The 253,718-nt window shown below is 44.1% G+C and overlaps 1 protein-coding gene and 1 long non-coding RNA gene across 3 annotated transcripts; one reads left to right on the top strand and one right to left on the bottom strand.

Moving 5' to 3' along the window:
* Positions 1-61,143: 61,143 nt before the first annotated feature.
* Stac (SH3 and cysteine rich domain) lies at positions 61,144-181,148 on the bottom strand. Of its 2 annotated transcripts, XM_048424052.3 has the most exons (11): positions 180,894-181,148; positions 130,102-130,393; positions 102,336-102,436; positions 100,804-100,885; positions 99,922-100,037; positions 98,302-98,380; positions 87,948-88,012; positions 83,879-83,967; positions 70,444-70,495; positions 70,207-70,344; positions 61,144-62,458 (listed from the first exon to the last, which is right to left on the bottom strand). In XM_048424052.3, exons 1-11 carry the CDS (start codon positions 180,996-180,998, stop codon positions 62,360-62,362), a joined length of 1,218 nt encoding a protein of 405 aa, XP_048280009.2. In that variant the 5' UTR covers positions 180,999-181,148; the 3' UTR covers positions 61,144-62,359. The 2 variants fall into 2 exon arrangements, with proteins under 2 accessions (XP_048280009.2, XP_048280010.2); XM_048424053.3 differs by lacking the exon at positions 130,102-130,393 and having other exon boundaries at positions 180,894-181,014.
* Positions 181,149-183,134: 1,986 nt separating this feature from the next.
* Positions 183,135-210,949, top strand: LOC146894513 (uncharacterized). The gene is made up of 3 exons (XR_015001672.2): positions 183,135-183,263; positions 193,968-194,097; positions 210,126-210,949. It is a non-coding gene; the product is annotated as an uncharacterized LOC146894513 (long non-coding RNA).
* The last annotated feature ends 42,769 nt before the right edge of the window (positions 210,950-253,718 follow it).

Raw genomic sequence — 253,718 nt, 5'->3', positions numbered from 1 at the left:
GGGGAGAAACCACTTCCTCTCCCTGGAGCCCAGAACTTGCAGCAGTCAGGGGTGCACAAGTAAGTCCTCAAGGTAAGTTTGGGGATCTGCGAAAAAAGCAGGAATAGTGACCGTGTCCAGAGTGGGATCAGTGATCACGTCCAGAGTGGGGCTAGAGTTTCGCGAGCTGTCAGACTGAAGCGGTTTCGCTAGCTGTCAGACGAATCGAAAACTGAGAGTAGCGAGTAAAAGAAGGGATTACTTCTTCGATTATGGGTGCTTATTCTTCACACCCAATTTTTCTGGCTCTTAATGAGCTACTTAGATCTAAGAATCTGAAAATAAGAAAAGGCACGTTGGACAGGTTTTTAAATGAATGCGATACAGTGGCTCCCTGGTTTGGAGTCTCAGGCAATCTTAGTGTAGCGTCTTGGGAAAAACTGGGATGTGATCTTGATTTTGCTGCAGAACAGGGTACACTAAAAAAGGGGGTTAGGCCAATTTGGAGAATAGTACGAGGGTGCCTGGAAGATCAAAGGTGTAGTAAAGCTATGGAGCACGGTCAGGCAGCTTTAAAAAAATTGCAGGAAGAGAGATCTGAACGAGCGGCATCAGAAAAAGCTAAGTCAGATACGGGGTCAGACAAGACGGAAATGGGAAAGGCACCCGAGAAAGGACAGGCAAGACTATACCCTAGTCTGTCAGAGTTAGAGGATTCAGATATCAACATCTCGATGGAGTCAGAGGAAGATGAGGAGGAAGAAGAAGAGGATATGACTCCCCTAAAATCTCTTCGACAGTCTATGTTTCAGATGAAGATCAGGAAAAAGGCCAGGGAGAAACAAAATTCAGGACAAAATAAGGAAGGAAGGCAAAGCTTAACCCCTTCGGCTCCACATCCGTATCCGGAAGTGGTTGGTGCTGAAGGAGGAATGACTTTCAACCCGGAAATGTGGAGGGAAGTAAGGACAGGGATGTTGACAGCTTTTCCAGTATTTCAAGACCAGCAAGGTAATAGATATCATGAGCCATTAGATTTCAAAACTGTTAAGGCCTTAGCAGAGTCCGTTCGGACTTACGGCATTTCCCCTGCCTTTACAGTGGCTCAAGTGTAAGCCTTACACAGATATGCGATGACTCCAGCAGATTGGACAAACCTTGCAAGGGCTTGTCTTCCCCCTGGTCAATATCTAGATTGGAAAGCATTTTTCATTGAATTTGCCAATGTTCAGGCAGCAAGGAATTTAGCTGCTGGGGATGCTCAAGCAACTTGGGATGCAGATATGCTATTGGGGCAGGGCAGATTTGCTGCTCAACAAAATGGATATCCCCCCAGGTGTATGATCAAATTAATGCTCTTGCCACTCACGCATGGAAATCTCTGCCCAATAAAGGGGAAATTATTGACAATTTAACTAAGATCACACAGGGACCCGTAGAGCCTTTCTCTGATTTTGTAGCCAGAATGATGGAGGCAGCAGGTAAAATATTTGGGGATCCTGATACTGCTATGCCCTTTGTTAAGCAATTAGTGTATGAGCAGTGCAATAAGGAATGTAGGGCTGCAATTAACCCACATAGGAACAGTGGGCTAGAGTATTGGATGAAAGCATGCAGAGAGGTTGGAGGTCCTTTGACGAATGCGGGCTTAGCAGCTGCTGTCTTGAGATTAGGAAAAGGCAGAGAGAATTCAGGAGCCTGCTTTGCTTGTGGCCAAACAGGCCATCTAAAGCGTAACTGCCCCCGAAGATCTAACCCTCGACAGGGCACCCAAGGGCCAGGAACAGGCCAGCAGCTACAACCAACAATATGTCCTCGATGTAAAAAGGGAAAACATTGGGTGAATGAATGTCGATCGGTGAAGGACATTAATGGACAGCCCCTCGGTCCCATGTCAAAAAATGGGCAATGGGGCCCCCACCTTCAGGGCCCATAAATATATGGGGCAATGGAGGAGCAGGAGCAGAAAGTGAGCCACGAGCAATGGCCAACACTCAGGCACCCCAAGAACCGAGGAGAGCCACTGCAGGTTCAGCAGGGTTGGACCTCCGTGCTACCACCAGACTCGTATTAACACCCCAAATGGGAGTCCAGGTAGTGGATTCTGATTTTGCAGGTCCTCTACAGCCAGGTACAGTAGGACTGTTAATTGGAAGATCATCCACAACTCTGAGAGGCCTAAGAGCTCATCCTGGCATAATTGACCCTGATTACACAGGCATTGTAAAGATCATGGTGGAATCGCCGAAAGGCATTACAACAATTTCCCCAGGTGATAGAATAGCTCAGCTAGTGATACTACCCAGTCTACATGAACAACATCCCGCTTAGAAGAAGGACAGAGGAGAAAAAGGATTTGGTTCTTCAGGAACTGACTTGACATTTCTATCCTTAGATTTGGACCAAAGACCTACCTTACAGTTGACAGTTAATGGCACAAAATTTACAGGCCTATTGGACACAGGAGCAGATAAGAGCATTAGAGCCAGCAAAGATTGGCCAAAAGGATGGCCTATTCAGAATTCGTCTCACACCTTGCAGGGATTAGGATATGCTAATGCCCCTAACATCAGTACTAACCTGTTAAACTGACAAGATTCGGAAGGGCATTCAGGAATCATCCAACCTTATGTTTTTGAGCTCCCTGTATCTCTATGGGGAAGGGACTTAATGAGGGAAATGGGCTATAAATTGAGCAATGAATATTCAGAGAAGGTGCACTCCTTTATGAAAGATATGGGATGCCATCCAAATTTTGGACTGGGGAAATTTCTACGAGGTCACAAGGATCCTATCACACCACAACCTAGAAAGTCCAGACAAGGGCTGGGTTTTTCCTAGGGGTCACTGAGGAAGGTATCCCCATTTCCTGGAAATCAGATGTGCCAGTATGGGTTCCTCAGTGGCCACTTTCTTCCGAAAAACTGCTTGCAGCCCATCAGTTAGTTCAAGAACAACTAGACAATGGACATATAATACCTTCCCTTTCCCCATGGAACACACCCATTTTTGTTATCAAGAAAAAATCTGGAAAATGGAGATTATTACATGATATCAGAGCCATTAATGAAAGGATAAATATGATGGGTCCAGTTCAACGTGGTCTCCCTTTATTATCCGCTCTTCCTACTAATTGACCAATAATTGTAGTGGATATTAAGGATTGCTTTTTCTCTATACCCTTATGTGGCAAAGACAGTGAACACTTTGCGTTTACTTTACCATCAGTGAACCATGAAGAGCCTGACAAAAGATATCAGAGGGTTGTCCTGCCTCAGGGAATGACCAATAGTCCCACAATGTGCCAGCTATTTGTAGCTGCTGCATTAAGACCCCTGAGGACTTGTTTCCCAAGTTTGAAATGCCTCCATTACATGGACAATATTCTTTTATGTGCCAAGGAAGAGTCCATGTTACAAGATGCCTACGGTGTCTTAGTAGACCTATTGCAGGCAAAAGGGCTACATATAGCCCCAGAAAAGGTACAACAAGATAAGATGATTAATTATTTGGGATCTAAAGTGACACATGATCAAATTGTTCCACAAAAGGTGGAAATTAGAAAGTACCATTTATGTACTTTAAATGATTTTCAAAAATTATTAGGAGATATAAACTGGATAAGAGGCAGCTTAGGTATGACTAATGATGAATTAAGACCTCTATATGAGATCCTGTCGGGGGAGGCAGCCCTGGACTCCCCCAGGTACTTGACTGATGAGGCCAGACAAGCACTTGCTTTGGTAGAAGAAAGACTATCCAAGGCATTCTTAAAAAGAGTAAAATCTGTGGAGAATATCGCACTGTGTATTCTACCTACAAATTTACAACCCAGAGGTATATTATGGCAAGAGGGACCACTGCTGTAGATCCATCCTAAAATTTCCCCTGTTAAAGCTATAGAACATTATCTCACTGCTATGGCTATACTTGCTCAGCAGGGTGTCCTAACCTGTTTACAACATTTTGGATGCCTGCCTAAGATGTTGCTAGTCCCATATGATAATGCTCAAATAAAAGTGTTATGTGCCACCATCGATGATTGGGCCATCTTACGTTGCTCTTATTCTGGATACATTGATTGTCATTTTCCTAAGCATCCTCTCCTGCCATTCTTTAAAGAACACCCTGTAATTTTCCCTAAAATAACTGCTTCGCAGTCTATACCAGAGGCCAGTGTTATATTTACAGATGGATCCAAAAAACAGTTGTGGAGTCTACATGGTAGATTCTGCAGAGCCTGCTACACACCAGTTTTCCCCAGGAACCCCCCAACATGTGGAATCAGCTATAGTAGTAGAAGTCTTTAAGGCCTGTTCTTTTGCATTTAATTTGATTTCTGATTCGGCTTATGTAGTTAATGCTTTAAAACATCTTGAATGTGCTGGACCTTTAAAAACATCAAGTTCAGTACATGCATTATTTGTCCAACTACAGTGCCTTTTATGGCAGAGAAAACATCCCTTTTTTGTGCAACATATTTGAGCACATACAGGTTTGCCAGGCCCTCTAGCTGCTGGCAATAACAAGGTTGATCAGTGTACCAGACAAGAATGGATGTTTCTTGCCTCTGCCCTGCAGAGGGCTCATGACTTTCATAAATAATTTCATGTTAACGCAAAGACCCTACAACAAAAATTTGCCATTTCCCATGCCGACGCACACAAGGTGGTTGTGGACTGTTCACAATGTGTCATACATCATCACCTTCAAACTTTGGGGGTCAACCCATGTGGATTGCTCCCTCTTAAACTGTGGCAAATGGATGTCACTCATATTTCAGAATTTGGCAAACTGAAGTTTGTTCATGTTTCTGTGGATTCTTACTCTGGTATCATGCATGCCACTCCCATGACAGGGGAAGAGGCAAACAATGTGATTGCCCACTTGGGCAGCATGGGACAAGCCCCAACAGTTAAAAACAGATAATGGCCCTGCCTATACTGGTAAACAGTTTACATCATTTTGCCAACATTTGGGTGTTCACCTTGTACATGGACTGCCTTATAATCCACAAGGCCAAGGCATTGCGGAGCATGCACATTGCTCCTTAAAAGAAATGCTTCAAAAACAAAAACGGGGAATAGGTCATCAACAGACCCCCAAGAATAGACTTTCTTTGGCCTTATTTACCTTGAATTTTTAAAATTAATTAATTAAATTAAATTAAATTAATTTAATTCCAACCAATCTTCAGCGGACAGACATGCTTGTCCAAATAGCCAACCTAAAGGTCTAGTGAAATGGAAAGACATTCTGACAGGGGTCTGGTATGGCCCTGATCCCATGCTGGCATGGGCACGAGGCTCTGTTTGTGTCTTTTCACAGGATCATTTGGACCCTATTTGGGTACCGAACGCTTGGTGAAAAAAGTACAGGTGCAGAGGAACGACAAGCAAGATGAAGCTTCAGACGGTGATCCTACTGATGGTGACGGTCCTGATGTCCCTGTTGCTGATCCAGGCCAATGAACAGATCTTGTGGGCCATAGCAAAAGCATGGCCAATTCCTATACCTGTTCATTCTACGTCAAAGGTTTTACCAGTCTTTTTTTTCACTAGTTGTGAATTAGGCTTACCCTGCATAAATTTAGACCCTAGCATGGCTATGTATAATGCAGCTGATGTTCCTCTTCAAGGAGCCTTATGTTTTTCTCTTGAAAATAACTCTAACTCATGTATATGGTTGAGAAATAGCTCGGTGGGTAATTGGCTTGACCCGTTGACTGATAATCATATTCCTCTAGCCATGCTCGCAGAAGCACTACAAACAATAAATACGGGTGCTTCCTCAGGCACGGGCAGCGGTAAAAACGGTGGTAATGCCACAAGTTTTACTACCTTATTAATGTTGATGGAAGGGCTTCGGCCTTCAAGTTCATGCTTAGGATTAGGGAATTCCACCGCTCGACAAGTATTAACTACCTTATTGTGCCCCTAATTTAGGGTACCCTCCTCATTGGACATCATGTCAAAGACCAGATCATAGGTCAACGCAGATTGTACCAGGTTTTGAATTTACCCCTCCTTTAGGAAGATATTCCTTTAATCTTGCTAATTGGACTAATCAGAAAACTAATAAGAAAAATACTTGGCCCTGGTTTCAATGGATTCTTTCTAATGAAAGAGGGGCATTCTCATCCCTAGAGCCTTTTGCTGCCCTTCGTAATTTGACTGTTCGGCTACTTAACATCTCTGCCAGCCTAGATATGAAGGGAGTTCTTTCAAATGTCACTATAAATAAAATGATGAACAATGTTACCGTTTCTGCCAGTCCAGTGTGCTTAAAGGCACCTTTCTTCTTTTTGCTGACTAATATTACCAATGCCACAGAGGATGTGATCTGTTGAAATTCCTCTAAGGCAACTTGCCTCGCAAGTCAGTGCTGGAATGGTACTTATAACACAGCTGTGGTGATGAGAGTTCCCACATATGTTCCCATCCCGGTCAGAGTTGATACCGGTACCTTCCCAATCGCTCATTTGCTCAGAACAAAATGAGACTTTGGGATAACAGCAGCCCTAGTCTCGCAATTGCTGTATCTGCTGCAGCTGTCACGACAGCTGCTGTTGCCATGACTGCAACAACTCAGATTGCAGAGACAGTTAATGAAATCGTGGCGAGAACAGCCTCCACAATGACCACTTTAAAATCCATTGATGGTCATTTAAAACCTGGCATTTTGACAGTAAACCAAAGAGTAAATCTCTTACAAGAACAGGTAGATGATTTAGTAACCTTAACCAGTGTAGGATGTATTCATTCCCTCTCCTCTTTATGCATCACTTCTAGATTGGCTGAGAATTTTACAAAGAACGGTAACCTGAGCCAGCAGCTGAGCGCACACCTCCAGGGAAAGTGGAGCAAGGAGTTCGAGAACCTGACGGACACCTTGACCAACCAGATCATTTCCCTGAATGCCACATGGCTGGAATTACCTACTGCTAATGCTTTTCTCAATATGCTGAAATGGACTTTTAGTTACTTTAAGGAGTGGGCGGGAATAGGAGCCCTGACAGGTCTAATGGTGCTTGCCTCCTTGGTGTGTCTATGGTACATATGTCGCATACAGACCTCACAGCGTTGCAACACAGCTATGATCATCCAGGCTTTTATGGTCATTGAAGGAGGACAGTCTCCCCAAATATGGCTAGCTACATTAAAAGATTGTTGACACAGGTTGCGAGGCTTGTGCACTGCACTTGAGAGCTTGTAATGTTGGTCTCAAGAAGAGCAAGTCTGATTGCATGTGGGTTGGTGCTTGATCTCCCACCTCTGCGCAAAAGGCACCGGGCAGATCTGACGTTTCTCTGGGTGGACAGCACCTGGCTAGACATCAGTATATTGCTCCAAATTTTTTGACAGAGATCAGACCTCTACTCTTAGCTGTTGCTTATGTGAAAACAAAAAAGGGGGAACTATAGAGAGCTGCGTGGAGCCGTGCCTTTAAGATGGCACCAGCTGCTGCCCTCCGCGAGCCTGAAAGCGAGCACTCTCTGTGATAAACAACTCCTTTTATGGTGATGGCCCGTGACCTGCTATGATTGTGTGTCGCTTGCGTATGCTTGAGCCTATGGGCGATGTCCACGTGGCACTCCAGGATAGGTGACCATAGTCTATATAAGGGCTGGGAGAGGTTTGCCCTGGGACAGACAGAAACGGGAGAGAAGCGAGAGAGAAGCAAAGGTCCTGAATAAACTGCGTGCAAGAAGAGCTCCGTGGTCGCGTCATCATTGCTGGTTTGAGGCGGTTCGCATCAAATCAAGATGTGAGAGTTAGCCAACAAGAGGCTAGAGCTAATGGGCTAGGCAGTGTTTAAATGAATACAGTTTCAGGAAGCAAACTAATTGCTATATATATATATATATATATATATATATATATATATATATATATATATATATATGGAAATGGCATGTGAACCTAATATTTTTAGGGTTGTACCTTGCCTTCCATCCCAAAGGAATAGGTATATATATATTATTCTATTCTATTCTATTCTATTCTCTTCTATTCTACTCTACTCTACTCTACTCTACTCTACTCTGTTCTGTTCTATTCTATTCTATTCTCTTCTCTTCTCTTCTATTCTACTCTACTCTACTCTACTCTACTCTACTCTGTTCTATTCTATTCTATTCTATTCTATTCTATTCTATTCTATTCTATATACACACACACACATACAGTTCTGGAATCTCATTGTTGTTTTAGCTTGTCCTTTCCCAATGACACGGAAGAGTCATTTTCTGGCCATGCAGCTTCTCTGAGACCCAGTCAACTCTTTGTCCTATTATAAAACAAGCTATTTGTATTCATGTTGATTTTCCTGCCTAAGCTCAGGAATAGTCCTTTATCAGATATGACTCTTGCAAATGTTTTCTCACAGTGGCTTGTTCTTCACTCTCTTGATGGTTTCTTTCACACAGGAAATCTGAACCTTAGCAAAGACCAGTATCAATTCTTTCTTTCATAGATTCTCTTTAGTATATCTAAAAAGTCATCTGCAAACCCAAGGGCATCTAGATTTATCTCCTAAGTTATGTTCTCAGAGATTTTTAATAAATTTTCTTTTGGGCCAGGCTCTTATAGATCCTAATCTAGCCTCAAATTTGTATGTAGCTAAGATGACCTTTACTGCCAGTTCTCCAGCCTCTACCTCCTGGGATTTCAGGCCTGTGGCACCGTGCTGGGTTTATGAGATGCAGGAGATAGTAGCCAGGGCTTCCTGCATAGGGGCATGCACTCTGCCGATGGAGTCACATTCTTAGCCTCCTTCTAGCATTCTGTAATTTTCATTTTACGTCAAAATATGCAATTAATTTTGACTTTTTTCCTATGAGGACTATAAGGTCTGTGTCTACAGTGTTTTTTATTGTTGCATATGAATATCCAGTGTGTTGTTTTTTGTCTAAGTTGTTCTATTTAAGTTCAAAAAAACTTGGGAGTTAGATGTTGGGGTGAAAATCTGCTGACTCAGAGAGAGGCTGAGAAGCAGCCAGTTGACCTTCCTTTTCAGCCAGAGACCCAGCAAGAGAGCATCTCTCCATGCCATGCCAAACCAAAAAGGGCCTTAAATCTCTAGTCTCTCCCTCCTCTTTCCTGTGTGTCTCTTGACCATCTTACCAGATTCTCTGTGCTCTCTCTGACTAATTCTTGTCAACTAGTCGCTGGCACTATCCCCTCATCCAAGATTAATTTTATTGACACAGTCTCAGAGTTTCACAGTACAATCAAATATTCCATAATACCTATGGTTCCAGTAAAATTTGTTAGGAGACTCCTGCATTACCTTTCCCCTTCCTCAAAGACTAGTTGACTAATGTCTGTTTCTAGGCTCTGCATTCTGTTCCATTGATCTGTTTGTTTCTCACCAATTGTTCACTGTCTTGATTCTCATGACCTTATAGAAAGTCTTGAATTTGGTTAATGTCAGCATTTCTTCAGTATTGTAGTTACCATTCTGAATTTTGACCTATGAGTATAAACTTTACAATAAATCCACCAACATTCACAAAAACTTTTGTTGGGATCAGTGTATCTATAGATTAAGTCAAGAACTGATGTATCAATAATATTGACTTTTCCTATTCATGAACATGCAATACTTCTCCATTTCTTTGATTTCTTTCATCAGAAGTTTGTAGTTTTTCTCATTTACCTTTTGGACATATTTTGTTAGATTTGTACCTATTTTTTCTGGTAATAGTATAAATGGTATTTGTTCTATAACAATTTCTTCTATTTACTATATGTATGCTCCAATCTTTATTATTCCTTTTTATCCCTTCTAACTCTGGGTTTAGCTCTTTTTCATCTTTTGGTTACATGAGTCATAAAGCTATTTTATTGACTTTATAAAATCCATTTTTGTGGAGGTGATTGGCATCGTGAACTTCCATCTCAGGACTGCTTTTGACACCGTCCACAGTTTGGCTTGCTGTGGTTTCACTTTTCATCCAGACATTTCCTCTTGTGATTCCTTTGGGCTCATGGGTTGCTCAAGAGTATTCTGTTTGGTTTCTGTCTATTCATAAATTTTCTGGCTTTCCTACAGCTTTGGTTTCCAGTGTCATATTTCACTTTTTTTTAAAGATTTATTGAAGAGTTATGTGTGTGTATGTGAACCTTTATGAGTGAATGTGTACCATATGTGTGCAGGAGTCCCTGGAGGCCAGAAGAGGGCATTAGATCACCTGGAACTGGAGTTTCAGGTGGTTGTGAGCCATCATGTGTGGGTGGTGGGAACTGAACCCAGGTCCTCCAGGAGAGCAATAGGTAAGTATGCTTAACCTGAGCCATAGCTAGCTCTTCATTCTAGCATGACTAATAAAAACCCAGAGACAAATATTGGGGTTCAACCTGAATGTCAGAAAAGTAAGACAGCCAGCTACTGGCTCTCACCTCTACCTCAGTCTGAAATGGCAATCCTGCATCCAGGAATCCTCAGAATGAGATTGAGCCTGAGAGCTGTCTCTTCCTGTCTTATATTCCTCTCCAGGACTGGGAATAAAGGCGTACACCACTGCCACCCAGTTTCTGTGGTAAACTATTGTGGCTACTGGGATTACAGGTGTGTGTCACCACTGCCTGGTCTGTAAGGCTGACCAGAGCAGCTGTTTTACTCTCAGATCTTTAGGCAAGCTTTGTTTATTAAAATACAAATAAAATATCACTACACTTTCCACCCTAATCTCACATTATCATGGACAGAAAAGATGGTTAAATCCGTTAAAGCATGCTTTGCAACCTAACGTGATCTGGAGAGAGTGCCTGCCGTGTGTACTGAGAGGAGGTGCTTTCTGCTGCTGTCAGAGGGAGCATTCTGTCTGCTAGCCTCATTTGGTCTGTAGTGGTGTTTCAATTTTCTGTTTTCTGGTTATCTCTTGTTTATTTTTTCTTCTCATTACTGAAAGTGTTGGGGTATTGAAATGTCCGATTGTGAAGGTGTTACTATCTCTGTCTTCAATTCCATCTTTTTTATGTATTTAGGTGCTGTGATGTTTGTTACATTTGCATTTATAATCATTGTATTTTTCTGTTGAAAGATTTTATATTGCTGTATTTTACCATCCTTACCTCTTGCTTTTAATGTAGCCTATTCTCTTTTTCCAATGTGACTGTGGACTGTGGTTGCCCTTGATCTCCTGTGGCTCCTACTGGGTGGAATGATTTTTTCCTAACATGACTGTGATCTCTCTTGATCTCCTGTGACTCCCATGGTGTAGAATAACTATTCCCCAACATGACTGTAAAATCTCTTGATCTCCTGTGGTTCCCATTGTGTGGAAAGACTTTAATTATTTTACTTTTCACCTATGTGTGTCTTCATATTCAGAGTGAGTCCTTCAAACTGTGAGTCACGACTCAGTGTGGGTGTGTAAAACTGAACGTGGAGGTTATGAGAAACTTGGCAACAGACAAAGGCTTATGAATGTTCAGTCACTAAAAATCACTTCAAATCAAAACAAACATATAATGAATCAGAGTTGTTTCCGGTAACTTGCCTGTGTGACATCACACAGCTTCTTGCAGCCTCGGTTCTGAACACTTTGCACTGTGTGTGCCCTCATACAACACACGCCTGAGTCTATGGTCTGAAACACTTTGGCTTAGAGACCACTATTTGTTATCAATTACTATGATTTTACTGTCTATACAAAGTTTTCTGCCTTTACAGAAACAATAGTTTATTTATGTAGAACATGAAGATTTTTTTTCCAGGTGTCACTTTGACTGACCAAGAAAATCTCATAATAATTTGTTTTAAACTATAAAAAACTTACTATAAACCAAGCGGTGGTGGTGCACACCTTTAATCCCTCCAGCACTTAAGAGGCAGAGGCAGGCGGATCTCTGTGAGTTTGAGGCCAGTGTTCCAGGACAGCCAGAGCTACTACACAGAGAAACCCTGCTTTCAAAGACAAACAAACAAAAAGCCCAACCCCCTCCCAAAACAATAACAACCCTGGAGTGGGACAATTGTCTATATTCCATCAATTATGTTTTAAATAAACACTGATTGGCCAGTAGCCAGGCAGGAAGTATAGGTGGGACAACCAGACAGGAAGTAGAGGTGGGGCAAGGAGAACAGGAGAATTCTGGGAAGGAGGAAGCTCATTCCTCCTAAGTCCTTTCCAGACACCGAAGAAGGAAGATGTGACCTTCTCCGCTGAAAAAGGTACCGAGCCATATGGCTAACATATACTAGAATAATGAGCTAATACAAATTATAAGAGTTAATAAGAGGCCTGTGCTAATGGGTCAATCAGTTTTATAACTTATATAGACCTCTGTGATTTTCTTTGGGGCTAACCGGCTGTGGAAACTGGGCAGGACAGAAATTCCAACAAGCAGGCCCTCATGTTACACAACCCCTCCAACCAACCAAACAGAAATCCAATAAAATAAAAAACAAACAAAAAAGGGAAAAAATCCAAAATAAACAGGTTTACTTCAATTCTATACACAACCTACTGTCTCCCATTTCTTCCTTTCTGTCCATGTTCCTGCTTCCTGAAACAACTTCTTTATATTTTGTGTGCTTGCTACATTAGCTTATTTTCCATTGGTGTAATTAAGTACCTGAGCCTGAACATTTGAAGAAAGAATACCTATTTATCTCAAATTCATGAATATTCAAGGAAGTGGGGGCCACTAGCTTGGCTCTGGTAGAGACTTTTTGTCAGATGCTGTCACATGGCAGGACCATGAACAAGAATGATTATAGATTTACAGGAAATTTAACAAAGCTGGTACAGAGACTCCTGTGTGTCCCACATTTAGTTTTCCACCATCACACACCAGCAGCGATGGGGTCAAAGCCTGAGCTCCGTGCATGTTCGGCAAGCAGGCGACCAAGTGGTCTAGCATCTATTGCAGCACTGGGTACTGAAAAGGAGAGCCACTGAAATTCAGAGGCTTTAGCTGAGTCCTGCCGGGAAACGAGCCTTTCACACTTGTCTAGGCACTAGGGGGCACTAGGAGTCAGTGTGCATACAGCAGAGTGCAGAAAGGGATGCCAGCCTGCAGAAAAGGCAAAAGACTGGTTTTTAAGGTCTCAGATCCCCAGAAGTTTCTGCCCTCTTCTCCAGTGGGTATTCCTGAGAATTATGATCTCCCGAATCTTCTAGGACAACTCCTTCCCAAGTTCTCCATCCCAATCTGGAGACAAAGCCTTATCTAACAAACGTTCTGGGTTTGAGATTATCCCCTTTTCTGTTGACCCCGGTCGAATAACAGACTGCTCGCAACTTTCCAACTCTCAGAGATTTGAGACAAGCGGGCACCAGCCACCAGGGAGGGGCTGAGGGGCTTTTCTGCTCACCTGTGATGCTTTGAGGGGTAAGTGCACAGCATACTGAAACAGACCATATGGATTACGTCTTAAAGTCCTTCTACATGGCCTTAGCATCTGCGTCACCCGTTCAGACAGGACACATTTCCCTGACAGTTATCATAAATTTCCCCAGTGTCATTGGTTATTTTCATATTGATTTTGTATGCTATGAATGGAGGCACATTATCGACCGGTTCTAGAAGCTGAAGTGTGACTGAGGGCAGTGGGCACGTGACTCGACTTTCATCTGGAGTGGAGGGAGAAGGTCGGTAGTATGATCTTCAAGATGGGTATCTCCACTTCCATCTGGGGTACAGGGAAGAGGGTGGTAGCGTGATCTTTGTGGCACCTGCACCACCTGGAACTGCTGTCGGGCAAGGGTCTGGGGAGTAAAGAACACACAGAGACGTGGGTCACTCTTGAGCAAGCATGCTGAATTTACTGTGTTCCAGGGCAGCTTATATAGGCTCTCCTTGACTAATGGCCACACCCTAGCTCTTGGGATTTTTCAGCTGCAAGCTCACCAGAAACCACTTCCTTGTTATCAGGAACTCATGAGGATCTTGTGCTCAGAGCAGCTGCAAGCATTGGAAAACGAGTTGTTCACTCCGGCAGGCAACGGGTCACAGAGAAAGTTCAGGGTCAGAGGGTCTGCAGCCCCTGACAATCTTCAAGTGTCTCTCTTTCTTCCCCTCTACCACTCTTTCTTGCCACCTCAGAGGAGGTGGTGGAGTTGGCCATCCATTACATTTCTGCTTATGCTGCCCAGCTAGCCTCTGCCTTTGTCACTTTGCTGCTCAGGGCGACCCCACTGTTAGGGATATTTCAGGTATTCTGTATAGCTAAAACCAACGGATGTCATGCTATCCCAGCCACTTATAGGGCAAAGAATGGCTACTCTTTTTAGCACTTTATCCAGGACATCATGGAGTACCTTAAGGCTTAAAGAACTCCGAGCTCTAACCCAGACTGTGCCAGTAAGCAATTCTCAAAAGACAGTTGATCCCTGTGCTCGCTGCTAACTATGACCCTCTGATGCTTCCTTCAGAGATGAGAGATGTCACATTGTCATAGTCTGTGTGGAATGGCACCCACTCCGATCAGGAGTCTTCCTTTTACATTTATGACTGTGCATATTTGTAATGAACGGTTGCAAGCTAGTTGTTTGCTTGTAGCCCTCAGAGCAACACAGTCACTGCCATCTTCATGGGCTCAGCTGTGTCTGTTTGCGAGTGGCCATCAGGAGCAGACAGTACCTGTGGAAATTCCCGTAGAGAGGGAACAGGTGGGAAGGGCCACTGTGTTGTCAGAAGCTGCTCATTTGTTCCAGGCCTCTCAGACTCCCGAAACAATCACACAGAAGTCTGTATTAATTGCAATACTATTTGGCCGATAGCTTAAGCGTAATTCTGGCTCTTATATCTTAAATTAACTCATTTCTATTCATCTGTGGCTGTGGCTTACTGGCAAGGTTCTGGTGTGTCTGTCTCCTGCAGGAGGCTATATGGCTTCTCCCTGACTCTGCCTATTCTGTCTCTACATCTGTGTTTGGATTTCCTGCCTGGCTTTACTCTGTTATGCCACTGGCTGAAAGCAGCTTTATTCATTAACCAATAAAAGCAACACGTACACAGTAGGACTTCCCATACTACCACTGGACTCCCATCTGAGATTCCAGTTGCTCTTTCAAGCCATTTGTATGCAGTTTTGCACTAATTACATGTGGTCTTGGGTGCATGTGTCTCAGGAGTTGCTAAAGTACAGAGGCGGAGGGAAGTTAGTTGAGGGGGGCTCCAGCTACAGTGGCTATGGAGAAGCCATCTTATAGATGGATGAAGATTTCTAAGTTCTTTGGGATCACTGACTCCTGCAAGTAACCCCTTATCTATACTCTTTAAGTAAGCCCAGTAAACTCATTTGTTCCCCAGGGTGAACTTTTGTTTGTTGCTGGGTCCTTATGGGGAAGTGTGGAGTGTGTTCAAATCTCCACAAAGAAGGAATTCTTCCAACACTGATGTGTACAGACTTGACTCGTGTAGGACAGAGGGACTTTTAGAAAATGGGACTTTCTGTGTCGAAACTAGAAAGTTCTCAGACAAGTCAGGAGAACGAGGGGGTGAGGCTGGGTCCCACTGCCCATTGTGTCAGAATGGCACTGACCCCGAAAGTGAGCTCATCCTCACTTCCCTTCTGTGGGTGGAGGAAAACTCAAATCTCATCCTGTTGCCATAACCAGACTCCTGGGAAGTGTGGTTATGCAAGGGTTTCAGAGTCACTTCCAACATGTGCAGACAGCGAAAGAGAACCAGCCTGGTATTTTCATTTTCTTCAGCCCCAACTCTTGTCACACGTTCATCTGTGCTGTGGGTGATGACGTGTGGCTCCTACAGGTTGGGCTTCCTGGCCTCACTTCTCGCTTGTTGGGTGGAAGGTTTCCTCCCTCATATCCTCCTCTGGGCTGGGAGGAGGATGTCCATTTGTCTGCTCAGGCCACTGCAGACCAATGTGCCTTAGGACACCGTGGTCCTCACATAAAGTTCACATATAATTATAACAATGTGGCGGTGATACGGATTTCTGCTAGTCTTCTGTGAGTGGGTAGATTTATTGAAGGAAATAAGATCAAGGGTCATTATTATTATTTATATAGGCCAGAGGTTCTCAACCTGTGGGTCATAACCCCTTTGCGGGGTAAACAACCCTTTCATAGAGGTCAAATATCAGATATCCTGCTGATCAGATATTTCCATTATGATTCACAACGGTAGCTCAATTGCAGTGGCGATGAAATAATTTCGCAGCTGGGGTCACCACAATCTGAGGAACTATATTAAAGGGTCACAGCATGAGGATCACTGGTCTAGGCTCATGTGTGCTGTACATGTGTGCATATATGTTCACGTGTGTGTGGGTGTGGCATATGTGTGTGTGTGTGTGTGTCTGTGCATACCTGTGGAGTTAGAGGTTTATGTCAGCAATTGCATTGCTCTCAACTTTTTTAAACTAAGGTTGAGTCTTTTGCTGAACCTGAGACACACAGAATCAGCTGATCTAGTTTTCCCCAGGGTGCTCTCTGGGGACCCCCTGTCTCCATCCCTGAACACAGAGGTTCCAGGTGGGCCACCATGCTTGCTTAGCCTTTATGCATGTGCTGGGTTCTAGGCTCCAGTCTTCATGTTCCTGTAGTAAGAACTTTACCCACTAAGTACCTACCCAGTCCCTTACAGGCTACTTGATAGGGTTTCTGGGAACCCAACTTGGCTCCTCTGGAAGACCACTCTACCCTCTCTCCCACTGAGCCATCTGTCCAGCCCCAGGAGCCTTCAGTCTGGCTGACAAATATCTTGGGAGACTAACCAGCTCAGTTGCCTTCGCTGTGAGCTAGCGACCTCCCTGTGGCCATGTGATGGAAGCTGGCGGGCACAGGCTCCTCCCTTGTGCTGTCATTATAAAGTGATGGACTCAGCGGCTGTAGCAGCTGCAGAGGGCTTGTCTCCCAGTGCCTGCTAGCTGGTAACACAAGTGGGTTTTAAATTCTCTGTGATAGAGGGAGGGCGTGACTCTGCATCCTTCCCAGGGAATAGCTTCACAGAGTCATTTCTTGCAGAAGAGTATTTTAATGGTTAGCTGAATTCATTACATCCCTGTGGAAACAGTTCAAGGTACTGTTTTCAAGATGTCCCTTGTCCCTGCCATTCACGGCCTAGCCTCCAAGGCAGGGGACTTATGTTTGGCGTTCTATTTTTTGGCTTGTACATATTTGACTTTCTCTTTTGGATGTAAACACATTGCTGAAGACATGGTGTATGGGTTCTGAGTGTCAGCTGACAGGATGTTAATGCCCTCTGCTTTCCAAAAGGAAATTTTATGCATAGAGAAAAAGCCTTTTTTATTTTCATTTATATATTTTTGGTCTTTCTGACTCCAGGAGTATTCCCTGTTCTTTTTTGAAGCTTTCGGTTTCTCTTTAAAAGTCGGTGTTTGTAACTCTGTGATCAGAGAGGGGTTGGTGACCACTGGGTATGAAGAGCTTGGTGAGCAAGCAAGAGGAGCCGAGTTCAGTTCAGTCCCCAGGACAAAAGCTAAGCATGGTGGTTTGCAATCCCCAGCACTGGGGAGGTAGATACAGGAGGACTCTTGGTGTTTGTTGGTTGGCCAGCCTGTCCAGTCAGCGAACCCGGGTCCTAGTGGGAGACCCGGTTTCAAAGTGTCGATAGCTCCTGGGGAATGGCACTGAGGTTGGCATCTAATCTCTGCTTACACCACACACACACTTGCATATACGTGGACACACACACACACACACACACATGCATACATGCACACCCCCCCCCAGTCATACGCCTTCATTAAATCAATCAGGACAGGTTCCAGGGGCAACAGCTCAGCATCCAGTCACTCTACCATGAGGAGATCTAAGTTTCTTAGGAGAATTTCCCTTTATTTTGTTTTCTTTGTGTGACTGTCCTCACCTGAAATCCAAGACAGGTGTATTAGTTTTCTACTGCTCCATAACAAGTTACCCCAAGCTTAGAAGTAAGTTAACATGAGTTACTAACTCACACTGCCCATGATCTCAAAGGGGAGTTCTTATCTGGGTGATTTCATGAGGAATCCATTTTCCAGCCACACAGCCTCCCAGACACCCAGCCACCCAGCCACACAACTACCCAGCCACCTAGTCACCCAGCCATACAACCACCCAGCTACCCAGCCACCCAGCCACCCAGCCACATAGCTACACAGCCTCACGGCCACCCGGCCACCTGGCCTCCTGGCCACACGGCCACCCAGCCACATGGCCTGGCCACACAGCCACACAGCCAGTCACAGAGTCAGAGTGAAAGTAAGATTTATTGAAGCAAAAGAAAGGTAAAAGCTCAGAGACAACACATAGATGGGATGATTTAAGAAAAACTGGCTAACAACAGCCAAGCTAAGGCCGGGTATTCATAAGAAAGAATAAGCCTCTGTGTGTGACTTATTTGGGAGCTGGGTGATGGGTCCCCAAAAGATCAAAGACCAAAGAGTCAAAAAAGTAGAATAACAACCAAGAATGCTCAGTGACTGATGTGATGTGAGGGTGGATTGACATTGCAGTAAGGTAATCGCCTACCTGCCAAGATTCTCTGATGTTCTGGTTTTGATAACGTAAACGTACTTTATATCCCAACATTTTTTACACAGATGGTGTGGGACAATTGTATTCTGTTAATTATATTTTAAATAAATGCTGATTGGTCAGTAGCAAGGCATGAAGTATAGGTGGGACAACCAGACAGGAAATAGAGGCGGGTCAATGAGAACAGGAGTATTCTGGGAAGAAGGAAGCTCTTTCTGCAGTTGTGAGCCTGCCACAGAAGAAGCAAGATGTGATTGCCTCACTGAAAAAAGATACCGAGCCATGTGGTCAGCATAGACAAGAATAATGGGCTAATATAAGTTATAAGAGTTAATAAGAAACCTGAGTTAATGGGCCAATCACTTTATAGTTAATGTAGACCTCTGTGTGATTTCTTTGGGACTTAATGATTATGGGAATCAGGTGGTACAGAAAACTCAGACAACACACAGATGTGTTAAAATCACATCTTCCCATTTCTTTCCTGAGTAAATTGTCTAAACAGTGTTCACAAACTGAGACTCTCAGGTGTAACTAGGTACAAGTGAGTCTCTCATGTGTACTTCTGAGAAAGCGGAAATGACGGTAGAGTACTTTAGCATCTCTAAAGCTTTACTTTAGACTTTAGCGGACTCTCTGGAAAAGTGTACAATTTCCTAGTCTTTCCTTCCAATGAAATTGAAAGAAGATGGAATTAAACTGTCATTTTCATTTGATCCCAAGTTTCTAAATTAATCCTAAGAGTACTGTAGAACAGATGCAAGATGTATAATACAGATTTGAAGTCACTTCATGTCTGGGCATGTGGCTCAGTTGGTAGAGGACTTTCCTGTAATGGATGAAGCCTTGATTCCATCCCTGCACTGCATAAGCTGGATGTGGTGGTGCATCTCTGTAAGTTCAAGACCAGCCAGGGCTACCTGAGATCTTATCTCAGGGAGAGAGGTGGAGGTCAGGGAGGGAGTCTCACACTGGGCTTCTAGGATACTGGCATTATGGTAGACCAGCAGCTATACCTATAGCCCCCTGAAGATATGAGCATTTACTATTTACTCCACAGGGGAAGGTCTCCAGATTCACCAGATGTGCCTGGCGACTTCATGAGGGAGGGCCCAGATGCCACTGGCATGCATGCTCATCCGACAGGTGTGTTCTTACTTAGTCAGCATTCCCTGAAGAGCTCGCAGAGAACATAGCTCTGGAGGAGGGCTTTCCTCCTGGCTGACATTCTAGCAGGACGTTTCTTCACTTGGCTACTAGGAGGTCTATATGTCATCAAGAGCAATGACAGACTGTGGGGGTTCAAATCCAGCCTCATGCCAAATGGGTAATACTCAGAATGTTTATGAAATTGACTTGTAATTACCGTGTCTAATGAAAGACAATGGTGTTCGGTCATTGGCATTCCCAAGGCGCTTACCATGATGTAATCCTGTGGATTACAGAGTCAACAAGTTTTAATTTAAAAGTAATGTGGGAAAAAAAAATCAAAGAAAATTCTTCTAGGGGGCAGTTCATGAAGCTTGTTGAGACAAGAGTGATGTCTTTAATCAACCCAAATATTCTTGCAAATTACAACATGTGTTACTCGGTCCCCTTCACAGTCAGTCCTGGTCCACATTCCTTGGGTTCTTAGCATTTTCTCAAGGATTTGGGAAGCAAATGCTATTTTCCTCGTGGTTGATTGCAAGCTTGTTATTTCAAAGAGTCAACAGATGTGGCATAATTATTATTTTTGTTGCAGTTTAGGGATGACAGAACTGTGACTTTGAATCCGCAGCTTGGACTGACCTTGGAAAGTTGCTACAGTTGCCTTTTATCAGATAAATGGCTGTATTGGCCATCCCAGACAGAGTATTTGTGAGTCCACCAGACAGGGCTTCCCTAGCAGTCTTCTCAGTAGAAAGACCCTCTCTGAACTCTGGTCACAGCCGCTCTGGGTGGCTTCCACCACACCCACTCTGCAAGGGGATTGCTAACTATTCACAACAGTGTTGCTATTCCTTTAGGACTGCCCAATAGAGCCCCTTTGTGTTAGCTTTTAAGACCACAAATCTGTTTTGTGGAGGTCTCCAGGTCAAATAAAGCCACACCAATCATGACTGTTCTGGTGACTTTTATGCCAACTTGACACAAATGAGAATCATTTTGGAAGGGGGAATCTCAACTGAGAAAATGCCTTCTGGTGCATTTTCCTGATTGGTGAGGGATGTGGGAAGGGCCAGCTCACTGGGGGGACCTAAGAAAGCAAGCTGACAAGCTGGGCGGAGCAGCCGGTAGGCAGCCCTCCTCCCTGGCTTCTGCTTAAGTTCCTGCTTCCAGGTTCCTGCCTGTCCCTGCCCTGTTTGAGCTTTTGCCTCGACTTTCCTGAGTGCTGGACGATGATGTGGAACTGTAAGCTTAAATAAACCCTTTCTCCCTGTTAAGTTGGGAGCGTAGCCCCCAGCCCCTCGCTTCAGTCTCAGCCTCCCTGACCTGGGAGTTGCTTTGTACTGGACTCCAAATCCCAGCATGCCAGGTCCTGACCCCTCTCTGGGTCATTTATTTAAGTGAGGTCCCAAAGGAGGAACACATGACGTGGGTCGTCACCCCCCCCCCCACCTCGTGTTCGAATTCGGAGGCCACCCGAGAGCGCAGGAATCGGAAAAATTCCTAACACTCTTCGAGTTGTTTCTGCTTATAGTGTTTTATCAGAGCAATAGAAATTCTGAGACAATGTCTATTTGGAAGGCAATGATAATTTATACTAATATTCTCATTCTCTCTCTCTCTCTCTCTCTCTCTCTCTCTCTCTCTCTCTCTCTCTGTATGTGTGTGTGCGCGCGCGCGTGCGCGCGCACGTGCATGCATGCCTATGGAGACCAGATGTTGACACTGGGTGTCTTCCTTTGTTACTTCTCCACCTTGAGATAGGGTCTCTCACTTAACCCAGAACTCACTGTCTGGCAAGCCTGGCTGGTGACTGGGCACCACGGATTCTCCTGGCTGCCTTTGCAGCATCGAGTTTCCTGGTGTGTGCTTCTGCACTCTGGTTTCTTTTACCTGGGTGTTTAGGGTCACGCTCAGGTTCCCCTGCTTGCTAGCTAAGCACATTAGGCCTCAGCCATCTCTCCTGCCCCGAGTGTATCAGTTCTTCCAGAGATTATGAGGATTAAAGGGTCAGCAAGGGTAAGGCAGAGGGAGGCATGGTGCTCAGGTGGTGACTACACACCCTCAGGTTCTCTCAGGTAGGAGATGGCACTGGGGTGAAGCTCTATGTTTTGCTCTATGCTCTCTAATTGCCCTGAGGGTGGGAGGGTGGAGCCTGAACCACAAATGAGCCAGACAAGTGTCAGCTGCTCCTTGTAGTTGCTTGGGTTACAAACTCTTTTTTTTTTTTTTTAAATCAGTGTCTTTGAGTTTTTAAGTCCCCAGTTTTCAGAAGGAAAGGCGCGATTTGTTCTGTGAAGTTTCAGTTACTCAAGGGCGCCGCTGTCTGCGGAACCGTTTTTAGCTCTATGATGTTGCTGGATTTTAGCAACACAGTTGTTACAGTTTGGATCCTAAGTATTCCCTTCAAAGCCCAGCTAATGGCTCTGGAGGGCATGCAAACATCAGAGACTGGGGCTTGGCTGGATGGCTGGAGGAGGGAGGACACTGGGAGCTTGCATTGAGGAGCGTATTTTTTGCCCATCCCCCATCTGTCTCCTGGCTTCTGTGAAGTGAGCAGCATTGCTCCTTCCACACCTGCTCTGCAGGTCTCTGAGCCTTAATCCAGATCTGCAGTGATGGGGCCAGTTGATCACTGAACGACTGGAAGTCCTGAGCCACACGAGTCTTTCCTACTTGGTGATGTTCACCTTAGGTTTTTCACCAGGAAACTTGGGTAACTTAAGCACAAGGTGAGTGTCTTAGAAATACTGTCTATGCATAGCAGTACTTCAGAGTGGGCTGGCCCTGCAATGCTGTTCTAAGGTCCGACTCTGCATTATTATCACGTAGCAGTATTTGGAATGTTTGAGTGGGTAGTTTTGGCCTGAGCCTAATGTTCAGGGACCTTCAGGTGTTCTGGATGTTCTCTTTTTTAGTACAAGTGGCTTGTCTAACTTCACTGATTGTCACAAGAATGGGGCGTTTGGGCACTTTATATCCTTGAGAACAGAACCGCTTCCCTGTTACCATCACAGAATTACTAATAAGGCAGATCTGGATACCATGATAAGAATGTTCATGGTAGCTCGGTTTATGACAATAACATAAATCTGTACTTTTGGATTAGAGATACGAATCTCTTGGTAGTTCATGCAACATCCCCCTTCCCCCCACTTTTCAATGTCAACCTTTGGAGCAACATCAGGCTTGCAAAAGTCTCTCAAGTGCATATTGAGTGCATCATTTTGAAAATGATGGTCAGGAGAAGATGGGACAGGGGTGCGGGAGAGCAAGAGGGGAAGAAGTGCATATTTGCGAAATGTAAAAGAAATTCCCACCACAACAGGAGCCACCTTGAACAATGGGATCAGCCACAATGGTGTGTGCTTCTTGAGCGTTCCCACTTACAGGACGAGAGTGAATGTGTGCCCCTAGGTAACAATGGGGTGGTCGGAGGAAGTGGTCTAGACTCACGCTAATAATTTTGGTCTGAATTAAAGCAAACCCTAGGGTTTTATATTTAAAATTTAATGTACATGATATAATGATCTCCCTAGTAATTTATCCTTTAGTTTAATATTTATGAAGTTCAAAGTTGTTACTGTTAAATAAAATTGATGGTTCATAAAACTTACTGTGCTAACCCTGGCTTTTGAGGAGCCCATGGGCTTCTGCCAGGGTACCAAGTACTCTAGTTTACAACTTAAACTTGAGCATAATTTCTCCTCTTTTGGACAGTCTTTGCATTCTGATAATCCCTGAGGAAGTGTTAGCCCCTCTGAGAAGCTGGGGTACTAGCTATGTAGCATGCTGAATGAGGAGAGGACGGTAGGCTTGCTCTCAAGAGCAGCACAGGAATGGCAGGGTGCACAGGCAGTAGCTGGGTCCTGGTGAGGGCAGATGTGGTAGTTTGAATGTCATTGGTCCCCACAAGTTCATAGGGAATGGCACCATTAGGAGGTGTGTATAGTGGCATTTCATTTGTATTTTAGTAAATAAAGCTTGCCTGAAGATCAGAGAATAAAACAGCCACACTGGTCAGGCTTACAGACCAGGCAGTGGTGACATACACCTTTAATTACAGGAGACAAATAGTTTGCTATAGAAACTGGGTGGTGCATGCCTTTAAACCCAGTGGTGCTATATAAACCTACAAACCCAGCCCTAGGGAAGATAATAAAACAGGAGAAGACAGCTCTCAGACACAGTCTCATTCTGAGATTCCTTGAGGCAGGATCACCATTTTTGGACTGAGGTCGAGGTAAGAGCCAGTGGCTGGCTGCTTTGCTTTTCTGACTTTCAGGTTGAACCCTAATTTCTTTCTCTGAGTTTTTATTAATCATGCTTCAGGCGTGGCTTTGTTAGAGTAGGCATGATCTTGTTGGAAGATTGTAACTGTGGAGGCAGGCTTTGAGGTCTCATATACGCTCAAGTCATGCCCAGCAGTTCAGTTCACTTCCTGTTGTTTGTTGATCAAGATGTAGGACTCTCGATTACATCTCCAGCACTGTGTCTCTCTGCACACTGCCTTGTGCCACAGTGATGATAATGGACTAAACTACTCTAAAAATATGAGCCACTCCAGTGAAATGTTTTCCTTTATGAGAGTTGCTCTTGTCACGGTGTCTCTTCATAGAGAAACTCTAAGACAAAGGACGTGCTCAACTCAGTCCCAGCAAGAGCCTGGCCCATCCCCCTATAATCAAGAATGGGTACAGAATGAAAGCCTGTTCTGGGAGATGAAGTTGTGTATCCCAGATAAAATGTGAGGGCCAACTGGCCATTCTGGTTATATCATAGAAAGACGGAGCAGAAGCAAGACCCAATCCAGCTACACAGGGCTGTTTTTAAGGAGGCAGGAAAGCAGAGCTCTCCCTATCATTTGGGTCCAGAGTGGAATTCATCTCTTGGTGCCAGTCACCACATGGGACACTTAGGAGACCTTGGCAGAGGAGACCAGGGGGCTATGCTGACATTTAGTGAAAGAGCAGAGTTCATCTATTGCTTGTTTGAAATTCAGAGGGGTCTATCTGTTTGGTTTGAAAGAAAATGACCCCCAAAGGGAGTGGCACTGTTAGGAGATGTGGCCTTGTTGGAGGAGGTGTGAACTTGTTGGATGAATATGTCATTGTGGAGGTGGACTTTGAGGTCTCATATGTGCTCAAGCCATGCCCAGAGAGTGAGATCACTTCCTGTTGCTTTTGCAAGATGTAGAACTCTCAGCTACCTCACCAGCTCCACGTCTGCCTGCATGCCACCATGTCCCACCATGGTGATAATGAACTGAACCTCTGAAACTCCAAGCCAGCCCCAATTCGATGTCTTCCCTTATAAGAGTTGCCATGGTCATGGTGTCTCTTCATATCAATAAAAACCCTAACCTAGACACTATGGTACCGTGAAGAGCTGGAGAAGACAGCCTCCCAACTTGATTGGCCCCAAAGCAATTAATTAACAATCTTTGGACTTCTCTAGTTTGAGGATGGTACTGGGACTGGGCCTGTGCTGAGTGCTGGAGCCATAGGGTCCTGAGGCCAACAGAAAGGAGAAGAGGAGGAAAGGAGAGAATACGAACGGAAAAAGACACAGCCAAAGACTGAGATGACCGAGGAAGACTCCAGAAAAGCAATAACAGAAAGAGTCACTCAGAAGTGTCTGTCTTTCAGGCAGGTGTGTGGCACAGCACAGTGAGAAGCTGGCCCAGCCTTCAGTGCTGTTTCAGAATGATGATACAAGACAAAATTGGTTAAGAATAAAATTGTTCTGGCAGAGATAAGAGCCATATGCTCATAGTCATCTTGAAGAGGCCAAGATGGATGTGTGGTTTCATAGAGTTTTGTTACTCATTACAGTAACTTGGTCTCCCAAGGCATGTGGGTGACTGCCACATGGCAAAACTCATGATGCAAACTATTATGTATGTTCTGGACTCTGCTTTGATTGTAATGTATTTATTTAAGTATTTAATGCAAATATCTAAACGCTGAATAAAAATATTGTATTCTGCCCCTAACTGTTCTTGAAAATTTCACTTAATTGAAAATAGGGGCTGGGATATCACTCAGTTGGTACATACTTGCCTACCATGCATGAATCCCTGGGTTTGATCCCCAATACCACATAAAACTGAAGGTAGTGGTTCACGCCTGTAATCCCATCATGGAGGAAGAGCTAGGAGGCTCAGAAGTTTGTCTATCAGGAAGTGTGACTTGTTGGAGTGGGTGAGGTATTGTTAGAGGAAGTGTGTCACTGTAGAGGCCAGTTTTGAAGTCTCACATATGCTCCAACCACACACAGTGTGGCAATCTCTCTTTCTGCTGCCTGTGGATCAAGATGTAGGATTCTCAGCTCCTTCTCCAACACCATGTCTCCCTGTACATGGCCATGTCCCGCCATGATGATGATGGACAGAACCTCTGAAACTATAAGCCAGCCCCAATTAAATGTTTATTAGAATTGCTGTGGTTGTGGTGTGTCTTCACAGAAATTGAACCCTCATTGAGGCAGCGGACCTTCTGGTGCCTCCGTGACTCCTCTTCCTAGTCCCAACTACATCGAGTCACTTCCTCTCCTAGCTGACAACATCCTCTGGTGGATCCTCCCACAGCACTGTGAACCTATGTTGGAGAGCACAATAGTTGGGAGCTTCCTGTTATGGCTCTCATCTCCTGAGTACAGAATTTGGGACCCACTGGGGGAGGGGACAGAGGGGACTTGAACTCCACAGAGAAAGATGAATATCATTGACTATTTAAGGAAAGAACAAGAATATTTTTATGACAATCTTCTTTTTTGTCTCCCCACCTCTTTTTTTTTTAAATACAAGTCAGTGATTGCAAACAATTCCTGGGCCAACAGAAGCCCCTGTTTCTTGGTTTTGCTGATGTCCTGTGTGGTAGAAGCACCGTGCACTGACTCCACACATTCATTTAGCAGCTTGGTTGTGCTGTCATGCAGTGCTGGGGTTTTCAGTGGGCTTGGCTTTAGCATTGAGTGTTAGGAGCTGCAGTGAGTCTTTAGGACTCACTTCTGTTTCTCCTGAAAGACCGGCGTTTATTCTGGTGGAGCCATCTTTTGTTTGCTGATGAAAGTACAATATGTTCGCGCTAATTGGATGTGTCTGTTTGGAAGAGTGTTCGGCTATCATAATGAATGCAAAAGCAACAATGATTATTTACAAGAACTTCAAGAAAAATATACTCCTCGTGAATGAATGTAAAGTTAATTTTGTTTGGAAACAGCAGAATTTTAAAAGGAAAGACACAAATGTCTGTCAGCTCTTTGCCATCTGCACAGTTTTCGAAGCATAAAGTACTCTAATGTGTTGCTCCGAGCATGGAGTTCTTATTAGGGTTTTGAGCGAGTCTCTGGATTTTAAAGGAGTCTGTTTACTTTGAGGTTTCTCAGAAACAAAGACCAATCAGGTGGTAGGCTGGCGCTGCTCCAGATGTGGTCTGAGGACTTCAGGCGGGCAGCTGTGTGACTCACCCTGGAGATAGAAGAATGCAGAAATAAACTGAGCACTGCAGAGTGACCCCTCAGCCACAGCCGAGACATGACCTGTGGTTTCTGTTCTGGAGGGGAGTCTAGATGGTTCTAGATGGTTCTGTAGCCAAGCCGCATGGTGAATCATGTATGACAAGGGATTCATGCCCACTAGGGACACACTGAAACTTTAAAGCAAATGTCTTGGGCTTCTCGTAAAGAAGCCTGTGTCTTCTAACTCTTCCAACACCTTCTCTGTAATTCAACCCAGGGCTCATTTAGATGTACACGATTCCCTGTGACCAGTGACAATCTAAATCAGGTTTCAGATGTGTTTAGTGCGTTGAAAACAATATATATATATATATATATATATATATATATATATATATATATATGTAAAATGAGGCTTTATAGATTGGGCTACACAAAACTGTCTGCAGATTTGTGTTAATTGTTCTGCATTTTTGTCTCTTTTTACCTGATAGAGGCTTACATAAAGACATATCCATACAACTCTGTAATGTACTTCAGCACGTTCCCCCAGAGCCGACTACCCTTCCTTTTCTCTTCCTCTTCCTGTTAAGTTAGTCCCCTCTGTCTCCGAGACACATCATCTGCTTCTGTTTTCATGTTATTTAATAAACATATGATTTTGTGCATCCATCTAAAACCTAGAAACCACAAAAGTGACAAATCATTTGGTATCTGTCTTTCTGGGGCAGATTTAATTCATTTTATATGATTGTGTCCATTTTCTTTCAATTGATACAACTTTGTTCTTCTGAATAGCTGAGGAATATCCACTGTGGAAAGGTGGTTTAGTAGCTGAGATTGTGAACTGCTCCCACAGAGCACCAGAGGTCGGTTCCCAGCAGCCATGTTCAGCAGCCCACAACCACTTATAGTTCCAGCTCCAGGGAATCCATAACCCTCTTTTGGTCTCTGCAGGTACTGCATTTATATGCACATACACATATGCACACATACACATGCGTAATAAGAAAATAAATCTTTAAAACCATTCATTTTTTTGAGTATGAATATGTATTATATAGTGTATTTTCTTTATCCCTTTCTGAATCAATAGGCACAGATTGGTTCTGTAAGTTAGTTTTTTTGTAAATAAAGCTGCTATAAACACTGATAGGAAAGTGTCTTTTTTCACACATTGAGCTGGCATCCTTTGGGTATGTATGACAGATCTCATCTTAGTTCTCAATACACACAAACTTATGGAGACAGAACAGCACACTGCTGAGTGACGAATGGATCATCAAGTTGATTAAAGTTCCTAACACTGAATGAAAATGAGAACACAGCGTAACCTTTGTGAGGGATGGGAGGGCATAAGATGTTGTCTGGAGTTCTCAGACTTGAGTCTGTGCCTCAGGATCTTCAGCTCCAAGGTCTTACTGATCAGTGCGTCTGATCTGTGGTTTTGGGGCTAACTGTTCCAGCAGCCCCAGGGGGCTGCCTTCATCCCCAGCTGCTTCACTCAGAGCCAACCACAGGGCCGTTTTCTAACTGAAGCTGGAACCAGGGTCTTTGAGAGGGACTAACAGTACATTGTCCCTGATTGTATGTGTAAAGTTTTATTTTCATGGGCAATGCCAGGTGTCCACCATGAGGCACTCTTAGCAATTTGATTTCCCAGTATGCACCTGGATAGAGAATTTCCTGGTATATTTAGCTCATTTGCTTTGACCATGTCAATGGCTGAATGGAATTAACATTGTATCTACCTGAGGCCGTTAGGGAAGTGGACTGGTGCAGAAGAAGAAAATGTCTCTGGGATGGAATTTGACACCTCCCCTTTAAACTGATTTTCTAGTAATTTCTCCCATTTTCCCCACATAAAACAATATAAAAAAATACCCAAACCAATGCAGGAGTCTCTGACTCAGTAGTTCTAGAGACTTTATTTGCTGTGGGACAATGGTCTTGTACCCTGTCACTTATATTGTTTTAATCAAATGCTGATTGGCCAGTGGGGCAACGAGAACAGGAGAATTCTGTGAAGAGGAAAGAGTCAGTCTGCAGTCATCACACAGACACAGAGGACACAAGATGAGAATGCTTCACTGATAAAAGGTACCAAGTCATGTGGCTAACACAGGCAAGAATTATGGGTTAATGTAGGATGTAAGAGTTAATAAGAAGCCTTAGCTAATAGGCCAACCAGTTTACAATTAATGTAAGCCTCTGTGTGTTTCTTTGGGACTGAACAGCTGCAGGACCAGACGGGATAGAAATCTCAGGCAACAAATGGTGCCAACATGGACAGCAACTTCCACATAAAACCTGAAAGAGCTTGGGAAGTAATTCTAGACACAAAAGAACAGAGTTGAGCACGACTTCTTGGTAGTAGCATTTTCTCAGGTGGGCTCTGTTTGCTAGAGGCAAGTGCATCTCATTAAAGAGAGCCTTTCTGACTCGGCTTTAGCTGCGAAACCTTTGTAGCCCTTTTAAGAGGTCGCACCACAAAACACTTAAATAGTGTTTATGAATAGCTGACAGCACACTATTCATATTTAATGGTGGCAGGGACCTTGAAACTCCATAGAGTTGTGGCAATAAACATAGCTCCAGCCAGTACCTCCGCCATGAGGTAGAAAACTAAAGAATGGGCTGAATCCAGCTGTCAAAGTCATGACTTTAAACCTAGCCATATAGCTTAGCAAATTAAAGACTCATGTGGTCAAAAAAAGAGACATATACAGTAGAGACAGATTCAGATGAAAAAACCTCTAAATGGTTTAGAGTATGTTAAAAAATATATGTAGGCTTGGGAGAGAAAAGAAAAAGAATAAAATCCTTAAAAAGAAAGAAAGAAAGAGAGTAGTTGGGTGTGGTGGCACACACCTTTAATCCCAGCACTTGGGAGGCAGAGACAGGAAGATCTCTTTGAGTTCAAAGACAACCTGGCCTATAGAGTGAGTTTTAGGACAGCCAAAGATACATAGAGAAAACCTGTCTCAAGAAACCAAAAAATAAAAAGAAAAGAAATAGAGTTTAAAATAAAGCCACGTGAAGATGGAAAACACACAGAGAATCTGGATACTATATGTTATTGTGTTGTCTTTGAATTGTTTTATGGCTGAGGAAGAAGCAACAACTGCCAAAAATATTTGACTATAAATACTGCTGGATCAATCCAACAAATATATTTTAAAAATGCCTTGACTTCAAAATTTAAGTCAAAAGATATGGTACTTTGGAGAAAAGGTTTTGCTTTTGTTTCCACAGGAAATGAGAGGCTGTGGATTCATTCTGGGTTAAGAAAAATAAGGTTTGATTGAGGAAGACTCCTTGAGAAATCTCTGATAGGAGTGGATGATCCAGATGATCCAACATTTCAGAGGACCTCTGTTGCTGTTTCCTCTGAGTTCTACATCCAGAACAGTTTCAAGACTGCTGGCTGAGGTGACCATGCCTCACACAATACTCTAGTCAGGACTTGATCATAATTCTAAACTTTCTTTAGGTCCCCACAAGATTGTCAGTTCCCCAGATCAGCAGAAAGTAGCCTGGAAAACTATACCCACATTCCCAAAAAATAGATTATGGATATTTATCTTTGTTTAGAGTGTTGGTGACAAGTTGTTATGGATAATGGTCTGGGAAAAAACTAAGCAAAGACGATTAGATTCAGAGTTGTTGTTTTGGGAACGAAAAGGGGGACGTGCTTGGGACAATAGTCTTGTACCCTGTCACTTATCTTGTTTTAATAAAATGCTGATTGGCTAGTAGCCAGGCAGGAAGTATAGGTGGGTTGACAAGAACAGGAATTCTGTGAAGAGGAATGAGTCAGTCTGCAGTCGTCACACAGACACAGAGGACACAAGATGAGAATGCCTCACTGATAAAAGTTACCAAGACATGTGGCTAACACAGGCAAGAATTATGGGTTAATGTAATGTTAATTATGGGAAAGAAATCTCTGTCAACATTTATTGTGGAATGTAATCTCATTTGGGCAACCTTAAATCTTACTTTTCCATCAGGAGGCAGTGTGGAGGCCATTGCATGCACCACCTTACATTCACCAAGGAGATCACATCTAGTTTTTATTTTAAGTTATTTATTCTTCCTATGGGACAGTCAGTCCTAAAAGGGACTTCTGTATCACACCCACTCCTCCCAAGACTCAGGAGTCACCATGGAAGAGTGGAGTGGGAAGATTGTGAGTGATACAGGTAGTGGTTGACTGTTCAAAGTAGATTTTTTTTTTTCAAAAATAGAAAGGCTGTTGCACCTGTGAACTCAGCACCTATGACCACATGTATAAGACCTGCAAAAGACAAAGCTGGCCCAAATCCCATCACTGATGGGGAAAGGGCTCATGAAGACCCACACCTAGCTGCCGAGGAGCTGTTGGCGACTGATGACTGCTGGGGGGGGGTTGTTTTCTTTGGATACAGCCCCCATAGACTGCCTGTAATCCAGCGGGTGGACCTGCACCCATGTGCATACTGCTGGCACTAAATGCGCTCGATTTCTTTTCAAAGAGCACTTGAAATTAGGAGGGAAAGGTGGTCATGGCAATATGAGAGGAGTTGGGAAAAAAGGTGTGGAGGGGTGAATTTGATAGAAACTCTTTGACAATTTTTTATATATGGGTATAATGTAGTTAGGTTTGAGCATTTATGCTCCCATTACCCTTTCATAACCTCCTGGTACCGAACCCGTTCTTCTATTGCTGTTAGATTCCCTTGGTGAAAGTCCCTCTCATCAGCGCTACTTATCAAAAATTTGTTCAAAAATCTCTCTTGTTCCCTAGACTAGAATCGTCTACAAAGAAGACAGCCACCCCTTGCATGGATACAACAGACCTAAAGGAGAAGGCTGTGGCTGTCATCCATGCCCAGTGTTCTCAGCAGCAGTGTGGAACTTGTGTGCTCCCAAGCTCCTCTGAACACAGGCATTGCTCAGGAACCACAGGTGGTGACAGGAAGGGTTATGGCTGGACAGAGAGGGGAATATAAGGTGAAAGGAGACAGGAGCAGTGCAGACTGAGGTTCGATGGAAACAGATGGAGTCTGGAGATGCAGTCTGAGGACAGGATCACCCCTTCAGTCTGAGCCTTGGTAGAGGTAAAAGAACTCTCCAGTGTGGTGTGGGACAATTCTGTATTCTGTCAATTATGTTTTAAATAAATGCTGATTGGCCAGTAGCCAGGCAGGAAGTAGAGGCAGGACAACCAGATAGGAAGTAGAGGCGGGGCAAGGAGAACAGGAGAATTCTGGGAAGGAGGAAGCCCATTCCTCCACAGTCCTGCCAGACACCGAAGAATCAGGATGTAACTTGCCCTGCTGAAAAAGGTACCGAGCCATGTGGCTAACATAGATAAGAATAATGGGTTAATATAAGTTATAAGAGTTAATAAGAAGCCTGAGCTAATGGGCCAATCAGTTTTATAACTTATGTAGACCTTCTGTGTAATTTTCTTTTGGATAAAATGGCTGTGGCACCTGGTTGGAGGACAGACACCCCAACATGCAGGCCTTCATGTTACACTAGTGTCTGGCTGTTCTGCTTCTCTGATCTTCAGCATTAACTCCTACATCTGACTCTGGGTTTTTATTATCAAGATCAACTAGAATCCATGCCATATTCCCTCAGTCTGTTAGGGTTTCCTTGCTTGGGTGTAAACATTCTGTTCTTTGATGGCTTCCTGTATCCCCTTCTCTTGTGATTTCTTGTTTCTCAAATGAGCAAGAAGAGAGGCCCTTGCTCACATTTAAAGATGGCTGAAAGGCCTGCCACACCCACAGACAGTTCAATTGTCCTTCTATATAGGTCAGAAGGACCACGTCACCTAGGCAGAGAGCAGCAAGGGTCCATAGAGGGTCGTATTTAAAACTGTTTGGAACTGCAGGGCAGAGACAAGTCTTTGTCCTACAAAGCACAATAGATTCCAAGGTGAGCACTAATCTGGTGATGAAAGCAGCAAGTCAGAAGCCAAGCCAGAGCAAGGGTGGATCTGCAGATGAAGACCAGAAGGTTCAGGCATTGGCAAAGCCGGGAAAGGAAGCAGAGGGAAAAGCCCAGGATATTGAAGTCTTCCGTGTTACAGTCCTGACAGTGGCCTTGGGAGGATGTTTGACCCCACTTCAGACTTTGAATGGATACAAACACGCACACTTGTGTCATAACACACTCAGTATTGCTGTCTTCTCTATGAAATTAGGTGAGGGTTTTCTGAGAGGGCGCTTATTCCAGCTACTACCCACTGCATGGTGAGAGCGTCCGATACCCCTGGAGTCAGGATAGGGAGCTGTGTTGAAATTTGTCTTTGCAATTGGTTAGGACCACCGTAAGACCCAGAACCCAGGGAGTTGTAAAAAAACATTTTAAAACAGTTTAGTTAGTGTGAAACTGTCAATTAAGTCAGCAAACAGCTTGTTCTCTTCCACGTTCAGTCCTACAGTTTCACAACCAGTTCCGGAAGATGAGCAGATCTGGCACACGCCTGTTTCATTTCTTTATCTAGAGATGGGTAGAAGGTTTTAAAGTTAACTTTACCTGCATCTACCTGCTCTTCCCTCCTGCACCATATGTTTGCCATTGTAATAGTCCGAGGCTGGTGGTCTGGTATGACTTTATCCCAGCTCTTCTGTTAGATATCTTCTCAGAGCCCACAGAAGCGGATCTGGTCTACCTTGACTAAAGGTCAGAGAGGTCAGGCCTATTTTTGTTCCTTCACGGTTATTGACAGGAGATTTGACTTAAGGTGTGGCTACTAACAGGACCTAGAGTGTGGTTACTTGGTGTTTTGGGTATTAAGATGGTAATTACTTTGTGGAGCCTACAGAAGTGGCTCTGGTTCACTGTGACTAAAGGTCACAGAGTTCAGGCCTAGTTTTGCTCCTTCATGGTTATTGATGGGAGGTGTGACTTAAGGTGTGGCTACTAACAGGATGTCTTGACTTACCTAGCGTGTGGCTATTTTGTGTTTTGAGTATTAAGATGGTAGTTACTTTGTTTGTTCCTTGTTTGTATCATGGTAAAGAAGTCTTGTCTTCTTTCCCCATTTTGTGTTTGGGCATTTAGAGATCATGGGTTGCCCTCCTGACTCTATTCTGTGTCTCTGTCCTTTTTTTTTTTTAAATCAGTATCTCTGCTTTTTTTATGCCTAACATTTATAATCCACACACCCCTACCCTGGAACATACAAACCCATGAAGTCTGGATCCCGGCAATACCTAACTGCTGGGTGATATATTTGCTAATGGTTTGTAAGTGAAGGAACCAGAAAACATATTTGCTGCCAAGCCTGTTTTCTGGACAGTTGGCATGGTCTTTACTCAGATAGATCTGTTTGTGCTGAATTTGCCAAGTTGCAGAAAATCATTTAGTAGTCACCAGGAAAGCCAGAGATGAACAGTACACACTTACAGAAGCAACTGTCTTATTTATTAGTGCCGAGACCTAATCGGGAGAGAGCAAGCAGCAACAGAAGCCTTTATCTCCAGCACAGGCAGAGCAGGGCAGGGCAGGGCAGTTCAACAAATTAGGAGAGAGCCAGGAACAACAAGGACCACCGACCTCATTGGGTACCCGTTTATTTATTCCTGACAAGGGTGATTTATGAAACCCATCTCCTTTGTCCTATTAGAGAATGGAGCTATCAGCTTCGTGTCCCGACACCATAATTTTGTTTTAAACCATTCTGTCGATCCGTATGCATTTCTTGGCCACAATTTGTGCACTTCTTTGTCAGTTCCATAAATCATTATAGATAAGCAAATCCCTCTTTTAACCTTCTTGGAAAGATAGCATGAACATATCCCTGTGAGGATTGCTGTAGGGAGATAAATCAGCCCGTCTTGATGGTGCTCTACCACACAAAGGTGTGATTTATGTAGGGAGTGAGGTTTGTTCATTGGGGTGCACCAAAGACTCTTCCAAAGTCTGTTTCTGTTTCTGTTTTCGTTTTGAAGACCCATGCTAAGTTGTAAGAAGGCATATCAAGGGTTTTAGACAAACACACTGTGGTGAGAATTTCTACAGTTGCTTCTGAGTATCTTAGCAGGGAAAATGTGGAAATTCTAGTCAATCTCTTGGATATAATGAGTTGTCCTTTGTGAGGGATGGAAACTATAGCTTTCAAACCATATGCATGTATATTTGTATGTGTATATTCACCTAAGATACTTATCTAGTGTGTGAATGTGTACACATGTGCGTGACTGTTCACAAGTGTATGAGTGCATGCGTGTGGGTGCACGTGGCGCTCCACCTTGGTGTTAATCCTCAGGATGCCATGTTTTAAGGTGGGTTCTAGGGCTTAAACTCAAGTTCTCATGCTTGAGCCCTTCTCCTTCTGAGCTATCCTCCAGCCCTCATTTGCTTGTTCGTTTTTCTGTGTGTTTTCATTGAGTCCATCAAACATCTCAGCTAAGAAGACTTTTTCCATCTCCCAAAGACAACATTTGGAGTCTACATTTAGAATAAAGTAAATTTGCTTGAGATACAGAAGAGAAATGTGTGTGTGTGACTCATGGGAAGAGCCTCTCCTACATCGTAACTATAATATTATAGACCAAATAAAAAGAGTTTTGCAGTTGATCGAGTGTCCCAGGTAGGCTTGAGTCAATGACTGAGAGCCAGGCTGTGGAGTCAGGCTTGGTTTTCAGGCTGGGGTGGTCTTCTCCTTCCTCAGTTTCAACACATGGCCGTCCCTGATCCTGTGGAGTCCCTTTCGTTACCTTGCTTTAGTAAATGTTCTGTCTCCTGTCTCCAGTCCTAGCCTCTTGCCAGTGGCACCTGCTCTATTAAGTCTTTCTATCAACCTAGTCAGAGCTCATGATCTTAAAGCCTTTAGCACAGGGACCATGGCTGTCTCTAAATCCTTTGACCTAGGCTGTGCTCATGAGCTGAGAGCTGAGTGAGGTTCTCAGTGCCATGTGAAAATTTCATTCAATCTGCAGGCTGTGCTCTCTGACCTACACAGGTGCACCAGAGCACACATGTGTCCAACCCTCCCCGCTAATAATGATGACAATGATGACGGCGATGATGATGATGATGATGATGATGATGATGATGATGATAAGAGCAACAGGATGCCAGGTAGAATAGCACACCTTGGTAATCCTAGCACTCCAGAGCCAGAGTTTCTGTGAGTACAGGCCCAGTCTAGGCTACGTAGTGAGGCTCTGCCTAGAAAGCAAACAAAACAATAAGCAAAAACAAAAATAAATTTACTTCACGTGAGCAGAATGAGGCTGGGACACTCATTTCACATCATCTCAAAACAAACTCACAAATTCTCTCCCTCTGAACACACACACACACACACACACACACACTCACACAAACACATGCATGCACTCACACACATTTTTTCTGTGTACATTAGAGTTTGAATTGGGCTCTGAGCTGGTGGTTGTTTTCAATGTAGGCTTTCTGGAAAATTTTTTTCTTTTTTAAAGCAATACCCATAAAGAAAGAATTAGCACTGTACAGACAGAAGAACACCAATCTTCTTTCTTTCTTTCTTTCTTTCTTTCTTTCTTTCTTTCTTTCTTTCTTTCTTTCTTCTTCTTCTTCTTCTCCTTCTCCTTCTTCTCCTCCTCCTCTTCCTTATTCCTCTTCCTCTTCCTCCTTCTCTTCCCCTCTTCCTCCTCTTCTTCTTCCTTCCTTCATCCTCCTTTTTTTTCCTTCTTTTACCTTCTTCCATCCTTCCTCCTCATTCGTCTTTTTTAGTTTTTCATGATAGTGTTTCTCTGTGCCCTGGCTGTTCTGAAACTCTCTATAGACCAGACTGACCTTGAATCCACAGAGATCCGCCTGCCTCTGCCTCCTGAATGCTGAAATAAAAGGCGTGCACCGCCACCACCACCTGGCCCTTTATTTTTTCTCAGTGTTCTGAATTCAGTAAGTGGTCCGTTAATGTCCCAGAATGACCACATATGGTCAGCACTAACTGGTTTAGTGAGAAATTAATAATAGTAAAAACTCCAAAGAACATCAAGTTAGAGGGAGATATGTTGGGGAGGCAGGATGGGAAGAGTTGAAGGGTGAAACTTGCCATGAATATGATCATATTTCATTGTGTACATGAGTGTAATTCTTAAGAATAGTGAAGAATTATAATAATAAAAATAAATTTTACAAAGAAGTAAACATTTAAAAAGATAAAAATGAGGCATGGCCTGGAAGATGGTGTAGTTGGTGAGGCGTTTTCCATGCAGGCACGAGGACCTGAGTTTGGGCCCCAGAACTCACAAAAACAAACCAGGTGGGGTGAGGCACATTTGCAGGGAGACAGAGAAAAGTGTATCTCTGGGGTCTGCTGGCCAGTCTTGATAGCCTAATCATTGAACTTCTGGCCAATAAAAGATCCTGTCTCAAAAACTGAGGTGGATAACTTCTGAGGAGGGACACTGAAGGTTGCTTTCTGGTTTCCACAGCACAAACACAACTCAGCCCCCCTGTATATAAGACAAATATAAACAAAACAAATGAAAAACAAATAAACAAAACAAAGTAAAAAAACAAAATAAGACAACAACAACAACAACCACAACAACAACAGCAAAACAGTTCTCCTTGCTTCTGTATACATAGAATTAAAAGACCTTGAAACTTGATCTTGATATCTTTGTAATCCTTTATTTTACTTTATAATTTCCAAAACTAACACAACTTTTCTATTTACGAAAAAATATTTTATTTATTTTGTTTGTTTTTTTCCATCTAAGTGCACCTTAGTAAACCAATGAGTTTATTGGGGTCATTTGCAGGAGTTGAGAAACTCAGACAAAAGAGGTTACATAACAAAGAGTCCAAACCATTGTCCAAATCATTGACAGCTATGGACAAAAATGAATATGGTCAATGGCTTAGCTCTAGATTACAAACTCAGAGATATGTGAGGATATTGTGACTGCCATGTGAGTCCCAGGAGTCCCATGAGACTCATGAACCATTGCGTCTCATGAGCATCTTTTGCTCTTCATGAGGAAATGATAATGGGTCCCATCTATTGAGAATCTCATGAGTGAGATCACAGCTTCTCCTATTCAGGACCACACAGGTCACTTCTAACCAGAAGGAAACAAAGCACAATCCAAGACTTGATCTAGTGTTCCCTTCTCTGTCTTCCACGCCATCCGATTCCCTCCACTATTCCATCAGTACCCTCAGCAAGCGCTGTGCCTGCTGCCCTACTGAAGCCTTCAGTAAAGTCCCTCTTCTGCTGGTCCCACTCATTCACTTTTTACTTGATGACTTTCTAAGTGAAAGTGTAGTTAGAACCACCCATGACCCTACATGTGTAGACTGCTAATAGCACTTAATAGCATGATTCATATGTTTCTGGAAACTTAAAAGCACATATGTGTTTATAATGATCAAAATATGCAGTTAAACTTTATTTTAGATTGATCCTGATCTTTCATGGAATAACAGAACATATTTTTCATTCCAAGTCTGTGGAATAATTCTTTATAAACTCTCAACAATATGTTTAAGATGAATTTTGGAGAATTCCTTTCACTCTCATTCTTCAGTTTTAGCCTCTGCAGAATGGGACTTTAGATGTTTTTTGAGTAGAGTACGTTCCACAGAGAAGTGGTACAGTCCTCATCAGACAAGCTCTGACCCATTGCCATAGGGAAATACTCTAGGCGGACAGGAAAATAGGGGTTAGGTATTGCTCAGTTTTATTGCAGGCCTTCCATGTATATTGGTCAGCCATGGCATATCAACTTGTAGTGATACTAGGCCCCTCCTCTCCTATTAAGGCTGGATGAGCCAATCCAGTAGGAAGAAAGGGTCCCACAAGCGGGTAACAGAGTAGAGGCAGCCCATGCTCCCACTGTTAGGAGTCCCACAAGAAGACCAAACTGCACAACTGCAACATATGGGCAGAGGACTAGGTCAGTGCCATGCAGGCCCCCTGGCTGTTGATTCAGTCTCTGTGAGCCCCCATGAGCCCAGATTAGTTGATTCTATGGGTTTTCTTGTGGTGTCCTTAACCTCTCTGGATCCCATAATCCTTCCTCCTCATCTTCCACAGGATTCCCCACGCACTGCCTAATGTTTGACTGTGGGTCTCTGCATCTGCTTCCATCAGTTGCTGAGTGAAGGCTCTCTGCTGACAACTGGGTTAGGCAACTATCTATGAGTGTAGCAGAGTATCATTAGGAACCATTTCTTTGACATTTTTTCCCCCCATTTTGCCAGTCATGCTTGGTTCTGTCCTGGGTCTCTGGGTCTCTGGGTCCTAGCCCTCTAGGCAGTGCTGGGGTGGGCTCTTTCTTGTGGTGTGGGTGTCAAACTGGACAACATTGGTTGGTCACTCCCATAATTTCACAGTACTCTCTCCTTTGATCTTCCCCCTTACCCGGTCCTTCATTTTCCCACGCCCACCAATCCCTCCCAGCCAGACCCCTCCCCCACCCACCACCAACATCATGAAATTTGCCAGGAAATGGATGGAACTGAAAAGATCATTCTGAGTGAGGTAACCCAGACCCAGAAAGACAAACATGGTACCAATTTCTGTTTTAGGATAATCCTTGCTGTCCAGGAATTGTTTCTTTCCACATATTGAAGGACTTTTCTGTCTACCTGGGGACTTGGCCTTAGGCTGTGGCTCCAGGGTTAGCTCTGCTTCACCCTGACTTTTGTCTGCAAGGCCTGAGATGGAAAAGGATGCTTCTCACGGGCAAATCAAAGCACCACAATGAGGGTAGCACCTACCCTGCTGGAAGAGTAGAAGGTCTAGCTGTCGAGTTCCTTCATGTGCAGGACCCTTTGAACAAATGATCTGGTTTGGTTCAGGTGTTCTGAGGTTTGCAGGTTTATGAGTCTTGCCTCTTGGTTCAGGTGTCGTGAGGTTTGCAGGTTTGTGGGAGTCTTGCCTCTGAGTTTTAAAGGGCAGTCATCCTTCTCTGTGTCTTCCCAGATGTATAAACTTTTCTTCTAAATTTCTGAGCTCTTGTCACCATCCTGAACCCACGGGGTCAGCTGCTACTGACAATATGTGCCTGCTCCTACCACCCTCTTGAATCTTTGCTCCCTCTCATTTCTGCCTCACGTCAGCATCCTTAAGAAGTCTCACTGTTCTGTTCTTAGATGAATTCACATTATTTTGAATTCCTATGGCATTAGCTTTACAACATAGGCAGATAGACAGCTTTACCTGTCTCTGTTCTGGTTGACCGATTCTGGATACTGCCTCTATTGTGCTGAGAAGATATTAAAAGGAGAATCAAAAAAAAAAAAAGATGCAAGAAATGACAGAAAGCAGCTGGTTGCCTGCACAGTCACCCAAGGTCTCTCTGCAACTTTGGGGCATCCAACTTTGGCTTATAACCCTAGAATATCTGACAGACCATTTTGGAAGTTGCTTGCTCACACTTCCTGCTTACTCAGGTAATATTATCTTCCTTCTCAGGTCTTTGATGAATTGAAGACTAGATAGTACAGCTACAATCCTCCCATAACCCATATCTTAGCTAAAGACATACCGGGCACAAGTCTAGATTCTTTGGGAAAGGGCAGCTATTGGGGTAATCTCTATAAAATTGCCCACTAACTATAGTTTGAACATCTAAGATGTATTTCTTACTTGATAATTGTTCCTATTGTATACAGTTTTGATTTTGTTAGGATTAGAACCTTCCTTAAAAGGAAGCTCTCCAGGTTCACTGGGCCAAGAAAGTGCTATGGACTGAATGTGTCTAGTTGCCCCCCACCCCTTTTATATGCTGAAACTTAATCCTCTTCAAGGTAGCACTTGGAGGTGGGACTCTGTGTTTACATCATTAGAGTGGAGCCCTTCTGATGAGATGAATGCTCAGGAAAGAGCTGGTGTCTCTGCGCCATGTGAAGATTCAGCAAAGAAATAGCTATGTACGAGGCAATAAATGGCCCTTACCAGACACCGACCTGCTGGTGCCTCAGCTTGGGTTCTGCAGACTCCAGAGCTGACCACTGAATGTGTACTATTTAGCTCACATCTAAGGCAATTTTATTACGGAGCCCAAGCTCATCCAAGAAGTAGAACCCATGCAGATCTGTGTCCAGAGCAGTAGGTGACTGATCATGGGGACAGGGAGAGGTTGAAGACATTTTTGGCTCCATCTACGGTCTAATGATGCTGACTGGAAGGGTTGCATGGGCTACATGAGTAGGAAGGTCTCCCATGAGTGTCAGTGGCGACAGCGGGCTCACGATTGGAAAAAGAGTTCTGCAACTAGGGACGGCAATCTCACAATTTCAATCTCTTGCCTTTCGTTTCGGTTGTTTCTGGAGGTACTGTTGAGCTCTCTGGACTGCATGCTCACTGAGCGAGCTGTGTCACGTGTCTAAGCCATAGAACTTTTTCTGCCACATAGAAAGCATTCATCATAATGAGCCATTAATGACTCACCTAGACAAATAAGACCTATTGGCTCTGAAGGCCACATTGCTCTGTGGGAGCTTTGCTGAAGCACTTAACCTCCAACCGGGCAGGAAGACATGATTAGAAGAATTGCAGGCTCAACTGTGACTTCACGGCTAGCGCGGGAGGAAGCAGGTGAAGCTTCAACTGACCCAGAAGTTGAAGGCAGATCCATTTGCCAGGGGGATTTGCGTTTCTTAAAATTTTCCATTACAAGCAGTGACTTGCAAGAGAAAACCACTAATTAGAGAGGACTTCAAGCTGCATCTGGATCTCTTCATGGAAAAACCAATTAAGACTTATGTTTTTATTAGATACATGCCTGCAAGCATGCAGCACTCACTGAGTTCAGAAACATTTTTTCCCCTCATTAAATGTAAATTATTTGGGAGTAAAGACCAAGAGACTATATTCTACACCTAAACTCATTAGGCATCTTTGGACAAGGGTCAACACATGAACACCCAAGTACAAATGGCTGACATTGGGGTGAGCGCGGAACAGCCCAGCCAGGACAGAAGAGAGGGGAGGTAATTTTTATTTTCTGCAGGATAATTCTTGAGAGAGTGCTCTCCCAGGGTGAAGAAAGGGTGTTAGTTTTATTCTGAAAGGCTATATGTAGTCATCAAAAGAGGCATGTGGATCAGGAAGGGGAGCATTGTGTTTTGAATAAGAACGACCCCCATAATCTCATATATTTAAATACTTAGCCATCAGTGAGTGGCACTATTTTAGACAGATTAGGAAATGTGGCTGTGTTGGTGGAAGTGCATCATTGGGGGTGGCCTTTGAGCCTTTCAAAGCCCAGCCTAGGCCCAGTGTCTCCCTTTCTGCTGCCCAGGGATCTGGATGTAGAACTCTCAGTAACTTCTCTAGCACCACGTCTGCCCACATCCCACCATGCTCCCCACCATGAGGACACTAGACTTAAAGCTCTGAAACTGTTAGCAGGCCCCAGTTTATAAAATAAAAATTGCTTTCTTTTATACGAGTTGCCTTGGCCATGGTGTCTCCTCACAGCAACGGAACACTCACTAAGAAAGGGAAGGTGCTATGGACAACTTAAATGTACACTACGAGGCACAGTTCTTGAATTATGGCTCAAGGAAAGACAGTACCTGCAAGTCCTCTGCATCCATAGACTGGGCCATCAGGACGAAGACAGGAAGACCCCAGTGTGAACTGTGCTGCATCATGCATGTGTTGATAGAAGATGCTGGGCATACTGCAGCTGTACTGTAGATAGTCTGCAGAAGATTCTTGGGTACCCTCAGACTTAGCCCAGGAAATGATCTCAGACACCTCATCTTCTACCAAGATTGCTTAGCTACAACCAAAGAAAAGGACAGATTGAAGGTGATTTAGTAGAGGAATCTGTCCCCTCCCCCAGGTTTCTCACCTCTCCTAACGGCTGTGTTACCGTCTAGGGGTCTTGATCAGGTTCATTTTCTCTGCCAGTTAAAGAGTTTAATGGCAGGGGAAGTCCCAGACGCAGTAGCAGTAGTTTGTAGAGTGCTTGTGTGGCTTTCACAGGATCTGTGTCTGATGCCAGGCCTCCCCCAGGTAAAACTTACACAAAAAGGCACTACAGTGCCACATATTATAGAAGGGTTAAGAATAGTTACTTTTAATCACAAAATTTCAAAACCCCCAGAAATATGGAAAAAAATGACAGAGACTATATGTAACACATTCCAGGGACTAGGGGTGACAAAAGCACACAGGCACCATGGTGGGGACATGTTCTGTGCCCTTGCCATCCAGCATCCAACACTCAGCCTCTTCCTCAGCTGGCACCTGGTATGGCCAGCACAGGGATCTACAGGGAAGCAGAGAACTAGGGCACGCTAGGCTCAGGTCGCTTGTTCGGCTTCCTCCTTCCTGTGGTCATTCTTTTTGTAAAAAAATATTTTATTTAAGAGAGAGAGAGAGAGAGAGAGAGAGAGAGAGAGAGAGAGAGAGAGAGGGAGAGAGGACAGAGACGACAGAGAGAGAGAAAGACAAACAGACAGACAGAGAGAAATTGTCTGTTTGTCTGTCTGCACGCATGTGAGGGCAGGTGCTCATGGAAGCCAGAAGAAGGTGTTTGATAGGAGCCTGTGCTGCCTGACGTTGGTGCTGGGAAGCAATCCTGAGTCTCCTGCTAGTGCCGTGTTTACTCTTAACCACTCCTCTCTGCGGCTCATCACTTTCCACCAAGGCTGGGGACCCGGATGTCATGCCACGAGTGGCAAGCTTGTTTTATTCTCCTATCATCTTCCATTTTGGAGTTTTCTTCAGACAGTTTTTGAATTGTTTCTTGAAGTCACTTTGGATTTCTCTTGTGGTCTTTTATGCCCCTTTTCTTCTAGCCTCCTTCATAGGGGAATCCTTGTATTGTTCTTAGCAAGAGTAGATGGGATGGTCGGTGGTGTGTGTGGGAGGTTGGCATGGGCACTGGGGTGATGAAGAATGACTGAGTGAGACAGGATGGAGGAGGGGTCACTGAAGGTACGTGAGCAATATGTAAACCAGACATTGACTAGGTTGTCCTTGTGGACATGGAAGTAGCAAGAATGATGGCAAGAACCGAGAGGAAGAGGAAGTTAGAGAAAGATGCCTGAGAACCCAGAAGCGCTGCAGGAAGCAGAGCAGGGGGTAGCAAGCTTTGCAGGAGCTTTTAAAATGAAGGAAGATAAGATATCCTTTGATAGCTGTCATGAGGATGGGGGATGGGAAGATACTTCCCACCTTACTCTCCTGTGTGGAGGAGCTGAGGTATGGGGGAACCTGTTAGTCCCTGAGAGGGACTTTTCTCTCCCCCTTTTTTGCCAGTCATGTTTGATTCCTTCTTAGGTCTCTGCTGTCCCTGCTTCTGGGTCCTGGCTCTCCCGGCAGTGACAGGGGGGCTCCCTCTTGTGGTGTTTGTGTCAAGCTGGACCAGTCATTGATTGGCCACTCCCATAATTTCTGTGCCCCATTTACCCCAGTACATCTTGGAGGCAGGACAAATTGTAGGTCAGAGGTTTGTGGCTGAGTCGGGGTTCTAAACCTAGCACTGGAAGTCTTGTCTGGCTACAGGAAATGGCTGGTTCAGGTTCTGTAGCCCCCATTGCTAGGAGTCTTAGCTAGGATCACCCCCATAGGTTCTAGGAAGTTTCCATTGCACTAGGTTTCCATCCTTTCCCAGAGATACCCTGATTCCAGTTGTCTCTCCCAGTATAAAGTTCCTATGACTTCTAAACTACATTCCTGCCTTGGTGGTTGACACAAAGGTTGAAGTGGGAGTTGAATGCAGTTTAATGTAAGCAGGTACAACCTCTAGCACCAGGAAGTGCTGGTGGAGACCTAAGGTCTGAGGTCCAGCCTCACTTGAACTTCCTATCCAGGGCAATAAGCCTAAATCGCAGGCGTTTGTTTTTTAGTGAATATTCCGAAAAGAATTGTTCCTTTATCCCATTGAATGTTCTTATTTATGTGCTGAGTGATTTAGAGATTTTACTTCTATAGGACTATAACTGGGGCTGGAGAGATGGCTCAGGGGTTAAGAGAACTTGCGGGTCTTTCGGAGGCCCTGAATTCAGTTCCCAGTGCCCATGTCTGTCTGTTTATGACTTTCTGAAGTTTATAATTACTTCCTGTATCTCCAGCTCAGGGGATTTCACAACCCCTTTCTGGCTCTGTCGTCACCCACATACACACATGTGTGTGTCCACGCACACTCACACATGTGCACACACACACGTGCACACACACAAAGACACACATACATTTTAAAAAGAGAGTGTAATTTCATATCAAAATTTTGATTTTATTTTCTGAAAAGAAATCAGAGGAATTTTTAACTTTGTTTTTTTTTGAGGATGGAAAATGATTTTTTTTAAGATTAAATTTGGGAGCTGAAGGTGGAGCTGAGCTGTGAAATATTTGTCTGACTTTGATTCTCATCACTGGGTAGGGGCAAATGCACAAATAAATAAATCTAAAAGGTAAGTTTTTTATGGTTTTCAAAAGTATTTACTTACCTACTTACTTATGAACATATTTATTTGCACGGTGCCTGTGTTGATAGTTTGAATTTTTTTTCCTAGACTTTTCCTGGGCATCCACACATGACATAGTAGGTGTAGAGCCCCACAGAGACTCACCAGTGAGCACATACATCATTAACTTTCCCTTTGCTTGCTAGAATTTCTTTCTACCATTCTGTCTCTTCTCTTTCTTTTGCTCAAAGCTTCATTTTCCTACTCTCTCTCAATCCACACAATACCATTGATTAGAAAAGAAAGGCCACCGTATTCTGTGGTGGAGATGGGCTGCAGCATCTGTATCTATCACTCCGGACTCACCCCCTGCCCCACATCTAGGCAGTTTCTAATTTTATGCCACTCAAAGCATCAATATTCCATTGCAAACAACATGGGGCAAAAGCTGTTTTCCACTTACGAGATTTAAAAATAGAGTTCTTGGATCCCCAAACCACTGAGTTTTAGAGAAGTGAGTTTATTTATTTATTTGCTCATTTTTCTCTTGCTTCTCCTTGTTGGACACTTTGGAAGTATTCATCAGAGACTCCCAAATCTGTTGAATTGAAATCTGTTTTTTTATTTCTGGGTCTGCTGCGAATGTTACTGTTTCAGAACACGTGCTTCTGTTCCTGGCAGTGAGTATGTAAGCAGGGTGCAGGACCCCGTCTTATTCTTGGAGCATTGCAGTCTCTCATTCCCCAGAGACCTAATCCAAGGCAGAGCCCTGGGTCAGTGCCATCAGCTTCTCAGCAAGTGAGTTCACCAGGCATTGGAAGGAAATCCATACAGACAGGGCATGCTGCTGTCTTTTCTTGTATCTAATTTTAAAAAATTTTAATGTGTGTGCTTTTATGTGTGTGTGTGCGCGCGCACGCATATGTGTGTGTTTCTTTTTATACTATGTGTGCTCTGGGAATTGGACTCAGGACTGCATGGTAAGCATCTTTACCCACCAAATCATCTCACTGGTCCATGTTTTTGTTTTTTGGAGAAAGGGTCTCCTGTAGTCCAATCTGACCTTGATCTCTCTGTTAGTAAAGGGTGACTTTGAATCTCATCCTCCTGCCTCCACTTCCTGAGTGCTGGGGTTACAGGTGTGGCCACCAACCTGGTTTTATACTGGGTTGGTTATTAAAGTCAGGGCTTTGTGCATGTTGAGCAAGCTCTCTAGCTTATGAGCCACAGCCTCAGCTCTCCTTTCCCTTTCTCCTTTCCTTTCCCTGGTTTTGGTTTTAGAGACAGCATCCTTAAACTTACCGTGTAGCCATGGTGACAAGGAAGCCCTGATCCTACTGCCTCTGCGCCCGTGAGTGCTGGGATGACAGGTGTTCATACCGTGCCTAGATAGCCATGCTCAGTGACGGCTGGCATTACAGGTGTGACCCACCATGCGGACGGTCCACGCTCTGCTCCTTAGAAAGTTACAACAATCTTGGCACTCCCTTCTAGGTTACCACTTCATTGGGTTTGTGGATACTGACAGTGGATTCACCATCCCCTGTGCTCTGATTCCCTGGCTCTGGGGTCCTGGTCAACTGCCTGTTAGCTCCACAATGGAGCCATTCTTTCTGACCAGCTGACTCCACCAGCAGTCCTGTTGTGGCCTTTGTGGTTTCTTCTCTCTAGGAAATCCACATTTTCTTTCTCCTTCAACTTTTCTGTTTATGACTTGGGCACTTTTCTTTTTTTAAAAGCTGTAAAATCACCCTGGTCATTGTTTTAGGGGAACTTTTTCCTCTCATAAAAAGATGTCACTTAGTCCTGGTTCCGCCTTGGTATTTTTTCCCCAGCTTTTTGCCCCCATACCTGCCCTGTCTCTGCTCTGTAGGCTTTTCATGATGACTTCTGGCAGCTGAGGCAGAGTTCTGGATCCTTCCAGTAGTAGGTGGCAGGGACAGCGGTCTGGGCTTGCAGAAGAAGCTGACAATGTGGTCTGAAGAGATGGGCTTGCCAGGCCGGGGAGCTGGCTCCACGGAGAAAGCAGTTGCTGTGCGAGTGTGAGGACCCGGATGAGATCCTCAGAATCCTCTGTAGCATGCAGCTGCCATCCTTGCACTCTAGAGAAGAGATGGGAGGCAGAGGCAGGAGAATCCATAGCAACTCTCAGGTCAGGGAGCTTAGCACAAACAGGGGTGAGCAACAACCCACACTGGCACCCGAGCTTGTCCTAAGGCTTCCACACGCATACCTTGACATACATATTCCCGTTTTTCTTCCCCTACTCTCTCTGCCACCTTACACACACACACACAGAGATAAATAGATGAAAATACAATAACTTTTCTTTTAAAAAACGTGATTACATACCACAATAATGGGGCAGGTCGGCTGAGTGGGGTGTGAGGACAATGGGCGTTCCTGAGGGTCAGTGGTGTCCTGTGTGTCCTACCTGCAAGCGCAGCTCAGGGGCTCCCATGCAGAACTGAGTGATCGCACGTGTGTGGGTGGAGGAGATGAGGCAGAGAACACCAGCAGGACCTGAGGGACTTGCAGTGACAGCTCCTCGGTGCCATGTACCTCCTGTCAGCCTTCAGAGCACAGAGAGAATGGCCGCCACCTCTTTTCTATATTTCAAGTCTCATGTGAGCTTTATCTATGGGCCAAGCAGACCCAGAGCCACCCAAGATAGAAAAGTCATTCCAGGTTTGGAGTGCTCTCGTGGGAGAGAGCTTACAAAGCCATAGCATGTTAGACACTGACTATCTAGTGACTGATACTGTCAATTGTAACATGAGGGCCTGCTTGTTGGGGTTTATGTCCTACCCAATTCCAACAGCTGGTAAGCCCCAAAGAAATCACACAGAGAGTCTATATTAATGATAAACTGATTGGCCCATTAGCTCAGGCTTCATATTAGCTCTTGTAATGTATATTAGCCCATTATTCTTATCTGTGTTAGCCACATGGCTCAGTACCTTTTTCAGCGGGGCAGGTCACATTCTGTTTCTTCAGTATCTGGACAAGACTGGGGAAAGAGCTTCCATCTTCCCAGAATACTTCTGTTCTCATTGTCCTGCCTCTACTTCCTGTCTTGTTGTCCCACCTATACTTGCTGCCTGGCTACTGGCCAATCAGCATTTATTTAAAACATAATTGACAGAATACAGAATTGTCCTGCACCAGTCAACTACTGATATTTTCAGATTAGGAGGAGAAAATAGTGGAAGATTTTCATCTGAGAAATCCAGCAACAGAAGGATGGCAGACCCCAGGATCCCTAGTGGTGGGTGTGACCTTGGGGTGGAGTGGGTTGTGGTGAATCAGCTCACCTAAAATATTTATTTTAGTTGTGTGTGTGTGTTTGTGTCTGTGTGTGTGTGTGTGTTTGTGTGTGTGTGTGTGTGTGTGTGTGTGTGTGTGATTATGTGTAGGTGCCTGAGGAGACCAGCAGGGGTCATCAGCTCCCAGGAGTCACAGGAGATTGTGAGGTTGTTATTCAGCTGGTGTGGGTGTTGGGAACTGCCTCTGGGAAGGCAGCTGAGTCTAGCCCTTGCACCTCTCCTCCCAGTCAGTCAGGCCATGCGAAGCTGGCAGGCTGGACGGGTTCTTCTTCAGATGATGGCAAATGTTCTCTGCCTTCTCCTAGGTACAGCACCATCTCTCAACCTCTCTTTGCCCCCAGATCCTCTTGCCTCTTAGACATGAATTTATTGTAGCCATGGGGAGTTGATCTCAGGTAAGAAGCTTATAGACTCATACTGGATGCCATATCGCACACCTTTGTGTGCTCTGGCTTATCTGCATGAACTGATCTCATCGACACAGATGTTTTATCCAATTAAGGCAATCCTTGCCCCAGGACCCTCCCTCTCACATCCATGCACGCTCAGGTTAGGTGAAAAACGGATCTAGTAGGTGCAGTCCCCAGGTAACCCAGCTGTGCCCCTGGGAATCCCTGCATGTACTACCCGTGTTTCTGTGAATCCCTGGTCTTCACAAGGAACTGTGCACATAAGGAGTGGAGCCTTGGTAGCAATCCTGATTTATCCCTCCATGCCTCAGTTTATTTGTGTGCAAGATAAGGCTGTCAGCCACCTTCCTCAAAAGGATATTCTGAGCGTCCACATAGAAGACTTGACATTTATTAACCAGGGTCATATGAAAGTTCCGATTTAATCTCTGGGAAAAAAATCCTTTGAGAGTTGCAGACATGGGGACCATATAAGCATGAAGAATTCTGCCCATAGCTCCGGAGGAAGGTGGCAGTCAGTCATAGGGGTGCAGGCTAAGTCTTGGTTCCTCTACTTTACCCTCAGGTTCCAGACAATTAAAGGAACACTGCTTGGTTTGTGAGACATTAACCTTTCACGTTCTAAATGACCAAAGCTATTCTGAGAGTGTTTACCACATGAGAAGGGAGAGGCCTCATGGTGTAAAGCTTATGGAGACAAGTAGCTTCCCAATAGGACAATAATATTCCTGGGAACAGTGGAAAAAACTCGAGAAGACTGGCACATGTTCATTGTTCTGAGTACCAAGTGTCAGAAAGACATTTTCATATGGGCATACGATGCACTCTGAACAGAGTGCCCCCCATGCCTCCCTAGCCTCCCCTTTTCTCTGTCTGTTAACCTACTTCACGTCATATGCCATGTGTACATGAATGAGTTCATAAATCTATACAGATCTATGATCCAAAAATGAGAAAAAATACACGGTTTGTCTTTCTAATTTAACCTGGCAAACTGCAGTTTCAGTTCTAGCCCCTGGAAGCAGAGCTGCGGAAAACACTGATGAGGGACGTTGGCGGAGTCCTCTGGGTGACACCCAGGCATAGCTCGGTCATATGGTAGGTCTATTTTTAGTTTCTTGAGTAATCTCCATGCTGTTTTATAAGCACACACCACTTGAGCCTTCTCCGAGGAAGTCACTCCCCTACACACTTTCATGTAAACACCTTCCTTAGTTTTCTCAACGGTCTTTCCAGGTAGGCATTATTTGCTCAGAGGCTCAGGAAAGTTAAGCAATTTAAGTCCACAGCTAAAAAGAAATAAAATGAGAAATTGAATTTATGTTGCCTGTATAACAATAACCATAACTGATTCCACACTATTCTCAGAGTATCATTAAATAAAACTTGTGTTTGGGTCAAAAGTTACAGTATTTAGCGTTTGCCACTTATGTTTATTTTTCTGACAATTTGGCAATATAACTCAAATGATAAACTAGGCATTTAAGGGCTGTATAACTTAGAGATGCTGTATTCCAGAGTCTATGTCTGTGTTCACAGTGAGTCTAGACTTACACATACTGTTGTCATGGCTCTTGCATTGGTCAAGCTGACTTGGCCCTTGGGAGAATGGACTAAAGGGAGCCAGCCAGAGCTGAATTCCTGTGAAGGGAAGAAGGCCATTTGCCTTCATGGGTGGGAGCTGCGAGGAGCTGAAGCCAAAGAATGTTGAAGAGAAATTGGAAGCATGGCCAGTCCCCCTCACCTGAGCAGCAAAACTAAGGCACCACACTATTCCACTCCACACTCACTGCTGGTCAGGACTATAATCTTCGTTTAAAAAGATTTACTTTATCTTGAATTATGTTTATGTGTGTGGGTATGTGCACATGAGGGCAGGTGCCTGTGGAGCCAGAGGCGATGGCTCGTTCTCGTCCCCATGTGGGTGCTGGGAATTGAACACAGGTCCCTGCAAGAGCTGTACCGTCTTGCTGAACCATCACAACAGGTCCCATTGCCCATATTCCAAAAGTAATCTATTTTCTATAGCTATCAGCTTTCAAATCAGACACCCAGATTTGGGTGTGTCCAAGCATTCATGTGTATATGTATGCACGTGAAAGCCAGAGAACAACCTAGAAGCAATTTTATGTCCTGCATGAAAGGAAGACTTTAGGAAATTAACGGATATGGCTTCACTCACAGCAACTGTTCACTGAGGAAGGAAAGTAGTGAGACTTTCAGGAGTGGACTTAGGGCTGACAAGATTTCACCACAGGGACATCCTGGCTGGCTTGCATGTGACACACACTGGGAGCATAGGGACCACGACACACTCCATGCAACAGACAGGAGTCTATTTGCTAGGGCAGCTAGCAGGACCAGGGTTCACAGGGACACACCCTTAGAGCCCCCGATGCCATTGTTGTGAGTAGAGGCTGGGTTGTAACTATGGATGGTATTTACATAATTTATAGTTTTAAAACCCATCGTCTGAGTTTTTTTCAGAGGGGAAGTCTTCTCACAAGGCCAGGCCAGACTCTGGGCTTATGGAGAGCTTTGATTTGTAGAGGTGCCAAAGGAGCAAGTTCCTGGAAGAAGGAGAGGGATTCAGAGCTAGTAGGGGCGGGGCTGGGGAGATTGGAGCTGAGCAGGTGAAGGGATTCAGCAGACCTGAGCATGGCAAACGCAGTGCCCACAGGTTTTGCCTTTTACCCTCTCCTCCTTGCTAAACCATAGATTACAGTCCACAAGCTAATCACCAAGGCCAACTCTCCCTTATTTGGCCACTCCACCCTCCTGAAACTGACCACCAAGGTCCAGATATCAAAGTATTGAAGCTCAACAAGCAAAAGCCCCTTGTGACTGCCCTAATTAACATACCCAGTCAAACAGGTTTTCCATTTTTCCTTTAGAAACTGCTCTTTGCCGGCAGACTCCGTCTATCTCCTTTGTCCTTCGGGGGCAAATAAATCTCCTTTGTGCTGAGAACTTGGTCTCGGGTGTCCTGTGCAGACCGGCCCTTTCAGAAGTGGCAGGGATATATATGGTAGAGAGCCGAGCTGGGATGTCTCCCTGGACTTCTTCGCTGACCTCAAAGGTCAGTTCTGCTGAGCTCAGCACCTGATTTATGAGCTGGATTTCTTGTAAACAATGGTGAGGTGACAGAGCTTTACCTCCAGCCGGAGCCAGAAAAGCTCAGAAAGAGCTTTCAAAGTCATAGACACAGGGAGGCAAAGGAGACGGCGATCTTTGGAACTTCCTAGAAATTGTGACAGAGGTTTTTACACTTGTGTAGGTGATGGGTTTGAAATCCCCAAATAACACTGTCTAGATTTTAAAAGGATGAAGAGACCCAATCTGGCTGACCCCTCTGCTTTGGATACATATTCAATTTAATGCAAAATGTCACTGTTTATTGAACACCTACTCTCTATAGAAAGAATTATGGATAGACACTCAACAATCTTCTGCACAAATGTGTATTTTTGAAATTATGACAAAGCTCAGATCTTTCTCTTATATTGTTCATAATCTAGTAACAGAGGAACTAGCAATGTCCAAGTTTACAAGGTAGGACACCCTGGCAGGGCAGAGAGAGTCAAGGACTAGTGATTCATCATGGGTAGAGGGGCACAGGAGGTTTCAATGCCATGCCTGGTGTATAACTGCAGCCCTCTTACACTGAGTAATTACTGCAAGCCGGGAGTCCGTACTGAGATCGCCATAGCTGATGCTTTGAACCATGACCCTAGGTTTGACACTGCTGCTTTATGGCTGAGGAAATGACCTGCAAATCCACACAGCTCTGAGTGCTGAGCACCACCTCACTGCCACCTAGAGCATCCGGGTGAAAAATGTGCTGTTTCTCTTGGGGTACCAGCCCGAGAAGTCTCATGGATAATCTCAGGCACAGACTTACTCCCCATATTTTACTTGAACGTCACTCACAACTTGAGATTTAAGGATTCTGACATGCAAACAATTTCTCTTTCTCCTGCTCCCCTTCAGACTCCATCTGTACCTGGAGGTGGTAGAGACTCGGGGGTGGGGTGGCAAAGGCACAAAAGGGTCTTGTGTGGTGGCCTGTGAATCGATGTTCTTAGGCCCTAACTCAGTGGATCGTTAGCATCTTCTGCTGACCTGTGGCTGACTGTCCAGGCTGCAGTCAAGGATAGGCACACTCACACTTCTGGTTAAGTTCTTGAACTTGATCTTTATTTCGAGGACTTTGCTGACTCTTTGAACCTGCTAGAGTTCACTGTCGCCTACTGTCACAGCCTGACTTATACTAAGAGTTGGGAGGTGGCTAGTGGCGGCAGTTGGGGTGTTTATGAGGATGTTAAAATGTTGCACTCTGAACCTATTCCTTCTCAGAGGCAATCAAGCCTTGCTGCTGCCCTCCAAGACCTACAAGGCTGTCCATGGAGTCAGTCAGGCAGGACTGACCGAGGGGTACTGAAGATCTTTCACCACCTGTAAAGTACAGACCTAAGAACACTGGCTGAGAGGCTGGTTCACAAGACTCTTGTGCATCTTCCCTTCCAGTCTCTACTATTTTCAGAGATGACTGGTGTGGGTAAGAGTTCAGGGGCAATCGTGTGAAAGTTAGCACCAATCAAGGGTGAGGCGGTAGATGCTTGCAGATTCACGCCGTCAGTCTCAGGGCTCGGACTTGGCCAGAGCCCCTAAAGAGCTCCCCAGTGCAGGAATAGGCTGTCTCCTACAGCCTGGGATGTCTCAGAGGGGTTTGAGGAGGCAACTGAGTTCCTCTTCCTATGATAAAGTACCAGACAGAAGTGGCTCGGGGGAGGAAGTATGATTTTGGTTTATAGTTCAGTGGCTACAGTCCATCACAGTGGGGCGTCCTAGCAGGAGCAGGAGGCAGCTGGTCACCCTGCACACACGGTGACAGAGCAGAGGGATGCTGCTGCTCAGCTTGTTTTCTCCATTTCTTTTCATCCCAGGACCCCAGCCCAGGGAACAGCGCCGCCCAGTTACAGTGGATCTTCAGACCTCAATTCGTCTCATTGCTTCTTTGATGACTTGAGAGCCTGTCAAACTGACAACTGCGATAAACATCACAGCAGGGGTGGGATCAAAATGGGATGATGGAAGCAGGACTCATGTCGTAGCCAAGGAGCAACCAGAACCCAAAAAGGCCTTGTCGTGGTGGGGTCCCTGTGAGCACATGGTGCCCACAGGCTCGGTCAAGCCGGCTGACCTTGATGCACCACCACAAGCCTCTTGCTGTTGCCCTACATGGCTATGCGACCCGTCACTCAGTCTCTGGCTCCCTGGCTTCCTGGCAGCATTTCCTCTTCTGCTTCAGCTGTCCTAATACCAACTTCATTTTCATCCCAATTCCAGTCAGAATCTGTATGGGATAACTGATTTCATTCGCATTTCATGATGAGCCATAAACCTTTTCCTACCTTAACCACTTCAGTCTCCTTATTTCCCACAGTCCTCTCTTGATGAGATACCCTTTTCCTCCTGCGCTATGTTGGTTGCTTGTTAGTGCATAATGATTGCTCTTTCTTGAGCTATAAATAAGAAACATATTTGAGAAAGATGGCAGCCCAGGGTCAGGATGCTCCTAAGCACATATCCTTCTTTAGGGAGTTCCAGAACTGATCCAGAACTCATCTTTGATGCCACCTTTACTATGCCTTGTCACAGAAAGCTCCACTCATCAAAGAGAGAGAGAGAGGGAGAGAGAGAGAGAGAGAGAGAGAGAGAGAGAGAGAGAGAGAGAGAGAGAGAGAAAGAGAGACTGGGCCATTTCTAAGGGGTGGTCTAACTCTTGGGGGATGGAGAAGGAAGACAGAGGGAGAGGAAAGGGTTAAAGAGAGATACAAGAAGATAGAGTGCAGGATATTTCCTAGAGACCAGGATGATGTTCCTACACTGCTTACCCATAACTGTCATGCCATTGGGCTTTTTCTGTTTTCTTCCAATGACCCCTTTAAGCCTTGGAAACCCTTCATCTATGCTGGATCTGATTTTGGGTTCGTATCTTCTTGTTCACAGTCAGGCACAACTGTGGCGTGTGTTTTCTCATTTGTCTCTCTACCTTCATAGTGAGATGCTGCGTGTGTCCTACTTATATTTTAACAATTGTGCACAAACTCAGTGATTTAAATGATAGACATTTGTTGTCTTATAGTCACAGACATCACAGATCCTCACTGGGTATCACCAGGACACAAGGGCACAGAGGGGCTTTCTCCAAGGACTCAAGCCCCACAGGAAGCAGGATTCATCTTTCAGGGTCAAGCTGTTGTTACTTCAGGTGGTCCCTTGAGAGTCTCACATCTCTGAGCTGAGGGCTCTACAATTGTTCTTTCTTTCAGCAGACATGGATCACTCTGAGAGTTCTGGGTGACACAGTTCATTCAGGCATGTTACATTAAAAGCAGTTGTTCTGGTATGTTTTATGTTCGTATGCTTGAGGGTGTCTGTATGTGTGTACATGTGTGTGGAGGACAGACAGCAATCTAGGGTGCACAGTGTCATTCTTCAGGGCATTTTTAGTTTTTGTCTAAGTTTTCTCACTGACCCAGAGCTCACTAAGTAGATTGGGTGGGTTATCTGTAATGTCACCATCTCCCCAGTGCTGGGCTTAGAAATGTGTGCTGTGGGACAATGGTCTGTACCCTGTCACTCATATTTTAAATAAATGCTGATTGACCAGTAGCCAGGCAGGAAGTATAGGCAGGACAACCAGGCAGGAAGTAGAGGCAGGGTGATGAGAACAGGAGAATTCTGGGAAGAGGAAAGCTCTTTTTGCAGTCATGACCCAGACACAGAGCAAGCAAGATGTGACTGCCCTGTTGAAAAAGGTACCAAGCCACGTGGCTAACATAGACAAGAATAATGGGCTAATATAAGTTATAAGAGTTAATAAGAAGCCTGAGCTAATGGGCCAATCAGTTTATAACTAATGTAGATCTCTATGATTCTTTGGGACTTAATGGCTGCAGGACTGAGTTGATGTAGGTGGGTCTTTTTTCTATGTGTTGCTTTCATTGGTTAATTAATAAAGAAACTGCTTGGTCTGATAGGTCAGAACATAGGTGGGTGGAGTAGATAGAACAGAATGCTGGGAAGAAGGCAATGAGGCAGACGCCATGATTCTCCAACCCCAGACAGATGTAGGTTAGGATCTTTCTCAGTAAGCCACCACCTCGTAGTGTTACACAGATTATTAGAAATGGGTTAATCAATATGTAAGAGTGTCTATCTATGTTCTGTCCTACCAAAGGGCCAAGGCAGTTTCTTTATTAACCAATGAAAGTAACAAAAATACAAAAGACCCACCTACATCATAAGAGTTAGCCATTAAGAGGCTACAGATAATGGGCCAGGCAGTGTTTAAATGAATACAATTTGTGTGTTGTTATTTCAAGAGAGAGAGAGAGAGAGAGAGAGAGAGAGAGAGAGAGAGAGAGAAACTTCTTGTATAGTCTGCTCCAGGAAGCTGAAAAGAACATTTGCTTAGGACATGGCCAAGCAAATGGGTTCTAAATGTGGAAGAGAGGTGGATGCCATTTCCTCCAGGCAGGCTGGACTGTGGTAGTGACTGGAGGTCCTTGTAGGAGTCTTCCATTAATGACCACTGTTGCTTATTCTTGGTTCTTTGACTGACATATAAGCAAAAAGAGTACAGACAATCTGAATTTCTTAAGGATTTATTTAATAGACATGTAGTGAAATCGACATATTGCAGACTAGACCCATCTTCCCAACATCCACTGGACATTTATATACACTGGTCAGGTATAAGAACACAAAAACAAAAATAATCAATAAAAGCAGAAGCCATCCAGAACCTGTTTCCCAGCAACTATATAAAATGGCTTATCTGTTCACAACACTTTATTTTTTTTTAAATCAGAGAAAAGTCAAAACTGCAATCATGGTGTTCAGAAATGAGAACAAATGGAGCAAGCGATTCAGCATGGTCGGAGCTGAAATCAGGAAATCATCGAGAATCTTAGAGGACACGTTTACTTGGATTAAAATAAGTGATTAAAACATGCTAATTTCCATAAATTAGCAGAAGATGAAGATGTGTTCATGAATTGAAAAAGATGAAACCAGGGGAGGTAACTCTAGAACTTGAGCCAGTGATGCCCACAGGAGAATTCTCCGTCCCTCCGTCCTTCCTTCCCTCCCTTCCTCCTTCCCTTCCTCCTTCCCTCTCTCTTTCTCCCTCTGCTCTCTCTAGTGTCTCACTGTAGTTCAGGCTGGCCTGGAACTTGCTGATGTAATCTAGGTTCATCATGGACTCTTGTGGATTCTTTCAAGCCTGCCACCCTCATTTGGGGATTGCAGGCTTGTGCCAACACGTCAGGGGGATTGCAGGCATGTGCCATCCTGTCAGGGGGATTACAGGCATGTGCTGTCCTGTCAGGGGGATTGCAGGCATGTGCAGTCCTGTCAGGGGGATTGCAGGCATGTGCCATCTTCTCAGGGGAATTACAGGCATGTGCCATCCTGTCAGAAGGATTGCAGGCATGTGCTGTCCTGTCAGGGGGATTACAGGCATGTGCTGTCCTGTCAGGGGGATTACAGGCATGTGCTGTCCTGTCAGGGGGATTACAGGCATGTGCCGTCCTGTCAGGGGGATTACAGGCATGCTGTCCTGTCAGGAGGATTGCAGGCATGTGCCAGCATGTCAGGGTGATTACAGGTATGTCCCAGCATGTCAGGGGGATTGTAGGCGTGTGCCATCATGTTAGGTGTCATGGGAGGAATTTGAAAGTTGGCTCACCCTTGTTCTTGAAGTAGCTCTTGTTACTTTTCCAGGGGGTATTTTCAAGATTCAGGGTGTCCTGACTTCCACAAAGACACAGGAGATACTCACTAGCTATTCAAATGTGATAATATTGTATTAAAAACTATGTGCCATTTCTTTATTTTAAAAATTAAAATAAATGGCTATGTTGTTACGGATATTTTAAGATACAGTTAAGTTTTCATTACCTACAGAAGACTAACGGCAATTTAAAACTTCTTGTTAGAAGCAAAGAGAAAACCAAAGTCTCAGGATCAAATCCACCGGGTGCACAAAACACACAACAGGATGGTGACTAAGAAAAGTCTCAGAGACAAGTATGGGATGTCATTTATTAGCTGGAATTTTCTGCCCAAGTTATTTTTAGGGGTTCTGTTTGTGGTGAATCTTGGAGTCCACCTGCTCACAGCTTCCTGGGGATTCCATTTTGAGCATGGCTGAATTTTCTCTTATGTTCTCACATTGGTGCCAACCTCCTCCTAGCTGTGTGCGTTCATTCACGCTATCAGAGCTTTTGACCCTGGAGTGCGCAGGTCTCCACGTCCTCCTGCCCCGCCCCTGCAGACTCAGCCCAGAGAAGGTAATCATCTGTTTTAGTTCATCCACACCTGCCTACCTCAGTGGCCTGCAGGAGGAGTCTGGTGTTAGAGACCTTGAGGTTGCAAGGTGATTCTGTATCATTTGAGGACTGTCATTGTCGAATTTCTCAAGTCATACTCTAGAGGAGGCTGACAGTATGCCCTAGTTCTAACCCTCCTTCTGGGTATCCACAAACAGATTAAAAGCCGGAAGTCCTGAGAGGGGCCGTGATATTAAGTGAGTGTGAGTGTGTACTAGAACACACAGCCAGGGCAGTTGCCTCTGCCTGCTGGGTCAGGCCCGAGTAGGTGCCGTGAGTCTATTTACTCTCTAGCTCTCTTCTTGGAGGAGCACATCATCCAAACTCAGAATTTTGCTTTTTGCTCTGTGTATGACTTTCCCATTGATTTTAAGTTTTCCCCCTCTCAACAGCAAAGATTAGTTCCATTAAGTTCCTACCATGTTTTACTCAACTGGTTGCTTTAAATATGCAGCCCAGATGTTGAATTCTTCTTCATTATCAGAGTAGGGGGGGTCCTCCATCCCCCTCATTGTCTATGTGTATATGTATGTCTGTATATTTGGTACATTAGCTGGAATGGAAAATGATATATGAACCAGCCCTGCCAGCCACCATGCAGACAAGACATCTATACCTGGTCTCTCTTTCCAGCCACCATGCAGATGAGACATCTATACCTGGTCTCTCTTTGCAGCTCCATTTTCTACATTAAAAGTGGAAGGAACAATTTCTGGTAGCAATGTTGGTGGGGAAAGAGAAATTCATTTCCCTGCTTTCCGGAGTCCTAAGGAGCGTCCAGTCGGTTCTTCCTCACACATTCGCCAATACAGAGCTGTGTTCCACAGTGAGGGGCAGGGCACAGCTGTCCTGGTGTTGAGGTGGCCCCGTGCCTCCCTCCGGTGGAGGCAGCATAGATGGTGAGGAGGCATACTGTACCCCCTGCCACTCAGAAGAGTTTCCCCCGGACTCATAGTGGCTCATCATATTGACACTTTCTTCTCATTTTCTGTCCCTGCCCCAGCAGTTGTCCCTGAAGGTCCTCACCTCACCTCCAGTTCAGCTACTTCTCACGTCTTGGAAACCATCGAGAATTTGGTAGGCCACCACTTTCCTTGTCCTTGTCATCCCTGCAGGCAAGCAGACGAGGACAGGAAAGGTCCTGGCTCCAACCCCTTCCCCTTTCTCTTACTCCTGGCTCCCCACCATGTATGTATGTGTGAGAGCCATCCACAGCGATCTGTGCAGAGCGTGTGGAGGACATCTCGCTTCTCCTCTTCTGTTTGGATGACTCTAGACCTTTGGAGAATGCTGCACATCTGGCATTGGAGGCTTAGCTGCCTGCCAATACCCAGCATCAGCACAGCTTTTGGGTTTCACTGTACAAAATGAATACGTGTCTTCTTGGGGTGCGATGGCAAAGCCTCCTGTCCCACTTACCTGTTTCTGAAGAGCAACTAAGTTTAAGACTTACACTTAAAAATACTTTATATGCTTAGATTGATCATATATTTGTGAGCCAATCAGTGGTCAACAGGGACAACTCCTCACTGCCCTGTCGTTGCCCCACCAATCACGGAGGTTGGGGGCCCCAGATGCTGAAGTGTATGGTCTTTGCATGGAGACCCCATATAGTGACCTCAGGTACATGTCCTCCTCATGTCGTGTCTCAAGATCTCAACAGCGCATCCTGATAGGTCAAGGCAAAAGCTGTGAATTTTGTGAGATAGCTCCATGTGTCAGCCACTGTCACTTCTGCTATTTTTCACTGGCTACTTAAGACTGACCCTGATTTGGTGTAGGGGGAGGCTACACAAAGACAAGAACACCAGGAGGCAAAGGCCACTAGGGAGATCACCTGGGAGGCTGGATGCCATGTCTTCTGTCTATTCAACTGGACAAACTTATGTTAAAACACAAATTTGGTACCCCTGTACCAGAAGCCTGTGGTGGACATGGATCCATGAGAAGAGGACAAGGGTTGTCTGGGTTAAATGGAGAATTGATTGGAGGCAGAAAATGTCTGTCCTGGGTGTTCAGAAGGCAGTCATGTGATCCACCTGCGCTCCCGAAGGTACTGAGCCTGTGAAGCTGCTTTTACCAGTGGTGTCGGATGCGGATGAAAATGGATGCTGGCTACAGAAGGGGAGTAAGGCTTCCAGGCTACTGTGAGACCAGCTCCAGCTGTAGCTCAGCTCCTGACTTCACTCTGAGCAGTAACAAAAACATTACAGACAAATGATTCTTTGGTCTAAGGAAAGAGGCTGACATGCCCTGGATATAGTCATCTAAGTCTTTAAAACAGAAAAAAGCAAAAGACCAAAGTAAAATATTAGCTTTTGGGGGTCTGGGATGTAGTTCAGTTGGCAGGTTGATTTCCTAGCACATAATGAAACCTTGTATTCAGTTCTCAGCACTGTATGCATGCGATGTGGTGGTGCATTCCTGTAATCCCAACACTAAGGAGGTGGGGGCAGAAGAACCAAAGTTCAAGGTCCATCCTCAGCTATGCAGTGAGTTTGAGCCAGCCTTGCCTAGAGAGCCTTTCTCAAATAAGCAAAACCAATCATGAAGCAAAACAAAGCAGAACCAAGCCTCAAACCCAATGGTTCTAATGATTTTATTGCTCAGTGGCAAAATAAATCGAAGCAACGTTAATTTCGAAGTCACTGTGAGTCACATTTAAACATGTCAGTGACTGCTAGGAAGCAGGTCTGAATGCTGGGACCGGGCTTGGGAGGAAGGCATCGCAGTGTGGTATGTTCTTGTAAACATCGGTACAGGTCGAGAGCAATTTCCCTAGGTGATGTGAGCTCAGCTCCAGCTCCCTCCATCCGCACAGACAAGCATCATAGGTTCATTTCTGCCTCACACCTGCCGGAGCTAAAAATGCTGCCCTAGAGAAGAATGGAGTCTAAATTGGCTACATTTATTCTAATATGTTTTTCTCAGAGGCGCTGCCCTGTCCCTGGTTCCTTGCATGGTGGACTCATCCTCCACAGTGGAGTCCTACCGGCCGCACAAGGGAAGAAATGGTGCTCCTGATACAGAGGGTATGAAATGAAAATAGAGACAGACACTCTGCTCCTTCCCATTCCCAGCCCCACCTGCTTTGGGAAAGGCGGCCCCGTCTGAAAGGGCTTCACAATCCCATCCACAAGGACTCTTTCCCTGCCCTCACTGCCACTTCTTGCTGCTGCTTGGTTCTGTGCCTCTGACTTTGCCCTGTCACCTGAGTGAGTCACTGAAGTAGCAAGGACTCCCTGGCAAGCACTCTGTAGTGCGTCAGATCTTTGCACTTGGTACCGTATCCATTCAGTCCTGCCTGGGATGTGCTCCAAGGACTGAAGGGAAAGAAAGAAGATTCCAGCCAGCAGATCCACAAACTGAGCTGGGGCTGGAGTGAGGCCTGGGGTGTTGGGAACTGGAAGGTTGGCCTTCTTGATTGTCTGCAGGAGCCGTGATGTTGATTGGCCAGCACTGGGGACAATAGTCTGGAACCAGAGTGACAGTTGGCTACTCAGATCCAAACTTGTCAGTAGGACCACACCATGACCCGGAGCATATTCCAGCCTTGCGCAGGTGGGTAGGGAGGGAGCTGAGTCCTGGGGCAGCCTTGGCTATGGTCCACCTACTGCCCCCAGCTGCCCTCAGCTCTGGGACGCTGCTCTCTGGCAGCCTGGATGTGCCGTGCAGTGGGTCTGTTTCCAGGCTGCTACCACAGTCTCAGGTCTTGAGTTCTCCCCATTTCCTGGGCACTCCCTGGGTGGACACAGTGACATCAGCAGAGCTGGCCTCCCGCACTTGGAGGGACTGCCACGGTCACACGTTTACCAGGACATCCAGTGGGACCAGGCCTCTCTTCTTCCCGCTGAGGACTCTGATGAAGCCGTCCTGTTCTTCCTCAGAAGTCACACAGATCTGGATGCCAGGGAGAGAGAGGAAAGGCTTCAGTTTAGTGAGAACAAGCGGGGACCTGCAGCAGAAGCTGCTGCTGACTGAGCCTACAGGAACACCTAGCTGGGAAAGGAGAGGTGGCTCGGTTGGCAGAGGGGAAGTCGGGGGTGGCAATGTAAGGAAATGCTCAACAAAACATTCCATGCAAGCCTGGGTTTGGAAACAGGCCCAGATGAAGAATATTTTCTGGGCTCCAGCTTTATAAGTAAGGAGTAACAAAACGGCATTAAATACGGTGACTCCCCGAAGACGCATCATAAGGAGATAATGACAAAAACGTATCACAGAACTGGCACAAGGATTGCAAGTTTTCAGTATATTATGCTGAAGACCCAAAGAAATAGCTGTCCCTCACTTGTTCCTGTCCAGTGCTCGGGATTTTACATGTGAACTGTGTAGCACCAGGAAGCCAAGACACAATTTCATTACCAGCTCTAGGCAAATAAACTTGAGCATCTCTCATAGCCAGAGCAGGCACCTCTGCGAGACTCCAAGGGAAGCAGTGGAAATCCATTAGGGTGTCCTTGCTATTCACTGTTCACAGGCCAGTGCAGGGCAAAGAAGGGGGAGGCAGCCAGATGTGCGAGGCGGCCCCTGGGGAGGGCAGACCCAAGAGCTCCGTGGAAAGGGACAGAGTTTGAAAGACGCTGCAGTGAGACGGGGAGGAAAGAGGCCAGGCAAGCGTGCGGTTCAGCTGGGGAGAAGTCACGGAGCTCTGCACGCCACGTGGACGGCTCCACTTTGAGATAAGGGGTCTACCCTGACCTGGGTCAAGATAAGCGCAGAAGTTCAGTTGAGGTAGCATTGCTTTTCCAAGGCAGCTCGCTGGGAAGGAGCTGGGTCGTGTTTACAACCCAGAGGTAGCAGCACCTACCGGTAAATGGAACCAGGATGAGGTTCCAGCAGAACCTAAAGCTGAATGTGTGACCTCTGGGGTCTGGAACATGCACGGGGCTGGTATGTGAGCTGTGTTTCAGAAACCTGACCGCAAAGAGGCTTAAATCACACCCTGGGAGGAGTTGATGTCAGAGAGTCGGGGATGTGCGAAGGGGGACACAAAGTCCAGATGTCTGTCATCTGTGAGACAGAAGTAGTTGGCGATTCTGTTGGATCTCGCTAGAGCCTAACATAGGTAAGCTGAGCCCCAACCCGGTTTTCAGAGGCTGAGGGTTGCTTTTGTCCGTCCCAGAAACAGTGGCACACATACACTTTATCACAGGACTTGGGAGTCAGGGGCAGAACAAGGAGTTTGAGGCAAGCCTTGGCTACATAGTAAGATAGAGACCAGCCTGGGCTACACAATACCTTGCTCACAAAACTACAAACCAAACCAAACACAAATAAAAAGGTACATAACGTTTAGTGTAAATGCTGGGGGCAGCCTGAGGACAGCTGTGCATCTGGGGAGCAGCTTTGAAGTCAGACGTTGAGTGAGCTGTTCTAAGCGGGATGAGCAGGAAGAAGGCAGCGACTACTGTCTGTCTTAGAGGCGGCACTGGCCAAGTGAAAACGGAAGATGCTAGTGAATTCGGGGCAATCGGTGAATTCAGAAAAGGATACTAGTGGGACACACACACACAGACAGACACACACAGAAAGATACACACACTGACACACAGACAGACACACACACACACACACACAAACAGACACACACACAGACACACACACACAAACAGACACACACAGAGATACAGACACACACACACATGCCGCACCCCTTGACCTAGCCTTTCAGGTGAGCAGGACCTTGAAAAAGACATTTAAGTAGAGAAGAATGAACATGAAATAAAAATGCACCTGACCAGGTGCAGGGCAAGGGGTCAGCTGTGGCAGCAGGTACCTGTAATTCTAGCAAAGGCAGGCAGATCTGTGAGTTCAAGGCCAGCCTGGTCTACAGAGTGAGTTTCAGGACAGCCAGGGCTCGACAGATGGACAGACAGATGAGTTCAGTGTGGTCTGGACAGAGGTGGGCGGGGGGAGAGTGGAAGGGAAGGTGGCGAGCATTGCCAAGGCCTGAGGCATACTGGAAATGTAGGCCATGCTACGGCCTGCTGGGCCCCTCCGCTCACTTTCTGACTTGTCTCAGTGGCCAGAACTGGGTCAGAGCCAACCACTAAAGAATCATTGACAGCAGAATGGGACCAATTTGGTCAACTTAGAATTGCCTGGGTCACACAGGATGTCGGTGGATCACAAGAGTTAGGCTTGACACTGCACTATGGCTAAAGGGCAAAGGTGACAGCTGGCAGAGGCTGGAGTTTTAAGATGACAACCGAAATGGTCAGATTTATTGAAAATGGTGTTTTCTCAATTCTCTTCTATCTCTTCTCACATCCATTTTCTTCCCTTACCTTCTGCTATCTCTACCCCTCCTTCTCTTTCTATCCATGTATATACATAATTAAACATAAAAGTAAAAACCTAAACCTTATCATATAATAAAAACCATAAGTTACTAGATTTGGCCAGTATTCCAAAGTTTGCCACTCTGATGTATGTACAGCTGTTATATTTTTATTTTTATAAAACTAAGTAGAATTAGACAGTCTAAATAAAATATATTAAACTATGCATTCCAATAAAAACTTGGCATGAAATACGTCAAAGATTTTAATGCTAATAACAACTTGATGGTTGAATTGTTGCAGTTGCTATGTTCTTCTCTCTTTAAAAATAATGTTTTCTAAATTTCCAAATAATTAATTTCAGTTTCAAAATCTAAAAATAATTTCTGGTTTAATATTTTTTGTCACAACATAAGGAATCTGTGAAAACATTTCTACATCTATGACAGACCCAAGGATGACATCATAAAAATGATTTAAAGGAATTTGAAATCATTTAAGTAGGACTCTTTTTAAGCTTAAAAAATGAAGAAAATCCATCCTGTCAAGGCAGGCTCCTACGTGTTCATAATGGATAACTTAATTCCATCTGGAAACAAGAGCTCTGTGGATAAACAATGTAATAATTATGAAAGATTAACCTCAGAAACAGAAATGTGATTTAATAAAAAAGCATTGCAGTTATTTTCAGAATCAATTTTCTCCCATTCCTCTGTTAATGGTTACTTGTCTCTTTATGTTTTTAGAGTTATAAATATCACACTGGCTACTTTCTGGGGCCCACGGGTGCCTTACACTGGTGTTTACCACCGCAGATGAAGTCCCCATTGAGACCTGCTCTGGGTTACAATGGTGGAATATGACTTTTGTTAAACACCCAGGGTGTCCAGGCACTGTGCTGTCTTTATACAGATGGGCACAGTGAACTCTCAGGTCTACATCAGGAAGATCTACTACACTGATTTTTTTTAGGTGGCATTTAGAGGTGACTATCAAATCCACACAGGCTACAGATCCAATTCTATATGACTTGGCATCAACGGCCTTCCTCCTATATCACATTTCTTTAAACATAAACTAATAATGTAAGAAGTTCAAGTGGATGTGAAGTTTGAATTATTTATTTATTATTGTTATTATAACATTGATTTTTGGAGTCAGGGTCTTACTATGTATGTAGCCTCAATTGGTCTCAGACTCATTATGTAGACCAGGCTGGTCTTGGACTCACAGAGATTAGCCTGCTTTTGCTTTCTGAATGCTGGGATTAAGGGTGTGCTTCACCATGCCCAGATCTAACAATAATATTCTTAAATTAAGGCTCTTGTTTGATCTCATGTAGCCCAGGCTGGCTTAGAACTCCTGATCCCCTGCCTTTACCTCCCAAGCCTGGAGATGGCAGAGCACCACCTCAGCTCAGCTTAGAGGCTTTCTTATACCTGCAAATAAAACCAACAATCAGCACTTCCACCTTTCCCTTATCCAAGTCCATGTCTTCAGTGAGCCAGGTCAAGGTGGGAGAAGTCTGTGTTTGTTGTGTGGGGTGTGCGTGGCATTAAGAGATGTGGCTACAGAATGGTGTGGGGTGTGCGTGGCATTTAGAGATGTGGCTACCTAATGGTGTGGGGTGTGCATGGCATTCAGAGATGTGGTTACAGCATGGTGATGGGTGTGCGTGGCATTCAGAGATGTGGCTACAGCATGGCAATGAAGCACCCAAAACCTGGAAGTGCTAACAGGGAGCCAGTTTATGTGAGTCAGGGTGGGGGGGGGGTGGACCTGCGAGGACTGGGAAGTGAGTGGGATCAGGGTGTAATAATAAAACATGCCTGGGGGTGGGAATGTGCTCAGTAAAGGTGCTAACATTGGCAAAGAGGCCCATGTTTGTGTTTGTATTCTTGCCTGGCACTCACATGTGCCCCTGAGTAAGGCACATAATCTCTGTTGGGATCTGCTCCTCTTTTTGTAAACTAGAAATCCTCCAAGGTTAATCCACACCATTCACAGGGTGTGTGAAAAGAAAACGTCATAAATATCTGAGGTTAAGCATCTTCCCTGCTTTATTCATGGAGGTGGGGTCTCTTTATGAACCTGCAACGTGGTGTGATTTGGCTAGTCTTGCAAGCTCCTTTTCCTTGGGGGTTCCTTCTTCACTTGGCCTCTGGGAGGACCTAAGAATTCGACCTCCTGCCCTCACACTTACACAGTAAGTTCTTTACCCTTGAGCAAGCCTCTTCCAGTTCTTTCTATTACATTTTATGCCCACTGAAAAAGACCCTGCCTGTCTTTCCTGGGTCACTCTGGCTTCCTCAAGCGTGGAAGCTTTGACACATCGGGTGATTCAGGGGCTCACCGCTGTCCAAGCTCCCTCCCATCCTCTTCCCTTGGTAGAAATGAGACTATCTTGTCTCCTAAGTCAGTTTTGCTGTATTTCTCCTTGGGCCTTTGTTTTGCCACAGGTCATCCAGTGCCACTATCCCCTGAACTTCAGGGTAGCCCCTTGTGGTGGGGGATGGTAGCAGTGGTGAGGGGAAGGTGAGGTGGGCTGGAAAATTTTGATCTTTTGGGTACTTTGGTCATACCTGATCTCCATCGCTGTGATCTTAAGGCTGAATATGGCCAAGGACGCCCTGCATCTGTATCTGTGCCCTTTCATCTTTCAGAGAATTTTCTTTGAGAACTATGCTCATCCGGGCACAGCAGCAAGTGGATTCTGGTTCTGATCTCTGTATTCTGCCTATAGCTTTATCCTCACACCCTCCAAACTCCTCCCCTAAGGGAAGCCTTATTGTTGACTACCCGCTGTCACCGAGTGATTGTCCCTAATTCTCACCATTATGAGATTACTTTGAAGTCTGTCATTCCTTGCCCAGCCCCCCCCACCCTCCCACCATGCATAGATTATTTTCAGGAGCTCATTGCAGAAAATGGAGTTATAGCATGCATAGGACTGACTAATTTTCATGGTTCTTAATACATGGTCTGAAGTAACTGTTCAAAATGAGCAGACTGACACACACTCGTATCTACAGAAAGTCAATTTCACAGACTCCATCTGCAACTGTTGTTAAGATCTATCGGAAAACAGTGATCTGATTTATTGGTATATTATTTTTTAATAATTTTTATTTCTTGACTTTAAAGGGAATAGACAATTTTTTCCAAAAGTTTTTTTTTCCATTGTAATTTTTTTTTTAGATTTTTTCTTTTAGGCATTCTATTGACTAGTCACAATGAAAGGTGAATCATTGTTTTTGTATGGGACTTCTTTTTTTTTTTAACATTAGAAAGCAAGCCCAGGGGCTTGTGTTCTATCACTGAGCTATATCCTAAGACTTTTTCTATTTTGAGACAGGTTCTTGGTTGCTGTGTAGTTCAGTCTGGCTTTGAACTCACTATTTATGCTGACCTTGAACTTGAGATATTCTTGTTTGTGTTTCCTGAATGCTGGAGCTGCTTGGTGTAAACTACATGTCCAGTATGGGGAAGCATTTGTCAATTTGATAATGCTATTTGGAGCCACATATGGAAAAGAAAATGGTTGATCAAACTGAATAAAACAGTATTTTAGAAAAATAAATCAGTTATAATTAAAAAGTAATGACAGATCGTGTGTGTGTGTGTGTGTGTGTGTGTGTGTGTGTGTGTGTGAGAGAGAGAGAGAGAGAGAGAGAGAGAGAGAGAGAGAGAGAAAGAGAGAGTTAGTAACTATTTTTTAAGGTAATTCCCCAAAACGGGTGAGGAAATGGCTCAGTGGTTAAGAGTACTGACTACTCTTCCAGAGGACTCAGGTTCGATCTCCAGCACCTCCATGTTGACACACGACTGTCTATAACTGCAGATCACAGGTGAGCCAATGCCTCATTTCACCCGACATTTGACAGCACCCAACATGCATATATTCATAGACATCTATGCAGGCGCAGTCTCCACATGCATGACATAGAGTAATAAAATTAAATAAATGACATCCAGCATATGTTTGGGACAGCTGTACTGAACAGACAAGTCTTAAATTATGAATGCATGTTTCATTCTTTAAATTCTTGTAGACTGAGCCTTGTAATTTCCACATTTTCAGGTAGAGACCCACTGCCTGGAGAATTGCTACAATCACTATACACCAAGAATGCAGAAAGAGGCGAATTTCTGACTCCCAAACTGAAAATTGCAATCAACTGTGAGGTTTCATTGAGAAGGACAGGAAGTTTCGAACTCTGGTTCCCCACCTCCTCCTCTGACTTATCCAGAACTGTCCTGGAGACTTGCACAGGTCATTTTTGTCTGCAGTGAAGATGAGGGATGTGAGGGAAAACATAAGCACGGCTGAAGGGAACACACGGAGGAACAGGACAGCGCTGCCCTGTGGCTGACCTGTTTGTTTCTATCTGTATTCCAGAGCTGAGATAAGGAACCCAGAAGGAAGTAGTTTCAGGACACTATAGATGTAGAGATCTCAGGCTAACTGACCACCCCACAGAGAACATGCCGGTCAACGTAGCACTGAGCAGAAAGGTACCAGGAACTTACGTAGATCTCTGTCCAAGGTGGTTTTCAGTTCACGTTTTGTCCCTATCTATTATGTGAAAGTGGATGGCCTTCAGGGGAAACATAGAGGCTGTCAATGATTAGGAGATCTGAGAGGGCTCTGTGTGATTGGAGCCAGCACACCAAGTCCTGTAGCTCAGCAGCACATGAGGACAAAGCTTTCCCATTAGGTGATAACACATAGGTGGGCACAAGCCCAGAGTGGAAACGGGAGTGGCTGCTAACATCAGTGACTTGTGGTCCTCAGACAGGAGCAGGGATGAGATACTCTCTTATGACAATCTGACATTACAGATGCTTCTTCTCTGACAGATACCACTAAGGCTCTGTGGTTTGAATGAGAAATGTCCCCTACAGGCTCCTGTATTTGAACACTTGGTCTCCAGTTCCTGGCGCTGTTTGGGGGAACTAATGGGACCTTTAGGAGGATGGAGGAAGTCTGTCACTAGGGGCAGGCTTTAGAGCTTTATTATTTATTCCCACTTCCTTTTCTCTCTGTCTCTCCTTCTCTCTCCTGTCCCCTCTGCTTCCTGGGTTTGAATGAAATGCGATCAGTCAGCTTCCTGGCCCTGTTGTGTGCTTTCATCTCCTTCCCAGTCATTATGGACTCCAACGTTCTGAAGATCCAAGCTAAAACAACTCCTCTTGTCCCTAATTACTTTTATGTATGGCATTCTATCACAACGATAAAAACTAATTAAGGGTCTTGTATGCTGGATTCTCGCTACCCCACACCATTGGCACAAGGTCATCTTTCCTCAAGTGGCACAGCACACTGGTCCCCGGCTTGTTCCAGCTTGTGTCTGCTTTGCTTACCTGGTTTTCTTTCAGTGTTATCTGCCCCTGGTCTTTGCAGCCAATGAAGGTTCTAACACACCTATAAATCTTCTCATGCTGTTCTACTCTCTGAACAAAGTTGGCCGGAAAGAAACCAACCCTGTCCCGAATTTTTCCCTGAAATGGAAGAGGAGGCATTCAGCGGCCAGCATAACATTTACAGTTACTGTCATCACCAAAGGATTCTTATTTCTTTTTAAAGCCCGAGATACCTACTTTCCACCAGTCTTCATTGGAGTCCTCTAGCAGAGTAATCATGTCTCCTGGCCTAAAAATGAAGAATGGATGAGTTGGGTGGGGAAGTGAAACAAGGAAGGGAAAATTGACTTTAATGTGAGACGGTTTTTCATCCACTCATGCTAAAATAAACAGAAATAAAACAAACACGATTTCACTGGCTCTTCCCTCTCAAGAAAATGGAAAGCACATATAATTTCTGTGCCTTATTTTTAAAAAATGGTGATTATCTTTACTTTTAGTACATGAAGATCATATTTACATTTCAAAAAGACCCGAATTCTCAGTGGCTAGGAACACTGGCTGCTCTTCTGGGTTCAATTCCCTGTACCCACATGGCAGCTCACAACTATCTATGACTTTAGGTCAGGGGATTTGACACCCTTGCAAAGACATATATGCAGGCAAAACACAACACACATGAAATAAAAATAAATATTTTCTAAAAAGAACACACAGGGGATCGGTGTGGCAAGGTGTCATGTATGTTGACCAACCTGGTCTCATATGTGATACACAGCTAAGGATGATGAAAGTCTACATTTTCATGTTTGCCTCTTTAGTAACAAAGTCCCTAAAGCCATTCCTGATTGCAAGAGATGGGAGAGTGGGCCCCACACCTGTGAGAGGTTCTGCACCATCTCAAGCTAAGGAGAGGAGGGGAGCTCTAAGTCTTCCCTGGGAAGGACTTAGAGCGGTCATTGCGACTGTACACTGCAGAGCCAGCATCAGCCAACATCACGGATTTTGCCCAATTCAAGACCTGATATTACATTGTTGCCCAGGCCGGCCTGGGATTTACTATGTAACCCAGGCTTGTCTTGAACTCCCTGCAGTCTCCTGGTTTTAGCCTCCTGATGCTGGGATGCTGAAGCTGTACCACAGTGGTCACCTTTTCACTCCGCCTGGGTTTGCTGCTCCCAGCCAGGAAGTTTTCAAGGCTCGTCCTCGTCCTCTCCTGGCAGTGTTTCTTCTTATTTGTATGGGACTGGAAGCACTCTAAGAAACTCATTGTTGACTTTCTTAGGTGCTGGGATAGAGCAGAGCAGATTTCTATGTCCGTTTTGCTATTCTGATTCAACCTTTTCTGCTGTCAGCGCCACATCTCAGTTACTATCTGTTTCAACCTGGGGTTCCCACAGAGACTTGCAGGGTTACTAATATCTAAGCGTCACTCCCTGCAGCTCCAGGATAAACTCTGGAGACAGAGATCAGGGAAGGTATCAGATTTAGTCAAGGGCAGCTCTGAGAAAAATGGAGAAGACGCCTGTCACGGATCTCCATCTTTGGAAGGTGCAGGCATGTGAAGGGTGTTTATGGAACTCCAAGGGGTCATAGTAAAACAATGGGTATCTTTTCTCCAGAGCTCTTCTTCCTTTCTCGGCTCCTCTTCCTCTTCCTCATCTTTCTCTTCCCCAGTCTCCCCTTCCTCCTATTCCTTATCCTCTTCCTCTTCTGTGTGTCCAATGTGGGCAAGTATGATGCATGTGGGCATGTGTGGGTGCCATGATGATTGCATAGGAATCAGAGGGCAGCCTTGGGTATCGGTCCCCGCCTTATTGAATCAGGATCTTTTGTTGTTCACGAATGCACTGCACATCCAAAGCTAGCTTCCTGCAGGAGCCCCCATGGATATTCTCCCATTTCCACCTCCCATCTTATCCTAGGAGTACTTGGGCTACAGACACACTCTACCATGCCTGAGTTTTACATGGATCCTAGGGGATTTGAACTCAGGGCCTTATTCTTCACCTTAGGTGACTTAGACACTGAACCATCTCCCCAGCCCCTTTCTTCTTCTGAAGCCCACTGACCTTTGACCTCTGCCTCTGTTGGAACAGCTTTGCTTTCTTTTACAGTCCCTGTGAGTGCTTCAGGATTTAGAATCTCCCACGAAGGGGATGGATTATTAAAAGATGAAGAACGCAGGCAGAGGTCACGGTTTCTGCCTGCTCTGTTACAGCAGCCCCGCAGCAGTAAACACAACCGACTTTCTGCCATTTCAACGGTCGCAGCTGCCTGCTGATGCCACCAGAGAGAGATGCTGAAGAAAATCGCTCTTTCCCAGGTGAGGGATTTAATTAAGTACCACGGATGAAAGTCATTGTAGCCAAATCTGCTAAGCTCCAGCAGATTTTACTTAACCCCGTAACCTAAGAAACGGCACATCGGTATCAAATGCAAAGGCTTTGCTGATGGCTTGATAGAGGCTGTAAGCGGGGATTGGAGCGGGAGACAAGAGAGGTGCCTTTCCTAAGGATAAAAGAGGAGGCTGCTTGCTTTAAATTTCGGTATCAGAGACCGGCTAGAGACCCACCCTTTAAAATGCTTTGAAGTGGACAGTCCCAGAGCATCTGTCCTGTGCTAATTAAACTACCCACTGAAGAAGGCACACAGCCGATATTATTTCATCCGAGATAACATGAATACCTCTGACAGTGTTGTTCCCAACAAAAGATCCTGACCAGGACCAAAAAGTGCTTGGGGAGTGAAGAGCGCTACATCGATCCATGCGTTCTGTGCTTTTTTAGAAAACTCACTTCCTCATTCAACAAATATCCACAGAAGGCTGGTTCTGAAAGAGCCATTTCACTATACTCGGTGCTCACTGCAGAACAAAACCCTTGGCCCAGACATACACCAACGGTTTGCTTGGTGTGAGTTAACCTTTAATCTAGATGCAATTTAAATGAGCGTTTGGAAGGAAGGGAGACCCAGCTGCCCCAGTGCATGCAGAAACTCCCACACTTGCAGAGAAGATGACAAGGAGAAAAACACCCACGTCACAGTCTCACAGACAAGGCTGCTGAGAACCTGGCTTGAAGGGCAAGACTGAACTCTGGGATGATGGCCTCTGTGTCCACTCCCTGGGTCTGATCCACTTTCTTTACAGGTTACCTGCTCTCTGGGTAAAGCATGATTTAAAGAACCTATCTTTGTCCCTGCTGATTGGATGATTCTCAGTGACAGGTGGTAGCCGCTGCCTTGGTACTATGAAATCGCTAATTCCATCGTAAGCCTGTCATTTTCCACTTAGAGTCAAGACGATATAGTGAGTGTGGCCTCTCTCTCTCTCTTGGCTTTGAACTGTGATCAATCTCTTGCCTTCGCCTCCAGCACAGCTGGGGTTGCAGAGGTACGACACCACATCCTGCTATACCCCCGTCATTAGTTTTGGTCAGGGACAATTGGTAATGAGATGTTTGCTTCCTTCAGTAGCTGCAGACCCTGATCTTTGGAATGATCCAGAACTTAGGAAGGTTTCTGCCTCTTTTCATGAAAACCCATTCTCCATGCCCCCCCCCATCCCTCCTGACCACAAAGTAATATTAAATCTGGGTTTAGTAATTGACTCTCTAGGTGCCTCATACAGTGGTATTTCTGTAGGGCTGATCTGGAGGGGGAACAATGCCCACTGCATGAAGTAGGCATGGCCTGGCACGTTTGTGCACAAATCAGCAGGGTCAGAGAGATTTGACTACTTACCTGAGGGTTTGGCTCCACGGCCAACTGCCGGATATCAAGCTGCCTCTGACACTACCCATGGCTTATCAAAACAATGCATAAGAGTTGCCCATGTCACCCTGCAGGCATTTTGGACAGTTTTAATATTCCATATCCTAGCCTGTTCATTAGAGAAAGTGAAGTCCACACTGAGTTTCCATCAGTACCACCACTCAACCAAAACAGATGTCCTCGAAAGACCCAGCCAACGGGCAAAGCATTGAAGTCAGCCAAATTACTCTGTTCATCTGAGATTTACTGATGAATTGTTTCACCAGGCTCATTTCTCAATCTTCATTAATCTGGTCCAGAATTGTTTCCAGTCTGGGCACATAAGCGTAACATCAGGAACTCCTGGACTCTGTAGCTTGATTTCTGTCTTAGACCTGAGCTCCTTAAGGCTGCTTGCATTTTCCCCCAAGTCCATATTCTGGCAAGAACATTCACCTAAAAAGCCATTTGGAAGATTTTGGGGAGCTGTTCCTGAACTGTTACAGATCACGCTCTCTAGAACCTAATTGGGAGAGGCGTTTGAGAGAGAGGGAGGCCGCTAAACACATTAGCGACATTTGGGAAGGTCTGGGTTTCTTGACATAGCACAGCCTCACAACATAATACGCATCGGAGACTTTCCTCAAATAGCCTTGATTGGATTTTGATGTCCTGGCGACTGTGAAGATTATTTTTAAATCAAATTGGTGCATTAGAATTACATTTAGTTTTAATTAAGTTGATGCATTTGCCAAGCAGTAATGTACTTAGAGAATGGAAATGAGACACCAGGGGAGTCTTCTCCTGTCTCATTTGTCTCGAGTGGTCCTCCCTTCTTATTTTACATAGGGTGCACACAGCTGGCAAGGTGAAGGACATTAGAGTGGGCCCAACGGTAAATACAAGTCTCTTGGAGGCCAGCAATACAGAACCAGGGAGCGAGAGTTCTGTGTGTTGTGTGTGTGTGTGTGTCTAAGTCAGAAGACAACCTTGGGTGTGTCCCTCACGAACTGTCTACCTTCATTTCTGGAAACAGCGCCTCTCACTGGCGTGGAGGTCACTAAGTCAGCTGTCTGTCCCTCCTCAGTGCTGGGATGACAAACACACGCTACACGCCCTGCCTTTGTTTTCACATACGGTTTTGGTCATTGAACTCACGTCCTCATGCTTATGAGACTTAGGGTTTTTTATAAACACTTAGGGTTTCTGTCTGCCTAGTCCTGCATTCTGGCTGAGTGTGCCTTTGGCTAACGGCAATCATGATTGCTTTCAAATCTAGAATATAATCAGAACCCAGGTGATTATTTAACCACACAGATTTCCAGGCAGGACTCGACTTAGGGTGGAGGTTTATGATGTCCCCAGAAATCTCCACTTTAATTACATTCTCCATGGATTTTTACGGCTCACAATCAATGGCTTTAAGTGTTCCAAACAGCTTTCTCCTCTAAAATACTGTTGGCTTGGACAAACTCACAGCTCTACTAAAAGAACTCAAGAAATGCTGGGAAAAGTCATGGAAGACTTAGAAATGGACAAAAAACATAATTAGGTTATTGTCTTCCTCTTCAACGGCTTTGTTATTTTTATTTCATAAAAGTCGTAGAAAGCTTATAATGATGTAATTATCAGTGCCCACAGAAATCTGAGAGGGTTGTGCCTGGCAGAATCTAGCTAGAATACCTCATGACTATTCTCACATTGGCTTGAAAATTCCCACCAGCAGTCCTTCTTGTCTCTGGAAATGTGATACACTGGGCTCCCTTTGAACTAGCTGTGACATCTTACCAATCCTCTGATGCATTAGTGAATCAAAGAGTAACTTGCAGATTTCTATGAGAATCACAGTTTGATCTTCACTGGAAGCGTTCTGTATCTGGAGCAATGTAAGACGAGCACAGCCTACAGATCACAGGCTCCTGGGCTCAGGGGTCAAACCTCATCCCGACAGACTTACTGGAGAGTAACGTGCGTGAGGACTCGGGGTATGCTGCTACACTGTCTGAGCTCACCATACAATGGTGAGATCAGGAGGATGGGTGCGGGCACAGGTGTGCAGGGATAGGAAGGCGACCTTCCAATGTTCTGCAGCCCAGTGGGGTAACTGTGGCTGGCAACAGTTAACTTTATAACACTTTCTATGTTTAAACATCATTACCAGAGATGATTTCCAACATCCCTAACACAGAAATGATAAATCTTTAGGGTGCTAGGTGTGACAATTAGCTTGAATCAATCAATATACACTATATACATTTACTAAACTACCATTATAGTATCTTACAAATACATGCAATTATGTGCCAATGAAAAATAAAATTAAGGCTGGGGAGAGAGCTTAGTTGGTCAGGGACTGAGCTTAGTTCCCAGAGATCACGTTAAAAAAACAAAGCAGAGCATGATGGTGTATGCTTGTATCTCAGTGCTAGAGCAGCTGCAGAAACAAGGAGATTCTTAGGGCTGGTTGGCTAGCCAGACCAGCCGACTTGGTGAGTTCGCGTCAGAGTGAGACCTTGTTGCAAGAAATAAAACTAAACACAAAGACAGGCAATTCCTGAGAAACGGTACTCGGAACTATTCTCTGCCCTCCACATGCACGTGAACATATACACACTTGTATCCACACACTCACACCCCTGCATCCACGTGATGTGCACACACACATATCCATACACACCTTAAAAAATAAAAATTACTTAGATCCTCAGCTTTCACAGAGAGGACACTGACCGACATCCACGCAGGGTGTAAGGAAAAGGTAGGAGCAAAGTCAGAGCAGTCGGCCGCCCTCTGCTCTGGTTCCAAGTTCTACCTTCTACCCACATTCTTAATGCTGGTCCTCCTAGCGGGTCCCCCAGAACAGAGAACCACAAGCTGTGTCACTGGCAGAGAACTGACAGCGGCATCATGTCCCTCTGCTGTGAACTTTCAAGACCTTCTCTGTAATGAGGGTTGGCATTTGGTCTCTACTCGTGCTTCTTAGTAAATTTCTCTAGTTCTTGAGCTTAAGGTTTCCCTCTTTATCCTTTGCCCCAAAATCTCACAAGCAGACTTCTGCAAGTTGAGAGCCAATGTTGCCTTCCTTGAAGTCCCAAGACCCTTTGGGTGTCCCTCTAGGATGCACTGTAGCTCTCCACAGTGTCCCTTGGTCAGTATGTCACTCTGAATTGTAACTACAGTCTACTCTCCCCATGCCTCCCAATGAAAGACTCCAAATGTATTTGTAAGCCCCCTCAACCCTAAGACATTTTTCTAAAATCTTACACTCACTCTCTCTTGGAAACAGGACAGTTGCCCCCCGGCACCCACACACATGCTGGACTGCTCATCCTCCTGTGTCCTTGTGAATAATCTTTAAACATAACTCCATTCTGGGAATTGAGGCAAAGACAACCCACAGATGTTGACTCAGTTCCTGATGTTTGATTTAGTCACTAGAACAAGGTCAGGAAGGTCACAGATGCTCTCCTTATCTAACCTGACCGCACAGCTATTCTCCTGCCCTGGAATAGACCAATCACTGCTAGTGACCTTTTAAATAAGCCAATCCAATAAGTTGGAAAACAACCTATAGGTTCCCCCATGTGTCTGTGGCTTTTTGCTTTAAAAGATGGACTGTAACAGCTATCAGATGTCCTTCACATCCCGAACCTGAAGGGCCCTGTCATGACAGAATAAAAATTCTCTTGCTTTTGCATCAATTGTGGTTATGAGAGTGGTGTCTGGAGCAACTCCTTTCTGATGTTTGGACTTCTAGTCTAACACCAGCACGGTGACCCCTTAAGTTCAAACAGGGAACAGCTCCTTGACAATACATCCTAAAAAGTCATATATAGGTTAAAGTCACTTTCAACTCATTGTCAAATTCAGAAGAGATAATTCAGAAGAGATGAACTCAGGACATCCATCTCCAGGGGTCTTTGCGAATAACAGCTAACCAGACTCAAGTTTGCTTGCCCTCATTCAGACTCATCCATGGAGTGTCAGAGACTTGATGTTTTCAGGAGCCTGGGGATTCACAATTCTAAACCCTTATTTGGTGTTAAAGAGATGTGTTTTTTCTCTGAAACTCTCTCTTACTTTAGGCATTCTGTCATGCACAGTCATTAATTTATATCTACCTTAGAATTTAATAGTATTGAAAAAGCAATTCCTTCTTTGCCTGTGTTGGCTCTCAAGCCTTTCTCCACCACAAACCTGCCATTTCTTTTCTTCGCCTGAAGAAAAATGGCTATTATCATATAAATCAGTCTGAAGAGAACTAATAAAAATGAAAATGACTTAGATGTGGAAAGTCAAAGTGGATTCTTTAAAATAGACACTGCATGGTCACTGAAATATGTATTTGAACCTTTCATTCTTTCATTTGCTCCCCTTCCTTCACTTCTGAGTTTCCAAATACTCCGTGTACTCAGTCATTTACATCCCTTGATGGTTTACATGCAAGAACAACCTGGAGAAGTCATATAGGCTATTTCTACTGATTAAAAACAAAAGGTGCCCTTGTGTGAATAAGAAGAAATGAATTTAAGCCTTTGTTTTGAAAACTTCTCATCTCATAGCAGAAGAGATACTGAGGCTAGTGACTGTCTGAGTGTTGATGGTAGAGTTTCCCAAGGGAGCTTACAGGGGAGGCCGATAGAACTAAATATTCCAGAACTGTATGAATACAAGCTTGGGTGAACTCTCTGAAAGAAATAATCCAGACAGAGTCACCAGGAGAGGATGTCCCACAACCAAGGGATGCTGACTTAGGACTGACAGGATAAAGAAAGTAAAGAGGTAGACAGGCAAGTGTGTGTGTGTGTGTGTGTGTGTGTGTGTGTGTATGTATGTGTGTATCTGTATATGATGTGTATGTATGTATGTGTGTCTGTGTGTATGTCTGTGTGTATGATGTGTGTGTATATATGTATGTGTCTGTGTATATGTGTATATGATGTGTGTGTATGTATGTGTGTGGTGTGGGAGAATTGTCTGTATTCTGTCAATCATGTTTTAAATAAATGCTGATTGGCCAGGCAGGAAGTATAGGTGGGTCAACCAGACAGGAAATAGAGGCGAGGCAATGAGAACAGGAGTATTCTGGGAAGCAGGAAGCTCCCTTAGCAGTCCTGCCCAGATCACCGAAGAAGCAAGATGTGAGCTGCCCCACTGAAAAAGGTACCGAGCCATGTGGCTAACAGGTAAGAATAATGGGTTAATATAAGCTACAAGAGCTAATAAGTAGCCTGAGCTAATGGGTCAATCAGTTTTATAACTTATGGAGATCTCTGTGTGATTTTCTTTGGGGCTTGCCAGCTGTGGGGAACTGGGCAGGACATAAACCCCAACAAGCAGGCCTCGTCATATTACATGTGTGTGTCTGTGTGTATGATGTGTGTGTATATATGTGTGTGTCTGTGTGTCTGTGTGTATGTGTATATGATGTGTGTATGTATGTATATGTGTGTCTATGTGTATTTCTGTGTGTATATGTGTGTGTGTATGCATGTGTGTATGATGTGTGTGTGTGTGTGTGTGTGTGTGTGAGAGAGAGAGAGAGAGAGAGAGAGAGAGAGAGAGAGAGAGAGAGAGAAATAGAGAGGTGGAGGGTAAATAATATGACACAGACTACAGAAAGGAAAGATTCCCCTGTCAAATGGGGCTATGATCCTTTTGTGGATGGTAAAAAGGACTGAAGATAAAACAGCAGTCAGTAGGGATGAGGCTGCACGAGTTTTGAGTCTCCACAAATAATACTTTAAGTCCAAAGATAATGGAGGACACCAGGGCTTTGAAGCCAACTTGGGTACCACGAAGCACCTTCTACATGTTCAGGGGTATAGACTCAGAAGCTCATGCAGCTTCTCCAGACACGTGGGATCACATAACTGCATGAGTGACTTGCCTAGGGCTTAAACCCGGGCCAAGTGGTGCCACACTTTCCATTCTTGAGCATTCAGTGAATTCATGCTGTCTAGACGTCTCTGTCTGCCTTCCTCCCTCTCTCCCTCTTTCCTCCTCTCCCTCCATCCCTCCATTCTGAAAAAAAAGACTCTGTTTTTAGAGCTCTTTGAAGTTGGATACAATAACACGTGCCTATAATCCCAGCACCCATGGGCCAGGCAGCAAGATCCCAAGTTTGAGGCCAGCTGGGGCTACAGAGTAGGGCATGGTCTCAAAACAGCAACAAGCTAGAACAACACACACACACACACACACACACACACTACAACAATACAAAACTGGAGTACATTGGAATTAAAATAGTGAAGTTTCTACAATGTATTGGATAGTGTTATATTTTGTGACAACCTCATCCTAGAAGCCCAGACTTGATGGCCCTTGTTTATAATTGGAGAGAGCTGAAGCTCACAGTTAGGCTTTGTGCTCTGCTGTTGGATGAAAAGCAGGGAGGGAACCCCTCTACCTGACTCATCAGTGTTGCTGGTTGTTTTTTATTTTACTATTTTGGCTCTTTCGGGGAGCCGCCACCCAGTTCCCAAATAAGTCACACATGGAGGCTTATTATTATTTATAAATGCCTGGCCTTAGCTTGGCTTGCTTCTAGCCAGCTTTCCTTAACTCAAGTTATTCCCTCTACCTTTTGCCTCTGGGCTTTTTCCTGTTCTTACTTCAGTATATCTTCCTTTCACTCTTACTCCGTGGCTTGCCGTGTGGCTGTGTGGCTGGCCCAAGTGTCCTTCTCTTCTTGTTCTTGCTCCTCTTTATTCTCTTTTCTTTCTTTTTTTTCTCCCCCTATTTATTCTCTCTGATTGCCAGTCCTGTTCTTCTTTATTCTGCCTACCTATTGGCCACTCAGATCTTTATTAGACAAATCAGGAGTTTTAGACAGGCAAAGAATCACAGCTTCACAGAATTAAGCAACTGCAATATAAAAGATTACAACACAACTTTGCATCATTAAAACAAATGTTCCCCAGCATAAACAGAGGTAACAGATCCTAAAGTAACATTCCACAACACACCAGTTTAGATGCACCTATGAGGATGGCACTCTGGCCTTGACCCATTGTCCTTGCTTCATCCATGCTGAACAGCAGTGGTCACAAGGTTGGAACACAGAGACCAGGCAGCACCCTGGCAACAATCTGGCACACATGCGAGGGGATGGGCACACTAGACCAGTGTGTAGAGAATGAATATTGAATACATTCTGGACATGAGGTTCAGGGAAGCCTCTCAGGCTGGCCGGAGGTCAGGGAACATAGACTTCATTCTCCATGGGGACAGTGTTTTGGGAAGGCAGTGACAGGGTGATGCCCTGATCCAGTGAATGCTGGTGCCCAGAAGAAAGTAAGTTAAGATGGAGGACCACGGAGAGGCCTGCACCACTGGCCTCTAGGAGACAAAGCTTTCACTGTTACTAGGCAGCTCTCTAAGGTATCTGCTGTTGCCATGACTTATCTGCTCTGACTTTTGATGGCTGCCTTTGACATCTGGACCCTTTTTTGCCCACAGATTCACACTTGACCATTCTTTATATGTCACTCCTTTGCTTTATTTCCCAAGGAAGGGACCCAGAATGCTGCCCAGGGTAGGTATGCAGGCAGGTAAGAACAGTATCTTAGCAAAACGATTTCTCCTCTTATGGTTTGAAGAGGAAAAGATAATTCACAAAGTCCCAGCGCATTCAAGGAATTATACCCAGTCCTCTCAGTATTGCCTTGAATATGCTAAGCAAGCTCCTGACTTTTAAATGGGAGCACACAATGCCTTGGTTTAAAAAAAAGTTAAGTAAATAAATAAATAAAAGGAAGTATGATTTATCACTTTGATCTTACAGCCTACGAAATAGAGGCATTTCACTCTTGGGAATGAATAGCTCTGCTTGCCTGCAAGCAGATTGTAAATGTTGGAGTCGTGACCAGGCATCTTGGCTTTTAATGGCCTGCAACTAACAAAAAATAAACACACAGAGTGACGGCAGCCAGCACAAAGCCAGACATTCTTCAGTGTCGCTGGTAACATTCAGTATCGCTCTGCAGCTGCCATTAAAAACCTGGAGAGTTCGGAGTAACAGTCTAAAAGCTGTGGGCCCAGCACAATAGGGAGTTCTTCCATCTTAAATTGAGTTTAGGTGTGTGTGTGTGTGTGTGTGTGTGTGTGTGTGTGTGTGTGTGTGTGTGTGTGTATTCATGTGCCTGTAGGACACATGTGTATGTACGGGTATGTTGTGGAAGCCAGAGGACAATTTTATGTATCCTTCCTGAAGAACTATCCACCTTGATTTTTTGGGGTAGGATCTCTCACTGGCCTGGAACTTTCTGAGTAGATGAATTTGGCTGGCCATGGAGTCCCAAGCTCTGGGGTTATAAGCTTGTGCCACCATATCTCCTCTTCCTCTTCTTCTTCTTCCTCTAAGGAGGTTCTGGGGTGAATAGAATCCAAGTCCTTGTGCTTGCAACACAAGCACTTTACCAGTTGAGCCATCCTCATGGGGAAGTCTACACTCCCAAATGGCAATCTCAAGGAACTCAGTATATTGCACAATTGCCAGTCTCATCTCCATCAGTAGATAGCCAACTGCAGGCCATCTCCTGAAGGTCCCATAGCAGTCATGAGGCCAGAGAGACAATGGCTCAGAGGTTTGGACTGTCTCTAATGAAACAGAGATCACCTGAAAATGCCATATCCTCCCCCAGCATTCTAGGACTAATTGGGCAAAGCTTACACCCCGAACAATGAGTTCATCCCAGCAAGTTAACCAAGTGATGGGGAAAACTCAAAACCATCGTGGCAGCAGTGTATGGTGGAGAATAAAGTTAAAATAAGCATGAAGAAACCAAACTGGAGCATCTTTGTGCCAAGGCTGACATGGGCATACATGGAGAAATAGAAAAAGAGAAGCATGCCATACATGAAGGTCCTAAAAATGAAGCCAATCTGTCAGGCACAGGTTCCATGGAAACTTCACTGCACCTCTGGTTCACTATATCCTGGAAGGTAGTTTTTGCTGTTTGTTTGTTTTTTTCTTTTTTCTTCTGCAATACATTCTCTCTGCCACTATGTGTTCCTGTCCAATTTATTGTTTAGTGACATAAGCACCTGGGAGTCCCAGAGGATGCTCTTTCGGGCTCCAATCTTCACCTATAACAGGATCCTTATGTCTTCATTTGAATAAAAAAGAGAAGCCAGTTTGCAGACCCTGACACTGTTCTAAGAAGGTCCAAGCATCACTTGAAGGCAGATTCAAGCAAAGCTGAGCTGAGGCAGGAAGCAGGAGATTGACCCTGACTGTCGGAGCTCAACTCTTCCATCAGTGCTAACTTGAGGATTAAATAAACCTTTCGATTACCTATTAGACTCCACTGAACATCAAGTACATTCAAAGCTAACCCTTCACAGAAACTCTCACATCCCATGGGACATGAACCAGAGAAGTGCTTTGCAAAGTGTGGTCCCCAGACCAACATCAGCACCACCTTCAGACTAGTTATAGATGCGCACTCCTCGGCTTCCCCACAGACCGGATGAATAAGACAGTTGGGACAGAGCCCAGCAAGCTGCTCACATGTTAGCCCCACAGGTGGGCAGATACATAAAAACAGTGTGTATGTGTACGTGTGTGTGTATATGTGCATATGGGAGTATGTGTGCATATGTATGTGCATGTGTGTGTGTTTGTGTGCACGTACATGTGTGTGTGTGTGTGTGTGTGTGTGTGTGTGTGTGTGTGTGTGTGTGTGTGTGTGTGCATGCCACAGTGTGCATGTGGAGGTCAGAGAACTTCCCTTGGGAGTTAGTTTTCTCCTCTTACTGCAGATTCGGGGCTTGAACTCAGGCCCGAAGACTTGCTTCTCCTTGCTCAGTCACTTCACTGTCCCTGCATTTTTCTTTTTTATATAGAAAAGTAACCACTTTAAAATTGTCTTTCATTCATTTAATTTTAACTTTATAATTTATTTTTTTTTACCTCATTTCCAAGTCTTCATTCTCCTGGGGTACAAATCTGTACAAGGCAACATAGGTGTTCATCTGTAGTGGGTCTTTGGAAGGAGGTCCCTGCCAGAGAAGATAAAAAATGATAGAACAAAATTGAGATAGGAAGGAAAGAAGATGGATGCGAAGACATGGCTGTCACAGAGTGTACATGTGCCGCTCCCATCAGCCAAAACTGATGGCTGTTACTAAGGCCTCTCTCATAACCTTAGTTTGCTATTGATTAATTGATTGATTGATTGAGACAGGGTATCTCTACATAGCTCCTGCTTCCTTGGAATTCACTCTGTAGACCAGGCTGACCTTGAACTCAGATCCACCTGCCTCTGCCTCTCTAGTACTGGGATTAAAGGCCTGCGCCTCCACATCCAGCTTTTTAGCTTACTTTGAATTTTGGAGTTAAATGCCACTACAAGCTATTTGAAATGTTTGAAATGTGTCAGAATTAGTCATTTTATTCAGGTGATGTTTTTTTCTTTGACATACTTCTTCATGAAAACTGTCAGAAATGGGAATATTTTCTTCCTGTCTTTTCTATTTCAAGTGTGCATGTGTGTGCTATGAGTATGTGGGGCTCACGCGTGTGGGTGCAGGCTTATGTCAGGACTCATTCTAATCACGTTTTACTCTATTCCCTGAGTTAGGGCCTCTCAATCAAACCCTGGGATTGCAGATATAGCGAATTTCTCTCATCAGCTAGCTCTGCAAATTCCATGTTTCTGTCTTCTGAGCTGGAAAGACAAGTGAGCCTTCATGACTGCCTGGCTATTATGTGGGTGATAGGGATCTGAACCCTGGTCCTCAGGACTGGGTGGTAAGAACTTTACTAGAACCATCTCCCCTGCCCCAAGTGAAAACATTTTCTCTGGGAAAAAAAAAGAGACATACAAGCAGGTATAAAATAGATTTTGCTTCCTCAAATAGACATTTATAAAGAGATTTATTCATTTGTTTATTCCTGAGTGCTGGAGTTAAAGGTATGCACCACCACTGCCCAGCAGTGCATTTTCTTACTGAGTGGTTGACATTGGAAGGCCTGGCCCGCTGTGGGTGGTGCTGCCCCTGGACAAGTGGTTCTGGGTTCTATAAGAAAGAAGTCTGAGCAAGACACGAGGAGCAAGCTTGTAAGCAGCACCCTCCACGGCCTCGGCATCAGCTCCTACCTTCAGGTTCCTGCCCCTCGGAGTTCCTACCCTGACTTCTTTCCATGATGTACAGTAATGTGGAAGGAAGGGAAGCCAGGTAAACCCTTTCCTCTCCAAGTTGCTTTGGTCATGGTGCTTTATCACAGCAACAGGAGCCCTAACTGGTTGGACAGAAATTGGTACCAGGATGTGGAGATGCTGTGACAGACCTGACCATGTGTTTTTGGGAGGATAGTGGGAGGAATTTCTAACTTTGGTCCGGAAAAACCACTGGGTGTTCAAAACTTGGTGAGCTGTTCTGTGGGAGTGTGGAAGATAAGAATGTTGAAGCAGTGCAGACAATGGAGGCCAGGATCGCAAGCCTTTAGAGAGAAGTTTGAGGGCTTGCTTCAATGACTCTGTCAGGGCCATTTGCTATTTTGAGCTAAGAATCTGTGGTTCTTGTTAGCCGGGGCTGCAGAATCAGCTGGGATTAACCAGATACCAGGACCTCTGGCATAAAACCTTTGTTTTACTGGGACATTGGATGCTGGTGAGCTGGAGCTGAGAAATTGGTGGTGGTTAAGAAGAAATCAGCATGACTGAGGTGAAATCTTATGGGAAGTGTTTCCTTGGGGTTCGCACATAAGAGCTTTGTTCCTGGGCCTGCCAAGGTTGTACCCCATGTTGCCAGCTGAACTTGGTAGTGTAAGAATCATTCAGGTGGTGCTGGTTTTGAAGGTGTGAAGGGGCCATGGAGAGCAGTGAAGGCTTCGCACTATGGCAGCGTTGGAGTCCCCGAAGAGTGCCCAGGAGAGGCTCTTGGTGAAACTGCAGCCAAGTTACACAAGGGACCCCAGAATTTTGGAGATGCCATTACCATGGGACGGCCAATAGAAACTGGTGTGCAGTGAAGCCGGCCTGAGTCTAGGACACAAGAAATGCATGCTGCAGAGGGAGGAGCCAGAGAAGTGACCCAAGCCCTTCAGAGGAGTATGAAAGATCAACTGTGAATCCCAGATGGTGGACATTGAGTTATTTACACTGTTGGAGGTTGACTTTGCTTTATTCAGATTGTGACTGTGCCCTGGTTCTTCCCTCTTGAAGTAAAAAAGTATTTAGCTTAATTTTGATTTTCACGGGAGCCCACAGTAGAGACTTTGAGCTTTTAAAAGAGATTTTAGATTTTTAAAGAGATTGGAATTTTTTTTAACTTTTTATTGATTAATTGTGAACTGCAGAGACTGAATATTTCGAAGGGAGTGAACTTTTAATGTATTTGAATTTGTAAAGACAATGGGACTTTTCAAGTTATTTATATTTTTTATGTGAGATTTTGGGGTTGAATAAAAATGGAAAGGTTGTGGCTTAACGGTGATGTGTTTGTGTTAAGTTGGCAGGGAATTAGTTGCGCTGGCTATTTTTATGCCAACCTGACACAAGCTAGAGTCATTGGAGAAGAGGGAGCCTCAATTCAGAAAACACCTCCATAAAACCAGGCTGTAGGCGTGCCTGTAGGATAATTTCTTAATTAGTGATTGACAGGGGAGAGCCAGGCCCATTGAGGGTGAGGCTACCCCCAGGCAAGTGGTTCTGGGTTCTGTAAGAAAGCAGACCGAGCAAACCATGGAGTTTTATCACATAAGTAGTCATCCTGACCAGGTCAGGCAGGAGGTGCTCCCAACCCTGAGCCATCTCTTTGGGCCCCTAACCCTGACTTTCTTTCAGCAGGTTGAAAGTTGGTTTATAAGCTCATCAAAGAGTGCACGTACATTCATATGGCAATCAGTCCATTTGTGGTGAGGAGAAGACAGAGATTTTTGGCAGGGGACTGGTAGCTGGGTCATAGAACCACAACCTACTGAATGTGAAATCTGACAAATATGATAATAAAAGCTGCCAATTTTGATAGCTTACTAGCTGTCTGGTATTTTATTTTTTGTATTAACATAACTGGACTTCACCACAACCCTGGTAGATACATTTTATTATAGTCCTCAATTTATTGGACTATAAAGGAGTTTTGTAGTGTCATATAAATATTAGATGCTATCACTGATCTGATCAAAAAAATCGTAATACTAGAGATACATTTATATTTTATAATACACAAGATAAAATGACATATTATATATATACAAGTACATAATATTCTTGATTACATTATATAATGTAATATAACCAATATATTCTATTTATGAACATAAAACAAGACTTATATGAACTGTTGAAGCATTTTGAACCCTGCTATTAATTTTTTGCATTTATTTATTTATACTTTGCTATTAATTTTTCTACTTATTTATTTGTATGTGTAGCATATACTTCAAAGTGTACATATGGAGGTCAGAGGACAGCTTGACCTCCCACTGGAAGGGTTTCAGGGACTGAACTCAGGTCAGCAGGATTGGCAGCAAGCGCCTTTATCCACTGAGCCAGCTCAGGCCTTTGATTTCACTGTAATTTAAAGCTCAGGTACCTTGGACAATATTGCTTGATTCTACTGCAATTATATATGTATATATGAATGGACATATCTAATATAATAATACATGCTTGCACAGCATACAATGTAATCATAATATGATTTGCTGACTAACACATTGTAAATATGTCTTAACTTACAGCAACATATGACAGAAAATTGTGCATGTCATTAATACAATGTTCATTTTCACCTTTTATATGCTGTGCTTCTCTATTCTGTTATTTATTATATGACATCACATCTTATATGACATCATATCTTATTAAATGATATCACATTACGATTCACTGGCACTTATTGTCAGACATGTTACATTTTTCTCCAAATGATTAAGACAATTTGGCATGAAACTATGCCCCCCCACTTAGGTGATGATCGGCAGTTTGATGCAGAAACTCTTACCTGACCCGTGTTCTGTGACTTCTACATACCTGGTGGTTTATGGTCTTTGCTTGGTCTCCGAAGTCATCGGTGCCGTTTTCTGGATATGTGAACACTGAGGGAGGAAAGAGAGCACAGACATTTTGTGTGGATGATAGCCGTGTTTGGGGACACGCACAACAAGGGCAGTTTTGATTTTCCCCTGAACTTGAACTGGAGCTTATCACTGGCTGCTTCTTACCCATCCCCTTCTTTCCCTCTCTACCTTCATTCTTCTTTCAGAGACGTTTTCCCTGCCTCCTCATGCAGCATCCTTCTAAGCCCAGTTGGCACCCACAGCCTGTGTGTACGCAGTGATACAGTCCCACCATCACTGGCCAACTGTGTGCTTGAAACTCAGTCTCCTTTGGGAGTGTCCTGTCAGAGGCAAAGGCTGTTCTCTGTGTGGAATCACTTGAGAAGACAGTCTGTTCATTAGAATAACCTTTCTGAAACACCAGAATTTTAGATTCACTATTGTGATGCTCTTAATGCTGTCTATATTCTGTTTTGAAGACTAAATCATTAGTTTTAAACTTCAGAACATTCCCCTGATTGCTTATTCTAACATACTGAGGCTGCTGGCTGATCTTCTTTGAGCTTAGTTTTGAACTCTAATCCTCTTCCATGTGTGCTGGAGCACCAGTCTGAAGGTATCACCTTTGATAATACAGCCTCTCACGATGGATGGCAGTTCTCACTGTTCAAAAGGCACCCTAGCTGAGCTCTCACTCTCCAGATGCACACTTGCCCAGAGTTCTCGCTGTCCAGGTGCACACTTGCCCAGAGTTCTCGCTGTCCAGATGCACACTTGCCCAGAATTCTCGCTGTCCAGATGCACACTTGCCCAGAGTTCTCATTGTCCAGAAGCACACTTGCCCAGAGTTCTTTACAAAAACCCAGTGAGCTTTACTTGCTAGCTTGTCATTCTTACTAGATGGATATCCCTTAGAGTAAATTGAAGCAGAAGGTTCCATGTTTATAAAGTAAGTTTGATCTGTAAATTATTGTACCATTAGGATGGCTTGTTGTTTTAGAATACATATTTACTCTTCATTCTTTTACTTTACAATAGCAAGGAGATTATCAGCACAACATGGTGCATACCACAGAAATCCATATAATTTGGTTCACTGGTGTCCTGATTCTACTGTTCATTCATTTATTAGTTTTGTAAAAATTACACTTTGTGTATGTGTGTGTGCATGTGCGTGTGTGTGTGTGTGTGTTGCACACTACAGTGTGCCTTTGGAGATCAGAGGACAGCCAGTGAGAGTCAATTCTCTCTTTATATCCTGTGTGGCCTGGGGACTGAACCCAGGTTGTCAGACTTGGAGGTAAGCTCCTTTACCCACTAAGCACCACCAGTATCTCTACTGTTGCTAACACAGACTGAGGAGTTCTATGTTAAAAATCTACATGAGAAGTAGAAAAAGACAAGATCTCCTGAGTAAATTGAGAGCATGGGGACCATGGGAGAGGGCTGAAGGGGAGGGGAGAGAAAAGGAGGGGAACAGAGAAAAATGTATAGATCAATAAAGTCTATAAAAAAACACATTCAAAGCAAGAGCTTCTGCAGAACTACTAAGGAGTCTTAAATATCCAGGGTATTCGATTTATAATTCTAGAGTTTACAGACACAGTTTTGTTAGCACAAGGATGCTTAGTATGTCCATGTGCTCAATGGTGCATTGCTGAGTTGTGTTAAGTGGTCCTAGAGTTTGCCTGAAGTATTTGGTCACTTAACCTGGTGTTTACCTGTTGAAACAGGGCAGAGACAAGAAACACCCTTTTCTGGTATTGCATCATCTCTTCAAATCCTGGTGTAAACATTTGGTTCTGTAAGTGTAAAACTATATTATTTCCAAAAAAGCAGTAAGTAATTGAATGGAAACAAGTAAACAGGGTCTAAAGAAGGGATCAGGTGAGTCTACAGTGTCTAGTTTGGAATGATTATGCAGTTTTAATTTCATATTATTTTAGTCTTTTATTGAATATCCATCAGATCTTCTAGTTCAAAGTGTGTATTATTCCTGTAAACTGATGCAAAAAATTATTAGTGACTTTAAGCTACCTAGATATACAGTCAAAAGCAGAATATAACCAGGAGTGGTGGAAGTTTTAAGATCTATTTTCCCAAGCCATTTCTTCTTCTTCCTAAGATTTTTAGTCATTAAATTGTGTGTGTGTGTTTGTGTGTGTGCACACACAAGAGTGCCACAAAGTGTCAGATCCCCTAAATCTGGAGTTACAGGTGGTTGTAAAACATCTTACATGGGTGTTGGTGACCTAGGTTGGGTGGATGCTGGAAACTGAACTCAGGTCCTCTGCAAGGGCAGCATGCTTCCCTCCCCAAATTGTTTCTGAAACCTATTTGCAGAAAGGAGGAGAAAAGTAAGGCAGTTGTCTCTATATTGTACAACTGTGTGTACTGTGCAACCGTGTGTACTGCACAACCGTGTACATTACACAACTGTGTATGCTGCACAACCATGTACATTACACAACTGTGTACATTGCACAACTGTGAATACTGCACATCTGCGTACACTGCAGAACCATGTACACTGCATAACTGTGTATACTGCACCACCATGTATGTTACACAACCATGTACACTGCACAAATGTGTACATTGCAGAACCATGTAAACTGCAGAACTGTGTATATTGCACAACTGTGTACACTGCAGAACCATGCGTACTGCAGAACTGTGTATACTGCACAACTGTGTACACCGCAGAACCATGTACACTGCAGAACTGTGTACACTGCAGAACCGTGTACACTGCACCACCGGGTACACTGCACAGCTGCTATTTTTGCTGCTTTGAAGTGATTTTTCCTTCGCTGTGTGTGGACAAAAGGTCTTCCTTTTTCATTTTCTGCTTTCTATTTCACCTTGCAGACGTGTGACGCCCATGTTTGTCTTCTTTGGAATGACACTTGCCAGGTGACATTACTGAATTATCAGCTATGGATCCTAATTTGAGTCCTTGGTCTAATTGTGATGTAGTTGTTATGCAGTCTCCTTTGGAAGTACATCGCTGGGTTCAGCTCATGAGAATCTTTCTTCATCCATATTCAAGAGAGAGCGGCCAGCAATTTTCCTTTCTCCAGCCTTGTTTGGTTTTGAAGTCAGTATTGTAATAGCCTCGTAAACCAAGTTAGAGAATGCGTCTGCCCTTCTTCCTTGCTGTACTTTCGCTTCTCAGAGAGAGTTTATGTAATGTGGAAATTTTCTACTCCTTAATCGTTTGGTAGAATTTACCTATGAAGTTGTCCAGGCTTGGTAGTTTTGTCATGAAAAAAAATTAAATATTGATTCGGTTTCTATAAGGATGAGAAACAACTCACAATTTCTATTTCCATCCCTCTGCCATTGGTACAGTGATTTTGGTATCGGCTCATTTAGAAAAGGGTTTTGAGCTTTCCAGAGAGTTTGGTCGTGATGGTCTTTTCAGTCATATTTCCCTTTGGTTATGGCATCTCGATTCCTATTCTCTTCCATCTTCAAACTTGTTAGAGCTTATAAATTTTATTCTCCTTAATATCCAGTCAAGATTTATTGCCCTGTCCTGGCAAGCTAATGGTGTCTGCTCTTATCTTTACTATAGCTATCTCCATAGTGCTTTTGGATGGGATATCATATTTTGTTTTCTGACTTTTTTATTGATATGTATGTATACATGTTCATGTGTGTGTGTGTGTGCATGTGTGTTTTGTGACTGTGCATGCATGTGTGTGTGTATGCATGTTTAAGGAATATGGAGGATAACCTCAGGTAGAGTTCCTAGTGTGTTCTCTCTGATTGGTTAGCTCCTCCTTCCCACTCAACTCATTCAATTCTTGTTACTTTTCGTAGTTTGGAAAATTTGCTCTATTTTACTATACCTTGTGTTATTGTCTTGGATCTTTAATGAGGCACATTTTAATAAAATCTAAAGTGAAATGTTTTTAAGCTTCCTTCAAACAATATGAGGATCACTGAATGCCCATGGTCTGTTTAGAGATTGGAACTTTAGATGTTTTGTTGGTAACCTTTAAAAGCACCATGTTTTTTTTTTTTTTTAGGAAGTCAATGTATGTTTGTTGAAATTTAACTATACGCTTGTCATTTTATTTCTCATTTATTTATTATCACATGTGCATATGATGTGTGAAGGTGGCAAGCATGTGCAGGCCAGAGAACAACTTCTAGAGGTCAGTGTCCTCTATCCACAGTGAGATCTGGGGATTGACCTGAGGTTGCCAGGCTTCAGTGGCAAGTGATTCTACTCACAGGTCCACCTCCCTGGCCCCATTGCTCTCTTTGCTTTTCATTTCTTCTTGTCAGAGTGTTTGCTGTGTGTGGTGGTTTGAAATAAAATGGTCCCCAAAGGGAGTGGCACTATTAGGAGGTGTGGCCTTGTTGGAATAGGTATGATCTTGGAGGAAGTGCGTCCCTGTGGGGTGGGCTTTGAGGTCTCTCTTTTCAAGCATCATTCAGTGTGACTGTGACAGTCAGATGACTTCCTGTTGCCTCTGAATCAAAATAGAAGTACTCTCAGCTCCTGAACCATGTCTGCCTGCAAGCCGCCATGCTCCCTGCCATGATGACAATGGACTGAATCTCTGAAACTGTGAGTCTCCCCAATGAAACACTTTCCTTTTTAAGAGTTGCCATGGTCATAGTGTCTCTTCACAGCAATAGAAACCTCAACTAAGATGCTACAGTTGCTTTATTTGTAATTCCAGGTTAAGAGTCCTCCTTCCCTCCTCCCTTCCTCCCTCCCTCCCTTCCTCTCTCCATCCTTTTCTTTATTCTTTCTTTCATACTAAAGATGCCATTTTGCTGTTAGCTTCAGCTATAATCTGAAATAAGCTTCTGTGTAATTTTCATCACTCTGGGTATCATCTGCCTCTCATTCTCATCAGCATTTTGCTGCCTTTGCAGCCCTGTTCTGTCACAGAGATGCCCAAGGATGGCTCTCAGGAGTGCTGTCCTCCATCAGTTCTGTAAGTTCTCAGCCAGAATGCTCTTGAATGTTCTCTTACTCCCATCTCTGTATGCACGTCTAGAGAGTCGCTTGGATGGGCACTGAAGCTGTCTACTCTCTTTCTCTCAGATTCCAGGTCCTTGCTGCCCTGGGTATTCACTATTTTCATTGGCTCTGTGTTTCTGGACGCTGCTTCTCTCTTCAGATGTGTCTAACACCCTGTTCAACCCGCCAATCACATTTCTACTTTATAATAGTCTAGAAGCTCTCTCTCTGGAGTTGTCTTCAAATTTTCGTATTTGATAGTTTCTTGTTCTCCCATTGGATCTTATAGTTTATGTTTAACATTTTAAACATAAATGGCTACATAATTCTGTTTGATAATTTTGACACATGTGCCTCCAAGGACTCTGACCCTAAATTAACTGACCCTGCTACCTCTCCCTGGCAGCGGCACGTTGTCAGGTGGGCTCTGTGGTGCACTGGCTAACACAGTGTATATCTAGTGTGTGAGCAGTACATTTTCCTGTTGGGTGAATTGCGATTGTTAGACTATGATTGTTGAAAGCTTATTGTTGGGAGTGTTTGAGCTCTTGATTTAAGTTCCATAGACAGGAGTTACCTTTACCTCTGTGCACAAGTTATGACCTGCTCTCTCAGCTGACAGTTTTAAAGAGAAATTTCTATGTGCTTTGCTCACACACGGAACATGGATTCGGACGCAAATTCAAGAAGGGAAGTTCTACCTCTCCTCTCTTTCCTACTCCCCCGTTCACTCTCTGTTCCTCCCCCATCTCCTCTTCTTTACTCCCCCACTGGTGACAATTTAGTATTTGATATCCAGAAACAACATTAGCTGAAGAGAAAAGTAAATCTTCAATAGCAAAGTTGGTTTATTTTTCTTTCTGGGCAAAAGTTCTTCACTCAAGTGCAAACTGAGGCAACACTGGACTTTGTGACATCCTTGAGTGGATGTGACCAGCTCAGTCTTTTTGGAAGAAAACGTGTAAGAATGTGTATTGCCCGAACCCTGTTCCTATTCCAGGGGATCATGATCAATACGGCTGTGGTGAAATGCAGCTACCAAAGGCTGCTGGGAAGGCTGATATCTGGCATTCTGAGCAGAAACAGACAATTGCCTATGGCTTCTCAGTTTTCATATTGTTTTGCCATGAGGGAAGTATTTAGCAGGGGAGCCTGAGGTGAAAGCCAACACCTCCCCGTCTATAATGATAGACCCAGGAGAACTGAAAAAAGGAAGGAGGACTCGGACCTGCCCAGGACAACCCAGAACAGAGAAGGCAGACTTCAGTCTTAGCAGTAATGATGTCAACTGAGATCTCTTTTAAGGAGGCTGGAGAGAGATGTTTCTCAGAGAATCTGACATGCCCTTTGACTGGAAGATATAACATGTATGTGAATTATGTGCGCTTTTTGGACATGATGAAACACCATTCAGAACTGGTTGTGACCAATTCCACAAAACTTCTGAGAGGCCACATAGTCTGGACACGATCAAGGGGCCCCTAAGGAAGTTAAAGTATGTCAATGTGCTTTCTTCCCATTATCTCAGAGACTTCACGGATGAGGGACTGAGATCAATCAAAACAGTGTGGAGCAAACTGCTGCATAGCTAATCCCCCTCCGGCTGCTAAGGCATTGGGAAGAAAGCTATTGCTGATCAAAGGGGTTGGTTATACATAAACCTCTAAAGCTTGCTAGAGTTTATAGCTAGCTATAAATGGATCTTTCTCTTTCTATGACTTTTATTTTTTTTTCTTTTCCTTTTTTCTTACTTAAAAAAAATTGAGATGGGCTGCTTCTGTAGTTTGGGCTGGCCTTGAACTTCTGATCATCCTATCTCTGAGCATTTGGATTTCAGGTGTGAGCTACCACGTCACCCCACACACACACTCCGTGTGTGTGTGTGTGTGTGTGTGTGTGTGTGTGTGTGTGTGTAGTGAGAGAAACCAAGTGCTCTAACCCTACTTTTCAAATACCACAGATCATATGTACACGTGGACTCAGCAGGTCTAGGTGGCCTGAAATTCTGCATTTCTAACAAGGTCCCAAATAATATGGGGCCTACTCATCTGTGGGTGGGTAGAGTGGAGTCTCTGGGCAGCATTTGTTACTGGTAATCACACTTCACAGTGATAATTCTCAAGTCCATCTCTTTGCAATGTATAGTTCTGTTAAGAGCAGTTGGTGAGAGAAGACCTCTCTACCATTAAGGGAAATCTTACCTATCAAATGGATGAGTCTAACAGGCTAGTGTAGATGGAGTCAGACCTGGATGGCTGAGACAGAGTCATGTGATAGGCATGTGATGGATGCTATGGGAAGATTTGCTGATGGGCTAGATATGGAGGTGTGTGAAGAAGGGGGAGACAGACCAAATGCAAAAGACTTTGTCCTAATGAACTTGTTGAGTGATGTTCCTATTTCCTGAGAGAGACAGGTGTGGAAGAGTCCATGTGATTGGATGGCTGGACAGACCAAGAAAAGGCACTGTGTATTTGATAGTTTTATGGCCCCTGTTCTGCAGCTGGAGACTAGGGCAGAGCACGAGATCCAGAAAAGCCCTGGCCAAAGCTGATTAAAACTGGCCACCGGGGCAGACACACTATCTCAAATCCATTCGGCCCTGCACAAAATCTCTAGGCCATTGGGTGGAGAGTTAAGGTGCTAATGAAGGATGGGGTGGTAGGTAGCACCATGTACCAGAGCTTGAGCCAGATGGTCCGTGCTGTGCAAAGGAGCCCGCAAAGCACAGTCTACTGTGTGCTAAGCACTGCTGAGCTCCTGAGCTAGCTCTCTGCTCTGGCCAGTTGGCCCTTCCTTTCTCTTAACAAACTGTTGCCCCAGAGTCCACTGCAGCTATGTGTCTCTGCTTAGTTCTTTGTTTGGAGACTCAAGAATCCAGAACCCTCCTTAAAGTGCCCAGGAACCCCGATATCAGCCAATATTAGTTCCATATTCCAAAGACTGGGCCTCATAGGCTATAGCTATCTGGAGAAGCTTGCTGGAGATGAAGCCTGACTTATTGTGTGTGGGTGGCATTACATTATCTTATTCAAAGATCACAGCAGCCTTATGGATTCACAGTTACTGAAATTACACTTAAAAGTTGCAATTGCTAACAAGTGCTGATTCCCCTCTTGGGCCCACAAGGTAACTAAAAGTAAGTGTGAGAGCCTGGACGCCTCCCTGCCTTCAGTTTTGTATCTGTGGCTGGGTTAAGACTTAGAGGTAAAGTCCTTAGCCTTCCCTGATGAGTCATCTTGAACTTCAGGAAGACCTCTTAGATGAGGACAATCATCCATGAAGATGAGGCTGTGCCCCTGCAAAAATCAAATAAACAACTAACAGCATGCTGGACCTCTGTGCAGAATGAAGCTGAGATAATAGATCAGTAATGGGCAGGACTGCAGCTTGACCAAGACTCCTTAATGTGGCAACGCTCTTACCCTTTATTGCAAAAATTATTTTTACTTGTGCATGTATGTATGTATATGTACTTACATGTGCACAAGTGACTTTGGAGCAAAGATGAGGATGTTGGATCGCCTGGGGATGGAGTTACAGGCAGTTGTGAGATGCCTGATGTGGGTGCTGGGACCTGACCTCAGGTCCTCTTCAAGAACAACAAATGCTCTTAACCACGGAGCCATCTTTCTAGCCCACCTTGCTGTCTTTTTTAACTGCTTGTTTGTACCCTGGGTCCCTGTGTCTGTTTCTTTTCTCACAGTGGCCATTATCTTCACTCTGCTTTTTGACATTATGAATCTATCTAGTTGGTCTACCTAAGCCTAGTCTGTTCAAACTTCTAGTGACGTCAATATTTTCAATTTAGAGATTGGGTAAAAGGCAGCTATTCAGTGCCTTCAGGCCACATGCTCTCAAAGTGAAACCCAGAGCAAGTCTTACTGAGGCCTAGATGTCCAGTGTGGAGGCCATCAGGTCCCCTGAAGCAGACAGACAGCGGAGAGGTGACGGTGGAGGTTAGACTCAGCATGAGCAGCTAGACTCGCCACATGAATGTACAAGTTTAGTTATGTATCTAGTGGTTTAACCTGTGAGATGTTGACCTCTGGGGCTGCTGGCTAAATCCAGTTGGTAGGCACACAGTTCTAGACAGACCTGGGCCCGGATGGCTCTGCCCGATTCTGCCTGCTAACTATGTGTCTGCTACACACTGTTAAGGGCTCAGCTGGAGGTTCCCCCATTTTCCTGTGTGATGGTGAAGAACACATGAATCGAAGTTTCCAGAAAAAAATAGCCACACCTGTGTGAAAAGGTTCAAAAAGGCTGATCAACTGATTAATCTCTGATTGTGGAGTCACTTCTTACAGATCTGGAGCCAAATCGCCCTGGACTACTTTTAGCTCCTTTAATGGGTATTTATCACTCTCTGTGTTTGACCACATATCCGTGGGGCTGTGAAGCAAAATCCTATCTGGAACGTTCAAACAGACCCCCATCTTCCACCCACCCAAAGGCTAGGGGCATCTTCAGAGAGTTGAAGCTCCAGCCGAGACATCCAGGCTTTGCTGTAACCACCTAGCTGATATTCCTACTAGTTGTGTGTGTGTGTGTGTGTGTGTGTGTGTGTGTGTGTGTGTGTGTGTTGCATGCTTGCACATTCATATACATGTTCTTATGTGTGCAGGCATAGGTGATGTGCAGGCTTGAGTGTACATGTGTGCCAGTGTTTGTGGAAGCTGGTGTGGTTAATCTTTGCTATGTATGAGTCCTCAGGCACCATCTGCCTTTCCTGTTTCTAATGTGGATTCTAGACATCCATCTCACATCCTTACACTTTCAAGGCAAGCACTCACTGAGGTATTTCCTCTCTCACATGACAGTATTTGAGTCTTCATCTCCTTTAAGGACTTAATGTGTCCCACTCTCTCTGCCTGGCACCACTGCCCACCTGATTCAGCCGTCTCCGATGCGGCACAAAGTAACGTACAAGAGGTCAGGTTTTCAGACCTAATCTGTGTCACTGGAGGAAAAACTCATTCACAGAAGGGTTGTAAACAACTCCTGAGCCTTTCAATGGCCAGGCCTGTAGATCTGAGAACACAGGAGACAGCATGGAGGGAAATGGACTCAGAGCACTGGAACTGCCTGGAATGGACACCCACCTTTCTTCAAGAGCACAGACTCTTGCCTATGTCATAGTCTAGAGCTGTCCGAGAATGAGAAGGGTGTGAAAGGAATGGCCTCAGCCCCGTAGGCCCTGAGAGTGTGCTCCAGTCCTTGCAGGCTGGTTCTCCACACAACAGAGCTATCAGAGAATGAGAGGGGTGTGAAAGGAAAGGACTCAGCCCTTGCAGCCCGAGAGTGTGCTCTGGTCCCTGCAGGCTGGTCTTCCACTCACCACTGTTGCTGCGTGTCCTGAGGTCAGATCCGTCTCCTGATCCATCAGCCTCTTCAGGAACCTCCACGAGCTCTGATGTCTTGGAGAAAAGAGGAGACAGCACAGAGTAAGCCAGTGAACCGTGATGTATCACGGGCCAACTGAGTAGAGAACTTTAATGTCCGTTCTGGATCTAGAGAGGGATTTGTATCGCATTTGTGAATTTTCAGCTGTTATATACGGTCCGCCATTGATTGACTTGCTAAGGGGCATACAATTGTCCACATATACTCACACATTTTGGCATATTTTTATTTAAATCACATTTAGCTCCATTTCTATGGTTCTTCCAGTAGCTGAGAGTTAACATCACCGTTTGAACCTCCAATGAGAATGATACCCCCTTCAGAAGGTCATCGGGTCATGCCACAAATCCCAGGAGCCTGGAGAGGGCTCAGCTTTTGAAGGAGTTACTGTACGAACATGAGAACCTTAGTCTGGATCCCCGCACTTACATAAAAGCGAGGCATGGGGGACAGGTGCTTATCACCCCAGTGTCGGGTGACCACTGGGACAAGCAGATCCCTGCGCTCACTGGCTGGCCAGGTGAGTTGACCTGGTGAGTTTCAGCATTACTGAGAAACTTCATGTCAGAAAAAACATGGTTAAAATGGTTGCAAGTGAGAGAAGGAGAGAGGGAAACCGCCTTGCCTTGACCTTTGACCTCCACATTCATGCACACACATTTGCATACCCTCGTGGGAACATTAGCACACACTAAAACACATGTACAACGGCACAAATAATAGCCTACATGCCGTGAGACAGTGTCTACTGGAGCCAAACACTTCCATTTTCCTAGCAGATCTTCAGGGCTCACGCGGAAGGGCCGTTGTAGTAACCCTGACACAGCTGTTATGCTCTCAGTCTTAGTAAAACAGAACGAGATATGTAAGTGTGTCTTCCAGAAATCGTAAACAGTGCTTTCTTCTGTGCGGGTTTAATCTTTAAAACCAACTGAACCAAAGGATGGGGAGGTCTGTTCCCTTCCTCTTTAGGGTCCCCTACAGTGCTAGCCAACTACCTACTGCTATTCACATAGCAGTGTCTGGGGAGAAGGCAGACCTAGCTGGCGTCCGTGTTATGCACAAGCTAGGAAAACACATGGAAGCTGCTTTTCCTTCTTTTAATTGCCACTTTTGCTCTAGAGAGTTTCACTCATGTAGACAATGAAACATGATTATATATATAGGAAGTCAGTAGAAGAACAAAGCTTTCAATGAGTTTAAAGGTGGCTTCGTAGCAATTGTATGGCTTCAGAAGGCTTTCTAGTCTCACATGCCTGATCTATGTTCTTACTCTCTACCACTGGGCGTGGGAGTGCACACCTGTTTGCCACTAAGCTTTGAGCTCAACAACTCCTTGAGGTTGGGTAGCCAATGAGTTTGAGGAGCCTCTCTCTCTCTCTCTCTCCCCTAATGTCGGGGTTACAGTGAGTCACAAGAACTGCCACGGCTTTTACGTGGCTTCTTGGACTCAAACTTGGGTCTTCATGCTTGCTCACTAGTACTTAGATAGCTGAGCCACCTCCTCCCCTTCCCACCCAGACAACTTTACGGAACAGAAGACGAGATCAATTACCGAGGTTCTGGGGGGTGAGTCAGACCCACTGCCTGAGCTGCCCTTCTTTGTTCTCTGGGCAAGGGAAGTGCCAAATCTGAGGGCCTCATACACGGGGTCCACCTTATTGCCACAAGCTGCAAAAAAAGAAGAGACCCATTTCAGAGAGCCCAGCTGATCCAAGAAGCCAGATCTTTGTCAAAGAGCCTTGGGGACCTGACCAGGAGACAGGTCTCTTTCCCAATGGATGAGGGCTCACATCAAATGCCCTTGCTCCTGTGTGGAACTCCACATATCCAGTCAGAACTGATCAGAACATGAAAGAAGATAACCGCACCACATCTTTAGATGGCACTTTATTAAACAGTATGTGTCATTTGCTGAGTTTCTACTCAGCATTAATAAATATGTTATTACATTACACATACTATATTAATATATTATTGCATATAATATATATGCTATATAGTTGTATATACACTATATAAATAAATAAACAGTTGTGAGAAGTAGTGACCACTGGCCCCATCTTCCAGCATGTGGCTGAAGGGTCAATGACACTTGATAAATGGGGAACTGACTCTGCACATGGGCTGCAGGGTGCCATGTCCTATGTTGATGGTTGCGTGGGTGTGTCCTTTGATGCTGATGGCTGGACAAGTGTGTTGTTTTATTGCTGAAGGTCTAGAAAGTATGGCGTTTACTTTTGAGACTCTGCTATTTTTTGCTTGAGTTTTTTGAGATAGGGTTTTTCTGTAACAGTCCCACCTGTCCGGCAACTCCCTGAGATCCTCCTGCCTCTGCCTCCCAGTGCTGGGATTAAAGGCATATGTCACCACCGCCCGGCTGACTCTGCTTCTTTTAAACTCACTGGTACCTCCATACATCCTCGTTCGAACTCACCAATGGGCATAACTTCTTTAATGCATCCAAACTGTTCATGAATGAGCAAAGGGGAGCTGTAGTAACGCCGAAATCCCTTTGGCTGGAGAAAGAATGAAAAGGAGAAAGACTTAATGTCAGAGAGGAGATAGAGAAAACCAAGCAGCAATTCTAAAGATAAAGCCAGTTGTTGTTTCCCTTGAATGTACTGACATAGTCTGCTAATGTTATAATTTACCACTGACTGGAGGAAGGGGAGAGAGGAAAAATGGAGGTGAGCAAGCTAATGTTTCATCTAGAAGGCAAGCTCCCAGCCTTCTGCCCTTGCCTCTTCTGCTCTGCTCTGTAAGCTCACAACATGCTGAACCCTCACCCCCACCCCAGAATACATCTCACAGTTTTCCACCACAGCATACTGTGGATGCTTCAGATTCTAGAAAGCCTACAGAGGAGAAGGTAGAGGTCAGGCCTGTGTCCAAGGCCCTTGTATGTTTACAGTGTCACCCAGAGCCATCAGCTTTGCTTTCTGGGTTCTTTGTGTTTCTGACCTGTGGTCTTTCTCGTGGCTTGTGGGAACTACCCTTGGAAATACAGAGGGGGACAGATGTGACAGGAATTTAAAAGAAGAGGCCATTGCCAGCCAGAGTCACTGGATGCACTTTCTAAGAACCTGGATTTGAAAGACCCCAGGGTTGGCAGGTGACTTGAAACCCATAAGCATCTATGAATCCTCACACATCTCTTGCAAATGGTGCCCATCTTTGAGCACTGCTAGAGATTGGGGTTAAAGGCAGCTCCCCACCCTGAAGCAGGTCTTTGATGGCATTGCATCTTGTATTAAGGCATTGTCCCTAGTTATCATGAACCTTTCCTTAGAGTCAGAAAAGCCATCAGAACTCCTTCCTGGGCTAGGTTTAATAGTTTCTGGAAACTGTTGCTACTTCCCTATGGTAGACATTCTTGGTGTAATACTTTGGACACTCTGGGTTCAGTCATCTTCAGAATGTGTTCAGGGGTACACTGGGACTGAAGGCCACACTACTGAGATGGCCTGGGCAGAATGTGCACAGACGGGGAGGTCTCCTCTAGTTTGACCTACGTGACTGTCACAGGGATCCTCAGGTGTGTGTGTGTGTGTGTGTGTGTGTGTGTGTGTGTGTATTAGCTTCAGACTTCTCTTTGCCCCCACTCAACTGTAACAAAGCACCCTAGTTTGCACTGGCTGCTGAGGGCTCCTGTAATGTTTAATTTTCACTCTGAAAGCCTAAATTGTCCCAGGCGAAGAGGAATGAAGTGCTACAGCTGAGAAGTCCCCACCTGAGAGGTGGGACACTCTGAGGGTCGGACTCCTTTCCTGTGTAGCACATTTGTTACAGATATTGGCACGTCTCAGCTCCTTCACTGTGCCAATTACGCTGAGTGACAGGCCAGTGCTTCTGGGGATGCTTCAGAACTCCTGAACAGGGGTTTCTTGGGTGTGGCTTCCCTGGGACAGCTCCTAAGGACTCTGGGCAGAGTGTCCCAGGGCTTCATCCGGCCTCACCAGCCCTTACCAGCTTGCCCATGCAGCGCTGGGGTGCCAGGCCGTCGGCACACTTGTGATGGATGCTCATCTTACAGGCCCCGCAGCGCAGTCCGTGCTTAGCGTGTGTTCCTGTCAGGCACACAACACACTTTGGTTAGGTACAGCTTGCCCTTTCCTGTGGTCTGGTCAGAAATCACTGAAAGAAAGGGAAACTTCTAGCCAGTTAACTCTTCTCTGAGATTTTTTTTATCCAGGAAACTTGACAAATGGAAATTTTTCATATAATGTATCCTTTCCCCAACCTCACATTTCCTGCTTAAGATATCCACTCTGGTTTTTCCCTTTTTATGTTCATGATGTTAGCAAGTCTGAACACCCGTGCTTTCTTTGTCTTAATTCAGGTTAGCAAAATCCATGTTCTTTCCTGTTCATGTTGGTTGCCCATCGTCTATCTCCTCTCTTTTGAGCCCTGCTGAGTCGTGTTGGTCCTAACATCTCACCCATTCTCACCCGCTCACCGTGACAGGGAGGTGTGGCATTAGTGGAGGGGAGCTTGGAATCCCTCATGCTTATGAACTATCAGTCATGTGACTTTCTTTCGGCTCTCTGGATGCCTTAGCTCTTTAGTCCCTCAGGGTCCCTGCATGCACTGCTTTCTATATCTGTGATGCTGTTCGGTCTCTCTTCACTTGTCTAGTGACCTCTTCATACTTCGACTCTGTCATTCATACCAAGCATTTCCCTTCCTTCCTTGTATCTCCCTATGACCCCCTCTTCCTCCTTCTGTCCTCGCTTCCCTTCTTCCACCGTCCTCTCCTCCCATCCTCTCCCTCATCTTCTTTTCCCTCTTCCCCCTCTTACTTCTATCCTGTTGCTCTGTTACTCTCATCGCTCTGTCTCATCTCTGTCTCTCCCCCTCCCCCTTCAGTCCTCCAGCCTCTCCCTTTATCTCCCCCTCCTCCTCCTTCATGCTGCAGACGAACACTGGGGTCTCGCACATACTGTGTCTCTGAGCCACAACCCAGCCCTCCCAAGGTTCTTTCTTGCAGCACCCTGGGACTATCTTTTAGAAAATTCATCATAACTAACAACAAGCATTTGCTTGAAAGCTTGCTTTTGTCTTCCTTTGCCTCTGGAGGGTGAACTCAGTGAGGCCAAGGATGGTACACCTTGGTGTGCTACTGTAAACCTTGCCCTGTGCACAATGCATTAAATAAACTAATGAACAAATCTGTTCACAATCCTAGTACACAGTGAAGCAACAGTGACAGATTCGAGGTACCTCATGGGAGCAGACTCTTTGACACTGGAGGAGTATTCTGTAGCTGAGAGGGATGTGAAGTTCTATCTGCATTGTTTAACCTTGAAAATGAGAACTCAGGGGATGTAATTTGTCCCAAGGCAATCGAGGTCCTGCCTTGTTCCTTTTTTTCACAGCTTGCCTCAAATACCTCCTCCCATTTTGGCAGGATTGCTTGATGTATGTGGCGATGAAGTTGGGATTAATTAGACGGTATAACAAAGAAATGCAAGGATGCACAGTTCGTGTGGAAAAGCAATGTGTAAGCCCATCCATGGGAGGTGCCACATGGAAGGTCCCTTCAGGAAGCACCATTTAACAGAGGACCTGTCTCTGCTACGGCTGAAGCTGCTCCCTCACCATGTGTGTGCGTGTGCAAGTGCACACACACATGCACGCATGCACGCACGCACATACACACCATGAAAGCATTTTACTTATTTTTACACTGTGGCAGAAAAGCCCCTGCTTTTTTTCTGAGAATAATCCCTCAGGTAAAGCAAGTTGTATTTCCAAAGACTGGCATTGAAAAGCAATGACTTCCATTCCAATTCTGAGCTCACTATCTGTGCCTGCGTGGGAAAGTAAGCAAGATCTTCAAAAGGAAGTGTCTTCACTGTGAGCTGGCCTCTGAAATGGCATCATTATAAATGATGATCTATTTTCCCTCATACATTTCCTTTCCCTGACTCCAGTTTTCTGGCCTGCTTTTATACTCTGCTGTTTGGCATGAATCAGACCACCAGCAATGACTCGGTGTGAGGTGTGCCCACTCGCACTGTGCAATGACAGCAGTGACTCCGCACTAGGTGTGCCCACTTCCGCTGTGCAATGACAGCAGTGACTCCGCGCTAGGTGTGCCCACTTCCGCTGTGCAATGACAAGCTTGACTGAGGGGGGAAAGCTTCTACTCTCAGCTTCAGAGATCAGGGAGGGAGTGATTTGGATCACTGCAGTGGTCTTGGTTTATTCTAGAAAGATTTGGAGAAGGCGTGGTCTCACTTCCTTCTGTTACTCCTGCCTTCCACCCCCAAGGCTTTCTTGTGTGTACCCTTATGTCTGACTAGAGAGAAGTATATAGTTTTGAATTTTAATATGTCCACACTGGCTCTTCGAATTTAAAAATGCAACCACACACTTCTGATCCCTTCACTACCTTCACCATCACATGAGAACCCTCTCTCCATAGGACTGCTAACAGAATACTGTCATAATGAGGTATCCTTTGGCCTATGGAAAGATTCTGTCCTAACCAGACAATCATAAATTGAAAATACTGGAGAAGGAAGTGCACCAAAGGGGCTAGATGTAGGGCTAAATTGGTCAAGGGCTTGCCTAGTGAGCATGAGGGACTGAATTCAACCCCAGAACTCACAGAAAGTAGAAAAGCCAGGTGTGATGGCGTGTGTTTGTAATGCTAATGTAGGGTGCCCTGGTCACCTAGCCTAACCTAAACGGTGTATTTCAGGCCAGTGAGCAATCCTGTCTAAACAACGAGGTGATTGTGCCTGGGGAACCATACCTGAGAATGACCTCTGGCCTCCACAGGTATATGTACACGTGTATACACCTGGGTATCTGCACACACACAAGCATGCACACATGCACAAACACATACATATCCAAACTGCACTTAATGCTCTCACTCCACACTGTAGGTTAGAACAGTGTGGTGTATATTAATTAAAATTCATTATATGCAGTGTAGAAGAGACATGGGGGCAGAAGTGGAGTCTCCCACATAACTGCAGTAGTCCAGGTAGCGCTGCAAGATGATGTAAGAGGGCGGGCTAAGGAATAAAACAAAGGAAAAAAGACGTTTGATGACTTTGGATTTTATAGTAGATACAGCATTTGCAGGATCTGAGGGAGTATTTATAAATTACAGAGGTCTGATAGTTAAGGGAGCAGAAAGGGCAATTTTTACTTTGAGGGAAAATAAAGTGTCTTTAAGAAAGAAATGCAATCATAGTAAAACATCTGAATTGGAAAATATCAGTGATTAGTCACAGTGCCTAAACTGAGCTTTACAGACAACCGAGATGGAACTGCTGCTGGAAAGGGGGAACGAGGAAGACAGAGGCGAGTGTCTGGCGGCCTGAGAGGGGAAGCCTTATCTCCAGCAGGGAGTCATCAGATGTATCAATCACTGCAAACGACAAGCAAGTCCCTGGGAACTACGGATGTAGGGGTCATGAGGGGAGGACACCTTTCCGAGCCTGGGGTGAGCTGGTGTCCACTGTAGCACTTTGCGGGCCGTCTGTCTTGAACTATTCTCATGCACTACTGTGATCGAAGGCAAAGGAAAGCAGGGCAAGATGACCCAGAGAGGAAAGGGGCTTGCTGCTCAGCCTGATGGAGAGTCAATATCCAAGACCCACATGGTAGAAGGAGAGAACCAATTTCTACAAGTGTTTCTCTGATTTTCACATGAACATGAACACACACACACACACACACACACACACACACACACACACACACACTGTTTAAAAAGCAAAAAAAGAAAAACGAGATAGAGTCTCTGAAAACAAGACCCAGGTAGCCCCGTGACCTGAGGGGCTCATGACATATGGACCTGAAGGCAACTAATGTGGTGACCTTATTACTTAACTCATCAGTTATTCCTTGGAGTTCTGAAGTTCTAGTATAAACTAAGACAGTTTTTGGAGTTAAATATGACAACTATTTAGAATTCCAGACATAACTTCAAATAGAGCAGGTTAAGACCAGTACAGTGATTAGGGTCTATATAATGGGCTGTTTCACGATCTTGTATTACTTAACACAGGGGTTACTGAGTCATCCATTCAGAACTAAATGCTCAAGTCTAGAGTGTAAGGAAGTCTACACATAGACATTGGGGAAAAAACACCTAAATGCTTTCCCCTCAGGGCTGGGGAAACGTCTCAGGGTTAACGTGCTTCCCGTGCAAGAGGACCTGAGCATGGATCATTAGAACCCACTGAAGTCTCATGTGCCTCCTTTCCATAGCACACGCCTGAGACCCCAGCATTCTGACAGGGAGGTGGGAGAGAGATGGGATCCCTGCAAGCGGGTGGGTCACCTGGTCCAGAGGACACAGTGGCCAACAAGAGACCCTGTCGCAAACAAGGTGAAAGATGTGGACCAACATCTGGTCCTTTGATGGCTACATGTGTTCCAACTCAAAGAACACCCCCACCATACATACATACACACTCAGAGAGAGAGAGAGAGAGAGAGAAAGAGAGAGAGAGAGAGAGAGAGAGAGAGAGAGAGAGAGAGAGAGAGAGAATGAATAAGAACTATATACAAAGATTGATTTTTCCCCCCCTCCATGCTGGTAGCTACATCTACGGATTAGAATGCCATGCTATTAATGAAAATTATTAGGTATGTATTTTAAACAGTTGGCCATACTGCTTAATTTTTCTTTTTCTTTTTGTGGAACTGGATATTAGACTTATGGCTTTGCACATGATTGACAAGGGCTTTACTAGTAAGTAAGCTATATCCCCAACTCTCGTTCTTTTGCTTTTGCCTTTTCTCTTTTGAGACCAAGTCTGACTATATGGCGCAGCCTGGCCTTGAATTAACTATGTATGATCTTTTTGACTTTCCTCCTGAGTTTTGAGGGCCACCACACTTAGACTGGCTAGATCAATTTTGTAAGGACGTCGGCACTGAGACATTGCTTAACTCTTGGGAAAGTTCCATATAATGTCAAAGTTAAAGTAAGATTTAACAACTGAGATCCCCTAATTACAGAAATAGTATGGGGGTGGGGAGAACCACCTGTGAAAGGAAAGAAATCAAATCTAGCCAATACTGCAGTATTTAAATTAGCAACAAACAATGGCTAAAAGTTAATTGTATAAATGTTTAGATTGCTTCCAGTTTGTCCTATTTTAGAATTAACAACTACAGATCATTTGATGAAAATTAATGCAAATCACATTGGAAAAATGCTTTTAAACTATGATTTTTGGGAAAACAGTTCTTTTTTTCTTTTGAGACAAGACTCAAGAATGCTATGTAAGCCAGGCTATCACAACCTTTCTACATCGGCCTCCTCAGTGCTTGAGTTACAGACGTGTGCCACAATGCCCAGCTGACTTGGGAAAAATACTTCAAGAATGTATAACCCTATATATAAACATGAACATCTATAAATATAGCAGTTCACCCATATCTGTCAGGGTTATGATTCCCACGTTGTGCCTGAAACCATGGGTAGTACAGAATTCTAAATATACTGCTTGTATTCCCATTCTTTCCTATGACAAGGTTAATTTGTACCACAGCTAACAATAAAAAGGAAAATTATAACATTATACCGTAATGAAATTTATGTGACTACAAGAGACCTTCCTGTCGCTTTCCTTTTTGAAAACACCTCATGAATTGTACTTATTGTCTTCTTGTGATGGGAGGAGGTAGAAGCCTTTAGGAGGAGGTCAAGTGGGATGAGCGACGAGGGCCCTGTGACAGAGCTGGTCTGATAACCAAACGGCTGCTGCGTGATGCCCAGGCAGGTAACGTATACAGCTTGAGTACACTAGAGGAGGGATGCTGTGGTCCTGAGCAGGGCAGAGGGGCATTCTACCACACCGGTCAGAAGAGTGAATAGTTAAAGCCTAGGACTTAGTTACTTATAGAATTTTCCATTTAAAAATTTCAGACTATAGGTGATTATGGGTAAACTGAAATTGCTACCTGTGGGGATATATGAATATGTATGTATGTACACACACACACATTTACATATTGTAATTACTAACCAACACATACAGGATATGGCATGCATTCCCACTACATTGACATGCCAGTGCTTTTTTTCCCCCCAATTATTGATATGAATTTACACTGAACTACTATGAATATGGCATTTTGTCTGTGTGTTGGTCTGCAGGCCAGAAGAGGGCGCCTGACAGACGGTGTTGAACTACGTGCAGTGGCCGGGAATTGAACTTGGGACCTCTGGCAGAGCAGGTGGCGCTCTTAACCTCTAAGCCATCTCTCCAGCTGTATGCCAGTTCTTTTTGATACAAGGTTATGGAGACTATTTCTAAGATCCTAAGGTCACACAAGGCTGGCAAAGCCAAATGAAGCCATGGAGCATGATTTTTGTCTCTTGGGACCAGGACAAACGGCAATTTAAAGAAACGGCCTTGGTTTGTCAGTGAGTGCATACACACACATGGACACACCTGGGAGGAAGAACACTATACTAGAGGTCAGGAACTTGAATTCTTATCTTGATACTGTAAGAAAGAATTAAAAATAATTGAACTATGGGGAGGAATAATTCCTTTCAGGTTTCTTCATTTGATTAATAAGTAACCCTTGTGGTTTGTATGTAAACTGTTATTTTAACCAAGGAGGTGGGGACAGACATAGACGGCAGCTTCACTGGGAAGAATGAACAAAGGCTGAGTGTGTGATACACTGGCTGGGTAGCTTTCTAGTCCTTCTGTGGTCTCCCATCCAAGCACTAGCCAGACCCAACCCTGCTTAGCTTCCAAGACCGGAGGAGATCTGGTGCACTCTTCCTATTATCTCAGTAGTCCTTGGAGGTAGAGCTAGCCCCCTCCCCTTTCTGTAGAACTAAAGCCTGAAAGCAGGAACCTAGTTGGGAAAGGAAAGAGGATGAGGGTCCAGTCTACCCTGTTGTGAAACTTAGCTCTCTTCCTTTCTTGGTAGCCTTCTGCTAGTCTTTTGTGAATCAACAGATCTCAACCCTCATCTGTCCATATTTGCTTCACTGAAATTGAAAGAGCAATACTAGGAAGACAGCCACGATCCACCCCACTGCCCCCAAAGTCTGATTGCTTCTTAGGATGAGAAAATATAAAGACAAGTATGATCAATAAGAATGGGCTCGGTGAGAAATAGCAAGAATATCCAGGGTTTTAAAGTTTCTTAAGACGATTCTGGGGCTGCAAATGAACTATTACAACATTTTCCTCAGAGGAGACATTCTGGTCCCATTCCTGGTTGAGGACATAAGAATAAGCCCCCAGGAGCTGGAGACAACCCAAGTTCAGTTCTCAGCACCCTGGTCTAATGGCTCTTAACAGATTGTAACTCCAGCCTCAGGAGTTCTGACACTCTCTTTTGGCCTCATTGGGCACTGACACACATGTGCCACACATACACAGAGACACAAATACACACATGCATCTACATAAAAATAAAAACTTTCAGAAAGCTCTCTGGGCTGACAAGTATCAGGGTTGTACTGGCCTGCAGCTCAGTGCAAGCCTTAGAAAACATGCAATGCGGAGGAAAAATATACAGAGAATTCTTCCCACTGTGCATGCTAAACCCTCTAAGTGGGTGATTGCTTGATGTGGGATTCCCCTCTGAATGCTATGAATATCACTGGTGAATAAAGAAACTGCCTTGGCCTGTTGATAGGGCAGGACTTAGGTAGGCAGGGAAAACTAAGCTGAATGCTGGGAGAAAGAAGTAGGAGTTAGGGAGGAGCCATGTAGCCCCACTGGAAACAGACATCGGAACTTTACTCAGTAAGCCACTGCCACGTGGCGATACACAGATTACTAGAAATGGGTTAAATTAAGATATAAGAGTTAGCCAATAAGAAACTAGAGCAAATGGGCCAAGCAGTGATTTAATTAATACAGTTTCTGTGTGATTATTTCAGGGCTGAGCAGCCAGGGACAAACAAGTGGCCTTATCATGACAATTGCTGATAGTCAGGAACATGCCAGGCAAGGCTGCAAGAGTGTTAGCCATTATGTCTGCACTGGCGTTTCCAGGTATGCTATGCATCTATTCAGGGACTTGCTACTTTATCTTTTAAAATGATAAAGGATATTTCTCCTTTAGTCAAAACCACATTCTAATCTTGGTTATTTACTCTTTTTTTGGGTATATATGTGTTTGTGTGTGGTCTGACGTGTGTGTGTGTGTGTGTGTGTGTGTGCCTGTTTGTGAGTGCATTGGTGTGTGTGCCCACTGCACACACATGGAAAATAGAGCAGGATGGCAAATGTCTTCCTTCATCTCCTTCTGCTTTATTTTCTTGAGACAGGGCTCTCACCGAGCCTGTGGCTTGCTATTTCTGCTAGCCTGGCTGACCAGCAAGCTTGGAGGATTTTCTTGTCTCGGCTACCTAGAACCGAGGTTGTTGGCATTTGCAGCATTGCCTGGTTGTTTTGTGGTCCTGGGGATTTGAATTCAGGACCCCATTCTTTCCCAATAGGACAGCTCCAAAAATTTTGGTTGATTCTTATAAAACGGGTTGTAAGACAATGAAATAGAAAAAAATAAGATGATAATTTAACAAATTACTATGCCTTCTGCATATAAGCTATATTTGGTTGTTCATATCTTGGTATGTGTGCATGTATATACACGAGTAATTTACGAAGACAGCGTGGCAGAGTGGAAAAAGCTGGGCATAGACTCTTAAAAGGTCCTTGCAGCCGTCCTGTGCTCTGAGACCTTGGACAAAGCGCTCAGTTCTGAGTTGCTGATGCGTGGTGCTGAGAGAGCAGCGACTTACTCTGGGCTCACTACTTCAGATTCCTTCAGTCTGAGCTAGCTACAGCAAACTAAAGAACTGGACACGCGTTAGTGCACGTCTGCATGTGTCAGTCTTCCTGTGTGCATTGCCTCCAAACCTCTCCTCTAGAGTCACAAACAGGCACGTTGGTCCTCGCTGTGTGGAAGTTAGTCTTGGGTTGGAGAGATAGCTCAGCCATTTAGAGTACTTATTGCTCTTGCAGAGAACCAGATCAGTCCACAGCATCCAAGTGGTGCCTTCTAGCCTCTGTGGGCACCAGGCATGCAGGTGATTTACATACATACATACATACATACATACATATAGGCAAAGTACTCATATACATAAAACAAAATCTTTAAAAAAGAAGCCCCTTCTTTAAAAACAGCTAGTCTTAAGTACATTTTCACATGAATATGTTATAAAACACTAATGTAATACATTGTTTCTTGAAGAATTCAGACCACAGGGATGTGAATTGTACTTATCAAGCATATTAATATTTTTATTTGGGTAATATTTAAGTTTCTACACGAGCGCTTAGTAAATACTCAGGGAAGAAGTCCATTGTTGAAAACCCTCTATCTACTTGTTGCAAATCAACTTGCTAAAAGTTTTTAAGAGTCCCGGCCAAATTACACATGAGGATTATGTAGATGTCTTGAGTTGGGCCTTCTAGTGAGTTCCAAGGAACTGCATCAGAGGGCGACACCCAAGATGGTTAAAGAGGGAAAAGCCACTAAGGAGAAAAAAACCAAACAAACCAAAAATCAATTCAAGATAAACACATATGTATTCATTCATAGGACAGAAAATGGGAGAGTCAGGTGTGGAACTTAGATCATACTTAGATCAGGCCAGAATGGCAGAAGTCATGGGAATGCAGCAGGAATGTCTTGAGTACACAGAATGACAGCTGCCATGGTGTCCACTATGAGAAGGGGACAAGAGAAGCTGCAGTGGACAGGACACTGGGTCTTGGCCTTGTCTAGAGCCCCGAGGAGGGACAGCGACAGAATCGTTCTCCTCCCCTTACCCTGGAGGGCTCTCTCCCACATGGAGCTACCAGTGATAATTGTGATATTCCCAGTAGCATGAAAAAACCTTTGTGGTATTTAATGTGGCATTGACAAACCACGGTTTGGGGGCAGTCTTGTATTTACCAAGAAGAAAGCAGGTCCCTGCAGAAATACCTGCTGCGGAAACCTGGGCATCTTGGCTTCTGCCAGGGAATAGTTGCATAGTCAAACCTTTCAATGGGAACAATGGGAAAATGGATAGGACTGGAGGTCATTATGGAAATAAACCAGACTCGGACCTCAAATAGACAATACTCTATAAGTTTTCTCTCATGTACAGAATCTATCTATCTATCTATCTATCTATCTATCTATCTATCTATCTATCTATCATCTATCTATCTATCATCTATATCTATCTACCTATTTCTATCTATCTATCTATCTATCTACATATCTATCTATCATCTATATCTATCTATGTACCTATCTCTATATCTCTCTCTATCTATGTATCTATCTATCTATCATCTATATTTATCTATCTACCTATATCTATCTATCTATCTATCTATCTATCTATCTATCTATCTATCTATCTATCATCTATCTTATTTACCTGTCTATCCATCTATCACCTACCTATCTATTATTATATATCTATCTACTACCTATTTATATAAATCTATCCATGTATCATCTTTCTATGTATCATCTATCATTTGTCTATGTATGTGTGTGTGTGTGTGTGTATGCACGCACGCACGCATCTATCTATCTATCTATCTATCTATCTATCTATCTATCTATCTATCTGGCATCATTTGTCTATGTATCTAAGTACCTATCCATCAATCTATCATCTACCTACTTATGAGTGAAATTCGACTAGAAGAGGGAGGAAGGGATCTAGAGAGTGGAAAGGGGACAGCAGGATGGAATAATAAAACATGTGCGACACAAAGTAGAGAGATCAGTGGACAAGGTGACGAAAAGAAGAGGTGAAAACCACGTATAACGGCATAGACATAAACAAATGTCACCACAAAACTCATTACTTTGTATAGTGAATAAAAACTGATTAACACAAGACAAATCTTGAAGAGTGTGTGCCCAAGAACTGCAAAATAAAAAATAATCTATTATTACAAACTACAGTAGTGAGTAAGCCAGGACGTGGCTGATACCGGGAGAAATGAATGACATAACCGATAATGCAGATTGAAAGACTCAAATAATACCTCGAAGAGTTCAGTGTTTGAGAGATGAAAGGGGAAGGAAAGGAGAAGAGATAACTCAGGGCTTGTTGAAGACAACTTCTCCCGGCAGCAGGGAGAGGAGAATTAGACACAAATGCTGGCGTGGCATCTGCTTCCTTTCTGGTGAAAGCAACAGGCGCCTATTTAGAAGGAGTTCGGTAATGAAGTTTGTATGGGGCAAGAAACTAAGAGTTAAAACTAATACACTGTGCAGAAAGAGGTTGAAATCCATGCTATTACATAGGATTTATGAACTGTTCCTACAAATTGAAGGAATAAAGGCAAAGAGCCAAAGGCCTACAGTATTATCCAAAGATATGAACCTACAACTAACAAAATAAATGGATTTGAAAATTAAACATTTAATAGATGACAGATTTACCAGGCAGTGAGACTGAGTGCATGCACTCGGGAGACAGAGGCAGGCAGATCTCTGTGAGTTTGAGGCCAGCCTGGTCTACAAGAGCTAGTTCCAGGACAGGCACCAAAGCTACAGAGAAACCCTGTCTCAAAAAGTCAACCCCCCCACCCCCCACCCCCCACCCCCCAAAAAAATAGATGGTAGACTTAGTAACCAAAGAGTTAGGGGAAAGGGTATAAAGTTCTCTATTGTTTCCCTCTTCCAAATAAGTAGAAACTGAAAAGAAAAACCCAAACAAACCAGTCACTGGTCGCGTATGGCAGGCAATCACTCTCACATGTGGCCGCTGGGAGAGGGAAGAGACATCGCTCGTTGTTAGGTAAACTCGGGATAAGTGTTTCCTTGGTATCAGCTTTTGTTCTAAACATCAGAAACTTACAGAATTTTCATTTACAGGATTGGGTGTTAGGAAAATAACTATATGTGCAAAGAATTAGCAACAAAAGCTCTCTTCAGCTTTTCTAGTAACAGTGAGATATGTTAAAAAAAACAGCAAAATATCACAAACTTGAATAGTAGTTAAAGTTGGGTACATCCATGAACAAACTAGAGTTTTGGCCAGAGGGAGAATTTTAATGGCTGACATGACATTCACAATATAATGGAAAAAGTGTCCCCTCAGAGCAAAATGCCCACAATCTTCAGAAGATGCATTTAAAACAGGCATGTGCATTAAAAGGCTGGCATGGGCACCAGGCGGACTGCACTGCTTGTGAGTGTGGACTTAGAAACTTCAGTCTTTGTTTTTGCTTATTTGTATCCCCTCATTTTCCGCAGTGGGCGCATTTTTCCTTGTAATAAGAAACAAAGCTGGACATGTATTTGCAGGGAAGTGTTATTTTTGAGGAATAAGGAAAGTAAGATCATGTCTAAGCAAGAGGAGCTGCTGCAGCAGTTTGGGTTTGGGTATTCCCATTGCTGGGCAGGGCTGGGAAGGGGGCAGCCTAGGAAAGAATGATGGGGTCTGGGGGAGGAGGCCCAGTGGCGAAAGTATTTGCTGTGCACACGGGAGGATTTGGATTCTCAGCGCCCTAGTGAACGCCTCCTGGTTTTACGGTCTTCCGGCACACCATGCTGATGTTAAGCAGACTCGGCTCAGCTCAGTGACCTGCTGTTTCTCACCCTTCCCGAAAGGAGCCCGAGACTTTTCGCTGTGCTCCCTGGCTTATGCTCTTGAGTTGAGCAGTGAGAGCGTCGTGTTTTAGTAGCTTGAAACCCTATGGATCCATCAACAGGTTTCTGTTAAGAGGAAAGAAAAAGGAACGGGTTTGCTATCATATCAGCTGAATCTAGTCATGGGGCTCAGTTAAAACTGATTAAAAATAACCTTCCCTCTCCTCTGCTACCCTCAGCTCGACTTACAAGTCAGGGCCAAGTTTTCCAGGAAAGAAATGTGTAGAGTCCCAAGGCTGATGATAGGAGTCTTCAGTTTCTCTGCACCTAATTTGTTGAGGCGTGTTCTCTTTATTGAACCCAGAGTTCACCAATAGGGCTGGCCTAAACTAGCCAGCTTGCTCTGAGCATCCCTTGTCTCTGCCTTCCAAGTGATGGTATTACAGGTGGGATGCCTGCCACATCTACTGTCTTTATGTAGGTGCTGGGGCTTGATCCCAACTCCATCCTTGCTTATTGCTTATACAGCCAACACTTTAACCATGGAGCCATTCCTCCAGACTCCCCAGCAAATCTGAAATGCCATTAATCAAGCAGAAAACTTCTAGTAAGGCTGAAAAGACCCCTTGGCCATCTCTCCCTGCCTACGCCCCCCACTCTTCTCTATAGAACATAGTCTCCAACCCTGTCCTGGCTTAAAAAAAATTAATGGCATTCATTGTTTATAAACGTCGCTGTTGATCTTTCCTATTTCAGTTCCTGACGGCTAGTGGAAAAACTCTCCTTTCCCCCACCCCTCACCCACACTTGGCTTTAAAAATAGCGATGAGAGCTGGGTTGGCGTGGGGCCTCCTGGATTTGAGTTCACAGCCTTTGCCCCTGGGGCCATCAGTTCATAATGTGAAACATGGCTGGTCAGCTTTTCTTCTGGGATGTGTGTTTGGCTTAAGCTTCTAGAGGATGTGTCTTCTGAACAACCACTTCCTCCTGCTCATCGAGGGGGGGACATTTGGACCTGATGACTTGACCCTGGTCTTGACACTCTCTGCTGCTGATTTCTGTCCCCCTTTTCCAAAAGCCTGATCCTACCACCATTTGCTTCTTTCAGTCTTGTTCTTGAAGTTTGAGGCTGGAGATATTCTATTTATTTAGGCTTCCAAAGAGTAAGAAGGCCAGTCTTTACGTGCATGATTAATCTCAACCTTCTTTTTGCACATGAAGCTATTGTTTATTTGTAGTTTCCGTTTTACAGTGCTGGAGGTGGAACCCAGATCCTCACACATGCCTGGCACATGTCCTGCCATGAAGTTACATCTCATCCCCCTTAACAATTTTGTTATGAGACATCGAATTACTAAGTTTCCTAGGCTTATTTTGAATTTGAGATCTTCCTGCCTCAGCTCTTCCGTGTAGCTGTGAGGACAGATATGTGCCATCATACTTGGTGTAGAGATTTAATAACGGATCACAGCCCACAAGCCAAAAATGACATCGTTCACCATTTCTAACCCTGACTGTGGGCATCAGTCGTGAGCGAGGTTCTGCTTTTCATCAGTCTGATGAGGCAGAGCCCTTATTCCTCCTTTGTTAGTTATGGAGGTTTTGGAACAAGCAAGTCAAACTCAAGAGCATGAGGTCACTTCTTCAGCTGCCAATGTCGGGTTAGCATCCCTGAGAAGAGTGGTAATGTGATGTTAGCTTGCTTCTGAGAGCTAATCAAGCTGTGGAGCAGGGGACACAGACAGAGATGTGATGTAGAAAGCTAAGAAACACTTCACGGGACTAAGAAAAAAAACCTGAGTTGGTAAAGTGTGAACAAGAGGACCTGAACTCAACCCCAACACCCACACAGAAAGCCAGGCAAGGGTGGCTGGCACTTGTAATACCAGCAGTGAGGGGGAAGAAATAAGGGGATCCCTGGGGCTTGCTGGCCAGTCAGCCTAGCCAAATTAGTGAGCCCCAGGTTCCAATGAGAGACTCATATTCAAAGGCACAAGGTGGCTGGGCCAGAGAGAGGGCTCATCAGGTAAAGATGCTTGATGAGCTAGCTCCACCTGAGTTCTGTACCCAGATCCCACATGGCAGATGAGAAAGCTGATTCCTGAAATGTCTTCTGAAATCCACACATGTGCCCTGGCCTGCGTGTGTGTGTGTGTGTGTGTGTGTGTGTGTGTGTGTGTGTGTGTGTAGGGCAAACACCCACACAAATAATAAATGTAACAAAATAAAAAAACACACAGTAAACATCACCTGAGCAATGCCATCTGCAATTTACCTCTGCCCTACATATGCATGTACACACACACAAACAACGCGCGCGCACACACACACACACACACACACACACACACACACACACATACACACACAAGCAGAGAACGCATTTCCCTGGCTGGAAGTGGAAATGTGTGTGTGTGTGTGTGTGTGTATGCATCCATGTGGTGTATATGAACATGTACATGTGGTTCTAGGTGCCATCCTGCACTTCTGCACTGTCATGCTGCCGAGGCGAGCATGGGAGGGAGCCATAGGCATCTGTATTTCTTTCCTGGCACTACCTGCACTCTGTTTCTATAACTGGGTGGCTGGATAGTGTTTAGTTAATGATAGTGAAGATACTTCAATAGGATTAGTTGCAGGGTCTCTTCTCCCCACCCCTGACCTCAAGAGGCTTGAAGTCCCAGTGTGTGGACTTGCCTGCTTTATTTTATACTGCTGACCCAATTCTGTCATTTATGATGTCATGTCTATTGTTGTCACCTAACCGGAGGGACCATCCTAAAGTAGGTCAGTGGAACAGCGCCTGCTATGACAACCGAATTGCTGTGTAGGACATTTACTCCAACAGGGTTCCCCAGTATGGCAAGCTGGAGGTGATGCCCTGTTCCTGTATCAGCCTCAGTCTGGAATGATGCATTAGTCAGAAGCAAGCAGCCTCTTGACACTCATCGTGGCTTCATCTGAACCTCTGGCAGGAAGTAGAGGCCAGGTGTTAAGGCTCTGCCATGCTGGTAGCTGGCAAACCCTTCCAGTCCCACTATGGCTGTGCCTGCCTTCTCCCTGCCCCTTCTTCTCCAGCTCCACTTTGACTGACTCGGTCTCCTTTCCTTCTGCCCTGGACATTCTGGATAGAATAAAAAGAAATCAGAATGAAAGACTGTAGGAGAGAAGGTGTATTCCAGGTACACATGCTGCAGTTTGGGGGTGTTGTGTCTTGGGGGGGGTAAACTATGGTAAACTATTCCACATGTAACCAAAGCTTGTCCTGAATGACTGTACACCCTCCCCGCTTCTTCCTAGGTATTTCTTATTTCAGCTAAGGTGTGACCTCTAAATCCAAGTCTTCCCTGGGACAGAACGGCATTACTCTCTTGAAGATCACCTCTGCACTGTGGCTCCAGCAGTCCCCAAGGCACTGGGGCATCACGATCTACAGTGTGCGAGGAGACAGTTTCCTTCCTGCACATGGCATCACGTCTGCTTTCGGTTCTCTTCCCAAACTTGGCCACTTAAAACTCCAGCCAATTAATTGCTTGTAAAGAAAACAGTTTGCAGGAAGGGAGGGTCACATTTCTCTTACATGGATAAGATAACAGAAGCATCTGGAAAGTTGGAGGTTTGTACTTTCCCAAGAAGAGTTGTGCATGCCTGTGATGGCCCCTGTCTTATAACCTGACCTTTTATATCCCATATTCCCTCCTTCCCTTCGTCCCTCCCTCCCTTCCGCCCTTCCCTCCCCCCTCTCTCTTCCATTCTCTCTCTGTCCCTTCTCTCTCTCCCCTCTCTCCCTCCTTCCTTCCCTCCCTCTCTCCTCCTCCCTCTCCCTCCCTTTCTCCTCTCTCTCTCTCTCTTTCTCTCTCTCTCTCTCTCTCTCTCCCTCCTCTCTCTCTCTCTCTCTCCCTCCTCTCTCTCTCTCTCTCTCTCTCTCTCTCTCTCTCTCTCTCTCTCTCTCTTTCTCTCCCTTTCTCTGTATGTGGGCTGGAGGACAGCAGCCTCACATTTCATTCTTCAGGCACTGTCTGCCTTGTTTCTGAGTCAGACGGTCTAGAGTGTGCCAGTTTGGCTAACCTAGCTGGCCACTGAGTCCCAGGCTTCCCTGACACTGGGATTGTGATTGCACACCACCACAGCTGGCTGTATTACTTGGGTTATAGGGATTGAGCTCAGGTCCTCATCCTTGCAAAGGAAGCCTTTATCAACCATGCCATCTCCTTAGGCCACCTTCTTCTTTAATTGTCATGAGACGCTAGAGGACAGGACCGAAGGCCATTTCCAAGATGTGGAATATCAGTTTGCATGCAGGCAGGGAAAGCAGACTTAGCAAGCACATAGAAGTGTGACCAGTGTCATGGAGGGAACAAGACTCTGACAGCTCTTCTGGATTTCTGACTTCCCCTATATGATACCAAAAATGGGGCTCAGCTATCTCCCTCCAGGGATGTGGCTTCAGAGCACCCACATCTGGTCACCTGCATAGGTGTGATCTTGGGAGGCCACTGAGGTCCTGCTGACATCTTTCTGTTTCCTGGAGTCTAATATGGAGGAAGGCTCTCAGGTTTGTGTCTTCATATGGTGAAGCATCTTCTCCCTCCTGGTTACTACCTAACTGCTATTTTTTTCCCTCACACTTTCCTTGCTTGGATTTACAAAGCCATTGCATAGTTTGTCCCCAGACTTGAAGGCAGGGCTGCTCAGACAATGGCTACTGCAATTACCCCAGTTCTGCTTCATGATTATGAACACTGCTCTGTGCGTCACAGAAATAATGACAAGCTTAATTCTGATAGTAATGTCCCTCACTGGTTGTTCATTTGTCCATTCTTCTAATCACACAACCAGCTCACACCGGACAAGTGACACGCATAACTGTAGCTGGGAACACCGTAGAGAGCTGGACACACCAACTTCCACTCTCTGGGGTGACATGTTGTCACATGAGTCACTTGCTGATTCTCAGTGACCAAGTTATAAAGATGAGCTCCTTCCTGTCTTTCTACTATGCCATAGTCAAAGGCCATTAAATGGGTCAAAACCAGCAACAAACAGTGTCTGGGTCTGCTTGTGGTTGATAACACAGGAAAGCCAGACATCACAGTAAAAAAGCCAGAGGCAAAATTTATCAACAATCTGGAGCAGAATCTGGGGAAACAAAACAAAACAAAAACCCCAAACAAACAAGTAAATAAATAAAACTTCATAATCAAAATCTTTATTAGAAGCAAAGGAGCTCGGGACTGACTGAATTACATAAAGCAACAAACTCCAAGCTTTCAGATTTTTTATCTAGACTACCATATGGGGAGAGAGCATGTTAGCAGATCTGGAAGAGCAGCAGAGAAACAGGGGAAGAACACACGAGGGACAGACGTTAAGTGAACCCTGCATGGATATGTTCTATCCATCAAGCATTTATTTCTGAGCTAGGCATGTGGGGCTCTTCACATTGACTTCCACATGGATTTGGTTTCTCGCTTCCTTTTTGAAACATTACTCCAAATGTAGCCTTTTACATTCACATTAACAATTGTGAAACAAAATTTTAAGGATAATAGAAGAGGTGGTGAATTGAGAAACAATTTAAAACTAGAAATGCTTAAGAGTTTGAATGTATAAAATGTGACGTTAGGAAGTGTATACACACTGCAAGCTCATTCTCAGGCAGGGCAGGGATTGTAGAACATTGCAGTTAACAAAGACATGGGTTTGCAGCTGTAACTCAGTGTTGGAACTCTTGAGCATACAGAAGGTCCTGGGTTCACTCCCTAACCCCCCAGAAAACAACAACAAGCCGGGCGGTGGTGGCGCACGCCTTTAACCCCAGCACTCCGGAGGCAGAGGCAGGCGGATCTCTGTGAGTTCGAGGCCAGCCTGGTCTACAGAGTGAGTTCCAGGATAAGCTCCAAAGCTAAAGAGAAGCCCTGTCTTGGAAAAACAAGCAAACACCACTGGAAAACACTGTTGGTAGGTGTAAAATTAGTATTAAGAGTTTGGTAACTTCACCTGGGATAATACCACATTTACTTTTAATCAAAATGCTAAGTATATTTATACTTGAGAAAAGTACAATAAGGAATGGGTATAGTTATTAGTAGAAGAACATTCATATATTTTGAAACACAGGAGGTCATTAAAAGAAAGGAACTCTTAAGCTAAATATGGGACTTGTACACATGTGTGAACACACGCACATGGGGTGGGGGAATAAGAGGCACATAAGGTAGGAGAGCCAGATATTTCATTACTTTCAATTAATTAATTATTTAATTTCAGATCCACCTATCTATTGCGTACATGTGTGTGCATGGTATGTGTATGTGCATGCATGTGTGTGTGTGTGTGTGTGTGTGTGTGTGTGTAGATGTTGGAGGAAAGCTTTCTGAAATTGGTTCTCTCTTAATACCATGGGAGTCTTGAAGTTCAAACTCAGGGTACCAGGCTTTGTGGCAAGTGATTCTTGCTCTGGAGCTATCATACTGACCCAGGAAAGCCAAATTCTTCACAAGAGATAGAAATCCAATTTAAGAATAAAAGAAAAGTTCAGTCAAAAATCCTTACAAAATTCCATCGTGTCTGCTTTCAAAAGAGCACACAGCAGAGCCTGGAGTGGTCCACCAAGCTCTATTGGATACTTCCACGCCCTGGCAGCTCTGGTTAAACTCAGTGGGTCACAAAGCAAAACAGAAGAACATGACCATGACTAAAGGTCTGGAGCTGGTGGGGGATGTTGGTGACGGGGTGGCAGGGACATCAGATAAGGCAGACAGTGAGAGCAGTAAGAACGATTATATACACATATGAAATTATCAAAGAACCGTAACAACATGACAAAAGGTTGAAAGTGAAGCCCAGTGAGCACACATTAAAAAGTGGACAAGACAGAGCAGGGACCGAACCCATCATGCACTGTTAGACAGGACAGTAAGGCAGCTTTCTTAGGCGTGGTTTCGACTCACAGCAAGGGTTTCCCTGTGAGGACCTTTGTGCACTGTGAACATTTGTACTAAAAGATGTAACAGAGGAGAGATGAAAGACGAGGCAGCCAGGCCCTGCTGCCAGTTTTCTGGCTGGCTGGCGTCTCATAGCCCATGGATATTCCTATATTTTTGTGCGAAACCTGGTTTTCTGTTGTTTGTTTGGAAACTGTTTTTCCCTATTCACTTTTACCTTTCTTTTACTGTAGAGTTTAAGGTAGTCCTGGCTGGTCTTGAACTCCATGTACAGCTGAGAACAACCTGGAATTTCCTGCTTCCACCTCCCAAGTGTTAGAATTATGGGCGTACGCTATCATGTTTATTTTATACCGTGCTGGGGATCCAGCTCAGGATGCTATGCATAGCCAGTGAGCATTCTGCCAACGGAGCTACATCTCCAAGCCCCACTCACTGCTATGGTTTTAATGTTGTGTGTCGGGTGATTGCCTTGCAGTTGCTGTAATGAGAGGCACACATATTAGACTTGAAAATATTTTCAAGGAGTTTATCAAAGTCTAGGCTATCAGAGAAATGGCATGGCAATTCAGAGAAAATAAGTGATCTCCAAGAACCGGCAGATAGGTTTTAGTTAGCCCTCAACAGACTTGCGATTGGACAGAAAATAGTATCTAGAACTTTCCACGGGAAACGCATTATCTGTGGCAGAGCAGGAGACACTAATAGCTAGTCCCTCCTGACTTCCTCTTATACTGGTTTTCCTCACGCAGGGGGCCAAAGGATTTTGCCTCTTCAAAATGATGACATGAAAACCTACATGATCCCACAAACACTGTTTGGTCATAGCCAATATTTCCATGCCTGAGATATGGAAAGACAACTTCTTTGCTGTCTAATCCATATCTACTCCTTCTGGAACAAGTGACATGTGTGAGTGTGAGTGTGTATGTGCATGTGTGAGCATGTGTGCATGTATGTGTGTGTTTGCATGTGAGTGTATGCGTGCATGTGTGTGTGTGTGTGCGTGTGTGTGTGCATTGCATGCATGAGTGTGTGAGTGCGTGTGTGTGTGTGTTGATTTTGGTGTCATCTTCTATTTCTCTGCACTTGGCTTTTTGAGGTACTGTCCCTCTGAACCTGGAGCTCATCAGCTCTAAAAGGATAGTTGGCCAGTAAGCCCTGGGAGCATCCTGTCTGTCCCTCCCCAGCACTGGGGTTACAGGTACATGCAGCTGTGCCAAGCCTTTTACATAAGTGCTGGGAATTGGAACACAGGTCCTCATACTTGCATGACATACACTTTATCAACCAAGCCATGTTCTCAGCCTCTGACATAATCAGAGAGGCATTTTAAATCCATACTTGTTGGCAGCAGATAAAATATCAGAAAAATAATAGGAGACACAGCCTTCAAAGTATTTCATGCTTTCTTCTTTTAGCTGACAGGGACTAAGCAGTACTGTTCCAGCAGGGGTAGATGTGGATTAGACAGCAAAGAAGTTGTCTTTCCATGTCTCAGCCACATACATTCTAAAACACTCTGAGAGAAACAGTAAGAGCATTGGGCCTGAGATCTAAATCTTAATAACTTTTTAATGAATTTACCTTTACAGGGATTGAAAGGTTCTCCAAGTGGTTGTGTGCCAGACAGAGAGGCACACTGAAAGGTATTCACTAGCGACAAAGGAGCATCAGGCTTCAGGGAAGCAAGGCTGTGAGAAGGGGGAGTCCTTAGTGACAGCTGCAATCTCCTACTGTGATTGCCAGGGAGTCTCCACCCCTCATTCACCTCCCCCACCTTGTATGTGGAGGTCAGAGGTCAGCTTTAGATTTATTTTTTTAAATTTAATTAACTAATAATTGAGTCGGAATCTCTCGCTAATGTCCAAGTACTCTGGGTGATCTGACCAAGAGATCCCAAGAATCCTCCTGTCTCCACCTCTCTAACACTGAGACTAAAAGCACATACCCACATCTGGCTTTTGTTCATGGGTCCTTGGGACTGAACTCAGGTCCTAATGCTTGGAAGGGAAGTACTTAACGGTGGAACTATCTTTCCAGCCCTCGTTCTACTTTCTTTCACTTAACATTCTAAGTCCAGCAGCAACAGGATTCTCTTAGAAGGGACTAGATGGGAAAACAATGGGAGGAAATCCACCTCTGATGGACAGAGTCTTGCATTGCCGTTGTATCCTCTAAAGTTAGTGAAGCAGTGAAGTGGTGGATAGCAGAGACAAACAGTCCCGTCAGATAGGACACCCGGACCTGGGTACTGCATGTTATCAGAACCGATTGTGTCTTCCAGGAACTTACCAGACTCTAGGCTGTGAGAAGTGACATGGAATTTCAGAGCTAACAAGTGTTTGCCACAGAACTGGCAGACACATTTTCCTTAGATCTCAATAGATTTTGGATTGGCTAGATGGTGGGGCAGAGCAGGAAGGAAGGAGAGTGCAGATATCAAATGCTGGAATGCTGAAAAAGATGAGAAAACAGTATCCAGAACTTTCTCCGGAGAACAGGCTGTCTGGCACAGAACAGGGACAAATGTCCGGAGGTCAGCATTGCTACCACCTTTCGCCCTGTGTTCTCATTATGTAGTGGGTCAAGGATTTTACACATTTAAAGGGATGGCATTTGGGGGGCATGGTGGTGCTCAAGGAGGCTTCTATTCGATATATTTCCAGGAAGTATAGCCCTAAAAGAATTGTTACGTAAATGACCACAGGTGCCCCTGAGGTTCCGTCCACTCTGAGAACACACAGACTTTATATTTGACTTTAGATATTCCCTTCAATCTCTGTTTGGCCATTCTCACCCCCACCCACCCACCACACACACACACACAAAACACAACTTGTTCAGTGCACATGCATTGAGTTTTGATTTTACATTTTATGTTTATATGTATATGTAGTTTTCTATTGAAGATTGGGTTAATATCTACAACAGTGAGGTGCATGTGGAGCAGGTAATGGAACAGTTAAGCTAATGTTCAGAAAGAGCTCAGCAGAAAGGTCTAGCTGGGTGTGTGGTGGTGTTTCCTAAGATCCAATGATTGAGTCTAAGCACGATGGGTGTTTCACCATCAGGGGCTTCCTGCATTGTAAGTGAACGCTCAACACAGGATGCTGCCCTGCTGGCGAGTGCTGAGGAGCAGGTGGGTCCTGTTGGTGGCCTCCTCCTCCTTCTCATTTCAGCTGGTGCCATGATCACTGACTTCTCTCGTTTTCTCTTTTTCTGTAAGATAAACTAGTCCTAACCAAATTGGATCCTTATTTTCTGGATGCCACACCTCTCCTTGCTCCCAGGGCAGCCATGGCCAGTGACCTGGTGATAGGCTGTGTACAGGGAAGTCCCTTGTCTCTGGTGGGGCTCTTTAGTTGGTTGTGTCTGACACAGACTGGGTCAGAGACCATGTCTCGCATAGGCTCTCTTATCTTTTCTGTTTCTTTGGGGCTCCCCTCAAGGGTGCCCCCTACAACTAACTTTCATAATAATCCTTACTTCAGGTAACACTATTAATATTTTCTCTTGTGGAAAATTTGGGAGTTATTAGAGCCATTGATTCTTTCTACAGTGACTGTATAAGGAGCCTTGAAATTTTAAGCAAGAAAATCCAACAATTTTTCTAACGATCTGTTCATAAAATGAGTTCGTTTAATACGCCATGTCTTCTAAGCAGACTATAGCTAAATCATTAAAACTCATTTAAAATAGTCTTAGTAACAGGGCATCCAGCAATAAACAAAAAATTGGAACTTGTAGGAAAAAAATCTCCTTAATTGACAGAACAGACCCATGCTTGGAATTAGTCACATTAAGTACACATGTTTCACATCCACGAAAAAGCTGGGCATAGTGGTACAAGCTCAGCACTGGGAACATAGAAACAGGAGGATGCTGGAGCTTGCTGGCTACCAAGTCAAGGCAAATTGTCAAGTGCCAGGTTTAATGCCAGACTCTATCTAAAAGTAAGTAAAGTGGAGAATAAAGATGACCAACATTGACCTCACCTCCACAAGCACACTCACACAGGTGAGCATACACACAGTCACATACACACACTACTTAAAAGCACACGCTGACCTATTGCACTGTTACACTGGTTCAATGCTCCCTTGAGTGAGTCACACCTAATGCCCAAGTCACTACCAAGGCAGAATGCCGGAAGTGGAATCCATTTAGGTGATATACACAAAAATGGTCCGCTGACCCTCACTCTCCTTGGCAAACCTTAAGGAGTTCAGGAGAGGATCTACTTGGAGGAAAAGGGGTGTTTTTATGACCAAGAACCTCAGTCAGTTCATAATTCTCTCCATCTAAGACTTAGTCTTGAACCCTGCTTCCCAGAGGCAGGACATTTATCTTCGGAGTCCACAGGCACATATGGCTGCTTGCTTCTCTCCCATTTCTGTGAAAGGTTGGCTTGTCTATCGTTGGCTTGTCTATCATAGGTGACCAATTATTGTAGGAGGAGCCAGTCTAAAGAGGTGAGACCATATCACACTCTTTACCCCCACCCCCATCTCAGGGAACACTGAGGAAGAGAAGGCAGAGGGATTGGAAGAGCTAGAGAATGGGGAGACTGGGGAGAAACAGTGTCTCCCAGACAATTGCACTCACAAGCAGCCTTAGGTCTCTTGCACAGGACCCTGCCAAAGATGGATGGATGCGGGTGGGGCACATGAGCTCCTACCAAAGATGGATGGATGGGGGTGGGGCATGTGAGCTTCCTACAAAAGACAATGGATGGGGATGAATCATATGAGCTACTATCAAAGATGAATGGATGGGGTGGGGCACACGAGCTTCCACTCCTAGCTGAGAAGTGGCTGACAGTTGATGGTTGCTTAGAGAGAGAGAGAGAGAGAGAGAGAGAGAGAGAGAGAGAGAGAGAGAATATTCATTTTCTTTAGTGGTACAGTACCTAGTAGGTTGTCATGATCCAGTGGATGGTCACATGTGTATATATGACCAGCTCTAATTAGACACAGCCAGGGTTTTGATAAAAGTATGTAAAATTGGGAGGGAGAGTGTGAGGATCTGGAAGGAGCTGGAGGGGGAGAAGGGGTGAGTATGAATGAAATATATTGTATGGATTATGAAATTCTCAAAGAATAAATTAAAATATTACACTAAGATATTTTTAAAAAATCATCCATAGCACCCCTACCTCATAGGCGAGAATAAAGAGTAGCTGGTTCTAGAGGCATGGGTAGAACTGGCCAGAGGACACAACTGCTTAACTGCTGGGGTGTGGAGCCAGCTCAGCAGGGAGTGCCTCGGACATCAAGTCTGAGGCGAAGGAACTTGAAGCAGAGGGTTAGCTATGGTGGCCTTTACTGGTTAGTGTTCCCCTGGTTGCCGTGACCTTTACAGTTTTAAGGACAAACAGGCGCACAAATGCGGTCTCACAAAACCAGTCATGAGTGCACTTCTGTCTCAGAAACCCCGAGCGTCATACTCCTCTTCCTTTCAAGGAAGCCCTCTCGTGCCACTTCCGTCCGGCCTCATATCTTCCAGGCCTCTCTTCCTGCTCTCCTCAGTGAAGGCGCGAGAGTGCTTTGTGAAATCCTTGAAAAGCTCAGCTCAGCTCACTGACTATATTTCTCTTTTTCTTATTGTTTTTAAAGATAGGAAAGTGGTAGGGCCGGGGTGGGGGGGGGATGACTTAGGGCAGTTGTTTCTCAACCTTCCTAATGCTGCGACCCTTTAATATAGTTCTTCATATTGTGGGGACCCCCAATCATAAAATTATTTTCATTGCTACTTCATAAGTACAACTGTGCTACTGTTATGAATCATAATGTAAATATCTGTGCTTCCTGATGGTCTCAATGAACCTGTGAAAAGGTCATCGGGTGTCAAAGGGGTTGCAACCCACAGGTTGAGAACCACGGTTAAGGAGGTAAAGTGCTTGTTTAGTAAACAGGATGACCTGAGTCTGGATCCCATATAAAATCCAGGAAGAGTGGTGGCATATATATACATATATATATACACACATATACATGCATACATGTATATATATGCATGTGTATATAGTGTAATACACACGCAACCCCAGCGCTGGAGGGGGTTAGAATAAGACGTAGATTTCTGGGGCTCCGTGGCCAGCCAGCCTAGCAGAAAGGGTGGGCTCCAGGTTCAGTGAGAGGCACCTAGGGTACTTTCTCAGCATTCATGAAGACCTGCGTTTGATCCTTATAAAACAAGGCATGGCGGCACACAAAGGTAATCCCAGTTCTTGGGGGGATGGCAGGCAGGATGATTAGAAGTTCAAGATTGTCCTACTTAGAGATAATTAGGCCAGTTTGGGGTGCATGAGACTCTGTCTTCTAAATTAAAAAAAGATAATAATTTAAAAGGCAGATACATGGGACTGCAGAGATGGCCCAACAGTGAGAAACACTTGCTGTTCTTTTAGAGGACCTAAGCTCCATTCCCAGGACCTGCAGCAGGAGGCTCACAGCACTCGGAATCCCAGCTCTGGCCTCTGTGAGCACAGGCAGGCATGTGCACAGCCATGCCCCCTCCCAACAACATGCACACAGAGTTTTGTTTTGTTTTTTAAAAAGGCAGCTACAATATACACTTAATTCAGATAAAAGCACAGTATAACCTTCTTTAGTATGGGGCCTTATAATAAAGTTGTTGCTGCACTTGAGGTGTCCTGAGAAACCCCGTCGGGTGACGGCTGTGACATTCCTCAGAGGTGAATGCATTTCCATTACTCATTCTTAAAAACACATGCTCCCTGTCTTTTCACATGCATCACAATGAGGTCTAAAATAGGCCTTCATCACCTCCTCCTTCAGGGTTATGAATAGCAGAACGCTGAAAAGGCCTGGTGGCAGCTGGAAGAGAGGCATGGATAAAAGGAGGTATTCAGGAAGCCAGGCGGGAGGCAGGCTGCCTCAATACTTCGAGCAAGGAACACGAAGGGACCCCCTCAGTCTCCCGCACTGGCAGCAGGTGCCACACTTCACGGTCAAATAGAGACGTGAGTGGGTGGGAGATCCAAGGAGGAGCTGCATCGACCAGCAGAGAGGTTGAGAAACCCAAAGGCGACCTAAGCATCGGGTCCGGTGGCTGACCCTGTTCTCCACGACTTCATCTGTACCCATTTGCAGGTGGCTGGAAACAGCGAATGGCATTTTTCTACCCTCCCGACTGTGAGATTTCTCATTCAGTTTACCCAACCGAAGGAATTCAGCGGAAGTTGCCGTGGGCCACCTCCAGCTCACGAACTCAAGATGCCTTGTGTTCCACCTCTTTACCTAGGCAGGAGGATGACACTGCGGGCTGGGCCTGTAGCTTCGGGAAAGAGTGAGGGACAAGAACAAGGAAAGATGCAACTCAATCCCTAGTGGTGTCTCGGTCAGTTGGGCTTTGTCTGATCTGAAGCATTCAAATGAGAACTGATTTGGGGTTATCTTTATTTCCAAGGTCACTGATTAGCCCACCTCCATCTTAGACCAAACAGCCTTGTGAGACTTGGAGGTAAATAACTTCTGGAATATACGATGACCTTAACCTTCCACTAACCCAAAGGCTGAGCACATCATGGATCACATCTGAGGTCGATGGCTGAAACCTCCTTGCTTTTCTGTAACATGGCTACCTGACACTCCCATCCGTATGTTTTTTTTTTTAAATTCCTTGATTTATAACTTTCACTCTTCTTTTATCATAAAACTTCATGAAGCATTGAAGCATGGTATTTGGGATAATCTGAATTTGTGTTTCCAGGACTAATTTTTGGCTCTAGAATGAACTCTCCCTTATTCTTTTACACTGACACACACCGTAACTAGACCTTGTCAAAGGCGAGGGACTCACAAAGCATTCTACCTTCCTGGCCACACTGGCTCTCACGTAGGTGTCCAGTTCCGGTGATGCCAGACACAAACATTTCCGTCTTCTCTGCCCACCTGGCATATTCAGGCTCAGGCAGGCACACACAGGCCACGTACAGAAAAGATGTAACAGACACTAGCCTCCTGGTGGAGGATGCCAGCTGTTGGCTTGGTTGCAACTGCATCCCAAACACCTTTCCCCTCCACCTGGCCCTGCTTCCCTATGCTTTTCAGAAGTCCTCTTCCTCATGCCACTCCCAACATGGACCCTCTTGCGTCTAACTCTCTGAAGCTCAGAGTTGGTCTGTGGGTCTCTGAACCTCGGGGGCCAGCTCTCCTTCAGCTTCCCACGGGTAGTACACCTGTAAGGGGTCTTACCCACGATCATGTGGTTGCAGACATCACAGAAGGTGGGCTTCTTAAAGACATGCTCCTGAAAGGCGTGGACCTTGTTGTTGCTGCCGGGGTGCAGGCCAGCCCTGGCGGGCATAGATGCAGGGCTTCCGGGGATGGGCATTGGGTTGGGGCCTGGGCTGGGGCCCATGCTGGCCTTGGCTAGCAAATCTGCTTGCAATTTCACATCACTGTTGGTTCTTGGGAAGAAGTTGTCAGCACTTTTGCTCCGCAAGCTCTTGGTCTTGAAAGAGAGTGACCGTTTTAGTTTCTGGAGCTGCAATGCAATGACAGGACAACCGCTCTTACGACCAGTCCCGCGACTCCTGCGGCAGGTGCAGCCAGCACTGCCCTGCACTGACCCCTGGATATCTTAGCCCGGGAGGTTCTGCCAGGCCCCCGTGTGGGTGGTCCAAGGTCAGCGGCTAGCAGACATGGGACTCAGTGGTTCACCCTGGGCCCCATATGCCAATGAGCAGAAAGAAGCTCCGTCTGCTCCGATCTGCCATCTCCTTGCCCTTGTTTCTTTAGGTCTCACCATGTGCTGTCTAAAGTCCCAGGATACTGGGCTTTTGACTTCTGTCTTTTGAGTTTGCATAGTCGGTAGTGAGGTAGGCACTCCTGGGTGTCAAGGCTGTGTGTAATATTGTCTTCTCCTTCTCGTGACCAGGTCTTATGTCTTATGACCATAGCTATTTTTCTCTATGGACAACATAGTATACGAGTGATGTCTCCCTCTGACTTGACATTAATCTGGCTTATTGGTCTCCAGGACACAAACCAGAAGCTTTCTAATCTGCATGTATCTGCTCTATCTAAAATATGTAGACATTGTATGTGTGTGTGTGTAAGGCATTCCTGTATGCTCATGTGGTGTATGTGTGTATGTGTGGTATATGCTTCTGCATGTGTGTAGTGTATGTGTATGTGTATATGTACATGCATATATACCATTGTATATATGTGCATGTGTGCTATTGTGAGCTATGTATGTATATGTGTGTGGCACATATGTATGTGTCTGTGTATATGTGGTGTGGGGAGTATGAGGTAAACGGTTTATGTATGAGGTGTATGTGTATGACTCAGGATTTCTGTGTAGCTGTTTAGCTCATGTGGCCTTGCCCTGGTGTTTAGCCTCAGTAAACCGGATCATCCCCTTTTGCCTTTGGGAGTTATGGCAAGACACCAAGTGGATTTAGATGAGTTCTGGACTTGAGTTCATTCTGCATTCCTAATCCAATCCATGCTGAATGCTGGAGGAATCGTTTGGAAGCACACATGTGAACACATGCATCCCATGCTTAACACCCTTTCGGGACCTTTTCCTTTTTCTTAGGCATAAAGGTGCGCTCCAGCTGAGTGTGAAACTGCAGCCCTAGATCTCTAGCTACTCAGGTGGCTGCAGCCAGGGATCACAAACCCAAAGCCTGCCTGATTTGCAGGGTGAGTTTGATTCAGCTTTGACAGTTTTGTATCTCAGAAGTTAAATGGTGGAAAGCAAGGCTGAGGCTATAGCTCAGTGGCAGAACACTTGTCTGGCACTGTGTAAATACTTAGGATCAGTTCCAAGCATGAACCAAACAAAGAACTCAATCCTTGCTCTTGGGCTCCTGGGACCTCCGCCCTGGTGACAGTCTGCACCAGCTACCCTGCAAGTTACCATGGCTCTCCCTAAATCTCTCATACATTTCATTATCAGCCCTTGGTGCTCTGTCTTCCCTCAATCCAGATACAAGGAATGAACATTGTACTAGTTGGATGGCTTTCAGGGGTCACTGCACATTTGAGGTGGCCTCCTTTGGTAAGCATTTACCCGTGGCCATTCTCCCTATTGCCCAGAACCACACCTGTGCAGCTGCTGAAGCCATGCATGACGGTAAGTCCTGTGCTTACTGGAGTCTCTACACAGTGGGACCAGGCTCCCTGAGGACATGTAAGGTGAGCTCACGGGGCAATGCCAAGCCTGCCCCTTCCATCCCCACCTCTGTCTTGACCTCAGAAGACTAGGGTGCCAAGTTTTACCTTAAAAGTAGACCTATTTTCTACTCTATGAATCTTCTTAAGTTAAGGATTCTGCCAGCTTTAGGGACAGAGATGAGACAAGATCTCACATCACAGCTTAGGTTGTTTTAGAACTTGCTATACAGACCAAACAACTGACCTCAAACTTGCAGGTTACCCTCTTTCCTCAGCCTCTTGCTGAGAGTTCATATGTGAGCCATCCAGGCCCTTGAGCTTTTATTTATTTTAATATAGGCTAATGAGATGGATTACCACATAGGACACACTAGTCATCAAACCTGAGGACCTGAGTTCTGTTTCTTGGACCCACGTGATGGAAAGAGAACGGACTCTCACAAGTTGTACTGTGACCTCCACATATGTACTGTGGTAAACACGTGTGCATGCACACACACACACACACACACACACACTTTTCAAAAGCTGACTGTATGTATTTAATGAACACTGTACTGTCACATAAGGACATTTCATAAAGGTATGTGTTGTAGGTTGATGACATTCACAACAGTTAATGTCATTATTTGTTTGTTTATCCTAGATATATGGCACCAGAGGAATGGATGATAAATGTGTGGTATACACAATGGGATTCTTCTTAGCATTAAGAAAGTAATGTTGTTTGCAGGAAGTGATGTAACTTGAAATAATCACATTAAGTAAATTAATCCAGTCTCAGAAAGATAAATAACATGCTTTCTATCAGTTGGAGTTCTTAGATTTTATATAGATGCATAAAATCATATATGTATGTATGTATGTATGTATGTATGACCTGAGAGTAGAAGCAAGACTGTTGGGGAACAAAGAGAATTCATGAGAGAGAAGAAGGGTGGGGGTAGGAAATTATGGGGGAAGAGCTCTGAGCCAGTTTTAAGGTAGGACTCTGTGGCTCCTTTGTAAGTCTGCCAAATGCTTTCAGGTTCAATGTTAAACCAGCCTTCTACTGAACTTATGTTCTTTGCTTTCTTGGTCAGGAGTCTCCAGGTGTTGGATGGAGTGAAATGCAGTTACTCCAGGTCTCAGGAACATGGGACTTCGGCTGGTCAGTGAGTATGTAAAGGGCTTTGGAATGGGGAAGCAGGTCTGTGATCTCCAGAAGTTTACACGTGATGGCAGGGAACCCTCAACGCTTCCCTTCCTTGCCCTCATGTGTGTGGCTTGACACTGTGTCAGGTGAGGAAGTCTGCTGGCTTCTAGAGCCAGAGATTTTGTTGGAAGCCAATGGGACATGTCTTACTGAGGCGGGCTGCTTGGAAGACACGCCCACCAATTAAATAGGATCCCAGCTGCAAGCTCAAACAGGTGCTTTCCTCAAACATTCACTAATGCAGCAGAGACCAGAGAGGAAGAATTAAAATGAGGAAATTCAAGTAGAATTTGATAAGCACACAAGTCACAAAATGGTCAACTTCTATGCACAACCACCAAGGTACCGTTCTATTTAAAAAGTATTCCTTTCCAAAGAAGAACTCTAAAATTATCTTATGTGTCTGTGGGAATGTACTCCACCTAGGTGAAGGTGCTCCCAGAGGCCACAGAAGGTACAGGACCCCCTGAAGATGGAATCACAGGCAACCACGACCAGCCTGGCATGGGGACTGAGAAGTGAACTCAGATCCTCTGGAAGAGAAGCAAGTGCTCTTCATTGTTGAACCACAAATTTGCTTCCACAGATATTCCTAAGTACCATCTCATGTGCTGGAAATGAGTCAGACCTCAGTTTTTAACATTTTTGAAACTTTATTCATGTATGTATTCATTTAGTAATTGGGGTCAAATGCTGGACCTTGTACATAGCAGCCAACCACTGAGTTACATCTCCAGTCTCACTTATTAGAAAAACCCTCCAAGTAGGGGACCGTTCATTTCCTTAGTCATTAAATAACTCAATAATGAACATCCATTTGGATGCTACCAGGAGCCAGACATAGTACTCAGTTTTGCTGATAAAACGGGGAAAATATTCAACAACAATGAAACTGATCTTACAGTTTAAAGCCTAGTAGGTAGAGGAAGACAGGAATAAATGACAGCATACGTGGGTGAGCACTTAAGTTCCAAGAGAAATAAAAAGGATACAGGCTTTAGAAGGTCACAAGAAGGCTTATTTGCTAGGTGACATTTGAGCAGAGATGTGAAGAAGGATCTGGGTAAGTGAGTGATATAGAAAAGATGTCATTGGTAGTTGAACAATAAGCAGAAGAGCATTATGGGTGACAAGAAAACCAGCAGTGATGATCCCAAGCAAGAAAACAATGTCCCTGAGACAACCAATGAAGATGTGGCAAGAACAGTGATGCACAATCAGCTTCAGCTGAGGCTTCCTTGCTGGTCATGGCAGGGGCTGTGATTCAGAGCAAGAAAGTGGCAAGGACCGACTTTTAGTTAAGGGGATGCTCTGGGGGAGTAGTTGAGAAACAGATGGTTAAGGGGCAAGATTGAAACAAGGAGACCTGCTTATAAGCCTATAATAAGTATCTGGCCAGGAGCAGATTCTGACAGGTGTGGTAAGGTACTCTTGGATTCCAGGTACATTTTGAAGGTGGATTCAGGAGTTTGTTGGGGGGTTGAAGATGAATGAGTAACTCTAAGATTTCTGATTGGTGCAGCCGAGTGAATGGAGGCATGCTCTTTTACTAGAAGAAGGACATCAGAGAAGATACAGTCACCATGGAGACCGGAGGTCTGCGGTGCTTATTCAGAATTCAAAGGGAGCCAAAGTATTGGTAAGGAGATACATGATTTTGGCATTCGGGAGAAAGGTCCAAGTTGGGTAGTGAGTGGGGAGCCATGAGCGTATGGATGGCCAGCAGGGTCACGAGACCAGCTGAAATCATAAATGCTGTGAGCAGACCCTAGGGAGACACTGTCTGCAGACAGAGCTCAGGAGACTGCAAATTTATGTGAAAAGACGATTCATGAGGCCAGGCAATGGTGTTTGGGATAAAGCCACCAAGGAAGGAAACCTAGATAAAGAGGCATTATGGGAGTTAAGGGAAGGACATGATTCAGAGAAGGCAGGGAAGCCACTGGGGTCAAATTAATCCCAGCAACAATTTAAATCAACGAGGTTTATGGCCCTGCAAAGGAAGGCCTTTGAGAAATTTTAGCAGCATAGCAGATTCAGTGAGGCTCTGAGGGTATGAGGACAAGGTTTCTAGAAAGAATGGCCAGAGGGGAAGAAAGAGAGCAGCCATGGTGGCGGGTGGGCAAGGACAGTTTCTTGAGTTTGCCACGAGGCAGATTGGTAAATGGACAGCGACCAGAGGGCCTGTAGCATCTCAGTGTTGTCTGGGGGAAAGTTTTGCTTAAATACTAGCTGATTTCAAGCTACTTTTAATCCAAGGATGCATAACAGGGGTCATTGTTGGAGCTCTGCCCTGGAACAGAGAGAGCATCAGGAGTGGGTGTAATGTAAGAGAGGAGAGGCAGCTAGCAGAGAGACGCAGGCAAACTGGCAGAGTTGGAGCTGGCTATCTGCAGCTCTTTGTGTGTGTGGCAGTGTGGGTCACACGTATGCAGGTGCATGTGAAGGCCAGAGAACAACTCTGTACGTCGTTCTCCAGGTGCCACATCATTTTCTCAGACAGAAAGTAGACGAAGCTGGCTGGACAGTATCCTCGGGATCTACCTGTCTCTGCTTCCACAGTGCCGTGATTGCTGGCATATGGCAGCATGTCCGGCATTGATTTTTAATGCGGTTTCTGGGGCTACAAATCAGGTACCGGCACTCACAAGCATTTTCCTCACTGAGCCTCCTCTAGACCGGGACATGGATCTTTTGATTGTTCAGAACACGAGGAAAAACAGGAGGGAGAGGGCAAAGACATCAAGAGCTGGAAGAGGAAGACAAGTTTACAGATAGAAGAGAGTGTGCACTCTGGACCGATGTACAGTGCGAGGCACAGAGCATTATGATAGGTCATTATCTGTTTTACAGAGGAGAGACCCGACCTGACAATTTAAATGCCCTCGAAGCCAAATGAACTTAGTTGAGAAAGTAGCGTACCTTCACCCTCCTCTTAGGAAAATCTCTCAGCTTGGTGTGATGTGTTACCCTGGTGCCACCTGGGACTTTAGCAATGATCTACGCAGCTGCCATTTGAACAGCACTTAGGAGGCAGTTAATTAGAGAAAGCAGAAACCAGGCACCCTGAGAGCACATGGAGACTTTAGCCTGAAGGCGACCAGAATGCCGACATGTTGACTGACCAGCTGATGAAGCTGCAGTTGCCACGAAGCTAATTACCCAGTGTGTGCTTGATGTTCCGAGCAGGACCTCAAGTCTGAGCTATGTGGGAACGTGTGCTGCAGACCAGTCTGCCGGCACAGGCGGCTACCTGGGAGGCACTCACTCCCTAAGGGCACTCGGAGCTTATGTTCAAGCTTGTTGAGCTAAAATCATCAGCTGCCTTTACCGGCATCTTCTCCGCTATCTAAAACTACACCAGCAGCACATGGCTTTCGTATCTGGATTCAGATGAGGTCACCAGAAAACTGTTGACAAACAAGTATCTCATGATGAATTTCCCTGTGTTATCTACATTTTTGATTTTGAAAATCAACACGTTTTTCCTCTTGACATTTTATGTCCTCTAACACAGTTACAGCGCCCCTTGAAATAGTCCCAGGCTTCTTTTTTTGCCTGTAAAGATGATTAAATCGACGGATGATCTAAGCACGAAGGGAGTGAGTTACTTGGCAAGCAGAGGCAGGTGATAACCCTCATGTGTGTGCATGCCCTCTGAGACCCACTCTCCTTCACCCTTCATCAACCACAAGAACCACTAACGGCATCTGTTTCAACTCTGGCTGATGCTGTGTGCTGTGTGTCCCAAACACGTCTAAGGCTAGTGGGCAGATAGGGCCCTGAAAAGTACAGGGTCTGTGGTGAGCTTTCCAATTTTATGCTGAGTTTTTATTCTTGAATAGTTGGATTCCTTTCATTTGTGCATGCGTATGTGTGCATGCACACATGCGCACATGCGTTTACATGCATGTGCAGGCCAGACTTTCAGGGTTTTCCATCTAGGTGGGATTCACTGCAGTTTAGACAGTGATGAAAAGTCAGAAGATTTCTCCCGGTGTCTGCCTGGCTCTGTCACAGTCATGCTAATGAATAGACAAGTAAAGCAACCTTTATGGAACAGGACTGACTGCACTCTCTGCCCCCTATAGCTGCATGGCTGAAGCAAGTCCCTGAAACTTCATGTCTTGAGTCCCAACAGAGAAGGGGGAAGTTAATATAGTGCTTCCGAATTCCCTCACGGCTCTGACCCTGCAGGACACTATAATATGGAGGACCAGAAGTGTATACCTGTGCTTCTAGAGACAAGCAGCAACACTGAGAACAACCGGGGTGACGCTAGACCATGCACTGATGTCATACAGTAGTAAGCAGACCTTGGTTGCTGCCTAGTCTATGTTGTTGGAAGAAGGAGGCATCAGCAGGGGCTAGAATAGTCAGACAGAGACATTGCTTTACAACCCCAGAGGATGGATTAACTTCTAACTTTCTGAGCCAGGGTCTCATGTTATAATCCCAGGTTGGCCTTAAACTTACTATGAAGCTAAGGATGGCCTTGAACTTCTGTCTTTGCTGTGGGGCACAAGAGCCTTCTTGATGGATCCACTCATCTAACTTTATCTCAAGTCCATCTTCATTTCAGAAACATGGACACAGTCAGAGCACCCCCCCACCCAAAATTTCCAAAGATGCGTTCACTATTCAAGTCTTTGATTTTCTAAAATGATTCCTGGGTATGATGTCAGCATAGTCATACATAATACCTTCAGCTATTTCTCCTTGCAAAGCGAATCTGTGTTGAGAAGAAATGAGGCAAGGAGCCATCGGTGGTGAGGGAGGATGTAAGCGGAGGTACTCATCTCAGTATAAGGAAAGAGCCTGAGGTCCCACCGGGTCCTGAGAGGACAGGGATTTACAGTTCAGTACCCAGCTTCTCAGTGGACTGGTGAATAGCCATGACAGGTCTGGGCTGGACAGGGTGGGAGGGGCAAATTTAGGGGTGATTGAAACAAAGAATGTTGGGCCAAAATACTTCTAAATTGAGTATTGTAAACTTGCCTTTATTTTTTAACTCAGAAAATTACCAGCAAGGTTTACACCGATCTCTGAGGTATATGCATGAGGGCTCATTATTATTCTGAAGGAAGACTTGTGGAGTCGGTCACCTGACGTAGCATGAATGGGTTTTGTGGAGTGTTTCCACAATCCTCCCCACCCTTGGAGTCTTACCAGGGGAAGCCTTGTATAGCAGGCACAGAGGTCAAACTGAAATTATGGGTGTTGATCCACATGGCCTATCAAGGGCGTCAAGCCAAACTGTAGGACACAGCACTCACCAAGCCCACTACATATGGCCGCACTTGGTCTCTTCTGCTTCACATATTGTTGCTGTGGCTGAGGGAAACTAAGGGGGTGTCAACCCTGGGACCAATGTTATTTCTTCTCAAGAGCGAAGAGGAGAGCTTGACTCTTAGAAATGCTGGCTCTGTGCATCATGGAAAAACCATCTCCAAAGCACACAAGGGGTTTAGATGATGAGCCATTGTAAGATTTGATTCACAGAACCCCCTGATTAACCAGAGGGCTAGAGAATAAACATGTACACTTAAGTACAACATTAAGCTTTGTTTATTAAGCATGACCTTGTAAATAGTGGGCACCGATTACAGTCTGAATTGTGTTCTCCCTGACTCTTACACTGAAGGCTTAACACTCCACCCTGCACCTCAGAATGTGACTATGTTTGGAGATCTGGCTTTTACAGGGGTAATTAAAGTCAAAACAAGGCCATTACAACGTGCTCTAATCCAATCTGACTGGGGCCCTTACCAGAAGAGGAAATTTGGGGGATGGGGCAGTGGCTCAGGGAGGAAAATTTTGCTGTACAAGTATTGGTATCCAAGTTCCCATCCCTTTGTAAGAGCTGGATGTAGAATCATGGATTTGTAACCCCAGCACTTTGGGGACAGAGATAGATGGATCACTGGAGCTCAATGGCTAGCCTCCAGCTGAATCGGTGAGCCCTAGGTTTAATGAGAAACCCTGTCTCCAAGAATAAGGGGGCAAGGAAAAGAGGAAGGTATCCAGTATTGACTTCTGGTCTGTATGCACATGAATGGGCAATGATACCCCATCCCATATAAACTCATGTACACACACACACACACACACACACACACACACACACAGAGAGAGAGAGAGAGAGAGAGAGAGAGAGAGAGAGAGAGAGAGAGAGAGAGATTTGGACACGTGAAGAAATGACCAGGTAAGACACAATAAAGCATTACTTTGCAAAGCCAGGAGACTGAAGCCTCAGAAGAATGCAATATGTGGATATTAGATCCCAGCCTAGAGAACAGAGAAAACCCTGTTATTTCTGTCACCCAGACTGTAGTATTTTATTATAGTTGTACCAGACTCACAGGGGTCTCAAGAAAAGCTTGCTGAGGGCCAGCACTGCCTCTCTAGAGAGATGGCTGTAATCTGAGAGCTGGAGCAAGGAGGCTCCTCTTTTGTTCTTGGTGCTGTCTACCACAGCATAACTCACTAGATAACACGAATGGAAGACCAAGCAGGTTGTGTTAGCCATGCTACTGCCTTGGACATTTTTGCACATATGTTCATGAGAGTTTTAGCTCTGCATCTACATCTCAGTTCAGAACTTTTGCCCACATCCTGCCAGAACTTTCTATAACTTTATCACAAGCTTTGGTATCCCATGCTTCCAGGTGTCTTGTCACCAGGCACCCACATCAACACCTACTACATCACCGGGCTTCATTCTAGATTCTGCTTCATGTCTGTCTATTCCTACCTGCATTGTAGATTTTGCCATGGGATGGGCACTTTGTCTTAAGAGAGTAAGTGAGTGAGTGAGTGGCCTTCTGTATCATAAGCTTGGATTTCCAACATTTATTGCTGGAAAATACGAGTCATCTAAACAGTGCTCTTGTTTACAAGACCCTGAGTCTTCCCTCTACCACTTCAACTCCATTCTACGACACAAACCATAGCCAAACTCCTTTCTCCTCTCCAAACCACACAACTCAGTATCTGTGTTATTGCCTGCCCTACCCTGTCTCTATTCCATATCTTTGCAAGCAATTTATAGCATTGTGTGGAGCAGAAGGAAATAGATGAAATGGATCCTCTTGACATCGAGGCTTAAAACCAAAAGATTTCAAGATCCCATCATGGGTGAGAGAAGCATACTCAAGGCCGATGAGTTTCAGCAGTGGCCAGGCAACATCAGTGGATAGAGTCAATCCAGAAGAGGAGGTAACTTGGAGGTGGCCCAAGGATATGGAAGGGACATTTCCCAAGGTACATATGTTGGCCACAATGAACACAGAGAGAGCAGTGCTCTGAGTAGGTTCCCAAATGGTGTCCCATTACTCAGGCCACTTCTTGCTGGCACATAAGCAAGCCTAGAGGGATCTCAGCAGTCACAAGGAACATGTGTCTCCCTCTGGGGTGGCCCTGGGTTCTGAGCAAGGCTTGTAGTGGGTCCTTGGTAGGTCATGAGGCATGGTTAGATTCTTATAGAGAAAGATGCCTGAATTGCTTACCCTTGTGGCCTTGAAAGCAGCTTCCTCCCTCATATTCTCGTCATCCAGACTCTGAGTAGTAACCAGCCTACTGGTTACTACTCAGGTTACAGGTGTGGTGGGAATTAAACACAATAGCAATTGTATCGGCAGCTTTGCCTAATCGGCATAGTCTTCGCTGGGAATATATGACCCAAGAAGAACCTGGGCAAGAGGTTTGTGGGCTCTTGGACAGTGAATGAGTTGGCAGAAGCCACGGCTTGGAGGATCCCCACTGCCGTTTGTAAATGAGGTGGCAGAGCAGAAGGTGGGAAACCAGTTCCCCAGTGGGAACAGCAGACCAGCTGGTGAGACCCCCGGATTCCTCCTTCTGTTTTGTAATCACTATGTATGGATTTTGATATGAATAAAAGGTAGCACAATCCCCAGACTTCCCTCTTTCCTCGGGTCCTGAAGTTGTCTGTGATTACCTATTTCTGCTCTGTGCCTCAGATCCAACACATTCATCCCCATCTTCTTCCAAACCCATGCAGAATCCATTACTTTACTGGCCTCCGATGCCATCCTGTGGGTCCAGTCTGACACCCCATCTCTCTGAGTGGCTTCCCTTCTTGCTCTCTGCCCACGTCCAGGAATTATATTCTGTTTTCACGCTCTACTTCCTGCTAAGGAGCCAACAGTGATTTTCTAAGACAGAACCTGATAAAACTTCCTCACCCCAGTCACCGTATGGTCAGACGCCTTTTCAGCGCCCTCCACGGCCCTGCTGGAAGGGAGGACTGACCATACCTACTGTTCTCATCCTCCATTCTTCTGGTCCCTTTGGCCTCTGGTCAGACAAAGCAAGAATGCTGCTGCTGGGCCCTGCTGTTCCCTGCCCCTTCCAACAAGGCTTGTCCCTCCTCATGGATCTCATCTCTTGCCTTCCTTAGATCTGTGCCCTGGCTCTGTTCCACTTGGCTTTTCGGGGTGCTTTATATATATGTTATTTTAGCTTTTTAATTTAAAAGGATTTTATGCCCATAGAACACTAGCAATAATAGTCCCAGGAGCAGAGATCTCCCCTTTAGCAAGATTGAACAGTTGTTAATAATTTGACAATATTTGCTTTTCTTATCCTTCTGGCCAAACGATAATGATTATGATTATTATTGCTTTCTATCATTGTTAGACTGCACATTGCACAAATCAGTCCTCAACATTTCTAAGTTCTTTCGTGCATATTTCTTCAGAAGAAGGGTATTACATTATGAAAACATGCTACACACCAATGCAATTTCATTATTCATACTGGACTTTGAAAAGCTGGACAGTGATGTCTCAAGAGCATTAAAACAATCTTCCTTAGCATCTCATCTTGGATTACATAGTTCTTTTAGTTTTCATGGTTTTAGTCTCATTTGACCTGAAAGAGCATGTTGGGTTTTCTTTGACTTTGTTGACATTTTCATCTTTAAAGAGCACAGAACTTATCCTGTAGAATGTGCTGTAAGCCGATCTTGTCTGATGTTTCTTTACAACCCACTGAACTTTATACAGTCTGGAAGAGATTTCACAGGCCTGACACTGTGCCCCCAGTGTAAGGTATCAGAGGCACATAAAGCCTGGGTCTTATGTATTTATTGCTTTGTTTGTTCATTCTTTGAATCCCATGCTGGAAGGAGGTCTCTGAAATGGCAGGACCTTTCATGTTTCAGAGCCTAACACATCATCAATGCTCAATAAATCTTGCCTAAAAGAATGAATCCACATGTGACTGACTCTATAACCCAGCACACTTGACTATCAGGCAAAGGTCTTGCTAAGTACTCATGGTGGAAAAGAAGTCCCCAATGGAGGACATGGGGATGGGGCAAGTGGCAGGGAGGAAGAGAGGGAAAGCCAGGCCGGGGTCGCCTGTAGGGACAAGTGTCAGTTTATTCTCCCCTGTCAGTTCTCAGTCCAGGGACATCTTAGCGAGGTGTCCATGGATGATGGAAGAGAAGGTTGGGGGCAGAAGGAGAGGGGATGGCAGGGAGTCAGTCTTGCATCTTGTTTTAGACAGAGTAGACTTCATAGTAGAAAAGGAGACCCTTGTGATCAACAAAGGGGCAAGAGACGCCCCAAAGTTTTAAAAGTTGCTGAGAGGAACAACCGAGTCCATCCCATCATGTTAGAAAAGGGAGATGAGAAAGAAGAACAAGGCCCACAGCTGAGTTCCTGACCTGGAGTTTAGGCTATCATAAACGGTTGGACCTGTCTGTATTTGAGCGATTCTCTTTACAGACATTGCTGACTGGATCTAAAATTACCAGCAGGGTGAGAACTTGAACCCACGCTTCTGAGTCCACATCTGGGGGTCTTGTCACAGCCTGAATCTGCTGTCTTCACTTTTAGGATCTAGAGGGAAAGCTTGGGTATTAAGAAAAAGTGGTTAAGGAAGTTAGTTTATAGCTGACTACTTTGTGGGCCTCAGGTAATACATGTGAGCCTTGGTGCTTCATCTGCAATCCACAATGGAGCGTCTCCATGACTGCAGCTGAGCTCAGAACTCAGCAAATGGCTTCCTATTAAATGGCTCACAGCTTTAATGGCTGCCCGGAGAATCTAAGCGGCAAGTCCACCCCCAGAAATGTGCCGAGCCTTAGCTGATGCTGCCCCCAATGAACAGTCAATCCAGCGAGAAAGACGATTGCTGAAGTTTCCTTTGCCAAAAGAAGAGCAGAGATTTTTGGCTTTGGTTTTGAGATGGGGTCTCACTATGTAGACAAGGCTGGTCTGAAACTCACAGAGATCCTCCTGTCTTTGTCTCCTGAGTGCTGAGATTAAAGGCACACGTCACCATGATTGATAAAGTGTCAAAGATTTTGATGAAAATAACAGAAGGTAAATATGATCAAAGAGTAAGATATGCTTTGATAGAAATGTCTTTATGAAACCCAACACTACAAACAATGAATATAGGTCAATACAAATTTCTAAAGAAGAAATATCCTAGAGTTAGATTATATCAAATGAATGAGAGATATCTACTCATTATCTCTTATTTTTATATTTTAAAATTACATTATCTATTTACTATTTATTTATTGTAAGTGTGCATGTATGTGTACATACATACCGTGTGTGTGTGTGTGTGTGTGTGTGTGTGTAGCTAATAGGGCTACTTTCAGAAGTCAATTCTTTCCTTGGCTTATGTGGTACTTGGCGATCAAACTCAGGGTGTCAGGTTTGGCAGCAAGACCCTGACCTTCAGAGCCATCTTATCAGCCCCAACCCCTAACCGGAAATACTGAAACACGCCTGCTGTGCTGGAAGCGTGTTCCAAACCTTTCCGTTTAGTAGGTTCCATGGCTCCACTGTCTATGCAAGCATGGCTATTGCATGCCATTTATCTTTCTTAAGATTTAATTTTGAAATAATTGTAGTCATAGGGGTAAGTGGCAAAACAGAGTCATCCTCATAAGCCTTTTCTTTGGTCTTCCCAGTTTATGTTTTGTGGGAGCCCACGTGTGACTCAGTTTCCATCTGGAGTCAGTCATTTCTGCCTTAAAGAAGACATTTGAGTTCAAGCTTGCCTGCTCTATGTTTTTCAATAGCCTTGAGGGCTGTGAGTGACTGCTGATTTAGCCCACGAGAAAAGAGCACTCCATCTAGTATACTGCTGATGACAAACCTCAGCAACATCAAGAGAGAAAGGAAGGCTGCTTTCGACCAGCAAGCACATGCTGGAGAGGAGGCTGCTCACTCAAGGACAGGAATGGTCTTGTAGCTAGACACTGACTGACCATCAGTGCTGTGCTTTGTTCTCCTTCTGTATATAAGGAAGTTCTGAAATAAACTCTGGGCTGTTGGGCTGTTTTGGCATGACCAGACAGACCTCCATTTTCTTTCTTTCTTTTTTTTTTTGGATTTTATTGAGCTATACATTTTTCTCTGCTAGTGTGGTGAAGTGGTATCTTTTGTCCTGACACGGTGTGAGTGCCCACTCAGAACATTCTAGTAACAACGTGAGTGCTGCGCATGCTCACAGGTAACAATGCCGTCCACGCAGCCAGAGAAACCCTTAGCCTCATCGCATGCTCTTCTGCAGCCGGAAGTCAAACGGGCCTGGGATCCAACCCGAGCATTCTGAATGCAGGCAAAGGGGCCACTGAGAAGCAGAAAGAGCCGAAGCAGTAGGAAAGCAGGGCGACCTAGGTACAAAGACGCCTATAATTTGGATGACGTCACTGAAGTAGAAGGGACTGATGTGAATAGTGGACATCAGGAAGATTCTCCTGGGCCAAATTCTGTCTTTTAAGATTTAGTTAATTTTAAAATTTTGTGTGTGTGTGTGTGTGTGCGCGCATGCGTGCATGTGTGTGTGTTATTGTGAGCTCATGCATGTGTGTACATATGAGCGCAGATGCCCGTAGAGGCCAGAGAGGGATTGGATTTGCTGGAGCTTGAGTTTTAGGTGGCTGTGAACCACCTGAAGTGGGTGCTGGGAACCCAGTGCTCATGAGCACACTATTGAGCAAGCAATCTCCCAGTTCCTGTTACATGTTCTTAATAGATGACATGAAATTTAGAAATACTTAACAGTAATGAAAATATCTTGACTTGTAACAAAATACAACTGAAGCAGGTGGAGAGGACATGGTATCACATTGTTCTGACGTCCTCATTTATATGAAAGAAAAGCAGCAGTGACCAGAGCACAGTGGTATCATAGTTACTGCTGGCATTTGTGTGCCTGTGTCACGTTGTGTGCATGTGACTCGATGTGTGTCACCTCCTTTAACCTGCAGTCATCACAAGGGGTCACCATTCTCATCTTCCTGTAGGATCAGAAGAGGCTGTGCCGTTCCAGCCCTCAGTGTGCACCATCAGGAGATCACACACTGTAAGAGGGGAGCAGTGACTGTCCTTTATGGGGTACCAGCATGAGAATTCACACTACACTTTACAAAAGAGGGTAGTGCCAGGGAGATGAAAGGCTCCTGTCAGCCAGACCTGACAACCTGAACTTGATCCCTGGGACCCACCTGGTAAAAGCAGAGAAGGGACTTCTGCGAGTTGTCTTCTAACCATGTGTGCCACTCACCATAACCATACATGAGTGCGCGTGCGCACACACACACACATGCATGCACACACACATACACCTACTTATGATTGAATGTAAGGAGAAGAGTTTTTTTTAAAATAAAATGTATATTCAGATCTTTGCTACAGGAAGTTTTAAGGGTAAGATCAGTCTTGTGGAGCAAGCTTCTAACCCCGTCTGTGAACTCAGGACTCAGGATACCAGAGACAGTTCTGAGGGTTGCTGTGAGTTTTGGGGCAGTCTGGACTACAGAATAAAACCCTGCATCAAAATAACACAGCAATAAATGAGGACATTAAAAAAGTATCCATTAGCACATTTTCTACAATTAATTATCATGAGTCCAGCATGTCGGCTCCTGACTGGAATTCCAGGACATAGGAGTCTGAACCTTGGGGTCAGGAGTTTGGGGCCAGTCTGGGCTACACAGTGAGTTCCAGGTCATCTTGAGCTGCACGTCAAGATCCTATCTCAAAATGCAAAACAAATAAGCAATGTTTAAAAATAATCAGCAAAAGTTCACATAGTAAACAAAACATGAATTGAAATGAGTGGTAAGGAGCATGTAAAATTCCAGAAGCAAGCGATAACACGGCAGAGAAGGCAAGAAAATACAGGACAGCGAATGACAAGGAATTCTGCCCCGCAGAACAAATCTGTAACAGACCGAAGGAAGCCTGACCGTCACACAAGAGTAGCAAGGAAGAAAACTCTAACAGTAACGAGAGAAACTATTTAGATAATCATATTAGTACAAAGGGAGAGATGAACGAGGCCAAGGGTGAAGTTAGTTATCGGTGGGTGCTACATTATAGAATAAAACTTAAGAACAAAGCCTTCATCCCAGCACTCAGAAAGCTGAGGCGGGAGGATTGCAGGGTAAAGGCCAATTCTGGGCTATTATAGAAGATTGGCTCAAAAGATAAAGGAAAATGAGACTCAAGTAAGATAAGAATGTATACCACTTTTACAAATGGAGGAACCTGCATTTTTATGTGTTGAACTCTTTTTAAATGACTGTAAAACTTAAATAGAATCCCAATATCCTATAGATTCACATATGAATAGAAAAACTTGAAAGAATAAATAGAGAAGACACCAGAGGTTATATTTTCAGCTAAATTTAAAGACATCTAAAGAAATCCATAGATACCAAATAATGTTTGTTCCATTGACCCTCTAAGAAAAGTCATTCAAAAATGTTTTGGGGGAGGAGTTTGTAACCTAAATATTTTTCCATTTTTTCTTTTTAAAAACTATACCCAATTGTTTTTATTATAGTGTTAGTAGGTAAACTGTATCACCACACATAAAGTATAGTTTACTTTTTTAAATATAGGAACAAAAAACTTGATGTGTGTATGTGTCGGCAGAATAAAATGAAAAATAGAACCACAAACAAAGTCTGACTCTATGTCGAGTTGTTCAGGAATAAGAAGTATTCAACAATGACAAAGTGCATTCTCTCCTGACCAATTCCCAGGTGAATTGCAAGTTTAAGTGTGTGGAAAGAAAAATAGTAAATTAAAGGGGTAGAAATGACACCTAGGGCAGAAAAAAAGAATCACAGATAGACTCAGTAATCACAAATAGTAGGGAGAACATCTGTGGTGTTTGTGAGAGAACACGAATCTTGCAAATGCTTGACAGGGATCTGCAGCAGGAGAGATAACTGTGGCGAGAACCCACTGGGATCTGTGAGCTGCTGGTCTCAGCAGCTAAATGTGCTCATCTACACAGCGAGAAAATCAAAATGGAGGTGAGCAGCGTGGCTCGTCTGAGGTTTATTGACTAGCATCTGGTAGGAAAAGTGGGGGATTCTGTTTGTACAAGAGAGTTGCTGATGTCTGACAGTGAAATGCTGGATCCGTGTGCAGGGTTTTAATGAAAAGGGAGTAGAAACACGAAGGACCAAGGAGCGTGTCACATCCTATTGCGTTTGGGTCGCCACACCGAAAGCCAGCTGGCAATCCCTCACCCTGTAATTAAAAGCCCCACAGAGGCCAGTTGGGTTACTTTCGCTAGAACACAAGGCCCCTGAGAGTGGAGTCCTGTCTGTTTTGTTCACACCTGTTTCCCAGGTGTATAGAGCTGCTTAAAGTGGCTTTGCTCCACACCTGGGGATGCCTGGCACTAAAGCGTGGCTGGCCTGAGCTGATGTGGACTGTAGAGCCCCAGATGTGGGAGACTCAGTGCAAAATACCTTGAAGCGTATTTTTTTTTGTTTTAATTTTTTTTTCTGATTGTCAGGTTTTCTTTCGTTTATTAAGGCTGTGACCCATGCATGACAAGTTTGTCCTCAAACTGGCTATATAGCCAAGGGTGACCCTCAACTTCTGATTCTCCTACCTCTGCTTCCTGAGTATTGAGACTCCAGATGTGTGCCATCATGCCCAGGTCATGCGGTGTTGGGGGTTGAACCCAAGGCTTTTAGCATGCTATGTAAGCTCCCTCAGTTCTGCTAACTTACAATTAATACAATGACCATACAATGATCAGAAGATCTTAAGTTACCAGCTTAGCCTGTGTTATGCTTTTATTGGCTACCAAGTGCTTCCTGGGGCAGTGACTGACACACTGTAGACCCTAAAAGATGCTGACTGAAGAAATGAATGCATGGCTTAGTTCAATGCAGTTTTTAATTAATAAGTGCTTTGTGTTTTACATTGATTCTCAGTCTTGTATTTTCACATATGACTCAAAGTATCCAAAGTGTCCTATCGACTGTGACATAGTGGGAGTTCTAATTTAAGTTTACAAAGCAAGACAGACCATGAACAGAACACTGTCTGAACCCAGACGTTACCACCGAGTGCTAGCGCTTTACATACACTCTCTTGTTGCACTGCCTGCCCTTCTAGGAGTGGACAGAATACCTAGTTACAGATGGAGATGGTGCCGCCGCAGGTCAGAATAGCCAGGTCCTCCCTGAGGAGCTGGTGAAGCCACGGGTCAGTTCTGCTAAAGCCACCCTTATCCTGTGTTTCAGCCATGAGCAGGCAGCAGGATCCCTAGCCTGCCTCCCAGTCTCTGTGCTCCGTCTCTGGATACTATCGCCCTTTCAGAGCACTGCCTGCACTTCTAAGATCTGTAACCAGCTGGAGCTTGTTTGTATCTTGTCTAAACCCTCGAGTGTGGACTTGCAAAGGGCTGGGGGTTTCCCTGTATTTGTCACTAGAGTCCTAGTGATCAATGCTGACATGTTCGGGACGGGCAGTGTTTAGCAGGCAATCGCTACCTGGATCACTGGGGATGCCACGATGTCACCATCATTCCAGCTACAGGCAGGCACTTCTTGTCACACAATGCTCTTATACCCGGTAAACATCTCAGTCTGGTTTCTGTTCCATTGTCATCAGCTTTAGTCTCTCTCTCTCTCTCTCTCTCTCTCTCTCTCTCTCTCTCTCTCTCTCTGTGTGTGTGTGTGTGTGTGTGCGCGCGTGCGTGTGTGTGAAGGATTTTCTAGGTTAAGTTAATTGAACATTGAAGTAGGAAGACCCCAACCCCCACAACTGTGCACCATGCCTGCCATGTGCAGAGGTCTTAGACTGTGGATAAAGGATCGTGAACTGAGTATCAACACCAGAATCCACCTCTCTTTGCTTCCCAACTGGATGTGTGTCCTGTTACCATATGTCCAGTGGCCTCAAGCTCCTTCTGCCATGCTTCCCCGTTATGATAGACCATGTCCTGAAATTGTAAGATGAAATAAACTCTTCACCAACTTATCTCTCTCTCTCTCTCCCTTCTTCCCTCTCTTTCAGTGTTCAGTCACAGAAGACAGAATTCTAATAGAATTCTACATTGTAATCACCGTGTTAGACTGGACTCGGTTTTGGTTAACTTTAGGTCCTCTTAAAGCCATTTTCAATCTTTTTTTCCTGTAAGGCTTTTGGTTTTCTTCTAAGTGCAAGACGACTCTGCAGGCTGTTTAGCTGGTATAGAAGGTTTTTCCTGTTCAGGTGTTGCTTTCATTGGTTAGTGAATAAAGAAACTGCTTTGGGCCTGATAGGGCAGAACTTAGGTATGTGGAGAAGACAGAACTGAATGCTGGGAGGAAGAGAGTAGAGTCAGAGAGAAGCCATGGATCTTCTGCCTGAGACAGACGCCAGTTAGAATCTTGCCAGTAATCCACAGTCATGTGGCGATACACAGATTAATAGAACTGGGTTAAATTAAGATATAAGAATTAGTCAATAAGAAACTAGAGCTAATGGGCCAAGCAGTGTTTAAATTAATACAGTTTCTATGCGGTTATTTCGGGTGTAAGCTAGCCGGGTGGCCGGGACAAACGAGCCGCCTCTCCTTTGGAACATTTAGCCATCTTCCAATTCCTGTTTCCTTTACAAAATCCTCATCTTACTTGGAACAGCAATGCATCCAGCTTTTCTCAGAGCAATGAATGGCCAGTGACATGTACACCCAGTGCAGCTATCTGCATAGGCTTTGCAATCCTGATCCAAGGGAGAAGGCTACACTGCTGGAGAGAGGGCTCAGCAGATAAGAGCACATGTTCTTACAAAGAATCCGAGTTTGGTTCCCAGTACCCTTATCAGGCAGCTCACATCACCTGTAACTCAAGCTCCAGGGGATTAGATAGCCTCTTCTGCCCTCTCGGCATGCACGCACACACACACACACACACACACACACACAGACACACACACACACACACACAATATTAAAGTAAGAAAGGAATCATTGCACACCTTTGATATACTGTAGGATTGGGAGATTTAAGTGATCACCGAGGTAGAGCCAGAAATTGAATCTATATCTTCCAACTCCTAAATCCACGCCATGATATCCCTAGGTTACTTCACGACAGAGTTTGTTTTGTCTTCTGAGCCCACATCCCATGCCTCCATGGTTGCTCAGGGACCTCTCATCACCATAACCCAAAGGCCTGGCTCTGGAGCAGCACAGCTTCCTGGACTAAGGTCATATTGTCTATCATGGGAGTATACTTTGCTGAAGTACATCAATGCTGACATGTCTGGGACAAGAGGAGTGTTTAACAAGCAATCGCTGCTGGCAGGAGCTGACCTTGCTGACAAGACTCCACCTGCCTATTGTGGGTATGTCCCTTAAGAGGAACATTTATCAGCAGTATTCTTAGATCCTGAGCATTCTCTCAACCTGGGATAGGAATACACTCTGTGTATTGAGGAGCATCAAGGAGGAGAGGATACTGAAATAGAGGAGACATCAGAGGAAGAAGAGATGACTGCAGGGCCTGGATGCCATGGAACCTCAGAGGAGACAGCAAAAAAAAGCCACTGTTTGACTCTGAGTAAGCAGGATATTTAAAAAGACTGCTAAGTTATACATGGAACGAGCCAAGTATTTCTGTAGACAAATGACAGCCGGGTACCAATCCCATCCAACTTGTTGACATGATTGCATGATGTCATCCCCAGAGTTCACACTTGAGAACCATGCAATAGAGTTACAAAAGCAATGCAAAAATAAGATCTCACAATGCTTTAAGGAAGCTGATGGTTTGTGTTGGTCCATAAGCTTAGGACACATGTGGCCATGGATCATGCATTGGACATGACTGAAAGTTATGACAGTGAAAATCCTATGTAGTGATGTGGTCTTGACACATTTTGGAATTATAACCTACTGTGGTCTTAGTGGATAGAGATGGGCGTGATGAAGGAGAACAGACAAGGATGAATCCAGGCTTTTGATCTGTGTTATTGTCATTGGAGAGGTGGCTGTGAGCATGAAGAGGACAGTCCAGCATGGGGATGAGGGACAGCAAGAAGATAGGTTTCATAGAGTATCTTTTAATATCGAAGTCACAAGTCCCTAGAATGGGAGAAGAGGGTAATGTAATAACCATGGCTGGAGGTTTTGACTAGCAATAGGCAGCACGTCTCCATCTCTGTGACCTTCTGTCCCCAGCAGTGAGCTTACTTGGCTATTTCTCCTCACGTGTGGTAAGTCCCTCTGTACCGTCATACCACAAGGAATAGAGGAGGTCTGGACATCCACTCTTAACTCTGACTGCCAATCAACAATCAGTTACCTCCTCGCCTGTGGACAGAGACAGAGGTCTAATTCCTGCTGTTGAAGGGGGCTCAAAGACACCTCAATACCAACAGAAAAGGGCAAGAAGAGTCACCAGGAAAGACATCTTAATCCAAATAAGCCCCCAACTCTCTTAGAATCAGCGGGAGGGGTCTCTCCAGCTTAGGGGACGGGGGCTTCTTTATCAGGGAAGTCTATCACACCTGCCATTAAATTTGTACTTTGTGTGGCGCTGTTCTGTCTTCTAATTATTCAACTCATGGAGATAAAGAACCCACCTGGTATCATGATGACTATTAGATACCCTGCGGAGCAGAAAGAGGCTCCAGATGCCCTAAACATATGGTTCTGAACTCTTCTGAGACAGCAAGCTAGCAGGGTTAGCATGTTAGCATATCAGAGCTAGGAGTGTTAGCATGCGTTTGAAGGGAATGACAAAGATCAATAGTGAATTCCACACACATACTCTAATAAGACTGGAGTTTTCCATCTCCATTTGCTGCCGAGCAAATCAATGGATTAGCAAGAACATGAATTTGCTTGATTAATTGCATTGACATACACAATGCATCAGTTCATTCAGAAAGGAAGGAGCACAATCACCTTTATTTCCCCCCAAACCAAAAATACACAAATATATACATAAACGAAAGCACCGTGGAATGTAGGAACATAATTTGAGGCAAAGGCCTCTATGGCTGGCCTTCCCTAACAGTCCAGCTGCCTGGGTCTCAATCCTGGTTTTGATTCTGATTTGCTCTATTAACTCCATTTGGAATGGAAAATGTAGGCTGCTGAGCTAATTCAAAGAGATAATCCCATAAAGCTCTTAGCACAGAACCTGGGACAGCGTAGCAACGCAATAAACACCGCTTAGTGCATTTCCTTACATGCCCAGTAACATACATGACTCACTGAGTCTGTCTTACATCCACACTCTGACAAGCATATGCCCGAATGGACACCAGCATCCCTGCATGGCTCAGTGAGCATTCATGCAGGCACACGCAGAGAAAATGCCTTCAAATTCCTCATTTCCCCACTGCCCGCCTTGCCTGCCTCTGTACTTGATAACACTCCATCTTAATGCTCTTCAAGAATAGAAAGATTATTTTCTCTGTCTTCTAAGAGCTGACTGTTCCCACTATGCCTTCCATGCCTCAGAGTCTGCTGCCCTCTTGAATGAGTGACGAATATCCTCAGCAAGTCGTTTCCTCTAAAAATAGACCACCCCAGCTGATCTTAACTGTACATCTCATCTCCATAAGCTTTCAAAGAAAAGAACGGAGTTCATTCTTGAAGGGATTTCATGCTAATCTATCAGAAGCAACATGATTCGGCGGCATGAATAAAGCTCCGAGTGTCTGCAGTATGTCCCACTTCCAGCTCCCCTGTTATTGGATTCATATAAAATAGGAGTGTAGAGCAGGTGGATTTCTCCAGACACTGCCAATTGGGTGCTCATTCTGTCTGGCTTTATGGGCCCATTTGGCTAATGTCCTTCACCTTGGCAATTTAATGCCTGACTTGCTTTGGTGATTTCTTCCTGAAGATGTGTGGGGGTGGATTTAGGGAAGGTAATAATAGTCGAGCCATAGTCACCTTGTAGAAGCTGATGACTTTTTCTTACCCTACAATTCTATTAGGTTTTTGGTGGGCATAGTCACTTGGCTTCCAGAGCCGAGGCTCATTCAGTTCACATCACCCACACTGCTGATGTGCATGCTTTCCAAAGACAAAATAACACATCATGCATTTCAAAATCTGGAAATTCAACTGTTAGTCCAGTGCAAATGGGGGTGAAACATAAATTCTGTATTTGTCCCCTTGGCCTTGAAATGCATAAATCATCTCAATTCTTATTTGGATTGATCTTCTCTATAGATCTGGGGCTGGGGCATCAAGTCAAGGTATAATATAAAACCATGAATATATCTTAGTCATGTGCATCATTAATGTAAACTTTCAAAATGGAAGACACAGAATCTTACCATCCATAGAGACGCAAGAAACCTATGTTTTCATAGCTTTAGAAGCTGTTAATTCAAATCAGGAGTGATAAGTCTAATATGCTGGTGACCCTGCCGTTATCTGATGAACAGAGCAGCTCCTCTCAACATTGTTGCTGTCATCAGCAGCATCATCTGGTGCAGCAGCATGAACTTGAGTCTCGGAACCTCTAACCACAGTATGTGAAATAAGGGAACTGCGGTATTTTGTGTCATTTCATTGTGCACCAGGATAGGGACAATTAGAGATTCATATTCACATATGCAAATCACCTAGTACCTATAGTTGCAAATACTGGACACTCAAATTCTACTTGGCTCAATAATAGCTACTGTCTCCTGTAAACAAAGCTGTAATGCAGGGGACTCTAAGAGTGGCTCTGTAAGCAGTGAAATTATCTCACTGAGGACTTGGGTTCCTTCTATCATCCTCTTTGATTTCTTCACCCCAATCTGGCTCAAAAAAGATATAGCTGTCTATTGGCCAATATCCACGAATAACAGCCTATTCACTGTGTCTGTTCCTATTAACCTGGAAACTGTAATTCTCTCAGCAATCCTTGGTCAGAATTGTAGACCAGTCACTTACAATGCAAATGAAGTCCCCAGGTTTTGCTTAGTTTGATCAATCCCAATTTGTCTCTTTGATGCTTGCACTGAGAGTATGTCATACAGAGAAAGGTTGATATGAAAAGAGTAGAAGCATTTCATTAGAACTGGAAAGGGAGTAAGCAGCTAAAGGGTAGAAAAACCCCTATACTCTTCAGGCTCACAGAGACTTCTGAAGATTGAAAAGGACTGGGGAGAGGAAAACACAGAAGACAATGAGGTCTTGTTGGAGCAGGAATATTTAATTCCTCATCTACAGCACGGAAAGGCCCATGAATACGATGGGATAGTAACTCTGTTGATTAGGTTACATTGTCTAGGAGAAGAGAGGGGATAGTCCCTCTGAGTAGAGCTCCATTAAATTATAGAAGAGAACAGGTCCATCCTGTTGGCCTTGACAAAATAAGCTTGCACGAGGTGGGAAGAAGGGATGCATGTGACAGGGATACAGGTGCCTTCTAGATACTAAGAACATCCCTGGACTAGCTAGTATGACACTGGGGACTTTAGCCACATGACTGCAAGGAGATAAACCCTTTCCATAGCCAGTGAGCTTAGAAGAGAACCCCAGACCTCAGGGAGGCTGACATCTTAGTTGGCATACCAACATCATCTCAATAAGGAGCTAAGTACAGAGCCCTCTCAGCTTTACTTCTCACCCATTACAAGTGTGTCATAATAAATCCAAGGAAACTCTTATCTTAAAAAGGCATTGAATTGGGGCTTGTTTACAGATTCAGAGGTTTAGTTTATTAACACCATGGTGAGTTGTATCACAGAACATATTGGGTTTATGCAGTAGGTGAGACCTACATCCTAATACACAGGCAGAGAGAGGGGGGTGGGAAGAGGAGAGGAGAAGAGAAGAGAAAAGAAGAGAAGAGACACAGAGAGAGACAAAGACAGACACTGGGCTAGATACGGGCTTTCACAAACCTCAAAGCCTACCCCCAGTGACATACTTCCTCTAACAAAGCCATACTTCCTAACCCATCTAATCCTTTCGAGAATTCACTTCCTGGTGCCTAAACTTTCAAATAGATGAGACTTTGGGGCCATTCTTATTAAAGCCACCACAGGGCCTCATTATGCAGTCCTGTGCAGTTTGGAACTCACTATGTAGACCAGGCTGACTTCATACTTACAAAGATCCATCTGCCTCTGCCTGCCGAGTGCTGGGATTAAGGGTGTGCCATCATACCTGGCTTGCTTAAGATTCTTAACTGTCTTTCCATATGTCTTCTTGTTTACCCACACTGAATCTGCAGATTTATTGCTGAAGGTATTCTTGGGTGTATCATCACTGGTGTAGGGACAGCTGGTTAATTTTGGGTTTTAAATTTTGACCACACAGTGTATAGAATCGTTCTATTAGTTGTCAGAAGGTCAATAATCACTTTAAGCAGATTTTAAGATGTGCTATTAATCATGGCAACCTTCTCCCCTCTTCTGTTATAGATGCTGGCTGTCTTCCTCAAACTAAGGCTTCCAGAAAAACACTGAGTGACACAAGAACATGCTTTGTGTCTCATCTCCCACTTGACAGGGTTGTATGACGACTGCAGGAGGCAGTCGCGACAGCGTTCTGGTGGCTACCCAGCAACACGTGAATGACTCCTAGTTCACTAGGGATCTTTTTGATTATAAGAAATTTCAGTTAATTCAGCATCCCTGGATGCTGAACACATAACAGTAACACCCTACTGACTGAAAAGCTGAAGTAGGGTTTGAATACTCTTTCTTTCTGCATGTCTTAAGCCACCTTTTATTTATTTTTTAAAGGTTTGTTCTCCTGGAATCAGAGACAAAGGAGACGTTTTAGAATCAGGCTGGGGGCTTTGAATGCTTGTTCAGGCTTTAATTTGAACCTATGTTCTTTGGTGGCTGTCTTTTTCAGAATCACCAACGACCTGACGTTGAACTCCAGCTTGAGCACACCCCTGTTCAGGCTCAGAGTCCACGCTGCCCTTGACTTTGACTCTGTCTACTGCCTTGCTGCTTCTCGTTATGAGAAGGTCATTTGCTTTCACATCTGTGGAGATGCTTTAGGATTTTTCTCCACTTCGTAGTTTACAAATGTCACCTTGTCTTCTCTATTCCCATACCGAGTTTTCTTTCAGGGTTACTGTTCATTTTGACTGCTGGGCATTTACTGTGCTCCTTTAAGATGAGTACATACATCTAATTTTCTTTTTCTTGTTCTTATTTTTTTTCTTAAGATTTCTTCCTCTTCTTTAAGTGTCTGTTCGTCCCACTTTGATCGTTCTTTCCTGGTGGAGGAAGCAGACAACCAGTGTCTGCATTTAGTCTCTGTAGATTTTATTATAAGACAGCTTCACAGATTATCTTCCATTTCACCGACTCAGTCTTCAGATTTGTCTGTTCCGCTTTTGAGCCCTTTCGTGGATTTTTGAGAAAGTGGTTATTTAAATCAAACACAAAAAATTAAAATTTGACCTCTCTGAAAATTCATTTGTAGGCACCGATTGTCCTTTTTCTTAAAAACATATAAACATCCATTCTTTGGGGTACCCATAATCCATGAACCTTCTGCACAGACTCCCTGTGTCATCTCTCACATTCCTGAATGAATGTTTGTCTTGTGTGCCTTAGCCCTCTCTAGTCATACGTTGGTTGTCCATTCACACTTAAAGGTGAAGGACTGGCTTAATTGTGTGAGCAGCATGGTGAGTTTTCTGTGCAGATAGCTCTGACTAGAATTACCTGAGCCAGGGAGGTCAACAGACGGACTCTGCTCTAGGAAATGTGGGTGGGTCACACATGGACTCACTGTGGCATTTGGATGAGTTGTCTTCGATGTATTAGTATTTTCTTACAATTGATGAATATACTTGGACTTGTTCCCGCTGCCTGGCCCCCGCGGTCTAGGTGGCTCCCAGGCTAATGTTACTCAGTCTTATGTAGAAATCCTGAGCCTGCATCCTTGGGCAGGTTAGTGAACTGCTTTAGGTTTGCTTGCATTCGTAAGGTGAACATAAAGCAGGTCCTGTTGGGAGGAAGTGCCGTAAGGATGAACTGAAACCAGGCATGGACAGTGGTGTGTGCGGTGGGGGGGGGGGGGCTAGCCAGGAATGCTACCTCTCCCTCCTTGCTCTGCCTACCCCTTTCCAATTCTTACTCAATTTTCTCTTCCCTCTCCCTCCTTCCCATCTTCTTATTCCCTCATCCTGCATTTATATTTTACCATTACCATTTTAAATAATCATTATTACACCAGTACCTGGGCCATCTGTTAATTATTTTATTCATTAATGCAGTTTCATCGAATATATCTTCTAGCTTTGGCCTTTGGAGGGAATTAAATCTGAGCACAGAGGTCAATGCATACCTTATAAGCTTTACTGCTACAGGATTGTGAATAAAGAAAGATTAAGCAAAGAAACAAACAAATGGGGACCCAGTGCCAGAAATAAATTTTAGTGTAGACTCCAATCAGTCGTGTGATGGGGGCAAGCTGCTTCAATCTACCCAGCCTCTATGCCTCTGAACTTCCCTTATCAGGAAAAGGGGATCAAATAAACTAATGTATACAAGTCAGCGTGTACACTCCAATGGAAATCCCCACCCGTGTCTCTTGTCTGTCTGACTCTACAGGAGGGGCCTTGTCTAGGCTGTTGCAAATGCAGGGTTTTACACTTACAAGAAACCCCAGGTTTCCTGTAAAGCGCATTGTCTTTTGCCATCTTGGGGTTCATAAAGAAACTTGAGAAAGGAACTCCTATTTCCTTGCACACCAAGTCCCCAACCTCACATACATCACTGTGCACGCTGTGACACAGTTGTCAGAAGAACACATCTCTGTCTTCCCAAGGCACAGGGAGGAAACATGTTTCAAGATGCCTGAGAGCTGCAATGGGGAACCCGAGACTGCTCAGGCCGTAGCTCTCTCAGCAGCGTCCTTGTCCACACTCCTAAAGCCCTCTTCCCAGACACCGCATAGCACTTTAGCTATAACTCCAACCTGACAGAATCACTGCTCATGTCTGCTCTCTATGGTGGTTTCTGCAGGGTTTTGGAAGTAAAGCAACTTAAACCCATCTCTGTTAATGGCTCATAAAAGCAGGGACATTTTTTTCTGAGCAGAGAAGACATTAGGAATATGCCTGGGAAGGCACTTTATGCCCTGGTTGGACCGCAAGGTATCATTGAATCTGATATCCATTGAGAAGTGGATTCAAAGCTTGGAGTTTTATTTGCTTCCTGTGACCTTTCCATGAACTATCTGGTCCTTTATTTCCATGGAGGCAGGATGGACATTGCTTCTACAAGCTGAGATGACTCCATTTCATTTCAGAGAGGCTCAACTCCCAAGTGGTTTCCAAATGGACACACTTACGACATGACTTTGAGCAGGCCACTCACTGCTATATGAAGCCAGCTTTCTTTAGTCAAGTCTACAGTGAAAGGAACATGGGCAATGAAAGGCCAGGCCAACCCAGCATGGTCACTGCAGTTACCTCCACGCCAGCTGAATAACCGCTGGCCATCTGTGGGGTGACAGAGGCTGAGGCCAGAGCCTTTATGTACTGAGGGGATGATGTTGGATCAGCTTGGGTCTGGGGAACAGGTGCATGTGTACCTCTGGCACACAGAGTCAGTGTTCACTCCAGGGGAGCGATGCAGATGGTGACATTGAACCAACAGCGTCTCTGTCACTGATTCTGCTCTGCAGCTTGGTGGCATGTTGGGGAGTAAGCAGACAGTTCTATGGTTGACAGCCTTCAACTTCAGCTGCCCTGTTTTCTGAAGCAAGTATTTATAATAGTATTTCAAACTGTAGGTCGTGAAGGAGGGAAGAGCCTGCCTTGCATGAAGCAGAATTGGTAGGGGTCCGAAGGCGGGGAGGAGCTGTGGTGCTCCCCCAGAGCCTCAGCTAGAGCCTTATTCCCAGGCTTCAGCAGCTCTGCCTCACCTCTGTCTCCTCAAAGTCACCTTTAACTTGTAGGACCTTTTCCTCTATGAGAGCGTATGCTCGCGCGCACACACACACACACACACACACACACACACACACACACACACACACCGTGGTTCCAGTACAACTCTGTGACCAGGGTCTGACTGATGTAAAGTTTTGAAAGCCATACATATTGCTCTAGGATAGGAATAGCTATGGGGTGGGCTTTTAGCTCTAGAGCCTGAAGGTGAGATTAGGCAAAGGGGAGACTTGAATGTGAGCCACGGTTGTTTTCTACCTGCATTCCTTCCTTCCCTGCAATAATCTCTAGACACCCCCGAGAAATCACATGTTGCTTCTGTGTAGCTTAGTTTCTGTCTTTAGAGACCCTTAAGACAAGGCCTGTGGCACTAAGAAATTTCAGCTTCACACCCAACACACCTTTAGCAACTAATGTGCTGAAGGAAGGCACCGTCCAGGTAAGACCCGTAGGGTTTGACCAGTGTGGCTGCTTGCCTCTCTCCATCCCTTTCTTTTCTTCATTAATAAACACTTTACCTATGTGCATACGTGTGTGCACCTCCTTCTCTGCATGTGCACTCTGTGTGTACAGTTTCTCAGGAAGAAAGACAAGAGTGTTGGATTTCCTGGGACTGGAGTTAGAAGGGGTTGTAAGATGCCTAATGCAAGTTCTGGGGATCAAATCCAGGTCCTCTACAAGAGCAACAAGTGCTCTTAAGCCTTGAGCCATCTCTCTAACACCTTTCTTTTTCATGTTAACTTTGTTCATATGTCGCTAGGACATTCTTATTGTGAAACTCATAAATCAACAGGTGACATTTTAGCCTGATCATTTCAAACAAAGTTAATGCTGCTGCTTTTCTTAGGGGCCCTTTCTGTCCCCCAGCTGCGACTGAAAGTCTAGGCAGCAGATGCACAGGCTCAGGGAGTTGTACAAGGCTTCTCACAGCTGTCCTGCCAGACTGTGCTCACTTACTAACAGGGGAAGGGTGCAACTAAGAGCCAGGAGGGATCCTGATAGGAAGCTAGATGGCTTGGCATTCTGCTTTTGGCTCCTGACAGACAGGTTTAATGCAACCGTCACCAACGTTTGAAATTAGCATTTGTATACAGAAGTTACCCATCAGACAGGCTATGGAAGAAGCCACAGTAAGCCTAGTCATGAAAAGAGACTAACAAATAACATTAGAAACACTATGTAATTCCTCATACAAGCTCATGTGGTCTGTGCACTCGCATGATCTAGATGGAAAAGACTTCACATAGTGACTGACATGTGTTCACCCGAGGGACTGGGGAGATGTTTCAGGAAGAGGGCTTGCTATGCAAGCCCGAGGACATAAATTCAGACCGCTAACACCCATGTAAAAAGCTAGGCATGGCTTTGAATATCTGTAACCCTAGGGTGTGTGTGTGTGCGCGCACATGTTGGAGAATGTTATTTTAAGGTATGTGACTTTTGTTTATGGTGCATTTGTTTAACTCTGCGAAGCTGTGATTCTTTGTCTAAAACACCTGAGCTGAACTGTCAATAGCGAGGCAGAAGAAAGGATGGGGGCGGGGCTGGCAGGCCGAGAGAATAAATAGGAGGAAAAGGCTGGAAGAGGAGGAGCAAGAGAATCAGGAGGAGGAGAACACTAGGGACCACTCATCCGCCCATCACTGAGCCACCCAACCCACCAGCCATGGCGTAAGAGTGAGAGTAAGATTGCAGAAATAAGAAAAGGAAAAAGCCCAGAGACAAAAGATAGACGGGAGAATTTCAGGAAAGTCGGCTAGAAGCAAGCCAAGTAAAGGCGGAGCATTCATTAAGTAATAAGACGTCTCTGTGTGTGATTTATTTGGGAGCTGGGTGGTGGGCCCCCCAAAAGAGAAACGACCCTAAAGAGTAAAGAACAATCCACAAAGTGTGTGTGTGTGTGTGTGTGTGTCTGTGTGTGTGTGTCTGTGTGTAGGGACAGAAGGGTCACTGGGACTAGCTGGCTACTATCTCAAATCTAGGCTCAGTGAGAGATCCTGTCCCAGTGGAATAGGTAGAGAGATTGATAGAACAGGACACCTCACAGCCCCCTCTGGCCTTCCCAGGCATGTACAGGCATGTGCAACCATATGCACATATGTGCACATACCAAACAAATAGACACCCCCCCACACACTCATTTGGGATGATGCAGTGGGCAGCGCCTTGGTTTGACACTAGGTCTTCTGATTGTACTCTGTGTTTTTTTCTCGTATTTATGGTCGGACATTATGAAACGTGCTTCAGTTTTCCAAGTTGAATATTTTTGTTTCATTTTGCTCTGTTTTCACTCCCACAACTTTTTCAGAGACCGATATTTTGATGATTTTCTCCAAGAGAAAATAGAAGAGATAGAGGCTGGAATAGTGCTTTCCATCTGCTCAGTAAGACAGCAGTAAAACTTCGTATCAGGCTATCGATCATTTCACAGTTAATTAGAAGGCCCACTGAGGAAAGTTAGCAGTATTGAACTGATCAATACATTAATTACCCAGAAAAGATACACTAATTAAACACACAGGACCTGAAAATTCAGCCTAGCTAACCTGAGTTTTAAAGGAGATTTAAGAAAAATTAAACCTGTCAGGTACACAGGATCCGATAAATCACTTATGGGAAACTCAGCAATGAAAATGAAATATAAGCAAAAGTCCAGTGAAGGCCTGGTCACTAATAGTGAACAGACACACCCAGAGATGGCACTGGGGGAGATGGATAAAGTCCGCAGAATCCTTTGAATTCTCAGAATCCATGTAAAGCCAAACATGATAGAACATATGATCTCAGCTCTCCAACAATGAAGTGGGAGTTGAATACCACAGAATCCCCACAGCCTTCCCACCAGGTCATCTCCTCTTCCTTCTGATCCTCAGCTTTCCCATGATTGGACCTTGCCTCACTCCATATTGGTTTCTGCTTTGAAAATGACCTCACCATAGATCCTTTCCCGGTCTTCGTTTGAGATAGTCCACGTTGCCTATAGAAAGAATCCCAGTAGCTGGCAGCTTTAACAGCAGACAGCAATCTCTCAGCATGCTGAACACTGAAACTCCAAGAAGGTCAGAGAGAGTGTGTGTGTGTGTGTGTGTGTGTGTGTGTGTGCATGCACATCTGCCCAGCGCCCAAGGAGGGCTCAACTTCTGATTCACAGATGACTGCTTTGCTACTCCCTCACATAAGAGGGAGCTGAGGAAGGAAGCAAGCTATCTCCCACTGTGAGGGTGCCCTCACAGGATGAGAGTTTATAACATGGATCTGGAGGGTGACACCTGTTTAGTTTAGGGCACCACAGATCCTATGTACAGAGCTCCCTTGGCCTCGTACCTGTGGGGCATCATCCCGATCTGAAATGACCTGTTGCTCGTCTGTCACCTGCACTCTTTCCTCAAGTGTGGGGACCGTGTAAGCAGGAAATTGGTGTTCCCACATGATTCTCTACACAGGGACACAGAATCTGGCAGGCTGCAAGTATCTGCAAAAGACTCATTGTCATGGCTGAAAGTGGAGCCCAAAGAGTTGGCAGTGTAACGGTTGGGTGGCGAGGGTACTTAGAGTTTAATTAGTTCAGTGCTCCGGTAGGGAGAAGTATCCTCAGAACAAAAGCATTGAAGGGAAAGAAGCACCAGTGTTCAGGGACATGGAGGCTGTCGCAGGAGATGGTAGAAGACAAGATTGAAGAACAGGAGACATTAAAGGACTCAAAAGTGGGTTATTTCTCAAGGTTATGGCAAGTGTTTTAGTGTGAGCTCAGACTTCCTAAAGTACCTCTCTCTCTCTCTCTCTCTCTCTCTCTCTCTCTCTCTCTCTCTCTCTCCCAGAGGAAGAAAGCCTGCTTGGGGTTGGCAGGGGACTGTGATGATGACATCGGGTGGAAAAGCTTGAGAGAGTAGATTTTACAGGGGGGACAATAATACGGAAGGAGACATGAGTGTGTCCCTAAGAGCCACGTCCCACAGGGGAAGACTAGATATCTGAGGAGAAAGTGAAAACCACACCGGGGAGGAAGCTGTGGGGAAGCTACTGACGCTGGAGGGAAGGTACTCATCTTCGGGAGTCACGGAACAACAGGCCCACTACCCAGCATACACCCTGAGTGGGGAGAGAATCGTGAGAGGAAGGGACCTCGAGAGCTACATGATGCTCCCGATGGTTAAATCCCTGGGTAAAGGTAACGGCAGGGCTTGTTTCCAAGATACCAAAGTCATCTTGTTTGATTGAAACAGAGAGTGTGGTAGGAGAGAAGGGATGTGTGTTATTGTCAAGGACACGTACACCCCAGTGGCTCCTTTTACTTCCTTGAAGGCACTTTGGAAGACAAGAGAGTGGCGTAATTCCCTGACCCTCCTGAGTACCACAGGGTCCTTCGTCTTCTATCTTCCTTCAATGCTTGATCTGTGGTCACAGCTGCTTCTAATCTCAGAGACCTTGACTGAAAACTCGCTGCAAGGGAGCAGGTGGCATGCCCATAGGCCTCATTTTAAGTCACAGGAAACACGTACTGAGAATTTAGAGACCTCTTGTCTTCTGTCACTTCCTGTCAAATAATCTGTCCTTGCTTCGGATGCTTCAGGACAATGCAGACCGATGACCTCTGGCTTTCTGGCCCGATGATATGGATGAGGAAAATGGATGGTTGACCCCACAAAAACTGAGGTAACATCTGAGTGGGGAATAAAGATTTCAGTTGGATATGATTTGATTTACACTACAAGCCTCGAGACATTGTCTGGTTGAGAGTTCCAAAGAAAGTTGGGCAGATTGGATATGCAGAGTTAGGAATGTTCAACTGGTTAAAAATGCAGAGCAGATACAAGCTCTCCCTGTAAATCTAAAATGACTTGGAGGATGAGGGGCGTGGGCTGAACACAGCGCTGAGGTCGGGGACAGAATATGCAGGGTGGGTAGAACTGGAAGAGGCAAGAATCAAGATCAGGAGTGTCTGTGTGAGTGACAGGAGGGAACCCAGAGAGTGGGAGGCCTGGGGAGGGAAGGGTCCTATCTTTCCTTAAGGTAGTGACCTGGACAACGCGGGTGAATGCTTCCATCTTTAGATCCAGACCTAAGGGACTGATTCATACAAAAACACCGAGCTGAACAAAGGGTGCTCCCCGGGTGGATGCCAACAGTCTTCCTTCTGGAGCTTAGGGGAGATGGGCTTGGAGGAAGGCCTTGAAGCTGTCTATAAGACCACCCAGAGACGTTACAAAGATCCAAATGAAACACAATCTTCTTGCAAAACAAAAATTAAGTTTGACTGAAGTCAATTTGGATTTTAAAAGATTATTAGTAATAATAATTCCAGAAGAGTGTTTTCAACTTTTATTTTGAGATGAGTGCTAGGTTTAGACATCACTAGCAGCTGTTTTTCTCCTAACATTCATTTAGAGAGGAGGAGAACTCTAGACTCTATCAAAACTCTATAGAGAAAACTCAAGCTTCCATGGCCTTCTTCCAAAGTCTTTTTTTTTTTTACGTTTGGCATATCCTTAAAAATGAAACGTGACCAAGAACACCAGGCAACAGATAGAAAATAATCTCTCATATGTATGTAGATTCAAAAATAATAGCATATTGGCAATAACACTACAGAAATTTATTAAAAGAAAACCCTGTGGCCAAGTAAAACTTGTGCCAAGAATATAAAAAGAATTTAATATGTCAGGATATCTATTAATATAATCTACCAGATAAAAAGAGCCAGAGGGCCAAAAACAATCCCTTGATGACTTAAATACCTGAAAAAGTTTCACACCTGGTCCTGATGGGAATTCCCAGCAGGCCAGGCACATGATCTGTCTCTAACACAAAGACCCATGTGGCTTAAGTTAACATGACAGGGAGTGTGCGGTCCTCATGAGAGGGAGCCTATGGGATGGCTTAGCAGGAAGCTGAGGGGCCTGGAGAACTGAACTTGCTTAGTAACCAATACTTTTATCTCAAATGGAATTCCGGATCTGCAGAAGTTTCTGGCTAGGCTAGGGATACAGTAGAGCTAAGGCTATTGCCTCAGTACCAGCTACAGGGCATTGAAAATTCCAGTGACTCTGTGAGGAGGTCAGGTATGAGCCTGATGTCTCCAGTAATAGTCACCATACTGGGTGAATTGTAATTTCTCCTACAACTGCACTTACCTGGTCCTTTAAAAAGAGAACTGTAGCTCCAGGTCAGATTATGATCCTGGTTATGGTAAGTACCCCATACAAATATCCACTCCTGAGCACATCCCAGGCACTCAGCATCCACTAATTGCTGTGACTCTAAGGGCAGTACTGTGGGAGGTGTTTCAGGTTCACTTTACAGAAAACATGGTACAGCCCTGGTAAAGGAGGGACTGATAGCTGACTCCAGAGCCCAGTGCTCTGGACCATGGCATTCTAGTGTGTGTTTATTTTCTCATTTTCTCTCTCTCTCTCTCTCTCTCTCTCTCTTTCTCTCTCTCTCTCTCTCATGTTTGCTGTGCCTGATTGCAAGTGTGTGGCACACCTGTGTATGCAGGTCCACATGCATGCTTGTTTGTGGAAGTCCAAGATTCCTGTCCCGTTTTCTTTGATTGCTCTCTAGCTAATTCACTGAGACAGGGTCTCCCAGTTGGACCCAACAGAGCACACAGCTCACAGTGAACTGTCCTGCCCTGGAGATCCCTTGTCTGGGCACTAGGAAACTACAGGGGGGGGGTTGCTATGCCCACCAAGCTTGAATGTGGGACTGGGGCTCTAAACTGCCATCCTCACACTTCCTCCTCAAGAGTTTTAACAAGACATCTACACAAGCCTTATTTACTTTCTTAAGTAAATTCCCTTGTGGATGTGTGAGTTTGCAACACAGTGCCGAACGATATGGCAGTCAAGTGTCTCCTCTAGTGAAGCCAACTTCACACTTGCTTCTTTGGTGTGACAAGGGGAATCTTACTTCAAGAGAATTTCCTAACACAGCACCCCTGCCTTCCCTGTACTTCCCATGTCTGCTACATAATACCTGTTGGGAACAATATTTTAAGGTGTGTTACTTTTGTTTATGTTGCATTTGTTTAACTCTGTGAAGCTGTGATACTTTGCCTGTCTAGAACACCTGATGGTCTAATTATGATCTGAACAGCTATCAGCGAGGCAGGAGAAGGGACAGGCAGGGACTGGCAGGCAGAGAGAATATACAGAAGGAGAAACTGGGAGAAGGGGTTGGGTGTAGACCAGAAAAGGAGGCAGACATCAGAGGCCAGCCATCCTGCTACACAGCAATCCACAGAGTAAGAGTGAGATTTACAGAAATAGAGAATGGGAAAGCCCAGAGGCAAAAGGCAGAGGGGATAACATAAAATAAGAAAACAGGCAAGAAACAAGCCAAGTGAAGGCTGGACGTCTATAATTAAGAATAAGACTCCTTGTGTGATTCATTTGGGAGCTGGGTGGCAGATCCCCCAAAAGAGTCCAAAGAGCTTAACATCATACTACTACAGAAACCTTCTGCCCTGCACCTCCCATTCCTTCTCCTCCCCAATCCACTCACTGCTCCTTCCCATCCTCTTCCCTCCTCTTCCTCCCCTCTCTCCCTTCTTCTCCCTCTCTCCTCGTCATCGAAATAACATGGGATCATGCACTACTGTTTTCCTCACATGACACAATGTCCTCCAGATCTGTTCAAGTCATGGCAACAGATCTCCTTCTTTGACTAATACTTGGTATTAACACATACGTGTATAAGTGTGTGCGCAAGTGCGTGTGCTTGTGTGTATATAAATCTCACCATCTCGATACTTTGTAAGGTGGTGACTTTGTTGCTTTGGGTGTGGACCCAGAAGAGGGTTTGTCGGATCCCATGGCACTGGGACTGTGACAGTAGTTCTCACAGGGGCGGCACCAGCCTCATTCCTGACAGTGCACACGAGGGTTCCTTTTCTTTCTTCCTTTTCAGTGTTTATTGCTTCCAGCTTTTAGGACAATCGCCATCCTTAAGGTTTTGACATTCTGTCGTGATTTTATTTTCATTCACTTCATGCTTGGAGACGTGAGCACCATTTCATGCACAAGTTGGTCTTTTTTATGTCTGTTTATTACTGAACGAGAAATGGAATCTCAGCTAGAGAGGTAGCTCAGCAGTCAAGAGCCCTGACTGTTCTCGCAGAGGGACCCCGATTCAGTTCTCAGCATCCACGTGGTGGCCGGTAACCTCCTGGAACTCCAGTTCCAGGGAATTTGATGCCATTTTCTTGCCTCAGTAGGTACCAGCACTCGTTCGCCGCACAAACACACATTCAGTCTCACACATATACACATACAATTAAAAAAGAAATAAATAAATACATGGAATATAAAAGATCTTAGATTACAGAAGTGTACAGAAATGAATTCCCTGTGTGCCAGCTGCAAAAAATGCAAGAGATGATTCCTATTGCTAACTCGGAGTATGAAATACTCAGGGCTCGGCTGTTAAGGCCTGTGCCCTCTCCTGATTCACTTGTTAAAGCCTAAGTATCAATGGGATGGTAGGAAGAGGCCAGATTTTGGGAGATGAGAACAGACCCAGAAGTGAACTCTCAAGAAAGGACCAGTATTCTCATAAAAGAGGTCCCCAGAACCGGCCTCCCCACCCTCCAGCAGGGAGGCAATTAGCAGGTACCTTGTCTGAACCAGGAAACAACCTCACCAGATCTGCCTCTGCTTACCCTGAACATCCCCACTTCATAGCAATGAGAAGTACCTTCCTGACATTTGCAAAATCACCACTCATTTCTGGTATTGTGTTCTGGAACTAAACACATGGCAAGGAAATGGCTGAGAATCATTAGAATATATCTATGTATATACAAATACATATGTATTTCCCAATATATATGTTTAATTTCCAATATATAATTAAAATATATATATATTTAATTTCCAATAATTTCTGAAAGACATAAAACCATTTCAAAACTAAATAAATACAAAATCTCCTTACTGTGACAATTTCACTAAGACACTAGTAGACATATTCACTTTAAAAATATTAAGATTCTTTAAATATTTTTTGAAATTAAAACAAAGTTTAACTGATATCTGAAAAATCTAAGTTGTATGTATTCATGAGTTACCATGTGATATGAGATTTCAATATATACATATATGCGTCCCATAAAATTTAAATGAGTACTCTTATCTATCCCCTTATCTCTTTAACAGTTCTTTAATGTATTAAGATGCAGTTGGGCAGGATAAGGAGTTCTGGTGAACTGTGACACACCAGGGTGCCTATAAATAGTGACTGCATGTGGTTTATTTCAAAAAACAGGAGAGGATTTTAAATATTTTCCCATAAAGAATATTTTAGCCAAAGTGCTATTTTTGGAATGAGACTATACCTCAGTGGTAGAATATTTGCCTAGTATGTGTAGGTCCCAAAACGGCAAAGAAAAAAAAATCAGATGTTATTTGTATAACTTGGTAAGTATTTACTAAAAGTCCCAGGAACGTACTTCTCTTATCTCTTATCAACTATCAGGGCCTATTTTGGCATTCTAGTTTTTATTGCTGTGTATGTGTCTGTGTGAGGGTATGCCTGTGAGTCTAGATGCCTTTGGAGATGAGAAGAGAACATCAGATGCCGTGGAGCTGGAGCTACAGATGGTTGTGTGCCTCCAAACATGGGCACTGGGACCTGATCTGGGTCCTCCGGAAGAACAGCGAGTGCTCCTAGCCGCCAAGCCATCTCCCCAGCACCCACCAAAGCCCATTTTAAAGTGTACCACAGTACTGAATGGAAGGATACATTTTAGAGCCCTCAGAACAGAACAGATGATTCCCAAGGAGAATCCAGTACATATTACCATTTATTACATAATAAGTGCACCATCTCAAATCACTGAGAAAAGAATAAATTATTCAGCAAATGGTTTTAAGATACTGACTAATCATCTGGGAAATTTAGAATTATTTTACACCTTACAATGATTGATACAGACCCAAGACAGTTAATACACTGTTAAAAATAAGCTTTATATGGTAATGATACAGAGAAATATAAAAATATAGATTAATATTTTTCTGTTCTCAGGATGAGAAAGGTTTTCCTAAATATAAATGAAAAGAACACATAGCTAAACTTGAGACATTTTATATAATGAAAATAAATCTACATGGAAATATAATGAGCAAAACCGAAAAATAAACAGCAGTGTGAGACACTGTCTGCAGTGCATACAAAAGACCACTGCTTCAGTATGGACAGAGAATTTTAAAAATAAATAGGAAATGTATGTGCAGAGTAAAAGATGGGCAAGGGCATGGACTGACTGTGCACAAAGGGAAGAAGACCACAGAATAGAATGAAAATAATCTCCCCTAGAGAGTATATACAATTAGATCAGTGGTTAAAGTGAACGCGATTTGTCCTTTCAATTCGCTTGTCTGTCTTTCCTTCCTTCCTTCCTTCCTTCCTTCCTTCCTTCCTTCCTTCCTTCCTTCCTTCCTTCCTTCCTTCCTTCCTTATCTCAGGTAGGTGTTGAATGTAGTTTTTCCTACCTCGTCTTTCTGAGTACTGGTTTTCAGGCATTCACCACCATGCTTAATTAGATTTGTTCATCTCAAAGGATGCAACACTACAACCCCAGCAAAGAAATCACCTGTCCAACAAAAAAAAAACAAAACAAAAAAACAAACAAACAAAAACAAATGGACAAAGGCGTTTGCTAGATCTTTGCCCTAAGAATATATGCAAATGACTTAGGAAGACAGGGAGGGATGCTGAGGCTGGCCAAACATTAAGAAAACAAAAATTGATGTCACAGCAGAAGGCTGCTTTAAATCGGTGAAGACCATCAACAACAACTAGATGTAAAAATACTGGGCGCTGGCGAAGAGCTGCAGAAACCGGCTCTGTTGTGGACTACCCAGAAGGGAGTAAAACGACATAGAAAGTGGTGTGACGATCTCTCAGCACGCAGAACATGCCGTTCCTATTAGTTGCACCAGTTCCTCTTCTGGTTGTATGAAGAAGAAGAATAGAAGAATTGGCGCAGATTTTGTCTGTGCCATCTCCTAATAGCATTATGCACAATAATCAAAAGGTCAATGTAGACAAGCCTTATTAATACAAGAATAAATGTGTGTGTGTGTGTGTGTGTGTTAAAAATAGAATATTATTCAACACTCAATAGAAGGGAATTCTCACAACATGACACAACACAGAGGAACCTTTCTGGCATCCATGTAAGAGAAATATGCCGTTCACAAAAGGATCAATGTTACATGAGATGCTCAGAATAGCCACAAAAGCTGAAGGTATAAGGGAAGTGGGTAGAACTGTTGTATTTGCCAGGAACTTAGGGGGAGGCGGGTGCTAGGTAACCATTGTTGACCAAGTATAGAGTTTCACTGAGGAAGTTTTAGGGATTGATGGGTGGTGGTGGTTACACAACCATGTAAATACATATGATGGCACCAACGCTACACTTAAAATGGTAAATTTCATGTTCTGTGTTTTATCATACATTCTAGTTTTGTCTTATACTTCTACATCACAGTTCATTATGAAAGGAAGCTAAGGCAGGAACTCAAGGAAGAAACATGGAGGCTGTAACTGAAAGAGAGGCCATGGAGGAATACTGCTTACTGGCTTGCTTCCAGTGGCTTGTTCAGCTAGGTTTATTATGTAATCAAGGATTACTTGCCCAGGGGTGGCACCATCCACAGTGGACTGGGCTCTCCCACATCAATCATGAATCAAGAAAATGCCACACAGACTTTCCCAAAGGCCAATCTGATGGAGGCAATTCATCAACTGTAGGCCCCTCTTCCCCAGTGACTCTAATTTGTGGCAAGACTCGAGCCAGCGCAACACAGTCAAAGCAAATCTGGAGTGATGGGTTTTGATGACTGTTCTTTGGAGGGTAACCTAGAGAAGAAAGAGAGGATGAACCCGAAGCAAACTTATTCTCAGCTCAGGAGGATGAGGAAGAACGCTTAGCTTAAACCTGAGGTAGGCTAAATTGATGGTGAAGAAAATATTTCTCGCAGACGTCATTATCACGGGTTTTCCTTCACATAGGCGCAAGGCTCAACTTTTGTTAAAACAAGGTGGTTCTAGGAATCCCCAAATTGGAAAATGAACAAATTCACTTCTCAGAGGACTTGGAACTCAGGAGTGGGAGATATTCCCAGAAAACTGCATATTATAAACTCCATTCTCTCAAAATAGGCGTAAGCCGGTTGTCTGCAATCCCCATCCAAAATCCTAGCAGGTCGTTTTGTGATTCTAGAACTCATTCTAGAATGTGAAGAGCCACCAGTGTCCTTCCACGAGTCAGTCTGATAAAGCAGAGTGAAGATCAAAGCTTCAGGGCTCAGTCTGCCCAAACCAGAGATCTCCGTGGTGACGAAGCCCTGACGCTTGAGGCAGTGCCGGTCTCGGGCATAGGCGGTAGTACAGCCATCACCGAGTCTTCATCTGTACTTTATACCATACCAACAAAGAAACCAATAGACTTTAATCTGGCTCTGAAAGCCATGCAGATAGCACTTCTTGGATCAGCCGTGGAGAAGATCTTCATGATTCTGAGCACTCACACCCAGAAAAAAATGGATTAACAAATCGGACCATATTAGACTAAGACCCTCTGTCCAGAGGAGCTGGGAAGATGGCTCAGTCAGCAAAGCTTAGGGACCTGAGTCCCATGCCCAGCATCCATTCAAAACAAACAAGCAAACAAACCCCTAAACACAGTGTGGTAGTGTGATATTTGTAATCCCAGCCCTGGGGAAGCAGAGACAAGCAGATCCCTGAGGCTCACTGGCAGCCAGCCTAGCCTACATGGTGAGCATCATGCTAATAGGGGATCCTGCCTTCTAATAAACAAAGGTGGCCTCTTTCCTGGGCAGAGACTATTTCTTCTGCTTCTCAGCATTCTTTAGCTGTGTGGAGATCTTTGTGTGGCTGATGTCTCTTGAGCATTCTCTGTCCCTGTTAGCACGTTTATTGGTGGTGTTCTTGTTCAGCTCATACTTAGGCCGTCAAGTTGGTAAGACTTTTATCTGTGCAGTTTCTCACATTCCTAGGAGATACAACCTCAGCGCAAAAGTCCCCGATCCTCTGGCTGTCACAATCTTCCTCTTCCCTCTTCTGCAATGATTCCTGAGCCTTAGGCACAGGAGTTATGTTATAGATGTATTAGGGCCTGACTCTACAACTTAGATATACACATATATGCATGTAATAACAATTTATGTAAAAAACGACCATGAGTTAGAATGTTAGCAAGGAGGGTTTGGAGAGCAGAAAAGGAAGGGGGGGAATAAGGCAACTATATTATAATCTCAAAAAATGTTTTAAAAAGATGGATAGTAATCGAGGAATGACTTCAGAAGTTCTCTGATCTCTATACCCAAATATCTATATAGACAGATACACACACACACACACACACACACAGAGAGAGAGAGAGAGAGAGAGAGAGAGAGAGATAAAGAGAGAGACAGAGACAGAGATAGAGACACACAGAGAGACAGAAACAGAAGAATTTCTGCTAAGCCACAAAAAAGTACTTTTTTTTCAGAGTACAGGAAAACATATGCATTACATCTATCTTTCTCATACCCAAAAGATATAAAGGACTCCAATAAGAAGGAAGTCAATCTAACAGAAAAGTAAATAAGACATGTGAACAACTATTTCACAAACACATATATGCCAATAACCATTGAAAATCCACTGGTTTCATTGGCCATTGAGGACATTACAAATTAAAATATTCTATGGTTCTAATAATCACCCATGGCACAGTTAAAACATCAGACAGACGGACCGACAATACTGAGCGCTGGGAGTGCTGAGCGACTCACCTGTCATATGTTGCTGGGTGGGACGTGTACTGGTGTGACCACACTGCAGTACAGTATACACACATGCATGTACACACACTGCGATCAACAAGGCCGTTTAGAGGGATAAGCTTAATCGATTAGTTCCTGTACATTTCAGAGGGTATGCACAAGAATGATCATCCCAGTACTGCTTCGAGCACCCCAAAAAAGAGACCACCCAAATAGCTCTCATCAGTGAAGCGGGTAGAGAAGCAGGCTCTTCTCTCCCAATGGATGACACACAACACTCAAAATGAAAACATGGCTGCAGAGGTGGCCCACCATAAAGCAGAGTGGAAGAACCAAGCGGTTAAGTGGGTCACACTGATGGATGCAGTGGTCAAAATTTCCAAAACAAACAAACATAATTTACTTAGGAGTGAGGAAATTGCTCATCTTTGGGGGCAGGGTGACTAGAAGGATGCATGCAGGATATGGGACATTCTGGGATGTGAGTCACATTCTATTTTCTGATTTTCATAGTGGTTAGCCACAATCAAGAGGGTTTTTTTTTTAATTCATTGAGCTATCCTCCTTGTTGCACCTTTTTATTGGGATGTTACATTTAAATGGAAAGTTTGTTACAAACGAAAGGCTGACAGAGGAGTTCTCAAGGTCCCCATGACAATGCGCATAGAATGGCAGGCCCAGGAATTTCTCATGAACTGGATTGAATCACAAATAGGCGCAATGCTTATGCATCAGGGTGCAGGTTTTAATATTTTTCAAATGTGTGAAAGCTGGGGAAAAAACCTAGATGTGAAAAGTAAATGGAGCTGATAAAATCAAAGTGGTTGAGCAAGGAAATGCATAAGTGGAACATTATACCGATGATTTCAGAGGATGGGAAAGTGTGTCTGAAAGCAGGAGGTGGAGGAACAGGCCGAATGCACATGTAAGAAAAGTCGTTTCCAATTTTATGTTCAGTGTGTGCATCAACCCAAGAAGGGAAATGGACTTCAAAGAAACAGAACAAAGACACTGAACAATCCTTATCTCTGGGTGGATGTGTGATGTGCTTACTTTTTTCTTTAAATTATTTTGCTTTTCTAGTTGTCTGCATAGAACACCCTTTACTTTTCTATGCATGGACGTGACACAAAACAGGGATAGAGTCAGTTCATCAAACTAGCCGTTTCCAAGTAATGCTTTAAATTATTTAGCAACATAGAGAAGTACAAGAGAGCCACTTTTGCAAAGACATTCTTTGGTCCAGTTAGAAATCTGTAGAATAGATACAAATGCTTCCCTCCTGGTTGGAGTGAGAGGAAGGCAACAGAGGATATGGATATTGCGCTTTTGGATGTTCTATAATCCTGTTCTAGAACAGTCCAATGATTGCAGAAGCAGTGAAAATCGTGGTGATACCTACGATTCAGCTGAGGAGGTAATGCCTGCCCTGGTTTCCCTAATGATTCGAATGCATTTTGCTTTATCCTCTTCCTTTGCATAGAAACTGAATTTCTTGTCTATCATCAAGGGAAGCCGTGACAGGAACTGAATCAGAGACCATGGAGGAACTTCGCTCCCTGGACTGCTTCCTCTGGCTTGCTCAGCTAACTTTTTATATAGCCCAGGCCCACCTGCCTAGGGATGGCATCATGCCCAGTGACTGGGACAGGTAGTCACTAAGAAACTGCCTCACACACATGACCACAGGCCACTCAGCTCTGAGCGGTTACTTAGCTGAAGTTTTTTTCCTTCCCAGTTGACTCTAGGTTTACGTTGACATTTGAAGCTAACTGTGACACCCTGGCTTGGAGTTAGTGAGCTACTGGGCCTGTAGTCAGAGAGGTGGCAACTGGGAGAAAGCTGGAAATTTTGGCTCTCTGGCCTCAAAGCCTAAGATAGTTTTGCATCATCTGGATGGGGCCTTCAGTCACATCCCTCATGGCCAAAAATCTCGCATTCGACCCTTGTAAATAAACTTCTATGCTGTTGCCAAGTCAAATGGGAAAAAAAATCAGCTATTGGGGCAAGGGTTTTTTTTTTTTCCCTTTGGTTTATTGATCTCTGTCCAGCACCCTGTAATTAAACTAGGCTATGGTCTTTCTGGAACAGTTAGTGGAAAGATAGAGGAGGGGACACACATTAGTGACTTTCAGAGTTTTTAGTTCAATTAATGGAAAGAAAAAAAGACTACAATTACATTAAACTTCATGTCTACATGTGTTTACAGGAATTGGCTCTGAGGCTCTGAGGAAATCATGCTGGGATCCAGTGTCGAAGACTGGGCTCTCAGCTAGGAGCACAGCCTACAGCCAGTGACGACTCAACTAACTGTGCCATATCATCTCAGCAACTTACTATCCTTCTTTAGAGCCTCATGTGAGAGGAGAGAGACAGAGAGACAGACTGACAGACAGACTTGGGGGGTGGTGACAATATAAGAACACCAGAGCCTTGAAGGCTATGTGCTCCCAGGAAACTTAGATAAGGTACACATGCTTTTTCCAGGAACACATGTTCCTGTGAGGTCTGAAATGCTGGCTCTCCTTACTCACAGATTTCCCATAATGCCTCTGAAATACTCCATTGCCTCTCAATGACAAAACATCTGTAGTATATGCTAATGGGATCCTGGGTTTACCCATAGGCCTTATCTTTTAGATATGTAACTTGAAAGATTTTCTGGTAAAAGTATCTGATGACCCAAAAATTGCTTTAAGATGGCCCTGTGTGTGTGTGTGTTGGGTGGGTTCTTGGTGATAGGGCCACATGTCAAACATTATTGACCATGAACCAATAACCAAGGAAGGTTAGATGTCAGGGCACACAGAGATGTGATCCTGCTCTACCTTGTCTGAAGGTCAGAGAGTTTGAGGTTATTTTTGCTCTTTCAAAGTTGTTGACAACAGGTACGGCTACAAAACAAGATATCCTGACCTCAGGCGTGGTTACTTGGTGTTTTGGACATTAAGATGGCTCATAGATATGGATTCACTCCACCATGACTAAAGATCAGAGAATTTGAGCCTATTTCTGCTCCTTCATTTAAAATAGGACACAGGGAGTGGCTACCTACAGAATACTTGGTCTAGGGGTGTATCCTGTCTGAGACACCAAATGCTTTACTCAGAAAAAATAATGACCTGATGTCTCAAGTATTGAAGCAAGCAACTGTTCTGGTTGTCCTTTGTGTCATGGTAAAGCTGTCTTTTGCTTTCTTCCCCCCTTTTGATTGCGGTATAAAAGTAAAAATAAATGCAGGCAAACTCAGAACTCAGAATTGAGCATTCAGTATTCACTGAGTTGCCTTTCCGTTACTATCCTGTGTCTCTGTGTTTCTTTCTTATCTCTGTTCCTCCTACCTAACATTTCTATTCCTCATGCCCCTACTCTAGAACTTTTAGGAACCTGTCCTGGCTGGATAGCTGCAAAACTCACCGCAAAAGATGACTTACAACAGTTAGATCTATGATGAATCTTGACACTGTCTTCCTTCGTGCATTTTGAGATTTCCCATAAAAACAGCGTTACACAATACAAGGATACAAATGTTAAAACACCTGGAATAAATGTTCTCTAGTGTTTCTAATTTCAATGCTCTGTAATTTAGCTTTCCAGGGAAGCTGAAAAGAAAATGAACTTTCAAAGACATCGTGTGCCCTTGTTTATGTCCGGTGGGATGTTGGGTACTTTATACACTTAGACACCGTGTGCATGGGCTTGCTTCTCTGATGCTGTAGAGACCTCTGGACTAGGTCTGGTGTGTTCCATTTTCCAGGTGGTCCTTAGATAATGCACCTAATTACTGCCACATATGTACTTTGGGGCGAGAAGTAGCAAATACAAGGATGAAGAAGCCAAATAAGAGCTGTCATCAGCCATTTTTCACAGCAACGTGACTTGGCTTAATTATATGCTTTTCAAGAGCTGCGGATTGAATTTAGGGCCTTGAGTAAGCTAGATAAGTGTGAGCTACACCTCCAGTTCCTGATTTCTTCCTTTTCTGTGGATGTTTGTGCATGCACAGATACATACATGTATGTGAATGCATACATATGTGTGCTTGCATACAGAAGCCAGAGGAAACCTTTAGGGATCATTCCCAGGAGCCATCCACCTTGCTTTTTGAGGCAGAACCTCTCGTTGTTCTAAAATGTGCCAAGTTAGGTTAGGCCGGCCGGCCAGTGAGATCTACAGATCTGCGAGTTTTGCGTCTCTAGCACTTAGGATTACAAGCAGGCACCACTGTGCTTAGCTTTTTAAAGGCAGGTTTTGGGAATTGAACTTGGGACTCCATGTTTGTGTGGCAATCACTTTACTAGTTCTGCTGCCTCCCCAGCCCCATTTCTTAAGAATACACGACAAGGTTGGCAAGGGATGAAAGCACTTGCTTCTAAGCTCAGGCATCTGAGCCCAATCCCCATATCCCCATATGGAAGGACAGACCTGACTCCAAAACACTGTCCTCTTATCTTCACACACATGCCATAGCGTGTTCAATGCTGCAAGAGTTTGTACATATACAGAAACACATAAATAAACACCTAACTAACTAACTAACTAAATGTAATTAAAAGATTATAAGCAGGTGTGGTGACAAGTATTTGTAATGATGAAGAAAAGAAGGAAGAAGAGGAGGAAGAGGATAGGCAAGACATAATGTGTTGCCAATGACTTCTCAGTAAGGTTCTGATCTATAGACCATCAGGAGAAAGGGGTGATGTAAGCAACGCACAAGCAAATCAAAAATCCTGATTCCAAGGTCGAGTTGCTCGGGTCCTACTCTTCCCACTCACGGAGCTGCATGACCTTGATGACCTTGGGTAGGTCACCTATCTTTCCTGAGCTTCCCGCTATTTTAGCCGTGAAATGGAGGTCACAGTAGAATCTTCTAGTGTTGAAGGTTAGGATTGTATCTGACTAGAGGGAGCATTTACTGGACACTCGCTGTTGTCTCTGCCACTAAGTAAGTGTAGAAATTGGTGAAATTAGGGAAGACAGAGAACAAAGTACTGTCTGGGATTGCTTCTGTACCGTCAGTCAATGGTTATTTTATTTTTTCTTTATCTTTCTCCCCTGGACTTTTCAAACAGTTAGTAGTTGTTATACCTTTACTTAAAAATTCTCCCTCTGTCTCTTTCTTTCTTGAGACACATCTCATGGTGTTGCCTTCTTACTTCTGCTTCTCAGTTGCTAGGATGACAGGTCCATGGCCAGCTAAAACATAGCTCTTAAAAGTGATTTTAAATCTCTGAGGGCCAGTGAAATGGCTCAGTGGGTAAAAGCACTTGCCATAAGCCCGATGACCTGAGTTTGATCCCTGGGTTCCACACGGTGGAAGGAGAGAACCAATTCCTACAATTTGCCTTCTGACCTTACACAAACACTGTAGCAAGTTCATGCCCACATATACATAAATTTAATAAATATGTGTAACAAAAAATAAAAAATATATGAAAAAATGTCTCTTCAGAGAAATTTCAATGCCCAGGAGGACCTCCACTATGCCTATTCCAGATGATATTTTTAAAAAATTATGTTTAACTGTCATACCATAGTTGTGTTACATTATGGAGTACACACGATATTTTTGATATATGGATCTGGAATTTAATATAGTTGATAAACATGCCAATCACTTAGTTTACTTGGCATTTTGGGGATCTATTTGAAATCTATCTTTTTGCTTATATTGAAATGTGCAGATACTGACCAATGCAACCACTTCCTGAAAGAGTCCAGCAGAGAACCATCCCTGCTTTGCCTGTGTCTTCCCAGCAGGCTGTTTTCTCTTTAGAGTACAGCCTCTTAAAGGCCAGTAACATTCACTGTATATACTGATAGTCTCCCCAGCTCATGTTCCAAGCCATCTGCCCCTCACCTCTGCTCCTCCACATCAGCAGGCCAACCTCTTTTGAGGAATGTAAACCCCCTTGATCCAGTTATGAATGGCACTTTGAGAAGCAAGATCACACCCAAGCATGCTGTTTGATATCTAGTTTTTTAGGGTCTGCTCCACAGAGCTCATCTCCACTGGCTAGTCAGATGCCCTAAACCACAGTGGCAAACTGAGGGATGCATAGGCACATGACAGGCACACAGATGACTTTGGGAAAAATGGACCTCTACAGACCTGAAATCGTAAGCCGGATAAATTGGTGGGTAATTTCGGGCATTACATAGAAGGGTTTTGCTTTGCCAAATGATTTACATGAGGGCATCTATAAATAGCAAGCCCATGCTGTGTGTTTGAATCATGCCGCTGTTATACCTAAAGGCTAAGACCTTTCTTGAACACACCTATTGCAGGACGGCAGGCCCAATGCACTTTCTCTCTTGCTCTGAGTTACACCATCTACAGAATTCCAGATCACCTCTGAAACAGCAGCTGGCCCTCGACTCTCTAGGACTGCTGGTCGGTGGTTGGCAAGAATGAGTTCCTTTGGGTACCAGGTGGAAGCGAGGTGCCATGCACAGGGAACCCGTTTTGAAAAGGATCATCTAGTGCGGTGGGTCCCACTTCCTTAGCTCTCACAGGGACCGGAAGAGTCTGTCAAGCCACCGTGACAGAGTTAGGCAATCTTACCTCTTCCTCAAATGGTCGTGTCTGCCTTTCCAATTGGATTTTAGTGAAGTTGTCCCTTGTGCCCAGATGAGATAGCTAGGAATTACACGGGGGCAAAGATTTTGGTCTTAGACCACCATCTCTCTGTTGGTTAACTATGGACACTGAAGTGTACACTGCCAGCGTGACACCCAGCACCAGCACCTCTTGAGCTGTGATGCCACCCAAGGTGCCACAGGGTCCACTTTTCCTCGCTCTGGTCTGCCGTTTAAACAGGCATCCCTTTGCAGCATAGGGAGCAAGCGCTCACTCCTGCACCTCCCCCTACACGCCATAGGTAATCACAAAGACCCCTGCACTGCCAGGAGCCTCCCACTTAAAGGAATCTATGAAATTAACTGCAACTCGATCTTACGAGGTTTACTTTCCCGACGGGGTTGCCGTTTGGCTCCGCACAGTTAAGCAGCCACACTTTAGTTGATTCTCTTCCAGTTTTTCCAAACATGTGCCTGGCACCCCACGCAAGTTTCAGAGGAAATATAAATGTGACAGAAGACGTGCTGCGGGCTTGGTTTTGTGTATATGTGTTAGTGTGACTCTTAAAAAGGCAAGTGTTAAGTTCGACAGAGTAGCAACTTCTACAAGGGGAAAACTAACTTTCTTACAAACGCAGATACTTCTCTTCACCTCATATATTTCTTTAAACTCTCGGAATCTGAAGTTAGAGATAGAGAGGAACCCTAGGGTCCCTGAGACCCTAGGATGAGGCACATGTTGTGGGCTCAATGCCCAAGCTTTTTAAAGGAATATTTCTAGATTGACACTGTCTTTTTGCCCCCAGGAGCTACCAGAACCCACCCACACTGAGGACACAAGCAGGTTTAGGGCACAGATCATCCTAACTCCCTCTCGTGCCCAAGGAAGTCATCTAGGCACTGGGGTAAGGGTGAAGTGCCTGGGCTCCTAGGGCAGAGGTACAGCAAAGGTTTGGGTCTGGGCAGCTGGCTTAGCATGAGAAGTAATGGGTCCTGCTAGTCCCAGATCCCTGGGTATGCGTCCCAGCTCTCTTGATATGGGACCCCAGAGGAAAGGTGACAGAGGGAGAGGAGACTCTGTGTTTCCCCAGGGCAGGCGCACGCACTGTACCTTGGATTCCAGGCTGCTCGTGGACGCAGGAGAGGGCGGCTGCTCTGTGCCCGTTGCCTCACCGGTCACCCCGCTATCCTCGCGGGCTCCACTCGGAGGGATCATCGCGGCCTCAGGAATGGTGTTGGGCTCCTGCAGGGAACCTCAGGCTCGCTCGCCTTTGCGCTCGCTCAGTGCCGGGTTCCTGGGATGTCCATCCCGCCAGGGGGCGGCGTGCGCCCTGGGGCCTTGCCCGGCCGGGTCCTGCCCACCTCCCGGGCCTCCGCCCCGCCCCGCGCAGCGCCCGCGGCCACCTCGCCCGAGATCGCGCGCGTCGAGTCGTGACTGCCGCCCACCGCAGCGGGCGGGTGGGCCCAGGCTGGCCCCCCTGGAGGACGGGAGGCGGCGGCTCGGGGCGGGGCTGCGCGGTCTCCGGTGGGGAACCCAGGGCGGGCGGGGGCCGCGCCCACCCCGACAGTGCCGGAGATCCGGAGTTCTGCACAGGGTCTGGTGATGTTATTCTAAGGTAAATGCTCAGCAAACCCTCAAGAACAGAAAGCTAGTACAAACAAGTGCTACGGGCCACTTTCAGCAGCCCCCTCATCTCTGACCCTGAGAGTGAAGAGAGACGTGGTGGCACTTATCTTAATTTATAGTTCAGTGACAGCAGGGACCAGTGTGGGCGTCCTCTGACCCGTGGGCACTGCAATTTCCAATGTTCTGCCTTGATCTAAATCAGGCAGATAATACGCTTGGTGTATGGACACCTGGTCCCCAATTTCTTCTGCTGAGCCTCACAGGCTCGCTATGGGTTTGGCACCGTCACTTCCATTTATAGACGAGGAAACCGAGGTTTGAGCCGGGTTGCTTAAAGTCAGTCACTCAGCTATAAATGGCAGAGCTGGGACTTGGGAGTGATTTGGGATTTTCAAATCCACGCCATTTGAGCTGTGGAGTCTGAAAGCTAAGCCAGGCTTAGAATTGAAGAGGAAGCCCTGGGCTTCGGGAATGTGCTTGTAGACAGGCCCTCATAGACAGGCGAATTGGACTGCTTTACTCAATCTCTTGGCAACAGACGCCGAACATCACTGGACCAAGGCACAGAGATTTGGTTTGTTTTACAGACACGACGGAGTATGTAGCCCAAGGGAATAGTCCAAAAATTTTAAAAGTCTATCCAAAATTAGCACAAAACTTCCTCCTTATTTTTATCTCTTTAAAAAAAATTAAATTTATCACTTGCAGTTAGAATATAGAGTAACGGGACTCTTAGTGATATTTGCGTATGCACGTATAAGGCCTCATTCCTCTTTACTGCCCTTTGTGGCCCTCCTCCAGCTCACCCCCAAAATCACCAACGTCACCCAGGTGTGAAAAGGCCAGCCTGGGATAAGTGATGAGTTCTAGACTAGCCTGGGCTACAGAGTAACAACTTGTCTCAAAATGGAAAAGAAAACAAAATGAAGCAGAAACAAAACCAACCCTAAAACCAAACACACACTACAAACCCTGCTGTGTCTCAGCCCAGCCCTGTTGGTTAGCCTCAAGGGCCTCAGGTGCTCCTCCACGAATACTATTCCCATCTGCTGGATGGAGATGAAATTCTCACAAGTCGACATCACACCAACCACCAGCTTTAGACAGAGCTCAGAGGGACACAGTGTTGTATAGACAGATCTTGGGCGGTGCCTGATTTGTGGGAGATTGTTTTCTAGGAACTGCTACAGCATGAAGAAAACATCAGTGAAGTCTGCTCTTCTGGGTGTGGAGAGAGAGACAGAGAGAGAGAGAGAGACAGACAGGCACAGAGACAGAGAGACAGAGAACAACTCATACACTCATGCACACTCACGCAGAGTTAACCACAGTTAATCAACTGTGATGATGGACAGTACAGGACTCCAGCAAACACGTGTGTATGTGAGGCCTGACCTAATACATGGAGGACCAGGGTAATGTCCCACGCAAGTGGAACTTCCAGGGTCTTCTAGACCTCTGCCTTGGTGAGATAACATACCATGGCTTACAAGAAGAAATCGTTCATCTTTAGGTTTTAGGTTTTGTTTTAAGAATTGAAGATGCTACCCCTTGTTTTAAAATGCCCAGCTTTAGTTATCAACAGGATTAAGTGAATGCTCTAAGAAATACTAATGGAAACAGCATTTGGTGCTGGGGTTCAAACCCCGAGTCCCTGTACTTGTTGGGTACACGCTGCATCACCATGCTCAGCCCCATCTCCTATTCTTTTTCTTTTGAGGTAACTGTTGCCACACTGTTGAAGAGTAAGAGAAGCTAGCTAACCCACAAAAGAATTCACTTGAGAAAAACACAAGACCAAAGAATGGATTTTGTCCTGGGGTTAATGACCTTCTTCCTCAGCCTCGCAAGAAGGTAGTACTACAGATCTGTGGGATTGTAGGAAATCTACCTCCTTAATTTTGGTCTACTAACAGAAATGATATCTCTGCTGCCTGAGGAGAGGGGTCGCTTGGCAAAGTGCTTAACTTATACACATGAGTACCTGAGTTTGATTCCCATAACTCATGAAAAAGCTGGGACTGGTGACCCATACTTATAATGCCAGTGATGAGGAGGTGAGAGGTAGAGTCAGGCAGAGTCCTGGAACTTGTTGGTTGGCTAGCTATGCCTACTTGGTGAAGTTCTGCTAGGCCAGCGAAAGACCTCATCTTAAACAAAAGGTAGAAGACATCTGAGGAATGGCACTTGTAGTACTTTGATCTACACACACACATACAAACACATATGCACACACTCACATACACACCCACATACACACCCACATACACACACAGAGGCATACACTGAAATGCACAGACAGACACACATAACACACATAGGGAAAAACAGAGTAGTACACACACACAAACACACAGAGACAGAGACAAACACAGAGAGGGAGAGAGAGACAGAAAGAAATATCAACTCTCTCTCACACACATACACACACACAAACACACAGATGTAGGGAGGGAGGGAAATCTTTTCTATGTCTTACAAATAATAGTTGTCTGCCTATGGTTTCTCAAACAAAATCAAACATTTGTTCTTGTGTTTTTCTCTAATGAATTTTTCTCAATCTCATTTTTTTGTTCTATTATTCTTTAACATATCTACAAGTGCCATATTGTCATGGTACCCTTCCCCAAGTAATCAATGGCAAAGTGGGCAGTCCTCTGACTGGGTGTTTTAGGGTTTCTGTTGCTGTGAAGAGACGCTGTGACCACGCAACTCTTATAAAGGAAAACATTTAATTGAGGTGGTTCATTTAAGGTTTCAGAGACTTCGTCCATTATCATCATGGTGGGGAGCATGGCGGCTGGGAATATGGCAGCATGACGGCAGACATGGTGCTGGAGAGTTCTATATCTTGATCCAAAGGCAACAGGAAGTAGTCTATCTCATTGCGTGTGACTTGAGCATATATGAGACCTCAAAGCTTGCCTCTGTAGTAACACATTTCATCCAACAAAGTCATATCTCCTAACAGTACCTCCCTCTGCGGGGGGGAGGGCATTTTCCCTCAATAACCACACTGGGTGAGAATTTATGCCAGGGAAGGAATAGTGTCCTGTCCACTTGTTTCTCTAGCTACTAGATACTCTATTGGTTACAAGGATGCTGACAATAGTCGTGAGCTCTGAAATAGTCCAGTATTGGTAACCTCATGGCCCTTTTTGAACAAAGGTTCTAGAATACATGTGGGAAACAGTGAGATTTAAAATTAAATAAGCTCAACCTGAAGGATTTTGCCTTTCTTGGCTTAGAAGAATCACTAATGTCCATGACTGTGGGACCCTGTTCTAGGTTGTGTGTGTGTTGCTTTGATAAAACACTGACCCAAAGCAGCCTGGGTCAGAAAAGCATTTGTTTAGCTTATAGGGTTTAGTCCATTATCAGAGAAGCCAAGGCAGGAACATGGACTCAGAAACTGAAACAGAGACATTGCTTAATGGCTTGTTGTCTGTTAGCTTGTTCAGTTTATCTCGCATGCATCGGCCAGGCTCGTCTGCCTAGGGATGGCACTGCCCGCAGTGGGATGATCACTTCTATATCAATTACCAGTTAAGAAAATGCCAAAGACATGACCACAGGCAGATTCGATCTTGGTAATTCTTTAATTGAGATTTCTTCTCCCCGAGTGACTCTGTGTGTATCAAGTTCACAGCTGAAGCTAATTTGATAAGCTCACTGACGTCCATGGGAGTAAGGGATATTCCAAAGAGGAGTTGCATTCATAGCCCCTCTCTGGGGGCAGGCAGGAAGTGACCAGAGTGAGCCTGGGCTGTGCTTATCATTGTAGGGCTCCTGGCAAGCATGAAAGGAGCTACTTCTGAGACAGGTGTAAAAAGTGTTGCCACCGATGCTTGCATGGCTAGATCTTCTTCCAAGTCCTTCAGAGACCATAGCGTCACATTTAACACAGAGGATTCCTGGACCCAGTACTCTGGGGACATGGATATATTGATGGCAGTGCCTACAGGATGGTGATGACATATGGGAATGTGAGTGCAAGGTCAGCCCATGGTAGTTCTCCATGGCCCCAGCTGAGCATGATATCCCTGTCCTGCGTGGCTTTGTGCGAGACCTTCTCCTATTCTGTGCTGGGATATTTCCATCATCTTGATTCTAGTTGAAGTCATCCAGGAACAGGGAACCTCAGCTGAGGAATTTTCTCCCACAGATTAACTTGTGAGCATGTGTATGGGGTCATTTTCCTGACCAATGATTGATGTTGAACTTCCCAGTCCGCTGTGGGTAGTGCCACCCCAGGCAGGTGAGCCGGAGTTATGTAAGAGAGCAAGCTGGAGAAACCATGAGGAGCAAGCCATTGAGCAGCCCTCCTCCATGGTCTCTGCTTCAGTTCCTGCCTCTAGGTTCTTTTTTTTTTTTTTTTTTTTTTTTTTTTTGCCTTTTGTTGAAGGCATTTTTTTTTAAGTAAGTTTTATTAAATTATAAAAGTTTCCATTTCCGCCCCTCTTCCCAACACCCTCCCACTCCCCCCACTCCCTCTCCTCCTCCCTCTTCATCCCTTAGGGCAGTCAGGGTTTCCTGCCCTGTGGGAAGTTCAAGTTCCTCCCCCCCCCTCCAGGTCCAGGAGGTGAGTGTCCAAACTGGCTTGATCCCCAAAATCCAGAATATGTAGAGGAAACAGGTCCCAGTGTCATAGTCAATGGCTTTTCAGAAAGACTCCGGGCCAGCCACATTCAGAGAATCCGGTCAAATTCCGAGAATCTGGTTATATCACTTCCTCGTTCAGTCCCAGTCCAACTGGCCTTGGTAAACTCTCATTAGATCCGTTCCATTGTATCAGTGGGTGATAGCATCCCTCGCAGTACTGATTTCGTTTTTCATGTTCTTCCTCCTTCTGTTCCTCATTTGGACCTCGGGGGGCTCAGTCCGGTGCTCCAATGTGGGTTTCCGACTTTATCGCCGTCCTTCGCCAGATGAAGGATCTATGGTGACAAGCAAAATATACATCAGTATGGTTATGGGCCACGGCCGATTCAGGCACCCTCTCCTCTGTCCAGAGAACAATCTGGGGGATCTCTCCTTGGACCTGGGATCCCATATATAATCAAGTCTCCTGTAAACCCTAAAATGACTCCCTTAGTTGAAAAATATTCTTCCCTGATCCCATATTCATCCTCCCTCCCTCCCCCCCATCCCAGGCCAACGAGCTTTCCCCATTCCTCCCCTACTCCCTTCTCTCTAACCCTCTCCCCTTCCATCAACCCTCCCACCCCCCCATGCACCCGAGGTTACCTGGGACTCTTGTCTATTTCCTACCTCCTGGTGGATAGGTAAATAATCTTCATCAGGTTCATCTTCTTATTTAGCTTCTCTAGGATCACGAATAATAGGCTCAAAGACCTTTAATTATGGTTAGAATCCACTAATGAGTGAATACATACCGTGTTCCTCTTTTTGGGTCTGGCTCACCTCACTCAGTAAAGCGTTTTCTATTTCCATCCATTTGCATGCAAAATTCAAGATGTCATTGTTTTTTACCGCTGAGTAAAAGTCTAATGTGTATATGTTCCACACCTTTTTTAACCATTCTTCTATTGAGGGGCACCTAGGCTGTTTCCAGGTTCTGGCTATTACAAATAGTGCTGCTATGAACATAGTAGAACAAATGCTTTTGTAGTATGTTAGGGAATCTTTAGGGTATATTCCCAAGAGTGGAATTGCTGGGTCCTGAGGGAGGTTCCGTGCTGCCTCTAGGTTCTTGTCTTCAGTTTCTGACCTGGCCTCCCTCAGGGATGGACTGTGGTTGGGACATGTGAGCCAAATGAACTCTCTCTTTCCCGCCTTACAGAAACCCATCTAGGACCCACTCCCTTCCATTATTAGCAACACGAGAGTGGGACTTCACGGAAGCCTATAAGACAGGCATTAGGAGCTATGATGGCATTTCAGTTGTGGTTGCTGAGTTACCTCGCTTCTACTGCAAGCTCACTGGTTCAGGGAAGAAAGGCATGTACACGGTTATTCCAACTCTCAACTTTTCAACAGGACCCTCTGATTTCTGAATTTCCTATATGGTCCCTGTCATTCTGGTTGCTGGATGAAGATATAGCCAAGAGATGCATAGAGTGGTCATAACTTTGCATTCACAGACTTGGCCTGGGAGCCCTCCCTCCTGCTCCATACACTTGTCTGTTAAGTTGTAGCAAGGGCAGAGCCCTCTTCCTAACCATGCAGATTGCTTTTTATACAAGGAGAACTGCAGAACAGTTCTCCTTCGCCCATCACTTTGTTCTAAGTTTGGGTTCAGACTCTGTTTTCATTCCATGGTTTCTGACCTCTAGAGCCCATTGGTCAAAAAGACATCATGACTGCTTGCAGAAACAGTTGTATGTATTAAGACTCTAGATGTGCACACAAGGAAAAGATGGAAGATGGGTGGGATGCTTGGAGACTAAGCAGATGATTGGGGCAAAGAAGATATACTCCGGGGGGGCGGCTGGTTATCTCTACCCAGTGGACTAGGCACTGAGCCTCAACTTCTTCATCTGAAATAAGGCTCATTATGGAGTTTGTGTAAGCATTTAATAGTTAGTCAAAACATGGCCTGATAATGTTATTATTGTCGTTGTCATCACCATTACATCATCACCACCATCACCATCAACATCATCACTGTCACCAACCTCATAATCATCAATCATCATGACCATCAACTTCAACATCATCATCATTTTCACTAGCTATGTGACTCTGGAATTAGTTTGAGTTGTGATGCGGGAGAATTGTCTGTATTCTGTCAATCATATTTTAATAAAACGCTGATTGACCAGGCAGGCAGTATAGGCGGGAAAACCAGACAGGAAGTAGAGGTGATGCAATGAGAACAGGAGAATTCTGGGAAGCAAGGAGGTTCCTCTGCCATTCCTGCGCAGACCACCGAAGAGGCAACATGTAAGCTGACAGCTGAAAAAGGTACTGAGCCTGTGTGGCTAACATAGATCAGAATAATGGGTTAAGATAAGTCATAAGAACTAATAAGTAGCCTGACCAAATGGGCCAATCAGTTTATAACCTTATGGAGTCCTGTGTGTGATTTTCTTTGTTGCTTGCCGGTTGTGGGGTACCGGGCAGGATAGAAACCCCAACAAGCTGGCCCCTTGTGTTACAGAGTTGGGCTGACTGTTCACTGTAGCGCAATACATAAATAATAACTCAAGGATATCTGTGGCACCACCCTAAAATTAGTAGTTCCTGTATGGACAGCAAAGAAATCATGTCTATTTAAAATTTCCTGCATGTAAAGTGAACTCAGCTTTTGAATTTTGATCCATTAGCATGTAATTAGCATTTAGCTGGATATAGTCTGTCTTCTTACAAGTTTGAGTTTAAGAGACATAGGATCCAGTCCATGCTGGTCTTTGTGTTCATCAGAAAATGTGTGATATATTCTGTTTCCAAACATCAGTGCCTGCAATTCCCACATCACAGAGGCCAAGCTGTTTCCACAGCCAGGACTTTGGGTTTGTGGTCCGTGGATCTACCTTCCATCTGAAAATTCTTTTTTCTTACCTTCAAAAACATTTATTTATTCTGTGTGCATGCACCCAGAAATGTGCATGGGTACATGAGTGCCATGGTACATGTGTGGAGGTCAGAGGACAACTTGTAAGAGCCTTTTCTCTCTTTTCACTAAGTGGGTCCCAGGGATGGAACTCGGCTGATAAGGTTGATGGCAAGAGCCTTTCTCCACTGAAGCATCTAGTTTATTCCTGTTTCTTTCCTTGTTTGATATCTTCTAGAATATAAGCTCCATGATGTCAAAGGCCTCTCATCTCTTCATGTGTCCTTGATGCTTAAATGTTCAAATGACGGGAAGTGTTGATTTCATGAATGAGCAGATAAATGAGAAAGCACCAGTATTGGAGAGAAACTTACAAAGCTAATGAAACACAAATGGTCTGTAGAGGGAGAAAAATCAAGCCCAGAATTTCACTAAACGGATTTGCATTAAACTGACTTCTAATGTCTTATCCTTATCCCTATAGATTATTGCATCTCTCAACACTTTTCAGAGGTGCTTCTATTTACAGTAGGTAGTGATTAATCCAGAGATCCACAACTAGTCAAGGTGAATGAGAGAACAAGAGACCATAGAATCCTCACCCCTAACCAGGACATGTATATCACACCCCCTCCTTCCAAGGCTCAGAGATCATTGTGGGAGAGGGGGCAGGAAGATTGTAAGCTGCAGAGGCAGTGGGTGACTATTAGGAAACTGTGTTTTCCAGACACAGCAGGACATTTGCACATATGCACTCCTAGCAATTGTAACAGTTGTAACAGCATGCACAAGACCTGTGCAAACTCAAGCCAGACAAAAATACCAGCCTGGAGAGGGGACGTGTGCACAAAGCCCTGACCCTAGCTGAGGAGCTATTGACAATGGATAGTTGCTGGGAGAGGAAGAGTCTGTTTTCTTTAAAAGTGTCTCCCTGCCCAGTTGGTCAATAACATTCCTGTGGAAGGCCACATATCCAAGTGCATATAAACAACATAAATTGGTTTTAAAGAAATGAGGACACAAAGTTGGGAAAAGAAGTGGACTTAGAAGGCTTTGGGGAGGGGACTGAGTGTGATCAAAACACACTGTGGAAAATTGTCCAGCAACTAATGAAAATGAGGAAAGGGGATCAAAATCCAGCTCAGTTAGATGTATTCCTTTGTAGTAGGAGGCTGCTTGTTTGGTCCCAGCTGCTCAGCCCTGAAATAACCATACAGAAACTGTATTAATTAAATCACGGCTTGACCCATTAGCTCCAGCTTCTTATTAGCTAACCTTTACATCTTAATTTAACACATTTCTATTAATCTGTGTATCACCACATGGCTGTGGCTTACCATCAAGGTTCTGGTATGTCTGTTCCCCACTGCAGCTACATGGTGTCTCCTCTGACTCTGCCTTTATTCTCCCAGCATTCAGTTTAGTTTTCCCACCTAACTCTACTCTACCCTATCACAGGCCAAGACAGAGTCTTTATTCATTAACCAATAAAAGCAACACATAGATAGAAGGACTTCCCACACCATTCCTTTTCTAAGCCTCTTTCTTTGGAGCAAGGAGCCACTGTCTGTTTTCTCGCTTGTCTTTCTCAATGGCTGTCACTCTATCCACCTCCAGAGTAAGACAAAATGGTCAACTACATGGGCCTTTTCTCCCAGCTTCAAATTTATTATGTTTTGTAAAACATTCCCAAATATTTTTCCTAAATAATAGTTTTATCATTGTTAAATCATGATTCAAGGGGAATGCTGAAGAATATCAAAATGTTCTAAAATTCCACACCCATTTGTCAATAACTATTATTATTTTAATAAATGTCCTTTTAGAAAGCATATGTCCATATGGATATATTTAAATGTATTTGCTTATATTTATGTAAAAATGATCTCAGGGCATTAATCCTTTTGTGACCTCCCTTTCCGTCAATATTATATCTTATTTGTATCTTTGTGTCAATACATATCCATGAATACATCATCTTTTAAAGCTTATTTGTGTACTGCTATAATAGACACACTATAACTTATTTATGAAATGCCATTTATGCTCTTTGCTAGGAACTTTCAGAAAGCAATTACAAATTCATGATCTCTTTTGTCTCGAAGTAGCATGGTAAGTACTGCTGGGCAGGCTTAGAAAGCCGATTTCACTGTGTATGAGATTGCTGGAAACAGGTAGACTTTTCGACTTCTTCGGTAGGTTTGGTTAGGTGCAGGGGGAAGACTCTTGCCTCAGCCAAGAGTGGGAGACAAAGGCATTGAGACTGTGAGCTTCTTCATGGCATGACTTGACAGTGTTTGAGGATGAGACAGCTACACCAAGAAGACGGACTTGGGGAAGGCTCTGGTGGAATTTGAAAGAGGGACTTGATTTCGGTGGAAGAATAAAGGGAAGCGGAGAATTTAGTGTTGATGTCCATGTGGAGATACCTGGATGTGGCTTGTTCAGGTTTTCCTTGGTCAGTGTTCTGTTGCTGTGAAGAGACACCATGACCGTGGCAACCCTTATAAAGGAAAGCATTTAACTGGGCCAGTTAGAGTTCAGAGGTTTAGTTCATTGTCATCATGGCAGGAAGCATGGTGCCATGCAGGCAGACATGGTGCTGGAGAGGTAGCTGAGAGGTCTACATTTGGATCTGCAGGCAACAGGAAGAGAGAGGCACTGGGCCTGACTTGAACATTTGAAATCTCAAAGCCCTCCTCCAGTGACACTTCCTCCAACAAGGCCACTCCTCCTAATGGTGCCTTTCCTTATGCATTTATGGGTGCCATTTTCAAGGTTCTTCTTCCCTCTCTCTCTCTCTGCCTCCATCCCTCCCTCCCTCATTTCCTGTGTGGCCATTGGGTCTGTGTGTGTACCTATGCATGTGTATGGAGGTTACAGATCAAACTTGAGTTTTCTCCTTAGGAGTTCACCTTGTTTTTATTGAGACAGATCTTTCATTTTCCTGGGACTCTCCAAGTAATGTCAGCTGGCTGCATGCCTGCCTCTGCAACACGGGAATACAGGCTTGTACTATATGCCCAGAGTTTTACACGGACTCTGAGAATCCAACTCAGGTTCTCATGCTTGCACAGAAGGCACCTTACCTACTGGGCTGTCTCCTCAGCCCCTCTTCTTGCCATCAAAATCAACAAATCAAGTCACATTGGATCCATGAAAGACAGAGAGGCACAGAGAGACAGAGAGAATGCAACACTGAGAAAGGATGTTTAGAACTGAAGGTTTGTTTACAGAATAGTTTTAAGTGATGGCACAATCTTCAGGGGAAAACAGACTCGGTCGGTCTGGAAACTGTCTTTATTATAATTACCACAATACTGAAGGCAAGCAAGCATGTCAGAGGGATTTCTGGAGGGTCATGTGGGTCACAGAATAAGAGAGAAGCCAGAAGTCAGCATTCTAAGGGACATGAAATCTCCAGTCTGCTGGAAGACAGAGTACTGTGGTCTTCATCAAGGAAGGAAGTCATTCCATGCATGGGGTAGGAACTCACCCCCACACATAACTGGGCTCATTTACAACATCTAAGAGATTATGAATATTTGATGCATTCTGAAGGATGTCCTCAGAAGTGAGCAGAAAGTCTGAGCTTGAAAACATAAAAGGCGTTCCAGAAAAATTGATCAAAGTTGCTGCTCTTTACCCATAAAGCCTTGAACTCACTTTGAAAATGTTCTCTGAACACCTGTTAGGACCATGCTTAGAGAAAATGGGCATCAAAAACTCTGCTATCATGCTTCTTGGATAGGTCTTCTTGACAGTTTCATCTTTCTGCCTCCTGACCCTCTACATTCCTCCAGTTGCCCACTTGGCAGCCATGAGCCATCCGTCAAGCACTTGACAATTGGCCTGGAAAAGATGACTCAGGACTCAAGCTTTAAATGCCAACTCTCTCCTCCACAGCAGAAGCAAACTTACCCACAAGGATTGGATTTAAAAACATCCCTATATTTCATCTGCCTTTTGTCTTAACAGAGTTGGCTAAAACAATGGGAAAATTTTATGCTCCTCAAATATTAATAATAATGGTGTGACATTTAATAACCATAGCTTATCAGAAATCGGTGGAGTAGGAGGCTGGATTCCTAGAGCCAACAGTCAGAATAATCTCTATATGTGGTTGAGATTACCTCATTTCTTCTCTGAAATGAATACTGCCTAAATGACAGAGCTGACCAACAAAATGGCCAGTGCTTTAAAGATAATCAAGTTATTAATATCTGAATTATAAAAACTACTCATATTTTAAATCTATTTTATCCATTCAGCATTTCTCCAACACTTGAAGAGTAAGTCACTAGATCCTGTTTTTGTTTTTTTTTTACTCCTTGTTTGGTCCTAGAGCAACATAAGAAAGTGATGCAAAAATGTATGAAACCTATAAGTCATTAATTGATTGGTCAAAAGTTGCTGACATCTGCTGTCCACCAGGCATGTTCATTCTTTGGTTCTAAGAACACTAATAATTGTAGGTACAAATGATGCCCTTGGGTATGAAGACAATGCTATGGTAACCTTGTGCTGAGATGCCCAGGGGAAGTTCATCAAAGAGAACAATAAAGGGTGCATGAAAATTCCTCAGGGATAGGGTTGAGCCATTTCACGCCTTAAGGTTGGTGCTCATCCATGCTGTTCTGTCTCGGTGTAGATAGTTGTAATTATTACTTTGAGAGGTAGCAAAGTGATCTAGTGGTACTGGCATATCAGTCTTTGTAAATCCCTTCTCATTTTAACTTATGTACTTAGCTGTCCCAGATTTACCCGAATCCTCACTTGAAATTTCTTCTCTTTCCTGATATTTACCACAATTCTAAAAAGTCTTAGATATGTATGCATAGTTAAGAAATATGTAGAGTTAATTAGTGCATATATGTGTTTTAAATTGCATAAAACATGTTGTGCTTTGGCACAATTTCCTCTGTAACTTATTTCAGGAAACTGGGTTTGCTTTTGACAACAGCATTAGAAGTAAAGTATGTGAAGATTATTTAGAATCCATGAATATCCACACTGCTGATTACAATTTTTTACTATTGCAGAGTTCCCACTTCTGCTCCCATAAGCATCTCTTCACCCATGCTTTTGGACGTAACCCAATAGACTCATTTGTTCATTAAGATGGACTTTGATGATCTCTTACTTTGGTCTATTTTTCATTTCCTGTCTGAGGTGAGTTGATATTTGTTCTTATTTCTCTGGGAATAGTGTCACATAGCAACTGTGTAATAAACTATAAGTATGTCCATGAGAAGACAGCAAGTAGCATCCTCCAAGGTTCCTGCAGTATGTCTATGACCCACAAATTCCTGTTTTGACTTCCTTCAATGATCTGGAATTGTTCAATGAAATAAACCCTTTCTTTCCCCAAAATTTCTTTTGGAGACAGTATCTTATCCTAACCCCAGAAAGGAAACAGGAACAGCATGTAAGCGTGAATTAAGTTTTCCACTCCTTTTCTTCAAATCAGTCATCATTATTAATTTCATCATAACCTTCATTTGCATTTTTGATGACTAATAAAAATTACCTTGTTTTGTGATTATTGGTTCCTAAAACCTGCTATAGAATGAAAGACGCTGGCATAAACTAAGTATGATGTCACATACTTGTAACACAGCACTCTGGATGTTGAGGCAGGAGGGTCATGAGCTACTAAAAACAAATGGAGTCAGGACTTTAATTGAGAACCATTTCCATGGTGATAGTGGTTAATTCTTAGAAGAGTGGATGTCTATCTTCATCATGCATTAATGAAGACCTACTCATGATCTTGTGGTAATGAAGACCCTCTCATGATCCTCTGGGTGATGAAGACCCTCTCATGATTGTGTGGTGATGAAGACCCTTTCATGATTCTCTGGTGATGAAGACCCTCTCATGATTCTGTAGTGATAAAGACCCTCTCATTATCCTGTGGTCATGAAGAACATCTCATGATCCTCTGGTGATGAAGACCCTCTCATGATCATGTGGTGATGAAGCCCCTCTCATGATCATGGTGATGAAGACTCTCTTATGATCATGGTGATGAAGACTCTCTTATGAGCAATCTAGATTTCCACATCTTCCACTTGGCAATAGTGTTGTGCTACCTACCTCCCGTTTCAGAGAAAGCTATCTCTAGAAAGAATTAAGTAAAATTCAGTGTCATGGAAAAAACAGAAAAAAAATCTTGTATTTCAATAAAAATTCCTTTTATATCAAGAAACTGAAAGATGAGAGATAGGACACAATGTGGAATTGACAGGGGTGCTAGAACTATCTAGTAGGTTTGAAAGAGGCTGACAGAGACGCTTTGGTCTCCCATTAGAAGTACAACTAAAACACAAAAAAGCTTAGAACTTTGAAGTATTGACTCACAAAAGAGCAGACACAAGGAGAACCAAATGGAAATTTGAAACAGAGACAGAAAATCTGAAAGAAGAATTCCCATCAACCTTTCAATGCCAGAAAGAAGTAACAGAAGGAGGAAACAGTGGACAGGAAATTACAACAATTGAAATTACACAATCTGAAGAGACAGAAAAATAGGTGGAAAATTGGACAGCGCCTGAGGGACCTGTGGGATCATAATAAAGGTTAATGCTCACAAGAATGGATCCAGGAAGGAGAGAAATAAAAAAATACATTTAAGGAGACATGGCTGAAAACTTTCCACATTGAGCTAGAGACATAAACTCACAGGCTTAAGAAGATGAAACATCAAAATCCAGTAATAGGACCCAAGATAAAATATAGTTTATGAAAAGTGGAGACAAAAAACCTCAAAGGAATTGGGGTGGGGGAGAAATAAAGAAAAAGAAAGAAAGATGCTTCTACTTACAACAGGAAAAACAAAATAAGATTATTTCTTGGCAGATACCACAGAATTTGAAAATAATATGGGGTCCCAAGAGCTGGGAGGACAAAGTTAGAATCTCAGAATCCCATGATAGAGAAATATCTTCAGAAAGAAAGTGGAGTCGAGACATTGCCAGACATCTTGAACACAGTAAGTGGGATAGGTAATTCTCTTTGTCAACTTGACTCACCTTAGCATCAACATGGAAACACACCTCTGTGTCTATGAGAAATTTTACCATACAAGTTTAGCTAAGCATGAAAGAACTGCTTTGAGTATGAGCAGCGCCATCCCGTGGGCCACAATTCCAGATCAGTTTAAAAGGATTCAGGTGCGTTGGGCACAAGCATTTATCTCTCGCTGCTTCCCGACAGCACATGCAATGTTACCAGCTGCCTCTGTCGCCTGCTGTCACATCTTCTCCATTGGGATGGACTGAATTTCTTCAAGCTTCAAGTCAAAGAGAAGCCTTTTCCCCTTGAGTTTTGTCAGAGATTTGGTCACAGGAGGGGACAGGTAACTGATGCAGAAGCCAAGAGAATGTGTCATAGGATTATAATAGTGGCTGGGCAGGGGTTGGGGGCAACAGAAAGAACTGGAACAGAAGGAATATGATACAGAAGGGGGAAAAGATACAGTAAGAATCATGGATGAGTATACTAGACTCTTACTGTTCCCTGAAAGTTTTGGGGGATGTTTTATTGTTTGTTTGAGGCAGGGACCAGGTATACCAGGCTTCCGTAGGACTTGGTTTGTAGTTTAGGATTACCTTGAACTACTTCTGATCCTTTAGCCCCTCTGTGTAAATGGTAGGTTTATATCCGTGAGCCATCATAACCATCTTTCTTCTGAAGTTTTCTAAATCACATTTGCTGTGGAAGTGAATAACCTAACACTGGGTGCTATGGTTTTAAATGCATATAAATGAGATACTGAAGACAAACTTGTTACATGTGGGAATGAGTGAAAGATGAAAAATTTCTCTACATTTATCTTCAGAGTGAAGATAATATACTACACATAGGAGACATATATTTAGAATACCTGATCTACCAAAAATGCTAGAAGAGAGAAATGTAAAATTGATACGACAAAAAGTCACAGTGGGACTGTCTAAAGCACCAAAAGCATGATCCAGGGACTGGAGAGATGGCTCAGTGATTGAAAGTCCTGGTTCCTCTTCCAGAGGAGCTGGGTTCGATTCCCAGCTCCCACAGAGTGGTTTACAACCATCTGAAACTCCAATTCCAGGGGATTTGACACAGTTTGCCTCTGTGGGCACAGAGTGTTCATGGCACAATTCATGCATGCAAACAAAATACCCGTTCACGTAAAATAAAATACTATAACAGAAAACAAAAACGCATCTGCTAACCTGGTCAGCTTAACTTCATCGAAGTCAGAACTTTTATTTTGTGAAAGTTGCTCTTGAGCCATCACAAAGAAGATGATCACAGCCAATAAATCTAACAGATGAGATTCTGGGATCTATATTTTAAAAAAATCTCAAAATTCATCAGTGCAAACAATAAATCCAATTAGAATTGGGGAAAATGACACGAAGTACTTACTGACATTGGAGTGTGCAGAACAGCCAAGCCCAGGAACAGAATTTAATACCATTGGCTGTTAGAGCAATGAGAATTAAACCCCAGTGAGATGCCAGGACATACCTAGCAGTCTTACAAAAATAGCGACAATACCTGGTATTGGTGAGGAAGAGGAGAAGCTAGGCCAGTCCCATTTCCCTTGTGAGAAAGCAAAATGGTAGTTACTTTGGATGATAGCAAATTCCTTTAAAAACTCAGGTTGCTACTATAACATGATCCAACAATTTGCCTCTCCTGCTAATTCCAGAAGCATAGAGACTCATATTCTCACCTAACCTTGACACGAATGCTGCAGTGGCTAATCTTGACTGTCAACCTGATACACTCGCAAAGAGAAAACATCACCTAAAGAATTGCCGTGATTATATTGGCCAATGTCTGTGGGACATTTTCTTGACTGCTAATTCATGGGAGGGTATATGCCACCATAGGCAGCACCAATCCCTAGATAGGTATTCCTGGGCTATATAAAAAGATAACTGAACCCAAGTTTAGGAGAAAGCCAGCCACCACAGTTCCTTCATGGTTTCTGCTTCAGTTCCTGTTTGAACTCCTGTCTTAACTTCCCCCAATATGGCTTTGACTGGAGAATTACAAGTCAAATGTGTTTGCTCCTCTGAGTTGCTGTTCATGGTGTTTATCAGACCAACAGAAAGCAAACCAGAACAAATGCTAGTAACTGCCCCGGTGTAGGAGGTCCTTCTGTTCATGTGCTGCTTTCCTTGGTTAATGAATAAAGAAACTGCCTTGGCCTTTTGATAGGGAAGAACTTAGGTAGCAGAGAAAACAGAACTGAATTCTGGGAAGAAGGGCAGAATGAGAGATGCCATGGATCTTCTGCCCGAGATGGATGCCGGTTAGAATCTTGCCGGTAAGCCACAGTCATGTGGCGATACACAGATTAATAGAAATGAGTTAAATTAAGATGTAAGAATTAGCCAATATAGAGCTAATGGGCCAAGCAGTGTCTTAATAAATACAGTTTCTGTGTGGTTATTTTGGGCATAAGCTAGCCAGGCGGCCAGGACAAACAAGGGCCTTCTCCCTTGCAACACTGCCCCAAATTTGAAACAGCCTGGCTTGCCTTCAACAGTCATATACACAGATGACAAGAATATAGTATGAACTATAAAACAAACAAAATGAGTTATTGATGAATTTATTGATCAATATAGATCAATTCCAAAACAGTTGTATTCTACATAATTCCATTTGTATGTTTGTGAAATTAAAGTTATAGAAATGAAGAACTGATAAACTGGTTGCCAGGGTTAAGGAAGGAATGGGGAGACAGACAGAGAGGGTGTGGGTACACATGGACAGTATAGAGAGACAGAGAAGGTGTGGGTACACATGGACAGTATAGAGAGACAGAGCAGGTGTGGGTACATATGGACAGTATAGGGAGACAGAGGGAGTGTGGGTACACATGGACAGTATAGGGAGACAGAGGGAGTGTGGGTACACATGGACAGTATAGGGAGACAGAGGGAGTGTGGGTACACATGGACAGTACAGGGAGACAGAGCAGGTGTGGGTACACATGGACAGTACAGGGAGACAGAGGGGATGTGGGTACACATGGACAGTACAGGGTGACAGAGCAGGTGTGAGTACACATGGACAGTACAGGGAGACAGAGGGGGTGTGGGTACACATGGACAGTACAGGGAGACAGAGCAGGTGTGGGTACACATGGACAGTACAGGGAGACAGAGGGAGTGTGGGTACACATGGACAGTACAGGGAGACAGAGGGGGTGTGGGTACACATGGACAGTATAGGGAGACAAAGGGGGTGTGGGTATACATGGACATGATGAGGAAACTTTTTGCATCTTGACTATACCAAGGCCTATGTTCTTATTATAATACTATACTATAGTTTAATAAGACTTTACCAACAGAAGACATTCACAGGATACCTGTATTTTATATTATAAACTGTGTATGAATCTGTAAATATTTTAAGAAAACAATGTAAGTAAAACAAAGATAAATAAACCACATAAGATTAGTCAGTAGATCAGAGGATCTAGAAAAATACCAAATTTGCCCCTTGTGTACTTTGTGTCACTAAAACAAAAATCAAAGTAAATAATGTGGCCACTTTCATCTATGACCTCTGCTAAGAGAAGAAAAAAACAACATCTTTTATCTCTAGGGAGAGTGAGGAAATCTACACTGCCTTGCTAATTGCCCAGTTTCTAGAAAATTACATGTTGCAATAGCTATTTAGATGAATAATTCAATTGTAAAATACTACTTCACTTTGGGGGATTAATCACACCCTACTCAGGAAATGAGTCTGGAGTCGGTAAGAGAGAAATTATTGATCCCTTTCTTCATATTCTTTTTACATACACAATATTTACATATATTCTTTGGGTAATTACATCACCTATGATGGACTCATCCTGAAGCTGATGTATGAAAATAAATATGGAAGAGGTTACAAAAGTGAGCGCTCTGACTTCAGCTTGGGCATGTTAAAAAGCGACATGTTTTTGTCCTGCGAAGAAACAAACAAAAATGTTAAGCAAGAGCAAAGACAACATACTTTCCTTAGACTTACTGGACATTTCAATCGAGGGTGTGGAGCATTGGGGAGATTTGCAGAGGGATAGACATCCAGAACTCAGATGGGCTCGTTTAGACAGAGTTCCTGGAAGAAACATCGATTAAGTAGTATTTTCTATGAATTGCTGGAGGTTGAGGAGAACAGGCTTGGGAGTGAGAAACTCCCAGGGGCCCGGTCTTAGGGTAGATGCCTGGCACTTTCCTGGGTTTGGTTTCTGAGAACACTCCCAGATAGTTATAGCCTCAATCAAGTGTAGAAAGCTTCCTCTTTGGTTGCAATAGAGTGTGTGTGTGTGGGGGGGGGCATTTCCTGTAGTTACAGTCTCAATTAAGTGTAGAAAGCTTCCTGTTTTGTGGAGATAGGGTGTGTGTGTGTGGGGGGGAATGACCATTTCCTGTAGTTACAGCCTCAATCAAGTGTAGAAAGCTTCCTCTTTGACAGGGATGGGGTGGGGGAATGACCATTTCCAGTCAGCTCAAAGTTAGTTATGCAGCAGAAGCAGATGCTGTAGAAGCAACCTTTCAGAGGCTTATTTGATCTAGATAGGAGAACCATTGCCAATCCCCAAACTCTTGTAGCCTTCCTGACTCTTCAGAGGTGATAGAGTGAGAAAAGTTTACCAAGGTCATGTCCTAGGAGTATGAGCCCACTACTGAATAACTGTGACATAACCGTGACCTCATAGGGTACTTCCTTTCCTCACATAATTTACGCCAGCCAGGGGCATTCCTAGAAGAACACTGGGGTAGAGAAGGAGAACTGGCAAGCTCTGACTCAAGGAATTTGTAGAGAAATCTAAAGCCAGCAGGGAATACAGAAATTAGAAATGGAAACATCAGAATAATATGAAACCAGGTACACCTACATCAAATATTAAACACAGCACAACTACTAATCGGATTCATGCTTAAAATCCATGATAAAGGCCTATTTGTTTCAGCTCCTGTTATAGAGTATTTTGTCAGACTTTCAACAAAAATATCACAAGACATACCCAAAAATCAAGAAGAAAATTGAATCTAGTAAGAAGAGACGATGCAAGCATTAAGAACTAGACTCAGATATAACACTGATGTAGGGATGACTAAAGAAGAAATTGAAAAATGACTGTTTAATGCATCAAGGGCTCTAGTAGACACACTATATGAGCACAGTTGGGTGGCATCAGCTAGAGAAAGAAACACCAAGAAATGAGAAAAAATAAATAGAAACAATAAGTAAATTTCAATTTAAATAAATAAAGACCTTGATGGTCTGTCAAGTAGACTAGAAAGCATTGAAGAAAGGATGTTTGGGTTTGAAGATCTATTAGTATGAACTTTCAAAGACCCCTTTATCAGAACAGCTCTGGAGAGACTACGTACATAGAAACTTATTTCAATAAAGGCAACATACAAGCTTATAGCCAACATCATTCTAAGTGGAGGAAAAAAAGCATTTCCACTAAAATCAAGAAGACACTGATTTGTTTTTACCTATCATCTATATCAGTCACCTGCTGACTATTATCTATCTATGTATCTATCTATGTATCTATGTATCTATGTATCTATCTATCTATCTATCTATCTATCTATCTATCTATCTATCTATCTTATCTTTCCATCTATCTATCTTCTATCTATCTTATCTTATCTTTCCATCTATCTATCTTCTATCTATCTATCTAGCATCTATCCATCTATTATCAATCTATCTATGAATATAACTTTTGGTCATCTATCTTATGTTGTTTATCTCTTTTATATCTATCTTCCTATTCATCAACCATATAGCCACATACATGTCTAGTAATCTTTCTTTCTTTCTTTTTCTTCGAGACAGGGTTTCTTTGTGTAGCTTTGGTGTCTGTCCTGAAACTAGCTCTTGTAGACCAGGCTGGCCTCACACTCACAGAGATCTGCCTGCCTCTACCTCCCAAGTGTTGGGATTAAAGGTGTGCCCCACCACTGCCTGGCCCTATCTAGTAATCTTTCAATTGACTCATCTAGTTTAATCTGTCTTCCTGCTGCACATCATTTGCTTCTACTAAAAAGAGAAATCTGGGCTGGGCAGTGGTGGCTCATGCCTTTAATCCCAGCACTTGGGAGTGAGAGGCAGGCAGATGTGAGTTCAAGACATTTTACCACCCTTTTTCCAACTGGAGTGGGAAGAACTTTGGGAAGCCCACTCAATGCATTTTTCTATCTTCATTAATGAGAAACTGAGCAGACACCTAAGTGACCCAAGGCCATCCTAGCCAAACCTCTAACCTCACCTTTGCTGTAAATGACTTCTCTTGACTTTATAGCACATTCCTTCTCAGCCCCCCAAAGCAGTACCCATTAAGAAGATGGGAAATTAAGGCTCTTCTGGTGTGAGAGAATTGTCTGTATTCTGTTGATCATGTTTTAAATAAACGCTGATTGGCCAGGCAGGAAGTATAGGCAGGGAAACCAGACAGGAAGTAGAGGTGATGCAATAAGAACAGGAGAATTCTGGGAAGGAGGAAGTTGATTCCTCCCACTCCTGTCCAGACCACCGAAGCAGCATGATGTAATCTGCCAGCTAGAAAAGGTAATGAGCCAGGTGGCTAGCATAGATAAGAATAATGGGTTAATATAAGTTACAAGAACTAATAAGAAGCCTGACCTAATGGGCCAATCAGCTTTATAACTTATAGAGATTTCTGTGTGATTTTCTTTGGGGTTAAACAGCTGTGGGAACTGGGCAGGACAGAAAACACAAACAAGCAGGCCTCCTCACACATTACAAATGGTGCCCACATGGATAACTGCATCCACAGAAAGCCTGACAAAGCTTGGAAAAGACTAGAGTAAAACATTTCAGCTTACAGCTGTAGCAGGAAAAAAGCTGCGGGGTTTTAAAATGCTGGTTTTCTGGGCCGTCCTGCCAGGGAAAACTCTTGACTCTTTCAAGCAGGTGGTCCTGACTATGGACACACTGTTGCAGCTTGCTTCCTGGCAAGGACCTTAAAATGCAATAGAGTTGTGGCAAAAAATTTCTCCACATTCCTTAGCAAATTAAAGACTCATGTGGTCAGAAAAAGAGAGATATACAGTAAAGAGAGATTCAAAGAGGAAGAAAACCTCTAAATGGTTTACAGTGTGCTAAATATATATACAGGCTAAAGGTTAAAGTTCTCAAAGTTAAAAAAAAGAGAGAAAGGAAGGAAAGAAAGAAAAAGAAAGAAAGAAAGAAAGAAAGAAAGAAAGAAAGAAAGAAGCTAGGTGTGGTGGTATACACCTTTAATCCCAAAGCTTGGGAGGCAGAGGTAGGAAGACCTCTGTAAATTCAAGGTATGGTGGCAGACACCTTTAATCCCAGCACTGGGGAGGCAGAGACAGATGGATCTCTGTGAGTTCAAGGATACCCTGGTCTACAGAGGGAGTTCCAGGACAAAGATACACAGAGAACTTGTCTCAAAAAGCCAAAAGTTAAAAGTAAAAATAAAAGAAATAGAGGTTAAAATAAAGCCATGTAAAGATAGAAAATGCACAGAGAATCTTGATACTGTATGCTATTATGCTCTCTTTGAATTGTTTGAATGCTGAGGAAGGAGCAACAGCTGCTAAGAGATATTTGCTTATAAATGCTGCAGAATTAATCCAAGATAGATATTTTGAAAATACCTTGGCTTCAAAATTGAAGTCAAAAGGTATGTTACTTTGGAGAAGAGATTTTGCTTTTGTTTCCACAGAAAATGAGAGGCTCTGGATTTATTCAGAGTTAAGAAAAATAAGCTTTAATCAAGGAAGACCACCTGAGAAATCTCCAGCAGGATTAGATGGCCCAGATGTCTGAGTTCATCCAGAACAGGTTCAAGACTGCTACCTGAGATGATCAAGACTCACATGTCTTGATCATAACTCTAAGTTTTCTTTAGGTCCCCATAAGATTATCAGTGCCCCCAACCAGCAGGAAGTAGTCTGGAATACTATACCTACATTCCCACCTCCCCCCAAAAATGGATATATTTTCCTTTTTTCTTTTTTTAGAGGGGGAAGTGGTGTGGGAGAATTGACTATATTCTGTCAATCATGTTTTAAATAAACACTGACTGGCCAGGCAGGAAGTATAGGTGAGAAAACCAGATAGGAAATAGAGGTGATGCAGTGAGAACAGGAGAATTATGGGAAGGAGCAAGCTGATTCCTCCCATTCCTGCCCAGACCACCGAAGCAGCAGGATGTGTTCTTCCCCAGCTAAAAAAGGTACCGAGTCATATGGCAAAAATTGATAAGAATAATGGGTTAATATAAGTCATAAAAACTAATAAGAAGCCTGAGCTGATGGGCCAATCAGTTTTATAACTTACAGAAACCTCTGTGTGATTTTCTCTGGGACTAAATATCTGGGGGACTGGGCGGGACAGAAACCCCAACAAACAGCCTGGCCCCCATGTTACACTCTGCCTTATCTGTCTGTTGAAGGAGGCTGCTTGTTTATCTTGGCTGCTCAGAACCGAAATAATCACACAGAAACCATATTAATTAAAACACTTCTTGGTCCATTAGCACTAACTTCTTATTGGCTGACTTACTCTTACATATTAATTTAACCCATCTCCATTAATCTGTGCATCATCATGAGGTAGTGGCCTACCAGCAAAGTTTCAGCATGTCTATCTCCGGTGGCGGATCCATGGTTTCTCTCTCTGACTCTGCCTTCTTCCTCCCAGCATTCCATTTAGTTTTCCCCACCTAGCTCTGTTCCCCTACAGTTCTGCTTTAGTCCCAAAGTAGTTCCTTTATTAACCAATGAAAGCAACATATAGACAGAAGGACCTTCTACATCATCTGTCTTTAGAGAAAGACTTTGCAAGTTACTTTTCTTTATCCCAAGTGTTGCTTCATAAGGTCACTGGGGGCAGTGTCACCCTCTCTGTGTGCTGAGTGCATGCAGCCTCCCTGGGAGTGTCTCAGAGCTGCTCGGATCTCCATGTGGCCACTCACCCAGCTGTCATATTTCAGTTGCCACATCTAGGCTAAACTATTCTCATTCTCCAGGCAACTGTAGTCAGACACAATTGTATTTTGTGAGAGGTAGAACTAACTGACTAGACATATGATCCTTAATTCTCGTGATATTGGAAGTACAAATGTCAAAGTAGAATTATTATTATTTTAGATTTTTATTTATTTTTAAGTTTCAATTGCAAGCATATTGTATGTATATTGAGCATATTTCTCACTTTAGTTTCTTTTTTGGGGAGTGTTTTCATGGGGCTTTCTATTAAAAAATTGTACAACCACATATTTATTTATTTGCTTAGTGGGGAGGTTCATAGGTGCATGAAGCAAGGTGCCATGTGGAGGTCAGGAGGCTCCTGCAGGAGTTGGTTCTCTCCTACTAGGTGGTCTCCAGAAAGCAAACTCAGGCCATCAGGTTTGGTGGCAAATGCCTTCACTGGCTGCACTCAGGAGATCTGAAACAGAATCCAAAGATACACCAGGGAGCCTCAATTCTAAAAGAATTCATGTACAAACACACACACACACAATAAATATAAATATTAATGTATATTATATATAATATATTATAAAATATGTAAAGAAAGTTTACCTAGTTTTATTTTATTTTTGTAGTGTGTGTATGTATTGTGTGGATGTGTGTGTAATGTGTGTGTTTGTGTAAGTGAGAGCATGTGTGTGTTCAAGTGCATGTGTGGAGGTCAGAAGACAACTTGGATGTTGGTCCTTACCTTCCACTTTGAGTCATACTTTACTGGACTAGCTAGTCCTCAAATCCAGGGATTCTCCTGCCTCTGCCTTCCCCTTTCTTGAAGGAGCTGTTGTTATAGGTCTATCTGGCTTTTCTGGGTCCTAGGTACCCCAACTCGGCTCCTGAGGCTTTTAGTGTGTAACTCACTGAGCAGTATCGTCAGTCACATGACTTCAAAACTAAAGTTATTTTCACGGAAAGCTGTTTCAGTGTGGCTCTGTTTCCCAAACTGTAGAAATGACACTCATGCCAGACCCTTGAGTCACAATGCTCCATGGCAAATGTGGAAAGTCGGGGTTACTTTCATTTTGGTGTCTCAGAGCCGAAAACACAAGTCTCAAGTCTCCGGCTGCTTACCAGTGGAGCAAGGGCCTACAGGGTGTTTCTCCCCTTCGAGATACTTGACCATAGCTCCCCATGCCTTTAACTTGAAGTAAAGGCAGCAGCTCAGACTAGAGAAGTTCGTAGGCTCCACTTGTTACAACTTACAATGTGGTAGTCCCATGAGTCACTGTGCCTTAAAGACATGACTCCATTGTTTAAAAATCCCTATGGCTATTAATAACCCCAGCCTGTGGTCATGGAGTTTTCCCAGAATGCCCCAAGACAATTCCTTCCCGTCTTTCTCGTTGGACAATAAATCATCTTCCTGATCAGACATCTCTGGTCAGCGTTCCTGTCCCCACAGACAGACGGAGCCATCATGCAGGAGCAATAGTGACGGATGGCCTTTGTCCTCAGCTGCCTGGATTGTTACCTGCTCCGCGTGCTGGATTTATTCCCACCAATCCCGTGCTTTCACGGCCTTAACAATATCACTTGCTCCTGGCAGATGATGATCCCACGGCTCAGAGATGGGCGAAATCTGCCCAAAAGCTCTCAGCTCTTCTGAGCAGCGCTCTTGTATGGTTTGACCTCCCGGCAGTGCCCCGCTAGGCTGTGGAATCCAGATGGGAAATTCAGACTGGTTCTGGAGACCTAAGCTCTTTATCTCTCCTTTGCAGGCACACTCAGTGACGACGACCGTGGCATAAAGTAGTTCAAACGGCTTGGAGGGACTGATGTTGCAAACATAAACGAGGTTCTCCATTGGAAATCTCTCACATGCGCTGTTCTTGTGGCTGGCAGGTTGGCGCTGGCACGTATTCCTGTGCTCATATTTTAGCTTCCCGCGGGACTCAGAACGAAGTCCCTATAACACGGCAGTGCCTTGAGAAATAGTCACAGGACAAGCAAGCCCCGGAAGCTGATTTTGTTCTTGGACTGTGAGGAGCAGCGGCCAAGCTTGGCAGTGAGCAAGGTTTCACCTTGGGGAGATTAATGAGAGCCGGGAGGAACCTGCTCATATTAGCACACAACTCATTAGAAAAGAAGTCACTAAAGGGCTGGGACTGGGGCTCAGGAGGGAGCACTGGTGGGGTGCTTATCTTGCATGTTAGTTTTAAGTTTGTGTCAATTTGTGACTTGAGCTGCTCACAGCTGCACTCACATAAACCCTCACAGCTACTAGAAACAGCTTGGAGTTACTTAATACAAATTAAACTCACATTATTGAAAAGGAAGGTTCATGTAGTTCCTTAATTGTGTTCCATTAGAGCCGAATTTTAGTTTTCAGAAAATTAATTTTATTGGATTTGATCTTCAAGATAAAGAAGTAGGAAAAAATCTGAACCACCTACCACGTGTATTTTTCTCCCAGAGGCCATTACTAAATGCACATACCCTACCTGTTATCTATTCTTTTATTTTGTTTCTTCCAAGAGTGATGGATGAGGAAGATGATGGCATAGAGAACAGGAAAATCAGCTGTGAAGACTGTGCTGAGCAGCGGGAAAGACAGAGGGGGGAAGGAAGGTGCTAGAACAGGGACCAGCTTCCTGTAAAATAGTGGTCACCCTTCAAGAAGCCAGATTCCACAGTCTAAAGAGAAAAGCCCATGCCTCCCCTCTGGGACAGGGTGACAAACATCCCATTCTGTGACATCATCCTGTGCCGTGTCATCATCCTTGCTGTGACATTGTTCTGTGCTGTGACATCATCCTGTTCTGCGACACCCCATGATGTGACATCATCCCTTACTATGATCCAACAGTTCTCAACTTATGACATCTGACTTCCATCCTCTTTGTCATTTACTGTATGTTGTACTAAATCAGATGACGGGAACTTCCCACTAGCTGAACTTATAAAATCTTGACACTCCCTTTGTTTGGGGGCTTTGTTCAGGGGGATTTGCTGTGGATATCCACTCTGAAGAGGTCCCTCTGGCCTCCCCTGATCTCAGTTTTTTTTTCCTTTCCTTTCCCCCATGCCTCTATGACTCTCCCTTTAATGAAGCTTTTCTTGGGTTGTAAAGGGATGTCTCTCCTCCATTTTAAGGCTCCATCATGTTTAGGTCTCAGCACACTGTACTGTCTCTAATGTTCATGGCCTTGATACCCTTCTCTCAATACAATGCATCTTCTGGAGGGAATTGTGGTCAGCTTCCTTTCTGGACCAACTCCTACCGTTTTTAATAGTTACTTCTTTAATTATATCCAACACGAGAGAAGGATAGAGAGGAGGAAGGAGAAATGGAAGGAAAGAAGGGAGGGGCAACATGAGAAACGCACAAGGAGAGAGAATGGGGAAGAGAGAGAGGACGGGAGGGAGGAGGAGAGAGGTGGGAAAAGAAAAGCTGCACTTTAGTAGGAAAATTTCAAAACCACAGCCTATCACCAAATACCATTTACTAACTGGCATATGAGACACCTAGGTAAAGACAAATCAGGCTAGAGATAGAGCTCAGTTGGCTTTGGGGAACAATCTCAGCAAACATGAAGCCAGCCTGGGCTATGTGAGACTGTTCTCAGGCACAAATAACAAACAGTCAAGCAAACAACAAAATCCCCAGTGTTTACTTTGGAAACAGCTGTGTAGCTGTAGTATGTATGGCACACACGGTATCCTGCATGTTCAGCACTGACCTCTGGGTTATTAAATTCTGGGCAAAGACAATAACTAGATTCTGAGGAAACATTTAACTCCTAATAGGTTGCCAGTGTCTTGGATGCCATATTAAAAACTTAATAATCATTATTTGTTCAATATGTTCTTTTTATGTTGCTCAACATATGTTTATTTTCTTCAGAAGTATGAGCTTGTTGTATCATGTATAGATGGTTTGGGCACATAAATTATTTACCTGTTCAGCATAGGAAATGTGGCAACAAACCCTTGGATACAAACCAGAAACTTGGAATATGCTATTTGAAAATATCAAATTATGAAGTTACTTTCCTCTGCCTATATTTAAGGGTATTGTGACAATCTACAAATTGCATTAAGGATTTTGGAAGATTTATTTTAAGCCACAATTAATGTTTAATTAATTTGTCTCTTCCAGTATTTTACTCAAACTTGGAGTCTACTTTTTTTTGAGATTTCATATCATTTATTGTAAAGTACAAAACAGGCATTTTGCACATAATAGTTGCAAATACATTTGCTGGAATTTGTACATCTACACTAAAGACTAAGAACAAACCAATTTTCATTTCTACACAGAAATATTAACCTTCTATCAGTAGTGATAGATATTTTGTACATTTTCAAATAAAAAAGGGGGAACACTACTTTAAATCAAAAACAAAATTAAGATCTTCATCAAGTTGTGCATCCATATATTTAACAAAGGATTTTTTCCCCACACACACAATGAGACAAATACTGTATTGTCCACTTCTTATTATTGGCCCTGTGCAGAAGAGATACATAAGAGATACACAAATAGTTAAAGAAAATCCTTTAAATGGAGCTAATACAGGGGTGAATCCTTTAAGAAAGAAAAACTGGTTAATATAAATGATGGTGGCTTCTTGCATGACTTGCAAATACCTGAGGTGCCGGAGGATGCTGTGACATTCCTTGGGAACTTGTCTGGGCATAGTATGCTGCTTGTTGTCTATAGTATTCAGCCCAGGCTGCACTATAATCTGGCTGCCCACCTGGTGGGGCCCCAGTAGGAGCAGGAACTGCTTGACCCATTTTCTTGGAGTACTCTTCCCAAGCCTGTGCATAATCAACCTGTCCAGCTGGAGCTGGGTTCTGCTGATCTCCGTAGTTACCTTGACCATTAGTTTGGGCTGTAGTTGGTGCAACTGCAGGAGCTGCAAGTGGGGGTTGTGCATGAGGTTGGTAATAGTGGGCATAGTAAGCAGCCCAAGCTGCTGAATTTGGATCTGTTCCTGCCTTCACTGGGTCAGGAGGAGCCTGTTGCTGCCAATGAGGATATGCATTTCCCCATCCCTGGGGAGGACCATGAGGAGCTGGACCAGGTGATCTTGGATTGTAAGGTGCAGGATTGTGTGGTCCCATTGGAGTTCCAGGCCCTGGAGACCCAGGAGGCCCAGGAGGACCTGGAACCTATTAACCAGAAATAATCTTTTCTAAAATTTATTTCAGGTTTTGAAACATGTACTCGACTAACTGGGGTGGACACAGTTCATCAGGAATGGCTTCGGAGACTCAGGACAGAAACACAGATGACCGTGGGACTCAACTATTCTGCTCTCAGTCTAGTGTCATCACAATGGGAAATGGAAATCCTGCCACAAATAGTGAGCCCCTCTAAACACAAGAGCTCAAAGTCTTGAGTTATGTCTACACTGGACGAAGAGTGCATCTCACACATGGAAATGATGTAGGCTTGGTAGCGAGATAGAACGTAAACTGTAAAGCTCCACCGTGGGCAATACTGTCATCAACTTAGCTCACATGTCTGAGGGGAGAGCTGAACTCACCATCTGATGACTTTTCAGAGGTTTGATGGGATGCTGATTTGTAGGGACCAGTAGAAGGTGTGTTTTGTGCTGGGGAGAACAAGATTGTTCAACCAACACCGTTGAATCCAATATTTTCACGCAGCACAGGGAAATAATCTTGAGGGGCTGCAGATGACAGACTGACTTTAGGTGATCACATGATTATAGCTCAAGACCTGGCTGGGCTGCCACATCCAAGTCCACATAAACAAATGTTTTCTCTGATAGGGATGTAGCAGTGGCTGGTGGGGGAATTCTTTCCTGAGAATGCCCAGGAGAAACCAATGGGACATCTCTGCTTACTTATAAGGAACTACTGGGATGGGGCTGAGGGAGGAACCAGAAGCCTTCATGTTCATTGTTGTTTTCTTTGCTCTGACAAAAGCCTGGTTAAGGAGAGAAAGGTGTATATTGCTCATGGTTTGAGAGGCTACAGCCCACCATGCTTAAAAGGCATTGGTGGTGGTAACTTGTAGTATGAGGGGCTGGCTTGTTGGGTAGACTGAAAGTTAAAGTTCTTAAAGTTAAAAGGAAAGAAAGAGAGTAGTTGGGTGTGGTGGTACACACCTTTAATCCCAATGCCTGGGAGGCAGAGACAGACAGATCTCTGAGTTCAAGGTGTGGTAGCACACACCTTTAATCCTAGCACTGGGGAAGCAAAGACACGTGGATCTCTGAGTTCAAGGTGTGGTAGCAAACACCTTTGAGCCCAGTACTGGGGAGGCAGAGACAGAAGGATCTCTGTGAGTTCAAGAACAGCCTGGTCTACAGAGTTATTCCAGGACAAAGATATACAGCGAACCTGTATCTAAAAGTAAAAGTAAAAATAAAAGAAATAGAGGTTAAAGTAAAGCCACATAAAGATGGAAAATACACAGAGAATCTTGATACTGTATACTATTATGCTCTCTTTGAATTGTTTGAATGCTGAGGAAGGAGCAACAGCTGCTAAAAAATATTTGCTTATAAATGCTGCAGAATTAATCCAAGATAGGCATTTTGAAAATACCTTGGCTTCAAAATTGAAGTCAAAAGGTATGTTACTTTGGAGAAGAGATTTTGCTTTTGTTTCCACAGAAAATGAGAGGCTGTGGATTTATTCAGAGTTAAGAAAAATCATCTTTGACCAAGGGAGGCCACCTGAGAAATCTCCGACAGGAACAGATGGCCCAGATGTCTGAGTTCTACATCCAGAACAGATTCAAGACTACTGCCTGAGATGATCAAGACTCACAGGATACTCCAGTCAGGACTTGGTTATAACTCTAAATTTTCTTTAGGTCCCCATAAGATCATCAGCGCCCTCAACCAGCAGGAAGTAGCCTGAAATACTACGCCCACATTCCCAACAAATGGACTATGGGTATTTTCCTTTGTTAAAAAAAAAAAAAGAGGGAAATGGTGTGGGAGAATTGTCTGTATTCTGTCAATCATGTATTTTAATAAAACGCTGATTGGCCAGGCAGGAAGTATAGGCGGGTCAACCAGACAGGAAGTAGAGGCGGGGCAATGAGAATAGGATAAGGCTAGGGGGAAAGAAACTCCCTCGGCCACTCCTGCGCAGATCACTGAAGAAGCAACATGTAAGCTGCCCCCGCTGGAAAAGGTACTGAGCATTATGGCTAACATAGATGATGATAATGGATTAATATAAGTTACAAGGACTAATAAGAAGCCTGACCCAATGGGCCAATCAGTTTATAACCTTATGGAGTCCCGTCTGTGATTTTCTTTGGGGTTTGCCAGCTGGGGGGTACCGGGCGGGACGGAAACCCCAACAAGCCGGCCCCCTCATGTTACAGGAACTGAGGTGTCTGGTTCCCTTGCTTCAGCAGCTGGGATCTGAGTCAGAGAAGGAGATGATGGTAGTGTATATTTGGCTTAATTATTTCTCCTTATCAGTACAAGAAACCCAGAACAGGGTACCACCTACGTTCAAGGCATATCATCCCTCCTCAGCTAAGTCTCTCTAGGAACACCATCCCAAGTGATGCTAAATCCATTCCAGTTGACAAGATCAACCATAGCAGCCATGCCAGCCTAGCAAGGCAGCCTGAGTCTTAGGCTCTCCTCCCGCATAAAAGGTTTCCATGCCAGAAGTGGGAGGCAGGTTCAAAGAGATGAAACAAATTATCCAAAATCATTGAAGGTATTGTTATTTTTTTATAACATAGCACCTCAAAATGTTGGGATTAGGACCTCAGACATTTTTTTTTTTCTGCTCCGTGGTCTGTGGTTATGGCCTGGACTGTATGTGCTCACAGGTGGGAGGTCATCCACCAGGTATCATAGCCTTCCTCCAGCAGGCTAGCCTGGGCTTACTCACAAGGTGACCTCAGGATGATTGCTCAAATGCAGGCCAAACCTCTGCTTGTCACAGTACAGATGGCTTAGCAAAGAGTAGATTCCAGAGGCAGGAAAACAGACTTTCCCTGTTGACTGGACATGTGCAAGAGTGTATAAAGATGAGTTCAAGGATCTGGGCTAATTTTATTTTTAACCTCAGAATTAGAGGAAAGGGTTTTTTTTATGTCTCCTATGATGTTCACATTATTAGCTTTTTTTAAAAAGAAAAATTAAATTGTATGCACACAGAAAATATATCTCTTGTGTTGACTTGATATTTTTAGCAGTGTAGGACTGAGCATGCCTGGCTGAACTGTCCTAGAACATGCATGGGAGGCAGTACTATTGGCAAGTCTTGCTTGTTCCCTACAACATTAATTGCTTTATGGTTTAAAGGGCTTTCATTTATGCATTTTGCCTAGCACAGTCATCTTGGAAGACTATAATCATAAAATATTAATTGTAATCAATAATATTATTAATGATTTAATTTATTTTCATTTTACGTTATTGGTGTTTTGCCTGTATGTATATATGTATGTATGCATGCCATATGCATGCCAGGTACTGGTGGAGACCAGAAGAGGGCATCAGATTCCCTGGAATAGGTTACAAACTGTTGTAAATCTCTATGTGGGTACAGGGAATTGAATCCAGGTCTGCTAGAAGAGCAGCCAGAGCTCTTAACCACTGAGACATTTCTCTGGCTCCATCAACAACAATTTTGGATATACATGGCAATCTTTATTCTTATTCTATCCTTTCTTTTTTGCTTCTTTTTCTCACTTATGTCCATTTGCTCCTGGATCCAGTGTGACCCTTTCCCCCTCCCCAGTTTCTCCTTCCCTTAGAAGTACAGCACTTGGCCTTAGGATACAGCTCAGTAGATACTTGCTATCAGGCAAGCACTAGTATCTGAGTTCAGATCCCAGCACCCACAGAGATGCTGGGCATAGTAGCTCATGTCTGTGAGTTCAGAAGTTCCTTTGTTCCTTTTGTTTACGTAAATACAAACATTGCCCCCATCTTTCCAAGATACTGTGCTCACTTCCCCCCAGATCACGGCCGCTGCTGGTGGATTCTGGTCCCTCTGTGATCGCCCCTGAGTTGGAGCTGTCAAACATCTGTGGCTTCACTGTACAGTTTCCATTTGGTTTTCTTTCACCTGGAGATTTTAAAATCTCATGTTGGCAACCTGTTTTGGCTATAGCCTATTCTTTTGCAAGGATCAGTTGATGTAACCTGCTACAGATTTTGTAGTCTCTGATTCCACCATCCTGCGCTCTCTCTCTCTCTCTCTCTCTCTCTCTCTCTCTCTCTCTGTGTGTGTGTGTGTGTGTGTGAGTGTCCTTTTTAGTCACCTTTCATGTTCTTTTTAGTGGAAGCTCTCATCAAATCTCACTGAGTCTTTCCTCAGCTAGGGTGACTGATCAGTGAGCTTCAGGGATTTGCCTGTGTCCACATGCATATGTACCCCCTACCTCAACACAGGTGTTACAGGCACATGCCGCCATACCCTACTTTTATGTGGATGCTGGGGATCCTGATTCGTTGAAGTCCTTTTCCCTAGCTTTTATGTCGGCTTGGCTCTGCTGACTAAATCAAGCACTGGAGGCCAATAGAAAAATCAAAGAGGAGTCCTCTATTTTTCATATAAAGACAAAGGAGTCCTCTATTTTTCATATAAAGACAGAGGTGTCCTCTATTTTTCATATAAAGACAAATGCTCTGCATTTGGAGATTTTTACATGGGACGTTTTCATTATCCTGCTACCATAAAGTCTATTGTCACTAGGTTACACACCCTTCCTTCACACATAGTCATTTTCTCTGGCTTCCAGGGAAAGACAGAGCATTTGACATCCATTCTAGACTTAGATTTAGAGCAGTTAGAGCAACTCCCACAAACTCAAAGGGAATTTGCTAATGGCAAACCTGGCCTGACCTACCCCTGATTGCCCTAGGCCCCAGGATCCTTTGGTCAAGTTGGTTCCTACCATGGGGCATTCTTTAGCTTTCTCCTTACACCCTCCCTGCATTGTGAGCCTGTTCTGGTTTCCTGCCGTGTTCTCCAGCCCACAGCCACCTACTTTGCTAATTGTCTAGCTGGAGGCTTTAAAAAATTCCATAAGTATCATCATAAAGAAATTTCCTTGTAAGCATCCTGTGTGCCCGTTCCTTATTAATATAATGACATTAAAGTGTTAGTGACGTCCTTTAGACTTTCTGCGGGGGAGATCGAATAATGTTGCTCATTCACCGAACAAATAAAGTAAATATTAACTTAGCTAAAATTATAGACATCATGACTAATGCTACAGGAGTGTATGTAAAATACTGTGAATTCAAAGATTAGATGTAGCTTCTAAAGTTGAAGCAAAATGCTGACAGTCTGCAGCCTTTTAATTTCTACTTTATCACCCTTGGAGACTGGGAAACTTAGAATATATCCTTTGTTTGGAAAAACCATGGACCCTAGAGGGACTTCATTATTGAATTCATCAGGTTTCTAAGCTTTTTAATTAGGAAAGAATCATGTTGAACAATTGCTTTACAGTAACAGAACATAATGTATTGAAATGTCACATTGTTCTGGTAATAACTCTTGATCCTAAGAAGAAACGATTTTTTGTTTAGATGTATATTAGTTTCTTTATATTCCTCACCTCTAGACTTACCCCAAACCATGCAGTTTATGTAGTATAAATCCCATATTAAAGTTTAGGAAAGGCACTAGAAAAATTCCCAGGAATCCACAAGGATGACCCCAGCTAAGACCCTAAGCAAGAGAGAAGAGGGTGCTCAGACTGCCTTGCCTTGTAGTTAGACTGATGATTATCTTAAATATCAACATAGAACCTTCATCTAGCAACTGATGGAAACAGAGGCAGAGACCCACATTGGAGCACTGGACTGAACTCCCAATGTCCAGCTGAAGAGTGGAAGGAGTGAGAGTATGAACAAGGAAGTCAAGACCATGAGGGGGACATCCAGTGAGGCAGTTTGCCTGAGCTAATGGGAGCTCACCAACTCCAACTGGACTGGGAATGAACGAGCATGGGATCAAATACGTCCTTCTGAATGTGGTTGACAATTAGGGCAGACTGAGGAGCCAATGACAGTGACACTGGGATTTGTCTCTACTGCATGTACTGGCTTTTTGGGATCCTATTCTCTATGGACGTATACCTTGCTCAACCTAGAAGTAGTAGGGAGGGCCTTGGACTTTCCACAGGGCAGGGTGCCTTGATCTCTCTTAGGACTGGAAGGAAGTGGAGGGAAGGGTGTGTGGAGGGAGTTGGAGGGGAGTGGGAGGAGGGAAGGGAGTGGGAATTTGGATTGGTAATTTTTAAAAAGTAATAAAATAAAATAATAATAAAAGAAAAATTAATATCACAATAAAATCAACTTAAAAAATAAAAAATAATAAAATTTAGGAAAATAGCCTTTCACCCTGAGGCAAGTGGATTCCCAGACAGAAGAGTGAGACCCTGCCTCAAAGGGAAATAAAGAGAAAAGGAAAGAAAAAAAAAACAAGAAATTCAGGGAGAAAGAGAAAGCTTGGGGAATTGACAGTGAGAAACTAAACACTATATTCTGACTTAACACCAAAAGTTAGGTCAGTTTTCCATTATTAATTAGTATTTTAAGAAACCCTCTGTAATTAAATGGCCATATTTTATAATTTTTCTCTTAGTTATATTCTCTCTTTCTCTCCCTTTATTCTTGTTTGTATAAATACAGCAAGCCATATGACATTGTTAACACAAAAGTGGGGGACAGAGGAGGAGACAGGCTTTTTCTAAGCAGAGTTGGGTTGCGCGCCTGTGTGTGTAGCATGCAAAGGCCACAGCCAGAACCCAGATGGGTCTTTTCCTGGTGAGGTGGAGGAGCAGGTGATGAAGCGAGGGCTCTAAGGGTGTAAGATATGATAGCACTCTTGGGCATTCTGGGTAGACTCAGGGGAAAGGGGAGCCAGATGGCTTTTGGTATTGGAAAGGAAGAGCTGGAGAAAGGAGCAGGAGCAAGGATGAGACCTCTTACAGCTTTGCTGGGTTTGTGGATGATGGGGAAGCCAGAGGCACAGGGTTTCTAGCAGGACTGAGTCCTTGAGTGTGTGTAAGAGCTCTGGTGGGGAGTGGAGCTGGAGTTTGAGGAAAAGTGCCAGGAGAGGGCCAGAAGGGAGTTTGTAGGTGGGACTGAAGAAGTAGGGGGAGGAGGGTCAGGAGGAAGGTCTTGATAGGCTGGAGGAAAAAGCCACTTGAGAGGGAACTGGAGCTGGAGGAGTATGGTGTTGGTGAGGGGAGTAGCCAGCAGGGTCAGAGTTCGCAGAGGGTTCCCTTAACAGAGTATGGCTTTGTAAAGGGGAGTTTGGAGTGTGGGATGTGACACAAGGTTGATGAGGTGGGAAGGGACCTCTGACCACTTGCCACTGCATTGTATGCACAATTGATGTGCAAGGAGTGGAATAAAATAAAGCACATGTTGTCACGTGACTAATGCTTAAGTAGGTGCTTAGTTCAGTTAATAAATAGAAGGATATGTGATATATGTGGTGATATCTGGAATGATGCTCTACAACTATAGTGGTGTCCTATGATTTAAAAAAAAACATTTATTTTTGCACATATGAATGCCTGCATATTTGTGTATGTGTGGTGCCCACAGAGGCCAGAAGGGAGCATCAGATCCCGTGGAACTGGAGTTATAGAGGACTGTGCGCTGCCATGTTTATGCTAGGAACCGAACTTGGGTCCTTTACAGGAGTAACAGGTGCTCCTGACCGACCTCGGAGCCGTCTCTCCAGTCTCCGCTTTAAAGTTCTATTTCTCTGCTGCTCTCTGAGCAAGTTTGAAGTTGACAAGCCAATTCACTCTCTGTGATTTTCACTTTTTTGCCTATATGTCATCCGGGGAGGCTGTCAAAATGACCAAATAATAAACCTGTTTCTGAAATTGTTTTGCACTGTGATAGATTTTTTTTACACATAATTTTGCGCTAGATTTTGTATCTTAAAGGGTCATGTCTCAAGAAAGGGCACTTGAACAAGGCCAATTGTGATAATTCATTAGTCACTACTGGGGCTCAGGCACAGCACACATGTGGCCCCAGTTTCCACAGCAACAGGCAGAGGTGATATCTGGTCCAGGCCAGGCTCCCTGGTCCTGCCTAGAATGGCTTTAGCAGGACACAGTGGCTCAGTTTGAAGACTGCCTCAAGGATCTCAGTGTCTCCGCAGTGATGAGTGTGACCTCAATGGTGAAGAGTGTGACCTCAACCCTGATGAGTGCGACCTCAACAGGGGCACTCAGCAGTTGACTCAATCCCAAGTACTTGATAAAGAAAATATAATCATACAAAAATCACTGTGCTTATCAGAAAGCTCAAAGGAGTGTGTGTGTGTGTGTATGTGTGTTTCATAGGCAAATACTTTAAACCTCCACATCGGAGAAAACAGGGCAGAGCAGTTTATAATGCTGTACACCGAGTCTGAACTATGTTAGCACAACCCCACCCCCTGTCCTAATTCCTGGCTTCAGACCTGTAATTCTTGTGGTGAGCATTTTCCTAGAGTTGCTCTACAAAATGCAGTGGCCCCTAGGAACAAAATGGGGCACATCAGATGCGGGAGCGCACTGAATTCATCTTGAGGTTCAGGGCTGATGATGTAAATTGCCTCCGTAGGACCACCTAAGGGGAGCTTTCTTTGGAAAGTCTATTTTTAGCTCAGAGCCTGGAAGAAACAAAGAGGCAGCAGAAAGCTTGCTCTTGTTTGACAAATGACAGAATGCAAACACCCTGGAGTGGGCTTTTACCCCTTGCCTTCAACCCCACACTTAAGGGGATTAAGGTAGAGGCTGGATATTAAGGCAGATTCCTGGAGAAGGCTGTATAGTATCAATTTCTGACACGCTTGAGAGCCCAGGGCTTCTTAATTCCAGTCCAGGTTGCTCTATTGTAAGGGGTTGGTAGAGAGCAGGGAATTTAGACAAAGCCAGCTCCTCCAAGCACAGTCCATCAATCCAGTGACATTTATCTGTACGGCAGCTACCCATTTCTGTCCCTTAGCCCTGTCCCTCATCAGCAGGCAAAGCGCCATTAAACCCTTAACCTTTCCCATTAAGGCCTCTTTCTGCCTTCTGTTGCCCTTGAAGAAATGACAAAGCTATAAAGTAAAAAGAACAAAATGAAAACAGAAAACTATCTCTTGTCTGGACTATGAACATCTACTCCCAAACATCCTTCTTCATCCTTCTTGCCCTACCTATTCTTCTGAAAATCGCCAAAGGGGTATTTCCAAAGCAAACTGATCCTGGATCCCTTGCAAGTATCGAAGATCCTCAAAGAGAGAACCCTCCCCCTTTTTTCGCTCTTAGTTTTTGGGTCCATGCCTGACACATGTTTGACTAACTGGGATGGAACTAAGGATTGTCATTCATTAATATCCCTGACAACACTCCTCCCTGGGTCTAGGTGGAAATTTGTATGTGAATCTCCCACCAAGATCCCTCGTGTGAATGTCCACAGCCCATGTGATCTCATAGTTCATAAACCATTCTACTCTTCAAGTAGATCCCCTGTGGGTAAGGATTTTAATACCAAAGGTTTGAGGTGAATAGAAATAGCTAAGCTTTACCCATAGTTCCCCTTTACCTCTATGATGCTCTACTAGCTAACCTACTTGTCAAAGACGTCCTTACAGGTTGCTCTTTGAAATCCCCCATATCAGACATCTGTGACCAACAAGATGGCCATTTCACGTGACTGTTCACTTTGAACCTACTTTTCAGGGGGATGTTGTGGGAGTTGTCATGGAAACATCTGCTTCTAGAAACTTTGAAAGACATGTGTATGATACATTTGGCTGCATGGGATAGAAATGTCAGGTGATATCAAATACATAAAGTTGTGAGACAGATCGGAAATTCAGATACAGTATTTTTCATCTCTCTTGCTGTCAGTCATGGCTTTATGATTGCCTCTTGTCTTACTTACTTTTCTACTGCTGTGGAGAGATACTATGACCAAGGCAACATAGAAAGGAAAGCATTTAATTGGGGCTTGCTTATAGTTTCAGAGGGATGGGATCATGGCCATCACAGTGGGGAGCATGGCAGCAGGCTGGTAGGCAGGCATGGTGCTGGAACAGGTGTCAGGAGCTTACATCTAAATCTGTGAGTTGGAGAGTGTAACTGGGAATGGCATGGGCTTTTGAAATCTCAAAGCCTACCCACACTGAAACACCTCTTCCAACAAGGCCGCAACCCCAATCCTTCCTAAATAGTTCCACCAACTGCAGACTAAGAATTCAAATATATGAACCTATGGGGGGCATTCCTATCAAAACTATCACAACATCTAGTCTATGGGATTTGTGAGGATATGGTAGATATTAATATCAGATTTAGTCCCATAAGTGTATCTTCATGGTCTTAACTTGATCTAACTGACTGGGGTGAAATAATTTGTAATTATTTTAGATTTATATGTTGAAGTCCAAGACAACATTAGCCTGCATAGCAGAATTACCCTGCCTTGTGCTCCCATGGATTGAGACATGAACTTTCACCATGTTTAAGCCATTTTTGTGTTGAAATTCCTTTTCACTGTAGCTAGCTATAATCTAACACAGAGGGCTGCTTAGTTGGGAGTAGGGGTGGTAGAAAGAAACCTGGTAGAGAGGAGATCTGAGTTAAGACCTAAAACAAGAGTTAAGGGTCTCTTGATGTTCCCAGCAATGTCTAAAGGGCACATGTGCAGGGTGGAGGATCACTTGTACTGAGGCCAAGGATCCATTTCAGAAATGAAAAGAAGCCAAGAGGTAAGGAAATGGGCCACACAACACACACATAGAGAGGACTGAAGCTGGTCCCCATAGAATCTTTTAATCATACTAAGGATCCGAGTCTTCTCTCCTGAGGGCCATTGGTGAATCATTGACAGAATTCTAACAGGAAGAAGTAACTGTATAGAATGCCTAGAGCAGCTTTCTCTCCATGAACACAGCCCAGTTATTTACACTTGTCTCTGGACATGTTTTCTTAAGCTCAAGAACGAAGGTGTTTATAAAAATGAAGTACTTTTGAGTTCACTTTTCTTCTTGTACCAACACCTTGAAGTTGGGGATTTGTGATATTTCAGAGCCAAGTCATAGACAGATGAGGCTGCTCAGTTGGAGTCACTTCCCTGGTGCAGAGGAAGAACTAGATGGAGGCAGAGGAAGGAAAGAAGCTCGTGTTGTCTGAGAGCCTATGACCTGCTCACCCCTTTCCTCCCTAGAACTCCCTCTTCACTTCCATGAAGAGTATGAGGAATCAGTATTTGTTCTTCACCGAGCTACTCCTCATGCACTTATGGAACAAAGTCTGGTGAGATCCTGTCTTGTACAATGACATGCTTTGGGGTCGAGGAACAATATGATAGCAAATGTGACAGGCAATGGCTGTGTTCAAAGAGGATTGTGCTGAGAATAAACCTAGAACTCGTGCATGAAAGGCAATTTCTTGTTTCCTCAGCCACATCCATAGACAGAAGATTTTATTTTTATTAAACAATATATAATAATTGTAGTAGTAGTTATTAATAATTCTGTGAAGAACAACACACTGACCTCTAAGACCTGAGTAAAATGTGAAAATAAATTCTGTCCACCAGAGGACCTCTCTCCCAGGGAGAGGGAGAAATACAGAAACACTGAGTGACAGAGTTTACAGCATTCACAACAAGCAAATAACAGTGATAACAAGGAAAGCCTACTACCCAGGGCTGTGATAACATAGATATTTTTAAACATTCAATTTCCTGGAAAAAGAAGAAATGACAAGCACAAAGAGATAGGGATATGTGATCTCCATAAAGGAAATTAGGGATCAGAACAGTCAGTCTATAAGGGAGATCAGATTTCAGATACAGTATGTTTTCTTCAGTGTATCAATTATGTTTAAAGCAATAAATAAGCCATAATTAAAGAATTAAAGGAAGATATAATATCAATTACTTCACTGAACAGAATATATCAATAAAATGGTAGAAGTTATTCTAACGGTCAAATATAAGTAATTGAGATAAAAAGTAGAATAAGTGAAATAAAGGTTACTAAAAGAAATTAATAGTAAATATAAACTTATGGAGAAAATAATTAGTAAGTGTGGAAACATATTGGTAGGTATTACAGAACCCAAAGAATGAAGGAAAGGAAATAAACAGAGGCTAAAAGAAATGTGAGACACCACCGAATGTCAATGTCCAGGTGATGGGAGTGCCAGACAGGAGAAGGAGAAAGCCGCAAGACTCAATTCAGGATTAAGGAGTGAACATTCCTCATGTCTAGTGAATAACAGATCCAGAAAGTTCAAGGAATTTCAAGCAGGTTAAATATGTAGAGATTCTCATGAACGAATGCACTGTAATAAAAGTGCTGGAAGTGAAAGATGAGAAAAGAAAAAACAGCAAGAGAACAGAGACGCATTGGCAAGGAAGCCTGTGCCTTTTCTGTAATCTAAGCTGTGCTATGGCTTTCCATAGAGAAGATGGAAGTCAGAAGACAGTGGGATGATATATTGGAAGTGCTGACCAGGGGGAAATATTGTCTGTTAAGAATACTGTTCGTTCTCTCATTAGTTGTTAATGGAAATGCAAACATATATATCTGCTCTGGAATTCAGTATACTGAATCTTCAAAAAGTCAAAAATAAATGTATATTATGAAAAAAATACTGTTTATTCAACAATGATGTCTTATTAAAATAAGGGTGAACTAGAACAAATATTCACAAAATGAATTGGTTTCTAGCAAATCTAGCTGGAAAAAAAAAAAGCAAAACCAAAGAACAAAACCAACAACAGCTTTCTGGCTGAAAGTGACACCTGAAAGGCCTTCAAATCCTCATGAAAAAAGGAAATGATAGTGTAGTGATAGAATATTTGTATTTTGATAAATAAACCTTGCCTGAAGACCAGAGACAAAGCTAAAGCCACTAGAAGTCAGGCAATGGCGACACACACCTTTAATCCCAGGATTTGGGAGACAGAGGCTGATGGAGCTCTGTGAGTTCAAAGCCACCCTGGGCTACACAAGATCAATGAAGAAACAAATCCAGGTGGTGGTGACTCACACCTTTAATCCCAGTCCTAGGGAGTCACATGCCTTTAGTCTCGGCACTAGAGAAAATATAAAATGGAAGGAGAGACAGGCTTAGTTTGTTTAGTTTACAATTGCCCAGCCTTGGTGGCGGTAAGACTTCTCTAGTGGTTTGGCTGCTTTGCTTTTCTGGTTTTTGGGTTGAACCTCAATTTCTGTCTGCAGGTTTTTATTATTCATGTTGCATGATACCAGTGACTAAGAGACTTCCTGCTCTTCCCGCAGACCTGAGTTAATTTCCCAGCACCCAGGTTGGGCTGCCCATGATTGCTGGTTAACTAGGATATCTGGTGCCCTTTTCTGTTTTCTATGGGCACTCACACTCACTTGGACAAAGACTCTCCCACACAAATAAATAGATCTTACACAACTAAATAAAGTGGTAATTTTAACAAAATGCTATTGGGATCGCAACATTTTCTAAATGTTACTATATAATAGTTCAATGCAAAGGGGAAAGAAAATAGAATTTTAGGAGTTATTGCTTCTGTGTCTAATTGCAATTTATAAGTCAGAAACTAATTCCGGTCAGTTGAACTGTTTATTGTGTGTCCCCAAGAAAGTACTAAAGATGACTAATCAATAAAACAGCTAACAGTACTGAACAAATCAAGATGCTATATTGAAAAATATCCATTTTATAAAAAAGAAAAATATAAGAACAATAACTAGAAAGCACTGAAACCATAAGATGCAGATAACAAGAAACAAAATGTCAGATATAAACCCAATTATATCAATAATAGCACTGAGTAAGAATGATCACCCCAATGAACAGAGATTCTGAGACTGATAACACACCTAAATGCAACAATTTGTGTTCCACAAATATACACTTTTAACTGAAAGATACAAATTGAAAAAAGAGGAAAAGATAGTCACAGGAAGAGCAACTACAAGAAAGTTAAATACTCTAATATCAGATAAAACATATTGAAGTGAATTATGCCACTCGAGACAAAGAAGAAAATTTTGCAATGGTGAGAGGGTCAATTTGTAAGAAATTCATAGCAATTATAAACACACAGTTATTTAATAACAGGGTACAAAAATACACAAGGCAAAACTGACATAAATGTCTGGGTAGATAGGCAACTCAACCACAGATATCTCAAACTCCATGTTCAAAGATAGAACAAACAAAGAAGGTATACAGCTGTATCCCATTAGGGTTCAACCAAAGCTATTTCAATACTCCACTTTCAATGACACATAGAACAAAGACAAAGCAGGTTTGGAGCTGTATCCCAATAGGGCTATTTAAATGAAGATAGGATCTTTCTCTTCTACATGAAGTTATATTTAACCCTGATGACTGAAGCTACTGGAGTCACCTTGTGAAAACGGCAAGCGAGCCTATGGGAGATGTCAGTTTTCTGGGCAGCAACAAGACCAGTCACTCAACACTAGGCAATGACTCCTACTCCTGTGGACCCTGCTTTGAGGAAACAAAATGTGCTCTTACTGTTTTAGTCATTGTTCTTGTAACTGAGATACCATCCCAGGCTAGCATGGAACTCATGATGTAGTTCAGGCTGACCCTTAAGCATGTGTTCTTCAGCTTCTGGGAATGCTGGAATTATAGGCACCACCACACAGGCCCTTTGCTCTCTTTTAAGATACTTTAAGTGTAGATTTCTTTCCTATACTTCAGAAACTTTCCTAACCAGTGCACTGTATATACTACTGAACAAATATTCAGTACAATGATATATATATATATATATATGTGTGTGTGTGTGTGTGTAGTTTATTATTAATAAAGGAGAACAATGAAAACCCCCCAAAAGAAACAATCAAAAAGATCAAAGTAAAATGAGAATAGAGTCAGAAGAACTTGAATCAAGCCCACTCTCTTTATAGTATTAGGTATGTAATCTTGCGTAACATATTCAAAATTATGTATGTGATCGAGTAAAGTACGCAGTTTCCTTAAATCTTAGTTTCCCTTATATAAAACTGGAATGATCCCCCAAAGTTCCCAAAGACTAAATATAATAATGTTAATTAAATGGAAATGTGAGGAATTATGATGAATGCGTTCATTAGTCAATGAATTATTCAGTTTATTTGTGAGCCTAGGACTGTCTCACCCCTCATTTAGTTGCATGCAATTTGGTGTACCTACCTTAATTGATTATTCCAAATTGGAGAATGGAAAAAGAAATGAATAACAGATAGCGTTATTGAGAGAAACAGTTCCACAGTTCTGTTTCAATTTTGAAAAGCCATGGAGAAAGTTTTCCTTGCCTGTCAATATTGCATTTCGAATAGTTTCTCTTCTTGTTCTTGTTAAACAGTACTTTCTGGATTCACATGTAGCATGTGGTTGAGAGACCTTTCCCCCTACTGCTAGGAAATTCCATCCCATCCATTTCCAGTTGGAGCCTCAGATCTCAGGGCACCAGTGGTCTTTCCAACTTCCTGTGAACAGCCTCTATTATCCATTGCTTTGATTCTTTGATCTATTTGATCCCATTGTTTATAGTCTCATTAGTTTTTCTCAAAGGATTAGGAATGGGGTAAGAATAGATTGCATCACACTTCACTGCAGTTCCTGATTTATTCTATCTTTTCTGGGCTGGGCCAACTTTAGCATGGAATAAGTGGAAAAGGAACCAACCTGCGTGTGGATTGCTCCCATTACTCTGACCAGGTCTCACTTAGGCTTGCCATCAGGAGCGCAGTGACACATCCCTCTCACGAAGGTCCTTCTGTGTGCATCAGGCTGGTAGAATTCCAGGAGGAGCAGTGAGGACATGAAGCCACATCATCTTTTCTGATTTAGACCAAGGTCTTTGTGTCCAATTGCAGCAGAGGTGATTTCCTGAAGGGAAGGCATGGGAAAACATCTGGAAACAAGCTTGCTGAATCTACATTGGGTGGAAGGGAGCAGGAAGAAAAGGCTGATAAACAGTGAATTTGGATCGTGAATATACCTGGAGGAGACAATAAAGTGAGCCTTGTGGATGTTTGGGCAAATATTCCTTGACCAGTTAAAAAATAGAACAGAAAAGAAATGGAAGGTGCAAGAGAATGTTTGTTTAGCCTCAGTCCCTTTGTAGCATTACCAATTGCGTTATGGGACAGAAGCCTTGTAACTTGACCACTGCCATAGTTCCTACCCTCACTGCAGTGGGAAAACTACCCAATGGGAAGGGAGGAAGGATTTATTAAGGTTCACAGCTTTGGGATGATCCATCATGTCCACCTTGGTTGGAAGGAAGCGTGACGGAAGTGACTCTCAACATGGTGACAGGATTGTGAGGCTGACTGCTTGCATCTGGGTGGCTCAGGAAGAGGCCGTGCTGTATAACTCCAGGCCCTCTTCCCAGCTGTTCACTTTCTTTGCCTAGGCCCTGTATTCTTAAGGTTCCCCATGCTTCCCCCCAAAGCATACCATCTGGGGACAAGTTTTTAAAAACATGAGCCTGTGGAGGACATTTTACACCCAAGCCATAACCGCCCAAAGACGTACCTCCTCTCATCCCATTGCCTTGGAGATAAAGTTCTAATGTGAATCTTGGCAAGAGCGACATCTTGTCTAGATGAACTGACCATGCTTATCTGACATAAGGCAGCTCACCCTGACTTTGCTATCACTGCTGCTGCCAGCTATGGTCATGCCACCAATTCCTGTCAACAAACCATGGGGGAGCATAGGCACACATGTCTCTATCCTTTTTCTCAGGGTTGAAGCCACCTCCTGCCTCTCGCCCTCTGATTACTGGAATATAGATGTGACAGACATTCACAGTCTGGCCTAGGAAACAGCAGAGTGGGAAACTAAGAGTTATAAAGGTTCTGAGGTGACCTGAGGAGGGAGACACACCTATTGCCTTTGGACTCCATGCTGGATTAATGTATAGGCTGACAGGTTGGCTCAGTGGGTAGAGGCTCTTGCTGCTGAGCCTGATGACCTGGATTTGATTCGAGGGACCCTCACAGAGAGAATCAACTCTTGCGAATTGTCCTTTGCTCTCTATACACACCATTGGACCTGCACACACACACGCGCGCGCGCGCGAGCACACACGCACACACACAAATAATAAACAAATAAATAAGTACAATTAAATGAAAACAAATTTACGCATGGGTGAAGTTCAAAGAATAATTGATGAGACATGGAATGCATAACTTAAAAATACAACACAAATAATGACAGTTAGTTAATTTTATTGTGTGTATTGCAGTTCACTACACATGACGACTGTAAGGCATCCTCGAAAGAAGAAAAACTAGAGTTTTCATAGATTTAATACCTTCACTGCATACCTATTCTTTCTCTCCCTCTCTCCCTCTCTCTCTATATATCTCTCCCCCCACACACACACTATCTACAAAGAAGGTTCAGAGAAAAGTTCCTTGTCACTAAAACAAAAAAAAAAAAAAAGAAAAAGAAGTATTTGATTATTACCTAAGTAAACTCTGGTATCTTCAAAAGTTATTTTTTCAAACTCAACGTCCAAAGCAAAGCAACTGTTATTAATTTGTAGTCTCAAGGTCCAAATATGCTGCCTGTAAAGAGAAAGACTTAATGTATAATGTAAATGATTAGTTGATTGAAGTCTTAAGTAAAATTACCGTTCACATGATCCGTTTATATTGGTTGTAAGCTTTTAATGAATGGTGGTGTATAGTTTAGTAAGTATTTCAAATAATGTAGTAGATCCTTTTGACAATTGTAACCAGCATCTGTGAAAGAGACAGAGTGTTTTACCTCTTAGGAAGGTGTCTCCTGCTCTGTAAGGCCTTGCATGAATTTCCTTAGAATTACTAGGGATAATGGTGATACACAGGACATCCAGCGACACACTGTTTCAGTTTTCCAGGTAAGTCACCCCTGGCATCTGCACCTCCATTGGTGATTCAAAGGACCCTTGAGCATGGTTCTGCCCCCTGCTTCTCCCACGCTGTGCCCACTGGTGAGCATCCCATGTGCCTTGTAGGGGTGACTCCACCGGCTTTTCTGACACTTGGCAGGATGGGTGATGGTTTGCATGTTGCCTCTCTCTCCCCACCATCATGGCCTCCCTGCTGTTCTCTCTCTTCCATACTGTGATGTCCCTGGTCGACTTGGCACAGCCCTTACTAATCAGTATGGCCCCTTTCCATTTTCCAGTTGGAAAGCAGACATGGTGGCTAAGTCTCTGTGACTACTCACCTCTGGCCAGGATTGGTTCTTGTTTCCTATCGTCTGTAACATGAGGGCCGGCTTGTTGGGGTATCTGTCCCGCCCAGTACCCCACAACCAGCAAGCCACAAGAAAATCACATACAAGACTCTATAAGATTATATCCCACAGCCGGCAAGTCCCAGAGAAAATCAACCACACAGAGATATCTATAAGTTATAAAGCTGATTGGCCCATTAGGTCAGGCTACTTATTAGCTCTTACAACTTTTGTTACCCCATTATCCTTATCTACATTAGCCACAGGGCTAAGTATCTTTTCTTAGCTGAGCAGATTACATTCTGTCTCTTCGGTGGTCTGCGCAGGAGTGGCGGAGGGAGCTTCCTGCGTCCCAGAATACTCCCAGTCTCTTTGCTCCACCCCTACTTCCTGTCTGGCTTTCCTGACTATACTGCCTGCCTGGCCAATCAGCGTTTTATTAAAATATGATTGACAGAATACAGACAATTCTCCCACACCAGTCGTCTTGACTCTCATTGTGGCCTTGTTTCTCTTTTATCAATTTCGGAGCTATTGTCATTGCCAGTGGAAACTAATTCCAAGAATGGAACTCCAGAGAGTCATTTGATTTTCGTATTTCCAGGCTCTGTGTTTCCCCAGGCCCATGTGCAGACCTGCCCTGTAACCAACTCAAGTGTCGCTGTACTGAGAGAAGCATCCTTCTCAGGGACTTCATCTGGTGGGATGATCTCAGAGCTAGGCAGGGGGTCGGACCAGTCACATGCCCTGCATTGTTATGGACCATTCAATCCGTTCTGCTGGTTTCTCTCAGTAGGCATATTTGCGTGGAATGGGCTCCCTGCTCCCCGTCTCTGGTATAGGCGGTGAAGCTGTTTCTTCTATTAGGATGATGGATATCCATGTTTAACTGCATTGGGAGAAGGGGCATGGTCCTTCAGACCCCACCCCTCTCAGGCCTGATGCAGTCTTGCTCTGTTAGGCTCTCTTACATCACTGACTTCGAAGCAAAGAACAAGGACATGATTTAAGAATAAAGCACTCATTGACAACAACAACAACAACAACAACAAAACCCAAACCAGGAAGAGATGGGCAGAGATTAGGGTGAGAGCCCGGAAGATGAAGCTGCTGAGCAGGAAAGGTGATAACAGGGAAGGCCAGCCTTGGCCTGGAGCCTTGGGGGCTGGAGCAGGAGGCAGAGCACAAGGCACAGTGGGGAACTGTCCTGTGCAGCTGTTAGTCACTGGGTCTTTGAGCTGCAGAGGAAAGTCTGAGGGGGATTTGGGGTCACAGTCTTGCCACAGGCTGCTCTATTGACCAGTGCCAGGGGCAGGTATTTCTCTGAGAAGCTAGGGAACAGAGGGTAAGGTGAGTGAGGCTCAGCACCATCTCTCCTGAAGGAATGTGAACTGCGCAAGAACACATGCCTGAGTCAGGACTGATGACAGTGTAGGAGTGACTGAGCTAGGGGACCAGACAAGGCCAAGTGTCCGTGTGTCCATCACTCCTGCGGCAGAGATGCAGTGTCCGTGTGTCCATCACTCCTGCGGCAGAGATGCAGTGTTCGTGTGTCCATCACTCCTGTGGCAGAGGTGCAGTGTTCGTGTGTCCATCACTCCTGTGGCAGAGGTGCAGTGTCCGTGTGTCCATCACTCCTGCGGCAGAGGTGCAGTGTCCGTGTGTCCATCACTCCTGTGGCAGAGGTGCAGTGTCCGTGTGTCCATCACTCCTGTGGCAGAGGTGCAGTGCTCAGTTCATGGTTAGACTTGCTGAAGCATTTAGGAAACCTTATCTCCAGCTGTACTCAGCCCTCCTTAGTTTCCTCACTGTGAGAATACAGAGTTCTCCATAGTTCTACAGGGCTATGAAACAACTAGAGTTATAGCATTCAAATCTCCCGTCCTTCCTTCCTGCCTCCCTCCTTCCTTCCCTCCATCCTTTCTTTTGACTGTGACTATACAGTCTTTGCTATACAGACTAGGCTGACTCCTGAACCTGCAGCAACCCTCCTGTCTCTGCCTCTCAGTGCTGGGATTAGCATGCTCTGGCCTCTGGTACCCGTGTAGCATCTAGAGATCTGTGTGGGAGGAATGCTGAAACCGAATGATCTGTGAATCATGCAATGTTCCTCTCAGCTGGACCCGGGAAGCCCCGGAAGTCAGGGGCAGGAAGCAGGCTGGGGTTATTTGCTATTTAGTTTTATTTTTCTTTATCTTCTTTCATTTAATTTCCTTTCATTCTTGAGACCAGGTTTCATGCATCCATGCTCACCTCAGACTTGCAACCTATCCTAGGATAACCTTGACTTTCTAATCCTCCTGTTTCAACCCCCAGGTTCTGGGGATGAGTTACAGACTTATGCATGGTCTACTCAACTGATCTTTATCCTCCTTTGTTTTGCAATCAAGGCTGCAAGATGACCTTGTCCCTGTTTGCAATGCATCCTCCAGTCCATGGTACTTGCTGAGCTCCAGAAAGCTGTTATCACAAGACAGCTTTGTTATAGGTACAGGGCAAACACACACAGGTCTGAGCTAATGGATAAGACACTGGGAATGGGAAGGTTCATGTGGGTTTATCCAAGACACACATGTCATAAAGGTGGCATAGGTGTATCTCCAGGCTCAAAGCTCCCAGAGTTCTGTTAAACCATATGCCTGCTATTGATGGAAGTAAAACAGAAAGGCAGTGTCAGTCTGCTCCGGGATCAGTCCCAGGGGTCTTCTCTGTTGAACAATTATGTTTTTATCAGTTAAAGCACATTGTCTTAAAGTATGAGCATATGGAGGCAGGGGTCAGCAAACCTGCTTCTGAAGAGTCAGATAGTAAATATTTTAGTCTTTGTGGGCTGCCAGTCGACATCCCAATCATTCTGTGTTGCTTTTGTCTCGAGAAAACACTCAGTAATATCGTATCAGTAGTTAGGTGTGGCCAGAGACACTGTCAATCAACAGATGTGGCTATCCTGCAAGAAAGCTAGGAGATGGGAATTTCGTGTAACTCTCATGGAAATATTCTTCCCCTTTCCCAGAGCCATTTATAGTGTAAAAGCTAGGATAATCACTAAGGCTGCGTGAAAATTAGAAAATGGAAGAATTTGTGCTTGGCGCACGCAAGAGAAAAAAAGAGAGAGAGAGAGAGAGAGAGAGAGAGAGAGAGAGAGAGAATGCATGAGAATAACCCCTGATGTTGTTACGTTATTTTGAACTTTAAATTCCTTGACTCTATAGATTTACCCATGGATTTTGCTTCAGGTTCCTGCTTGAGTTCCTGCCTATGATGAACCTGGAAGTGTAAGCCGAATAAAACCTTTCCTCCTCTGAGTTCCTCTTAGTTACAGAAACAGAAAGGAAATGAGGCAGTAGACTTCAGTCTGTTACTTTGCTGCTCTGTTTCATGTCACACACATATTGTTTAACGGAATTTTTTTTTCTGTGACTTTCTGTTAATTCCACTTAGCTGTGGCCCATGCCACTGAGCTTTTTAGGCAAAGCAAAGAACACATTCTCTTGTGTCCACTCTAAACAACAGATTCTGGCTTCCTAGAACACAAATGATCAATCAAATCTTTGTGGCAAAGGGTGATGTCATGATCCGCCACAGGCGATGGATCAGGAGGAGGCATCATATCACACATCTGTTCCATCTGGGAATGCCTGCGGTATCAGGGCTCCACAGATAAATAGAATTAGTGGCAGTAGGGGGACAGTTAGAAGTCCTAGAGTCCCAAATGTCTGAGAAGCAGAGCCTCTGCTGCCAGGGCAGGGCTAAGATAGATGTCTCAGCCCCAGAAGTGAAAAAGAACATTCATTCACCTTCCCATCCCTCCCAGGCCTCAGCTGACCAGATGACCTTTGCCCATATTGGTGAGGGTCATTTCCTACATCCATTACCACCCTGATGATTCAATTCTCTGATGTAGGTGGGTCTTCTTTCTATGTATTGCTTCCATTGGTTAATTAATAAAGAAACTGCTTGGCCTGATAGGTCAGAACATAGGTGGGTGGAGTAGACAGAACAGAATGCTGGGAGAAAGAAGCAGAGTCAGGCAGAGGCAGAGAGCCGCCTGCCTTGAAGCTGCCAGGTCAGACATGCTGAATCTTTCCCAGTAAGCCACGACCTCGTGGTGACATACAGATTATTAGAAATGGGTTGAGTCAAGATGTGAGAGTTAGCCAATAAGAGGCTAGAACTAATGGGCCAGGCAGTGTTTATAAGAATACAATTTGTGTTTTGTTATTTCAGGGCATAAGCTAGCCAGGCTAGACCGGGAGCCAGGCGGCATTAACACAGCCTGCTGCTCCTTCTACAATTCTCTTCTGGAAACAGCCTTGAGGATACACCCAGAAGTGATGCTTTACCCAGCTACCAGGGCTTCCTAGCCTAGTCAGGTTGACATAAAATATCAGCTGTCACATCAGCCTTCTGCTAATGATTCTAATAAGGCTCCAAACCCTGTAGTTTATCGAACACATTCACTGTCCTGATCGTCTAGCTGGATGGAGACACGTTGGCAGGAAGAACAGGGGAGACTAGTGTTTTAGTTGCTCACATGTCCATCAATGACACAGCAACTGTTCATTATTGACAAAGTTGAACTACACCTGCCTGGACGTGATTGCTACTGGAAACTAGAACAGGACCACGTGGGTGACCAGTCCAAGAACATAGTCATTAAGATCCTGGTACACTTGCCATGGTAGGATCAGGGCACCACGGGGCAAACTCTGGGTTCTTGTGATGTGCAGGTGCATGGAGACAGAAAGGGCAGCCACATGGGACAGGAGACATACATTGATATCTTGTATCTCATGTAGCCCCGGGTATGAGGTAAGACTGGGTTAAAAAAAAAAGCTCTTAACACCTTATACGACCTCATGTACGTGTCTAGAGGTAAGAGCAACACTGGCAGCTTTGTGGCTGGGTGGTTGTGAGGGTGAAATGGATCGCTGCATTTGAAGCAATATCTACTTCACACAATTGACGTGTTCCATGGAATTGCTCTGAGACTTCATGTACGTGAAACCCCAATCTCTTTTTAAATTTTAAGAAATACTTCAGAACTGTGAGATGATTTTCCTCCAGGTCATGCAGCCCGAAGAGGTAGAGGAAGGGAGGAAGAGAGAGAGGAGAAGTGAGTGGGTGGGAGAGCGAGGAAGAGAGCAATAAAGCAAGCAAGAAAGTTCAAACTTGAATCGTCTAGTAAATTATTATTATAAAAATACTTGCAAAACAATATCACCAACAATAAAACCACACCAAAATTAACCAGACCCCAAATCTATTCATCTCAGTAAACTTCTCTACAATTGGAATATCTGTTCTACAGCTGTGGATAAGTGCATAAAATAAATATTTAGTAGCGAAAATGTAAAATATAATGTGAGACTCTACAGAGCATTTGTAAGATTTATTATGTATTTTATTTGTCTGCATGTTTGTATTCATGTATGTATATGTGCTGCTTGTGTGCAGTGCTGGATGAGGGCAGAAGAGGGAGTCAGATCATCTGGAACTGGAGCCACCATGTGGGTGTTGGGAACCCAGTCCTGATGCTCTGCAGGAGCAGCCGGTGCCCTGACAGCTGAGACATCTCTCCAGTCACACAAACATGGGGCTTCTAAGTGCAATGAGGTAGGGTCATTTATCTGAACAAGAACAGTGACATTCAATATCCAAGTCAGTTTTACAGTCACAAGGACAACTATACCATTTGGAACCTTGCCTGGATTTCTGGAGTTCAAATACTGTCTGTCTGTCAGTGCAGGCTGGTTCCTGTTCTTATCCACCTTCTTCCTTGAGGACACAGCTTCTTTGGGGAGATTCATTGATTTGTGACTTCCAGCATCTGTAAACCACTCATCTCAATGTAACCATGTGATTCAGGAGAGCTGGAGCTAAGCCATTTTGCTAGAAAATGATTAAGACAAACTCCAGGAATATTGTGAGCTTATCAGGAAAATCAATTCCTCTAACAAGGAAGTGAGTCACTATTGATTCTTTTCCCCTCTAATTAGACTCAGAGCGCTGATAGCTTTTTGTGAGTGATGGCAGTGTGCTTTCACCAAATGTGTTTTTCCCTTTGCAGTGGAATATAACATGCTTTCAGAAGCCTGTGCCTCTCATTTCTTTCAGTTCGTGAAGGTTAGCATGGGAACTTTTAGACACTTGCCATAGTGGTGTCAGAACCCCATCGGGCGGTCTCTGGGTCCTTGTGACGTGCTGCTGCATGGAGACAGAGAAAGAGCAGACACACGGGACAGGTGGTACACACTTATAGCTGCCAATAGCTGATACATGACTATGGGAGTCGTTAAAGTAGCAAGCAAGCAACTTTCAATCCCAGCAGTCTGCGTGCATGTGCTACGTGTTGTATAACTATGAAAGAAGCCAGGACGCTTCCTAGCAGATGTACTGTGCCTTCTCATCAGATCACGTGTGTAAATACCTGGAGCCCAGCTGGTGTTGGTGTTTGGCAGATTATATAGCCTTTCGCAGGCGGGACCTTGCTGGAGGAAGTACATCATTTGAGGCAGGCTTCAAGGCTGTATAGCCTGGCCCCACTTCCTGTTCTTTTTCTCTGCTTGCTGACTTCCAAGATGCCTAAAATTTCCTGATGTCGTGCCTTCCCCACCATCATGGATTACATCCCCTTTGGAGTTGTAAGCCAACAAGAACCCTTTCTTTACACTGCTTTTCATTCTGCCTTGCAGAGAAAGAATAGTGGGCTCAGCAGGACTGACAGAACCCGGTCGTACCCATTTGCAAGGAAGGCCTATTGTTAGGATTGGGACCTTTTAGAAGAAGAGTTCTGAACATTGATATGGCTACCTGGCCAAAGCATGCTATGCTTCAGAGGGACGGGGCACAGCATTGGGACACATGCCACCAACTGTGACTCCTGCTGAGTGCCTATTCCTGTGTTTGATGCCCTGGCACATGCTGAGTTTGACATTCAGGTGACTGTTGAACCCCAATAAAATTGCAAATTGAGGCTTGAATTTCATTTTGAATTTACCCCATAGCCAATGTTTGTTCCCATGGTGACAGGTGGCAACCAGGATGACCGTACATGTCAGGACTATGAAGATGGACTTACAGCCAGCTGGGTTACGGAACCTCATTCTTCCTCTTTCTGATGTGGCCACATTGAATGAATCCCCCTTTCCTCCTTGTCTCTGTTACTTTCTGTCTTTAATTGGTCAAATAAACATGGTGGCTGAGCTTGGTTTGTTAGCTGCCAGGATCCAGGCTCTGACCCTAACAACTCCAGTGGCAATTTGAATGAAGCATGGCTGATAGTTAGCAACCATCCTCTAACGATGACTGAGTCCCAGGACAAGTGTACAATGCTAGTGTCAGATGACGTGGATGTACGAGGAACCTGCACCTCTTGACAACATTTCTGTAAATCAAAAACTGTACTAAAGCAAAGCTCACTTGAAAATTAAACAGAGGCTGTTTAGGTCCCAAACCATCTTCAAAGACTCCTGGCAAGCTTGGTGGAATGCCGCAATGAGAAGGCAAGAGTAGAGCTGTCCACTGGGGCATGCCGGTGACTGAGCGACTCTTGATGACCTTGCTGGTGTGAACAGCCAGCTTTTCATCTCCCCCATTTCCTTCGCTGAGAAATACATACTTATTACTATTTCACTGAAAGTTCTTGGTCCTTATTCCTCAGCTCACTGGATGATCTTTAATATTCATATTTAACCTAAGTCACTGACACGTTTTGTTAACTGCCAAGTATCCAATGTTTTCATGAAAGTGCTGTTAGATTATGGTTGTTAATATTTTCATGAAGATTTCTGCACCAATATTCACGAAGTTGTTTATGTTATATGTCACTTTTTACAGGTAAGGTTTACATTTTGGAACTATTTCTTCTTTCTTTCATTGTCTTTCTGAAATGCTAAATGATCTATATTTGGCAAATGTTAGTAGCGTTTAATTTACAATTTCTGTTGCAGTAAAATTTCTAGGACTGAGCATGGTGGCACACACTTTTAGTCTCAGCTCTCGGGAAGCAGAGCCAGGAGAATCTCTGTGAGTTCAAGGCCGACCTGGTCCACACAGAGAGTTCCAGGTTAGCCAGAGTTACATGTACGGTCTTATCTCAAGAAATAAGGATTATACAGTGAAAATGAGCGTCTATGTACTCAGAACTCAGATTAACAGAGGGGACATCATTAGATTTTAGAAAATATGTGCCTCACTGATTTTTCCTGCTTCTGCCTCTCTTGTCTACAAGTCCTTAAAATTTACTGTAATTCTCCCTTTTTATTATGATTTGCCATGTATATTTCTATGTTTAAGTTAAATATTGGTCAGTTTTTGCCTGCCTTTCTTTTATATGCCTGAACAACACTGAATATATTGTTTGGAAGTTATCTTACTGTAATTTCAATTTCATTTTCACTGCTGTGTGCAGATGAAGTTCATTATTTTTTATTATTTCATTATTTATTATTTCATTATTTTTATTATTTCATTATTATGTTATGACTTGGTAAGCTTTCTTGCTCTTGAGGAATATCTAGGTGGTTTCCAGTCTTTCTTTCTTGTGTATATTCATGTGTGTGTCCATGTCTCTGTGTGGGTGTGCATGCATTTACATATATGTGCATGTGTACATGGAGTCAATGCCATGTATTCCTTAGTTACTCTCCGTCTAATTTTTTGAGGCAGGGTCTCTCATTGCATCCAGATCTCTCTAATTCAGGAAGACTGGCTGGCCCACAAGCCCCAAGGTTCCCTTGTCTCTGCCTCTCCAGCATGGGGATTATAAGCATGGGCCATTGTACCCAGATTTTTTTACACAAGTTCTGGGGGATTGGAGTCAAGTCCTCATGCTTGTGTAGCAAGCATTAAACTAATTGAGCCGATTTTCCACCCCCAAATGCCTATTGTCTTCCTCAAATTTCTTAAAAGCTGCATTCATGTATATGATATAAATATATATGTATATATACGTATATATGTTAAATTCTTTTAATATTCCATCATCTAATAAGTTATATTCAGAAAGACTGGCAGTTAGGGCTTCAGTATAAAATTTGGAAATCTGAATATAAGTCCTTATGCTGGAGCAGCAAGAGCTCTGAGCCATCTTTCCTGCCTTTCAACTTACCACTCCTCGCCCACCGTGCATCTCCCCATCCTCCCATCTCACCCCCTGAGCACCTCCCCTTCCTCCCATCTTACCCCTGAGCACCTCCCGTCCTCCCATCTTACCCCTGAGCACCTCCCGTCCTCCCATCTTCCCCTGAGCACCTCCCCATGCTCCCCATCTTACCCCTTAGCTCCCATTTTTGTTTTTTTTTTTTTTGTGTGTGTGTCCTTAGTTAACCACAGGAAGAATGTAATTTTACATTTATAGATTAAAGTATCTTGCTTGCACTCTGGGTGACACGCTGGACGCCAGCCGTGCAGCTTTGATCTGTGCTGGCTGAGCAGATGTGGCATGCTCTCTCTGACTTCCCACAGCTGTGTAGCAGCATGCTCTGGCAGAGCCAGTGCAAGAAAACAAATCGCCCGAAAGACTTAAAGAAATCATTTTCAGTGTCTTCTGCTCAGTGAGAGAACATCTAAATACAGAGAAGATGGGGAGACTTTGCCACGGCAGGAGAAGTTCCCACTCTGTGTGCTGTGAAGAATGCCGTGAAGGTCAGTCTGTGGGTTGAGAGAACTTAGGAAGTAATAGTCATGATTTAACAGAAGAAAACTGCCCCTGTGAAAGGGACCTGCAGCGCTGTCATTCAAAAACATACATAAGGGCTGGCCAGATGGCTCAACAGTAAAGGCACTCGCTGGCAAGCCAGATGATCTGAGTTTGATCCCTGGAACCCAGATGATGGAAGGGGAACAGATCCTATAAATCAGTGTCCGATCACCGTACACACTTTGTGGCATGCACACGCCCACACATGTACACGTACGTATAAATGTTCATAAATGCAAAATATTAAAAATATATTGACTGGATATATAGGCTTAAAGAAAATGTGTGCATAGTGCAGGTTGTCAAATTTCCAGAAGATGCCCATGCCCGTGCAAGGAGCACCAGATGAAAAGCACAGCACGTGCCTCCTGCCCCTCCTTGGGCTCTGAGCCAGACACGCCCCCACGTCCTCCACACTCCACCACGCTCCTGACTTTTAACAGTGCACATGAGTACTGACTCTTGGCCCTTTCTATAAACTGTACATGCCTTTTGTGTCTGGTTTCTCTCATATTTCTTCGCGGGTGCTGTTCATATTGTTTCATGTAGTTAACGACTCTGCTAACACTATTAGCAAGCACACACGAGCATTTTAGAAGGCATTATGTATTGAGATATGTTTCACATTTGGATATAGATAGAATCCAAGAAAAATTACAAGCTTTTGTATTATTCTAGATGGATGACTGCTTTAGTTTTATTTCTGTGGTTGTGAGAAAATATCCCAACAAGAAACAACTTATGGAGCCAAGGTTTAATTTCGCTTTCATTTCCAGGTTATGGTCTATTGCTGCAGCCAAGCCTCAGTGGCAGGAGCATGGAGCAGGAGTTGCATCACACAGAAGAAATGCATGCATGCATGTGTGCTGGCATGCTAGCTTGTGCTCAGCTCTATTTCCCCACTTTTCCACAGTTCAAGGCTCCCTGCCTAGGGAATGGTGCCACACACAGTAGGATGCTCTTCCCCCATCAGTTAACTTGATTAAGCCTCACAGAGGGGCCTACAGGCCAGCCCAGTGTAGACAACCCCTCGCTGACACTCCCTCTCCAGGTAATTCTAGATGATGTCAGACATCGAGATGATACCTGAACAGACAGACTGAACTGACAAACAAACTCCCCCGAACTTTCTCAGTTCCGGAGGCAGAACCTGACAACCCCCGTCTGTGCAGCACACACTGGGGCATGGCCAGCAGCAGGGCATCTCTGGCTCCAAAGGGATTACATAGGAGTCAGTTAATGAAGTGGTTATAAAAAGAATCTCATGATGTGAGCAGGTCACAGGTGCCGATGCTGGTTGACTTGGGAATAAATTAAAGCTAAAAATTAGCACTTACAGGACAAAACCCTGATTAATGCAAACAGTGCAAGCCAAGTAAGTAGCTTTGGCAATAAACCATTTGCTTTTAGCTGTTCTGGGAGAATTTAACCCCTTGAAATGAGGCCGGCAAATAAAAAGACTCCAAACAGAGTCTTTCACAAGACTCCGAAATAAAGGAATCAGAAAAAGAGCCATAGATGATTGAAAAAAATAGAAAACATTACAGAGAAAAGAGATTTGTAGCCAGAAATACCTCAGTGTGGAAGTGTAAAGACTTGAGTTTAGATCATCAGAGCAGCAGGACATGGGGCAGGACAGTGGCCTCCTTCCATGAGAAGGTTCAGGCCAGCACAGGGGAGCTGTTTATCAGTGGGGGGTCCGGGAAAGGCACTTGGGTGTGTTTGGTGTGTGTATTCTGGTGGCAAAGGCAGGGGAAGGAAAGAGATACCTTTGGAGTTGTGTACTGATACATCATCACCCAAGCCTTTATTCTAACCTAACTAAATCTGAATCCAAGTCTAAGGCTGGGGATGCAAGTGTGTCCACGTGTTTAATTGCTTACTGTTACAGTTCAGGCTTGGGGATGCTCTGCAGATTACAGAATTGTACTAAATTATTTTTTGTATTTTTTAAAAAAAAAAAAACAATTGCGGGTAACTATGGTCACCAAGTATGTAGTTTTTCCCACCCAAGAGGAAGCCTGTGTCTACTTATCTCTTGGATCTGACTTTTTCTTCATAGAAAGTAGAGACTATGGCACTGTGTCATGCCAAACCTGGTTCCCCAGGGACACTGCAATGCCCACAAGTTGGTTAACATTGGATAGGTTATCATGAAGGAGTTGGCACTACAGAGAGAGCATTGAGTCCTCATCAACCTCTCAAAGCCACAGCCAGAGGGGTGAGCCAAAGACCAGGTCTGGCCCACTCCAGGCATTTCCTGCATTTCCTGCTATTCTGTTTGGGAATAGTGAGCACATTTTAAAATAATTAGATATTCTTCAATGATATTCTAGTCACATTTAAGGTAGGAGGCTGGTGATCTGTGAGCAGTTCTCAGTGGAACTAATGCACACGAAACCTACTCAGGGTGAGTCAGGATCTGGTTCCCGCAGTGATGGATGGGAAGACCTGTGGCGATGTCTTTGGATTCCTGGGCTTCACTCACTGACCATGACATGAAGGGATACAGTGTCTCCAGGGTCCCCTTGAATATGGTGGGGTCCACTCCTCTACCCCTGTCTCATTTCTCCGCTTACCAGTCAGAAAGCTTCTCTCTCACAGTGAAGTGACTTTTGCCTTCATCTTTACATGGTTTCATTAAGTTTTTATTTTAATAGTTGCTCTTATGCCTGTAATTCACCTTTAGTGTACAAAATAGAGTTCAGAATTTAAAAATCACTTATATTCCAGTATTGGAAGTACAAATATTACAAATACAAATATATAGTGTTATCAGCCATTGTGTGTGGGGGGGTGGGGAGAGGCAGAGACGGTCTCATGTATCTTGCTAGTACTCACTGTGTAGATAAGGATGACTTTGAACTTCTGATCCTCCTTCCTCCAACTCTTGAGTACAGGTGTGAGGAATCACCATCACCATGTCAGATGTTCTGTGGTGGTGGGGAGAAAGCCCAGCTCTCCATGTATATTAGACAATCATCAAATCATCAAACGCACAAACCACATCCTCAGCCCTAATCCATATATGTATATCTTCAAAACTAGGACTGCAACGTGTCTGTTGCTCTACTTATGGTTCTTTCTATGAAAGTGTATCTAGATCTACAACACAAATTGGTGCTGCATAGACTCTTATGCTTGCCCATGATTTGTTGATTTTTATAGATGCATGCCATCTACCGTGACACATATGGGCTATTGTTAACTTTTATTCATTAATAATGCAACATCCAGGATAAAATTTCCTCAGTTTTGGAAATGCATTTTTGAAAGGTAGATTACTAAGTGGATATCTAATGAGGAACATTGCCCAATAAACAACAAATTCAGACTATGCATTTAGGTGTTTCATTTTGGAGTCATTTGCTAGTCACCATTTCCTAAATTCATGGGACACTGGAAAATTCTAAAGACACAGGCAGCCTCTAGACCCCCTACTGCAACTAATTAAAGTGAGGGTCTCCAGGGCAATCTCCAGTGCTTTGCTTGGTAGAAGCTTGCAAAGCTAGTTCTACCAGTGTGTATGTTTGTTGACCCAATTAGAAGAGTCCCAGAAATAGAGCAATTTCCAAACCCTGTTCCCATTAGCTGGAGACAACGAGAGTTCACAGCTCTAAAAGCACATTCCGAGATCAGTAAAAATGGATGTCTAGAGACACACTCTCCTGTTTCGTTTTTAGACAGGCAGCAGAATTTTATTTTAGCCTCAAGAGAAAATTCAAAAGCCTATAATAAACAAAAGCAGGGTTTGGAGAGACGGCCCAGCAGTTAAGAGCACTCAGTACCCTCGCAGAGGAGCTGGGTTTAGTCCCCAGAACCCATATTGTAGTTTACAACCAGTGGTAATTCCAGTTCCAAAGGATTCAATGTCCTCTTCTGGCCTCCTTGGGAACCGCATGCATGTGACGTGTGTGTGTGTGTGTGTGTGTGTGTGTGTGTGTGTGTGTGTGTGTGTACATAAAAGGAAAGACGGAAGGAAGAAAGGAAGGGAGGGAGGGAGGAAGGGAGAGAGGAGGGGAGGAAAGATGGAAAGATGGAAAGAAAGAAGCCAGCCAGCCAGCCAGCCAGCCAGCCAGCCAGCCCGCCAGCCAGCCAGCAAGGAAGCAGAACTCTCATCGAGGAGAAACCCCAGAATCTGAGCACTCACAGGCCAGGCACATGAACACGTAGCACACTCATTCCTCCAACTGTTGCAAGTGCTCGCTTCTCTACTTCAAACATATTTTTTTCTCTAACTCCAAAGAGATGTGTCTATCTCTACATCAGGTCAGTTAAAGCTTTTAAGGCTTCATGTCAGTTCTGACTTAAAATATACACACTCATCTCTCTTCTTGCCTGTCTTCACCATTGGCTTGTGAGGAATCTGTGGTCAAGATATGTGTTGCATAGCTTTGACTACCCTGGGCACATAAGAAGAATTGTGATTGTTGACTGGGTGTTGAATTAAGCGTATGTGGCTTAGTAGTCAGTTAGACTCTTTCTTCTCTCTGCCTCTCCTTTCATGGTTATCAACAGGGAAATGGAAGTCAAGTTTACCTGTTCAGGTTGTTTGCAGGAAAGGCATGTTAAGCCACCATTCCCTCTTCTGGGTGATCATATGGAGACCAAGTATTGGCATTTTAGATGTTGAAGTCAGGAAAGGGTGGTGCCATGATCATGCATCAGTTTCCCAGCCTCAGTTAGTCACAGGTCTGGGTCTCTGGAATGTAGGGTGCTTAGTTTTGATATCAAGACGTTGTCAACCCTGCATGAGTCAGAGGGCAGTGGCCCTGGGTGACAGTGCTCTCAGAGGTAAGGAGAACCTTCAAGGGGAGAGTTGAGTTTACAAGTCAAGGGGGCAATGAGAAGGTCTGAGCACATCTGGAGGGCAGATGACTCTAAACTTGCCGAAGATGCTCTTGTCCCAAGTGCATGCAGAAACAGCAGAGAATTGTACCTGATGATGGTGATGCTCTCTCTGTGACTGTGGTCTTCTCAGTAGAAATATGTGCTGCGGATTAGAGAATGCCTGGTGTCTGGGGCTCACCAGCTGCTTGTAGATCCAGGCCTTGTGTGATAAACTGGGGATAGAGGGATGGCTAACTAGCCACTGATGTTGAAAGGCTGAGAAAGACATAATTTAGACCCCAATAGAAGTAGAAGTTTCAGGAGAGAGAAGGACTGAGGGACTAAGGGCACACTTCACAGGAGAAAAAAGCACTGGGCACCATGCTGGATGGGTAGTAACACTGGGTAGATGAGTAGTCCCTATATCTACTGGGAGAAATACAGGGAGAAAGGACATGGTCAAGATTTCTTCAAGAAGCTTCCATTGTAACAGGAATTGCATAAATCCACTCAAATCAAGTGACTGTGTGTCTACACAGTTTTAGATCCCGGAGTCAATACACAGGTCAAGGAGATTGGTAAGTACAATAATTTTAGAGTCTTCCAGAGCAAAAGAAAATGGACAGACAAAGACAACTTTCACATGCGGCATCAGCCTTCTCTCCCAAACTTGGACAGGAAGGATCAGGTCTGGATGGACACCTTGGTTCTTTCCTGTCATCAGAATAATGTTCTGTCACTATGATGAGGGATCTTCAAATTTTTGTCCTCAAATTTGGGCAGCATCTTCATCCTCACTCATTGAGCCTGTGTCCTATGAACTTTATCCTTATGAGGGTGACTCCAGGTTCAACCTTTTTCTTTCAGTAGGAACCACCATTCTCCTGTCTTGTTTTCTAGACTTTAATCAGCTTTGGGGAGATTCCAATAGATTCCAATAAGATGCTTGAAATCTGTTAAAAGAGGCCAGAAAGCAACCACGGGAAAATATAAAGTTTATACAGTCCTTGAAGACAGATGACTCCTCTGGTCACTATTGCTGTCGAGGCCAGCATCCATTCAAGGATGTGCCCCATAGCCTCCAGGGTGCGTTGGGTAGCCAGGGCACATGCCACTCTGGGAGATGTCAGCTGCATGGAAGTCTGGCTTCTTTCAGCCACTTTGAAAAGACTGGTGATGCCTCTCTAAATGCTTAATAAAGTGCATCAGCTTACTCTGTCAGGCAGAGAGCACAGGCCATGAATGAGGCTGTCACTTAAATGCATTCTTTCCTCAGGAGTTACCAGCAGGGATGGCCTTCCTGCAGGGCACTCTCTGGATCTGACAGGGTCGTGTCAGGAGTACTCTCCCTGCAGGAATAAACAACTTTAATTATGTTATATTTGTTCAAGGAAAAATTTCCAAGACTCACTGACCTGAATATTAGACCTTCCCACGGGTCTCGGAACTGTAGCCTTGTCTTCTCTCTCCCCAAATTTTCCATCAAGCCTAACAAATAATGCTATGCTTTAGTTAGATTGTAAAGTAATTAAATAAATACAGATATCAGTGAGGCTCCCACCTGTGATATTCTCACAGAACATCTGTCCTGGCAGAATGAACTGGTCTCATGTTTGAGACCGCATCCTGCTGGGCTATTCCACAGTGAAACCCTCCTCACCATGCAGTGGCTGTTAGGCTAGCTGGTGCTCCCACATTACACTGTGGGCTTCTCTAAGGCAAGACCAAGGAGGAAATATTTAGTCTGTTGGCTTTTGCCAACCTATGCACATCTGTGTCTTTGAGACCTGGGATCTGAGGACCTGAAAGAATGGAGCCGACTACAGTCCAACGCTGTAGACAAACTCACTTCAGTTTCTGTGTACTTTTACCCTAGCATGGAAGAAAAGTAAGCAATGATCCAAGGAAGTTTGTTTGAGTTCAGGAAAACATGTAAATAAATGTCAGTAAGCACATACTAAATATTAACAAAGCAGCCCTTTTCCAGAACTTTCCCAGGACAGAGCAATTTAAACACAATTGTGCGGTGATATTTTGTTTGGGATCTAAGAAATAAAGCTTGCCTGAAGATCAGAGTGCAAAGCTAAGCCACTGGTTAACCATAGAGGTTAGGTAGTGGTGGCACACACCTTTAATCCCACCACTCAGAAGGCAGAGGCAGAGGGATCACTGTGAGTTCAAGGTCACCCTGTGCTAAACTGGATTGATCTGTCTCTGGTCTCAAAGAGAAACAGTCAGGTGGTGATGGTGGCTCACACCTTTCATCCCAGTACTTGGAAGTCACATGCCTTTAATCCCAGGACTAGGAAGGGGGAGACAGGAATGGTTGTGGTTGGGCGGAGAGGGGAATATAAGGCGGGAGGAGACAGGAGCTCATTGCTTTCAGTCTGTGGTTTCCTGGAGACAGGATCTTGCCTACTTTGGTCTGAGGACTCAGTAGAGGAAAAAGGCCTCTCTAGTAGAGAATTCAGGTAAAAGTCTCTCTGGTGGTTGGCTCCTCATCTTTCAGCATTTACCCCAATATCTGACTCTGGGTTTTTATTTTTAAGAACAATTAGAATTCACCCTACACAATTGTCTGGCACATACTGTAGATTGTATCTGGAAAGCATGAAAACAAGACCAAAGGCCGTATCCAGATTTGGGGTACAGGGATGACACCATTGAGCATGTCCATTCACTACAATGAGCCCCATAGCTACGTTCTGATATCCAACAAGAATACACATGTCTTACATATTGAATGCAAATAAATGTTTAACATAGGAGGCATGAAATCACATCCAAGAGCAATTCAGGGAACAAGATGCACTTGAGGCAAAAAGCCCTCTGTCTTTTTGCCCTGAAGCATCTCTAATACTGCCCCAAGGCATCGTTCACTAGGAGTCATTCTTCTGACCGTGTTCCCATAGTTATCCGCAGCAATAGGTAGGTTCTTAGGTTGACCTATTTGACTTCCTCCATTTAAGTTCCATAAGAAGTCAGCACTATTTGTAGCTATTTCTCAGTCCAGCAGTGGAGCAGGAGCATGCCTGGCCCGAAACCTGCCAGGCCCCACCTGCCTCCCACCTCCCGCTTCCCAGGCCCTGACACAAGACCTGATTTTCCATTTTCGGTTCTCCATAGATGCCTCCTAGAAGTTCATGTGCTACAGAAACTTGCAAAGAAGGTGGCAGTGCAGGGTGTCCAGGTCTAAAACACCTGAAAACACAGCCTGGTCTATCGTTACAGTCCTGGAACCCTATTTCTGAGGTCACCTGAGTAAAAGACACGTGCATACATGTACATACATGTATATAAGCATTGTAATAATCAGAACTCTCTAGATAAACAGAGCCAATAGGGTAAATGCATATTAAACAGGATTTTATTGGATTGGATTACATCATACTGATTGAATAGTCCATCAATAGTAGTCTTTACAGTGGAGAGGCTAGGTTGAAAATGAGGCAGCTTCTCGGTCCATGAGACTGGATTCCTCCCAGTCTTCAGTTGGTGCTGAAAGCCTGGGGGACACCTAGAGATTGGTACTTGGTCTTCAGTCCCTGATGAAATCCCAAAGAGACTGGGTTCTGATACCCAAAGGAATGTAATCATATTGGTTGCTGTGGCGGGACAAATAAATTTGCCAGCAAGAAATGAAGGGAATAAGGCAAAAGGTAGCAGCTTTTCCCTCAGACTTCCTTCTATCTGGACTGCTATCACTTCCTTCTATCTGCTATCAGCAGGAGTAATTTGCATTTAAAGCAGGTCTTCTGATTTGAAATAATTGAATCAAGAAAATGCCTCACAGGTGAGTCTAGCAGGTTATCTCTCAGTTGATTCCAGATCTAGTCAAGCTGACTGGCAAGATGAGCCATCAGACTCTATCCTAGTAACCTTCTACTGCTGTGAAGACACCATGACAAAGGTAATTCACAGAAGAACGAGTTTGTTTGGGCCTTACAGTATCAGAGGGTTAGAGTCTTTAACCATCGTGGTGGGGAGCATGGCAGCAGGCAGGCGGTCCTGGCATTGGAGCAGTAGCTGAGAACGTGTAGCTTGATCCATAAGCTCACGGCAGAGAGTGGGAGACACTACAGATGGCATGGGCTTTTGAAACCTCAGACCCCATACCCAGTGACACTACATCCTAATCCCTCCTCAAACAGTTCTGCCAACTGGGGGCCAAGTACTCAAACACAGAGCATGTGGGGAGCATTCACATCCAAACCACAGCATACACGTACAAACACATTTATATAGAGAGTATATCTTTCGCCCATGATTTCCCTCTGCTTCTCCATGCCATTAAGATAATTTGGTTCTAAAATAAGCAAGCCTTGAGTATGTTTGAATGACTTAAAGCTGGGGAAATAAATTTCACTTAGGCTATATTTTAAAATGTCCAATTGAGTAATTCATCTCCTGCTTGATTGTAAGCAGAGCATTTGCGCTTCTGTGTGCATTTTCATAGCTTTTGACAAATCACTTATAGGCCCCGCTATCCAGGTTACGTAGTTGTTTTAACATCTTCTAAATTAATAACATATATTTTATGGATTGACTTTTATTATTATTTATGTGGACGTGTGTGTCTGTGTGGGAGGTATATGCAACTCAGCGCAATGCCTGTGGAGGCCAGAAGAGGGTGCTGAATTCCCTGGAGCTAGTGTTGAAAGTGGTTTTGAGCCCTGGCGTGAGTGCTAGGAACACAGCTCTGGTCACCTGGAAGAGCAGGAAGCACTGTTAATCACTTAGCCATCTCTCACCCTTGAACATATTTTAAAAAATCCTCTAGTACTGTAGACTTTTCTTCTGGACCTTATCCAAAGAAATGGCAGGCATTTATTTCTCGTCCCCTAGATTTATGTCCTGAATGACTCCCTCTGAAATACCACTCTCTTCTTTCTTCTGGCTTCTGTCCCTGAGTCTCTGCATTAGTGGTGTACAGAAACTCACTCAGGTGTGTTTATTATGCCTAGTGTAATCCAAGGCACACAGCAAATCCTTGGGGGGCTGTGTAAGCTCTTCCGCAGAGAACAAGCTTCCATTATGTCCTGCATTCATTCTGTAGCTGCTCAGAGAATGCCACCTCGCCACATGCCCAGAGATAGCAGGGCCAATGGACGACAGACAACCTCAGAGAGTGGGAGCCGCAGCCACTCAGCCTCTTCTCTCTCTAAAGATCATCTCAGGTATCTGTTACAGTAAAGGGATGCTGACCGACACACGTTGGCTTCTGGTAATGGAGTCTTAGCATTGGATTTCTGCTCCTGACGGGTTCTGTCTTATGACCTTTAGAGCAGGGTAGTGAAGAATTCCATCTTCACGATGGCGAGTTCTTGCACTGCCCATCCCTTTACCAGGCTCTCGTGGATCCAAGCTACACATCTCCATTTATTCATTATTTCCCACAGTAGCCCTTTCCAATTTCTCTGTAACAGTCATACTTATCTCTTATTAGATTCCCCCCAAAGTATCTCATATTTCATGTTCTGACTGTGAATGGGAACTTAAAATACTTACAGTTGGTTATTATTGGCCAATAGAAATTCTATTTTTTTAGCCCTATTGCAGCCAGAAACACACTCCCTGCTTCTTAGGCTCTACTGATGTAGGCAAACACTACATCTTGATTTTATCTAACCTTCCTACTGCCTGTCTCCTCCCTCTTGCAGCCCTATCTTATTCAATTTATTAGTATGTCTTCAATTTCCCTTTCTCCCCTTCATCTTTAGCAATAGTGCCTCCCATACTTTGTTTCTGATTTTCCCCCTTTGGCCATGATCCCGTTTTCAGCAGTGCTCCTTTCTGTGCGCCAGTATCTAGGTGGTCTCTTCATAGTTCTGCTCTCTCTGGTGACTTTATAGGAAGAAGTGACATTTTGGTTCAATGCAATTTCTTACCCATTTTAGTTTCTTTTCTCATTGCTGACAAAACCCCTGGCAAAGTAGCTTGAGGTAACAAGGGTTTAATTTGGCCATTTGTGGGTACAGTCCACCACTTGGGGGCAGGAATGAGATCCCTGGTCACATTGCACCTGCAGTCTTCAGGAAGTAGAGTGAGACGAATGCTGGGGCTCCTTTGTCCTTTTAATTCAAGCTGGGACCCCAGCTAATGGGAGGGAGATCCACATATTTATGGTGGCCTATCCATCCTCAGTTAAACCTTTCTGAAAACATCCTCATAGATACACCCACAGGTATACACTCACCGGTGACTCTAAACTCAGCCAAGTTTACATCAAGTTTGTCATCACGGCACTACAGCCAGGGAGTCCTGTAGACATTAGAGGTCTCAGAACTGATTTGGAGAACAGTGCTTTTTGTCCTCCTCTCAAGAAGAAAAGAAGGTGACTCATACTTATAATACTAGAATTGAGGAAGCTGAAGTGGGAAGCTTGTCACAATTTTTAGACCGTTTTGGAAAAAAATAACAATCAATAATGAGTTTCAGGCTAGCCTGTACTCTAGTGTGGGATTCTGTTGCAATATGCAGTAGCAGCTGCAGCAACAACAACAACAACACAACCTGGGGTGGGAAGAACAGTAATGGTTGGTAGTGATACTTTGTTTGTAATCTAACAAATAAAGCTTGCCTGAAGATCAGAGTGCAGATCTAAGCCAGTAGCTAGGCATAGAGGTCAGGCAGTGGTGGCACACATCTTTAATCCCAGCACTCGGGAGACAGAGGCAGATGATCTTTGTGAATTCAAGGCCACCCTGGTACATATGAGATTGAATCTGTCTAAAAGAGAAATAGTTTACTTAAAGGTGATCCCAGGACTTGGATCACACGCCTTTAATTTCAGTACTAAAGAGGTGGAGACAGGAGTGCTATGGCTGGGCGGAGGGAGGAATATAAGGCAGGAGGAGACAGGAGCTCAGATGTAGTCTGAGGATGCAGTCTGAGGTTTCATGGAGAGAACACTCAGTCTGAGGATTTATGGAGACAGGATCATCCCTTGGGTCTGAGGTAAAGGTAAAAGCTAGTCGCTGGCTATTCTGCTTTTCTGATCTTCAGCATTAGCCCTTATATCTGATTCTGGGCTTTTATTATTAATACCAGTTAGAATTCGTGTTACAATGGTAACTATAGAAGGCGGTGGATTTGGGTGAGCAAGTCCTTTTAGGTAAAAAAGTTTACTCTGGGGTAGGTGAGGTAGTTCAGTGGGTAAAGTCACTTGCCTAGCACACAGGAGGTCCCAGGTTGAGGTCCCAAATGCTGCAAAACAAACAAAACAACAAGTCATTGTACAGCTAATGACTAAGTTTTCAGAAAAAAAAAAACCATAGTGGTGAAGGAAGAACCTTCCTTCCATTCCACTCTTTGGGATTTTCTGGTTCTTTTCAGGTTCTCATATATATCATTTCCAAGACCTCAATGGAAAATGAATGCTCTTTGTTTGTGAAAAGAAGAGAAACAGTGTCGTACCATGTGACAGATGTCCTCTTCAAGTACCCAACATTAGGACCTTCGAGCTAGTTTCCCATGCTGGGAATCATCCTCTCTGGCTGGCCTCATCCCAGCATTGTAAATGGGTCCCGAATGGGCTATCAAAGTTCTACCCCAGCTCTGGGCGCTCAGGAAAATAGTTTTCATTCCTCAGGATTCCATTACTGTTCTGTCATTCTATGGGAGGATAAGCCTCAGAATGTAACACACACGAGAAATATTATGTTTTTAGGAATTTATGCATTTAGGAATATATATGCATATATACATATACATGTAACAACAATTAATGATAAAAGAGACCACTAATTTGAAGAAGAGCAAGGGGGGATATATGGGAGGGTCTGGAGGAAGAAAAAAGGTGAAATGATACAATATTATAATTTCAAAAAATTAAAGAAATATTTTTAAATGTTACACAAAATGATACTGTGGCATATTTTTGTGCTGTGTGGAAACAAATTGGGATCATGGAGAGACAGCTACATGAACAGAATAGAAGGACTGAATAGGTAGTGAAGTTGTTTTTCCCCAAAGGTCACCCTGCTCTGCTGGGTTGTTTGGACACAGCCACTCCATGGTTTGTATGCAGCATGGTAAGTGGGGAGGGTGAGTCTTATGTGGGCATCCGAGTACCAGATGACTCAGACTCTTGATTTGTGCCTGGGTGATCACATCCTTCCTTGCTCAGTCTCCATTAGCTTTGATGTTAATGTGTGTCTAATATGAAGCAGGCTGCTGCACATTCTCGATGAAGCTTAGCTCTACCTATGCTCTCTCTAGTATCTGCAGATAGAAAGGCAATCTAGCAAGGTAAATATTCAGACCCAAATCAAAACAAAACAACAATAACAACAACGGACCCCAAAAAACAATGCCTACTCTCCAAAAGGCATAGCAGTTACTAGCTTTAGATAAAAGGAAGATAATCCACCTCAGGAGAAGGGTTATTTCTATTGTTAAAGGAGTCCAAACAGCCTTTCTAATAGCACTGACTCTGCATCGTGCATGCCCCATATTGTAAATAACAGCAGAGCCACCCAAATGTTACTTTCTTTGGCAGGTTCCTTTTCCCTTATTTTCACTGGGGGAGATCTATTTTTAGTACAGATTCTCATCACAGAGCTCCTGCCGACCTCAAATTCATGATCTCTGACCTCAACCTCCTGAACACTACAACTACTGGCATGCATCAACGTGCCCAGCCTGTTAAAGAAATGAGGAGAGACCAAATACAGAAATAAGCATGGCATGAGAGTTTCTCCTTGGGTAAAGGTTGGGCAGGAAAAAGTCCATGCATAATTGATGTGCCAGGCTATTTTTGCAGCAAAGGAGATGGGAAGGTCCCCACAACATCAAATGAACATGGATTGAATTCATTTTCAAAGAAGTCCCACAAAGAAATCTCAGGCTCCGCTGTTCTTCCCTCATCCACTCTGGTAAGGGATGTCTAGTTTAGAGGCCTTCTAGAATCTGTAAAGAGGGAAGTCAGGTATGATATCACTCCCTTTCGGATGATGTTTTTCTCCTTTGGATGAGGTTGTTGTAGGCATCAACCTGTCTGCAGGTCACAGCTCTCCATGGTCTGGAGCTGGGACATCAATGATTTGCTCTAAGAGCCAGAGTTCTACCAGGGTCTCACACAGCTTGTGTGCAGCGCCATATTGTAACTTGCTGCTGATTCATAACAGGAAGTATTCACTTTTAAAAAGTTTGAAAAGCAAAAATCTATTTTTCTTAAAGCAGTATGGTAAAAGTAAGATTTACAATTGAGTTCTGTATTAATGGACACCTAATTCAGTGTTTGCTGTCAGGTTCTGTTCCAGGCTTTGGGGCATTGCTCGGGAGAAAAGGCAACCTCTTGTTCTCTGGCCCCTGAATGTGAGCCAGGCAGGACAGACCATAAACAAGACAGCCACACTCTGATAAGGTGACTATTAGAGAGGAGATTTGCATGTTGGCATTAAGATTAGTGGCCCCTGAGGTGAGCTCTGTAACAGCCCGAGGGAGGAGAGAACAGGAAATGCTCTATACAGCAACTTTCAGATCAGAGCAAGTGTGGCAATCAGTGGGCATGAGAGTCAATCCCCTGCCTGTGAAGTACATCTGAAGAACCCCTTAGAGGACACACATGCTCCTCTCTGAGCAGTACAAGTCTGGATCATAAGGGTGAGACATGGGTTTTACTTGTTAGATACCTGAGGAGAGGCTGGGTTGGGCATTTAATGACACTGTGTATGATTCTCTTTGTATGGCAATGTCCTGTTCAGCTAAAGGCGACATTGCTACTTAAGTTATGTAAATGCCTATCAATGACGATTTGGTTTGAATTTTCCAGATTCCCCTTGTTTCCCAAGGTGAATACTTCCAGGCATTGGACATTTGAGGTAAAGCTCAGGACAGACATGAAAACAGATCATTTTGACAGTTCTGGCAGGTGTCAGTCAGAGAATGATTCCCTGTGCTCAGCTTATGGGCAGTTGATCCACTCTTCCCTGTGTGATGGCTTGGGTCTGCTGCTCTTTTTTAAAAGGAAACTGTTGCTTCAAGGACAGAATTGCAGGAGCACACCCTTGCTGTTTGCCTTAGCCGCTTATTTCCAGTGCAGATTTTCCTTAACACAGTAACGTCTCAAAATGTATACAGCAAATGCATAATAGTTATCCAAACAAGCAGCAGAATTCTAGGGTAGAGACAGGGAGGATCGGTTTCTTTAAAAGTTCATTTTTTGGAGCTGGGGCAGTGGCCCCGTGGTTAAGAGCTCTTGCCGCTCTGGTAGAGGAGCACGGTTTAGTTCCCCTCACCCACATGGCGGCTCACAGCTGCCGTATCTCCAGGTCCAGGGGTCCGACGCTGTCTTCTGAGCACTGCGTGTCGGAGTATACCTGCATACACACAGCACCCACACGCATGAAATAAAAACAAACCTTTGAAGCATCCTCTCAGGCTGAAGCAAGCATTGGCTGAAATGACCTCATCATGTGTGGGAATACAGTCAGTGTTAGAGAGATTCATCTCAACAGTTCTGGAAACGCTGCCTCCCTATAAAAGTGTGCCTCCTCTAATGCATAGATTTTACCCAGAGAAATATAAAAAAAAAAGGAATTAAAGCATGGAAAGATGTTCCCTGACATGAACATACTCCTTATTACATTGTCTTCAATGCACGGGGATAAAATGAAATGGAGTCTCTTCAGCTCTTCAGGCAAGGACTAATGGCAGATCACCTCTGGAAAGGGCTCTTGATAAGCCATTATACTGACATTTAAATTAATGCTTCGATGATGATCGGGCTTCATGGAAAAAAAAATTTAAATGATAACATTTACGACAATAAAGCAGGAAGAAGTCAGGCTAGTCGTAATAGCCTTACTAATAATATAATAACCTTGACAGCCCTTTAAAAATCCTATCAACACATTAGAAGCTGGCAAGGTGTTGCTGTTAGTATATTATATATTTTCTTTTGATGTTTGCTGTCCACTGCATTTTCATAATGAACAAAGCACACCTTAGTAGATGTTTTCTCTGGAGACCTGCTTTGATCTTGGCATTGAATATATCTTTCCTGAAATGGAGAACTTAGAAGGGCTGAGGCAGC

The sequence above is a fragment of the Myodes glareolus genome, chromosome 4, assembly GCF_982192425.1.
Source record: "Myodes glareolus chromosome 4, mMyoGla1.1, whole genome shotgun sequence".
NCBI classification, from domain to species: Eukaryota; Metazoa; Chordata; class Mammalia; order Rodentia; family Cricetidae; genus Myodes; species Myodes glareolus.
Note: the sequence above shows the minus strand (reverse complement) of the source record. Positions and strands in the feature narration are given on the sequence as shown.

What these genes read in the sequence shown, in the direction of transcription:
- Stac (XM_048424052.3), bottom strand. Translation starts at nt 180,998, where the DNA reads ATGATCCCTCCGAGTGGAGCCCGCGAGGATAGCGGGGTGACCGGTGAG. An exon ending in ACTCACCCCCCAGAACCTCG is followed by an intron (nt 98,381 to 99,921) that starts GTAATTGATCTC and finishes CTTTTCTCCAAG; the next exon opens with ACATCAGAGCTCGTGGAGGT. An exon ending in CCAATGAAGACTGGTGGAAA is followed by an intron (nt 70,345 to 70,443) that starts GTAGGTATCTCG and finishes CTTCCATTTCAG; the next exon opens with GGAAAAATTCGGGACAGGGT.